Source organism: Gadus chalcogrammus, chromosome 12, assembly GCF_026213295.1.
Source record: "Gadus chalcogrammus isolate NIFS_2021 chromosome 12, NIFS_Gcha_1.0, whole genome shotgun sequence".
Classification (NCBI taxonomy): domain Eukaryota; kingdom Metazoa; phylum Chordata; class Actinopteri; order Gadiformes; family Gadidae; genus Gadus; species Gadus chalcogrammus.
In genome coordinates this window covers 17,528,848-17,773,379 of record NC_079423.1, presented here as the reverse complement: position 1 = coordinate 17,773,379, position 244,532 = coordinate 17,528,848, and the positions used below count along the sequence as shown (strand labels likewise).

Sequence of the window (244,532 nt, the reverse complement as noted above, 5' to 3'; positions counted from 1 at the left end):
GGTGGTTCACGTTGTGCAAAAACAAACAAAGAATAAATGAATAAAATCAAAGTTGCACGGGAGACAGATGTGTGATCTGCAAGCGGGTCGGGTGGGGCGCCTGCAGTGACTCTTTAAGGAGCCAAACCGTGACCCTAAACCGTTGGCCCGGGTGATAGACATTTTAATTACACGGTTAATTTCTGATATTTTCCCTCAATGCTCAGCGCTCGACTCCTAAGCACTTTTGCTTGCCTAAGATTTGGCATCGAATTCCCCCGCGACTCCTGGGTCTAAACACAGAGTGACACGCCAGCGCAGGCGGAAGGGGTTGAGGAAGAACGTCCTCTTTGTCAGCTCCCATTCACAGCGATTTGTCCGCCTTTGTAGTCCTAATTATGTGCCAAAGTAGGATAACAGAAGTTCTCAACTCCGCCATTATGCCGGGACAAAAACACAAGCGCACACAAGAAGCTGATCACTTTGGAATTAGCAAACATGATACTATACGGAGAGAGAGGGAAAATCATTAATACCGCAAGGGATTAGGCGCCCTGATTAAAGGGTAGCTTTTACCGTATGCAAATTAGTGATAGGCATTTATCAGCGCCTGGGCAAGCTGTCTTAGCCTGCAAAGCCACATATGTTTTTTAGCTGATTAAAAAACTGCTTGAAGTTGCAGGCTTTTTAATGGTCGGGAGAGACAGGGAGAGAGAGAGCAGGGGAGAGAGAGAGAGAGAGAGAGAGAGAGGGAGGGAGGGAGGGAGGGAGGGAGGGAGGGAGGGAGGGAGAGAGCAGAGAGAGAGAGAGACAGAGACAGAGAGAGAAAGAGAGAGGGAGGGAGGGAGAGAGCAGACAGACAGAGACAGAGACAGAGACAGAGAGAGAGAGAGAGAGAGAGAGAGAGAGAGAGAGAGAGGGGGGGGAGAGAGAGAGAGAGAGGGAGAGAGAGGGGAAGGAGGGCGGGAGAGAGAGAGAGGAAGAAAGCAAGAGAGGAGGGAGAGCGACAGGGAGAGGGAGAGCTAGAGAGAGGAATGGAGAGGGGGTGGAGGAGAGAGGCAGCTGGGGAGAGAGGAAGGGAGAGAGACATACAGAGAGAGCGGTGGGGAGAGGGAGGGGGAGAAAGGGAAGGAGAGCACTACAGAGGGAGAGGAGCTGGAGAGTTCTTGGCCAGCATCCTGCCGTAGCTCAGAGAGCGATTTGCCTTAATTCCCACTTTTATTAGCCAAGTTATTTGTACATAATTAAAACGTTTCTCAAGTGAGGCGCGTGTGTTCCCGTCCTATTGCTGCATGTTTCTCTGCTCTCTATATATTTTTAATCATTCATTACAAACCCTTTCCTCCTCCCCCCCGCCCCCTCCTCCACCCCCCCCCCCCAGCCCCCTGCCCCACTGTGCCCCCCCCCCCCCACGTGAGGAGCAGGCTGGAACCAGGGCTGGCTGTGGCAGCGTCTGTGTGAGCGGCTGTGTGTTTTTTCCTTTCATTGGGGCGGTGACCCCCTTTGTGTTAACAAAGACTAGGGGATGAGACAGAGCCCCCCCCCCCCCCGTCCTGGGGGAGCACTTTCATTTAGGCCTCCTCATCTCTCCCAAGGTGGGGTTAACCCATCGGCTCTGCAGCGCTAGGGGACCCCAGGGCTCCACACAAACACCACCCGAACACTGGCCCAGCACCGTCACTCCACTGGGCCAACACCATCTCTACTACCTCCAACACCACCCTCATCTCTACTACCTCCAACACCACCCTCACCTCCACTACCTCCAACACCACCCTCACCTCTACTACCTCCATCACCACCCTCATCTCCACTACCTCCAACACCACCCTCACCTCTACTACCTCCAACACCACCGCTACTACCTCCAACACCACCCTCACCTCTACTACCTCCAACACCACCCTCACCTCTACTACCTCCAACACCACCCTCATCTCCACTACCTCCAACACCACCCTCACCTCTACTACCTCCAACACCACCGCTACTACCTCCAACACCACCCTCACCTCTACTACCTCCAACACCACCCTCACCTCTACTACCTCCAACACCACCCTCACCTCTACTACCTCCAACACCACCGCTACTACCTCCAACACCACCCTCATCTCTACTACCTCCAACACCACCCTCACCTCTACTACCTCCAACACCACCTCTACTACCTCCAACACCACCCTCACCTCTACTACCTCCAACACCACCCTCACCTCCACTACCTCCAACACCACCCTCACCTCTACTACCTCCATCACCACCTTTACAACCTCCCTACACCACCTGCACCACCTCTACCAGCACCATGATAAACACATATCTTATCACTACCTACAACTGCACACCCACAACCGTCTTTACCAGAAACACCACCCCAACACCACCACTAGATACACCGCCTCTAGAACACCACCAACTCCACCACCACCAGAAACAACAACTCCACCTCCAACACCACATTTTACATTCATTGGGACCGAATTAAATGATTGGACGGGATTATTACAGACAGACAGACGAGGGACACCAGATTAATTCCCTTTTTTTTGTCTGAGCGTTTGATTAATAGGTTGCTTTTCTGGAAGAGAATATCAACAAATACGACCAGAAATAAATTGCCTTCACTCTTTCAAAAGAGACGGCTTGTTTTCCTTCTTCTTCTCCTGATAAATAGATAAACCCCTCACTAACAATAACCCACCCATCCGCAGACGGGTGTAAACCAACACGACTAACAACACTGACCCTCCTGGCTCTGGGCACACAGCGACCCTCACGGGGTTAAACGGCGACTCCTGCACGAGGCAGACTGCACGGAGCAGGCTGTGCGGAGAGAGGCTGGCGCTACCTTGAACAACCGTGGAGGTCCAACGAGAAGAGGCCGCAGATAGCGTAATGAAAAGGCCCATTGTGGCTTCTCAATAGCCACCCCTGCATCTCAAGGACATCTAATTAACAGACAACAGCTGGGCCCATTTGAAATGGTAATGCTTTTCTGTTCCCTGAATGCCGCATGTTCGATGCCTCGTACTTCAGCAGACAGTGCGATTGCTTGCCCAGAATACCTTCTTTATTTACTGCGTCCTATATAATATAATATTGGGCTATTCGTACCGGCATTTCTTTATTAGCCCCGGGAGCTCATCCTGCGCACAATAGTGAATGGGTAGTTAATGCCGATATGCTTTCCTCTTGGCTCAATACTTTAATTTTCTACTTTTACCTCCGAGCCACAGTCCAATTAAAACTGAGCATCCGAGCATGGCATGCTAGCCCTGTTAGCTCCCGTATTGCTGTGTTATTAGTTACGCTAGCGTTTGTTCAAGACGGTATTTCGATTTAATAATTTGTTAATAGAGAGATGAGGACACCTTTATCGTGGTTGCGATGCAAGGCCCATTACGAACATTAAAAAAACTGAGAATTACAACTTAAATATCAATTAATGAGTGAGTGATTATGTGTTCATTATCCCATTGTATAGTGAACATATAGAGTGTGTGTTTGTTTCAGCTGTGCTTTCGCAGTGCGGTATTTAGTACTATGGTATCAGCCTTTAAACAATGTCTTCTCTACATACTCAACCTACTCTACATCGATTGAATAAAAATGACTCAAAACAATCATTACAACGTATCAAAACAGCCATGGTTGTAAATGTTCTTAATCTCAGGCATGAATTATTTTTACGTTCTGTATGATATTTAATACTTTAGTTTTATTTCTTTACTGTTATTGCTGCATTGTTCTTTTCGATTCCATTCTTCTCTTCTCTTACCTTTGTGTGGTTGTATTTACCTGTGTGATTCAAGGACTCCTTAAAGCGCGTGTTGTTCCCTTTGTGAGTAAAAGAACACGGCACACGACAAAAACACTGATTTCCACAGAGAGGACGCACACACACACACACACACACAAATCACACACAAACCACACAATTGGTTTAGAGCTATCTGACACTTTGTGGTTCTCAGGGGAATAATTTAAAATCAATAACAGCTGGTTGAGGCTTTGGACCTGCTCTCTCTCTGGTCCTCACCCCTCAACACTTCCTCTTTACTCCCCCCCCCCACACACACACACACACACCCCTGCTTCCCCCTCTCCCCCCCTCCACCCTCATCGTCACGCTTTGTTCACCTCCCTCCCCAACAAAACGCCATTTTATTATTTTAAAGACGTCCTCCTGAGATGACCACTGGTTGACTGGGAGGGTGGTGGTGGGAGGCGGGGTCAAAGTTCAGAAAGAAAATAAAGATTTGACATGTCCTCTCATTCATTTCTCTAAGCGGGAGTGTGTCTACGTGTGTGTGCGTTCGTGCGTGCGGGTGTGTGTGTGTGCGGGGGTGGGGGGGGGGTGAGAGTGTCATGGGAGCACTTTGGCTCATGATTTGGGAATCAAGTAAGGGGTTGAGCAGGGAAGGTTGGCTGCAGCAGAAAATGGCATTAGAGTTAATGACCAGCGGGTCCCTTTGGGGCCTTCATCACGGCAGCGGGCGGCTGGGAGACAGCTCCCACTACATGACCTGACTGATTAATAACTAAACGCCACTAAAAGGGGAATAACAATCACTGTCAGTCACCATAAGGGGCGCGGACGGCGCCTCCCCAGGGCCCGCTGCGCTTCGCTTGTTTGCTCCCGTCGCTGGAATCACGTTAAGTTATGATTCCACTGTGAACGGAGGCGTTCAGGCCGCTGGCAGAGCGGTCAAGGTGTGTAACGAGCTCTTTATGTTAGAAACCAACCATGACTTTTACTAGCTGGTATGAATATTGTTATTAGTTAATGCTGGGATTATTCTAGCTTTGATGAGATGGTTCGGTTTATTTTTAAATTTACTTGAATTAAAACCAAACACTGAACGCACCCCGTTGAAAAGAGAACGCTTTAACAGTGCATAATAGTGCTAAAAGCAAAATGGACACGAGTAATATTTATGTTCCGGTAAATTACTCGTATGGAGGGTCATATCTACAATAATGACATAATTGTGATGATAGTTGTAAGGATGTTGTTTCCAGATCCATGTGCCCCCAATACCTTCCACCGTCCATCCTACACTAACGAAAACAACCTGTTTATGAATGAATGAACCGCATCCATCCAGCCACGACGGGCTGGGCCCTCAACGCCTTCCTTTACGGTGTGCTTGTGTTCCTGACCACTGAGGCTGTTTAACAGAGGGACACTGATATTAACCCCCCCGCCCCCCCCCCGATGGCACAGCTCGGGGGTCAGGGGGGGCCAAGGCCGGCCCCGACACCGCGGCCCCGGCCCTGGAGCAGATTAAAGTTCTGGGAGAAAAGGCGCCGTCGCGGCCGCTGAATTCAGAGGACAAGGCCTCTCCTTTATGGCCGAACAACACCGGCCACGGCCGCTTGATCAGCCGGACGGGGTGACAAACGACCCCCCCCCCCACCCCGTCGCACCACCACCACACCCACCGGGAGACAGGGCGGGGGCGGGGGAGTAGTTTATGGTGTCCAGAAGAGTCATGGTGACAAAGGCGGTCAAACAAACACATAATCACCCGGCCCACTTGACACCAGCAGCTTGGAGCCCCTCTGGAGGTTTACAACGAGAGCTGGAGAGACCAGCGAACTAATAACTACTGACAACTGCTGGTTAATTAACAACTACTTAGAACTAGATGCAAGTCATTATTGCAATGAATGCACTGCTGCCGAACTCAACACACATCTGACGAACGCACTGCTGAATTTTTTTTATTATACATTATAAATAAATGAAAATGATAATGTGCATGGAAACTGGTTATTTATTATTATCCAAAAAAAATAATGATTATTATTTTAAAGACCACGTCCATATACACATCAGACCCATGCGTCTCATTGCATGATTCCAAAATGTCTGGTTTTGGGAGACCGAGGAGAATTTAGCAATCACTATAAAAGCTTTCCCGACTACACGCTGTTTAATTATGTGTTTCTGTGCACGTCCCTCTTCCTGTAATATATGATCATAGTGTGTAATAATGTAGGGTTAAGAACTGACTGTAGGGTGATGTGTAGAACCCGATCCACTGTATATAGATCTGGTTTAATAACTACACTTAAGAAGTTTCCGACTGTATTACGCAACGCATGGCACTACTTTATGAGCTCCTCTCAATCAATTCTACACATAATATTAATAATAATATGCATACATCAATTCTATACATAATATTCAGTCAAGGTCTTGGAGTGAAAGCATTTTTTTGTATTTCCTTTGAAAGGTTAGAGGGCTGTCCATTCAGAGCACTCGGTATATGAAATATGAAAAATTAATATGAAATGATCAACAGAAAAGAGAAATTATGAAAGTATTATAGCTAACTAATCGTCTATAAATCATTCACTGATATTGTTCATTTTAACTACATTATGTTATAACCCTAACCCACTAATCCCTACATGCAAAACTATAAAATAATACCTTTCTCCGCATTGGTTTAAAGAGTTACAGAATAGTTTCAATATTTGTACGAATCATTCAATATCTAATAAAAATACATTAGTGTCATGTGGAAGCTCAAAAAGTGAAATGCTTTATGTGCTCTTCCTTTGAAAAGAGATCCTTTATCAGGCCTCCAACAGCACCATATCTGCTCAGAGCAAAGAACATACTGGATACTACTCCACTGTTACTTTACACTAACAATACAAATAAGAATGGACAGCAAATGGAGTGAAGATTAAAAGGAGAGAATGCAGACGAGGATCTAAACAGCGCCATCATTAGCCTCCCCTGGAGGTATCTCCACTAACTCCCCACTCCATTGTCCCCCACACGTCATTGTATTAAAGAAAGCCTGTCATTTATTTTAGCGACACAGACGTTTGTATGGACGGACGTGGCATTGTTGGCTGTATAGAAACGGTGGTGCTCTTCCTGTGATGTGTTCAACACAACTAAGCTTTTAAAAGACTCTTAACGTCTCGGCAAACAAACAAAACGCTCAAGTTCCCACAGAGGGATAGAGGAGACATCTCCAAGCCCAGCAGAATAGCCTTAAGCCCGGTTTTCATATCACAAAATGCCCCCGGGCTGAATGGAGGATGGCTGATGATAAAGGTGTATAAATAGAGTGTTCTTCTACCGCAGTAGACAACACTGTGTGACAAACAACACACCGCTTTGATGCCATCTTTTCTTCCTCTGTCTCTTTTTTATTTTCATTACAAAGACTCGTCGCTCCAAATCTGCAGAGGAAAACTCCACATTCTGCAGATTAATCCTTCCGCTGTAATCACACTACACATTTTTAATTGTAAGAGCGTTTTTTTTTCTCTCTTTTTTTTTTGGCAACGTGTTTTCTCTATGTGCTTCTTTTCTCTCTTCCCCGACAAAAATCTGACAGTGGCTTTGCATGGCAAACCAGTTTAATGAATGACTAATCCAAGAAGAGCGCATTATAGCAAACTGTCACACGCATTGTAGCAATATTAACTTGAATTTACATTATCATCCGCTGGTAATACCGCAATATTTTGGATTTCCCATTAATGCAGAGCCGGTCCTCTTGTGAAGAGCGGAGGGGAAAACAGCGTTGGACTAAATCTGTTCCGTCGGCCGTGATTGGCTGTCGGAGTGGAGGGCTGCGCAGACGATGACAGATCCAAGCCGCTCCTCTGCCGCTGCAATCAGGCTCACAAACAAAGGGCCCGCGGTGCATTAGTCAGCCGGCATTGAGCCGCACGCAGAGGCAGGCCTCACTACACCGGGGAACGCTCTGTAAATCACCCGGGGACAAAGGAGAGGGGAGACCGGGCCGGGCCGGCCCAGGGACGGATGAACACAGCAACAAAGATTCAGAGACTGGCTGGTGGGAGAGGGAGAGGGAGGGAGAGGGAGGGAGGGAAAGAGAGGGAGAGAGAGAGGGGAAGGGAGAGAGCGCTAGAGAGAGAGAGAGCGAGATCGAGAGCCAGAGAGAGAGAGAGAGAGAGAGAGAGAGAGAGCGAGATCGAGAGCCAGAGAGAGAGAGAGAGAGAGAGAGAGAGAGAGAGAGAGAGAGAGAGAGAGAGAGAGAGAGAGAGAGAGAGGGAGAGAGACCCATCTTCTCCTCCGTCTCTTGTTATTTATGAGCTTGCTAGTCACCGGTTCTGTTTTATCACGTTGTCTCTGTACCCAGCAGGCAGGGATGGGGTAAGGGGGTACAGACCCAGGACTGAGCCCGGGGCAGGGTGCCTTCAGGGGGGTACAGACCCAGCGAGGGGACGGGGGGTAACTAACACGGGGGGCTATGGGTACAGTAAGGGCAGATAAATGCTGGGAAGGCGGGATCGATTATCCATCAAAATAGATCTATACTAATATTAGACGGATGGGATTTACTTTGCTTTATTTTATTCATCCCACAGGAAATTTCAGTGCCATGCAGTCGCTCGACAATAAGGGAGCATAAAAAGAAGGACATTGAAGTAATAATAAATAACGATGAAAATGAAAATAACTTTAACATGACGCCTATAACATAACTACGCTTTTAACACCGAAATACTAGTATTGTATTCACAATGGTGTCGGAATAGGAATACATTTATACAGTTTAGATTATGAAAAAAGACTGGAAAAATATTGGTCTGGATGAAATATAAAAAAAAATATAAAAGGTGTGGGGGGATCGCGAGGGAAGAATCAAGTTAAGGCAATTTCCCGGTGACACTCGCGTTCGATCCTCAACACAGACAGCCTACCTATAAATGACCTTTGACCTGATCATCTGACCCCTGCGTCCCTCACCCAATCAGACGCTGGCGTGAACGGCCTCGCCCTAACCGCCTCCCAGTAAAACCAGAGCCCACCGCGGCCGGCGGCAGACACAGGGTGGGAGACGCAGGGTGGGAGAGTTTTAAATACCACTGACCTGACACTGAAAAGCACAAGGCTGCGGAGCAGGAGCCGTCCTTTCAGATTAAGAGCGCAGCTTTAACCAGATGTACAAACACACAGGAAGGGAGGAACTGGGAGTCATGGAGCCAAGGGTGGGAGGGGGGGGAGGGTGAGGTGGGGGGGGGAGAGAGGTGAGGTGGAGAGAGGGGTGAGGTGTAGAGAGGGATGAGGTGGAGAGAGGGTGAGGTGTAGAGAGGGATGAGGTGTAGAGAGGGTGAGGTGGAGAGAGGGTGAGGTGTAGAGAGGGATGAGGTGTAGCGAGGGTGAGGTGTAGAGAGGGTGAGGTGGAGAGAGGGTGAGGTGTAGAGAGGGATGAGGTGTAGCGAGGGTGAGGTGTAGAGAGGGTGAGGTGGAGAGAGGGTGAGGTGTAGAGAGGGTGAGGGGGAGAGAGGGTGAGGTGGAGAGAGGGTGAGGTGGAGAGAGGGTGAGGTGGAGAGAGGGTGAGGGGGAGAGAGGGTGAGGGGGAGAGAGGGTGAGGTGGAGAGAGGGTGAGGGGGAGAGAGGGTGAGGGGGAGAGAGGGTGAGGGGGAGTGGGTGGAGTGAGTGTGAGGCACTGAGGCAGGAAAAGGTGGTAGCAGAGAGTTGTAATTCACTGGCCCCGGGCAATTCATCAGGAAAATGGAGTTTCTAATGCAGCATCTTGAGAATCCCTTTCGCCCTGTCAACGTTTTAATGCATTACATTGAGAATGTAAATCATGGTCCAAATTTGGCACAAACTACAGAACCCCTGGCCCTCTCCCTCGCTCAGCCTCTCTCCACAGCCACCGCGACACACATTGTGCCCACACTCGACTCACACGCACACACCGTCATTGTCAGATACAGACAGACACACACATATACTGTAGACACGCCACACAAAATCACCAAATGCACCCTCACACACATATGATAGACACACAACTCAAACTCACACACACATTATATTCACATAACGACCACAGTCACATACACACACACACGTATATATATTTTAATATATTATCTACTTAACAAAGCTATACTATACCCGCATGACAAAGTTGCATATAGGCACACAACACAAACTCACACTGTATATATAAAATCATACTATACTCCTATGCAGTTTAATCAACCTAGTCTCACACTCTCTCACACACACACGTCTGCACGGAGGAGTGTTTTCATCCCTTCCTGTCCTGTGGGCTGTGTTGTGTAATAACCAGGGCGACCAGCGTGTAACGAGACCCTGATAGGCCGTCTGCTCAGGAGACCAAGGGGCCTCTGTCCCTCACTCTGGAACAGCCCCGGCCTTCCCGCAAACAGGTTTAAAACCACGCTGGATAAATGTAACGTTTGGAAGATTTCTTTTTAAATCCAAATGTAATCTGGATTTTTATTTACTGGTTTATGTGCCGTTTAAAAAAACTGTCGAATAGGATTGTTCAGATGTCGTCAGTCGCGTGTGTGTGTGTGTGTGTGTGTGTGTGTGTGTGTGTGTGTGTGTGTGTGTGTGTGTGTGTGTGTGTGTGTGTGTGTGTGTGTGTGCCATTTTACTGTCAGGAATACAGAACGCATACAAAATCAGTTACTTTCAGTTGCCTCACGCATTATCTGGGAGCAGCCAGGCTGTTGGTTTGTATTTTAAAAGCAAACTTGGAGTTCCTTTCTTTGTGTTCAACAATATCAACCTTGTCGTTTAAGGTCACTCCACAGAAACCGTGTGTGCCCATATTTTTTGGTCACTGCGTATCCACCACCTCATAACCCATATTTATAAAGTATTCTTATAAAAACCTGCTGAGGTATTTTATTTTTCTATCTATCTCTGCCTTAAGGCCCTTTAGCAAGCCGTTCCCCCCCGTCCCTCTGCTAGCATGAAATGCTAACATGAATGGAGCCGGGATTCAATTCAACATATGGACGGGTTTTTACATTAATGTCCGCCGCAGCTTCAGTAAGCGCGTTGTAAATTCACCGCTGGGAGATTGGTTAATGTGTCGGTGAGGTCGTGATAAACGTTGACAGAGTCAGCAGTGGCTTGGGTTGGGGGGGGGGGGGGGGGGGGGGTTGGGGCCCGGGAGGAGATAGAATAGAATCAAATAGAAAGTAGAACACACACACACACACACACACTGACGCTCTCAAACAGTGATCCATTGGGAGATAATGTTTGTCACTGTGGTTATTGTAGGTTACCTTATAGTTCATGATATTTGTTTGATACTATATTTTCATCTTTCTGTTGCAAGTGCATTTCTAAAGTATTAAGCGGTAGATGAAATAAACCTTTATAGGTCATTTATATTGTTAAAGGTTGTGTTGTGTTATTTATCAATAATTGTATTAATATTTATATTTTTTTTCCCAGCACAAAGTAGGTAGTCTCATTCAAGATGTTTTGTTTGTATTGCGATTGCTTTTCAGAGTTCCTCCGACAGGAAAGATCGCAGATCTACAAGATCACACACCAGTCAGCTGAGATCTACGCAGAACACAAACTACTACTACTACTACTACTAGTTTTACTACTGCTACTACTACTAACACTACTACTACTGTTACCCTTACTACTATGACAACAGTACTGAACCTTCAAAACAACCCCACTAAATACTCCTCATAGCCTCCCTCAGTGTACTTCCCCATCGACAAAGAAAACGGATTAACCTCAAAGACAACCAGCGCACAAAACAGACAGAATTCAGAGAATCCCATTTCCCCTGGATGGGACAACGCTGCTGCCAGGCGACCACCCTGATGCTGTTGTTCCTCTGATACAGCCACCGTGGCACCACAACAGATCCTGTCTGAACCAGATACGGGCGGAGGGCCGGGGGCGGCTCGGGGTGGACCGCAGTGTGGCCGGGGTCCTGGGTGGACCGCCGGCTGAAGCGACCGCACATCAACATCAACAAAAATGGCTTTTTTTGCGATCCTTGGCAACGGCGTATCTGGCCAGCTCTTGTTGTTCTTTCAGCTCCATTTAAGATATTGCCTGAGCTCTGACGTGATATTTGATTCACCGTGGGGGTGATTAAGCAGATCAAGGTGATTTGTCTAATGTCCAACACAAAGGGGCGCTGGGCTGGTAGAAAGCCGGGGAGATTAGCGGACCCTTTGTGGCCGATCCATCCGGGGCCTCCCTGTTGGGCTCTGTATCTCCACATCTAGAGCCAGGATCTGAAGCGCAGTGTTTAAAAGGTTACGGTTAAAAGGTGTCCGATAACCGGTGGTTAGGGCGCCGTGTCGTGTCCACCATCGGCCGTTTGAATCAGCAGAGTGACGGTGCAGCGCGCGGCCTGGCGGCCTCCACTGTCTGGGTGTGATTAATTGGAGGAGAGGGGGGAGATCGTTGTCTCCTGAGCGGAGCGGCGGGTGGGACAACGTGAGGCCTGTTGTCGGAGCGTGTAGGTGTACACGGGTTAAGGTACCCGGAGCTGTTACCAAAGTCCCTTTGGATAACAGCATCTGCTGTGGCTGCGTCTGAATACTGGACGTTTTGGTAGGATGTTAAGGATTAAGGATGAATCAATGTTACTTTCAGGATAATTTAGGCGTAGAACTACAATATGTTGATATGTCTGTAGTTTTATAAGTAGGGACAATAAAAACATGTATTATCCATGCACATATTGCAAATGAAAAGGCCATTGACTATTGAAAGTGTTTCTTGGCAGAGGAGATAGTGAGGAATCACACTACTTATAATCGACGAGGATTCTGTCAAATTTGAGTGTCTTCGGGGTGGATGATGAGTGAGGTTTCCCCCGGCAGATAGCATTGATGGCTTATTGGTTCAACGCCCACTGTGGCTGTACCTACAGATGCATTAGGATTAATCTGTTTAATGTTCTAGTCGACGTGTTTAGATGAGCTCTGTTCCATTTCACAGCTGAACTCATTTCTCCAGGAGAACACTAATTAACATCTGGTGTATTGGATATAAATACTTTCATTTCATAAAGACGACATTTCACACAGATAAGATGAGACTATATTGTCATTGCACAGTAGAAGTACAATACAACAGACCGTTTCTCTGCACCAGATCTGGTGTCGAGTAGCATAAAGTAGAGGGATATAGAGACTAGAGTATTAGTAGTAAGTGATATATGATATAATAGGACCACTCTGGTAGTGCAAATATGAACATAGGTAGGCTTAGATTTATTATGAGTATTATACACAAGGATATTATAAATGTGCACAAAAAAGGACAAATTCTAAATGACAGGCTTCAACCGTGACTGGAGGTTGAGTGCCTGTCTCAAGGGCACTGGCAGCTGTTAAAACACGTTTATTAAAGGGCCAGTGAACTCAAAACCGTTTGAGTTTATTCTAGACTTGGTAATCTGTTTTATATGATCGTCAACACAGCACTGCCATTTGTCTCTGTTCCTAAAATAAGAGCGTAATCTTGAGTGTAATCCTGTGTTTCTGCCCGTCCCTGCCAACCAGTGTGTCAACATTCGGCCCTGCTCCAGGCGCCGGCTATATGTTGGTGACATCGAGGTGCAGCAAGGTGTGTGTAGATGTGTGTTGGGCTCTGTCTGTGCAGCGGTTCATGTTGTGGTTGTTCTCAAACTCTTTCAGTATATTGCCACGCTGTGTAGATGTGTGGAGCTCCGTCTGGCCAGCGGTCGACGTCCGTGTCCAAGGGAGGGTTTAGCTTCTCTGGCACAGTGGCACTTATGGTATAACGCATTTATCTACAACACAATTGCTCTGCATAACCCTCATACACAAGGACGGTAATAGAAGAGCATCACAGAGTTGTAACCATGGCGAAAGACGTCCTCCCCCCCTCTTTCCTAGAACTCTTAGCACAAAACAAATTCTAAATATTGTAGTGTTTGAATTTGAGCTAAGATGGGGCGTTCACTTACACCTTACAGCCCTTGATGAGATAACGGATCATAATACTCCTGGGTCACTCCTCTCAACGAGACGTTTGTTTTCTGCGAAGCCAACAGGTTAGCAAAACAAGCTAACGCCCTGCCGCGCGCTATCAAGCTCAGTGTCATGGCGACAATAAGAACTTTCCCCTCGGTAATTCCGCCAGCCCGGGGAGTCGTTGGAAACAGCAGCGGCAGCAGGTCCTGTCCCCTCCTCGCGGTGACACAGAGCACGGCTCCTCGTCGAGAGGTAAAATGCACAATGAGCACATTCACTCAGAAAACGCCGCTATCGCTGTCAGGGCTGGGCGGGGAGAGGGATCATCGTATTCAAATCCGTATTTAACCTTTCCGGGCCGCGGGATTATGCAGCAAAGTCTCGGTTCCTCGCCGGTATTCCGCGCCCCCTTCTTCCCCCGTGCTATAATAACGATCATTATCGGCATTGTGCGAGAGAGAGGATTATATCGTCAGGTAACCCCCATTATGAAGTAATTCACTACCCTGGTCCCCACGCCTGGAGAGACCAGTGGGGTGATGTACCTGGTGACCAGGAGACACCAGCGCTTGTCTCTACTGGAAGTTCAGAGCCTGGACTTCCAGCTGATACTGAAATGCTCTCAGTATCTCTGCTTCAAACGATAATTGCGAGAACTGGTTTGTTTCCATGTCTTTTTAAACGGTTTTAAGTCTGTTCGCTCTTATTCTGTTGTTCAACTTTGGTCACTGTTGTTAACTTTTGTGTGGCAATTATGACCAAGTCCTTTTCTCAACGTTGAATGACCTTGTTAAATAAATGCATAAATGCATAATGCAGAAATTACACTGAGGATTGACCTAAACAATCTCTGATGCATCCCGGTACGCATTAGAAAGGGGGGGTCTTTATGGTTTGATCGACAGCTTCTCCTCCAGAGAACATGAAGTTGATTAGGCTGACTAATCTAGCTCCCTCTGCCAAACATGGCAAACATTCATCCACCTCCTATATCATTTACATTTCTATACTACGGGCTTATGGGTAGCAGAACAGACGGTGTCTCCACCTGAGACCGTCCCCCCAGTATCGGCCTGCCCAGCAGCAGCATGTTAACTGGGAGGCGTTGACAGCTCAGCCGTGAACCCTGGGGGTTAAGCGCTATATGCTACACTCGAGGGATAATGAAGTGCGTTTACATACACAAGCGGTGTAATGACAAGTCCACTAGCACCCTATGGTGGATAAGCACAGCACTACGTGGGCATGCTTACAGAAACGTCAACGCACGCACAAAGACAGCTCCTCTTTCCCCTCGCTCAACCGCCTAATTATTTACTCTCCGGCTCACGCCATTATTTTGAAATTCAATGGCAAGGTCAGGTGTGTCCGCCCTCGTGCGCCGCGGTCACAAGCAGCGAGTCCAGAACATACGGACTCTTAATTAAATCATACCTTGACTCAGTCTTAGCGACAGCAAGGTCGTTAGACTCTTACACGCCGGCGGAGCGGGCGGCGGAGTAGATTGAGGCAGCCGAGGTTAATTAAACGCTCCGCTCCTTTACGCCGCGCCAAGTCGCATTCCTCCCCGTCAGCCCCCCCCCCCCCCGGCAGGGAGGGAGCATGAGTCTTTCACGCCACGCCAAATGTGTAGGCACACGTGCTGAGTTTGTTTTTATGTTTTTCGAGACACTGTTTTATACCCCCTCTCTTACGGAATATGTTTTTCTCTTACAATCCGGCATGAAAGGGGGCGACCGGCCGCCTTGACCCTGCCATGCAGTAAAGCTAAGGACAAAGGCGGGGAATAGCAAGTTTTGTGCTAGCGCTAGCTGAGGACACTTCTTTTATGAGGCCGCGGAGATGAATTTATGTTCAAAGTCGCCCCCGAGAGACGTCGGCAAATGTTTTGCCTTCTATTCATCGGAACCAACATTAAAGGAGAAGTCACATCCAGTGGCCTTAGAAATACAAGCACAAGCGGTCATTAAGTAGGCGGTTTTCTCTTTTTATTATCCTTTACAAACGGCGGGCCACTATGCAGCGTTTGTCTAGTTGACCACATAATTAGTTTCTGAGTTAAACAGCGTTCGTTAATTTAGGGGAACCATTCACTTTGATGTGTCCTTGTGACATTCCGGTGACATTGTAACAAATATTTCTCAAAGTTTGTCGTCCACGCAGACGACCTTATCGCTGCGCTGTTAACGCTCGGAGGGCTCTGGTATCAAAGTGGACAAGTTTGGAAGAAAACTGTAACTTACTGCGTGATCTCGTAGTGGGTCATGTTTTTTGTTCAAATTAACACATTCAACCATTTATTTGGAATTGCCATCAGAGTTAAATTACAGCACAGTTTGCTTGATTGAACACAAGGAATGTCTCATTGAAAATATCATGTTATTATTAGTAAACAGAAAGCGATACCGTTATCTCCATCACAACATCATCTGCCTGTTGAATACAGTAACCACAGGTCAGTAGTAGGGGTGGGAATCTCTTGGCACCTCACGAATCGATGCAGATTATGAGGTTTTTTTATGTACATTTCCATGCGTGATTTTCAAAAAAATATCTATACATCTGGGTTTGCTACTCAGAGTTTGCTAATCACTTCCTACTTTTGTGATGATCATTAAAGACATCAACAGATTAATTAACTTATCTGATAGTTCATAAGAGAGAAAGCTTTGTCACAAATATGACTTTTTATGAACAATGCAATAATCAATGCAGCTTGCATTATAACACAATATGGAAGCTTGCAAAAAATAGGTTTCAGTTTTATTTTCTTTCTATTCTTTATTTTCTATGTCATTAAAGGAAGAGCTGCTCTTGAATCAGAAGGAGTTCTTGTGTTTGGCTGTGAGTTTGCACGCATGCTATGTGTAGGCTGAATCGCAATCGTGTCAAGACAAATCAGATTGGCCAATACACACTAAAGATAAATTCAATGATTTAAAAATTACAAAAATTGTCACTCTCTGGCGAACAGAATGTTGCAGCAGGCAAAAAAGAAAAAAAAATATTCTAATATATATATATTTTTAATTCCGATTATTAATTTATCTGCATCGAGACAGAATCGTTCGAGCGAGAATCGCGATGCATCGAAGAATCGATTATTATTCCCACCCCTAGTCAGTAGTGTGGCTATGCCTATGGAATAGTATTTCATATTTACTTTTCACTTTTTATTCCCACCTTCATCTCAAATAGTCGGCTCTGAATGTGGGGATTGAGTCTGGGGTGCAGAGTTGATGAGGCGCTCTACTGCAGACACCAACATGGAGACATGAATGAGAAGGGACCTCATAATGCTGCTGTTTATGTCAATGGTTCCTATTTACTATAATGGATTGTTTATATTTTGATAACAGTGTAAGTGCTAGAGTTCAACACAGCTGACAGTGTTCTGTATGTTGAGTAAACGTTTGTCCCAGATGATATCATCGAGGTGTGTTTCGCAACACGCCAGATGATTGCTACACAGAACCATCATGGAGGTCGTCCTCGGAAACTGTTTGGGAAAGGGCAGGCTGTTTCAATACTTGGCAGGTGATTGGATGCACCATCTGTCTGTCACCCTCCATCACGTAGATCGCCCCGTTCCTCAGAGCTGATTGGTGAACAACAACCCTAGCCATGGCCACAAGCGCGTTACTCGAAGCCTGGCAAGATGGATTCTAGTGTGATCCTGATCTGGACTGTACCAACACCAGTTGGTACAGCCCAATGGGGGGGTTCACCTACGCTTCAAACATCTGGGTGGACAATCCCACAAGTGATGTCACTACAGGGTATATTTTGAAATGGCTTGAAACAGGGAATCTGCCTCACACCTGGCAGTATAATGGGGACCATTTAACTACATATATATATATATAAATTTGCCAAACGATAAGGTCAATTTGTTTTCAGGTAACCCGTGATGTTAGATGGAGGTATCAGTGTGTGACATTAATCTGTGTGTAGAATTAACAGATCAAAGCTTGTACCTTTTGTAATTAAAAGGGGAGAGCTGATGGAGTCACATAACAAGATGCCACGCATTGTTCCCCACACAATGGAGAGCGCCTGGCAAAGCTTTTTATGCAGCAGATAAAGTTGGCCTTGCCTAATCCTCTGCGTTCTGTGTGCACGTGTGAGCCCTCGATGGCTTCATCTACTGGATGTGCCAGGTCTGCAGAAAACGGCACAACTCAAGAAAATAATCAGATATATCACACACACATATATAAATATATATATATATATATATACACATTCACTTCATCCTTTTATACCTCGTCGTGTAGTACATGGATTTTCTGTGCTGCTTCAGTTTGCCTTGTATTAATTATTTGTTCAGAGCTGCACTTGGTGAGAGTAAGCCTGCTAAAACAATCAAAGCCACTCTGGATAAAAGCCAGTAAATAAATAGGTATAAATGTCAATATAGTCAGAAAACACTCACTGTTCACACAGGGACTCAGACCAGAGTAGAGCAGTAGATTATATATTAAAATATAGCCAGCATTAAAAACGAAATCACAGAAAGATTGAGGTTTCATATTGAACACATTTGGATAAGGTGCATAAAGGTGTTTAGCGGGCTGAGCACTGAATGGTTTTGAACCGTGCGTTTCTCCCAGCTCTCCATTACCTCTTAAGCTTCCCCGCGACTGGCGTTCCACTCAACACCGTCGCCTCCTTTGGTGCTGCAGGACTCGCTCCGCAGTACGGCAAGGCTGAGCGGACAAAGGCCTCATTGTCCGCTCAATAATAAAAATGAGATAAAGCACGGCTGCATCTCGCTCTTGGTTATGGAGGCTAGCCGGCTCCTGGGCCAAGTACTATTACTTCCCCCGTTTTTAAAGGGTGAAATTGGACTCCTTTACATTAAAGGCCAAAGACAGTGCTGGGAACAGGGACTACCGGTCCTGTCAGAGTCTAAAGAGGATCGTCGGAAGAGGAGAGCGCTCTGAGGGTTCTCTGTAGACTAGTGAGAGAGCAGCTTCAAGGCAACGTTAGCGCTGATCGAATTAGCAAATAACTACACACCGTCTCTCTATACGGGCACCAAGGCCATAGGGCCTGGGGTCCCGGGGTCCTGCAGTGACCCACCTAGGTCTCCAGGGACCTTCCACAGCCGTCCCATTGTCCATCCAGTCTCTACCCTGAACCCTTAGTCATTTAGCAGACGCTTCTACCCTACCTGATTTACTGCGACTCCTGACACCTCATTGAGTAGCAGAGAGGGGCTAACGGATTCTGAGCTAAAGAATGCCTGCAGGTTAAGCTGTGTAGGTCGGGGATCGGACCCAGTACCTTTTGACCGGACGTGAAACACCTCAACCATCAGACTAGCGTGCTCCTCCCAACCTACAGTGGAGACGACGACCACGCGATAGATTATGGTATGAATGGATTATACATCACGTCTTGACCAGCGTTGACTGTGGATAAAGGGTATGAAGTAGATTAAGAGATTATGAGGTTAATATGACAGCTCAATAACAACTGCCCTGATAGCCTCAGATGACATCCATAGTTCAATGTATCGCAACATAGCTAAATATGTAGCTGAATGTTCCTGGGTGTAATATAGAGCATTACCAAGGCCACATTCTGAGAATAATAATGAAAATGAGTTAATCCCACAGTAAATCAGTGGATTAATACAATCATGCCTGTAATCAATATAATCATTACAGTTGCTCTTCAATTTGGAGATCCAAACGGTGGGAATCTCAACCAGCCTCAAGATAAGCTGTTCCCAGAAACTTGTCCATGCCATGCTAGGCATGAACAGCACTTTAGTGGTCGTTTTTCTTTGTTGTGGTCCAACAATGCTAGGGATGATACCGGACGTAAAGGGTCAAGTATAGAAGACATGAGCAGGGCTAACTACTAGCACGCATGTACTAAATAGCCTACCTTTAAGGGCCAGGTTTGATGGGCTACCCCTACTGGGGCATCACACAAGCATCCACCATTCTTCATAGTCAGTCCCTCCAGAAAAACGCGATTATGCGATCGCATAATTCAACGCATAATCAGCCAAAGTCTGCATATTCATGTTTGGGCCGCATTTTTTCAAATATGCCGCACTTTCACCGCATAAATTGCTGATTTCCGCTCAAAATATGCCAGGCTTGCATGATTTCATAATCCCCGCATTTTCGTTGCAAAAAAGTCACATATATCTTGTTATATATCTAGTTATATACCTAATATATATTTGAAAAATGTTGCGTTTACTTCACACAAGAGCAGCCATTTCCCCCGGTTGCCATGGGAACATATGAAGTGATGTAATTACGCGACGTGAACGTCATTGAAAAGCTGCATTTTTCGCAAGTTCCCGCAATTTTTGCAAGTCCACGCGATTTCATCCCATAAAATTGCATAAATATGCCGTGTATTTCATCGCATTTTTTAAGAAAACGTGCAGCATAATCAAGGATTTTTGGCCGCAACAATCACAAAAAAACGCTGGAGGGACTGCATAGTGGACTGTACCAGCTGGGAGGGCACTTCTACCCTTCCACCCTGATCATGCATCGGGAAGACGCTCCGCAGTTGTGATGTCACTACGAGGTCGATTCTTAAATGGCTTGTAACCTGGCTTATCAACATCACACCCGGTGGTGAAATAGGTACCCTTTGACCCTGCAGGACCAGGAATGGTTTTAAAGTAAATAAGACACAGGTTAGCCCCACATACAGTACGGTCTTCCCCCTAATCCTTCAGTTTGTTGACTGTGGTTTAATGTAAATACATGGCGGCTGCGGCAGCACAAAGCAGGAACAACAGAGGATCCTCCGGTTGTGTTCGGGGATAAAGGCCACAGAGTTAGGCCTCCATTCATGGAGAAAGTTAATCAACTCCCAGCATGCTCCTCCGTACCGCAATTACACACAACAAAACCTGTGATCCATCAGCCGCGAGGCCAAGGTAGCGCTGTTAAGATGCTCGCAGCAGCAAAAAGAATTGCCTTCAATGCTGCTCTGCCATTACCTATGCAGATCTTTATCGGCTGGACCGGTGACTCTATTGTGACCGTTTTGCTGCCCTACAATAGCTTTGTGTGCACCCATGCTCGCCAGGGATTGGCTGAAATTATATTCCTTCATGCTTGGCTAGGTTGCAGCTTAGAAACAAGCTGCTTAGCGGAGCCAGCGGAAGATGGCTGATAGGAGAGCTAGCTTCACATCCAGTTGACCTTTCTCCTCCTTTTTTCTCCTCCTCCTTCTCTTCCTCCACGACACAGCTCAGCGCTGGGAGCGGGGAGTGGTGTGTGGAGGAGGAGAAGATGCCTGGTCAGGTTAAACAAACGTCCTGATGGAGCAGATTGAGAGATCTTTGCTCCTACCACCACGGCCCGGTTTACATCTGGCCAGGCAGCATAGCCTGGATGGTTTAGTACTGCTGTTTACTCTTTGTACCTCTATCTCTCCCTCCGTTTCTCTTTATCTCTCTCTCTCTCTCTCTCTCGCTCTACCCTCCGCCACCTCTCTCTCTCCCCCTCTCCCCAACATACACCCTCTCAACCCAACTATATGAAAACAGCAAGAACAGGCTATTTGGCTCATTGGAAATAACCTGCCAAAAATAGACGCAAACTGGCTATGGTTTGCCTAAACAAAGTACACCTAAGGAATCTGTACGCATATCCTGGCTATACAGAAGGATAGGCTCATAGCCGGACTATAGAGGAGGTAAAGACGCATATCCTGGCTATAGAGAAAGATGGACGCATCGCCTGGCTATAGAGAAAGATACCCACTCATAGCCTTGCTTCAGAGAAAGGTACAGATTAATATCCTGTCTACAGAGAAAGGTACATTGCGTGCAGCTCGTTCTGAACCTGGTCAAGAACGACTTTGAAAACATCCAATATAAAGAAACTGCTGCGTTCTGGGAGATACAACAATACACTGCAGCACACTGATGGCCGGCCTGACGTCAGAAGAGGACCATAGACAGACACTGTAGAGTTACACTACTATGCATAGGATACGTGCACATTTCTGTACACATACAGAGATGACATTTCAAAGGTTGTTGATATACTACTGCAATTCTTTTTATTCCACGTGATTCAACATGACTTTATTTCTCGAATCATTTATCCAATTTTAATACATCGTACATTTATTTAAAAATAAAATTTCCTGCGTGCATTTGTGGGTCCACTCTGGGAATAAAGAAACTAATGTATTTACATTTTCCATTTCAAAACCGAGATTGAATTGACAATTTATCATCAAAGGTTTTGTGCTTTAGATAGTGCAGGTTGTTACTCCATTTGAAATGGAAACCACACACACACACACACACACACACACACACACACACACAAATGTGATTCTAATCCAAAACATAATGTCCGGTAGCAGATCATTGGTTAGATTCTAAACCCATTAAGCGTGCTGTGTCCGACCCGAAACACAGCCCGGTGTCTCTGATGGGAAGGCACGCGCCTCCCTGCCCTTTACAGCCGAAACACACAAACAAAAATGAAAAAGACAGCCGATTTAAAGTGATGTGGCAGATATCACGGGCCCCTTACGTGGGGGCCCCTTGCGGCAGGGGACATGTATATCTGCAGATACTGAAGCTGTTATTTAGCCTTTCAGATAGCCATCCTAGCAGGAGTTCACCCTTCATTATTCTGGGTGAATCTTCCCTCATTTAGCTAGCGTTTAGCCGGGAGATAGCATCTCTCTTCTCTTCCGCCTCCAAATACCCCTACCCTCCAGCTCCTCTGACTGCCCTGCCATAACAAGGCAGATCTCTGCATCGATGGTGGCAACATCTCCAGGAAACAAACGCCTTTGTTGGGCTTGTTACTAAGATCCCCCCCATCACCACCAACAGATGGGATTTTTCATTTTTTTTAAAAATACCCAAAAAGAGGCACGAATTCAAAGGTGCTCGAGAGGAGATAGCGATCAGCTGCAGGTCTGACATACGGTGTTGGAAAGATGACATTCTTCTGAAGACAAACCGCAGACACTAAACAAATGATCCAGATCGCAGCTCTGAAGAGAAGAATTCTTAAGACTTCAGAATAAAGGGACCGTCAGGGTTTCGGTCTGTTCCTTTTAACACGGAGAACCAAAAAGATGTTAATTGGCGTAGGCTATTTATTGTGTGGTTTTTTTTGTCTGTTTATTTGACTCTTTCACATTCTATCCCATTGGAAATCTGAATGAAGACTAAAAAAATAGACACAGGGATCAAGAATAACTAAATCAAAGAAAATTCAAAAATAGTATTTTCGCACTCAAAATCAATACAATTGAATTCAAGGCCATTGTTTATTTTATTACACCGTGAACTTGTGTCCGTTTCGCAGCACAAGAGCCACTGTCACCGACACATCGACGTCTGCTATACAGAAAACTCTATTGACATATTTCCCTTGAGAACGCGGGGGCCAAGGATTCAAAGACACAGGGGCCAAGGATTCATAAACACGGGGGCCCCGCAAAGCGTGCACGGGTGCTGATGTGGAGATGGGACCGCTGCTTATCAGATCCAACATCATCTTCCTTCGGCTGGCTAGACTAAGCAGCAGTCAGAGGAATGAGCCGATAAAGGGTGTCTTTCACACAGCGACAACACGTAGCGGTGTGCTTATCGCCACAATACCTCACATGCAATCACAGAGCAGGAGGACGGGAGCAAGATGGTTACATTTGGTGATTTGTTTTTTGCTTTTGGAGGAGCGATAAAGGATGAGGAATCTAGCGGGGGGAAAACAACCCGCGTCCCGGGCACGGCATGCTGCAGGCCCGGTCCGTCACACGACGTCTTCATGTCAATTAAAGGGCCGTGATTTGGATTTTTATTTTTTTTCGGTTGGGGGGGCGGATTCAAAATGACACATAAAAGATGTCGATAAAAGAAGAATAGATAAAGAGAAAAATAATGAAAGGAATACTGACGGAGGAAATGGACTAGGAAAAAATATAAAATAAAATAAGAATAATAGGCTACGCTTTTCATTTGACCATCCCTAAAAAAAAGAAAATACTAGACTTATATTATAAATGTTATATTAATAATTGATAGAGATTAAAAATAACAGTAAATGTATTTATTCAATATAGCATTTATTTCTATAATTTCTATTTCAGGAAACGTCAGGATTTTAAGTCTGTGAAATGTCTAAAATCCATTCTTTTATTTCCATGAGCTTTTATAGCAGCAATTAAAAAAATAAACCTTGGTGCACCTTTAAACAACCCCATTCTCTGAGCTGAATGGCGCAGTGTTGCAAAACGGTAATAATATATAATATATTCATCTCTAAGTAAACATCCTGCCATGTCCTTTCCAAATAACAACGGCGAACAAAAACGAGGTGATAATTTCTCTCCCTTTGAGAATTCTCTTCTTTAATTCCGACAGTAAACTCGTGGCTGTTACGGGGTGTTAAGTAGGATTTAAAACTTGTCAGACAAGACATGTTTGAAATTGCTTTAAATAAGTGCACTGTGTTGCTGTCAACCAGGGGCTTAGGGGGGAAATATCCCTACAATTGAGGCACTCATCTGGGCTCACAGAGCCGTGCCCGAGCAAGGGCGCCAGATCCTGCTCCTCCTCGGTCGACGGTGGGGTTCTACGGTGGCTCCTGAGCGCCGCAAGGCCGCTGTGGAGCGCTGCCGCTGCCGCTGTGAGGCAGCGACACCTGCTGGACACTCAGGGCACTGCGGTTGTAGAGTGCAGCGTGGTGCGTCCTCTTCAATGTATGGTCATACCGCGCTGGTGAAATATCAATGATGTGTATGGTCCATTTGAGTCCCAATTTTGTAGAATATGTAGTGAGCATTTATTTGTCTAGCTGAAGGAAAGTTAGCCGTTTGATATTGAGAGGAGTTATATCGTTTACATTATTTGACTGAGGAAAATCTATATTTTTACATTAGGAATAATGTATAATACTCAATATAATAAATTGTTTTGTATGCAACCAACAAATCTGAGTGCCTTTCATAGAAGCCTACCACTGCCAATATTCAAGAGACAGCAATTCAAATGACATTTAATTCATATTAATTGTATTTTTTTCCCTCCTAATTGGGTAGGCGGAAAATATAGAACTTCCTCTTAAAAAATGTACGCCTACTTTACTGCAGTATATAATTAAGATAGGCCTGCAATGTCTATAGATAATATGTATATCCTATCTATAAAAAATAGAACCCTAACCCTATAAAATATTAAAATATAAATGTATAATTATGAAATACCTCATCATGTGCCTAAAATGTCCAATATTATTAAATTCACTTTAGAATTTTGTCCATTTAAAGCGATTTGGAGTTGTATCTCATATTCTGATTTGCCTCTCCAAACATCATTGGCAACATTCTGATACTACAGCATATAAGCCATGTGTAAACCTCATATTCATAAATATTCATAACTGGAGTCTGACTTTGTAAAAACTGCATGTCTGAGTTTGAATAGCTGAATAAAAAATGCTACCCTCTACCCCCCAAAAAGTGTTCCCACTTCTAAACTGTAAAAATGGACACATCTGCAGAAAATCCCATTTAATGGTGTCTCTCAATGGCCGCTCTATCTGCCACGCTTTCAGGAGTGGTGGCAAGTGGAACAGGCCAAAAGTCTATGAGATTTTTCTACATAGAAGAAATCCCCACAACCAACAAGTGAAGCGCATTACAGGGGGAGATTTAAAACGCCGCCGTTGTCAGGTGTATCATGTGACGACTCTTTGTCCGAGCGAGCGCCAACTTTCGGTCGTGTCACGTGGTTGTAGCGGCGCCATAATGGAGTCCGCCCGGCCTGATAGGAAGGACTGAATCTGGTCCTGTGATCCCTGACGCTTTATCACACAAAGGGATTAGATGGGCCGGTGTGAGTGCCTTCTTCGAGTTATTACCTTCTTATGAGTAGAACAGCGAACCCAAAGACATTGATTGCAGGGAACAGTTGAAATATGATTTGGGGTTTTTTCTCCAGCTATTAATATGTACGCCTTAAATAGAGGCACACCGCTAAGCAGCTTATGATATTATAAAAAAGAATGTTCCCTCAGGGGCATAATATGGCAGCGGTGACAGTTGGGAGAGAGATTCGTATTTACCAGATTGGCTGTACTTACGTCAAGCATTCTCCCGGCTGGTGGGAGGGAAGACGGAGGTACAACCGGGCCTCGATAAGCACTTAGCATGAATAAAAGACAAGCATGAAAGTGAGGTTTAGCCTCTTTAAAAAAAAAAAATGGAAGAAAATAAGAGTCCCCCCCCCACCCACCGCCACCAAATGTAAAGGCAGATAGGGCAGGTGCGTTTGGTTACGGAGGTGATCAGCCGGCGGGGCCGCTGTGTTCGTACAGAGCGGGACACGACGGAGACATTGTCCACGCTTGTCCGGGTGGGGAACCCGTCAGTAAAACCTGAGCTTATAGCGCGCTGCCGCTCCCAGCTTGAGATTAGGACCCTGGAACTCAAAACCTTCCTCTTTCCTCTCTCTTCTTTCCCTCCCCCGACCCCCCCCCCCCCCCTCTCAATGAATGCTTGATTCAGAAACTGGGTAGTATTTTTCATTTTTTTCTCACAATCCTTTCCCCAAGACTCACTTCATCCTTTCAGTCTGGTTGTTACTAAGCCTCAACGTTAGTGTTAAACCAACAACGACTCCTTTCTGGGGAGAAGATTGGATGGATTCATCATCATATGTGACTGATGCAACCATTTATGGTACATCTTCATCTACTACTACTATTACTACTACTATTTCTACTACTAGTACTACTACCACCATCGGTAGGACTGAAATATGCTTATTCTGCAACATGTAGCCTAGCATATCATTAGCCTCTGCTACGGAGTAGCCTGATCCTAAAGACACAATGTGTAACAGTCCAACTAGCTCAAAGCTAAATCTGACCTTTACATATAGTCTATGCGGATAGTGATTGAAATCATGTAAAATCACATCTTACGACTGATATATTCCACAAATCAGAATACTGGCCACCCACGCCACCCGAGATATGCTAGTTGGCATCACACAGTTGCACAGGAAGTTATAGTGAACAGAACACTTGAGAGTTTATGAATTCTTAAAAATCTCCTGCCCGCCAACTGTGAGGGGCACAATCTTACAAATTGCGTTTTCAAGTGCAGAAGGAGAGGTATGAATATTTAGTCATTCAAAATTGAATCAACATTCAAAAGCAAGCATAACCAAAAAAAGAGTATCAAAGAAGACAACTTGACATTTTCAAATATAAAACGTAATACTAAACCTAACATTTTTGTAATTCCTACAGGTTTGCTTTCGACAACTGAATGGCCACACAAAAAATGTAGTTAATTCAACAGTAATGTAGAATAAATAAAAACAGCCATCCTTGTTAAGCAGGTGCATAATATGATGAAGGATGACACGAGCTAACAGGCTTTGAAAGAAAGGGCTATTTTTATTTCATGTCGCCTGTATTTTAATTTCTAAAGGTTCCAACAGAATGTGTTCAGAGGGGAGGGGGATTCAGTCTGAGTATTGATGTACGAATGTCTGTTTCTTTGATAGAAGGTTCCAGATAGAGCAGCACTGGAACCATAGAGGGGAACAGCAAAACAAAGGAGTTCTACATTAGTGAAACCCTACAGCAGACCCCAAAGAACCGCAGTACTCTCCGGGCTATTTCCTATGCTGTGCCTATACTTTGACATGAAAATACTGAGTGTGACGTTATAACAGGGATTAACGGGTGACTCCAGGAGCTCCATTGAGCTGTTCAGGGTTGTCGTCGCCATGAATGTCAAGTAGCTTAATCTCTGACCTGATGGCCATCGTAAAGATACTTTATTACACATCAGACGCAGATGCCACCAGACGCAGCAACACATTCAGCAGCACAGCTCAACAACACAGCATTACCGGCGGCAGCCACGGTGACAATTTGTGCCTTGACCCAGAATATCCGTTAACCAACCGCACAATCCAATGTTGCCACAAAGACCTTGCCAGGGTCAATTTTACCGTCTTTTGCGGCAAATGTAAAAAAATATGATAATATTCCGTTGGTGCTAATAGAGCAAGTACCTGTCACCCCGCCGTTACAATGACCCCAGCCGACCCGAATGTTTATCAACTCAATTATCCTTCCATCTCGTCCCTGGCAGACTGCTCTGCCTCTCCGCCCGCAGATGAAAGCCGCAGGAGAGTAGCCGCCAAAATGAGGGGAGAAGAGGAGGGTAAGAGTTTTGGTTTAAAAGAGGAATGAGCCAAGATGAGCACATTTACCCAAAATGGAGGACTAATGATGAAAGATTAAAGCCCTCCCAGGCCTCTAAATGGCTGCAACCTGTCCTGAAGCAGACAATGGAGCCAGAGAGTTCCTAGACGGCCATTATGGCTCCACAAATGATCCCGGGAACAATGAGAGAGGCTCTTCGCAACACTGGAGGGAAAGTAGAAACCACCTCTCCCTGACACCTCTCCCTCTCTGCTTTACTTCCTTTGACAGGGTTTTGTGCTCCCGACGGTCAAACAAGAGAGAGTTAGCACACAGGAACACAATTGAACACAAAGTGTTGAGAGGATTAAATTGGACTATTTTTCATTCATTTCTGCTGTGAATATGTTCGTCTTTTTTGCAAGCTTCATGGCCACCGCAGTTTTATAGTCAAGCTATTGTGATTTCAAATATGAGAGAACATGTATGAAAAGATAGCCGAGGTATACAAAAGTGACTCGGATACATAGGTAGGCTGTGTTTATCCATGCGTTGTGTCCTTTCTCCAATTAGATCTAAATTAAATCGGTTAATTCCGATGGATTTTAATTTAATCATTCATTCTGACTCGATTTCTATCTCTTGGTCCTATTTCAACTTTTCCACCGACACGATGCGCTGGATCCAGAGATTGGGTTGAACCCGAGAGCGCAACGTGGGAGATAGAATGCTAGATGGGTTCCATAAAGCGAGCAGAACCTTTCCCGAGCATCCTGCCAGCACTCTGAGCCGGGTGACAGATGGCTGCCAATACGGTCACAAGTTATTGGGCACCTAAGCATGTGGGAAATCCTGCGGTAAAATATTATTCTCTGTAAACCTCAGCCAGTGAATAACACAAGCTGAGCAATTTAAGCAACAAGGTCATAGAAAAGTAAAGAAAAGAAGGAAGCTGCTGGCAAGCTGGAGAAATGGGCTTGTGAGTGAGTGAACGAAACGAGGAGATGAAGAAGAGATGAAAACGCAGCTCCACAGAAAGTCATGAATATCCCTCGCTGTCGAGCGATTTCCACCAACTGTCACTCTGAATGAAGTGAGATAAAAATTATATTTCACCCAGATAAAAAAAAAACAACCAATACAAAAGCGGGAAGGACATATGTCTGTCTGGAGCAGTCCCTAATCCAAGACAAGGTTTGACATCTCCTGCCATCAACTGTCAAACCCACCGAAAAACAGCATACTCACTGAGAACCAGGCAGAACAACAGAAATACGACCAAAGAAATTCATACATAGGGCATCGCCATTGAAGCCTGGATCAAGTTACAAGAGGGTATTTCTGAGGATTGAATGTGAAATCAATGCAAAATTTCCTTCATGCCTCAATAAAAAAACATTGCAATTGAGCCGCTTTAAGAGTGGACCATTCAAAGTGTTCTTCAAAGGACTCTGAACACTATGTTCCCTGCAGTCATTTTGCCTCTTCAAAACAAAAGCACTTATCTATAACGGTTGCCCATAACTTCTGATATTGCCTTTTGTCTCAGCCATGTATATTCTTGTGTGGGTTCTTGAAAGCGGAAAGCAATACGGTTATTGATCCGGCGTCAGCACTTCAATCACATCCCAGCGTTCAATGAGACTCCCCATCGGTTAATAATGAAACCCAGCTATTAAGACACACACACACACACACAGCTACATTTTGTTAATACAATTTATTTTTCAAAGTGCATTATGGCGTTTGTATTGTGAAACAGGAAATAGCTTGTCCTTCACGGATAATAGCGCCACGCTTGGCTTTCTACAGTCCTAAAGCTTCGCCTTGAATAAACCATCCACATCTATTGAATCCTTTTCAACACACAACACAAGTCGCCCATTCAGGGCCCGCAGAAAGGATCCTGAATAACTTGAAGCTGGAGTTACCTCACATGGACACGAATTAGGACCAGTTGCCAATATTTTGGATCAACTATGCCGAGAATAAAAGCAGCATTCTTGTGTTACCTGGCCGGGGAATGCAGCCACAAAGGACTTCAAACAAGGGCCGCCGCCCAATTCATGGATTGATTCTTACTTGATGGACCTTGGACTTTTACTAACAGACAATTTGAGGGAGGGAACGCGCACAAAGCAGTGAATGGCTGAATATTCATCGCGCTGGGCCTCGCATTGTCAGGGGAAGAATGGCGTAACTGTTGGCTGTACCTCAAAGGCTGACCTCAATCTCCTTCTTTATAACCATTATTTCCAAAAGATAATAGAAAATATGTATTGAAGCTTGCTTTGACCACTGTTGTCTTTCATGGTTTGTGAGGCGCAGAACTTAAGTTTTCCTATTTTTTGTATCCCTCTCCTTCCCTTCTCATATCCATAATGTCCTCAGGTTGGGTTGCTGCTAAACTGAGATTATTCCATTAGTCTATTCAGAACCCTCCTATTGAACAGGAAATACATACAACTGTTGAAAGAATCTAAAGTCTTTTCAACGGCATAAAGCGGCCGTACAAAAAAAAGGAAATGTTTGGCATGTTGAATGCACTCATTGATTGCAAATTGCACCATCAACTGAGTCATAGATATGAAGTATCGGGGAATGAATAGAGCGTATGGAGTATGGTGAGAGAATATTGCGGTGTCTCTTCTGTGTTGGTAACTGTACTGTACACACTGCCTGTCCTTGCTGTTGGAAAGTAACCATCACATCAATGTGCCTCTGGAACCCTTGCTCCCAACACAGTCCCCTTGAAGAAGAACCACACAGCCTTTAAAATGCTTTCAGGCGGCTTTCATTCGAGGGCATCAGGGCTGCCGGCTCGCCTGTAAAGGCTTCCATTCAGTTACAATAAGCGGAGGACCGATGTGTCTCATCCTCGCTTAATCAACAGATGACCTGGGAACACAATCAGCTAATTAGAGGTTATGCATGCAGTACGTGTTCCACCTAGGGAGGGAGGGAGTCAACTAATAATGCAATCCAATCTACAAGTTATGTTGTGCTTTAGTTATCCTTCAACAACATGGAGACATTGAAGAGAACATCCTCTCCAACCCTGCTCTGGGCGCAGGGACGGTCCGGGAAACAAATTCAGCCCGCAAGCCCACAAAATGGTGCCGGAACCGCCTTTGACTACAGATAACTTATTAACAATATCGGCTGCAATGTATGATGACATGTCGCAACCACCCAGCCGACATCGCAGACTGACAACCTCTCTGTACCTACACTGTCCTCCTAGGACCGCCCTCTTCACCCCAACTCGGGTCCCAACACCAACCCCGTTACCTGACTGACATCCTCTCCGGTTCCCAGCCCCTCAAACACAAGCAGATAAGACTCTTATCGGGCCCCAGAGAGGGGAAGGCTTGGCCCCAACCCAAGGAGAAGCAGTGGAGCAGCAAACCCACTGTCTAGACACTTAAAGGTGACCTGAAAGCGCCAGCGCTCTGTGTGACAGGAGGCACTAAAGGGCCGTCGTGGCAGAGAGGAGTCGTGTGGCTCCACAGCCACCAAGCTACCGTTCACACCACCATGTCATTGTGAGAGACCGCCACTCCAAATCCTTCCCATTACCACACAGTGGAGCGGGAACACCGCCGCTGGTAGAAAGAGGGGCAGGAGGACTGATATGGTATCCTGGTATCCTAGCTAAGAGCTGCTCCGGGGTCATGCGGGTTTCCATGCAGAGGGAAACCAGGTCTAGGCAGGGTAACCAGGTTGAGGCATTAGTACACACGCATTGATCACGTCCCCACAGGTGACCAGGTTTGCATTCATATTAAGCAATGTAGCAGCCACCTTTATCCAAAGCGAGACTTACAAGTACAACTGGGTTAGCCTCTTGGGGGGGGGGGGGGGGGGCGGGAGGCTGGGGGTTGGTGCTTATGTGCAAGGTAGGAAAGCGGGATATGCTGGTTGAAACCTGGGTAAATAGTGGATTTCCAATCTGTAAGCACTGGTGCTGTCAAGGTTTTATTTACCCTTTTAAGATCACAAGATGTATTGTGACGATGGCAGAAGGGACAAGGCCACAGCTCAACCTCAACAAAGCAAACACAGCTTGAAGTGTACTAAGCGTACAGAGGCCACGATGTTACAACAGACGCCCACTAGGTCCGTGAGGCTGCGTTCCGTGTTGTTTGAAAACCTTCATTTTGTTTTGACACGGAGACAAAACAAATGAACGAGAGGAGCGTTCTTGTCTGACAGTTTTGAGTGGTGAGATTTAAGCGTTAGAAAACAACAGTTGGAGATCAGATAAGAGCCGCAGACAGGTCGAAACGTGTTGGGAGGTTCTTCACCTCTTGTGTACGACAGATGCTTTGTAGTGCACTCTACACCTCAACTCTCTCTACACCTGAACATTTACACTTTTACCACTCTTTAATTTTAATACTGTACTTGAAAACAAATGTTTTTTATTAAGTATTGTATTAAATGGAGAATTTTGCAACACAATGTACGCTCCTGTTGATCTTTAGCCATAGTGCTCGCACACAGACACACACACACACACACACACACACACACACACACTGATATGGCAAATATATAAAGAAATAGTCCCATAGTTAAGGAATCATCCGTGCTGGGGTTAATGATTAAATTAACATTGCGTAGATATATATCAGGCCTATATCTTCACTTGTCTACAAAATGGTTTAGCTTCACTGTCAGCTAGATATAGTCTAGATAGTAAAAAACAACATTGTACAGCACATACTAGCGATTGGTTTACTATATAGCGTGTGACTTTTTTGCACTACATTTAGAAATACTATACTAAAGTATGTGTAAATGGTGCCATTTCATTTACGGGACCATGGTACTGGATTAAGCTAGATTTCACCAAGACAAACTCAACCAAGTCCACTAACGCCATCTAGTGGCAGAGAAATTGACTACGGCCTTACCAACGGACTGATTCTGGCCTTTATACAAGTCTATGTCGTGTGGAATTCGTCAAATGTTGGTGGTTAAATGTATTTTCTACCGCAAACTGATCAATCCATGAGGTAGGACAAGTCTGTTAAATCCCAAGGGCATAAAACTAGAAAGATTACTTTCTACCTCTAGCCCTACCAATTACACAAGATGCAGGGGCCTCATGGAATGTTATCCAACCAGAGGACTAGATTCATAATAATAGTATAGGACTACACGCCCTTGTATGGAAGCAGTCAAAAAGACAGCTGGGAAGATGTTTTCTTTGTTCTGATTAAAGTCATGATGTCAGTTCAATTCAATTTAGATGGCAAGCTGAACAGGACTTGATTAAACATTTATTTCACAAATAAGTTAAACCTTTTCCTTATTTATACAGACTTGAGAAGGGGAGGATAAGAAATAAAAAATAGAAGATACATAGTGGATGACAGAAAAAAAAACAGCCACTACGATTACAAGAGCCCAGAGACATGTCTACAAAAAAAATGTGCTTTTCAATTGAAGAAATAAAAAATAAAATAAAAATAAACGTTTTTCTCCCTCCGGGGCAGATAGTCTCATACCTGAGGCCACCTGGCGTCCTCACCAAGCACTTCCGTCAAGACAATTTCCCCCAAATCACCCCTCTATCTTAATCTGACAGCCAGCCACGATTAGAGGCTGGGGAAATTGCTTTTCTCCCCAACAGCAGTGGTTGGGAAATTATCTTAATTGTGTCATGATTATGCCTCAAAGCTCCCGCGAGGGGTCTACGTTACCTTGGTTTACAGCTCGACGCGAGTGCTTCAGAAACCTGGAGCACTTCAATGGGGTACTACAAAAAGGAAATGTACATACGGTTTAATCATGTCAAGTACATTTTGTCCTCAGAAGTGCTTTTCAATGGCACTGTTTAACCAAATATTTCAGGACATAGATATACACACATACACATATATACACACATATTTATACATTTATATGTACATAAATATTATATAGGCCTATATACACACACACACACACACACACACACACACACACACACACAGTAAATATTAGGCAATGCCAGTGTTTAGAATAAACCAGTTAATTCATGGACACTGAAAATATTCAATACAGGTTAAAGGTCAATAAAGGTTTGCCAATATATATCGTAAATATCAACAGTTTTGAGAATATACCACATATTGAGCAATTCATACTCCTGATTGGGTCATTGTGACCATGACATCACCTGGCTGGCACCAATTAGATGCGATTGCGTACCCTCACGTTCTATTTAGCCTATCTAAGAGCAAAGCGACAAATCCAGTGGCGTGAAAGAATCAGTCAAACTATGTAGTTTGATGTGAAGAAGAGGTTTATTTATTTATTAACGAAGAGCCAAATAACAAAACCAGGGAGCCATAAAATAATGAGTCAAACGATGTAGTAGTGGTTTATTTGGAAGCCAACACATTAAACATGAACTCAGCAGTACATTAGCCCTGAGAAGAGAATGAACATGTTAACGCATATTATACAGACACCTTTAAGTACAGCAGTGTGTTCGTCTTACTTCAGAGTTCCTTGGTTAGTCTACCAGTTGTAGGCCTTGCTTCCAAGAAGTGGAGTCATTTCCACATCACGTAATGATTATCCATCAATCTAATTACACCTGAAAGGAGGAAGAATGGAGGGTAGAATAAACTGATCTTGTTTGAAGTGGTATTACATATATGATTTTAGCAAGATGTGAGTGACCTTAGTCAAACAACCTAATTTAACAGGGATTTGTTGTAGGCCTACGACAGATTTTAACGTCACGTAAATGTGTTCACATGTTCATGCGTCACATTACACATGTAGGCCTATAGCGAATTCATGGACAGAACAGCCATACAACAGGGTTGGGACTTGGGGAAACGGCCTCCATTACTAAAACAACGCGTCGTCATACCGAAGATTCTAGAACGTTTTTCCCGCCCGACGATGGCCGCCTACGGCATTATGACTGATGTCTTTGACGGTTTCAAAGTCTGAACGCATACATCTTAAATTGACAAAATAGCAAACAATTAATTTACTCAAAATGCATTTGTAAAACACCTGCTGCATTTCTAATTAGGTTTTGGGGAATTGATCGAACAAACATTAGCTTAGTTAGCCTTCAGCAGGCTTACCGTTTAATTACTTGGATAGTGTAAACATGGTTGTATTTGGCGTAACCTCAAATCCTCACCAAGTAAAATCGTTCTTCTCGTAGAATGGAATGGATGGTTCCTCCAAAAAACTTTTATATATATATAATTGTATTTATGCCAATATACCAACTAGCTTCTGACTTTTCACTGCGCCCACCTGGCAGCTTCCCGCCGTTGTGTGCGTAAACGAACGCAGGTGAACGTGATTAGCAATGACGACATTAGAGGGGCGGGGATTAACGTTAGTCATTTGCTGATATGGCCAAACGAAACTAAACATTTATTTGATCAAATAATGGCTGAATCTTTACCACTCAGTGCCGTTCAGTTAAATAATCTTCCAGTATATATATAATCAGTCTACTAGTTGGTACGATCTACTGGAGGATAAAAGCATATTGAGAATTTATATTACCAAATATGTGATTTATTCTAAAAAAGAGGCATTGCAGAAAAAATACTGACTTCTGGCACATTATAATAATTCCCATGTACCAAATCCAATTGTTCTTAAATTATTCCAAGTCCTGTTCAGAGACCAAATTACAAACCACAAAAGTTCTGAGGGCACAAGAAGGATTTTCAATTTTTATTGTATTTTTTTGGACAATTTCATTTCCAGTGTCGTCCATAAATCGTTCACTTTTTATTTGCATAATCTTTCATTCAGGGCTAGAATGATAAAAGCCAAAATGGGGTGGCTGTTAATACTTGTAATAGCAGCTCACAGTCACATCTCATCCTCAGAACGACAGCGAAATCTGAACCAGGGGAGGCCCCGACGTTTCCAAAAGCTTGTACAAACGGGAACGTTTAGCGGACGTTTCAGGTGCGCCTTCAAAGTGAACCCCCCTCCCCCTGTCTAGTCCGCACTCACTCCGTCCTGCTCGGATCATTCTAGCGATAAGGCTAATAGAGAGAGGGCCATTGCTAGGTTCAAACAAAACTGCATAGCAGACGGAAGACAAACGGACTGGACACTGACCCAATACCAAGGATGTGGAAACACAGATCACACAGGAACATCACACGGGGACATCGTTGGCACAGGGGAAGGGGTACAGGGGGGGGAGGGGGGGGCTGGTGGAGGGAGGGGTCTACACTTAACTCGGACATGATCAGATTGTTTTTTTAAAAAGTAAACGGACACCATTTTGAATGTTTCAGCAAAATACAAAAACGCATGATAGTGCGTGGGGGGGGGGGGGGGGGGGGGGGGGGGAGATGGAGGGGAACGGGGGAGTTTGTTCTGTTGACGTACGGTCTCATTGCAGTCGAGGTTCCCATCGGAGCCTCCGATATCTGGCAGTATGAGGATGTGAGCCGTTCCGCCGCGGTCGCAACGAAACGAAAGCCCGTGCGTCGGAAAATAAAGTCAACGTTGAGTGTTTTGATAAGGCGGTACACACGATGTGCAACACTGCTCGACCACACTACCCAGAAGCAGACGGAGGGATCAACGAGACCGTAGGGAAGGAGCTGTGCTCGACGACAACGACACGATTCACTCGGCTACATCGGGATTGGCAGGAGGGGGCGGAGCCACAGACCGCACCGGGTCGGCCATGTTGAAATACTTTAAAACCGCCGCCGCCCCGCCCTGCAAAGGCAACTAAGAACGACAGCTCGGGATCCGTTAGGTTTTCTTTTGTTAGTCAATTCCCAAAGTTGTCCTCTCATCTTAAAATTTTGGTATATAACGACTTTTGAAACCACAATGAAATGCACGGTCTAGAGATAGATAAAAGGTAGTGATAGGCGGCTGATTGTTTACAGACTAAACCATGGCTTTCCTACGGACAGTTGACAGTATTAGACACAGAGCTTAGAGTCATTACAGCTTATGGAAAAGCACTTCGGACCAGGTGGGTTGGACTGAAGAGGGTCGTCAGGGGGTCAGCGGTCAGTCCAGGTCACCATGACGATAGAGAGAGGGGGGGGGGGCCGGAGGTCAGGGGACTGGACTTCTTTGCGGTTCCTTGGAGAGCGGGCGTTCCGGGCGTTAGAAGCGCTTGGGTCCCCAGGGGGACGCCTTGGCCGCCACCGGAGCGCCGAAGCTCGGGAAGTCCTCGGAGCTGCTCATGTCGGGAGCCTGGAGACAGGAAGTGGAGGAGGAAGTGGTCAGTCGGGTCCGCCGTTTTAACCCCAGTGCTGTGTTCCAATATCCATACTTCCATGAGTACACTTAAACGTAGTACACTATCCGCACTCACTAAGTGCGCTAATTTTCAGATGTCAGTGTTGTTCCAAATCGAATACTCCGTGGCGCACTAACTAACTACTCCGTGGTATCACGACTGCCGCCGCGGCTCCTCCCCCGCAATAAACATCCCGCTTTGAGCGGTGAACCCTTTACCCCTTGCAGCTCTAAAAACTATAAAATGACTATTTAAGCAGGCTATGTGGAAAATGCGCCAACTTTGGCTCAGCCTGGCTCCGCTACTTAGCTAAGATGGCTGCCGTTGAGTACGAAAAGTGTACATCGACCAACACTTCGCGATTTGACCGTTTTGAGTACCCCATCTGGGTCCTTTCAGTGCACTTATTTTCGCCCGATCTGAATTGGAACGCCCTACGTACTCAAACTAAGGCTAGTAAGTACGGATAGTATGGATATTGGAACACAGCACAGGTGGAGAGTTCAAAGTTGACACAAGGAAAAAAATAAATGGCATCTAATAACTATAACTAGCTCATGCTAGTGCCACCATAATGTTAGCCCATGCTAGTTATGCATCATGATGGCGATATCTCATGCTAGTAAACCCTCATAACATTAGCTCATGCTAGTCACCCACCACACTGTGAGCTCGAGCTAGCTAGCTAGCCCCGTTGACTGACCTTCTCGGTGCCGGTGGTCCAGGGGGCCTCACGCACCACGAAGCCCTTGGAGGGGCCCCGGGGCTCATCCCCGGACGACGCACTGCCGCCGCCGGAGGACCGCATGTACGTCATGTTGTCCTCCTTCTCCGCCACGTCGCCCAGCTGGAAGAGAGGACAGCGGAGCGTTAGAAGCAGCCGCATGCGGCTGGATCACTGACCGAGGAGCTGGACTACATCACCCATTAAACATTATTACTTATGTCCTGATACTTGGTCATGGCTTAATGCAGAGGGTCACATCCCAGACCATGTTTAGTCACTCGTCGTTGATGCAACAATGATTAATTGAACAAACAGGAACCGTTCCTGCTGTCAGGTGAACAGATCGCCCAACACAAAGTGAGGCGCCCCAGAGCCGGGTGCTCTGAGGAGACGGGAGAGAGGCGGGACGTACGTATTCCTCCTCCAGGTTCAGCAGGTGGTCGATGGCCTCGTCCACCAGCTCCGGGCGCCCCGTCACCGTCACCAGGTTGGGGTCGGGGGACCCGCTCTGGGGGAACTTCAGGTCCACCTGGGGAACACAGCAGTTGGTAAACGGACTGCATTCATACCGCGCTTTCCTAACCAGTGGCCACTCAAAGCACTTCACAATATTGCCTAGCATTCACCCATTCCTGCACACATTCACACACCGACGGCGGAGTCAGCCACGCAGGCCGACAGCCGGCTCGTCAGGAGCAGTCAGGGTGAGGCGTCTTGTTCAGGGACGCCACGACACTCGGCTAGGAGGAGCCGGGGATCGAACTAGCAACCTTCCGGTTACCACTCCAGCTCCTTAGCCACATGCCGCCCAAATGATGCAAGTCGGAAGGCTCTAGAAAATGTCCCTCAGCCTCCCCCCCTTCACCCTCAGCTCTGCCCAGCCCTACTCTCCGTCCCGCCCCGCTCACCTTGAACTCTTCCATGATCTTGCGGATGCCCTTCCCGCGGCCCCCGATGATGCGTGCGTGGACGCGGCTGTCCAGCGTTATCTCCTCTGAGATCAACTCCTCCAGCTCGTCCACCAGGGCCTTGATCGCGTCACGCGCCGCAATGGCGTTGGGCTCATAGCCCATGATGCTGATCTGGTCCTGAACAGATAACACACACACACACACACACGGGTCACGACCTCTGCAGAAGACGTCAGGCGCACTCCAGAAACACAAGCATTGTAAATATGTGTATGCATAAACTTGATATGTTATGGGCCTTTGAATATGATCTACCTATCTATACACACATTTTATATCATATTGGAAACATTCATATCGAAAAGCTTGGGCTAAAAAAATGTAAATGATATTCTCTAGAAATAAAGCCACATCAATTTCCATTCTTTAGAAAGTAAGCCTAGTTATGCTCCATGCTATAGGAATAAAGTTAAATGACGCCCAATGCTTTACGTACTTTAAGCTACGCCCTGTTCAAATAATAAAATGCTCAACCCTAGCCTATACAGAGGGTATAGCAGTGCTTTACCAGGTTATTGTTCTACATTAAAGAAGCTAAGCCAAGTTAAGCCTATAGCAGGTTCTTGTTCTATATAAACCAAGCTATGCTAAGCTAAGGCTAAAGCAGGTTGCTGTACCAGGTAAAGTGTTCTACATAAACAAAGCTATGCTAAGCTAAGGCTAAAGCAGGTTGCTGTACCAGGTTCTCGTCGTTCTTCTCGGGGAACTGGATGTTGACGTCGTGCTCAGTTCGGATGGTGGTGATCACGGCTCCCTTGCGGCCGATGATCTTGGGGTGATACTTTGGATCCACAGTGATGGTCAGCTTGAAGCTCCTGAGAGCCTAAACACACAACACACACACAAATAATAAACTCAAGCTCAATATCAAAAGACCATAAGTCCTCAGGACTAAGCCAGGAAAACAATTAGACACTGGTCAAGTTGACTAGTCTTATCATGGAAACAAAAGCTCCATTTGATTGAATTTTAAGTTATTAGAGAGAGGCGAGGCAGACTACAAAGCTCACTGTCATTACCACTCCCCGCCAGCAGGGGGCGCCTGCACTCACCCTGTCCTCCTGCTCCAGCTGCAGCTCCTTGACACGCTCCAGCAGTCCCTCGCGGGCTCGGTCCAGGTGATTGGCCAGGCCCGTGATGGAGATTATGTCACACTGCAACTCCGGAGAAGGCACTTGAATGTTGACCTGGCGGGAGAAAGCAACGCAGACAACGTCATCACAGGGCTTCAGACGTGGGCGTGCTGCATGAGGACTCCAGATGGGTCTTCATTATGGGTGGCTTGTGGGGGTCTTGAGATAGAATGAGTACAAACCTCGAACTCGTCCATCATCTTGCGGATCCCGCTCCCCTTCTGCCCGATGATGTAGCGGTGGAGGTCGAAAGGCACTTCTACCTCGGTGGTGACCGGGACCAAGGCCTGCGACACACGAGATAGAGTTACACGTTATACCAGACGCACAAAACCTCCCACGCTATGAATCTCCATGGCAACCTGATAATGAGGGGTCCTACGGTACAAACCGCATTGTGTAAATTGAGGTGAAGGTGGGTAGGCAGTTTGATTTAGGACTGCAGATAAACGCGAATGAGTCACTTTTAAAAGCAGTGCCACGGTGATCACCAGAGGCACATTAAGAAAAGGTAGGATTTAAGGGACTATCGGGTTTACCTTGCAGCTAGATTTAAACATTCCTCTTCATTGTTATCTGGACACAACATTGCACACATGAAAGTTAAACTACTAGTAGACAATGACATCTTTTGTGTACTGGTTCTTCACAACGTCACAACAAACCGGGAATCCCTTCGACCTCCCAAACCCAACCCCTGGGGTTGGGTTTGGGAGGTTGTCCCTAGCCCCCCTTCCTCCCAACCAATCAGACGACAGCGGGTGACCTCTCACCTTCAGCGCCTCCACGGCGGCCTCGCAGCGCTCCTTGCGGCCGGAGATCACGATGACGTCACACTTCTTGGGCGCGGCCGGGTCCACGACGGGCGGCTCCACCTTCACCTCGCCGTCGGGCACCTCCCCGTTCTCCTGGATCACCGCCTCGGCAGGAGGAGCAGGAGCGGGAGGAGGAGGAGCTGGGGAGGAGGAGCCGAGGACCGCGGGGGAGTCACGACCACTTCATGTACGCACTCATCGTCCGTCACACGTACTGGCACTTAAAATAGTACTTAGCATTGTGTAGCGTCTTATCCTAGCTGTCTCTGTTGTGCACGGGGAATGGGTTAACCTAGAGATTGTTAGTGCTTGGCACTTGGTTCTATGAACATCCTTACTGTACCGACAGCGATATATTGTTGTTTCTCATTCTTCTGACAAATGTACTTATTGTAAATCGCTTCGGAGTGTGATAAATGCCCTCAATGTCAATGTAACACGACTAGAAGATCAACCTGAAAACCTAATATTACCATATTCTATTCTGAAGTACATTCTGCATCACCTATGCAAGAAGATCCGATGATTACTTACATTCATAAACAGCAGACACAACGGATAATGTCTATTTACACGTTTTAGAGTTCAGCTCAACATTAGGACCCTAACCCCTTCCGTGCTGGGATTCGTCTGGAACCCCTTTTTAGAGTCCAACAATGTTCATGGCATTTCCTCTATTCCCTAGAACCATCTCGCTCCACCTCGGAGAACTACTGAATGCTTAGCTCAATGCATTTCTATCTGTACCCATCCACATTATTGCTGCTCTGTGGTCTGCGTCCTCTTTAGTCCCTGCATCTGAAAGTCCTTCATCGTTGTAACAGTCCTTCCCGGCGGGGGGCTCACCGTTGGGGTCCTCGCGGTCGGGGAACTTGATCTGCACGTTGTGGTCTTTGGTGATCTGCTGGATGCGGGACCCCTTGGGGCCCATGATGGAGCGGTGGAACCGCTGCGTGATGACGCACTCGATGGTCACCTGGGCGTCCTGGGAGAGAGAGAGAGACGGGGCAGAGCGCGCTCAGAACCTCCTGGAGCGTCTCAACGCGTTCACGTCGCGTTTTAATTCCCACTACGGCGCTGTGCTTTATGCAGCGTCACCCTGGTGTTCTGTCTGGGCTGAGTAAAGCACAGCCCCTGTTGTATTTGCATCTCATCAGGGGAGACATAAACCTCGTCTCTATGGTCACCAGAGTAGAGATTATCCGATAGCATTTCTTCCTTCCCGATACCTGAACTAGAGTATCGGCCGATAGAGTGTCTACCGATACACTATCTAGCATTGTTACTACTAATTATACTTGGAAACTTAATTCTAATTGAAGGGTTCTCTTGCGATGACAACAATGTGCAGTCGGTTCACTTACCGTCGACAATTAATTTAGAACTGGATCATTTACAATAATACATTTGCATGAGCATCCATGTTTGTCCGACTTGGTGGCTCGAACACACGAAGGTCGGCGATAACGCAGGTCCCATTTCGACTGCACCTCCGACAATAAACGAATGCAGCATAACACCGCACTGTTTGTGATGCTCTAGGCATCGGTTGTAAATGAGCCATCGTGTCGTGACATGAGCCATGTGATGGTCTCAGCACATAGACTTGCGTACTCCCCGATACCCAATACAGCCTTTTAGGCAGCATCGGAGGAATTTCTGATACCGGTATGGGAACAACGCGACTGGAGAGCCTTGACCTGCACGCCCGTCGACGAGCGAGTCAGAAGCCTTGGGCAGAGCTACGGTAACAACCGGGCCGTGTTTGGACGGCGCCGCCACCGCCCACTCACCAGGTCCTCGATGATCTCCTGCATGCGCTTCTTGGCCGCCTCCACGCAGTCCTTGGCGCCCTTCAGCGTGACCTTCTCGCTCTGGGAGCCCGTGCGGGGGAAGCTGACCATCACACCGCCGTACTCGTCGGCGATGTCGCGCAGCACCTGGCCGCGGCGCGCCACGAAGTAGCGGTGGTGCTTGGGGTCCACGCTCATGGTGTCCTCCACCACGTTGTCCTGGGGGGCAGGGGGGGGGGGCAACCAGGTCACACTCTGCAGCACAGACTGCCTCACATAACTAGTTTAAACTAGTTGTGAGAGGAGTACAGACGAGGCCTTTACCTGGTCGCCTCAAGGTTATTCGAGTACAAAATACATTATTTTAATCCTTTGTTGCCTTTAGTTAAAGAGGCATCACCGATCCGTCCCCAACAACGCGTCACTCTTGTTCTGGTTTAGTCGTTATGTGCAGAATTTCCACATTAACACGTTTTATTAAGTTAAGGCATAGATCTAGCCAACAACAAAGAAACCGGACAAATCTGGGAGGAGAGATGCAGCGTTGTATATATACAAGGTTATGTCCGGCATGCGAGATAAATGTATTTACAGAAAGTAAACTAACGTATAAAAAAAAGATTAAACAGTACAGCCGGGAACACAAACCTCTAGAAAAGCGTATTGGATATGAGATAGTCACCATCTGTGGGACATCTGTTAAACACTACCAGTCCACACAGGACTTCTAAAAGGCGTGGTGCACTGACCAGACTCCTGATGAGCTCCTCCAGCTCCTTGGTGGCCTCCTTCACAGCCTCCTCCGTGCCCACCACCGTGATGAGCTCCTGCTCCTGGTCCTCCGCCGTGGGGAAGATGATCCGCGCCCCCGTGCTGTCGCGCACCTTGCGGATGTTCCCGCCGCCCTTCCCGATCAGGAACTTGTGGTACTCCGGCTTGGCGCGCAGCTCCGCCGTGTGGCTCTTGATTTGCTGGGAGGAGACAGGGTGGGTTCATCATCAACAGGGGACAGACGGGTCATCATCAACAGGGGACAGACGGGTCATCATCAACAGGGGACAGACGGGTCATCGTCAGGGGACAGACGGGTCATCATCAACAGGGGACAGACGGGTCATCGTCAACAGGGGACAGACGGGTCATCGTCAGGGGACAGACGGGTCATCGACAGGGGACAGACGGGTCATCAACAGGGGACAGACGGGTCATCGTCAGGGGACAGACGGGTCATCAACAGGGGACAGACGGGTCATCGACAGGGGACAGACGGGTCATCATCAACAGGGGACAGACGGGTCATCAACAGGGGACAGACGGGTCATCGTCTAGTGCCCCCTTATCCCAACAGTACGGAGCCAGGCCCGAGACACCAGCCCGCCCCCTCGGGTGCCCCACCCACCTTCTCCTCGGCCAGGGCCAGCAGCTGCTGCTTGGCCTTCTCCACCTCCTCGGCTGGTCCGCGGATGGTGACCTTGTCGACGCCCGAGCCCTCGGTGGGGAAGTGGATGTGCACGCCTCCGCACTCCTCCATGATGGAGCGCACGAAGCGCCCCTTGGAGCCGATCAGGGAGTTGTGGAGCTTGGAGGGGATGGACACCTCCAGCTCCGTGATGTTGGCCTGGAGGACGCCGAGGGAAGAGAGGGAGGTTAGAGAGAGAGAGAGACGGTCGTTGGGCCGGTCAGTCCACTCTCAGGTCTGAATTATTCAACACAGCATCACCGTTTACGTTAACATTCAGCAGCCGCTTTTACCCAAAGCAAGTTACAACAAGCACATTTGTCAGAAGAAAGAGAAACAACAATATATCTCTGTCGGTACAGTAAGAATGTTCATAGAAACAAGTTCCAAGCACTAACAATCACTAGGTTAACCCATTCCCCGTACACAACAAGGATAGCTAGGATAAGAGGATCACCACCACCACCACCCTCCTCCTCATCATCGTCCTCACTCACCAGCTCTTTCTGGATTGCCAGGATGCGGGTTCTTGCGGCTTCACAGGCGGGTCTCTTGCCGGTGATGACGATCATCTCAGAGTTGCTGTTCTCGGCAGGCAGGTCGATTTTGGTGTTAGTTTCCTCACGGATCTAAAGGAGATGAGACGAACAGCTCTAGTCAGCCTCAAAACATGTAAAATGCAGGAGGGGGAAGTTGAGCCCATCTTTGGTTCCCTCACCTTCTTGATGTTGGCTCCTCCCTTTCCAATGATGTTCTTGTGGAACTGCTTGAAGATGGGGACCAGGAGGGTGTAGCCGTTCTCCACCTGACAGAACCACAAGGGGGGAGGAGACATGAGTCACAGCTCTACGAAGCACCCCTTTAACAAAGCCCTGGCTAGCTCCGGTTGTTAGCATAGCCTTGGCTTGACTATGGCCTAACAGTATAGCATTGATTAGCATGTACTTGCATAGCATTTATTGGCCATGGCTTGCGTTGACATATCGTCTTTGATCTCGGCATAATTTTTTATAGAAATACAACGTTTTCCAAACGGAGCGTACCATTTCAGCCGCCATCTTCTGCATGAACTTGAAGCATTTCTCCACCTCCGTGTGCGGCCCGCGCAGCTGAACGATGTTGCTCTTCTGGGCAGGGTCGGGGAAGTTGATGATGACCTGAGGGGATGGACAGTTACAGCCAACGGGGATAGACAGTCACAAAATGGGACCAAGCAGATACAAATAAACGGTCAGTATTTATAAAACGTGTTCTTATCCAAAGAGGCAGTGAATTCACATACAGGTGAAGTAGGAGAACTCTGCAGGTAGATTGTGGACGCTGGGGACCGAGCCAAGTACCGGTCAGCTGAGAGTTGAGGGTCCCAACGACAACAACACTATCCTACACAAAGCTATCGGGACACTGTTTTCGGTTGATCTTACCTCTGGGAATTTGTCACGAACTTCTTTGATCTTCTCCCCCTTCTGGCCGATGATGGCTCTGTGGAACCGCTGCTCAATGATCAGGTCCTTGGTGCGCTCGTTCTCCTGCAAGAGACACAAGAACCGCTCAGTGAACCGCTCAGTGAACCGCTCAGTGAACCGCTCAGTGAACCGCTCAGGGCCCTCTGAACACAAGGGTTCTGATCCAAGATGGCCATGAGGTTTCCCCTAACACCGTTAACGTCAAGACTAGAGCTGGGTATCGTGGCTAATTTCCTAAATCAATTCGATTCATAAAGGTTCTGAATCGATTAATCACGATTCGATTCAATCTGCTCTTAAATAATGAAAATGGCTCAACTGTGACACAAAATACAAATGTACTTTATTTTTTCTCTTCATCTTAAACTACAGGTTTTAAGTGCAACCTTGTAAATTGGACAGTTTAAACTTGAGCTGTAAACAAAACTGTCTCAAGACTCAAAAGTGCAATTTTCAAATTAGAAAGGAATTGCAAGTGAAAGTGTACTTGAACTACAACATTCCGTCACTGCAAATTGCATCAAGGCATTGTTCATTAAAGTGCAAAAATAATGGTCACAAAACTAAAAAATATAAAATCGATATCATGCCATATGAATTCGATATTGCAAACTTTTAATGACATCGATCCAAAATCGATTAAATCTATTTTCTTACCCAGCCCTAGACACGGCTAAAGTAAACGCTAACATTACAGAGAGTTAAGGACCTTATGCCCTCCTTAGTGAACTAGATGGGCGTACTCAGACCAGGCCAGCGGGGGCTCGAGGGTCCGGCCGTACTGACCATGCGTGACGCCAGCTCCAGCAGCTCCTTCCGGGCGTCCTGAACCCCCTGGGGGTCCCCCTCGATGCGGATCAGGGTGCTCTTCTCGTTGTCGGGGGGGATGCGGACAGTCACCTTGTGCAGCTCCTTGATGCGGTTGACTGGACAACGACAAACGCAGCGATGAGGAGGGAGACCGGCCGTTTGGGCGCCGCCCGGCTACGAGTGGCGGATACATCCCGTCTGACTGAAACACTTTCCTTCTTTACATTATTATTTTTATTCTGATGTTGAAAAAATATAAATGAAAGGGTAAATATCGAAATGAAAGCCTTTGCTTCAGCTTTACGATGCAGGAATAGTTTTGAGCCAAGTAGTCGCAGTGGCGTTTCTCTTCAGGCATACTTGGTGCGGACATCATGGGGAGACGTATGCTCTACCAGTGAAGTCTATAAACCAATTCCTTGATTTCTGATGGAGGACTAGAGTGACTGAACTCAATGTCAAACACAAGCCTCCGGCAGCCCTGTGGGGTTCCAGAGCCCACCACGGTGTGTTTCGTTGCTTCCTCTCGGAGGTATAAACCAGTTATTACAGCGCGGCAACGAGCTGCGTAACCTCCTCAGTCCTCCTTCATATTATTCAGCAACGACGGCTACAACAGAGGAATGAAAAGCGACTGCATTGTCCCCTCCCAGCCCGGCCGTGCTCCAACACTACTCACTGTTGGCTCCTCCTTTGCCGATCAAGTGTCGGTGGAACTTGGGATCCACGCTAATCTCGGTGTAATCCATACGGTTCCCCTGGAGAAGAGGAGAGTGACGGGTCGTAAGTTCACTCGACGTTAAGAGCTGCTACTCAGTGGAATGAAAGTCCACAGCACGTCGGGATTCAGGTGCCTCTAATAATCCCCGGGGACAGGGTTTAGGCTAATTGCTCAAGAAACAGGAAATGGAAATGCATGAAAGTCCCTCAAAAAAAAAAAAAAAACATGAATGCAAGACAATATAAATAAATCTTATTCAATGATTTTTTTTTTGAGTACATAGAAAAGCGCTATATAAAACGAATGCATTATTTATTTTTTTTGGTTCACAGAACTCATGAAGGCCTTTGGGGACTTCTTGGCTTCAAGAGTGGCGCCTCTTACCAGATCAAGGACCATGGCTTCGATCTCCACCTGCACCATCTGCAGGTCTTTGGTGGGGCCTTCGAGAGTGATCCTGTCCTCTCCCTCCGTGAACTCGATGTGCACCTGGAGGAGGTGGAAGAAGAACCGCTCGTTAACACTCAGGTTCATCAATGAACCAGACTGCTCTTCTGTAGATCCGCTCCTCAGACCTTGGGCTAGCCGAGCAATGGAATTTTGATCGTGATTTCGATTTTAGTGTCAAACGATCACCAAACTAATGTAATCTAGTTGAATTTTTTTATATTTATTTTAATTTATTTATTTCATTCATTAAATGTTTTATAGAAATTATAGAACAGCTGGATACATACGTGTACATTTTCAACATTTTTGATATTCTTTTATAAAAAAATAAAAAAAAAGTTAAATTTCGAAAGTTCTCAGTGTTTTTTGGAGAGAAATGCTGAATATTGCTTCATGTTTTCACGCTCAAAAATAATAATTTGAAAACTCATGATTTCAATATTGCCTAAAACCCTGATTTCCTCCACAAGGGAGCAGCCCTACCTTGGGCATCTGCTGGGTGATCTTGGCCAGGTTCTGCCCCTTCTTGCCGATGATGAAGCGGTGGAGCCAGGAGGGAGCGGACACCGTGGACACGCTGTAGCTGTTGGCCTGAGGGGACAGGAGGGGGGCGGAGGGTGGGTTTACATAAACAAAGCGCGGCGCCCACCTCTGGGCGGGGCCGCCATGGAACACGGGGATGACTAGCCAAAGCAGACGGACCGCATCGATGTCACACGCCCAAATAAGGTAAATAATGAGGTCACCAGTGTGACCAAATAGAACAGAATCTGTTTGATTTTCTGTGTTTGGTTACTCGTTTTGGTAATTACCTAATTCAAATGTCCTAAGCAAGTATTTTCCACATATCTGGTCAAATGTAACTACTTTTTCCACTGAAAGAACCCAGAAGGTCGCAAGGTAGACAGTGCCCCTACATTCAGAACCCCACCCACCCCCCACCCACCTGGGCCCAGACCCACCAGCCCCCCTCCCCCTGGTCAGAGAGCCACCACCTCCCCCCAGTGCCCCCTCGGTCCCCTGGTCCTCTACCTTGGTCTAGACCGCCGTGAGGCCCCGACCCACCCCCCCCCCCCTCTCCCCCTGTACCCCCCTGGGCCCCTACCTTGGCGTAGACCTCCGTGAGGGCCTGTCCCAGGCGGTCGGGCTCCCCGCGCAGGATCACGGTCTCCAGGGCGCTGTCGGACGGAGGGATCTCCACCGACACGCCCGTCTTCTCCAGGATCTCCTGCAGGGTGTTTCCCTTGGGCCCGATCACGTACTTGTGCTGAGACTTCTTCACCTCCACGGCGATGGTGGTGGTGTTCTTCTTCTGCAAGGGACAGCGACGGCAAGAACTGCATTTGAACCTCGTCGCTTGAAAAAGGTACTTTCACAGACAAAACGTTTAAAAAAAAAAAAGAACGACCAGAGTCGGCCAACTCTACCGGAAATAGGTTTCACATACAGCGTGCACCACATTCGACGCCAGTGTTAAAACTACGCTACACCATAGCCTAGAATGGTTATGCTACACGCTAACCGAGCCGCGCCACGTACCTTCTCCTCGTGGACCTTCTTGATCATGGCCACGGCGAGGGCCACCTGCTCCTTCTCCCCGGTGATGACGATCTCCGTCTTGTTGACGCTGGGCGGCGGCACGTTGATGCGCGCGCCCGTCTCCGCCATCATCTCCAGGACCAGCTTGTTGGAGGCGCCGGTGATGAAGGGGTGGTACACCTTGTCGATGCTCACCCTCTCCACCGCACGCTTGTCCTGCAGGGGGGGGGGGGGGGAAGACACGCGTCGGTGAAGGGGTGAGGAGGTGGGGCAAGGGGATTGAACCCTGAACCTTTGGGTGGCCCTCAAGCACACGCCCTGACCGGGACACAAACGCCGTCGCACACAAGCAGGAAGGTCTGCAGCGGCCGGTTTTGATCTGAATTAGTATTCGCCATCTCACCGGGGGCGCAGGAGGTACAAAGTGTCTCCTTCCTTCGCCAGTCAGACAACTCTATAATGTATTGCAATCCTTTAGCACGGCATCACACACTGTGAGGGAGTTATCATTAAAAGGCAAGGACCAGTTACCACGTCACACTGCTTTAGTCAAGAGATATTATGAACTCCAATGGATTCAAAATGAAACTAAAAGTTTTGGTTTACTTTGAATCCATTGAACGCCCAGCCGCTGGACACAGCGCTGTCCAGCCGCCCTTCATAACAAACTCATCTAACTGAACACGGAGTCTGCAGGGGCGCGCTACCTGCTCAGCGGAGATCAGCAGGATCTCGTGCTTGGCCTTCTCCAAGCCCTCCTTGGTGCCAGAGATCTTGATCTGGTTGCTGAGGTCGTCGGGACGCGGGATCTGGATCTTGGTGGCGGTCCGGAGCTCGAGTTCCTGGAGCTTCTCCCCACTCTTCCCGATGACGTAGCGATGGTGTTCCTTGGGGATGGCCACGGTGGAGGACGCCTGCCGGGGAGAAGGGGACACAGGGCAACGCGTGAGACGGAGCCCGTGATGCAGAGCAACGCGTTAGACGGAGCCCGTGATGCAGGGCAACGCGTTAGACGGAGCCCATGATGCAGAGCAACGCGTTAGACGGAGCCCGTCTGAGATGGCAGTACACAGCCATGTGTTAGATGGAGCCACTTCCAGTTGGAAGGATATTCAGAATTAAAAATAAATGTAAGTGATCCGTCCACTCTAACTGGCGGTGTGACTGAAGCCAACTAGCGTACGGTCGGTGGGAGGGGTTCAGGGAGCGTCGACGGTAATATTGTGTCAACAAAGAAGGAGGTACCGGCTGGCCAGCACTCTTTATCTGTATGATACATCAGTTATAGGATAAGACTTTAATGGCATTATTAAAATCATTATCGTGTCCAATCTACGGGCTAGGCAAGCATACAACTGCATTAAAGACCGCATTATGGCCTCACCAGCCCCTCCGTTTGAGATGGACTCATAAACACGAGGACTTATAACCACGGATGTCTTCTACAAAGATCGTCTAATGGTTTTCCAGGAGTTCACACTCTTAGTGAGAGAGTATGGCAGCATGGAAAAAAGTAATGCCCCTGTAACTTCAAACAAACTACAGTACAATAAAGAGAAAATCAACTGACCTAAAGGGCCAATCAGGTGTAGGCCAATAGGAGTAGAATAACAGGCCAATCACCTCAATTACAGGGTCAATGAGAGATGGATGATGGGAGCCAATCAACTGACCCACGGGGACAACCAGAGCTCAGTAAGGAAGGGGCACTGACCTGAGTCTGCAGTCGGGACACGATCTCCTTGCGGGCCTTCATGACGGCGTCCAGCTTCCCGGACACCATGATGGACAGGCCCTGGTCCTTGGCCATGGACAGCTCCAGGTGGGCGCCAGTCTTGTGCATGATGTCCACGCACACCTTGGCCTGGTCCCCCTCCCCGAACTGGTTCATGTCCTTGTACTTACGCTCCTCAAGGGGCACGTGGAACACCTAGTGGGGAGCAGGAGACGACATCCGTAAGATACACGCACGTTCAGAGCTCACCTAGACATTTTTTTCCCCTCGATGCCTCGTTCACGCTACATGCGTCCGTCGACGGATGGGGGCTTTTTGACGTATCCATGCGTTTTCCCGGGTTGTATTACAAAGGAGATTTCATTGGAGAGCGCACTTGCGTATATTTGCGTGACGCGATCTGACTGAAGGCGGATCCGTTGCTTCCTGAGAAGTTGAACATTTCTCAACTTTTCGACGCAGGCCACGGATCAAAGGACGGACGGACCCACGATGCATTTCGCGAGCGCCCAATGCAAAGTCAATGAGATCCGTCGCCGGACGGAGGTAGTGTGAATGCGGGCTTAATGTATGTTGCACGTCCTTGCACTTAAAAAACAAAAATAGTACTTAGCATTGTGTAGCATCTTACCCTAGCTATCTTTGTTTTATACAGGGAATGGGTTAACCTAGTGATTGTTAGTACTTGGTTCTATGAACATCCTTACTGTACTGACAGCGATATAATGAATCTCTTTCTTCTGACAAATGTACTCATTGTAAGTCGCTTTAGATCTACTAGAAGCTGTTGATATGTAAAGATGATAGAGTAAAAACAGGCCAGTACACGGCAAAAAACAAGGCGTTCTGTTGTAGGCATACAAGTGCTTCAAAGTATTCCTCCAGGCCGGGTCCAGTACAACAAGACAGACAGGATTTCAGTCAGGTGTGATGGAACCGAAGACGATAATGAAAAATGTAGACGTGCTCAGTTCATGGGTTGAGCAAGAGCACTGTTGAGCACCAGGTCCCCGGGTACTAATGCTCTTGAGCACTCTAAACAGTTCTACACATTGGTTTCTGACGGCTTCCATGTTAACGGAGCGAATCTAGAGACTTGTACTAGCTTATCAAAGAGTTCCTTGTTGGATCTCAGAAAACATGTGGTTCATACTTCTACCGCCACGAATAGAAAAGGCCCGCCATTCATTTCTGATTGCGTGGCTACTCTGAGCTCCCTCTCTGACCCGAGGTCTGAGCGCACCACCACTTCTGCAACACTTACTGTAGCGTTCCGCTGTGCTCAGCCTCAGGTGCATCCCTTTGGTTAACTTAACAGCTACGACTTCATCAAAGTAATCCATCGCCTACCTGGGTGATGACGGACGACTTGAGGGGGCGGAGCTTGGAGGTCCAGGCGTTGGCGGTCTCCTGGGTGCCTTCGGGGGAGGCCGCCTTCTCGGGCAGCGGGGGGAAGGCATCCTTGTAGGTGGGGAGAGCCTCCTCCTCTCCGCTGGCTCCTCCTGCAGCTGGGCAAAAACAGGAGAGCTCAGTAAACAACGACGAGGATGGAGGTCCTGGCCCCGCTAAGGTAAACACAGGAGCAGAGCTAGCTCCAGCTGCTGCTAGGCGACCCAGGAGCAGAGCTCAGTGCACAACGAGGGAGATCAGGAGGCTCTAGCTCTTCCTGCTGCTAGGCAACCCAGGAAGTGATATAGCACCTCAGGCTGCTAGGCAACTCAGGCAGGAGAGCTCTGTGCACAACAAGGTGACGAGGCCGCGACACCAGTGCAACGGCAAGTTGTCTGGCAACAGTAGTGTTGCCAGACAACCCTCGCTCCCCCTCTCTCTCTCTCTCTCTCGTCCTCCCTCCCTCGCTCGCTCTCCGACTGGAGCGTCCTTGAGCGACAACCGTAGCCGCATCAGAGGTCGGGGTTCACCACATCATCGTGTGTGGGGAAGTGAGCGTGCGTGGGCGACTGAGGAGAGAGGCTGTAGGGTGCTCGGAGAGGGGGGGGGGGGGGGGGGGGGGGGAGTGCTGGATCTAAGTGCAGTCTGTCTGGAAGAGACCTGCAGTGTGTTTTGGATTTATATACGATTTTAAATCACAGCAGGATTAAGAGAGTATTCCAAATTCGAGTTCAGGTCAAAATGTAGGTTGTTCAAGGAACCCGGAAGGGAGCCACTGGAGATCACTCCCTGGACCGGGAGCCCCGCCCCCTGGACCGGGAGCCCCGCCCCCTGGACCGGGAGCCCCGCCCCCTTTGTGTTAGTTAAATAAAGTTCGGTGGAATGAGGTTTGGATGCGTTATTTAAATTAAGTTAGTTGGCCTTAGGAGGGATGTGTTATTTAAATAAATTGTGGTGGAATGAGGTTTGTATGCGTTATTTATATGAACACGGAGGGGCGGACGAGGGGGGTGTGGGAGCGGACACTGACCTCCGCCGCTCTGCTCCGTCAGCAGGCCGCTGCGGTGCTCGTTGAAGCGCTCCTGGGTGAGTACAGCGACTGAGCTCATGGTGAATATCGCGTCAACACAGAGTCCGAGGGTGCCCTGCAGAAACACAACAACAACAACATTAGACCAACGGGTACAGACGGGGGATTTTAAATCCGCCTCTAAAATGCATCAGTGATTCAGTAATGTCCTTCTGATAGCACATATTGTTCTTGTTGCTTGGTTAAGTGCATTGTATTGCCGTTATGCACATCAGCTCTACTTGGTATATAGTTTGAGTTCATCGAGTGGATGCTTCATCGTTACGCTACTCAATGTCACACCCTCTTTCCAAAGTCTATTGCCTTGATTTCAGATGCATCACGACGTTGGGAGCCAGAACCCTTGATCCAAGATGGCCACTGCTTAACTGCGGACATCAGAAATCTAACCCGGAACCTTTGGCCTGAGGGTCAAGCACACCAACCACTAGACGATCCGGCTCACATGTCGGCATTGTGGAGTCCATTACCACAGACATTAGCGTGCTGTAAGCCACGTTTTCATAGGAGTGCTGATACTTCTAGCATGGACCACTGCAAGACCTCATCAAATCCTTCTAAAATGGCGATACAAATGGGTGTGCCCACTGCTACTTCTACCCTTCCATTACCTGGCTTCTCCCCACAGGTCTTTGGTGGTTCTCTGTGGAAAGCCGCCCACCCCTACACAGGCTTATCAATACAGGTCAACCTGCAGCCTTGAGAGTTAGGCTGATTAGATAATCCCAAGGTCACTCTGACCCGTGGTTCAATAGTTCATGCGAGGCCTGAGTGAATCCATGTTCAGTCAATAGACCTCATTCATCCATGATGAATGAATGAATCCCCCCACCCAGAACGACTGTATAACTAGTAGGAGTAAAAGCTGCAATGTGTGAGATTGAACCCCTCGTAATGAGATTGCGGGAGACTTCTGAATTCCAAAAGGTTAATTACAGTGTTCTACCCCTTTAACTGGGCGCTGCTGTGGGGGGCGAGCCAGCGTGGCTCAGCTGGCTGGGGGCGGGAATGAGAGGGTTAGGGGAGTCTCCGTATTAAGATTCTTGTAAACAAAGAGGTTCGGACTCGCCTGCATCTAGTATCTGTAGGATATATCAGTTATAGGACCTGATTTTATTGAAATCTCTTATCATTCAGCATCAACTACAGAAATGGCAAGGTAATTTTAAGCTACGACCTACTTAAAAACTGTACACCCTGTGACTCTAAAGTCCTTAAGAATGCCTACCCCCCCACCCAGATGGATACAGCGGGTCGATTTCACACACCCTAGAACACGTATATTTATTTAGAATAGTCGGCCAATTCGGATCTCAAGGAGACGTAAAATAGTCTCAACTACCATCTCCTTCTACAACCTGGCTATAAGTCGCTTGGAATAGTAAGATTACCACAGGGTCCCTACTCTGTACTCTATTCACCAAGTGAATACAGAACAGAATACATTAGGCTGTGATGCAGATTCTACTGCAGACGTTTAGCTTCTGATTCAAATCGAGTGTGGCCCATGGAGAGGAGAGGAGAGGGTGTTCAATCGGCTTTTCGACTGCCGCTGCCTCTTGTTCCTTAGACCTGCTTTCTCAGGCTTTCAAACCATCAACCCCAGTAAGCTGAAAGACTGCTGACTTTGAAGCTGTGGCCACCTGGTTTCTAAAAGGTTTCAGTGATTGAATGAGTGAGTGAGCAAGCAAGCGAAAACATTGTAATAACTGTTGTCATGCTCTCCCTCACTTATATATCTGTATTGGCAATACCAATGTTATTACCATAGCAATACAAGCCATTTAATTTGAGGAGAGAGAGAAAGAGAGACATTGGAGTTGGGTGGAAGGCCTATAACTTACCAGCTAAATGGTCAGTTACCAGATTATCCGTCCTGTAAAGCTGTCCGCTTGTCAGCCTGCCAGCTTTTGCCTGAATAAATAAAAGCAAAGGAAGATAAGTCATCCACTTTAAATCATGGTTGGTGCCTTCAAACATGACCAAACACAAGAGTTGAAACACACGAGTAGTTTTCTCATGTGACATTGCCTCTGAGAAAATGTGTTTTTAGGATCCAGCATGTCAAGGGCTCTTCCCAGCTCAGCGATTCGGGGTATTCCCATCAAAGGCTGGGAATATGTTGATTATACCTAATTAATTGAATCATTTTGCATGAATCAAAAGTACATAATGTTTTCAATACGGTCTCGAAACTGGGATGAATGAAATTAGGTTAACTGGCATCACCAGGGTTGTGTTACAATCAACATGAAAGACCTAGGATATCTTGGGTTAGATACTGACTATTAATATCAAGTAATGACGAGAAGTACTATTAGATTTATGCCAAGTGTTCCAAACATTTGGGATCTCTACCTAACTAAATAGCGTCCTTATTTAGATATTGAAGCAGACGTTTTATCCAAAGCAAATTACATTTTCTTTGAGATGGGGCATTAAGGAGCAGGTACGATGTAGGGGTTAGACAGTACAGAGACAAGTCATTAAGGAGCAGGTATTGGTTAGACAGTAAAGAGACAGGTCATCAAGAAGCAGGTAGGGGTAAGACAGTACAGAGACCTGTCATTAAAGGAGCAGGTAGGGGAAGTAGTATAGAAACAGGTAATTTAGAGCACGGTATAGGTCAGTGAATTCAGACGAACTATTAGGAGATAGTAAGGGGATAGGCTTCTTGCTCTAGAATGCCTACAGGTTAGTGGCTGTGAACACTGTGGTATTCGAACCCAGTGCCTTTGGGGTGGGAGTCGAACCCTAACCATTACACTATCATGGCCCTAAACCTTTGTACAGGAGCTAAATCCTGGATTAGGGATTAGTGTACAGGGTGCAATAGACGGCCAACGTTAGCACATTATGCCCATAGTAACAAATATGTTAGCAGACGAAGCTATCAGAGACTAACCAGTGCAATTCAGCACATACACGACGTCTTTATTTGTACAAGACGTCATTTAATCGCACTACTAAAACGGGCTTTGAGGCGGATGTTTGTTTAAAACATGTTTTGCCAAGATGTACAGACGAAGAGGGCGTTCTGTTTCCAAGCCAATGCTAGTTAGCGAATTGGCTAAAAACTTTGACCACCGTGTCACGTAAGAGAGTGACACGTAGCCGGGTGGGTTAGCTAACAGGCTAGCTGTAGCTAACAGGCTAGCGGTGGCTAAAAGCCTAGCGGCAGCTAGCGGGCTAGTGAAGCTAACAGGCTGTAGCACCCCGATAACCAAACAGACACACACACACACACACACACACATAAAAAATACAGAATACGAGAATAATTCTGCTGACCTACACTAACTATCATTATGCACCAGGACGAAACCCTTTTTATTAAAACCTTGTCAAAACTGTTCTGTTCTAGACTACAGAAAGGACTGCACAGAATGGAAAATAAAATGCAAGCAAAATAAACAACTAACAACACTGTAAAGCAACACAAATGCGTCAATACACACATACAAATACACAAGTGAACAAACGACACGCATACACACACATACTCCATGGCCACAGCTAAAGTGTCTGGGACGCTGGGGAAACTTCAGGCTGCATAAACACCCCGGATCGGGCATTCCCTGGACTTCTAATCCCGCATGAGGAACCCGGGATTAACAGTATGTCCTCTTTTTATCAGCAGGGAGTGAATGGGAGAGCGAACCCGGAGCCCGTCAGGCGGCATCAAGTGAAGGGGAGCCCCGGTGGGCTGCAGTCGGTGCTCTCGCTAAGTCCACGTAGGCATAAGGCAGTACAGCTGAACGGGAGACATGACACCAGGCCTCAGCACACACACACACACTCAAAGACACACACACACACTGCTCCCTTCACATGCATCCTGCACCACAACCCTCCGCACCCCGTTACACACACGTTCACCCAAAGCCCCCCTGCCACACGCTTGCACGGGGCCGTGTTGCGTGATCCCCGCTGTACTTACTTATTTTGATTTCCTCGTCTGCCCTGAAGGTGCAGAAGCTCTGATGAAATTCCACTGGCGAGAAGGTGGAAGTGGAGGCTGGCGGATATATACCGCAGCCGTCCACCAATCATGTCCTCTAACGTCACACGGTGGAGAGTCCGGTTACAATTTCAGCACCCAAGGAAACTTCCAAATATCTTTCTCTGGACAATGATTATTGCACAATCTAACTACTGTGAGAATAAATCCTACCGTGAATGGACAATAATATCAATAATATCCGTAAGGGTACCAAAACAACAGGGTTGATTGATGTCCCCTTATACTGAGAGGGAACATTGAGTATTTATGTGTGTGTGTGTGTGTGTGTGTGTGTGTGTGTGTGTGTGTGTGTGTGTGTGTGTGTGTGTGTGTGTGTGTGTGTGTGTGTGTGTGTGTGTGTGTGTGTGTGTGTGTGTGTGTGTGTGTGTGTGTGATGTCTGCATATACATGTGTGTGTGTGTGTGTGTGTGTGTGTGTGTGTGTGTGTGTGTGTGTGTGTGTGTGTGTGTGTGTGTGTGTGTGTGTGTGTGTGTGTGTGTGTGTGTGCATGTGTGTGTCCTTATATTTAGTGTATATGTATATGTGTGTAAGTACCCCCCCACCACCACCTCCTGCCAGAGGCGAGGGGTGAAAGGTCAACTTCAACAGACAGCTACACTTATTGAATGCTAATGCCCTTCAATCAGGGCATGATTATATCGACACCTTTTATTAGCACTTGATTTAAGATAAAGACACTTTTAATCAGGACATGATTAAGGATACAGCCACCTTTAGATGAAGACACTCTGCACATAACTACCGTTCATTGCTTACGTGTGGTTATTTTTGTTGCACGTATTTCACTGTGTTTTTGTGTAGCTGTTTAAAATGGTAATGTAATCATCTTTCAAAAGCACGGATGGAAAAAGGGCTTTACATAAAGCTCATTATGTTGTGTAGTTACTACATAATAATATGATAATGACTTCATGATACAATTATATTGTGATATTACATTTTGTTGTTAAGTAACTTAGCTAGCTGTGATAGCTACATGGGTCAAATCCCAACTTATGCTTGTTGTTTTTAAACAGAAATGCATGGCCTATTCTCCAAATAATAGCCAAAAGATTTATTATAATTATATTTAAACTTAAAATGAAATAATAATTGATACTCCCCCCCCATCCCAGCCCTACACAAATGTTTGATACAGCAGAAATATATGTGTGTTATACACTTATATAACACTATATAATATAACACACAAAGTTATTACCATATATTAACGCTTTAATCCGAAGCGACTTGATGTTCAGCCTCGTGTCCTGAGGCCGAATGTTCAGCCTCAACGGGCAGGCTTAGGGCACCCCCACCTGTAACCCTCTCAGGGCTGATACAGGTAAGGCTGCACCCATTGAACCCAGTGTCGAATAACAACAACACCAAGCCATCCTCGCTCTCCTGTCCACTAGTCTATACGTCCCCTCTGCTCCTCCCAGTGCTGTATTTCTACGTACACGTTGATACATACTCTCTATTTTTAAATGTTGTTGTTGCGGTGCAGCCTGTCTGCTGTGCACCTAGAGGTCCCCTAAGGGAAGGATGTTATATTGTGTTATTCATAGTGGTCCTGTGGGGCCCCCTGTGTTGGGCCCTCCTCGAGGAACAAACACCAGGGACCGTCCTAGGGGGAGCCCCGGGGGCCAGCCCAGGTGTACCCCTCCCCCCCCCCCCCCCAGGGACCCCCACACTGGGACAATACCCTTCGTTATGCAGACATGTTGTTGTGGTTGTGGTTGTTGGATAGGAGCAGTCACATTCACTGGGATCTCTGTCATTGTTCTGTACTTGGTCTACATCAGGGTCTTGCACAATGTGTGTGGGGACGTTGAAGTTCCGAGGGACTACAGACCTGTTTATGGAGCCATTACTGTGTTGTTGATGAGCAACCATGTTTGTAGTTCTTGTAGTTTTTCTGTGTCAAGTCGATTTTGCTGTGAAGTGTTCATAGGGTGGAGGACTATGGAGGCAGGATAGTCTGACCCCCCAGGTCAAAGGTTGTTGGGTCAAAGGCTTCTTGGTTCAAAAGGTTCTAGGTAACCTGTAGTCATCGTTGAGCAAGACACCAATAACCCTGACCGGATCGTTAATGACATGTATCCTGTATGTAATCCTTAGTAAATTCGTTTTGGATTAAATGAGCTAAACTAATTAATAGTCCTAGTAAAAGGTTCAAAGGTAAATAATATCCTAAATAATGTAAAATGTCCAATCTTCCTTTTGTCCACTAGAGGGAGCTCCTTTACAAATGCTTCATTGTTTATCACAAAAGTAACTTTTTGCCCCGCTGTCAAAAAGTCCATTGATATTGACCCAACGTAATTATCAGTATCAATTGAATATATAAGTGAATGCTTTAACTTGATAATTAAAACATTTTATGTAATCGTCAGCATGTCCTATGACTGTATTTTCCTGCTAAACATTCAAGAGTTTGGCATCTTGTGTAGAATTGTGCTGATTGATTCTGCAGATCTCGGAAAGTTTAGTATAAAAAGCAGTTTTCCATAAATAGATGTCTCTGGTCCAATATTCACTCTATCCAGACCGGATACACTAAAGACAGATATAGTCTAATCGAACATAGCAATTGTGATATAGTGACATTTAGGTTGAATAATCAAGACTTTTAAAATAAATCAATGTATTCTAAATCCATGTAGTCCTGTAGGGCCGTGAGGAGGGGACTAGACCACCAGCAGGCCTCCTGTCCTGGGCCAGGACTAGTCCATAGGTCTCGCTGTGTGAGCCAATGGAAGGAGGACCCGGCTCAGCCAGTCGTCTCTACTCGTTTCCACTCGACAGCGATCATGGACTGCAATGGTGTCCTTCCCGAAGACACTAACTTGTGTTAGTGTAGCCATTCGACGTTGAACTGAAGGTAAAACTTGTTTTTTTTTTTATCGCGTTTGTTCCCGATACAGCAACTTTATTTATAGATCGGTGCGCAGGGATTGAGTTAGGTTTAACCCTTCTTAGGTAACGCGGTTCCTCGGTCGTCGACCGCGTCTCGCTGCGTTAAAGTCTGCACGCAATCTAATGCACATTGTACCGATTTACAGCGTTTTATTTCTTTATTCAATATTTTTCGTGTGTAATTTCTGTACGCCTGCTGTCACACAATGTTTTTTACTACTTTAGCGAATTGGCCCAGGTTACATGTTGCATGAAATCACAACTTCATGCACTTTTTTTCTATGTGAATATACATTAGTTAACTACTTGTGGCCAGTGCTGCAGACCTGTAGAGCTACATGGGAAGTGGCGACGTGAACAACGTGTTGCAGCGGGGTTGTTCCGTGAATGTGAAGTCGCTCCTTGAATAAATACTGCTGTACTCATGCATGAGTGATCCGGTGGGACGGACGCACATGCCAGACATACGGCGAGAAGAAGCCACGTTGTGAGGAGGCAACAAGGCGTTGGATCCTCTGCAGATCCCTGGTCGATCACCATATTCCCCCAGAAACGACCCTAATCACCTCAGACCGAGCTGTGAGGTAGCCCTGCCCCGTCCCGCATGCCTGGGGTTAATTGCTCGCTGTGATTGCAGGAGTGCCCGGAGCGGTCTGTCTGTCTGGAGCAGTCATGGGAGAACTGGAAGGTTCGTACCGGGTCATCCAGACGCCTGGCACCCGGCTAGGGGCACCGTTTAACGCGGGCATCAGCACCCTGGAGGCAGGGCAGGCTCTGTCGGCCAACATGTCCGCTGCGGGGAAGAACTACGGCAGAGGACTGCAAATGCGAGTGGTGGGCTTGGACGAATCCCAGGAGTTTTACGACATGGAGGTGAGTTACTTGTGACTAGTGCTGCTTTAGATGCGGGGAGTGTCGTCCCGGGGTTGGGGTTGCATGGGAAGATGCGGGCGACCCAGTTTGCGTGTGGCAGAGCCAGGTTTGGGACATCAGCCACGGATGGCTTTGGTCAGAAGCCGTCTTCCTTCTTACCGGGCGAATCAAATCCAACCCACCAGAGAGCAGCTTCCTGAGTGGCTGCCCAGAGCCAACTGGGTCTACTATACCATGAGTAAACCTGTTGGCTATATTGTCTTCTTCCTTTCGCCATACATTCTTAGCCTAGTTTTTACCATCCAGACAGATAGACAGATAATAGTTGGACATTTATGATCAAGTCCGACTCAATTGTTTAATTATAGCCAGGTTTGGCCTGCAGTGTTTTTTTCATAGAAGTGGCAGACAGAGTTTCACTAGCCAATAAAGTAGATCGGGCCAAGTTAATGAAGATCCCCGTTGCCAGGGCAACCGTGAATGAGGCCCCCCCACTGGGAGCCAACTTTAACCTAGCCCTCCAAGTGGAAATGTGTCGGACAGATGTGACAGGAACTCCTTTCCTGCAATAACGGGATTTATTATTTTCACACGGCACAACATTTTCCAGACTAAAGTGTGTGTGTGTGTGTGTGTGTGTGTGTGTGTGTGTGTGTGTGTGTGTGTGTGTGTGTGTGTGTGTGTGTGTGTGTGTGTGTGTGTGTGTGTGTGTGTGTGTGTGTGTGTGTGTGTGTGTGCAGATTTTCAATGCTGACCATTTGAATGCTTTCGGTGTGGTAGCTGGCGTGTGATTGGCTCCCGGGCTCATTCAGCGGCTATCTGTTCTAGCGGTTGTCCGTTTGTTTATTTGTGGCGTCGGCAATAGGAAGCAATGAGGAAGTCGGCGTTCCTGTTCGGGCTTCCTGATCTACTCCCGAGTTCTGCAGTCCTACGGCTCGCTAAGAAATCAAGGCGGTGATTGTGATTGGACAACAAATGTTTGCTTGTTTGTGCTGCCGCCGCCGCGATGTGTCCACTCAACACCTACGGAGGGGCGGAGTGTGGCTCAGGAGGTAGTGCGGGTTGGCTGGTCACCGGTAGGTTGCTAGTTCGATCCCCGGCTCACCCCGGAGTGTCGATTTGTCCCTGAGCAAGGCACCTCACCCTCTCTGCTCGACGAGCTGGCTGTCGCCATGTGTGCTTGACTCCGCCATCGGTGTGTGAATGTGTGCATGAACGGGTGAATGTGAGGCAATATTGTAAGGCGCTTTGAGAGGCCACTGGTTAGTTAAGCGCGGCATAAATACAGACCATTCACTGCCCTCCTCACTGTCCCTCTTCTGGGTTCCTCGTCAAGGCTTCCCCCTCTGGGTTTGTTAGTTTTTTTTCTCGCCGTCCTTTAGGGGGGTTTTTAGTGTTGGGGGTGTCATATAAAGTGGGCTGTGAAGCCCTTTGAGACTGGGACCGGGATTAATGGCGATACTGAAGAACACAATGTACTCTAATAGACGCAAACAAAGCAGAATTAGCGGCTGGGGGTTGGAGTCTCCCATGGTTTATCGTTATGACTCAAACGGCGCTGGATTAATTACCCGGGCAGCCACAACAAGTCAGGCCGTGGTGGGGGGGGGGTGCTGAGACATGATGTTTCATAATCTTCTGCACCATATGCCGTCTCTGGGACTGCTTGCCTAATAGAAGCTGACGCATGCACACTGTTTGCCCAAAGCCAAGATGGAGTCACAGTGGGTCATTGGTTTTGTCCACCTCTACCTCCGCCCCCCCTCCCCCCTCTCTCCCCTTCGCCCTCCTCCCCCCCTCTCCCGCGTTTGATCTCAGCCCTCTCTCATTTTACGACCGGTCGTATCTGCGGGTCTCAGAACCTTTACACCTGGTTTCACCACCAAGCCGAGACGAGTTGTTCACCAGGCAACACCACCGCCAGTCTTTGGTTTGAGCGGAGAAAGCATTGCCATTGCATTTCCGATTTATGTTTCAACTTGCAGGGATTAAGAGAGCGGTTTCTGGTGAATTAACCTGCAGACACTCTTTGTTAGGACATGAAGGCATGTATGGAAAAGGACCGGTCGGTCCTTTTCCATACATGCCTTCATGTCCTAACAAAGAGTGTAGCCGGCCCTGGCGTGTTATTTTATCCGTCCGCTCCGTATGCAGAAATAGCCCTTAATGACAGAGCTGGATGGTTTAAAGGGTTGTGGCTCCACCTGGCACAGCCCTCAGACGCTGCTGTCACCCATCCAGGCCTGGACTCGTACCGGGTCCCGGGGCTGTCTCCAAGGGGTCTCCCGCGGTTCTGGTCTAGGGGGAGGCAGGGGGGGGGAGGCAGGGAGGGGAGGAGGGGAGGGGGGGAGGGGGGGGTTCTGTTTTGTGTATCTGGGAAGCCCTCTGAGTGCGGTCAGCTGTGAACTGGTCCAACACAATGTTTGAGTGTAGGGCATGTGTGTTTGTCATCATAGAACTCGTGTGTGTGTGTGTGTGTGTGTGTGTGTGTGTGTGTGTGTGTGTGTGTGTGTGTGTGTGTGTGTGTGTGTGTGTGTGTGTGTGTGTGTGTGTGTGTGTGTGTGTGTGTGTGTGTGTGTGTGTGTTCAAGATGTCAAGCTTCCTTTTTAGACGTCCCCTTTCTAGCGTTTGTCTTGCGCTGATGTTTCTCTGCTGCACGGTTTTCTTACAGTGTGGTGAAACAGCTAAACCTGCAGTACCACTTATCCCTGGAGGAAATGGACCGTGTTTTGGTCACAATGGCCCCGCTAAAGATGAAAAAATGCAAATAAATAAAGCAAAAAGTACAGCGGGGCAACGCAAAAACAGAAAACCGGTCCTCATGTGTACAAAAGAAAGCTTGTTCCTCTGACTTTGAGTGGCGGCTGACGACGGCTCCGAGGCCAGGTGAGGCACGACCTCAGGCCCGCCCTCTGATGTCGCCCGACCAATCAGAGAGCAGGCCTGGCTGTGACGCTCTGGGGGCCGAGAGCAGCTCTCGGCCCCCCATCACAGCCAGGCCAGCCCCGTGCCCCAGTGGCTCTGCTCCACGGGCCCAGCCCACCCCGCCCACCCCCCCGCTGAAAGCCTGTCCTTGTGGTCTGGGGACGGGGGAACACAGGGCGCCTTCATCCAGGGCCCGGGGCCCCTCTGGGGGCCGGCTGGCCCCCACTGAGGCGGAGGAGGAGGAGGAGGGTAGCAGTCGGGCCCTTAGAGGAGGAGGAGGAGGAGGGGGGGGGAGGGACAGGGGGGGAGGGGGGAGGGGAGTAGAGGATGAGGGTGGGGGAGAGAGAGGGGGCGGTGGGGTAAGGGGGGAGAGGGAAGCAGAGGATGGGGGGGGGGAGAGAGAGAGGGGGGAGTTAAGGGTTGTAGGGAGGGGAGGGGAGGGGGAGCTTTGCTCAGTGTTGGCAAACAAGCCCATAAATAACCCCGGGGTGGCAGGCCGGAGGGGAGGGGCCGGCGTCCTGCTGGGACGACACTGGTTTGATTGGGGGGGAGGGGCCGGCATCCTACTGGGAGGGGGTGGTTTGAGGGAAGGGGTCAGTGTCCTGCTGGGAGGGTGTGGTTTGAGGGAGGGGGTCAGTGTCCTGCTGGGAGGACAGTGGTTTGATTGGGGGGGAGGGGGGGCAGCAAACCCTTAATTTGGACCCCAAGAGTTGGAAAGACTTTAAAATAGTTGTATTTAACATTGTGCTTTGTTGTTTTTTGTATCTTCACTACGACACACGACAGGTATTCCTTTGCTTGGTATGGTTTTGTTCTGGAACACTCCCTAGAGTGTTCATGAGTCACATGGCAGCCTCTAGAGACCATTCATAGAGATCAAATAATGCCTTGCCCTTTTTGCCACTCAAACGTCAAAGATAAGGAAACTCTCAACTCTCATGGCAGATAACTCACCTGGACCGCTCACACAGGTGTCACTGCGGGCAAACAAGTAACTCAAGTTCTGATCAATCAAAACAATCCGTGAAGTTGGAGGTGCTACAAACAAGTACTTAACAATCAAGTTGTTTTTTTCTAGATAGAAACAAGGTGCAGATGTACGACGTAAGTTGAAAGTGTGGTGTTGGATAATCATTACTTGGTAGAGTAGACACTCAAATAAAGCATTAAGCGCTTTTAATTCCTCTCAGAGAATACCAGTATAGACGGAGCCATCAGCTCCACATTGTGCACGTTGTAGCGGAGACATCCAACGTGTATTGCAATAGTCCTATTCACTTAGGATTAGATCTACAGAGGGAAGCCATGGGAATTCTACCCATCTTTCATCTCTCGATTCCTTCATGCCTGTAAACTGTCAAGCAGCTCTTCCTTCTAAGCCCGTCCTGGCAGACGCACGGCAGTGCTGCGGTAATTGTATTCCCATGTCGACCCAGGGCAGTTCCTAGCTCTCGGTGAGGGTAATGATGAAAGGCTGGGGGTTGCGTGGACCTGTAGCGAGTTGGCAGAGGGAACGGGTTCCGGAGGGCAGAGTGTTAGAGCGTAGTAATGATGGGATGTGTGAGAACATGTTCAGTAACAGCGGGGTTTGCGTGACCTTCGCTCCTCATTTCCTTTGTTAGTCTTCAGGCGAGGAGCCTCTCACCTTCTCCAGATTCCTGACATCATTATCACCCTTCTGAAAGAGATCTTGAACAAAGAGACGTTCAGGGAGAAAGCGTGGAAGAGTTATAACGGGGTTGAGGTTGAGGAGCTGGACGGTCGACCGCCGCTAGCGTCGACCGTTGGCTGCATATCACAGCTGGATGATGGACTCGGTGATCCGGATCCCGAACGGGAGCGAGAGGGGGTTCCAAACCAGCCTTCCCTAGAGCTCAAACTAGCTGGTTGGTTTGGACTCCTGGCCAAAACTAGTGTCGGTTCCCATGGAGTTTAAGCTAGCCTCTCCCTCAATAGCTAAAACTAGCATCCCTCCCCCAAGAGTTAAAACCATTCTCCGTCCCTAGGAGTTCAAACCAGCCGGTCCCAGCTGGTGCAACCCCTCCAGTAGTCGAACCACACTTGTTGACCACAGCAGGGGGCAGAACCAACAAACCAGGCAGGGACTAGAATACAGAGAACAACAAACTTTGAAGGCTGGTTACTGGCGTGCGTGTTTGGAGCAGTGATCTGGGCTACAGTAGCACGGCCTGAGTCAGCCACCGTAGCTCTGAGTCCATCTGTCTGCTCTCTAAAGCGCCGCCGGGTAAAACTGCTGGACGGCAAAGTCCTGACAAATGGAAATACTTGGACTGTTGTTCAGCAGCTGTGTGTGTGTGTGTGTGTGTGTGTGTGTGTGTGTGTGTGTGTGTGTGTGTGTGTGTGTGTGTGTGTGTGTGTGTGTGTGTGTGTGTGTGTGTGTGTGTGTGTGTGTGTGTGTGTGTGTGTGTGTGTGACTAGTGTCTAGGTGTGTTTTACTAGTGTCTAGGTGTGTTTTACTAGTGTCTAGGTGTGTTTTACTAGTGTCTAGGTGTGTTTTACTAGTGTCTGTCTGTGTTAATGTTTGTGTGTCACTAGTGTCTAGCTGTGTGTGTGTGACTAGTGTCTAGCTGTGTGTGTGTGTGACTAGTGTCTAGCTGTCTGTGTGTGACTAGTGTCTAGGTGTGGGATAACGCAGTGAAAGGGGGTAAACTCTGGCCTGATTAGTGTCTCTGTGTTCGGGTTGTCTTTTGCAAACAAACCCCCCACATCTGGTCCAGTGGTTCTGAGTACACACTCACCCAACGGTCCAGACACACAGAGTCTTGCTATATTATTTTTGGTTATCCGAATATAAAAACAGCGTATTGTAATGCTAGTCGTTTTCCACTGCCAGCTCTGAAGCGTAAACGTACGTCCCGGCAGTACCGGTCGCTACCGGTTGGTTCCGCCCGGCCGGTCGGTCGGTCTCGTATCGTAAAGCTCCTCTGGGGCGTGGCGTCACGCTCGAGTGTGTGAAAGGGAAACAGCCCCGACCCAACAAGCCCCAACGCGCCGCCGCCGCCCCTCCCCCCTGCGGGGCTACCTCCGCGGTGAACCGTCGACGCAGCGCTAACCTGTCCCGCGACGTGCTCCCCCGGGATCACAGCTCCCTGCTGGGGGGGGCGGTTCAACCTGTTGGGCCGCTTGAGTCGTTCAAACAAAGCGCTTTGTTGAACCTTTATTGACCCAGATGTTGATTCCAGTGGGGTTAAAACATCTCTGCTCCGAGACCAGCAAAGACCGGCCGATACGGGGGGTTCAAAGGCGTTCTCTGAGACCTTTATCCTAAGCACACTCCCGCCTCCCTCGACTCTCCCCAGCCTCCCTCATCCCTCCCCCGCCTCCCCCCCTGGATTATGGGAACCAGATGTTTCTGCAGGAGAGCCTGCTTGTTGGCTGGGTGTGATTCAGTGACCTGGTGACCCGTGTCTAAAGTAGAAGGGTTCTTCCACTGGGCTATTGTCATGCTGGTGTTGGCTGTGCACGAACGCACGAACGCACGCACGCACGCACAAACTAATCACTTTGATCTGAATTCACGGTACATCGCTTTGTATCAAAGTGATAAATAATTTGATAGTAAGGTGTCTGAGGACGTTCGGTTCCCCGGTATGTTATTATTTGAAGGCGCACAGGCTGGGTAGTGTGGGCGCCGGGGGGGTTCACCTCCCAGTCCAAGGTGCAGGGTTTGAGTCTCAGGCCTTGAGCACAGCACACATTTTGGGGAATCTGAATTCACTAGAAGTGGCTGTGAATGTGATGAATAATAAGTCAATTGAACACCACTTTGAAACAGAGTAAGGAGGAACAGAGATGTATTAACAACAAACACAATAATTCAGTTCTAACAACCTTAAAGCAGCCCGTCTAGTCTGTACTTGACGTGTATGCTAGCTTCCCCGGGTTAGCAGTGTGCTATCTGAAGGCTGTTCTCTCTGCGCAGGATGGGGTTAAAGTTCTGTTAATGTGTACACAAAGCCAGCCCTTATTCCGGCCCCGTCTTTGTCTACGTCGGCTGTTGGTAACCGGCGGCTCCTATTTTAGGATCCCAAATGTCACAGGCCTGGGTTGGGTTTGGTCGTGTATAAGTTTATAGGTTGTTGTTCTCTTGAACTCTCCTCCTGTGTCGCTGTTGTGAAGTCAGACGAGAAGCTCTGTCGCTCTGGGAGCGCTCTCTGTGTGACGTCTGTCTGAGCACATGATTCAGGCATGTGCTGCAGGCTGTTTTGACACGCCGGTCATGCCAGCCGAAGAACCAGTTAAAGTTGTGTGTTTTCTGTGGGGGGAATTCCACTCAGATCGGACCTGGTGGATAAAGGAGCGTATTATATTGTGCTGGTCAACCAGAACAGGGCTCACGCGCCATGAAGACGAATAACATGTCTGGGACCAGTTTTACTTAGTTTAGAATGAAACCATCGTTTCATTCTACACAAAGAGAAATGATAGCCCAAACCATCTCTACTTCTGGAGATCGATGTATAGAAAGACATAGTTATAAATAGAGATTAAGTTGGAGATATATACATTTAGAAAGATGTATACAGAGAGTAAAGTATTTGAATATTAGGTATAAAGATATAGGTGGTTAGATCGATAGATAATGCAGAATAAACCAACTTTCCTGGATAGATATTGATATAGATGTATAGATATATAGATATAAAGTAGACTAAACCTCTCTCCTGATGGAGGGGGGATGGCGGTGGTTTGTTTTGTTGTGACCATGCCCTGCACGGTTGACTGGCGGGCCTTGTTGGGGTAATGAGTCCTCGTTGGGTTAATGAGTAACGCCAGGCTGGACCTGTGGAGAACACTTCCCCTGTGACCGGGACACGAGTCACCGTGTCCCGCCGCTGCCCTCCGTCCCGGGGTTGGTCTGTTCAAACCTTCGGGGCGGGGGTTCTGGTACCGGGGGGGGGGGGGGGGGGCTACCGGGCCGTGCTCCACAGAACCGCTCGGTTGACCTAGCAACCGTTTGAACCCACGCTTCACGATGGTCGATAGTGACGAACACTTGGCAGCCCGTCGTCAGGCCACGGAACTCTCAGTCGACCAATCACCTTCCACACCTCTCTGAGAGCCGATGGCAACACTGAATGGAATCATGACTCCCCAGCGAGTGTGGACATCGATGTTCATTAGTTTAGAGTTCTGTAAGGGATTCCTCTTAGTGACGTTGTGTTTAGAGTAGGGATGCAAACAATTAATCGATTATCGATTAATTGTCGATAAGAGATTACTCGATTAAAATAAATTACTTGCAATTAATCGCATTTTAACCCGTAATTCCCCAACCGTCCACGTGAGGGCGCACTTGACGCCGGACGTACTTGACGCACACGCGGGAACACAAGCGGGAACACAAGCAAAGCAGTGCCGTGTTCCAATATCCGTACTTCCATGAGTATACTTAAAGGAAGTATACTATCCGCACTGGCTACTACGTTAATTTTTCAGATGCGAGTGCTGTTCCAAATCGAGTACTCCGTGGTGCACTAACCGGAAATTACGATCACGACTGCCGCCGTGGCTCCTCCCCCGCAATAAACATCCCGCTTTGAACGGTGAACTATTTACGCCTAGCAGCTATAAAAAGCTATAAAAACTATAAAAACTACAAAATGACTATTAATGCAGGCTATGTGGAAAATGCGCCGACTTTGGCTGAGCCTGGCTCCGCCTCTTCTGCTACGTAGCTAAGAAGGCTGCCGTTGAGTACGGGGAGTGTCCTTCGATCCACACTTCACGATTAGCCCGTTTTGAGTACGGCATCCGGGTCCTTGAAGTATACTTCTTTTCGCCGGATCTGAATTGGAGTACTGCGTACTCAAATTTTGGCTAGTAAGTACGGACAGTACGGGTATTGGAACACGGCAGGACAAGACAAACGAAAAGCGGGACACTGACACGATGAAGAGGGCAAAACGGAGTGCAGTATGGAGCCACTTTAAGTTGGTTAATGACGACAAAGACGCCAAATGCACAATATGTGGAAGTATTTTAAAGTACAACAACTAAACGACTTTGTTGAATTACCACCTAAATGTGTCACATTCAGAAGGAAATTCAGCTTCTCAGAAGAATTGCCGCTTATCAATTAATCGATCATCGATCGATAAGATGAAACAACTATCGATTAATGAATTACTCGATAATTTGCATCCCTAGTTTAGAGGCCACCGAGGTTGAGGGGACGGTTTTTCGGGGCTCTCGCTTAAAATGGTTTGAAAAACGAGTACCGGTATTCAAAGGGCTGTGAAAGTATACACAATTGAGTTTGAGTGAGTCTGAGTCAGTTTAATTATACTTAATGCCCCGATGGAAACAAACACCGTTCAATGGTGACGAGTGACAGCTACCTCTCTCTGATGCGACGTTATCGTATCTTTCCCCTTGTGGAACAGAGTGTCGTAGAGTATGAGAGTGGATCTCTGAATCCCGGCTGGATGACCAAACCCTTGACCTGTGAGAAGGCCAGAGACGGATTGATGCATCCGTCTGTGTTCCGAACCACCTTCTGAAGCGTGTTCTCCCACAGATCTCCACCACAGCTCCCACTGAGCGTCACTCCGTGGTTCAGTACCAGCGCTCTTCCCGTCCAGCCAGTGCGTGTACTGCTGCAGGCCCATGTTACTGCCCTTGGCTGCACTGGACTAATAATTAAACACAAAAAAACATGGCTATAGGGCAGTACATATCTTTCCTTTTGTGGCGCTGTAATACCGTACTTCACGCTCGCATAGGCAAAAGCACCGGTTTTTACAAGGCTTTTAAAATACAATTCAGCATTACAACCAGATGTGAAAGTCTATAATTTTCCCAAAATGTCGCAGGCTCCGGTTCCAGACCTCAAGAGCTACTTGTTCCTGGCACGTAGCAATTAGTCCGTATTTCAGGAAAAACAAACGGCACCCATCGCTACGGTGAACGCCAGACTGCTTCCGGCCCCCCCCCCCGCGCGCGCCCCACGGCGGTGTTCGGAGAGGAGGACCTACTCTTCCGGCTAGTGTTCTGACTCAGAGTAGACTGGGACCAGACGGGTAGCCGTAGCATTCGGAGCTACGCTAAACACGATCTGGTTCATACCAAGTTCAGGAATATCTTGCGTTATGTCATCACATGATGTAACGTTTTTAGGGGGTGCTTTGTGTAACTGGGGCTGCAGCCTGTCTGCTTTCTACCCATGCTATAACATGGAGCTATGATGCTAATGCAGTCATGACATGGAGCTATGATGCTAAAGCCGTCATACTATTGAAGTATGATGCTACATTGATCATAACACGGTGCTATGATGCTAATGCAGTCATAACATGGAGCCTTGATGCTAATGCAGTCATGACATCGAGCTATGATGCTAATGCAGTCATAACATGGGCCGTTGATGCTAATGCTATCATAACTTGAATGTATGGATGATGTGGTTATTAAGCTGTGATATATCAGGGAAGGTTTGATGTGCAGTGTGAGGATTTGAATCGTATGCTATAACGTGTTCATGTCCCCACTGATGGGTGAGGAAGGAATTGACTGGTGGAGACGGCCTGGTTCAGACGGCCTGGTTCAGACGGCCTGGTTCAGACGGCCTGGTTCAGACGGCCTGGTTCAGACGGCCTGGTTCAGACGGCCTGGTTCAGACGGCCTGGTTCAGACGGCCTGGTTCAGACCGCCTGGTTCAGACCGCCTGGTTCAGACCGCCTGGTTCAGACCGCCTGGTTCAGACCGCCTGCTGCTCTTGTGTTGGACGGGCGTGGCTCGGACGCCTAAATGAGTTAATCTTTCAAATAAACACAAAGTGTGTGGATTTTGGTTGCTAGGCAGTGCTCACTCTGATGTGTGTGTGTGTGTGTGTGTGTGTGTGTGTGTGTGTGTGTGTGTGTGTGTGTGTGTGTGTGTGTGTGTGTGTGTGTGTGTGTGTGTGTGTGTGTGTGTGTGTGTGTGTGTGTGTGTGTGTGTGTGTGTGTGGTTCTGTGTGTACATTAGTTTCTAAGTGTATTTGTCTGACATTGTTGTGTTGTGTGTTTCACCAGAATATAGAGAATATTTCCTATGCAGGTACGCATATTTGTTCTGTTATGTTTGGCCTTGTATTATACAACGTTCTACCGTTGTTATAAATCAATGTTTTAGTGCTCTCACCTTTACCTTGGTTAGATAGTCTTGAATTAAGATTCAGGTTATAAATCTGAATGGATGGACAGGAGTTTAACATTATTATTCATATTCTGTGTGCATTGCTTTTTTTTTTGGCAAGCAGGGAAGTGCCTAAGGTTATTTATCCTGATAATCCATCTCCCATAACTCTTTTGAACATGTCCAAACAGGAACCTTCATGATGCGTTTGTTTGTTCCTCAGACGAAGTCTCTCGGTCAGACTCTGCTGTCGGAGGTCTTCCAGAGGGGCAACCTCATCGAGAACGACTACTTTGGTCTGGAGTTCCAGAACACGCAGATGAACTGGGTATGTATAGGCGTGTGTGTCTGTGCGTGTGTGCGTGTGACTGTCTGCCACTCTGTTTGTTACACGATGGTCAGACTCTGCTCTGCTGTTGACCAGACTGACCTCAGACCAGGCAGGTAGCTGGAGTTATGTGGACCTGTTGAGGCGTCCCTCTGGCCTGGGGGGTCCATTCGTAAGAGATTAGGGCGACGCAGACTTCAGGACTGCTGTTTACATTTAGTTTTCTTACATTCTCTCAACAATGACCTCAGGCTCCACGTCGGGCGGTTTGTATCTGGATCGCGTGCTTCACAAAGCAGCGTTTACACAAAGCTAAGCACTTCACATATTTTCTGTCCAGAGGCTAACTTGGTCATGACGTAACGTGTGGCCTCATCCACCAGAACAGTGGTTCTAAAAGAATAAATAAAAATAAGCTTATTTCTCCCCACAAAAGACATTTTGGTGTTTCTTGATGCGCTTTCTTTGTCACAGATTCTCCTTTCTCCCCGTTTCAAATTTACGTTTCAACCCCTCGTCCATTAAAAAAATAAATAAATTGAGTACCCCCTGCAGTACTCCAAAGTATCCCTAGGCGTACGCGTCCCTAGAACCACTGCACTAGAACTATCTCAGGAATAGAGGCTGTTATCAGTGGAATGACAGAAGGGCTTGTTCCTGCGTGAGCCATGTTTACCTTGCAAAGCCTTAGTGGTCTGTAGCGACATATTTAAACGCATGTAAATCAGATCCGCATATGCGGCGGTATTCAAAATGAGCGGAAAGGTGTGTGTGTGTGTGTGTGTCTGATACCGGCTGCCTCGGTCTCTAGGGCAGCCCGTGTTATCAGGAGGTTGTTCTGAATGTTATTTCAGTGTTGTCGCTCACTCTTCGTCCTCCTCCTCCTCTTCTTCAGGTGTGGTTGGAGCCCATCAAGCCCATCGTGAGACAAGTCAGAAGTAAGTCTGCCCTGCCCCCCCCCCCCCCCCCCCCCCACCGCACTGCATTGTGGGTAGGGGGTTGGTTAACCCCTGTGTGTCGCTCTCCCCTCCAGGACCGGCCAACACGCTCTTCAGGCTGTCGGTCAAGTTCTTCCCCCCCGACCCCGGACAGATCCAGGAGGAGTACACCAGGTCAGACCCCCATCACCCCCGTCACCTCCGCCTCCATCACCTCCACCAGCTTCACCACCACCCCCACCATCATCCCAACCCCACCAACCCCATCACCTCCACCTCCCCCAGCACCCCGTCCCCATCCTCAACAACATCACCCCCACCACCACCCTAACATTTATTCAGGATAACTTATTCTCAATATCTTTATTTGTGTCATCCTACAACGGTGTTCTGTAACAGCTTATATAAGGTTATAGCATTCTAATGTTTTAACCGTGTGTGTGTGTGTGTGTGTGTGTGTGTGTGTGTGTGTGTGTGTGTGTGTGTGTGTGTGTGTGTGTGTGTGTGTGTGTGTGTGTGTGTGTGTGTGTGTGTGTGTGTGTGTGTGTGTGTGCAGGTACCTGTTCTCCCTGCAGATGAAGAGGGACCTCATGGAGGCCAGGCTGCTGTGCACGGAGAACACGGGCGCTCTGCTGGCCTCGCACCTCGTCCAGTGTACGTCCCGCGCCTATATACGGGCTGTATAGCATCTATAGACGGGCTGTATAGCATCTATATACGGGCTGTATAGCATCTATAGACGGGCTGTATAGCATCTATAGACGGGCTGTATAGCATCTATAGACGGGCTGTATAGCATCTATAGACGGGCTGTATAGCATCTATATACGGGCTGTATAGCATCTATATACAGGCTGTATAGCATCTATAGACGGGCTGTATAGCATCTATAGACGGGCTGTATAGCATCTATAGACGGGCTGTATAGCATCTATAGACGGGCTGTATAGCATCTATAGACGGGCTGTATAGCATCTATAGACGGGCTGTATAGCATCTATAGACGGGCTGTATAGCACCTATAGACGGGCTGTATAGCACCTATAGACGGGCTGTATAGCATCTATAGACGGGCTGTATAGCATCTATAGACGGGCTGTATAGCATCTATAGACGGGCTGTATAGCACCTATAGACGGGCTGTATAGCACCTATAGACGGGCTGTATAGCATCTATAGACGGGCTGTATAGCATCTATAGACGGGCTGTATAGCATCTATAGACGGGCTGTATAGCACCTATAGACGGGCTGTATAGCATCTATAGACGGGCTGTATAGCACCTATATATAGTCTGTTTACCAGCTAAAAAACGTAGATATATATTTCTACGTCTCTGTGATGAAGGCGGGTTTGATGATGAATGTGTTTCCGTCCCACAGCGGAGATCGGGGACTATGACGAGCTGGGGGATCGGGACTACCTGAGGCTGAACACCCTGCTGCCCTACCAGGACAAGGTCCAGGACCGCATCATGGACTTCCACCGGAGACACTTGTGAGTCCGCTGCCCCTCCTCTGGGTTCGGTTCTGCTCCACTGTCTGTCGCTCTCGTCTGTCTTCCTCTAGCTCTCGGCCTCTCCTTGTCCGTCAGTCCCTCCCTCCTGGGCTGTGAGTCTTTCTCTCTTGGTCGACTCTCTGTGGCTATATGATGGCCTCTCTCTCCCGGTCCTCTCTCTCCCGGTCCTCTCTCTCCCGGTCCTCTCTCTCCCGGTCCTCTCTCTCCCGGTCCTCTCTCTCCCGGTCCTCTCTCTCCTGGTCCTCTCTCTCCCGGTCCTCTCTCTCCCGGTCTTCTCTCTCCCGGTCCTCTCTCTCCCGGTCCTCTCTCTCCCGGTCCTCTCTCTCCCGGTCCTCTCTCTCCCGGTCCTCTCTCTCCTGGTCTTTGTCTCCGTCTCTTTCTCTCTAAAACAAGGCGCCATAGCTCGGTGGGGTTGTGTGAAGTGAACTCGGTAAAGATGCAGATAAATTAGCTAGCTAGTAGGTAGAGGTAGCATGTGGAGTTGGAGCTAGAGAGAGACGTAGAGCTAGAGAGAGAGATGTAGAGCTAGAGAGAGAGAGATGTAGAGCTAGAGAGATCTAGAGCTAGAGAGAGAGATGTAGAGCCAGAGAGAGATGTAGAGCTAGAGAGATGTAGAGCTGGAGTGAGATGTAGAGCTGGAGTGAGATGTAGAGCTGGAGAGAGATGTAGAGCTGGAGAGAGATGTAGAGCTGGAGAGAGACGTAGAGCTGGAGTGAGATGTAGAGCTGGAGTGAGATGTAGAGCTGGAGAGAGATGTAGAGCTGGAGAGAGATGTAGAGCTGGAGAGAGATGTAGAGCTGGAGAGAGATGTAGAGCTGGAGAGAGATGTAGAGCTGGAGAGAGATGTAGAGCTGGAGAGAGATGTAGAGCTGGAGAGAGATGTAGAGCTGGAGAGAGACGTAGAGCTGGAGTGAGATGTAGAGCTGGAGAGAGATGTAGAGCTGGAGAGAGATGTAGAGCTGGAGAGAGATGTAGAGCTGGAGAGAGATGTAGAGCTGGAGAGAGATGTAGAGCTGGAGAGAGATGTAGAGCTGGAGAGAGATGTAGAGCTGGAGAGAGATGTAGAGCTGGAGAGAGATGTAGAGCTGGAGAGAGATGTAGAGCTGGAGAGAGATGTAGAGCTGGAGGGGGTTTGGCAATGGTCGGCCGCCCAGGTGGCTCTCAAACTCCAGGATCCTAGCCCCAATACCTCTAAAGTCCCTGGACCCCGTTCCACACACACACACACACACACACACACACACACACACACACACACACACACACACACACACACACACACACACACACACACACACACACACACACACACACACACACACACACACACACACACACACACACACACACACACACACACACACACAGTATTTTCTATGTTGAGCAGCACAAACGCAACCATTTACAGCCGTGCGTCGCTGTACATGCAGATTTATGCGACCCCCTTCCGTTGTGGATTCTTAAAGAATGCAGAATTATTCTGACGGTGGCTCTCGTCTCCTCTATGACCTTCTTAGTAAAGAAACACAGCACTGCTATGCCGTCAGCGTTCCAGCCCTCTGTGGTCTGAATTCCTCTGAACGAGCGCTGTAGTTTATGATGTACTCTCTGAGAATGTTCCATCGACGGTTGAATGAGTCGTAGATTGGGTAATGTCACTTTGTGTGTGTGCTAAATTTAGCACAATTAGGTGATACACAATAGAACGTTTATTAGTTTTACTTCTTCATTCCCTATCAGGTATGTAGCTAAACTCCTTCATTCCTTGATCATTAAAACAAATATCTTAACTATTTTAAGGATGAACCCTTCTTTGTTGTTCAACCGCAAGCATCAGCCGAAAACAGTTAAACATACCATAGCCATGGTAAACAAGCCTTCCTTACAAGCGCTGCCACAATTATAGAGCCTTATATGCCAATTATCTAATACAGCATTTAATCAGCAACCCTTCCAGAACTTTCCCCTCAGCCTCTTTGTTTTGTAACCTGGCAGTTCCCCTCAGTGGCCAGTGGGGGAGCCCATCCTCATCCCGGCACTGTGCTACGCTAATCCGTTCCCCGGGAAGTCTTGCTGGACGCGCGGCTAGTAATCCTTTGTCTATTAGCCGTCAGGCTAGTAGGGCAGCCGTGGGGAGAAGTGGGGGGAGGGGTCGCTAAGAAGATTTTGACGCTGAACGGATGAACAGAATTAGAATGTGGTGGTGATTGGACAGATTGCTAGGCGCTGGCAGATTGTTCGGTTTGTAATCTCACACTTGAGATGTCCAGGAAGTTTACAGTTTGACGTCGGTTGTGCACTGATGAGGAGGCGGTTGGTGAATACGTTTTTGACCCAGGCTACGCTGGTTGGCTAGCTAGCGCTAGACGTGAATAGGCGGGAAAACGGTTGAGCAACTGAAATGTCTGTTATACCGAACTCTTCGTCCTGCTCTTCCTCAGCTGTAATTAAACACAGCCTGATTATCTGTCTGTGGACATGGGCAAATGGAAAGTGTCAATAAAATTCACGAAATAAATTTGAACCCTTTTTCTTATCCATTCCTTTCATATTAAGAATATAAGTAATTTAACTTGCTTTAAACCGACAACTATTGCACTTTATCACTGCTGCCATCACCCACTTTTACTTCCATCATTTCGATAAATAAAACTCAGCCCAGTGGTTTTCCTCTGAATCATTCCCGTCTGTGGAGATAATGCAGCCAGCAATCCGGTTTGAGATTACGAGGTGTTAAAGTGTGTGTTGGCTCTCTCTCTCTCTCTCCAGGGGACAGACTCCGGCGGAGTCCGACTTCCAGGTTTTGGAGATCGCCCGCAAGCTGGAGATGTACGGAGTCCGGTTCCACCCGGCGTCGGACCGCGAGGGCACCAAGATCAACCTGTCCGTGGCCCACATGGGGCTCCAGGTGTTCCAGGTGAGTCCTGATACACGCTGCCATGACAACCAGTCGTTGACCCACCCCAACGCCTTCCAGCCTGGAGACACAGCCTGTGAGGCGCATCACTATGAAAATACAGATACGCTTATAAACTATGATTATAAATTATGAAATTCTGTCTAACCATTCAAAACATCTATTATTTCAGTTTCATAAGGCCACTTGAACGTATTATTTTATAACCAAATCCTTTCTACAAATATTATGAATGCATTTATTTGTTTTGTAATACTTTTATGTTCTTTTCATAGTTTATGTTGGATAGTATTAAATGTGCCTCTTCAGGTAGTAGTACTGTGTAGTAACGATGGGTTCTCTGCAGGGAAACACGAGGATAAACACCTTCAACTGGTCCAAGATCCGCAAGCTGAGCTTCAAGAGGAAACGCTTCCTGATCAAACTTCACCCCGAGGTTCATGTACGTACTGACGGATAGCTGGATGTAGAGCTAGGAGTAGAGCTAGCTGGATGTAGAGCTAGGAGTAGAGCTAGCTGGATGTAGAGCTAGGTGTAGAGCTAGGTGTAGAGCTAGCTGGATGTAGAGCTAGGTGTAGAGCTAGCTGGATGTAGAGCTAGGTGTAGAGCTAGCTGGATGTAGAGCTAGGTGTAGAGCTAGCTGGATGTAGAGCTAGGTGTAGAGCTAGCTGGATGTAGAGCTAGCTGGATGTAGAGCTAGCTGGATGTAGCGCTAGGTGTAGAGCTAGGTGGAAGTAGAGCTAGGTAGATGGAAGCTCTAGATTATATTATTTTACCATCATCTTTTAAATTGGGTCTAGATTGATATACCTGACTATTGGCTCTATTACCATAGTTTAAACTCCATATTGTAACACTGTCCCCTCCTGTGACCCCAGGGGCCCCACCAGGACACCCTGGAGTTCCTGATGGGCTCCCGGGACCAGTGTAAGATCTTCTGGAAGAACTGCGTGGAGCACCACTCCTTCTTCCGCCTGCTGGACCAGCCGCTGCCCCCCACCAAGGCCATCCTGTTCAGCAGAGGCTCCTCCTTCAGATACAGGTAGCTCCTCCTCCTCAACTGGCTCCTCCTCCTTCAGATACAGGTAGCTCCTCCTCCTTCACTGGCTCCTCCCCCTTCAAATAAAGGTAGCTCCTCCCCCTCAGATGCAGGTAGCTCCTCCTCCTTCAGATACAGGTAGCTCCTTCTGGCTCTTAGAAAACTTAGATTTTTAAACAACACTCTAAGTGTGACTCTAGTACAGTCACACAGGTCTCAGTTGCTTTGAATAAAAGTATCAGCCAATAATACCCAAACCACAATAACATTAGGTATCCAAAGATACTCTGTGAACACCTGATGTAACTGTTGCATCCTGGGAGTTGTTGTTTTTCTGTTCAACTGAAGCTGTGGTCTGTTTGTAGTGGGCGGACTCAGAAGCAGCTGGTGGATTACGTGAGGGACAGCGGCACAAAGCGGACCCCCTACCAGAGGTGAGGATCTGGGGGGCCGGAGTGGTCCGGAACCATCTCTCAGTGTGTAGTTTGGAGCTAACCCGGACTTCCTTCTTGTCCCTTCAGGAGAAACAGCAAGATCCGGAGTTCGGCCCGGTCCCTGGCCTACGACATGCCCAAACTGGTGAGGAACGGGTCAGGGAATACCGTTGGGATCTTGTTTTAATTTGTTTTAAGGAAAACTTCACTAAAGTTGAGGTCCACTTAGGTAATACATCTTTAGCAAACCCGAGTCAAAGCCAAGGGCACGTGAAATGTATATATCAGAAAAACGTCATCCCATTGGTCGAAACATTCTACAATGGAGGAGCATCTGGAGCCAATCAGAGGCTCTGTTCTTAGAGCTGGGAGGAATCAGAAAATGATAATGAGGTCCCTTTTTTTTTAGATTTCTCCTTCCGTCTTAGGCCCCGTTTACACGAGGACGCTTGTGGGTAAAAACGACAAAATATTTTATCGGAAGTGCATTTCGTTTAGACGTTGACAGCGTTTTTGGGGCCTAAAAACGCAAATCACCCTGCAGAGTAGAAAACTTGAATATGCTCCGCTGTAGCGTTTCCGTCGACACTGCCAAGACTCGAAACTCTGCTCAGATCTGCTCACGTCGCGTACGCGTTTACGCCGCATTAAATGCGCCAGTACAGGGAAATAAACAAACATGTTGGATTATTTCCATGCGTCGGACCGTCAAGCTGCTCTGGCAGGATCTGTAATTATGTTTTGGTTTTCGCGGCGCATAAGAGAAGGAGGAAGATTCTATGCATGCGCTCAGACTTGGTGGTGTTGTGTGATAGTGTATCACAGCACCACCATGCATACCCAATCGAATTCCACACACTTTTGCGTCACCGTATGCACGCAGATTTCCTCGCGAAAACGCTTGTCTAAACGCCGAATAAAAAGTGAAGACGCGTCGCCACTTTTGCGTCTTCTGTTCAGACCGTCATCATGTAAACGTAGCCTGAATGTCACCCTCATATAATGATCTGTTCTCCTCCTCTCTCCTCCCCCTCTCTCCCTCCCTCCCCCCCCTCTCCCCCCCCTCCCCCTCCCTCCAGAACCTGTCCTTCAGCGACAGTCTGCGGGGCCCGGGGCCCAGGGCCTCGGCCTCGTCGCCTCTCTCCTACCAGCACTCCCTCCTCTCCAGCTCCTCCCTGCAGCGGTCGCCCCAGCCGCCCCTCCCCCTGCTGGGCCACCCCCCCGCGGCGCAGACCCCCCCGGCGCTGGAGCCCCGCCTCCGGCCCCCCCAGACCCACGGGCCGGCGCCCCCCAGCCCGCCGAGGGACGCCCCGGCCGCGGCCCCCGCCCCTTCGCCCCGCTGCGCTGTCCAAGGTGCCCCTAGCCTCCAGCTGAGTGTGGTAGAGAGTAGCACCCCCCCGTCGCAGACGCCCCACAACGGCGGCCAGCAGGGGGGCCGAAGGGGGGCGGGGCCGGGGGGGAGGGCGGGCGGGGGAGGGGGGGTGTCGGTGCGCAGCATGGGCGTCCTCACGCCCGCCGCCTTCCAGGCGGAGATGATGCGCTCGGCGCCTCCGGCGGCGGCGGCGTTCCCGCGGGCGCTCCCGCCGCTGCGCGTCAGCGAGGAGTTCATCGACGACGACCCCGCCGAGATCTCGTTCTACGGCGGCGCCGCGCTCCAGGCCTACGCCCTCGAGGGCCCCCTGGGGGCCCCCCGCGACCCCGACGACGACGACGACGGCGACAGCGTCGATCGCTACGGTTACGGCGAGGAGGCGGGCCCCCACGGGGACGACCCCGGCGCGGCGTACAGCCTGGACGACCTCAGCGTGGGGGGCGGGCGCTACGGCGACGGGGGGCTGGGGCGCTCGGAGACGAGCTCGCTGGTCAACAACCGCTCGGAGTGCAGCTCGCTGGACCACCTGGGGGGGCTGAGCTCGGCGGGGGAGGGGGGGTACGGCGGCGCGGGGGGCTACGGCGGGTACGGCGGCGGCGGGGGCGGGGGGGGGGGGACGCCGCCTCGCTGCGGCTGCCCGGCTCGGAGAACCCGTCGGGGGCCAGCTCGCTGGTCAACTTCCCGGCGTACTCGGAGCGCTCGGAGACGGGCTCGGCGGTCCAGTTCAGCGACCTGCTGGAGCAGCTGGAGCAGCTGAGCTACCCCCCCACCGCCACCGACGAGCCCCCCTCCTCCTCCTCCGACTCGGACGGCTCGGACTGGGGCTCGGACGGCGGGCTGCCCCCCGAGCAGAGCCTGTTCTACAGCAACCCGCTGACCGGCGCCGGCGGCATCGACAGCTTCCTGCTGCAGTGCCACAGCCTGCAGGCCCTCGCGCTCGCCGAGCCCCCGGGCCCCGCGCCCCTGAAGATGTAGCTCACAGGGGGCCCCTGGAGATGTAGCTCACAGGGGGCCCCTGGAGATGTAACTCACAGGGGGGGCCCCTGGAGATGTGACATCACACAGGGGGCCCCTGGAGATGTAGCTCACAGGGGGCCCCTGGAGATGTAGCTCACAGGGGGCCCCTGGAGATGTAACTCACAGGGGGCCCCTGGAGATGTAGCTCACAGGGGGCCCCTGGAGATGTAGCTCACAGGGGGCCCCTGGAGATGTACCTCACAGGGGGGGCCCCTGGAGATGTACCTCACAGGGGGGGCCCCTGGAGATGTACCTCACAGGGGGGGCCCCTGGAGATGTAGCTCACAGGGGGCCCCTGGAGATGTAACTCACAGGGGGGGCCCCTGGAGATGTGACATCACACAGGGGGCCCCTGGAGATGTACCTCACAGGGGGCCCCTGGAGATGTACCTCACAGGGGGCCCCTGGAGATGTAACTCACAGGGGGCCCCTGGAGATGTACCTCACAGAGGGCCCTCCAACCCCCCCCCCCCCCCCCTGTCAGCTGAAATGTAACTCAAGTCCAGCTGACTTAAAGGCCAAATCATACTCCTGCGTCGCGTCGCTACGGCCGCTCCGCCCTTAGCACACAGAGGCCGTTGCCGTGGGTTACCCGAGTTCCTCCGTCACCCCTTCATCTCGCCCGCTGCGTCGTCTGGTTCCTTTAGGGTCGGGTGGTATGGAGGTTCACGTATATGATGTTCATTGGTACACCACGTCACTTTCACAGTTAAATAATCACCTGATGTAGAACTTGGTGACTTACGTTTGGCAGACTGCACCAAAAGTATTGATGTTGTTGGTCAGCTGACCTCGGGGCCATCAGAAGCACGGTGGTGGTGGTGTTGGTGTTGGTGGTGGTGGTGGTAGTACTGGTGATGTTGAGTGTGGAACGGCACTTGAATCTTGATGGTTTGAGGGGTGTCCTAGATTGTCCGGTCGTCACCGTTACATAGTGTTGTGTTGGTCTGAGGTTTCCCTGGTGTGATGGGACTTCAGGAGCTGTTGAACTTTGGGCGCGTCTCTCGCTCTTCGTCGTACGTACTGTGACTGAGCTACAGACCTCAGGTGTCAGAAGCTCCAGCGGCCTTTAGGTTCAGATGATGAGGATTCATGGTGGCGGTGGAGGATGTTGTGATGTTCCACAACGTTTCAACATGCGGCATATCCATCTCAAACCTTTTTGAGTAAAATGTAGATGTTGGTCCTTATTCTTTTTATATCACGGTAAACCACTTAATCCCGACTCTAGGGACAGTTTTGTTTACGTCTCAGATGCCTCTCGCTCTCTGAATGCAGTACTTTGTTGAGTCTGGTACTGTATTTCTGAAGGATTTCATGTCCAGTGTTTCCCAGTATGGTCGGGAGAGGTTTGAGGAGGTGTTGGTGGGTCTGGTCGCCCTAGCGACCCAAACACATGCAAGATGATTGTGAGCTTTGTCTTGTGGAAGACACCCATGTCCCATATTTTAGAAAAACAATGCGTATATATTTTTTACGTAGCCATTTAAGTTTATTATCTGGTAAAGTGTGGCTGACGTCTTTAGTGCTTTTTACACTATAATAGAACGTCTACAAATATGATCTCTAATGCAAAGTATTTCTCATCTCCCCACTTGTGGTGTAGTATTTGATATATCTAGAAGTAGTAGTACTAGTGTCTATGATTATAACTGTTTCTGAAAGTATTGTGGCTCCTCTGGGCTCACGAAAGAAGAGTCGTTGTCGTTATGTGGTCTTCAGCTCGCCTCTAAATAAAGTTTGAACAGCACAGAATTTAGGTGGAAAACGGCCCACTTGTGTTTTAGCGACACCTGCTGGCCGATTCCATATTATCAGCTGTTCCGCCGTCATAAGCAGAATCACAAGCTGTAGTCTTATAAGGACGCAGGTTTTAACCACCTTGTGTGATGTGGATTAGCCACATTACAAGCTAGTTCACAACAACCCTGTAGTGACATCAGAAATTGGTGATTGACAGGTCAGATTGTAATAAACCCAGTGAATTGACAGGCTGATCTGTCCATCGTAAATCTGGGTGGACCTTCCCAGCTGTGAGGTCACTATATAAAGGTGCATTTTGAAAGGGCTTCTAGTGACTAATCAGCTTCCCTGCTGGTGTTTTAACGTTCTTTAATGACTGCCTCTGGACCTAAACAGAACCACTCGAAGCAGTCTGGAGCCGAATGTACCAAACAAGCCCATGAGTTCGCCCCTTATACACACAACCCTCTGAATGTATGGCCCTGGACGCCTGAAGTATTGCCTTCGGTCAGGACCGACTGTGTTTTAACCACAACTACCTACATGTTGACCTTTAGCGTAGGAGCTAGGATAACGTTTCAGCGGCCTAGTTTAGAAACGGACCAACCTGAAATTGGAGGCCTTTAACACGGACAGCCAGAGTGTTTCTTAATCCAAATGTATATCAAATATATAAATATACATATCCAAACTAATGCCGTAGTGCCTACCTGCGTGGATCCGCCTTCCCTAAATCCATTTCTAATAATTCAGAGCGACGTTTTCTGCCTGGTTCCTTCGCTCCGTAACCAATGGCGACCCTGGGCTCTTAACCCCGCGCTGTGTTCTCAGGCTCCTGATTGGCCGACGTGAGGTGACCGCCGTAGCACCCGGTCTCACAGCGTGTCTTTCCTGTCGCCACGAGCCGCCATCTTAAAACGCTCGCCCGCGTCCGTTTCTCTGAGCGTGGCATGCGGGCGATGATCAGCTTGTTGATCAGGGCTCGGTGGTCATTTGAAGGAGGGCACGGTACCGATACCCCTTATCAATCAACGTTTAGCATCTCCCGTCCCTGAAAACGATTCCTGTGTGTTTGCGTACAAACAGCACTTAGATTTACACGCGTCTTTAAACCACGAGATGGATCTAAAGAGGCCTAACCAGTGTGTATTATATGGCTTTTGTTTCTGGGTAGGCTTGTGTTTTTATTTTTGTTTTTTAAGTCCTCTTAATACTTAACACCGACTCAACACTTAACTCATGCTGGTGACCATACTTAACCCCAGTGGCACTCAGTCAGTCTGTGTTCCTACTAACCAACACATCTCTGTACTTACTGTTTGTATGTTTTACTATCAAGAATAAAGGAATCACTTTTTGGTACCTTTTGGGTCCGACTTAAAATTATTTTTTGGAAGAGACCATAAATCACAGCCAGGGAATCATGAGATAATCACTGCATATTTCAAGTAAATTCAATAAATCCAGAGAAGGTGTCGCTTAAAAACTTTCAGGGTGCATAAATAAAGTTATTCAAATTGACCATCTCTCCCTACTTGAACTCTTCTATTCTTCAGAACTCTTAAGTATTTGAACATATAACCACATAACACAACATAACTCGCTCATAACATGGTGCCAGTGTACCGCTAACCTCAACATTGTCTCATAACGTAACAGAAGTCAGGCTGAATATAAGTGGACCAATATTTCATACATAAGTAACGGAAACTATTCCTTCTTTTAAAGAACATCTGGTAAGCGTTAAGGTATTTCTACATCCAGTCCTAATTCCTTTCCTGGATGTTTGGACGGCCATTTTGATGTATTGAGCAGACTATGGCCTCCTCCTCCTCCTCCTCCTCCTCCTCTTCCTCCTCCTTCAGATGGTGAGGAAGAGCAGCTCCTCATGATCTCCTGAAGGAGAGGAGCTCCTCGTTCCAGAGGAGAGGGAGAGGGGGGGTCGGCCATCTTGTTATATCATTAGACATTTCCTCTTCTGTTCCAAACCGTAGACCTCAGTGTTGTGGGCTGAGGGGGATAGGGGGGGGGGGGGGGGGGGGGGGGGGGGGGGGGTGTGTGTGTGTGTCTCTGTGTGTGTGTGTGTGTGTGTGTGTGTCGCTGTGTGTGTGTGTGTGTGTGTGTGTGTGTGTGTGTGTGTGTGTGTGTGTGTGTGGTGTGTGTGTGTGTGTGTGTGTGTGTGTGTGTGTTGTGTGTGTGTGTGTGTGTGTGTGTGTGTGTGTGTGTGTGTGTGTGTGTGTTTTTAAAGCAGGCCCTGTGCCAAGTCTCCCCCCCTTCCCCATGTGTCATCCTCCTGGGCCACTTAGCAACGCAGAGTAAACAAACCCTCCATGCTAGCCGGCTGCATTCCTCGTCCTCTGAATTATTTCCGGGTCACCGCGTGACTCCATTCCTCTCCTCCTCCCCCCCTCCCCTCTCCTTTCCTTTCCTCTCTCCTCTCCCCTCTCCCTCTCCCTCTCTTCTCCTCTCCCCTCCCCTCCTCTCCTCCCCTCCTAACCCTCTCTCCCCTTCTCTCTCTCCCCTCTCCCTCTCTTCTCCTCTCCCCCCTCCTCTCTCTCCCCTCTCCCTCTCTTCTCCTCTCCTCTCTCCTCCTCCCCTCCTAACCCTCTCTCCCCTTCTCTCTCTCCCCTTCTCTCTCTCCCCTTCTCTCTCTCCCCTCTCCCTCTCTTCTCCTCTCCCCCCTCCTCTCCTCTCCCCTCCTCTCCTCTCCTCCCCTCCTAACCCCGTCTCTCCCCTTCTCCTCTCTGTCCTCTCCTGCTCTCCCCTCTCCCTCTCCTCTCTCCTCCCCTCCTAACCCTCTCTCTCCTCTCTCTCCTCTCCCCCTCTCCCCTCTCCCCTCTCCCCTCTCCCTCTCTTCTCCTCTCCCCTCTCCTCTCCCCTCCTCTCCTCCCCTCCTAACCCTCTCTCTCCCCTTCTCCTCTCTGTCCTCTCCTCCTCTCCCCTCTCCCTCTCTTCTCTCCCCTCCCCCCTCTCCCTCTCTCCTCCCCCCTCTCCTCTCCCATCAGAGTGGTCCACTCACTCCAGCTGTTGATCGCCTCTGGCGGTTGTCTCTCTGGTGTTCCGTCTCGTTTGTCTGGAGCGGAGAACTCGTAGATGTTTTGGAAGCAGGAGCTTCTTATCTGCTGGGAGTGTTGCTTCCTCCAGGGGCAGGCTCTCCTTCTGGGAGAGCGTTGACTGGAAACAACAGAGGAGGTCAATGTGGGACCCATTACCTGCGTTGGTCTGTGGCCACGTCTCTGCTTTCTTATCTGATCCATGTGTGGGAGGGAGGGAAAAAAAAGTGTGTCAAACAATGTAGGAGAAAGTTGAATGAAGAAGAGGAGCGTTGTATAAGAGGAGAATTCTAAAACAACTGCGGCGTCTTTTGAAGCTCTGTGCCGTGTTTTCGTGTGTGTTGTTGGTGTACTGGTTCATATCACCAGGGACTGTGGTTGACTGGGCTTGTTCCAGTGGTTTGGGGACACAATGTTGGTCGGTTCTACTCCCAAACTGGTCTACAGACAAAGTCTTTGATCCTCCAGTCGACGTGTTGACAAATGAAATAATCACCATAAATGGTCTCTAAATTATCTACTTCCTCCTCATGGTTAAATAATAGATCTAGTCTTCGGAACATTTATTATGTGTTAATTAATCGATGTAGTGTTTTGCTTGGGGGTGTTAATCCGTCTGCTCTGCGTTCTCCTCAGGCACGGCGGTGGACAGCCCCCAGCTGTCGCCCTTCAGCTCCAAGGACCCCCTATGCCCCGCCTCCCCGTCCTTCCAGATGTCCACGCTCAGCCTCCCGGGCCACGCCTCCCCGCCCCCCCACGGCCCCGCCTCCCAGGTGGGCCCACGGCTAGATGAGGATGAGGAGGGGAGGAGGAAGGTACTGCCCTGGAGCCTGCCCCCCCCCCCCCATCCGACCCCCCCCTGACCCCCTCGCCCCACCAACACCTCCCCACCCTGCCCCCCTCGCCCCACCAACACCTCCCCCCCCTGACCCCCTCGCCCCACCAACACCTCCCCACCCTGCCCTGTCCTCGCTGCCTCCTTGACCCCCCCATCAGGGCTGCACCAACCTCACCTCATCTCACCCCCTTGATCCCCCCCCCCACCCTGACCCTACATCATTCTGCCCCCCCCCCCCCCCCCTCACCCTGACCCTACATCATTCTGCCCCCCCCCCCCCCCCCCCCCCCCCCCTCACACTGAGTTCACCGGCTCTACTTTGTATTTATTTTATTTTACCCGCTTTATTTTCATTCTGGGTTCTGGTGGGAATGTGGTTAAACTCGAGAGGTTTGGACCTGGTGTTGTGACCCCCCTCCCTCCCCCTCCCTCCCCCCCTCCCTCCCCCCCTCCCTCCCCCCTCCCTCCCCCTGAGGCAGTGCTCTGGAGCCACAAGACGCCCGGTGGGAGACACACAGGAAATTAAAGTTCAGCTCTGGTGTTATCGTTCACGCAGCGTATCTCACATTCCCCCCGCCTTGGTTTACATTGGAGGGCTGCTTGAATACCAATCTTATTCTCTTCCTCTCTCTCCCTCCCCCTCTCCTCCTCCCTCCCTCTCCATCTCCCCCTCTCCTCCTCCCTCCCTCTCCATCTCCCTCTCCATATCCCCCTTTTCCCCTCCCCTTCCCCCTATCTCTCCTCCTCTCCTCTCTCCTCTCTCCCTCTCCCCCCCTCTTTATCCCTCTCCCTCCCCCTATCTCTCTCTCCTCTCCTCTCTCCCCCTCTCAGCGGTACCCAGCTGATAAAGCGTATTTCATCGCCAAGGAGATCCTGACGACGGAGCGGACGTACCTGAAGGACCTGGAGGTCATCACCGTGGTGAGGGGGGGCTTTTCCTTCTATTATGGGATGGCATTCTCCACCCTCCCTCACAGTTAATTTCAAAGAGCTTTATTGACATTGCCCGAAGCACGAACAGTCAGAAAACTTAACCCTCACCCTACTGAAACATTTCACTGTAGCGTGACTATTATTCTATATTAGTATATTATCCATTAGTATCAGCCTTTATAATCATCATAACGTTAAACTCCAAGTTTTGAGAGGTCTACTATAATCGTGTGTGTGTGTGTGTGTGTGTGTGTGTGTGTGTGTGTGTGTGTGTGTGTGTGTGTGTGTGTGTGTGTGTGTGTGTGTGTGTGTGTGTGTGTGTGTGTGTGTGTGTGTGTGTGTGTGTGTGTGTGTGTGTGGCCCCCCAGTGGTTCCGCAGCGCGGTCATCAAGGAGAACGCCATGCCGGAGGGCCTCATGACCCTGCTGTTCTCCAACATCGACCCCATCTACGAGTTCCACCGCGGCTTCCTGAAGGAGCTGGACCAGAGGCTGGCCCTATGGTGGGTACCACTGACCCCTCACTACCCCTCACTCTCCCTAGGTTCAGTACTGGACCAGAGCCTGGTTCTAGGGTGGGTCCAGACCACGTTCACTATGTTTGGTTTGCTGGTTGAGGTCAGCTGTCCTGGCCTCAGGCTGGCTCTATGATCGGTAACACATACCCAGCTCACCATGAAACCTGTTTATCCCTGGTTTTGGGTCAGCTGACCCCAGGGCCTGACCGTGCGTTGGTACGATGAGTCCTCCCGTTACATGAATCCTGTTCAGTGAACCCTAATGTTTATCAGCAGCGTTAACGTGTCACATGACCTTCCTCAGGGAGGGGCGCTCCAACGCCCACGTGAAGGGCGACTACCAGAGGATCGGGGACGTCATGCTGAAGAACATGACCGCGCTCAAGGTGAGACTCTGATTGGTCCCCACGGTGACCGCCCTCAAGGTGAGCCCTCTGATTGGTCCCCACGGTGACCGCCCTCAAGGTGAGCTCTCTGGTTGGTCCCCACGGTGACCGCCCTCAAGGTGAGCCCTCTGATTGGTCCCCACGGTGACCGCCCTCAAGGTGAGCTCTCTGATTGGTCCCCACGGTGACCGCCCTCAAGGTTTGCCCTCTGATTGGTCCACACGATGTGTGACGTCATTCTGAAGAGCATGACCTGATAAGGTCACATGCAAAGTGGGACGGCGACCAATGGCGTGAGTCTGTAGCTGACCATGTGACCTCCCGTGGTCCTGCTGCGGCTGACGTTAAACACACCGCTGCTCCACCTTTAGCGGGTCCTCCACCCGCTGGTCCACCTTTATCCAGTCCTCCACCAGCTGGTCCACCTTTAACCAGACCTCCTCCACCCGCTGGTCCACCTTTAACCAGACGTCCCCCAGCCGCTGGTCCACCTTTAACCAGTCCTCCACCCGCTGGTTCACCTTTAACCAGTCCTCCACCCGCTGGTCCACCTTTAACCAGACCTCCTCCACCCGCTGGTCCACCTTTAACCAGACCTCCTCCACCCGCTGGTCCACCTTTAACCAGACGTCCTCCAGCCGCTGGTCCACCTTTAACCAGACGTCCTCCAGCCGCTGGTCCACCTTTAACCAGACGTCCTCCACCCGCTGGTCCACCTTTAACCAGACCTCCTCCACCCGCTGGTCCACCTTTAACCAGACGTCCTCCACCCGCTGGTCCACCTTTAACCAGACGTCCTCCACCCGCTGGTCCACCTTTAACCAGTCCTCCACCCGCTGGTCCACCTTTAACCAGACGTCCTCCACCCGCTGGTCCACCTTTAACCAGACGTCCTCCACCCGCTGGTCCACCTTTAACCAGACCTCCTCCACCCGCTGGTCCACCTTTAACCAGACCTCCTCCACCCGCTGGTCCACCCTAACCCAGCGCCCTCTGACCCCTAGGAGTTCACGGGCTACCTGCAGAAGCACGACGAGGTGCTGACGGAGCTGGAGAAGGCGTCGAAGCGCGTGAAGAAGCTGGAGACGGTGTACAAGGAGTTCGAGCTGCAGAAGGTGTGCTACCTGCCCCTCAACACCTTCCTGCTGAAGCCCATTCAGAGGCTCATGCACTTCAAGCTCATCCTGGAGCGGCTGAGCAAACACTACCCCCAGGACCACCCGGACCACCACGACTGCAGCGGTGAGGACCCACACACACACAGAGATACACACACAGACACACACACAGACAGACACACACAGACATACACACAGACACACAGAGACAGACACTACCCCCAGGACCACCCGGACCACCACGACTGCAGCGGTGAGGACACACACACTCACACACACACAGAGATACACACACAGACACACACACAGACAGACACACACACAGACACACACAGACACACAGAGACAGACACTACCCCCAGGACCACCCGGACCACCACGACTGCAGCGGTGAGGACCCACACACACACACACACACACAGAGACACACACACAGACACACACACAGACAGACAGAGACAGACACTACCCCCAGGACCACCCGGACCACCACGGTGAGGAGAGAGACACACACAGACACACACACAGACACACACACAGACAGACACACACAGACACACACACAGACACACAGAGACAGACACTACCCCCAGGACCACCCGGACCACCACGGTGAGGAGAGAGACACACACAGACACACACAGACAGACACACACAGACACACAGACACACACACAGACACACACAGACACACACAGACACACACAGACAGACACACACACACACACAGAGACACACACAGAGACACACACAGAGACACACACAGAGACACACACAGAGACACACACAGAGACACACACAGAGACACACAGAGACACACACAGAGACACACACAGAGACACACACAGAGACAGCCACTGAAGCCCACAACACATTCCATTCCCATTGCCTCCTGATTGGTTCTCATCGACCAATCTGGGGCTCGGACTCACGGTTCTGTCACCCCATTGGCTGCAGAGGCGCTGAAGGAGGTGGCGCAGATCGCGGCGCAGCTCCAGAGCAGCCTGATCCGTCTGGAGAACTTCCAGAAGCTGACGGAGCTCCAGAGAGACCTGGTGGGGGTGGAGAACCTCACCTCCCCCGGCCGGGTGAGTGCCGTGACGCCCGCCCACCACTAGAGGACGCTGAGGAGCCGGAACGGAGACGTTCTTCTGTTTATTCACTGATTCATAACGAGATAATGCATCCATGTGAAGTCGTGTGTGTTTCCTTCACTGCCAACTCCATGTCTGCATCCAACTCAATGAGCATGAATTCCTTCATCGATTCATACTAATTACTATTTACTATTCTAGTACTTAGCATGGTGTAGCGTCTTATCCTAGCTATCTTGAGATACGGGGAATGGGTTAACCTAGCAATTGTTAGTGCTTGGTTCTTGTTTCTATGAACATTCTTACTGCACTGACAGCGATATATTGTTGGTCTCTTTCTTCAGACAAATATACTTACTGAAAGTCCCTTTGGCTAAAAGCGTCGGCTAAACGCCCTAAATGTAAATACACAATGCTAAGTACGATTTTTCACAACTAAGGCTGTGAGTTGAACTCCTTCATCCTGCCCTCTGTGTGATCATGCCGCTCTAACGGGTGATGTTTGTTCGTCTGCTCCTGCAGGAGTTCATCCGGGAGGGCTGTCTGTACAAGCTGACCAAGAAGGGTCTCCAGCAGCGCATGTTCTTCCTGGTGCGTGGAGAGCGCCTCCTCCGTCCGCACATCTGACTGATGAGAAGCTTCTCCCCGTGAGGTGACCCTGTTCCTCTCTCTCCTCAGTTCTCAGACATGCTCCTCTACAGCAGCAAGGGCGTCACCGCCACCAACCAGTTCAAAGTGCACGGACAGCTTCCTCTGCACGGCATGATCGTGAGTGAAGAACGTTCTTCTCTGACCCTCTCTGAAACAGGACCGCAAATATGTTTAATCAAACACACTTTACCATCTCTTCATTTAGGCCTCGAAGCCTGAACTTGATGTTCTCGAAACAATCTTGCACTACTTTACTGAGGGGTGGATGACTTCAATTATAGTTCAGTTGTTTTTGCCTGTTGTCTGAAAGCTAATAAGGTAAAAGATGTTACTATTGACTATTGACCCCGGTGTGGTATTGCTGCAAAATTGGCTAAATCCATTTGTGTGTTACCTTTCAGCGAAGTAGAATAGTGACATGGGGCGACAACCAATGATTAACTACAGGAAGAACATGTCAGTCCAACCTGTATTTGAACACATTGATGTGGGTTAATATAGGTAGCAGCTAGCGCAGTGAGCAGCCAGAACAGGTAGTGGCTAGCACAGCTAGTGGCTATCACAGGTAGAGGCATGCTAGGCTAGGCTATGCTAACATAGCATGTGTGTGTTTTACTCCCGGACGCAGATCATTGTGCTGGATGCACCGGTAAGACACACCCACACACGTCTATGCACACACCTTTACACACGCACACGCCTAACAGGTATCTCAAGAATGATTTTCATGGAGTCAACCCTGGGGTGTGCTTGAATTCATAATCAGATTGTAAACTCTTTAGAAGAGCTGTAGGCTCTGCGGGGGGGTGAGTTATAGTATTTTCCTAAGAAGAGGGCTCGGTTCCTGAGAAGAGCTGTAGGTTCTTCAGGGTGGTGAGTTATGGTATGTTCCTAAGAAGAGGGCTCGGTTCCTTAGAAGAGCTGTAGGTTCTTCAGGGTGGTGAGTTATGGTATGTTCCTAAGAAGAGGGCTCAGTTCCTAAGAAGAGCTGTAGGTTCGGCAGGGTGGTTGTAACCAATTCATGTTATGGGTTTGTTCACACTGCCAGAGCTGTACCTGAGCCAGCCAAGAGAAACACTTGGACAGAACACCGATAGACAGACCTTGAACCGGCTGGTCTGGTCAGTGTGTCCTGACATTTGAAACCAGTGCTGCTGCCACCTGCCTGATAGTTCCGCTTTGGTCCGACCAGAGACCTCTGCAGTAGCCCAGGTCTGACCGTAGAGGGCGCTGAACCACTGGTTGGATTTCTCGAGTCAAAGGGCTCTTTACACCTTGACCTGATTAGGAGGATAACCTGATTAGGAGCCACACCGCAGGCAGAGATCTCAGATCAGTGTCGCTCTGAGCTCTAGATCTCGTTATCGTGAAGGCCTGCCTCCTCGTTTAAAGGAAACGATTTGGCCCCCCTGAAAGCTGCTCCCCTCACGGCCCTCCCACCTGGGCCCCTTAAGGTTCCTTCCACCTGGGTTTGGCAAAGGTTTTTCTCCTGGTCCTTTTCGAGGGCTTGGGGTTAGGGGACATGAGTTGATCACATTGTTACATTTTACATTTAGGGCAATTAACAGACGCTTTTATCCTTACGTTAAGTACATGGTGGCCTCTGTCCTCCAGGTGGACGAGAGTGAGAGCGAGTGGTCCGTCCCCCACTGCTTCACCATCTACTCTGCCCAGCGCACCGTGGTGGTGGCGGCCAGGTCAGAACCGGATCGTCTCACTCACCAAGTCTCTTCAGAGGAAGACTGAGGAGCACCTGCTGAACGTTGTGTTGGGTGTCTCCCTTTAGTTCCAAGATGGAGATGTCCAAGTGGATCGAGGATCTGAACACGGCCATCAACATGTCCAAGTCGTCCAACGACAAGTCGGACATCTTCTTCGACGCGGGGATGAGGGATCGCTCCAACCGTAAGACCGTTGGTTGACCTCTGAACCCGGGAGGTTCCCTTTGATGGCTTTCACTGTGTTGTGTCACATGGACGCCTGTTGTATGACAAGACGGTGTGCTTCTGCATTCCTGGGGAACGACGCTTAAAGTGACCAAACACTAGAACCAACGTCAGCCAATCGACGTGATGGAATATCCCCATGTGCTAATTTGGGCCAATCGGAATCACGGCTGTGTGCCATCACATTTGAGCCGATAGAAACCCAAGAATTAAGGGAGTAGCTCTTTGTGATTGGTTGGTGATTTAAGTGTTTGGTTGCTCTTTGGCTCCGGATAGGCTGTCCAGATCCTCCTCCTTCAACCCTGCCCCCCTTCTCCATATATCCTGCTCCTCCTCCTCCTCCTCCTCCTCCTCCTCCTCCTCCTCCTCCTCCTCCTCCCCCTGCAGGGTCCTCTGACGAGGTGTCGGTGGAGCAGGAGTCGGAGGACGAGATGAGCTCCTCTCACGGCTCCCTGGACAAGCAGGCGCACCACCGCGCCAACACCACCCTGCACGTCTGCTGGCACCGCAACACCAGCGTGTCCATGTCCGATCACAGCCTGGCTGTGGAGGTACTCCTCCACCCCCGCCTCCTCCACCCAGGGGCAGCAGCCTCATACTAACGCACCCGCCTCCTCCACCTCCTCCTCCACCCAGGGCCAGCAGCCTTATAGCAATGCACCCACCTCCTCCACCCAGCAGTCACACCGAAACACGCCCATTCCTCCCCAACCTCCTTAAGATAAGATAGTCACCCTTAAAGATCTCCCCAACCCCACCAAGATAAGGGATCATGAGAACAAGATAAGGCTTCCCCCACCTCCACCCCCGTGGTTCCACCCGTCACGTGGGCTCCCTCTGCTCATGGACCCTCTGGGAGGGGTGGGGTCCGATCCGATCAGCCTCCACCCGTAGCAGCGGGGCGGTGTGTGCGTGTGGAATGCTGCTCCTCAATGTGGTTAAGCCGGTGGCGCTCGGAGCAGAGACACAGAACGACCTGCAGCCGCGGGGCGGGGGTAGGGGTTGAACAGATGACATCATCACCGTGAGACAAGAGACCACGTGACTCGAGGCCTCGAAACCTCTTGGAACATGTGGCCGCGTTCACACAGCTGAGGTGGATCCTTGTCCTCTGCATCGTCTGAGTCACCGCTGATCCGGGAACTAACCCCCGTTCTCCTCCACCACCTCCTCCCTCTCCTCCACCACCTCCTCCCTCTCCTCCACCACCTCCTCCCTCTCCTCCACCACCTCCTCCACCACCTCCTCCCTCTCCTCCACCACCTCCTCCCTCTCCTCCACCACCTCCTCCCTCTCCTCCACCACCTCCTCCCTCTCCTCCACCACCTCCTCCCTCTCCTCCACCACCTCCTCCCTCTCCTCCACCACCTCCTCCCTCTCCTCCACCACCTCCTCCCTCTCCTCCACCACCTCCTCCATCTCCTCTCTCCTCTCTCCTCTCTCCTCTCTCCTCTCTCCTCTCCCCTCTCTCCTCTCTCCTCTCTCGACGACTGATCGCGCCTGGTGTCTCCTCCTTCTGATTGGTCGACCTGACCGTGTCTTAACCAGTTCTAACCACTTCATCCTTCCCTCCTTCTAGTTTCCTCTGGATGTTTTAATCACTTCCTGCGGAACGTAAACAGAGCCGCTGCGGCCCGGCTGGGTTTCCTGACTCTAACCACCTCGCTTCACAGATGTGATGATGACCATCTCTGTGTTCTTCTTTTGCTCTTCCTCTTGTGTTCGCACCAGCCTGACACAGAGTACTAACACACTAACGTTGGCCTGTCTCCCCTCCCGTCTGCCTCTCGCTCTCCCTCTGCCTCTCGCTCTCCCTCTGCCTCTCGCTCTCCCTCTGCCTCTCGCTCTTCTTCTCTCGCTCTTTCTGACTGTCTCTGTCTCTCTGTCTCTCTCTCTCTCTCTCTCTCTCTCTCTCTCTGTCTCTCTGTCTCTCTGTCTCTCTGTCTCTGTCTCTGTCTCTGTCGCTCTCTCGCTCTCTCTCTGTCTCTCTCTCTCTCTCCGTCTCTCTCTCTCTCTCTCTCTCTCTCTCTCTCTGTGTCTGCCTCGCCCGCCCGCCCCCTCCTCAGTGTACGGCTCTCCGTCCGTCTCCCCCGAGCTGCCCCCCCGCTACCTACTGGGCCAGGGGCAGCGACCCAACACCATCACGCACGTGTGCTGGTACCGAAACCAGAACCTCTCGCTCACTGATTACCTGCGCATGACCCAGGTACCCACGCCAGGGGCAAGATCTCATTAGGGGCCAAAGCTCGTTAGGGGGCAGTGCTCGTTAGGGGCAAAAGCTCGTTAGGGGGCAGTGCTCGTTAGGGGCCAGAGTTCTTAGGGGCCAGAGCTCGTTAGGGCCCAGGGCTCGTTATTGAAACCTCCGCCTCACTCTCGACTCACTCACTTGCACTCTCACACCAACTCACCCACTCACTCACTCACACATACACAGCTACATGCTCTCTCACTCATTCTCACACGCACACACCTTTCACAATCTCAGTGATTACGCAGCTTAATGCCTCGTGCCCTTTCTCAGCCCTTCAGTGTTTTGTTTCTGACCCGTCTAGAACCAGCTGTCGGGGTACCTCTTGAGGAAGTTCAAGAACAGCAACGGCTGGCAGAAGCTGTGGGTGGTCTTCACCAACTTCTGCCTGTTCTTCTACAAGACCCACCAGGTCAGACCTCCGTGTTATGTTCTCATTGCTCTGTTATCAGCAGGCTGCACTCGATTAGAGAGCGACCTGTAGTAACCCTTACCCATGAGTGTTGGATCAGTGTTGAGCTCACTGTAGAGGCAGTGCTTGCATGCTATTATTTATTATTATCATTATTCAGTTATTTAGAACAGTTGTTCTCAAATGTGGGTACTCAAAACCCCTAGGGGCACTTTGGAGTACTGCAGGGGGTAACCAGAAATGTTCCCAAGAAAAAAAGTTGTAAATTTCTCTTTTTTTTCCCACAAATGTTTGTGCTGACGGGGGTACTCGGCTGAAAAAATATCTAAGAGGAGGTACACTAGTACAATATAATTGAGAAGCACTGATTTAGAAGACGCTTTGACCTGAATTCAGATTCTTTCAACGGTCATTCAGGAGCAGGTAGGTTAGATGGAACGTCGGGGATCGAAACCCGGACCTTTGGGCTGGGAGTCCCACCCCCTGCAATGTCCGCCCGTACAAAGTCCTCGGTCTGAAGTAGCCTGGGCCTTTGTTTGTGTGCAGGATGACTTCCCATTGGCCAGCCTCCCGTTGCTAGGCTACACGGTCAGCACCCCCGAGGAGGTCGACGGGATCCACAAGGAGTACGTCTTCAAGCTGCAGTTCAAGTCCCACGTGTACTTCTTCAGAGCGGAGAGCGAGTACACCTTCGAGAGGTACCCCCCCCCCCCCCTTTTACTGGTGTCACTGTGTTTCTTTGGACCAGTGTGTACTGGTGTCTCTCTGTTTGGAACAATGTGTACAATTTGGAACAGTGTCTGTCTGTTCGTCAGTCCGTCATGTCGGGTTCTGTTGAGGCCTGTGTGTCTGTCTGTGTTATGGATGGTGGCTCTCCGTCCTCCTGGGAGTTTATGTGATGACGTCTCCTATGAATCACGTTATGGAGCGTGAACTTCCTCTGACCCCCCCCGGGTACAGGGGTCTGGTCCCCAACGTGTAAACCTCTATCTATGTACTGACTAGAGTCCCTCTATGTACGTAGTTACTCTAATGTAACTCACTGCGTCCCTCTTATCTTCATCACTTGTGTTTGTTTAGAAACAGAGGCAGACATTCCTGAATGCCTGTCTGTTTCCCACGGTCTTATTGTCTGTCTGTCTGTCTGCCTGTCTTGCTCTCTATCTGTATCAGACTCATACTGTCTGTCTGACTACCTGTCTGTCTCTAACGCTCGGACTCCCTTTCTGCCTGCCTGTCTGACTACCTGTCTGTCTGACTACCTGTCTATCACCTGTCTGTCTGACTACCTGTCTGTCTGACTACCTGTCTATCACCTGTCTGTCTGACTACCTGTCTGTCTGACTACCTGTCTGTCTGACTGTCTGTCTGTCTCCAGGTGGATGGAGGTGATCAGGAGTGCAGCTGGGAGGATGACCCTCCTCGTTCCCAGAGTCCCCGCCGAGCTCAACAGGAAGTGACACGCCCAGCTCAACAGGAAGTGACACGCCCAGCTCAACAGGAAGGGAGCCGGACTGCTGGGGGTGATGAAGGGATCAGGGTGCAGGGGGGCCCCCCGGACGACCATAAAGACTTTGGAACCACTGGGCTCACCCACTGGGTGCCACCGCTGGCTGAAAGGACCCTGGGACGTTCTGAAGAATACATTCTACTCGCCTTGTGTAGAATAAATGAGTGTTTATTCAGCTGTGTCCTGAGTGAGGTTTATTCCCTCGTTATCGAGGGGTTAGGGCGAGGTGTGTATCGAGACGGTAAAAAGGCAAGTGTGATACTCAGGCTGGGAGAATATGGAGGCATATTGGCGTCACTAAGCTTCTTATTATATCGTGGGAGCAGCATGCTAACGGGAGGTGGGCATTTTGCATGCTAAGAGACGGTTGGCATATTAGCATGTTGCATGCTAAGGGACGGTTAGCATGCTAGCATGTTGCATGCTAAGTGGCGGTTAGCATGTTAGCACGTTGCATGCTAAGTGGCCGTTAGCATGTTAGCACGTTGCATGCTAAGTGGCGGTTAGCATGTTAGCACGTTGCATGCTAAGGGACGGTTAGCATGCTAGCACGTTGCATGCTAAGTGGCGGTTAGCATGTTTGCACGTTGCATGCTAAGTAGCATGTTAGCACGTTGCATGCTAAGTGGCGGTTGTCATGTAGAATGGCGGGAGAGTTGGGCGCAGTGAGGAAGAGGAACAGAAGGTTGAGAGGAAGGTGCGTGGAGCACACCAGTGTCCTCGTTTAAGGGCAGAAGTGAAAGTGTGTTTAGAAAGTTAAAGTATCGTCGACGGAAGAGGGATCAGCAGAGTTGAGGGAGGGTTTGAGGGAAGTATTCAGGCCTGCTTCAGTCTGAAGTGGTGGAAAATGTACTTGTTTTTCCTTACCGTTGGATTATTTTCCGACGGACAATGCATAGTTGGGTCGGTTTTGGAGAGCAAACTTGTATAGGCTAGAGTAGAGATGACATTACCACCGATAGTATATCTGTTTGATTTTTTCATTGCATTGTTTTTCAACCTTATTTAACTGTTAAGGCCAGTCTTTTGTGTGAAAGGGAGATGTATTTTTCTGCTTATGGAGCAACGGTACATTAATGAAGGGATTCTGCTGAAGATGCATCAATCGTCTGGGAGATGGATGGGGATCAATCAGCAGGGCTTTGCTGCCAGAGTAAATAATCAAGAGTTTACTTTATGGCTTAACTTGTAATCCAGTTCAATGTTCTGGTGCTCTTTACCTATAAAGTTGTTCATGTCTTTAACCTCTTTAATTTATTGTTTGTTGAGGGTCTGTGTGGAGATGATGTGATGACAAACTAAGCAGTTTTTCCTTCATGTTTCTTGTCGATTTCTGATGAAGTGAAACAGAGACGAGACATTTTACCCGCCATATAAAAGGCGGTTAAGATCTGAGGTCTTTGCTCACAGCTGGATGCCGAATGACGTGAACCACTGTATTATTAGGATGTTTCAATGAAAACTGGAATATTTCATTGTGTGTGTGTTATTTGCCTAGCTGGTGTATAATTAACACCCTAACCAAACCTTCATCTCACCTCGGCTGAAGTTCTCAAGCATCCAAACTTTTGTAAAATGTTTAATGATCTTGTGATCTGTTGTCATGCCTTGTGTTACTGCATTGTTCAGCAAATAAAATAACGTTTTTCTCGCAGCTCCTCAGTTTGATGTTATAATTAATAAGGATGATTCTGCAGGATGGCTTCACCTAGGGGTCAAACAATATTTGCGGGCAGGAGGTCTGTGAATTACATGTGAATACATTCTAAAAAGGTCGGTTTGCCATTTTTGCAAACGTCACTGTTAAACAACCGAAATATCCACAATGAAGTGACTAAACAGGACTGACACTTGGGGATAGATGGTGGTCTTTGTTCACTCTCTCTGATCCGGACACAAAGCCTGACTTGCCCAGACAACTCTAGCGGGGAGGGACCAGATTATCGGATTAATTTCCGAGGTAAAAGCCGGTTTGTTTTCGACCGAAAAAGGGTGTGGTGGAATCCAGTATTCTGGTCAATGTCCCTGGCTCCTGTCGATGACGACTGGTTTTTATTGTTGCTCGGCGAGGTTCAGTGCCTCAGCCGTTGGGAGAACCCGAGTCCTTCATCAGAAACAGCGCGCGTAACTTTACGCGTAGGCGTGGTCGACAAGCAAATCCGCGCTGAACTCCGAGCACCGAGTCCACGATGTAGTTAATGAGCCGAGGAGGGCGGGGACCGTGGGGGTATCCCCGCCTCTCAGGGCTCACAATGAGCTCCCTAGAAGGAAAGGCTGCAAGGCTAGACCAGACGGATCACACCTCCAGGACCAAAGTCCGCTCATAGCTTCTTAATGGACCAGCGGACGACACATTGATCATCCAGTTATAATATTGACCATCACGTTATATGTGGACTGCTAACCACGGTAAGGGGGCTTTATTGATGGAGTGGGCTTCTGCGTAATCTTGTGGTGAGTTCATAGCGCTTTGGATCAGCAGCTGTGGAATCCCGCAGGACTTTGCACATAACTTCAACCAATCCATCATAGCCTAGTTGGTAGACTGCTGTCGGCATATTGGACATGCTTATGGGTTGTTATGTTGTTAAACGGTTTGAATTCCTCTGTATCCCGCAGGGGATTCCTTGGAAATCTCTCCTTGTGTCGGACGCGGTGTCGGGGGGGTGGGGTTTGAGGCGGACCGACACCACCTTATCCGGATGAAAGTGGCATGGAGATGCTCCGTCGCTCCTCGGTGTTCGCGGCCGAAGTGATGGACGTGTTTGACCGCTCGCCCACCGATAAGGAGCTGGTGTCCCAGGCGAAGGCGCTGTGTAGGGACTACATCCACTCCAGACTCAACCGGGCCGGTATCGGCTGGACCAAGCCGGACCACGGGCTGTCTGCGTCGGGCGGCAGCGCGCTGGGGGACACCTCGTCGGTCATCCTGTGGCTAGGTGAGTCCACCCGGCGGGTGCTCACTTTGGGCGTCCAGGATCACTTAGGGGTCAATCAGAATGTGAAACGGTTGCATGTGCCACCCACTCACCCGCAGACTTACATTTAATGTATTTATTTACTCATCCAAAGCGACTTAAAATGGTTGAATGCACTTATTTTAACTTGCAACCCAGAATGTGCCAAGAGTCCGCTAAAGGAAGTATAATTTTTTTTTCATGGTCCAAGATGCAGACTTTGATATCCATAAACGATGGGCAATAGAACTAGATCTAACACGTTCAAAATATTACGTCGTTCATCGAGTTGAAGAAGTCATAACGCTGAAAGCTGGAGTAGGCATTAGAGAGAACCGGCCCGAGTGAGCTGGACTCTGACTAATCGCACCCCTCCAAAACCACTCGCCTCACCATTCCTGGATCTTTGGTGCAGCTTTAAAAATCCTGTTTACCGTCCAAAACACATTTCCTGCTCATCTTTCCAGTAACCGTTGAAGTAAACGATAACTTGTTGTTTCTGCTGTGATTCATTCCCCTCTAACCTACCTGACTCTGTCTTCGATTAGTATTGTACCTGTGTTGATTTAGCCTTCTTTCAACCGACAAATACCACATAGAGATTCAGCCCCTGATCTATCCGGATGGGAGAACAACAAAGGGGCCCATGTTGAAAACGTTGTTGTCGTTGTTGTTGCTAGGTGATGAGCTGGAATACCTTCGCCCGAACATCTACCGTAACGTGGCGAAGCAGCTGAACATCACCGTGGCGTCCGAGAGCATCGTGTCCGACGCCTTCCTAGCCGTCGCCGCCGAGATCTTCTCCACAGGTACGTCTGGAGGAAGACACCCCTTAACCCTTAACTAAACACACCTTTAGCTGTAAGGACCCTTTACTAAACACACCTTTACCTGAAAGGACCCTTAGCTAAACACACCATTACCTGTATGGATCCTTAACTCAGTAACACACCTTTAGCTGATGGACCCTTAACTAAAGACACCTTAACCTGTGTGGACCCTTAACTAAACACACCTTTACCTGTATGGATCCTTAACTCAGTAACACACCTTTAGCTGATGGACCATTAACTAAAGACACCTTTACCTGTGTGGACCGTTAACTAATTAAATACACCACCTCTCCCTTAATAGACCCCGTAAGGGAACCATTTCTCTCGGCTATTTTCTAACATAAGACATTAGGGGTAATGGTGTAACGACCCCTGACCCCTGTCTGCTCCGCGACTCCCTGTAGAGCCACTGCTGAACGAATAAACAGTACAGAGAAAGAAGAGAGCGACCCGTCTGGGCACGCACGCACGCACGCACGCACGCACGCACGCACGCACGCACGCACGCACACACGCACGCACACACGCACACCTGAGAACACTTCACTTTTATTGTGTAGGAGCGCACACTTCCCCTCCGGGGGTGAACGGAGGCTGCTTTTGTTTGGTTTCACTTTATCCGGCTTACGGGAATTAAAGTTAAGGGGGGTGGGGGGGGGAGGGGGGCTGGAGGGCCTCTCCTTATAAGGTAAACTGTTCCTCTATGTGGTTTGTCATGACAACAGCTGTGACCCCACCCTGGAGCCAGCACAGAGGAGATCACACACACACACACACACACACACACACACACACACACACACACACACACACACACACACACACACACACACACACACACACACACACACACACACACACACAGACAGACACAACACACAAACACAGACACACACATACACATGCACACACGCGCACACAGTCCCTGAGGAGAAAACAGAGAATTAGGACCCAGCATAACAAAGAGATAAACTAAATAAACACACTCACTCACAAACACTTTCACTCACTCAATCACTCACTCACACACACACACACACACACACACACACACACGCTTACTTACTCACTCACTCACTCACTCACTCACTCACTCACTCACTCACTCACTCACTCACTCACTCACTCACAGAGTGTTTTGATTGGCAAAATAAAAGCATGATAACTTTAAAGTTGCATTAGTTATTTTAGAGTAACTTTAATCACGATTAAATTAACTCAAGTTTCCTTGGCACAAAACTGGAAGCCAGCACAGTGTTGAATTTAAGTTGTCCTGGAGGTGAGATCCTCCTTGAGGAAGTTGTGGAGGAGAGCAGATTAGAGCTTCAGCCTTATCAAACCAAAAGCACGCTCTTATTTTGAAACAAAAGTATGCTAGTAAACAGCAAACCAACATTTCCTGAAACACAGAAAAACAAGTCAAATGAAATAATTGAACTGAAACCAAAACTATAATCATAACATTTTAACTATTTTGGTGGATGTTGTTGCATTGTTTATTACTTTGTGTGCTGTGTGTTGATGTGTGTGTGTGTGTGTGTGTGTGTGTGTGTGTGTGTGTGTGTGTGTGTGTGTGTGTGTGTGTGTGTGTGTGTGTGTGTGTGTGTGTGTGTGTGTGTGTGTGTGTGTGTGTGTGCCTGTCTTCATCCATGTGTGTGTGTGTGTGTGTGTGGGTGTGCATCCTCATCTATGTATGTGTGTGTGTGTGCTTGTTCATCTTTGTGTGTGTGTGTCTTCATCTATGTGTGTGTGTATTCATCTATGTGTGTGTGTTTGTGTGTGTGTGTGTGTGTGTGTGTTCATCTATACGTGTGTGTTCATCTATGTGTGTGTCTTCATCTATCTGTGTGTGTGTGCCCCCCCCAGGTGTGACGTGGGGGAAGGTGGTCTCCCTGTACGCGGTGGCGGGGGCTCTGGCGGTGGACTGCGTGCGTCATGGCCACCCCGCCATGGTCCACACCATCGTGGACTGCATGGGGGAGTTCGTCCGCAAGAGCCTGATCCCCTGGCTGAAGAGGCGCGGGGGATGGGTGAGGAGAACTTAATTACATCCTCAATTAGATTCAATTACATTCAATTGTATTAGTATAGCCCTTAATCACAGGGACAGTCTCACAAGCTGTATATCTATGACCCCCCCCCCTAACTCTAGACCCCCTGAGGGACAGAAAGAGCTCCCTTAATTCCATTACTGGATCATTTACATTCAGAATCTATAATTATTATGATATACATTTGTATTGTTGTAGTTAAGCGTCAATGCATCCATGTTTTCTCGATCTGGTAGCTTGAACACATGACGTAGGTCAGAGATGACATGTTTCCCGTTCTGACTTTCCTCCTCCGACGGTTAACGACCGCAGCGTAACACTGCAGTGTTTGAAGTTCTCTGCCTGTGTAGTAAATTAATGTCATGTGATGGTATCGGATCGGCACATAGACTTGCGTACTCGACGATAACCGATACAGCATTTAAGGCGTTATCGGAGGAATTTCCAATACTGGCATCGCTGTCGGACCAACTCTACAAAAAACAAAACCGCGTCTAAGACCCTCAACAGTGCAGGGTACAGCAGTCCGAGAGGAAACCAGGTTAGGGATGGAGCAGACGGGGCTGCTCAAAGTGCTTTCTCAATGCAATAACAAGACTACAGCTCAACAAAGTGCATTCCAGACTCCCAGAGAGCCTAGCACAAATCAGCCAGGGTTTACAGAGGAAGATGTTTATAGTTTATGGAATGGTTTGGGTCAGGAGGGAATCAAAGGGTTTACTGGATCTGTGCTGCCAGGACCCCGGACAATGGGGCGACTCTGTGAAAGATAGGGGGGAGTACTGATACACTAACGACTATAAAGAGCTCCCACAATATTAACAGATCCCTTTTTGCTCAAATAGTCCCCCATGTATAATTAATTTAATTTCCAAAGGCTCTTAAATCATAGCTGCTCCAAAGTATTTTTACTTTAGATTTGAATCCCACGAGTCCACAACAGTCTATAACAGACTTACAATAATAACCTCCTACAGACATTCCCCATAATTCTGCTCTTTGAAGTTGGAGTAATTGTTCAGACCGCAGTCACCTGACCTCCAGTAGGTTCATCATCTCATCTTCCCATTTAGGGTCCTAGGAACGCTGGGTCAGCTGTGAATCTCTTCCCCCCCTGATCTAGGTCGCTTTAGAACTCTGGCTGCCAAAATTAATTAATCCTTTACTGACTTAGCATGGACTCAAGCAGACCGCATAGCTTATCAATGCCGTGTTTGCATAGCTCTGGATCATTTCACGTCTATCGTGAACACCATATTAAGTCAGAGAGTCAGAGAGTCTCTGTTAGATGAGGAGAACAGATGAGTGGATCCACAGGCGGGCTGGGGTCCAGTGCTGTTGGTCCAGACCATCTGTTGCTGAGCAGCAGGGCAGAGAGGTCAGAGCGGCCGCAGTGAAACATGGAAACACGGGTCTGTCTGGGGAGTCATGATACGTCATCGCTCTCTCCCAAGACCCTCCCTGATTGATTCAATGCACCGGTTGCCCTGTGTCTCTCTGTGTAGACGTGTGTCAATTAGTGTCCCTGTGACTAACGAGGGCTAATGAGGGCAGGGAGTTGTGTAACCAGACGGAACACAGAAGGTCTGTCTGTCCGTCTGAGACTCTTCTGTCAGCACCAGTGAGGTCATTCGACTCACTAACCTGATTGGTTAGTTCTCGTCTTTCAAACGAACTGACACTTGATTGGTTCGTTTTTTCTAGCCTCATGAGATCTCTAAGAACATGATTGGTTGGTCAGTTCATGTCCTACACCGAACTCGATCCTGATTGGTCAGTTCTCCCGGACACAGGAGGCCAGGAGGGGAAGGGTGGGATCGGGGCTGTGTCAGCAGCCTCCTGCTGTCGGCTTTATTACCTGTGAGAAGGTCCCAGGTGTGGTGGAGGGCAGCGCACCTCACCTGGCCCGGTCACATGACCTCACATGACTCTCAGGTGTTCCAGAGCAGGAGGACATTTTAAAAGTACAGCTAATAAACATTAGGGAGCCTGCCTCGAATGGGAGCTACCAAATGGAGTTGGACAACATATAAGAATGTTTGGAGAACTGTTTTCAAATGTATGTAAAGTTAGATTTGTTGAAAGTAGCACGCTGACAAACAGTTTTTTGATCAACCCCAAACTGTTTTTCAGTGACGTATCTTCTAACATGCTTCTATCACAGCACGGTAGATCAGACAGCCTTTTGAGATGCTTTAGTATTTAGTATTTCATTTGAATGCACGTTGTCATTTCAAGATTCTAACAACAGACAGTTGGCACCATCCGGAGCGCCTCTCAGTGACTCTGATGCTCCAGGTATAGGGCTGAGGGGTGGGGTACACTGATCAGTACCTCCGTGTCCTGGGTCCTCTGCTTCTGACTGCTCCCCCTCCGTCCCCCTCCCCAGGTGGACGTCACCAAGTGTGTGATCAACACAGACCCCAGCTTCAGAGCCCATTGGCTGGTGTCGGCCGCCAGCACCTGTGGCCAGTACCTGAAGGCGGTGGTGTTCTACCTGCTGAGGGAGAAGTGAGCCCAGCTCCAGGGCACTGCGGCGCTGAGAGGACTGGGTTTGGTCGGTCGGCCAGCTGCCAGCCTCCTGGGAACGGGAGCATGTGTTTGGATACGTTTACACCAGAGAACCTGCTTGTTTACATGGACGCACCGCGACGTGTTCAAACGCTCACACTCCTGGATCTGCCTTCTCTCCACGACTCTTTTGGACAGCATTTGTGTTGACTAAGACGTTTGGGAACCGCATGAAATAATCGGTTTGTTCAGAAGATGTTTGTTTGTTGTTTTCGTTTTTTAATGGATCCCATAACCATCTCTAAGGTTGTTTTGATTTGTATTAATTTATACCATTAACGGATATAATGCATACATATTTCTACAATAAGATTCTGGCAATGCTGAAAAAACACAAAGCAAGTGTTGTTTTGTGCGATTCTAAAATTAGACGCCACACATGCTTTGCATAGCGACCGAGGCGCCCCCTGGCGGCAGAAATGTGCGGACAATGTTCCTGGAAATGTCGTCCAAACAGCGGCTCAATTCCCATGAAAGCACTCATGTCAAGTCAAGAGCATTTGATCAACGTATCTCTAATGAGTCTAATTTAGAAGTGAGCACACGAGCCACGTATAATGCCACTAGGCACACGTTTTTTTACACTCTTTAGTACAATTGTGTGTATTACATAGGCTACACATGTGTTTTCACATCTTCACGGAGTGAGAGAGAAGCCCGTTAGTTCAGTCTAATAAACGCTAGCCACAGAAATAAAGCACTTTAATATTTACGTTTGTATAACGAGTAGAATGTACCCTGTGAATAAAACCACGATGGTCTGGCATGAAGCACTCGATGTAATAGGAAATAAATAGTTTTTAATGCAATAAACTGCTGTGGACTGTGGTTGCATATCCTTGGGTCCCTCAACGGGATGCAAATTGGTTTCCTAGTTGGTTGACCGTGTGTACATGCAAAGGCCACATCCAAGGATATGTTCAGAAAGTTGGTCTCCATCAATAGATGCAATGCTTTTAACCGTTTTATATTCTGTTTTTTTGGTGCAGAAATAGGCCTATTGTAGCAGGCCTTCATATTCAAAATGTAGCGATTTTGTGAATGGCATTTTGTATTGTAAATCGTATGAGGAAAGACACCAGATTGATTATTCTGTATTAAAAAAATAAAAGCATGGGCAGAACTTTTAGATTTCAACAGACACAGTGTGACGCAATCGGTGAACCGAAGTCACGGGGCGGGAGGACGGATCCGTTTACCGTTTATCTTATTTACCGAGAGAAACTCATAGTCCATTACAAATCTAAAACCTTCAAGTAAGAGAAAATATGTATTTTTAAAATATAATTGTACGTATTTAATGTGTTTCTATTTTGCAAATTGGTAAAAAGAAATACGTATTTTTCTATTCATGTATTTGTATTATTATAATTACTATAGTTTTTTGAAGGGTTCTGTAAACGTAGCATTTTTAAGAAATCCCAAAGAACTAACCTCCGCCCAAAAAACAACCTCCTATTCGCTGAACAGCGCACGTCCCGCCTCCTTTTCTGAATTCCGCAGCAGAGCTCGCCCTCTGATTGGCCGAGAGGTTCAGAGTGCAAGGGCCATAACAAACAAGACCATCGGGATGGACGCAGGTAGGGCAGGATCTCCACGTCAATAACAATGGCTTTTAATCGGGTTTTTTTGTATTTAAACATACTAACAGCATCCGTACGTTACATATGCGAATAAACCTCAATCCCTGACACCAAACGTCGCAAAATCCCGACCATACACAGCACGTTATTGCTGTGTTTAGCGTCGTTAGCACGTTAGCATTGTAATAGCGTGAGGTGGCCTTAAACATCCCAGAGACTGAACAGCGCTTTAAATATCATCCCCCGAACATTGTATGTCTTCAGATCGGCAGCAGACAGACACAATCAGCCATGATTATCCCCTCGAAACGTGAGATTCAGGGTGTGAGACAGCTGTCCTTGGGAGGGATTGAGTAATACAAGACAATGTTGTCGCCATCAGAGTCAAAATAGTCGATATAACTTCCTCCGAGGGTCAGATTAAAGGTCCTGGCCTTGGCGAGAAGCTGGATATTACTGGTGGATGGAACAACTTTCTGATATGATCGCAATCAACTTATTTCTCTATGGTGCTCGTCGTGACGTCACGTTATGTTGGAGAACTTGACGTCACCGCCCGGCTCAGCAGCCAGCCGTCCATCAGTGACATCAGTCCAAACAATGACGCATTATTAGACGTCTCCTGATCCCGCAATTGTTTTGTGTTGTTAACCATTTTCTGCTGTTCACGTGCCAAATAAAGTGGTACGATGTGAATTGAGCGATTTGTGGGCTTTTCTTTGACAGCTACGTTGACGTACGACACACTTCGATTTGGAGAATTCGAAGACTTTCCAGAGACCTCAGATCCCGTGTGGATCTTAGGGAAGGAATTCGACGCACTCACAGGTGGGTCTGTTAAGATGCTCACTCCCTGCTCCTTAATGACCTGTCTATGTACTGTCTAACCCCTACCTGCTCCTTAAAGGTTGGGTATGGAATTCGCTTTTTTGGCCATTTTTGCAGAATTACTTGAAATCCTCATCATAACCCACTTACAGCCACTGAGTTAGAAGTACTGACATGAAAATTAAACAAGTCAATCATCTGTGGAACGGGCAGGGCTCGAAAAACTCCAGCCAATGATTTCCAGGGCCACCGAGTTGCATTGGACAGTAAGTACGTCAATCAAACGGTCGTACTGCACTCCCCCGCGCGACCCCTTTGTGCAGTACTCGTGACCCAGAGCAAGCTCCTGTTTGTTGTTATCCTGCGGTAGCTACTGGAACTAGTTAATCCACATTTGGACCTAGCAGTTGAAGACAATTTCCATGGCAGACAAGACGCCACCATCCCCATGTTGTTTTTTTTAATGTTGCCATGTTGTTTAACGAAAACCTACGCTAGCCTGGCTCGCTCTCGCGCATCTGTGTTCGCGCTCGTGCATGATTGCGCGTCCAGGTACTTGGAATGGGTGGAGTCAGAGTCAGCGTTGAAGGAGAGGGGGTAGGACCATTTGAGTTGTGTATTTTCAAAATCTGCTGGCATTTCGCAAATCCCATACCCAACCTTTAATGACCTGTCTCTGTACTGTCTACCCCCTACCTGCTCCTTAATGACCTGTCTCTGTACTGTCTAACCCTTACCTGCTCCTTAATGACCTGTCTCTGTACTGTCTAACCCCTACCTGCTCCTTAAGGATCGGTCTCTGCACCAAAAGGTTTAAATTGTGACCATGTCGTTGTGTTTTTGTTCCTGCTCCCGGTTCAGAGAGGGATGACATCCTCTCAGACGTTACGTCGCGACTGTGGTTCACGTACAGAAAAAACTTCCAACCAATCGGTGAGTTCAAAAAGAGGTTAATGATGATCAGTTAATTCATTTTTATTAGTTAAGTATCTATTCGATACGACGGACAATTATTAGTTAGGTCTCTAGTAGAGATGTTTCTCTTTCTTCTGACAAAAGGTAATTTTGCTTTGGATAAAAGCTTCTGCTAAATGCCCTGAATGTAAATGCGATATGTTTGTGTTCCCCGGTGGTCCAGGGGGGACGGGTCCGACGTCGGACACCGGCTGGGGATGCATGCTCCGGTGTGGGCAGATGATCCTGGGACAGGCCCTGGTCTGCAGACACCTTGGGAGAGGTGGGTCTGAATCCTGAAGGCGGAGCTCATTACACGTTCTGAATCAGAAAGGTGGAGGCTGTAACACATCCAGACTCTGAAAGGGGGGGATTGTAACTCTGAGAGGTGGAGGTTCTTACTGAGAGGTGGAGGTTCTTACTGAGAGGTGGAGGTTCTTACTGAGAGGTGGAGGTTCTTACTGAAAGGTGGAGGTTCTTACTGAGTGGTGGAGGTGCTGATTGTAACCCAGGGTTTTGTCACCAGACTGGCGGTGGGATAAAGGCCAGCGGCAGCGGGATGCCTACGTCAGCCTCCTCAACGCCTTCATCGACAAGAAGGACAGCTGCTACTCCATCCATCAGATCGGTGAGCACCACCTCCCCCGGCTCCTCATCAATGTTATGGATCAGGTCGATCGCTGCTGATCGGCCAGACTAAGCTCCCAGGAAGGTGTTATATCTCTGTTGTCTACGGGGAATGGGTTAACCTAGTGATTGTTAGTGCTTCGTTCTATGAACATCCTTACTGTACCGACAGAGATGTATTGTTGTTTCTCTTTCTTCTGACAAATGTACTTATTGTAAGTCGCTTTGGATAAAAGCGTCTGCTGAATGCCCTCAATGTAACTTCTAACTTTTAATGTCTCTTCTACCTCTCTGCTTTGTGAGTAACTCTTGTGCTTGTCCCCCCCAGCCCAGATGGGGGTCGGCGAGGGGAAGTCGATAGGACAGTGGTACGGACCAAACACAGTCGCCCAGGTGCTCAAGTGAGTACTCTCACCTCTCACCTCAAAGCAGAAGTACCCTCAGATTTGCATGTTTTCTCAATGCGATACTGCACCACATTACTGCACCACATTACTGCACCACGTTGCTGCACCACGTTGCTGCTCGGTATGGTTTTGAAATGTTTTTTTCTCCCGGCGTTTGGGGTTAACGTACTTCTGTTCATGTCTACACCAAGTGACAAAAAGTCAATTGGTGTAGACACCAAGTGACTGGGGAATTCCCCCCTGTGTGAATGGGGAAGTTGTAATGTAGAGCTCCGTGTACATACCGTCTCTCTATCGGGAAACCAAGTTGGACTGATCTCAATGTCGCTCCGCCAGGAAACTGATCTCGGTGTATCTCTGTCAGGAAACTGGCCATGTTGGACTGATCTAACTGTCTCTCTGATCCAACTGTCTCTCTGATCTAACTGTCTCTCTGATCCAACTGTCTCTCTGATCTAACTGTCTCCCTGATCTAACTGTCTCTCTGATCTAACTGTCTCTCTGATCTAACTGTCTCTCTGATCTAACTGTCTCTCTGATCTAACTGTCTCTCTGATCCAACTGTCTCTCTGATCTAACTGTCTCTCTGATCTAACTGTCTCCCTGATCTAACTGTCTCTCTGATCTAACTGTCTCTGATCTAACTGTCCCTCTGATCTAACTGTCTCTCTGATCTAACTGTCTCTGATCTAACTGTCTCCCTGATCTAACTGTCTCTCTGATCTAACTGTCTCTGATCTAACTGTCCCTCTGATCTAACTGTCTCTGATCTAACTGTCTCTGATCTAACTGTCCCTCTGATCTAACTGTCTCCCTGATCTAACTGTCTCTCTGATCTAACTGTCTCTGATCTAACTGTCCCTCTGATCTAACTGTCTCTCTGATCTAACTGTCTCTGATCTAACTGTCTCCCTGATCTAACTGTCTCTCTGATCTAACTGTCTCTGATCTAACTGTCCCTCTGATCTAACTGTCTCTGATCTAACTGTCTCTGATCTAACTGTCTCCCTGATCTAACTGTCTCTCTGATCTAACTGTCTCTGATCTAACTGTCCCTCTGATCTAACTGTCTCTGATCTAACTGTCTCTGATCTAACTGTCCCTCTGATCTAACTGTCTCTCTGATCCAACTGTCTCTGATCTAACTGTCCCTCTGATCTAACTGTCCCTCTGATCTAACTGTCTCTCTGATCTAACTGTCTCTCTGATCTAACTGTCTCTCTGGTCTAACTGTCTCTCTGGTCTAACTGTCTCTCTGGTCTAACTGTCTCTCTGGTCTAACTGTCCCTATGATCTCACTGTCTCTCTGATCCAACTGTCTCTCCCTCTCAGGAAACTGGCCATGTTCGACAGGTGGAGTCGGCAGGTGGTCCACGTTGCCATGGACAACACGGTGGTCATCGAAGACATTAGTGAGTCCCTCCTCTCTTCAACCTTTATTTACAGTCTTCTTTCACACACACACACACACACACACACACACACACACACACACACACACACACACACACACACACACACACACACACACACACACACACACACACACACACACACACACACACACACATAACCCTGTCCTCCGGGCTGCAGAGCGGCTGTGCATGCCCTGGCTGGACTACGGGGGCGCGTGTGCAGACCCAGGGGGCGCCAGCGCGCTGAACGGTTGCATGGAGGGCGCGGGGGCCATGGTGGAGGAAGAGGGCCCCCTGTGGCGGCCCCTGGTACTGCTCATCCCCCTCAGGCTGGGCCTGACGGACATCAACGAGGCCTACATCGAGACGCTGAAGGTGAGGCACCGCACTGTTCTGTGAGACACACAGTGTCTGTATAGCGCGGGTAGAGAGGCCTTAACTCAGTCTGGATTCAGCTCCGGCCGTGTCCCCCCCCCCCTGAGAGACGGGAGGGGAACTCTGGCTTAACAATGCAGATTTAATGCAGATTTTTTTGTTTACATCAAGAGAACCACACCAGTCTGTCTGTCGGTCTGTGTGTCAGTCTGTGTGTGTTCACATCATAGAACCACCCTAGTCTTTAGCTCCCCTCTCTCTCTCTCTGTGGTCACTCTGTGTCTCTCTCTCTCTTCTCCCCCTGCATCAAGAGAACCACGCTAGTCTTTAGTGTCTGTCTGTCTGTCTGTCTGTCCACATCAATAGAACCACACTAGTCTTCAGCTCCTCTCTCTCTCTGTGCTCACAGCAATGCTTCATGCTGCCTCAGTCTCTGGGTGTGATCGGAGGGAAACCAAACAGCGCCCACTACTTCATCGGTTACGTAGGTAAGTGGGTGAAAGGATCGATCATCTGAAGCTTAACGTTGCATCGGTCGAGTCATCTGGTTACCAGATCAGAGTAGTGTCATCTGAGACATCAGCCAATACTAAAGATAATCCCATTTCTACCCCTTACCCCTTCCCCCTCCCCCTTGTTTTGAAGGGGTAAGGGTAAGGGGTAAGGGGAAGGCCAAATCCCATTTCTACCCCTTACCCCTTCAAAACAAGGGGGAGGGGGGGAGGGGTAGAAAGGGGATTGGGCCTAAGTCTTGATGAAGCTATACATAATGGACCCCCTGTATGTTATACAAGTGTCTGAGTGGCCAAACATGACAAGCTGAACCGTATCTCCATGGTAACGGTGCCCCCCCCCCCCCCAGGCGAGGAGCTGATCTACCTGGACCCCCACACCACCCAGCCGTCCGTGGAGCCCAGCGACGACGGCCAGGTGCACGACGACACCTACCACTGCCAGCACCCGCCCTGCCGCATGCACATCTGTGAGCTGGACCCCTCCATCGCCGCGGTACGCTCCCGGGATGGGGGGGGGGGACAGGATGGGGAAGATGTGATTTGATTGATGTGTCCAATAGAAAACAAGGCCCTGGTAGTGTTCCCATTGGTTGATCATCATAACGTAAGATGGAGGTTTAGTTTGAACATCATGTGGAGCGGGCCCCTCCTCAGTGAAATGTGTTCTGAGCGCGTTGCGTCCGTCCCTCTCACCACGTCTGTCCCCGCCTCCTCCAGGGCTTCTTCTGCAAGACGGAGGACGAGTTTGACGACTGGTGCATGCGCATCCGACGGGTACGTAAGCGTCGGGTGGGCACTGCGTGGCGCCTTACCCCCGTGTCGTAGCGTGGACAGAGGGTCATGTTAACGCCGTGTTTCCCCTCTGCAGTTGTCGTGCAACCGGGGGAGTCTCCCCATGTTCGAGCTGGTGGAGTCCCAGCCCTCCCACATGGTCAGCGTGGACGTGCTGAACCTCACCCCTGGTAACTACCTCCCCCCCCGCCCCCCGTATCTCTACTGACCCCCCAGGTCTAGGGCTAATGTGGACCTGGGTCCGTTTCATTCAATGTCCACCGGCTGCATGCTTTAGAAATGGAGAGCAGAGACATTATCTATTCAGATGTAGTGCGTTACAGGACATAATGTTGATTTAGATATGAAATAACATCAGAACAAGATCGTTTTAGATGCACTCATCAGTTGTTGGACGGTATGTGGAAATGACCTTACAAGGTGACAAAGGCCAGATAGTGAGTGGTTACGAAGGTTTCTGGGTTTGAACCCCAAAGATCAGTCTACCTGTAGGCATTCATGAGCAAGATGAACCCAACCCCTACCTGCTCCTTAATGACCTGTCTCTGTACCTTCTTACCCAGTGTTTCCCGAACTTTTTTCTGGGGACCCATTTTTGTTAAATTGCAAACCATCGCGACCCAATATAAAAAAAATAGTACAGTACTATCAAAAACATGCTTCTTGTTAAAAGGTTTTTTTAAATGCTAATGCCCATCGGGTAGGCGTGTGTTTAAGGGCAGCTATTGTTATCAAACAGTCAATCAATCAATTCGTTAAGACAAAACTTTATCAATCCCCCGGGGGAGAAATTCGGGTGTTTCAGCAGCAAGAAGTAAGACAGTCAAGAAACTGTAGCGATAGATGCCAAAATAGTGCCAAAGTATTTCTGAAAAAATAAAATAATAATTTGAATCTACATTTATTTGGTGACCCAATTTAAAATCTCCCGAAACCCACATGTGGGTCGCAACCAAGTCTTTGGGGAAGATTGGTCTAACCCCTGTACTGTTGTGTTAGTCTCCTGTCAGGCCACCATTGTATGTTGTACGTCCTGGCACTTAATGTACGCACTTAATCTACATTGCACTTATTCATAGTACTTAATTGTGTAACATCTGCAGTAGCTGCTAGCATTGCTGTACACGGGGAATGGGTTAGCCTAGCGATTGTTAGTACTTGCACTTGGCTCTATGAACGTCTTTACTGTACTGACAGCGATATATTGTTTCACTTCTTATGACAAATGTACTTATTGTAAGTCGCTTTGGATAAAAGCGTCTGCTAAATGCCCTAATTCGCTGTAGCTGCTCCGCGCCTGTGGAACCAACTGCCACCCGACATACGTGATGCCCCCTCCATTTATGCCTTTAAATCAAGGCTCAAAACCCATCTGTACAACCTTGCCTTCCCTCCCCATTAACTGACCTCTGCACTACTGCCTTTGTTGTGTGTAGATGTCCGGTTTCATGTCTTTTATTTGTATTTTATTCTAATGTTATTTTGCCTTCATCTTTGCCTACTGTCTGCACTATGTACAGCACTTTGGTCAGTGCAAACTGTTATAAATGTGCTTTTATAAATACATGTTACTTACTAAATGTGAGTGTAAACGCTCCAGTCCACCAGCCCGCGGCTGTTGGACCCAGTGAGGGTGAACAGTGTAATCATACCTCCCCTTCCCTCCCGCTGATCCCCTCTACGCAGACTTCCCGGACTCGGACCGACTGGAGCGCTTCTTCGACTCGGAGGACGAGGAGTTTGAGATCCTGTCCCTGTGACCCCCCCCCCCCCCCCCGCGACCCCCAGAAACACTAAGAGACGCTTCCTTAACCCCGGACTCTCCATCCCTCCCCCGGAGCGAAGAGGCGCGTGGTGGAGGAGGAGGAGAGCACCAGCCACACCGCGGCGTTCCTTCTCCTCTCCCGCTCCGGGAGTCGTTGCCATGCGCCCCCCCCCCCAGCAGACAGGAGCCGGGGACCCCTCCTGTCTGCCCCCCCTCCCCCCCCGCGCGGTTCCATTCGAGTCTTAACACTTTGAAGGTTGATTTTCTAGAAGTGATATACGGTGCCTTCCCCCCCCCCCCCCCCCCAGCAGAAGAGCCGTGCGTACGGTTTATGTTGTCGTTCGGCCACGGTGGCTCGCACCTCGACCCACGGCTTGCAGTTTCTTTCTAACCACCCCCCTCCCTCCCCGTGTGTCTTCTAACAGCCTGTGAAGGACGCTGCCCCCCGCCTCCTCCTAACTTGTGTTTAATTGTTCCTGCAAAACTACTCTGATAGAAATCTACAAAGATCCATACACACCACCTCACTCGAAGGCTATTTATTTACGCAGAAACACCGACCGCATACACAGATGACAGAACAACTGACGTGTAACATCAAGGATTCAAAAAAAGGTAAAAAATAAAAAATGATCTGTTGAAATCAGACTGGCATCCAGCTGACCGTTCCTGGTGTTCTGTGGATTGGGTCGATTCGCGTCGCAGCACCAAGGCGTGACTGTGATGAGGTGTCCAAGTGTGTGTGGTCTCACTGGTCTGGAAGGAAGTCCCGGCTCCCAGGAGACCAGGTGAAGGGTCCGGTCAGCTGCTCTACCGCCACAGCTCTGCGATTGGCTGGTGCTCCGCGGCGCTCAGCGCGCTCAGGCTGAGTCGCTTGATGTTGTCGTGAACCTCGTCGATGCTCTGAGACGCGTCGACGACCTGAGAGAGGAACGGCAATCGGGACGGCGCCGTATCAACACAGGTGACAGCCACACGCTTACGGGGGGTAAATGATTTGATCCTTAAATGGGCGGCGTGTGGCTCAGGAGGTAGAGCGCGTTGGCTGGTAACCGGGAGGTTGCTGGTTCGATCCCCGGCTCCTCCTAGCTGAGCGGTGAGGTGTCTCTGAGCGAGACGCCTCACCCTGACTGCTCCTGACGAGCCGGCTGTCGCCGTGCAGGGCTAACATCGCCGTCGGTGTGTGAATGTGTGCATGAATGTTAGGCAACATTATAAAGCGCTTTGAGCGTCCACTGGTTAGAAAAGCGCTGTATAAATGCAGTCCATTTAGCATTTAAAGAAATCGATGCGATTTAGTGGTCCTACCTGCCAGTTGACGGAGTTTTCGTCCATGAGCTGCTCAAAGCGCCCCTCCACACGCAGCTGGAAGCTGCTGGTCTCGTAGCGCTCGGTCCCGAACTCGCCGCGTTGGGCGGCGGCGGCAGGGCTCAGCTGGAGGTACAGCACCAGATCCGGCTTGGGCAGGCCCACGTCGGGGGCCTTGCACCACTCGATGGAGAAGTCCTGGAGACGGAGCCGGAGGGGACAGGGTCACCCACCGCCCAGAGCAGACGCTTCTGACCGAGGCGTCTTACTGGCTGAACACCAGTAAGACGCTTCTAACTGAAGTGTCTTACTGTACGTCCACACCACTGTACGACTTGAGCGACCAAAGCGAACAGAAATATTCGCAGCGAATATTTCTGTTCGCTTTGGTCGCTCATGACGTACAATTCAAAAGTGCCTGCCGGTGTTCCCTGGGATCCACGCAAGCGAAGAGCGTCTGCATTCCGATTGGCTGTCAGTGTTTTGCCGCTGAAACGCGTCATAGTAATTTGCATAAAGTTCAACAGTTTTAAACTTTTTTTGGACGCTCTGGTCGCTCAACTTTGGCCGCTGGTAGCGTTGGTCGCTTTGGTCGCTCTTGCCCATAGAAAGTGAATGACTTCCGGCGATTTGGTAGCTCAATTCGCTTCCGGTGTGGACGTACAGTTACTGAGTTAACGCAGCGTCTTACTGGTGCACCAGTAAGACGCTTCTAACTGAGGCGCCTTACTGGCTGTACACGGTAGGAACCTATCGAGGGCTTTCTAAAACCCACGACAACGGTACCGCTCTGTGGAGCGTGTTGGAGGCTACTGGTGCTGGTGTGTGAACCCAGAGCTTAGGAGGTTGATCTTGACACTCACCGGCTTGGCGCTGGTGAACGCGACCCCGGAGAAGGCGTATCGGTCGATGATAAGCGTGGTGCCTTCCTCCAACTTCTTCTTCATCAGGGGCCTGGAATGAGTAGCTGGGTTTTAGTATTTTGCATAAATTAAAAAGGGGCGACATTATGCCACCAGGGTTGAGTGGGATTATCCACGACAAGCCGTTGAAATTATCTGCCTTATCCTGTGTTTTAGTGACGCCCACAAGTAGGCGTGTCTACCTAGATGAATGACGGACAGATGAGTAGGCTGGTCCACTGATCTACTAACAGCATACATCTAGGTGGACACGCCCACTTGTGATGTCACTAAAACACAGGAAAGGGCAGATTTTCGTAATGCTTATAATGGCTAATCACACCCAGCTGGTGGCGTAACGTCCTCGCCCCTCTAAGGTACCGAGGCAGACGTCGTGGAGGCGTTATTTCTCACACAAGCTCCCAGCGGTTGGCCGAGAACAGCAGGTGCACGGTGTGGTCCTCCAGGTCACTCTTATTCTCCAGGTAGGAGCTGATCAGCTTCCCGATGGTCGTGGTCCTGTCTGTCAAGACACATCGTAACGTTGGGATAGTCCCAGATATATATATAGATAAGTTGAACCCATGGATTTCATTATTAAATATGTGACTTTGAGAACAACAGATTTAAAATCATACAGGAGGTATAAAGCATGATATTTAATAATAATACGTTTTATTTGTAGAGCTCTTTACATTCGAAAATCTCAAAGTGCTACAGAGTTTAAAATAAAAAAAGGGTTGTTAAAACATAATACACATACAGTAAAAGAGAAATTAGCAAAAGTCTTAAGGTTTCGTGTAAAAACAGCTGTAGTACAGCTGTAGCTGTAGTCTGTTCATACATACTGCATATGTATGCAGTATGATGATGGGCAACTTTTGCTAACTTTTGCGTTTCATTCATTGTAGAAAATGTCTAGACTGGGTAGCCCCGCCCATACATTCTGCTTCCGATACGTTTTTGCGGCAGCCAATAACCAAGCTGGATCCCCCCCCCTGCGCGCTATTGGCTGGTGGGACACAATGACGACAGGGAAGCCGCGGCAAGCAGCCAATTGCGTACAGAGTCATTTGAACTAGGCCTATTGAGCTCGCCTCTTGAGCTAATGAAAAACAGCTGCTTCCTCAAACCAGCGTGCAATCTACGATGAGCTTGGTCTGCCAATAGCCAGAATTCCGCTAGGGGGATCTCAACAAACCATTAATTATTGTAGTTCAATCATGTGAGTTGTAGTATTAACACCACTGCTTGAGTCTATCTGACGGAGGCAGAAAGAGTTAATGTATTAAAGTTGAATTCCCGTTAAGGTTTAATCGGCGCACTTCTACACTGTATCGATGAGAACAAATAAAGTGTGCTCTAACCCTAACCCTTACTTGTGTTCATTGGCGGAAAGACACCAACTAGGGTCCTACCGACTTGTTAAGGACACACGTTTACCTGCAGTTAACCAACATAACGACGTTGTGGAAAGGGGCGAAGCGGTTGAATGGACTCAGCACGGATCCATCGCAACTCGTATGCAAAGCCACCGTCAGACCCGAAGGCACCGTAGGACTCACCGGGGAACCGCAACAAGTGTACCGCCCGCCCGACCTCCCGAAACGACTCCACCAGCTTGGTGCACTGGGTGGTCTTACCGGCCCGGTCCACCCCCTCCAGCACGATCAGTGCTCCCCTCTTACACGCCATGGCTCTTGATTTGATAAAGTTAATCAAATGGTACTAGCTATGTGATAAAATGGAGGAGACGCGGTCAATCCGCTCCCATTGTAAACACATTTAGGCGGGTTCAGTACGGTGGCCGGGAGGCTCTGTACGGAGAGCGAGAAATCATTTTCGGCTTCTCGTTGTTTCTAGTAAAAGCGTATCTAGGAAGGTAATTAACCGTTTAAACTTAACCGCAATTAAATGCTATAATACGTTTTCCTTTCCTTTACTAAATTGCGCCCCGGAAGGCTTGGCCAGTGTCATTATTGGATATTTGGTTAACTGTGATCGGTCAGTCAGTAAACACTGGCCCTTCTCTGACTTGTTATGACGCGCATCCAACAGTGACCCCTCCTCCCACCTTCAGTGCGCATGTACACCTGTATGAGCGTGGCTGGGGCAGAGCAAACATTTAAAGAAACGGGTGCAAAGTATATTTCTTTAATTGTTAATTTGCCACCTCTTGGCAGAACATCAGGACGAGCGCCCGGCGAATTTATTATTTTTCATTTTTTTATTTTCTTCCGTTTTACTTTGAAGGCGACCAGCGCTCACCAGAGAGGGCGACCGCCTCTTTGCCCACATTTATACCGCCCTGTTGCCTACCTAGTTTACATTATTCTATAATAGTGTAATAGGGCAATCATTTGTATGGCACCCAAGCAAACGTATAAAATTGATAGATATATTACTCAAAATCCAATAGGCCTACATTAAATGAGTGTGGATTCACACAGTCTGGATTCAGAGCTCCACAAACACACCCTGAAGCCTCACACTTTGCTTTATTACAGATTGTCTGGTACTTAAAACACAACATCTGGATTCAGAGCTCCACAGGAACAACCAGAGTGTCTCACACTTTGCTCTTATGACAGTGCTGGAGGGCGTCTCTGAAGGCGCTGAGCACCATGTCCACGCTGGCGCGGCTGCTGTTGCACCCCATGAGCCCCACGCGCAGCACCTGGGAACCGAGAGGAACGCTCAGTGGACTGCATCCATACGGCACTTTACTAACCAGGGGGCACGCAAAGCGCTTTACAATACGGCCTCCCAGTCGCCCATTCAAGCACACATTCACACCTCGATGGCGGTGACTCAAGACGGCTCGTCAGGAGCGGTCAGGGTGAGACGCCTCGCTCAGGGACACCTCCACACTCTAGCTAGGAGGGGACCGGGGATCGAACCGGCAACCTTCCGGTTACCAGCCAACCCGCTCGACCTCCTGAGCCACATGCAGTCAGAACAAACACGTCTCGCTAAGGCCCAATCCCATTTCTACCCCTCCCCCCTTCCCCTTCCCCTCCCCCCTTCCCCTTCCCCTTACCCCTTACCCCTTCCCCTTACCCCTTCAAAACAAGGGGGAGGGGGAAGGGGTAGAAATGGGACTGGGCCTTAGTCCTCAACAGATATATATATATATTTATATGTGTGGTAGTGACGGGTCCCCACCAGGCCGGCAGAGGGCCCCAGGCCCCCAGACACCTCCACGTTGTGGGTCTTCATGATGAAGGAGGTGATCTCCTTCCAGTCGTACCCGGGGGGAGCCAGGATGGTGGTCACCGTGGGCAGCCTGGAGCTCTGCGGCGGGAGGGAGTCACAGCAGGAGGGAGGGTCACGAGGAGGGGACAGACGGCTAGCTAGAGCACCTGGCCTCGAGTGCTGGAGCTCAGAGGGCTATACGGTCATCACATGAGAACCGCCTTCGTGACGAGAACGGCAGGATAACGACATGAGCTTAACTTCAGACCACGACGGGATGCTACAAAATAAAAACAGGTTCAAAGTGCTTTTTTATTTTTTTTAAATAAAACTAAATCATGCCTAAAATGAAAAGATACAGGAATAAAGTTAGTATAAAGTGTATAAAAAGTATAGTATCACTGTGATCTCTTTATTAATCGTAGTAGTAGAATGATTAGGATGATCTATGACTACACAGGGGGGGGGCTGACCTTGTCCTTGACAAACAGTTTGAGGCCCATGTCCTCCAGACCGCTGTGGAAGTACTCTGCCACGGTGCGATGTCGCTCCCAGGACTCCTCCAAGCCCTGAGGGGAACACAAGCGGTCACCCAGTGCTGCGCGCCCTGGTGCGGTCTAGCTCTGTTGGTGGAGCATGTTAGTGGCAGTCTCAGGGTTTCAGGTTTGATTCCCACGGGCGCCGCTCATGTATGCAGTAAGGGACAGCGCCGTTGATAACGTGTGTGTGTGGAATCTTTTCATTTGATAACAATTCCATTCTCAGTGCCTGGGTGTCACCAACTTCTTTGGTTTTACATTTTAGATCTTGGTCTAAAAACATGAATGTGACTGTTCATGTTATTTCTCACAACTCACACTTTCATTCATGTCTGAGTACCAGTTAACTCAAAACTGCAAACTAGGACACAAGCAGTCATAAATCAAACGCACCCCTAAAGAATTAATGTTAATGACACACACCTGTGTTCCTACTGTGGAAAGGGTTCACTCGCTAACCTTTGGGTGAGTTACTGAAGAAGTATTTAATTATTAACCAACGTATGGTTTGTTTAAAGCCGTAATCTGCTATTTTGTTGTTTAGAATCAGTTAAAAGTATGGTGATGCAAAGTCCGTTAGGCCGACCATGAGCTTTGTGGTTCAAAACAAACTGAAAAGTGAGCTGATCTGTAGCAGCAATGGCTGCTGACCAGATGACCTTTAGAGGGGCCTGACTTACCTGAGACAAATATTTACCTGATACAGCTTACATACAGATATAGTTACCTTCAGAAACATACTTTACGTACAACCTTACGTTATATGTTTTATTTATATGCATCGTTCATAATAGTACTTTATTTATTATTTCGTAACTAGTACTGCATACAGTTTAGGCCTGATTATGGATCAGCCAATACAAGCTCAGAATCCACCCAGCGCCCTCACGTGTGGGAGTGGCCACCCAGATGCATGATGGGTATAACCTACCGGCTTAACCAGTGGCCTGTTCCCACTGAGCTAACCATCAGACCCCCCCCACTGGACCCTCACAGAGCGACCCCTCACCTCCTCAGCCAGCATCCTGAGGGCCTCTCTGAGGGAGTAGAAGGCCGACACGGGGCCGGTGTGGTGGTACCTACGGGAGGGGACGGGGAGACACAGCGTCAGAGCCTCGTCCGGGGGTCCTAGCGACGCTGGAGGTCCTCTCTGTGGTACGGAGAGAGGCCGTTCTATGGTTCCCTGGCAACACGGCTAGATGGAGCGTTACGTAGCATTGCAGTTGAAGTGCTAAGCTAAGTGCTAGTCTCATCCTTGCATTGATTAATCAAACACTATTCCCTATCCATTACTAACCTAACTACAGCATTCTAAATGTTTGATTATTTGGAGATTAGCGTGGTGTGACAGGTGATTAGATTATATTTCACATGAGGAGCAGGAAAGACGTTTAGGAAGAACATGCGAGTCCTAGTATTGTGCTCAGACCACATCAGAGACTAGAACTTTGTGGATCCAGCCCCTGGTCTTTGCTAGTCCTGGCCCAGTCTAGTTCTGGTCAAGTCCTGGTCCAAGCTAGTCCTGGTCCAAGCTAGACCTGGTCTCGGATAGTCCTGGTATCGGCTAGTCCTTGTCTAGGCTAGTCCTGGTCAAGTCCTGGTCCAAGCTAGTCCTGGTCCAGGCTAGTCCTGGTCCAGGGTGGTCCAGAGGTCTTACATCCTCGCCGGCTTGTCGTCACAGCCCCAGTAGTTGGCGAGCCAGGCCAGGTCCAGGAAGAAAGACACGGGCTTGGTCCTCCTGTTGAAGGCCTTCTGGCTGCGGAAACCAGAGGAGGACGTGTTGTTAATGTTGAGGACGTGTTCTTAACGGTTAGAACACGTGCTGTTAATGTTGAGGACGTGTTCTTAACGGTTAGAACACACGCTGTTAATGTTGAGGACGTGTTCTTAACGGTTAGAACACACACTGTTAATATTAAAAAGATGTTCTTAACTTGTATGTTCATGTAAACAGACTAGTATTGAATACTAGTCTGTTTACATGAACATACAAGTTAATTGATCAAGTTAGACTAAAATAACTTTTTTGATGTTCTTAACAGTTAGAACACACGCTGTTAATGTTGAAGACGTGTTCTTATCGTTTATAACAGGCAAGCAGGGGCTAGGGTTATGTCCATCTCTCAACACAATGTGTCTTTCTGTATTGACTGTGATATGATAATATTGGTACTGCTGTTGTTGTATGTGATGCTGAATGAATACCCACCAGGCTCTGGGGCTGAAGGAGATGGGGGCGGAACCAGGAGGAGCGTTGAGAACCTTCTGGGAGCCCGTGTATAAAATATCAATTCCTGCAAATAGAAACGTTAGAAATTAGAGGAAAGGAGTATGAAATATAAATTCCTACAAAATTCAACCGTGATTACAGGGAAAGAGTATAAAAACAAATACCTACAAATAAAAACATAATAAATAATATGGAAAGAGTAAAAAAATATAAATGGTTACGACATTTTCAGACGCATTTCTAAAAATGTGGTTAATAATCTTGTCATTGCAAATGATATAAACCCAGATAAGATACTTGGGCCTTAATCCTTCATCTCTGATTAAAGCAGCTCAATGGTTCTAATGAAGCTCCACCTTGTTTGTCCATGTAGAGAGGAGCTCCTCCCATCGACGCCACACAGTCCACCAGGAGCAGGCAGCCGTACCTGTGGTCCAGGTGAGTCATTAAACAGTCTGTAGTTATACACCTGAAGACCAGGCGAGCAATATACAGGTACACTGCATCTTTATATACCTGTAGACCCGGAGAGCTATATACAGCCACACTTTATCTTTATATACCTGTAGACATGGGGTCCAATATACAGGTACTACACTGTATCTTTATATAACTGTAGACCAGGTGAGCAATTAAACAGTCTGTAATAAAATGTATTAATACATAATAGCTCATAAGTCTACCATCTCCCCTGATACCACATGCATTCAGGTTAGCCCTGAGCTACGACCATAGCCTGGAAAACACTGCTGTATGAATGATAGAGTGCAGCGTCGCTCCATACCGGTGGCAGAGGTCTCCGATGCCGTCCAGGGCGTGAAGGACCCCAGTCGAGGACTCTCCATGGGCCAGAAACATTAGGGCGGGCCGGTGCTTCGACAGGGCCTGCGTTGGATTAACAAAACGACTCAAACATATGAACATGCATGCATGTATGGTTCGCTTGATTTCTATACATGAGAAATAAAGGAATACTTGATAGAGATGATGATGAAATATGTTTAAATGAAAACTGACCTTTTTAATTTCGTCGTTCGTGAAGCAACCACCCGGGGGTGCTGAAATCGTGTTTACTTTCGCACCTGTAAAGCGGTCCAAAAATAAGCAGCCACAAATGGCATCCTAACAGCACTGTGACCGGGAGCAAACCACGAATCATCCGAACTAATTACAAAAAAATAAAATTAAAAAAAGTCACCGCACCTATCCTCTCCGCCATGTCCGCGGCCCGCTCTCCCCAAATCCCGTTGACCGCCACCAGGACGCCGTCTCCCGGCTCCAGGGCGTTGAAGAGGGCGCACTCCATGGCCGTGTGGCCTGTGCCGCTGACCGCGAACGTCAAGTTGTTTTGGGTTTGAAACGCGTACTGGATGCCGCTCTTGATGTCACTCATTATCTGGGACACACAAGAAGTCATCAAATCGGTGGACATTTAACATTTTTTAAATCACAAAAAAGTCGTCTGTAAAGATAAAATGTTAAAGACCATTCCCTATCGATAAAAGTCCCCCCACCAACCTCAAACATCTCTGGGTGCATGTGCCCGATGATGGGGTTGGCCCCGGCCTCCAGGATCCGCGGGGGGACATTGGAGGGCCCCGGACCGAACATGAACCGGTGCGGGGCCACGAATGGTTTGTTCAGACATGCGGGCTTCGGGACTGACAGAGACGACATGGTTCCTGAGCGGCGATGGACTAGACGAGACGAACACAAACTACTGAGAAGAGGTGGACGGATCCACCCCCCTGTCCGACCACTGAGCTCCTTATGTCAATAAAGGGACCTGAAGCTTCGTTGTGGGGACTGTCTTTTATTTTCATGCACCATTTACACATATTTCATACATTTGCTCTTCTTTCTTATCAGAACAGCTGATCTCTAGTCGTGTATTAAAGCTTACTAAGTTATGGATGAGTTAAATGCAAGACAAAGCTGATCGCATTATATCGACGATATGCGTGTTTTGCAGCCTGCAGTGGTCGTGGGGGAGCTGATTAAAAGCTGATGATACCCCGTCCTTTACAAACAGGGCCAGGGGGTGAAGGTACAGGTCACAGACCCGGGGGTTATGTCCCCTCTGTTTCCGACGATAGTTATTTGGTTTAGGATTGACAGAGACATAAAGGCTCATTTAATTAGTGGTTTGGTCAAAAAAGCTGGTTCAGAGATTTGTTTGGTCACCTTTTCAGATATTTTTTACTGCTATGAAAAATATGCTTGAATTATTTAAGCAGCGGATTTTGATCACGTGATTATTATAAAATTGTTGTCATGGCACCATCCAGATTTATTCATTTAATTTGAAAAATCTCATCCCTCAACATGATAATGAGACAACACGACAGCAGTCTGAGTTATAAAACGGTTTTATTAGGGTTAGAGTTTGGGGGTTTGAGGCTGTCGTGGAGAGACGAGCAGGTGCTTGCCCAAGGGTTTGGGGCAGAAGGAGCCCTCTCTGTAGACCAGCTGGCCGCGGACCAGGGTGGCGTGCACCAGTCCCCGCAGCGTGCCCCCCAGGTAGGGCGTCACCTGCAGGAAGACGCATCGCAAGGTCACACATTTGATCAAATAGACTGGGTGTAAGACTGGGTAGCTTTACATTTAAAGGGCCCCTATTTTCCCCCGGGTGTGATTGAGATTGGCCGTTACAAGCCTTTGAACCTCCCCGTTTGGTGTCCAAGATGTATAATGGTGGATCAGCCTAGTGGACTGTACCAAATGGTAGGCTGATCTGGGTGACGAAATAGGGGCCCTTTTCATTTATTAGCGTATCGTAGCCTCCTGGTGATGGTATCGAGGGCGGTGTTTGCATACCTTGTTTTTATGGTGGATGTTTCCTTCCTGGACCTGGACAGATGAGGAAAGAACCAGTCTTGGTCTTAGAAGTTGGCTTTTAGTCAAACACAGCCTTTTAGGGCATTTATGCTAACATGTGCAATAAGGACAATGATTGTGTTTCTAGAATGTAGACATGGTCATGCTGTAAGTCGGAGAGCTGCGCTTAATATTCATGCAGCGTTTGAAGTAGTTCCGGTGAATAACCGTAATTTTTTTAACACGCACCACAAACTCCCGCTCTGGGTCCCAGATGACGAGGTCGGCGTCGTAGCCCGGCGCCAGGCTCCCCTTCCGGTCGTCAAGGCAACACAGCTGGGCCGTGTTCCGGGAGAGGAGTCGCGTCGCGTCCGAAAGTTGGAAGCCCCGCCCACTCGCGGAGGTCCAGAAGAGTGACAGACCTGCCAACCACACAGAACACACAGGATGGTTCTAGAGGTGAGGGGGTTCTTCTAGTAGGGAGGGGGTTCTAGTGGAGAGGGGGTTCTAGCTGGGAGGGGGTTCTAGCGGTTTCCATCCCTGCTGTCCTCAGCCTGACCTGTAGGAGGCGACCTTGAGAAAGATGTCTTAACACCTTCCTACATTAACGACTAATTAGCCTCTTTGGATAAAAGGCTCTTCTTAATAACACGATTGTAAAATAGTAAGAAAGCTGTGTGTTTTCAGTGGTTAAAAGCAATGGGCCTTGTGCAAGTCAAGTGTTGGACTGGAATGGACGATCAGAAATCCATATTCCTACTACCAGCTGATGGGACAAGTTTCCTGATAGATCTTCATATCCAGACTAACTATTTGGATAAATGTTTATTCTCTTGGTACATTAAGCTGCCAGCTTTCGGGTTCGTAGCGGCGGTCTTTCGAAGAGACGGGAGACTTTGAACCTGTCAATTATTACTGTCAGACTGGGCTGTTTGTTTGTCTCTCGTGGACTTTACTCAAACACACACACCGTCTGAACTGTCACGTGGGAGAAGAGACCTAATGTTCTACTAGGTAAGTTCAGTTGCAAACATCTACCTAACTGTACTTGGAGTCAGACGATGACTATGATTCCGGTATTGTGCAGGTATGCAGGTATTCCCTGCCTTGCCAAGAGGAGTGACAGCCAGCGATAGAAGCGATAGGATAGAAAGCTTCTAAAAGGTTGGGCGTTCGATTCCCAATGTCCGCATTCTACCTGTAGGCATCACAGAGCAAGATAACCCCTAACCCTACCTGCTTCTTATGACATAAATACGTTTAATTAGTATATGACTATTAAATAGTGACGTTGTCGTGGTTACCAAACTGCAGGGAGGAGATCCCTCCCCAGGCCTGGCTGAAGTCTCCAGTGTCCAGGTTCTTGAGTTCGGGGGTGCAGGGGGAGTGGTCCGAGACCACCATGTCGATGTCTCCGGCCTTCAGCGCCGCCCACAGCTGCTCCTGAGGGACCAGAGAGCCCACCAACCACGGCGTTAGAGTACGGTGGCCCCGGGGGACCACTGGACCCTGGAGACCAACTCTGATGAAGGCTAGTGGAATAGTGAAGGATAGTCACGCTATGACGGGTCTTTAAGAGGCTGATACATGTTAGTCTGAACAAGGCTCGAGTCCTGACTCTGAGCTTCAGGTTCTAAATGACGTTGAACGTAACGCATGCAGACGACAACACAAAAGTACACAACAACAAGAACACACTCCGGTCTCTCGTCAGACACGCCGCGTTGTCAGCACTTCCCTGCCGGACCACCGGGGGCGCCCGCCCGACGCCGGGCCTAGCGGTGGGCCTACCTGGTTGGCCTGGCTCCGGATGGGGGGGCAGCACTTGAACTGCGTGGCCCTGGGGGGGATGTCCTCGGAGGAGAGGGTCAGGTAGTGGTGCGTGGTCTCCACGGTCAGCGGGGCCCCCGCCGCCCGGGCCCCCCGGATCAGAGCCAGCGGCTCGGCCGAGGACAGGTGGACGATGTGACACCGGACCCTGTGGGGGCAGAGGTCAGAGGTCGGAGACTTCAGAGGGACACTGGGATCCGAACCCAGAGCCTCAGGGCTGAGGGTGTGAAGAGCCTAACCCCCCCCTGATAATGGGACAATTATGTTGTTTTTACTGCTATACTATGACGCCATTAAGCAGACGTTGCTCTCCAAACGTCCTATCGCTGCGTATTGTCAAGTATGTTGTGGTGTCAGTATCGCTGCAGTACTGTAGTGGAGGTCACGATCCCTAGCGGTGTTGCTGGTGAGCGTCTTGTGGCTCTCACCGGTACTGCAGGCAGAGCTGGGTGACGGTGCGGATCGCCTCCACCTCCATCACGTCCTTCCGCGACCGCAGGAAGGTGGAGTACTCACACGGGTCTGAAGGCACACGAGAAACGCCAGGTTCATAAAGCTCCCGGAAGTCCACGACTGGATTTGGACATCCCGTCTGGATTTGGCTGATTGGGTGTTATGGTGCTGGCTGGACCAGTGCATGGCTGGAGGTCAATCCTGGCAGCATCGCATGTACTTTACGGGACTATTTTATTAGCTACTTACCACCGCTCTCCTCTATCGTCTCGGGAACCTCCTTCTCAGCGTGGAACTAGGGGAACACAAAACTCACATGACCACCATTCCTTCTTTAAGCAGACGCTGGTATAGAGGTCAAGGGCAGGAAGTGGGTAGTTTCACTTCCTGGGTGTGGACATCACACCCAGGAAGTGATGTCCGGGTCCTGAGGAGCGTGGCCTACCAGCAGGACGCTCCCGGTGCCCTGCAGCTGCTGCATGGCCGCGTGGAGGTCGGCGTCGACCACGTGGGGGAACTCGTCCACGCCGCTGTGGATCAGGAAGCACTTGAAGCCCGCCACGCCGGCCCAGATCATGGGCCGAAGCTCCAGCTGTAGAGAGGGGAACCAGCGGGGGGGACTTCAACAAGCTGGGGGACGGCAGGAACACACAGAGCTGATCCAGGACCAGGTCTACACCCCTGGCCGAAGGTCAAAACACCGCCCTGATATCAAAGCGTTACACTTTTGATCGACAGCAACTGGTTGGACGTCATGACATCACCGGTACCTCATCGTGACATCACCGATTCTTTGCAGAAACGCTACTGATATTCTACAGTGTCACTGGCTTCTGAATGAGTTGGCACTGCTGCATCAGTTCCTGCTAGGATGACCAACAGAAACCTGGTCCAACTGGCATCGGGTCAACTTCCACCCTGTCAGCTTCACAACGTTTTGCACTCAGTTGTTGGACCCTAGCTTGATCTGAACTCCTGTTGACACTATCTCTGTATTTCGACTTCGTTGTTTTGGTGTGTGTGTGTGTGTGTGTGTGTGTGTGTGTGTGTGTGTGTGTGTGTGTGTGTGTGTGTGTGTGTGTGTGTGTGTGTGTGTGTGTGTGTGTGTGTCCCATTTCCCTGTTCTGGGACATTAAAGCATTATTGAACTATTTCCTCTTGTTGCACCTGGTTCCCCGGGATGACCCCGCCCCAGAAGGCGGTGTCGACGAAGCACTGGCCCTCGGCCACACACATCTTCTCGTCCAGGTTCCCCAGCGTGGTGGTGGGGGGGATGCTGTTGCTATGGGAACAGGAGGTACACGACACATTTCAAAATAAGGGTCTCCGTATTTATTTCGGTACTTACAGAGACAGGGAGCTTAGCACAAGGACGCCAACTCGATCTCAGCTCGGCTCAAAGCCAGAACCCGCTGGTACTGGGAGTCGAACACACTGCTATACTCGGCCCCAAGCAAGAGAGGCACTCCCCCACAGCCCTCATACGCACTTATTGTATATTATATGTTGTCATCCTTACTGTACCGACAGTGATGTATTGTTGTTTATCTTTCTTCTGGCAAATGTACTTATTGTAAGTCGCTTTGGATAGAAGCACCTGATAAACAACCTCAATGTAAATGCACCCCCGATCATGGGGGGGGGGGGGGCAGGAAGTCACGTACAGCGGCATGTCCACGATGGTGGTGACCCCCCCGGCGGCGGCGGCTCTCGTGGCGGTCCAGAAGCCCTCCCAGGACGTGCGCCCGGGCTCGTTGACGTGCACGTGGCTGTCCACCAGGCCCGGCATCACCACCCGGTCGCCCACGTCCCACACCTGCCCGCACAAACACAAACACAGGGAGTGTGGCGTCACCACGGGGACGTCACCGGTGAGATGAACGAGGGAGGAGGTCGTGGCGATGACGAAATTGTGTAGCCTGTGTGATATCGCTAACGGGACAGCATTTTCAAAGGTATTGATTGACAACGTTGCTGATAATGGCTATAAACCGTGTCAATCGTGTTATTGTTCGTCTCGTAGCGCGTCTGTATCCTCGTAATTTTATTATTAACTCTTTAATAACTTTTTATGTAATGTATTTTAATTACATATCGAGTGATGATCACAAGCTACTGATACTGTACCTCTTAATTGTGTCCAACTTTGACATCTGCACATAAATGGATCTGCACATATTTGGATTTTGTTTATTTGCTAGCTATATAGCCTACCCTGTAATATACATTGCTTTCTAGTATATTTCTCTTTATCTATAGATATTTATAGTTTTTCAGTGTCTAGCATTCGTTTTCATCTATCTAGAATATGATGCCCCCGACAGGTAGGCTAGTTGACTGGGAAGTCAGTTCCCAGTCTGACTCGCCTTGAAAGACCAGATGAACGGGAATTTGAACACCGATGACTGATTGTTATTTGAACACGAGCCCACCTCACAAGACTCCTCGTCCGCGGAAAGCGCGCTGCCGGGCCGGACGCTCTGGATCTTCCCGTCTCTGACGTAGATGACTGCCGGCTGGATGACGTCACCAAGCAGCACACGGCGGCTCTTGACGGCCCGGACGGTCGCACCGAGCTCCATGTTCACGACTGACGTTGACAGCTGTCTATCAACGGGGGGTCTGAGATGCTGCAGACATGTGTGACAGCGTGTTGGAGGCCTGCAGCACAGGAGCGGTTAACTCCGCCTCCTGACCCGACGTCACCTCTATTGATTCGGGGGCAAACTGGACGTGTCGCCGCATGTGCGTTTTCTGGATAAATGTGTGCGTAATATTACGTGAGCATGCCGCCATGCTGATGACACCGAGGCTTATGAGCGAACACGGCGAGGTTCAAGTCCCTGGGCCGCTTTGAAGCCGACTGATTTACTGAACATTGGTTCTGGTCGCTTTTGATCGCGAGTTACGACTTATTGCATGGTTGAGATTGGTCTCCGCACCTCCACACTCATGATGGTCTCAATGTAACCTTGATTTTCCTGACGAGGGGACACCCTACCCAGTACCAATCTTATCAAAAAACAAATTGATTAAATCTTTTGATTTGATCTTTGATTGGTTGATTTTATTGGACAAATGTATCATGATAAATGTCCCCACAGCGACCCCCAGTGGCGGTGGAAGGTCTCACCACAGATGCTGCAGCCAGCGTCTGACTGTAGCCCTCGCTTCTACACCATCACATCGTGTATTGAATGTTCATCCATCACATTCACAACAAGACCATTCCCATGGGAAATACTACTAATACTGGACAGACCTGAAACACTTTTAATAAAAACATGAAACCTAAATGCACTCGTCGGTAGGTCTTTAAACGCACGTCCCAGTCAGAGACCGGGCCTAAACGGGCAGTGGCTCGTTCAGCACTATAAATTATTCAGGGCCCCGGGCCCCGGATTTAGATACTGCTGGCGGCTGAGTGTTGGTAGGCCAGTAGCATGCTCCCGTGCTAAAGCTAGCTGGCCTTCACCTGGGGTCGACTGGGTTCTGCTAACCAGCCAACCAGCAGACAAACAGGCCTTCTGCTAACCAGCCAACCAGCAGACAAACAGGCCTTCTGCTAACCAGCCAACCAGCAGACAAACAGGCCTTCTGCTAACCAGCCATCCAGCAGACAAACAGGCCTTCTGCTAACCAGCCAACCAGCAGACAAACAGGCCTTCTGCTAACCAGCCATCCAGCAGACAAACAGGCCTTACATTGCTGTTTAAACTTTCAATGCTGACTGAATGATTCAGCATTAACATTAATAGAACATTATGAGAGAGAGAGAGAGAGAGAGAGAGAGAGAGAGAGAGAGAGAGAGAGAGAGAGAGAGAGGAGAGAGAGAGAGAGAGAGAGAGAGAGAGAGAGAGAGAGAGAGAGAGAGAGAGAGGTGTCATTGAAAGCGTCTGCATTGTGTTCCAGGTAACCTGAGCTCACCTGTTCTCCAGGTTACCTGCAGCTCATAGGGCTGGTGGACCCTGGAGGTGTACATACCTGGCAACCCAGCCGCAGTACTCACCTGTACAGACCACTGTCACATACCTGCCCAACCTGGCAACCCAGCCGCAGTACTCACCTGTACATACCACTGTCACATACCTGCCCAACCTGGCAACCCAGCCGCAGTACTCACCTGTACAGACCACTGTCACAACACATAATATAGGGTATATAATATATAATACATTAAACAACATGTATTAAATAACACTGCAAGTCTAATGTAAATGCAAGCGGCCTAAATGTTTTCATTCTTTTCAAAAGCTGTCTTGTCATTATCTTGATTTGAAACAAGTGTATTAATACTGACTGAGCGTAATATAGTTTAACATGTGATAATATGCAGTTGAGTTCTTTGTCGGTTTGACGGACATAAGATCGTTTATTTATCTGCAGTTAAGACTCGTGTGAGTTTTCAACTTGATATCCTAATCCCCTTCTCTCTCTCTCTCTCTCTCTCTCTCTCTCTCTCTCTCTCTCTCTCTCTCTCTCTCTCTCTCTCTCTCTCTCTCCTCCGCATCGCCGCTGCCCTCTCCCTCGCTCTCTCCGTGCTGACGTCACCACAGAGCTCAGCATCCTCTCGGAGGCGCAGCAGGGAGGAGACAGCAGAGCCATTTTGCCCTTAGCCAGAGTGTAGCCTCACCGTTCTCTCCCTCTCTCTCTCCCTTTCTCTCTCTCCTAACACCGGGGGCTCCAGAACAGAGCTCTCCGGTATCCGTTCACCTTGGCTTCCCCGTGCTTGACGGAAGGGGGTCGGGGGGCAAAGACGGCGTCGTTTTGACAGGAGGATAGTGTCGTTATCGCGGGACAGCGGGACGAGACGAGGCGGTGGGTGGCGGCGGTGGAGGTGGGGGTGGATGGTGAACACGAACCAAGGACACACAGCAGCAGCCAACGAGCGGGCTCCAGGAGAGGAGCCAGCCCACGCAGAGACCAGGCCGAGAGGTGAGCCTCATCCCCCTTCATTGTTCCGGTGATGAGGCGCCGATGCATTTTTAACGAGGCGCGTCTGTGCGGCGGGCGGCGGATCCTCCCGGGATCCTGCGGGGTGTATGAGGGTGTAGCGGGGTGTAGGGTGCGGCCGTGCGGAGCTGTCACCAGACCCCTGGCTCTTCGAGCACACCGACGTGTTGTCATTCAATCTAACGGTTGTGATTCACTGTGGATATCGTGTTGTTTTTATATTTGATTCGTTGTGTACGCGGTATTTATTATGCGATGACCGGCGGAATCCATGTTGACGAACACCGTGTCGTATTCATGTGTCGTAGCCCGTGTCAGGTGGAAATCGTCTGGGGTGAGATACGAACGACGTATCTATGAATAAAAGCCCGTTAAATACCCATGTCCATTGTTATCAGCAGAGGCGTTGGGCTGGGTACTGTGCCCTGGACAGCCTCACCATGTCTGCTCCTAAACACAAGCTGGTGTTCATTATTTTGATGCCCAGATAACTCAAACAAACAGGCCTAGCCTCTCACTTCATTTTCCGCCCCTAATGTAGTCCTACCGGTCAGGGTGATGGTTGCATCGGATGAGATACTGTCCGGATGCCTCGGTTCACCGGAGGGTTACACTAGACTCCTTGTTTTAACGGCAGGACACCTTTCTACTAAACGCAGGCTTGGAGACATCAAAGTGTGACGCAGTTTGCATGTAAACCAATACGATTACACCCCCCAGCCTGTCAATACCCCGCCCCCCCCCCCAGCCAGGGTTGGGTAGAGGTAGTGCTATTTATTGGGTGGTGCCAGGTGGAGCAGTGTGGTTTCAGAACAACCCCGTCGTCGCTCTCCTTTACGACCCCAGACCAATATCATTTGATGAATCTGTTGACCAATATCCTGCTACAGCAGTTTAGCTTTACTAGCCTGGTCCTCCACACACACACACACACACACACACACACACACACACACACACACACACACACACACACACACACACACACACACACACACACACACACACTCGTATGTTTCCAACCCCTGGGGGGACGAGTGACCAACACGCACGCATTTACACGTACGCACGCAAACGCACGTCCGCTCACATGACCACACATACACACATAAACATGCACACACACTCTCTGAATGTGTGTGTGTGTGCTCCCACATGCACACGGACGCACACACATGTTTTGGGTGTAGGCGGGCGGCCTGTGAGTGTGTGTGTTTGGGTGGGGGGGGGGGGGGGGGGGGGGGATGGAGGAAGTGGTGGGGGTGACACAGCACTTTCACATCCAGAACCGCGGCCTGCGCCCCGACCGTCCGTCAGCCAGACCCCCCCCTGGGGCGGGGGCTTGACCCAGAGGGGACCATCGTGCCCCCCATGCCCCCCCCCCATGCCCCCTCCCCATGCCCCCCCCCTCCCGTGAGTCATGGACGCCCTCGGGCCGTCTGACTCATCGATCGATTTCACACGCGACTTCCATCCATTAGGCCTCGGAGAGAGAGAGCCCGGCCCGCTGATACCGGCGCTGTGGGCGGGGCCTACTGCCAGACGGGGGCGGGGCCAGACGGGGATAGTGGGGAGGGGTCCGGGAGAACCGGGGAGGGGGGGGGGGGGATTCAACAACACTACGTTTGATTTAGATATTTCGCTCTTTGTTGATCGGCCACTCCTAGGAATGGCTCTCGTGTCGGCCAATCAGAGCATAGTTTGTGCGGCCCCTCCCGTTTGTGTGTGTGTGTGTGTGTGTCTGTGTCTGAGTGTGTCTGTGTGTCTGAGTGTGGGTTTGTGTGTGTGTGTTACTATAGACCCCCCCTTCCATCCATTAGCGCGGTGATTTAATCACACATGCTTTAGGAGACCCAGAGCAGAGATGACCTTGGTGGGTTTGACCCCTGACCTCATCTCTGTGGCCCTAAAATGAATTCAGGGGTGTGCGTGTGTGTTTTCTTATGTATTTGTTTGTTAGTATTTGTGTGTGTGTGCATATGTACGTGCATGTGAGTTTTTTTTAATTAGCGTGTTTGGTCATTTTGTGTGTGTCTGCATGTGTGTGCATGTGTATGTGCGTGCATTTGTGTGTGTGTGTTTTTGTAATGGTTGTGTGTGTGTGTGTGTGTGTGTGTGTGTGTGTGTGTGTGTGTGTGTGTGTGTGTGTGTGTGTGTGTGTGTGTGTGTGTGTGCTGTAATGTGTGTGATTTGTAATGGGTGTGTGTGTGTTTGCATGTGTGTGTGCGTGTGTACGTATGTTCGTACGTGCGCGCATTTGTGTGTGTGATTTGTAACGTGTGTGTGTCCATACTGGGTCTATTGTTATGCTGGAGGCAGGCGGACATTTAGCTGTGGCTGCACTTCTGCTGCCCAGGCCCTCACTGACCATGCACGCTTTGTTCCCACATGTTACACACACACACACACACGCACACGCACATGCACACACGCACACACAACTACAAACACACTACACACATACACATGAAGCATGCAGACTAGACGCACAATACACACCCTGCACACATGTGACACACACTCATGCTAGACACACATTACTCACACACACACACACACACACACACGACACAAATGCAGGCAACCATATCAACATCTTTATATTTATAATGTATTCACATATTTGTTTTTATCAATTTAAGGGTTTTTAAGAAAAGGCACACCCGTATATTCCCACGGTGGCTGAAGATTCACAATCTGCTGATTGAAAATCTTCAGAATATGACCTATATAACACACATTAATTGAATGGCTCATGATGAATCAATCCATGATAGGTGATCATATAACAGTCGGTCAACATACGATGTAATAACATGACATAACCATAAGGACACCCATAGCCATAACACGTTGTTCACTAACATGACACAACATTATAAATGGATCTGACTAACACAACGCACTTAACAACACAACACACGTTACAACACAACCAAGGTTACAACACATCACACATTACAAGAGAACACACATTACGACACACATTACAACACACGTTACAACAACATTACAACACAACACACCTAACAACACAACACATGATACAACAAAACATATGATACAACATAAGACAAGTTACAACACAACTCCCGTTACAACACAACACACAGTACAACGAAACACACGTTACAACAAACATTCCAACACACCTTACAACACACCTTCCAACACAACACAACACAACACACATTCGTTTTCAGAATTTTTTCAAGGTGTTCCAAAGCTTCAAAGTACAGAATCTATCGGACCTTAAGGCAAAACTGTTAAGCATGATGTCAATGAAGGCCCGAATATTAGATAGTAGAAAGATGGCCACCAGAGTGGGAAGTGTGGTCATCAGGGTTTGACCATGAGCTACAGCGCCCCTTATGATGATATTAGCAATTTTTTTAATAATAATTTTACCATAATAACATGTAACATGTGCAATGACAATAAAGTTATTCTATTTATAATAATAATACTTTAAAAAATGGATTGGTGACGTGTTTTCCAACCACACTCATAAGTAGCACAATAAAAGATGTATCATCCTCTTCATGGCTCTCTTCCTCTAGATCTGCAGTGATCCGGACCCAGACCCTCTGAGCCGGTCCCAGCCCCCCTGAGCCGGACCCAGACCCCCTGAGCAGGACCACACCCCCCCCCCCCCTCCCCACCCCAGGGTGCCAGACAGGAGGAGGAGCCATGGCGGCCTCAGTCAAAGTGGCGGTGCGCGTCCGGCCGTTCAACTCCAGGGAGACGGGCAAGGACAGCAAGTGCATCATCCAGATGAACGGGAACACCACCAGTAAGTCTGTCTGTCTGCTGTCTGTCTGTCTGTCTGCCTGTCTGCCTGTCATCTTCACAGCCCCTGCAGGAATCGTAGATGTTAGTCTGGGGATGGATGATGTTCGACCGTCACTCCAGAAAAGCGGTCGTTGAGTTTTTGTTGTGTTTGGTGTTTGGGTTCGGGTAAGGGTTAATAGGGATGGTTGGTGTCAGGGTTAAGGATAGACAGTGGGGCGGTTGTTGATAGGAAGTCTTTACGGGGATTAGAAGTGTTAATCGTTTTAAGGGGTCTTTTGATGTTGGACAGTCTTTAAAGGCAGAGTACTGTTGATCTGAGTAATCTCTCTCTCTCCTGTTCCCTGGCCCTAAGGAGAGAGTTGATGCAGGGCAGTTTCTGCTGCGATTGATGTTCATTTTCCCACTGAGGAAAAAAGCAGACAGAAAAAGTAATAAACTAAGCCCTCTCTCTCCGCGCCGTCCGTTAAACCCACTGCCGCGATAACGGAGAGGTCTGTAATCCCTGGAGAAAGGGAACCAATATTTATTAAGGACCTTTATCTACTAATGGGACAGGGATCCAGGCTGGGAGACATAATGGTGGAACGCTTCTTCTAATCAGGACCCCGTCTCTTTGCTGATCATATCTGTGAGCTGAAACAAATGGCTGTTAGTCCAGTACCAGGACACTGGGCCAGGCTGATGGGTCTGGGACGTAGGAGAGGCCAGAGCAGGGTATACTGGTGGGTTTGGGGTATCTGGGATAAGTGTTGGGTATCTGGGTGGAATTGGGGTACCTGGGATAGGGTATCTAAGGTAGGGGTATGTGTAACCCTGGACCCAGCAGTCCTGCTGTGTTGTATCATTCTGGGGGAGACGGCACAGGGCCGGAACCCAGCAACAGGAAGGGGCGGAGCTCCATCATGTTTCCTTTTTCCTGTTCCTGTATTGAGACGGTCCACCGAAGAATTAACCAATCACAGGAGTGGACGAAGCTCTCAGAGGGGATTTGAGAAAGAGTGTTACTGCGGTCAGGCATCACCGTGTCGATTTGAAACATGTACGGAGACTTTATTGCAGTTCACTGCTGCTTTTGTTTTGTTTGCAAATTATGCTTTGCAGAACCCCTTTCCCCCTTCCTTGTCCCATCAGACTTCAGATACGTTCGTGTATGTGTGATAGAGTTAGGGTGTGGTGAAAGTATTATGGTATATATGATAGTATTAGGGTATATATGATAGTATTAGGGTATATATGGTAGTATTAGGGTATATATGATGTTATAAGGGTATATATATATGATGTTATAAGGGTATGCATGCTAGTATTAGGGTATGCATACTAGTATTAGGGTATGCATACTAGTATCAGTGTATGTGTGCTGATGTCAGGGTAAGTGTACTGATTTCAGGGTATACATGCTAGTAGTAGGGTATTTGTGCTGATGTCCAGGTATGCAGGAGATGTCCGGGTATGTTGGAGAAGTCTCTGAGGGATATTACGGCGCAGGTGGCTTCAGATACCTGATCTCTAATCTGTGAAGAAGTTAAAGCTGCTGCTTAATAATGGAGGAGCCGTCCTAAAATATTTACAGTTTGGCCTAATTTAGCCGCGTAGCCCCGCCCAGCCCAGGGAGACCGGAGACGCAGACGCCATGTTGCTCCTGTTGTTGTTGTTCTACTGCTCAGCTGTGAGGGAGATGGTTCACGTTTTAAACTCATGTAGTCCTTCCAATAGCAAGTGCCCTCAAAATATTACAGTGCAGTTTTTCTCACAGCTGAAGATATCGAATACGAAAGCTTAAATGTCTTGTTGTGTATCTTTGGACGGGCCGTGGCAAAAAACTGACCCGTCATGCTAGCTAGAATTAGCAAGCAAGCATGCTAGGCAGTGATACTCCTAATTCTGGAGCGTTCCTCGATGCAATGTCGAAACAATGTCCAGCCTGAGCTGTGGTACACACACACACACACACACACACGTGCACACACACGTGCACACACACGTGCACACACACGTGCACACGCATGCACGCACGCACATGCGCACGCACGCACGCACACATATGCACTAACTGCATTTTTCTGGATGTGTGCACACACAAATGCACAAACACAAAGACGCACACACACACAGATACCCACACAGACACACACAGACACAGATGCACACACCGCCGTTAAAGGGCCGGTCCCCTGGCTGTGGCCGTGGGGACCGGCAGGACGATGGACTCCAGAAGAATGAGGCCTTGTTCCTCCCAGACTGGAGCAGCAGAACGCAATCTGTCTCCTGTCCGTCTCCCTCCTCGCTCAGCCTTCCCTCTCTCTCTCTCTCGCTCTCTCTCTCTCTCTCTCTCTCTCTCTCTCTCTCTCTCTCTCTCTCTCTCCTCTCTCTCGCTCTCTCTCTCTCTCTCTCTCTCTCTCTCTCTCTCTCTCTCCTCTCTCTCTCTCTCTCCTCTCTCTCTCTCTCTCTCTCTCTCTCTCTCTCTCTCTCGCTCTCTCTCTCTCTCTCGCTCTCTCTCTCTCGCTCTCTCTCTCCTCTCTCTCTCTCTCTCTCTCTCTCCTCTCTCGCTCTCTCTCTCGCTCTCTCTCTCTCGCTCTCTCTCTCTCTCTCTCTCTCTCATTCCCTGCCCACCTCTACTCCCCTCTTCTTCTCTCTCTCCCCCCGCCCACACTCTCTCTCTCGTAACTCTCTTTATCCCCCCCTTCTCCCTCCCTCTCTCTCCCCCCTTTCTTCTCTCACTCCCCCCCCTCTCTCTTTCTCTCTCTCACTCTCTCTCCCCCCCCTCCCTCTCCCCCCCTCTCTCTTTCTCACTCTCTCTCCCCCCCCCCCCCTCTCTCTCCCACCTCTCCCTCTCCCACCTCTCCCCGCCTCTCTCTCTCTCTCCCTCTCTCTCTCCCATTCTCTCTATACTCCCTCTCCCCCTCCTCTCCCTCTGCCCCCCTCTCCCTCTCTCTCTGTCTTCCCCCTCTCTCTTTCACACCCTCTCTCTCTCCTCCCTCTCCCCCTCCTCTCCCTCTGCCCCCCTCTCCCTCTCTCTCTCTTCCCCCTCTCTCTTTCACACCCTCTCTCTCTCCCTCTCTCTCCCCCCCTCTCCCTCTCCTCGTTCCTAGGGGCGACCAGTGTGTCTCCCAGCGGGCCAGAGAATGGCAGCAGGCAGTGATTTGGGTCTTTTCAGTCTGACAGGCCCTTGGCAGACACATCCTTCCCTGCGCCCCCTCACCCCTCACCCCCCCTCCTCCTCCCCCCTCCTCCTCACCCCCCCCCCCCCCCCCCCTGTCTTCATTAAGATGCAGACTCCCGGCCTGAGCCCCTCCCCCTCCCCCTCTGTAAGGAAGAACTAATAATGAACCGCGGCCCAGGCCTCCAGCCCTCTATGCGGCTGCCCATCGTGTATGTACATACATCACTATTAGAGTCTCACTACTCATCATCGTGACATCATATCACATATTCATGATGTCAGAACATGAATGCTCCATTCGCAACGACGGCACTTTGCAGACGTGTCTCATGCTGTCCATCATGGTTGTGTCATGGATCACACATATCTGTACATGGCGCATGTCTAAACATAAATATTATATATGTTGCTATCGCTCATGATTATGTCATGTAGTCACCAATATATCATGATTATCTCATGGTTGCCTTCCCATATTATCTTATTTAATGCAGGACTATTCATCACATGTATCGTATTTATCCTCATCCTCATCATATATCAATATATCTATACAGCTATATCTTTATCTATAGATATAGATAACTATATCTATATCTTTATAGATATGCATATCACATATCTGTACATACATATCTCCTGTATGTATCCAGTGAGTGGCAGCTGTAACAGGCTCAAACACGTTGGTGTCTTTTCATTTGATCTCTGGTTCGCTGGGGGCGGTGACCCCTGACCCCTGACCTGTGACCTGTGACACTCCAGACCCGGTCACATGTTGCCCAGCAGCCAACCAGAGTCTCAGATCAGTTACTGTACGCAGACAGCAGGTCTGTGTCTCTCTGGTTTGTGCCGGTTAATACTGGTTAACACTGGTCAGCGCTGCATCGTCACTGTCTCTTCTCGAACCAGCTGCTTAAACCAACAGTTTGTATTCAATGTCTGCACTTACAGGCCGGCAGAGATTACACCGAGTACTGCTACAGTATGTACACAGTACTCATTCACGAGTACTGTCTGTGGACTGAGCAGAGATTAGAGCATTGAGCTGGTGTTTATCTGGACACAATGGTGGACTGAGCCCTTTCCCCTCCTTTAGAATCAGCAGCAGGTGGCCGCTTTCACACCGACCGCGTAGCCGGGCGGACGGGCAGCGAGGCAGGTTTGATTCCCACCTGCGGCTCAGTGCTGCACGTCATTCCCTCTCCCTGTCGACCCCCTGCCGCGTCCCTCTTCTCTCTGCGTCCGTGAAGCTCAAAGCCCCGCAGAGAATCAGCCTCACGCCAGGTCTATCGAATCAACGCTGGGAATCATAGTCACACAGACGTCACGTCCTCATTCTGTCATCTTCTCACCCACACATCCTCTCATCCTGTCATCCACTCATCCTCTCACCTGTTCGTCCTCTCATCCAATCATCCACTCACCAACACATCCTCTCATCCACTAATCCTGTCATCCTGTCAGTCAATCATCCACTCATCCCGTCAGCCAATCAGAGGCTCTGGATGATTCCCCTGGGGTGACTCAGACCCCAGTCCAGGATGATGTCAGCGATGATGCCGTTGCCAGAGGGGTGTTGGCTGTGTGGTGGAAGCGGTTTGGACCGGATATCGTTGGGGGAAGCTCTCTCTCTACCCCCCGATGATGAAGTGGTTTAATCTCCTTACTGCTGCCGGAGCAGTTGAGGTGCGGCGCTAATCTGATTGGGTTAAAACCACCAGGAAGGTGCCGGTAATTCCCCCCCCACACATAGACCCGGTCTTCACCGTGGTCTCCCTCCGCTCCGGCTCTAGGCCCGGTACACCCGGCGGCCATCTTGGTCATTTGGATGGGGGAACATTCTAGAATCTCAACGACAACTCGACGCATACATTCTCTTAGTCTGAGCCCTCTATTTCCCCACTCTGGAGCAGTTATAGAGGGCATTTCCCCTGAGATTACAGAAAGTTCTTCCAGCCAACTAACCAATATGGATTATGGACGCTAGGTGACTCAACAATCTGTCCTTGGTCTGAGCTTGATGCTAACTTCCTCCATTGAACCTGACTCTTTCCATGTTAGCATTAGCGTTCAAGCTCTGGCGAAGCTCATTCGGTGAGCTTCTGGTTAGGGTATGATTTCATCACTTCATCATCTCTTCTTGGTGTCCCGGCTCTGTGCTGACACTCAGTGTTTTAAATGATGAGGGCGAGGAAACAGGAGAACGTCGTCTCTGATCTCTGAGAGCTCATGTCCTGTTTTCATCTGATACCGCTGCGCTGCTTCTTAAAATGAGTGTGAACAACATAATGGGTGCGTGCGTGCGTGCGTGCGTGCGTCTGTGTGTGTGTGTGTGTGTGTGTGTGTGTGTGTGTGTGTGTGTGTGTGTGTGTGTGTGTGTGTGTGTGTGTGTGTGTGTGTGTGTGTGTGTGTGTGTGTGTTCATCACAGACAGAGCTGCACTATTACAAAGATTACATAATGAACAATAATAGGAAATGTTGGCATTATGTAACGCTGGTGACCACGACAGGTGCATTTGAGGACAATGAAAATCTAAACAATTAGTTGTTGCTTTCATACCTGGATGAGGTGATAGATTACGGTGATGGACAGACGGATATTTCTCGTGTACCAGCAGAATACTGGAACTCGTATGAGTCACCAGAGAGGATTCTGGGAAATGCAAATTTGAGACAAATCAATCACTGAAGGCAAACCAGATCTTTCTTGTCATCCTGCTGGACTGCAGAGCTCGTGGTGGTCTGAAACCAGTTCAACCAGTGCAGGAGGAAAAGACTTCCCAGTAATGAACGTCCTCTGGGAACCGTGACTCATCCCAGTTCATGTTTCACCGTTAAAACCCCCCGCACGCCCGTTGAAACGGCCCGTAGAATCTCAGGCAGTCGACAGTAAAGCGACCAGATTTGAATGTGAATTTGTCTCCAGACCTCGGGTCCAGTCCGAAACGTTTCAGGGTTCATTTGTGGCCGTTTTGATCCGTGGACAATCTCTGCTCCGGTCTGAACCGCTCTGTGATTCAGCGGTGTGACCGCGTTCCTCCGTGACTGTGCATTATTTAAATGCTGCCATTTTGTTTTGACCTTGTACTCTACCTGAGTGGACAGCCGGTCCTGTCTCCATGGGGAGGGGGGGGTGGGGGGGTGGGGGGGGGTGCTGGCGGCGCGGCTCGGAGGCCGGTCCGGACGTATTAATACTTGTGTTGTGGAGGAGGAGGACAGTGAGTCAGAAAGCGCCTCGGGTTCCAGGATATCACACCTATCAGGCTGTATCAGGGCTTTATTGGTCCATGAAACGGTTGTAAAAAAAGAATTGATTTAATGTCACTCCTCTAGAGCTATGAAGGCACAGTTTATCTACGTGATTTGTACTTTGATTATATTGTTGTACATTATCATCATTGTGAGTCCGATGATGATGGCTAGCTCGAAATACTTTGAAGGCATTGAGAAGATACAGCTGTAGTTCGACTCTAGTTGTGTGTTTGTGGTTAGTTTATTGCGATACATTAAGTCCAGCTATTAGCACCGATAGCAATGCAAGCACTTTCAGCTCTTATAGCACTATGTTAGCTCTGTTAGCACTGTTAGCACAATGCATCCGTTAGCCAGCCAGGATCCGGTTCCAGCCGCTCCCGCCTTGCTCTGACCGGGTTTTCTCTCCAACCTTCAGCCATCCTCAACCCCAAGCAGCCCAAGGAGAACAAGAGCTTCAACTTCGACTACTCCTACTGGTCCCACACCACTGTAAGTAACTAGTCCTACTGGTCCCACACCACTGTAAGTAACTAGTCCTACTGGTCCCACACCACTGTAAGTAACTAGTCCTACTGGTCCCACACCACTGTAAGTAACTAGTCCTACTGGTCCCACACCACTGTCGACTTTGAAAATAAGAAACCTCCGAATTGTTTTATCTGAAAAAAATAAATACAAATGGATAAAGGTTACACCTGTAAGTAACTACCTTTACTGGTCCCACTCTACTGTAAGATACTACTCCAACTACTACTCACATGTTAACATGAACACGTGTGCCCTGTGCGTGTGCAGCCGGAGGACTCCAACTTTGCGTCGCAGGTCCAGGTCTACAAAGACATCGGGGAGGAGATGTTGCTTCACGCCTTCGAGGGATACAACGTCTGCATCTTCGCCTACGGCCAGACGGGCGCCGGCAAGTCCTACACCATGATGGGCAAGCAGGACGTCAAGGACCAGCAAGGGATCATTCCCCTGGTGAGGAACCTCACCCTCTCATCACCTCACCGCCTCTCACCTCTGACCTCTCACCATCTCACCCTCTCACCCTCAGCATCTTACCCCGTCACTCCCTCTCACCCTCTCATCTCTCACCCCCTCACCCTCTCATCCTCTCACCCTCTCACCCTCTCACCGTCCCTCTGTGTGGTGGCTGTTGAGACCATGTAAAGCTTCCCACACCGTTAATAAAACCAACATCAATCTTAATGCTGTCTAAACTGCGGCTCCGTCCCCAGCTCTGTGAGGACCTGTTCACCAAGTTCAACGACACCAACATCGACAACAACATGGCCTACTCTGTGGAGGTGAGCCCCTCGGATCGGCTGACCGGCGCGTGACATCACAGAAACACTTCCTGCCGCCACAACGTCGGCTCGAGGAGCGCTCTCCCTGTGCTGACCCCCTCTCTCTGCGTTCAGGTGAGCTACATGGAGATCTACTGCGAGCGCGTGCGTGACCTGCTGAACCCCAAGAACAAGGGCCACCTGCGGGTCCGCGAGCACCCTCTGATGGGGCCCTACGTGGAGGACCTCTCCAAGCTGGCTGTCACCTCCTACAACGACATCCAGGACCTCATGGAATCTGGGAACAAGGCCAGGTGAGGGGCACAGCTTCACCGCTCTGACCACGCCCTGCACTCGCTGCTCCTGGCTGTAGAACATCTGGAGCTCCAGGGAGCCCTAGTGCACTCCCTCCTCCTGGCTGTAGAACATCTGGAGCTCCAGGGAGCCCTAGCACACTCACTCCTCCTGGCTGTAGAACATCTGGAGCTCCAGGGAGCCCTAGTACACTCGCTGCTCCTGGCTGTAGAACATCTGGAGCTGCAGGGAGTCCTAGTACACTCACTCCTCCTGGCTTTAGAACATCTGGAGTAGGCTCAGTAGCTGCAGGGAGTCCTAGTACACTCACTCCTCCTGGCTGTAGAACATCTGGAGTAGGCTCAGTAGCTGCAGGGAGTCCTAGTACACTCTCTCCACCCGGCTGTAGAACATCTGGAGTAGGCTCAGTAGCTGCAGGGAGTCCTGGTACACTCACTCCTCCTGGCTGTAGAACATCTAGAGCAGGCTCAGTAGCTGCAGGGAGTCCTCGTACACTTGCTGAAGCTGTCTGACTAGAAAGTCTTTGGGAACACCCGTGAGTACTGCTGAGGCTTGCATTTGGCGACCCAGTACTGTCCATGTTCCACGCTGGTGACCAGGACATCTAGAAGAGCATAGAAACATAATGTCTGCTGCTGTTTGAGCTCGTGAGCAGCTTGGTACCTCCATGACTGGAGCACACCGGAGAACCACATCGCAGTGCTGTGTAGTTCACTAGGGTACTGCAGTAACAGATCAAGGATGGGAGGGAGTGTGTAATTCTAGGTACAAACAGCATCCACCAGATTGTGTATCTGGTGGATGACACATCATTTTTAGGCTTCCTGGTGTAGATTTTCAAGGCATTGTGGGATGCAGAGTTCGACTCCGAATGACTCATCAGATTCAATGAATGAACTAGGATTTCTTCTTCTTCTTTACTGAAGTCATCTGTAGTACCACAGGACTCTACTACAGTACAGTAATAACCAGTGACCCATTTATGGGTTTTCTGTGCCTCCAACAGCAGGGTTATAAATAGATGAGTTAACACTGAGTTCAGAGGCATCAAAGACATTAGAAATGCTGTATGTTGTTAAGATTGCTGTTTCAGATCATTAAAACCAGCATAAAAGTGAAATTATAATAATCTGTAGGGATGCCATGGCCCCACAGATAAATGAGAAGTTTGAATCTCCAAACTGTGTGTTGAAAAGGGTTGTGAGATTGCGATGCTTAGAGAGAGGTTTTCCTGATTTAAAGAGGTGGGAGAGGTTGTATGATAGATGCAGTCATCCGTTAATCCGAAAAAAACCTTGAAGGCCTACTTCTAACTATTCTATAATTCGTAGCCCTTGCAATTCTACTACTGAACAAGATTTGTGACACTTGTCCCAGCCTAGGGAGCGAAGCTGTGGAAGAAAGGATTAATTATGGCTTAATCATTTTCTTAATGATATAAGTTACCTGAACATTAATCAAGTCTTATCCGATTTTAATAGCATGGTTATCCATTAATCTTTAATTATTAAATAGGCCATAAGCCATTTTTGTTTGACATAACCACTTTGTTATGATTCAATTGTGTTTTGATTGAGTCTGATGGTTCTCTTGTATTGAAGATGATTTGATTTAATCAAAACACAATTTAAATTTGTACGGAATAAAATGGCTGAAGGCAGCGTTTTAGTGTAATTGTATCAATTGTTAACATGATATCTGTTGGTTCAGTAGGATCTTAGTGTCAGTTCTCTACTGCTCCATCATTGTTCCATCCTAACTCCGGGGTTATTTTTTAGGTCCTTAACGACTCTGGTCTGTTGACTTTACTATGTTTATACGTTTTGCCGCAGTCCCACTTTACAACCCTCCACCCTGAACCGCCCGTGACTGCCTGGTTTACTGCTGGTTTACTGCCCTATACACTGTACACATCCAATCAGTGTTGACTTTGCCTGTTCTTTGGATTCTGTCAGAGACGTTACATTCTATATAGAAGGTACATCTTAACAGAGTGCGCCCCCTGCAGGACCGTGGCGGCGACCAACATGAACGAGAGCAGCAGTCGTTCCCACGCCGTCTTCAACATCATCTTCACCCAGAAGCGCCGCAACGCAGACACCGACAACACCTCAGAGAAGGTAGGTGTACCAGGTATAGACAGGTGTAGACAGGTGTGTGCCAGGTGTATACCAGGTATATACTAGGTGTGTACCAGGTGTAGACAGGTGTGTACCAGGTATAGCCTAGGTGTATACCAAGTGTCTACCAGACGGGTACCAGGTTTAGACAAGGTGTGTACCAGGTTTGTACCTGGTGTAGATAGATGTGAACCATGTATGTACCAGGTGTAGACAGGTGTTTACCATGTGTGTACAAGGTGTAGACAGGTATGCACCAATTGTACATGGGTGTTTACCAGATGTAGACAGGTGTGTACCAGGTGTGTACAAAGTATTAACTAGGTGTATACAAGGTATAGACTAGGTGTGTACAAGGTATAGACTAGGTGTGTACAAGGTATAGACTAGGTATGCACCAGGTGCAGACAGGTGTGTACCAGGTGTAGACAGGTATGTGCCAGACAGAGAAAGGTTTGTACCAGGTGCAGAAAGTTGCTCACCAGGTGTCTACCAGGTGCAGACAGGTGTGTACCAGGTGTCTACCAGGTGCAGACAGGTGCTCACCAGGTGTCTACCAGGTGCAGACAGGTGTGTACCAGGTGTGTACCAGGTGCAGACAGGTGTGTACCAGGTGTCTACCAGGTGCAGACAGGTGTGTACCAGGTGTGTACCAGGTGCAGACAGGTGTGTACCAGGTGTTCTGACCCCTGTTGTGTTGCAGGTGAGTAAGATCAGCCTGGTGGATCTGGCGGGCAGCGAGCGGGCCGACTCCACCGGCGCCAAGGGAACCAGACTCAAGGTGACTACCCACAATCCTTTGCTTCTCATTCAAATCCATCAAATCTAGTGAGCTGTTACAAAACATCTGTTAACATTAAAATAGGGCTTCATACTAATGCTTACACTAATGCATATAGAATACGCATTATAGATAGCTAATATACTAGCATTGTACTGTTCTCTGTGTTATCTTAACCTGAACCTTGTGTCTGGTTAAAGGAAGGAGCAAACATCAACAAGTCCCTCACCACCCTGGGAAAGGTGATCTCCGCCCTGGCAGAAGTGGTACGCAGTCAGACTTTACCTCATCATCTGTATTTGATACATTTATTTGCATCAGTGTAACATGCATGGCCAGACTCATGACCTCGTCATGAGTCTGGAGGGATTGGTCTTACTTTTGAACTAGATCATTTCATGCTGCCATGTGTAAACCTTTTCGCTCTGCTCTTTTCACCTCTCAGGACTCTGGACCCAACAAGGTAAGATGTTGTCGAGGTCGTACGCAACAATCTTTCCTTAACAAATATGATGCACTTCAGTGTGAAGTGAACTTCTTCATGTCCAAGTGAGGCTGGGCAGACTTCAGAGTCTGCCCAGCCTCACTTGGCCATGTCTAAGTTCAGGTTCGTTGAGGTCCACATTGTGAACCCCTCCAGCGGCTAGGGGCTCCACGTCAACGTGTGTCCTCTCTCTGTGTCCCCTCCTGACAGAACAAGAAGAAGAAGAAGGTGGAGAACCACATCCCCTACAGAGACTCTGTGTTGACCTGGCTCCTACGAGAGAACCTGGGTACGACCACGTTGTAGCCTTTACCATCCACACAACCATGTGACACGACCAAGTTAAACTTTGTTAACTATGCACTAAGTGTAAATCCCAAACCGCGTTGGAAACGGTGCTGCATCCACGGCTGCATCTCGTCGCCAGTTTAGTTGTGCGGGAGTCAGACTACACAATATAAGACACAATGTAGGTAGGAAATAACTTGTGTTCGGGGATTTTATCCTGCAGCTTACATCTCATGTATCAAGGTACTCTGACCTCTGACCTGTCCCACGCCGGTAATGTGAAGGCTCTAGCGCCCTCTAGAGGACAGGTAGAACACAATGACCTCCGGCGTGTCTCTGATTGACGCCCTCCTCCTCCTCCTCCTCCTCCTCCTCCTCCTCCTCCTCTTCTCAGGGGGTAACTCCCGGACGGCGATGGTGGCCGCGCTGAGTCCTGCGGACATCAACTACGATGAGACTCTGAGCACCCTCAGGTACCGCTTCACGTTCTCATGAGGAGATGATGATGATACGTTATCATGTGGTGCAGCTCAAGAGACTCGAGGACATCAGTCCTCAAACTGGTAACAGAGAAGGACAGAAAGACAGGCAGGCAAAGACAAACAAAAAAACAACACAGCAGGAACCAGGAGGGAGTTTTTAGGAGACCAGTGCACATCAAATGATACAATTCAAATTATTGGCCCATCATTTGAATCCATGGGAGAGGCTATTTGCATGGTTGGTGTTAGCTTCCCTCCGCCAACACCAAGCTACTGCTTAGCCAACAGCTAACATCTGACACAAGGCTAGATGTCCACCCACCTGAATGATTCCTCCACCACCAAGCTACCGCTAAGCTAACACCAAGCTACCGCTAAGCTAACCTCCAAGATACCGCTAAGCTAACACCAAGCTACCGCTAAGCTAACAGCTAACCCCAGCCTCGACGTCCACCCACCTGAATGACTCCTCTTCTGACACCAAGCTAACACCAAGCTAACATCAAGCTACCGCTAAGCTAACACCAAGCTACCGTTAAGCTAACAGCTAACCCCAACCTCGACGTCCACCCACCTGAATGACTCCTCTTCCAATACCAAGCTATTACCAAGCTAACACCAAGCTACCGCCAAGCTACCGCCAAGCTAACAGCTGACACCAGGCTAGACGCCCCCCCACCTGAACGCCTCCTCCTCCCCCAACAGGTACGCGGACCGGGCCAAGCAGATCCGCTGCAACGCTGTGATCAACGAGGACCCCAACAACCGGCTGGTGCGGGAGCTGAAGGACGAGGTGTCGCGGCTCCGAGACCTGCTGCTGGCCCAGGGCCTGGGGGACATCATTGAGAGTGAGGACCACGCCCTTTTTACTGGGGGCCCTCTGTTCTGGGGCCCTGTTCTGAATCATAATGAACTGTTATAATTCATAATGGTAATAGTAATGATTTATCGTAATTATTATTGGTAATTATTATTATAGGTAATAATTATGAGCAGAAATAATCAAACATTATCATATTTATTCATTTTGATTTGACCCAGACACCGACATGCTGATTTAGCTGTACGTTTAACAACCATCTGTTTATGACTGTGAGACTTCTCTCAAAGTGTCTTTAAGGGAGCGTTGAGTCTTTAACGTCATTAAGGAGGCCTGGAGGTAGTCTGCGGACGACAGGGTTAGAACCCAGAGCCTCTTTGCTTAGATTCAAACCCGTAGCCACCTGCTTGTCCTGCCCACCTAGCATAGACACAGACTATCTAAAGGTACAGTACACAAATACTGACTAATGATAGTGCTCAATATGTACAGTACATGTGTCCTTCACAAGGTTTGCACAACCACTCCCTTCTCCTCCCCTCCCACACTCAGTGTTGTCTCACCCTCCGTGTCCTCATAAACTACACCAGTGTTAAAGAGCAGCTAACAATCTAAATACAAATTGCAGGAACAGCTCCGCCTCTGGTAAAAAACTGCTACTGCGCTTAAGATATAAAAGTGACATAATAATTGACCTGAGGAGGATCCGTCTCTGCATTTTGAATTTAATGTTTAGCTATTCTTTCAATATTGTCACGAGAATGTCTGGCCTGTCTTGAACCTCTGGATGATGCGGTTGCGCCATGTGACCCAGAGTGATGGAGTTGTGTTCAAGACAACCTGGAATTCTGAACTGCCAAATCAAAACATTTGGGTCGGGTTTTGGCCTTTCTAACACATTGTTGTTTTTGGAGAGATCAGTGTGATCAGTTTGTTCAACACAGACTCTTTCCTAAAATGTCACCCTGTGTCTTTTGTGTTTCTCTCTGTTTTTCTCTTCCTCTCTTCTTCACTTCCTTCTCCCAGCATTTCGGAGTTCTGGAACCGAGATAGCTGGTTTGAAATGTGTGTTTCTGTGGCTTTCGCTTTTGCGCTCTTCTCATTTTAGCACGGCTAGCATCTTAGCATGGCTAGCATTTGAGCAACTGTTGCATATTAGCAGGGCTATCATTTTTAGCATGGGTAGCATCTGAGCACGGCTAGCATCTGAGCATGGCTAGCATTGTTAGCACGGTTTGTATAATTAGCAAAGCTAGCAAATCATTGCCATCGCTTATTGTTGTCTCTTGAGTAAGTCTTACGTACCCTTCTGTCTCTGCAGCACCATCTTAGGATGACCAGCTGATTGTCAGACGCTGATTTCAATCAATTTATATCAATACATTTAAAACCGTGGCAAATGCGCTTTTACAGGGCGCCACATTGATTGGTTGATTGATTGCTCTGTTGGAAGTATTTAAATCGTATTAACTATTGATTATGCAGTCAGGAAAAAAGCTATTAACCTTACGCCTCTGTAAATGATCAATCGCCCTGATTGATTCCTGATACATCCAGATATCGATAGTCTTGGTGATATTTCTACGCTCTTGTGACCGTGGTGCTATCGAGACGTTTGGAGAGGTGTTGATGGTGCGGTGGGCCAGGCTGGGACGTAGGTGGGGTGAGGGTGAAGGAAGAGGCATCTCAATACACTGAACCACAGATTCCTGCGTGGTGTCGAAAAAAAGGCAGGCAAACAAAACCCGACTCAGGATGAGGTGTTTAATAAAGCCAGCCCCCGACGGTCCATTACTCACAGTTTGATGGCTCTGGCGGCGGTTTGTGCGGCGAGTGTCTGGCGCTCCACCCAGGTGGGTGCTCAACGCTGGTATGAGTCGAGGTGTGACGGCCCCCACACACACACACCGTGTGACGGGCTCAGAGCGCCTGTTAAAGCGCTACATGAACGCCGGGAGTTATTACGGCCGTTAGCTGACACTCTGAGAGGGAGCTCTGGAGTGGGTCTGCTGCCGTCAGGTTTATTCCTCCATCCTGTTACCTAACGGGCGGTCCCAGCGTTCCGCAATATGCCAGGCCCCCCCCCCACACCCAAGACCTGGACAGGGCAACAACAGAGAGGAGGGTGTACTAGGAGTACCATCGAGGAGAGTGCTTCCTGTCTGGGAGGGAAGCAGCCATCGCTCACGGCAGCGCTTAAGGTATCCTAACGTCCATCTGAGGACCCGTTGGGAGACAGGCGGGATAATACGGGTATGTCTAGACGTGTCCGTCGCCCGGGGGTTTTATTGCTCTGCGTTGCCGTGGCAACAGCCGATGACTGATGGCGTTCATCCCGACAGGATGTAATTAGGTGAGGGCCGTTGCGTTCCCGGTAGACATCGTCACACAGCGTAGTGAGGAGGAGCGGAGTGGCTCTGAGGAGCGCTCAGAGGAGCGCTCAGAGGAACCGCCATTGGCAGGAGGTCTTACCACGCAAGGACGTGAACTTAGCTTCACATACAATGAAACTGCTGGGTGAAGGAATGCAAGATACAACCATAAAAACAAGATACCTTTACAGGACATAATGCTATGATTATAGGACACAGGACACAATGATTATAAAATATTCTATGATAAAACGTATAGAACAGAGTGCGGGTCGTTTCCAGCTCCCAGGACATGATTTCCGCGGCGGCCATTATGAAGCCTCAGTAATGTGTGTCCTCTCTGATCAGCCGCTGATATTAATGATACGACCCCTCCATGGTGTGGCTGGTCTGCCTCCCTGAGACAGGAAACAGAGGCGTGTCGTTCCGTGGTCCATGGCCAGAGCAGAGCTTAGTGAGCACTTCAGTGACATCCGAGATGCCGGTTCCCTGCTTCTCAACGTCCTCTTGAAACGTTAGATCTGATGTATTTGAGGTGTGGTGAATCAGCGTGCGGGGCTTCACGCTCCAGAGGTCCTTTAAGGCATCGCTGCGTGTTAATGTTGCGTCAGGCCCAATCGCAGGGAATTAACAACTAGAAGGCAGGCAGGTAGCCAATCACAAGTTGAGTAACATCCAAAGGACAAACAGGATTAACAAGGATGACGGAGATATTGAAAACGACCGATCAATAGGGTGAGACCCATTGGAAGATAAACACACAGAACACAGTACGAGTCTTCAACACAGGTGACATCCAGGTGACTACTGAGACTCAGGGACCGGCAGTGAACCAGGTAGGGGCCAGGGGGGGGACACCTGTTGGCTGAAGGGTTTCACCGACAGACACGTCAGTGGGGGGTCTGCGCTCCTGCCGTCTGCATCTGTTCAGCTGCTTCCCGTGCTTCGGCTTCTTAAACGTGCCGCTGCTCCGTCGACGCGCTTCGCTCCTCACGTTTCCTCTGAGTCCGTTGGTCCTTTCTAGCTCTCCAATGATTCCTTTCTCTCTTCCTCCCCCTCTACTCCCCCCCGTCTCTTCCTGCTTATCTCTCTGTCTGCTTCTCCCTGCGTTTTGTCCTCGCTCACCTCCCAAACTCTCCTCACCCCCCCCACTCCCACATCGACCTCACCCCCCCACACACCTGACTCCCTCACCCCTCACCCCCCTCACTCCCTCCCCCCTCTCTTCCCTGTCTCCCCCCTCGACCTCACTCCCTGTGTACACGGCCCCCCCCCTCCCCCCGCCTCCCCTCCCCGACAGACTCCACCGATTTGAAGAACAATAACAATAAAGGCCAGGCTGTCAATCAAAAGGGTGATCTCTCCACAGTGACCAGTAGCACGACGGGGATGAGCCCCTCGCCCTCCCTGTCGGTGCTGTCCAGCCGGGCCGGCTCCATCGCCAGCCTGCACGACCGCATCATGTTCACCCCCGGCAGCGAGGAGGCCATCGAACGCCTCAAGGTATCCATCACCTCTCGATCACCAATCGATCACCGATCGATCACGTATCGATCACCGATTGATCACGTATCGATCACGGATCGATCACGTATCGATCACGTATCGATCACCGATTGATCACGTATCGATCACGGATCGATCACGTATCGATCACGTATCGATCACCGATTGATCGCGCATTGATTCACTAGTGTGGAAAACAAACAATATTATATAGATAATGTGTTGACAAGAGTTGACATTAATGTATCGATAATGTATTGATGTATTGATAACATTGATAATGTATTGAAAAGGTATTGATCACCTATCGATCACGTATCAATCACCGATTGATCACCGATTGATCACGTATTGATCGCGCATTGATTCACTAGTGTTGAAAACATACAATATTATATAGATAATGTGTTGACAAGAGTTGACATTAATGTATCAATAATGTATTGATGTATTGATAACATTGATAATGTATTGAAAAGGTGTTGACGATGTATTGATAAAGTTGCGTGCCCGATTATTAACAGGAAACCGAAAAGATTATTGCTGAACTCAACGAGACCTGGGAGGAGAAGCTCCGTCGCACTGAGGCCATCCGGATGGAGAGGTGGGGTCTGGCTAGTGCCTGGATAGAACCAGGATATTACCTGGATAGAACCAGGATATTACCTGGATAGAACCAGGATATTACCTGGATAGAACCAGGATATTACCTGGATAGAACCAGGCTATTACCTTGATATTACCTGGCTAGTACCTGTATATAACCATATATTTTATTTTTTATTCTTACTAATAAATGACTATATTCTGGTATTTCCCTGGCTATAACCTGGCCATTTCATGGCTGTTATCTGGTTAACAAATGGGATAATAAAAGGACTGTATGTGAGTGATTGTCCGTAATCTGTCCATCGTCCTCTGAGCTGTGAGTGCTGGCTTCTGATTGGCTCTCTGCTGTCCTAAGAGAGGCTCTGCTGGCGGAGATGGGCGTGGCCATGAGGGAAGACGGAGGTACCCTGGGCGTGTTCTCACCCAAGAAGGTACGGACGGAGAACGCCAGCGCCGTCTGAACGGCAGTAGTACAATAGATTCACATGATATGTTCATATGATTCAAATGATTCATGTAAAGAGCAGCCAACTAAACAGGATGGGGGAAGAGGAGATCACGATTTGTTTGTCCCAGAAAGGGAATTAAGGTGCAGCAAAGAGAGAAGAGAAGAGAAAAATACACAAAAAAAAGCGAATAAAAACGGCACTTCCCATGTATAAACCCATTTATACAAAGACAAATACATCTAACAGAAGATATGCATCTATTAATCTCAGATGGGGAATCTGAGATTAGCAATAACCAATAACCAATGGATGACTAACCCACTATTCATCTAACCTGTAAAGCCTTCAGACAGCCACCGAAAGCCAGAGCCCGTCTTTATAGACACAGTGGGGCTGTTCTCTCCCAACGAGGTTTGTGATTCCTGAGGGACTCTGTAGAGTCACAGCTCCTGAGTGCTCTTCTACCTAAGAGCTCTTTTTCCAACGAGCCCCTCTACCTCAGTGCTCTTCTACCTGAGAGCCGTTCTATCTGAGAGCTCTTCTACCTCAGAGACTCTTCTACCTGAGAGCAGCTCTATCTGAGTGCTCTTCTACCTAAGAGCTGCTCTATCTGAGTGCTCTTCTACCTCAGAGCTGCTCTACCTCAGTGCTCTTCTACCTGAGAGCCGTTCTATCTGAGAGCTCTTCTACCTCAGAGACTCTTCTACCTGAGAGCAGCTCTATCTGAGTGCTCTTCTACCTCAGAGCTGCTCTACCTCAGTGCTCTTCTACCTGAGAGCTGCTCTACCTGAGAGACTCTTCTACCTGAGAGCTGCTCTACCTGACTGCCCGTCTATCTGCATGTTCATCTACCTGGCTGCTGCTCTATCTGAGAGCCGCTCTATCAATCTCTTCCAGTTTGACCTACCTGACGTTCCTCCTCTCTCTCTTACCTGTTTAACATCTATTGCTAACGCATTGATGACATCAATCTAAAGGCAAACTGTTTCCGTCCAGACCCCTCATCTGGTGAACCTGAACGAAGACCCCCTGATGTCAGAGTGTCTCCTGTACTACATCAAGGACGGCGTCACCAGGTAAGGAGCTCAATGAAGGTCCTGTCACCAGGTCAGATGTCTCTCCTTCTTCTGACGGATGTACTTTGCTTTGGATAGAAGCGCCTTTTAAATGCCCTAAATGTAAGCCCCAATGTTAGCACTAGCCTAGCGATGTGGTTTACGTCTCGAGACGGTTTCATGGTTGCTCTTGTGCAGGGTCGGCCGCGTGGACGCCAGCAGCCGCCAGGACATCGTGCTGAGCGGACACTTCATCATGGACGAACACTGCACCTTCACCAGCTCCACAGGCCCCACTGGAGAGGGTGAGCTACGTAGCCTCCCTGGCTAATGCACTAGCCTGGCTAATGTACTAGCCTCGCTAATGCACTAGCCTAACGAATGAACTAGCCTGGCTATAGCACCAGTCTAACTATACACCAGCCTGGCTAATGTACTAGCCTCGCTAATGCGCTAGCCCAACGAATTAACTAGCCTGGCTATAGCACCAGTCTAACTATACACTAGCCTGGCTAATGTACTAGCCTCGCTAATGCGCTAGCCTAACAAATGAACTAGCCTGGCTAATGCAGTAGCCTAGCTATTCCACTAGCCTCGCTAATGCGCTAGCCTAACAAATGAACTAGCCTGGCTATAGCACCAGTCTAACTATACACCAGCCTGGCTAATGTACTAGCCTCGCTAATGCGCTAGCCTAACGAATGAACTAGCCTGGCTAATGCAGTAGCCTAGCTATTCCACTAGCCTCGCTAATGCGCTAGCCCAACAAATGAACTAGCCTGGCTATAGCACCAGTCTAACTATACACCAGCCTGGCTAATGTACTAGCCTCGCTAATGCGCTAGCCTAACGAATGAACTAGCCTGGATAATGCAGTAGAGTAGCCCAACTATACACTAGCCTAGCTATTTCACTAGCCAAGCGAATGCAGAATCTGAAATACGGTGATTTCCTCCTATGCTTTGAGCATTTGTAGAAATAGTAGACTGTTAGATTTCCGTCCTAGGGACAAGGTATTTATATCTTCCTTTTAAATCGGTCGATAATTGCTATGGAGCACCGACTGGTGACTCAACAAACCACCGTCTCCAAATAGACATCCATCTGTTCCTGTTGATTGGTGGATGAGGTGCATGTTGAAGTAGGAGTGCCAACCACAACACAGCAGACGGTGGATACTCTCAGAGCTCTGCGACTGAGCCTTGGCATCCATCGACTGCTCTGTTTTGGATCTCAAAGCTCTGTTGGCTGGAGCGGCTGGAGAGGATGTTCTCCTGACGTTCCTGCTTGTTCCCTCTGAGCAGCCGTGGTGTTGGAGCCCTGCGAGGATGCGGAGACGTACGTCAACGGGAAGAGGGTGACCGAGGCCACCGTCCTGAAGTCAGGTGAGCCGTCGGGACTTCACTCGGTGTTGAGAAGGTACAAAAGGTTCAACAAAGTCAGTGGAGGGATGAACCGACAATCAAATCTCGTCTCAAACTTCAGGGTTTGCTACACATCCGTTCGGTCAACTGAATGGAAGCATGTGTAGCAACCAATATTTAGAATATGCATATTGATGCATCAATATGTACACTACACTGTTCTGCACTATTACTAAATGAGTCTTTGGACTCCCTATTGGTAGGTCTTCTGCAGTGATGCCAGTAACGCGTTAATTAGTAACGCGTTACTGGCCTCGGACCACTTTTTTCAGTAACGAGTAATCTAACGCGTTACTATATCCAAACCAGTAATCTGATTAAAGTTACTCATCAAAGACATTGTGCGTTACAATTCTTTTACTGGAAAAAGTTAGTTTTGGCAAAACCGGTTGTCATTTTTTATTTTTAGGCGGCAGGGGGTGTTTTCGCCGCTAAATGTAACTGATAAAGTAACTTGTAATCTAACTTAGTTGCTTTTAAAATCAAGTAATCAGTAAAGTAACTAAGTTACTATTTTAAGGAGTAACTAGTAATCAGTAATCGGATTACTTTTTGAAGGTAACTGTGGCAACACTGGTCTTCTGTTTAACTCTGAGGAACCGTTTTTCTATATGGCCTTTAAATATAATAAATATAAAATCGTAGCCTGGCGATGAACCGTTATCTAATACCAGGGTGGGTCTCAACACTGTATCGGAGACGGCGCTGGGTCTTGATGCGTGGGACTCTGCCCCCCCCCCCCCCCCCCCCCCGTGCAGGGAACCGCATCATCCTGGGGAAGAGCCACGTCTTCCGCTTCAACCACCCAGAGCAGGCCCGCGCCGAGAGGGAGCGGACGCCCTGCGCCGAGACCCCCGTGGAGCCCGTGGACTGGGCCTTCGCCCAGAGGGAGCTGCTGGACAAGCAGGGCATCGACATGAAGCACGAGATGGACCAGAGGTACGGGGACCGGGCGCGGGGGGGGGGGCGGAGGGTCTGGTGGTCCAGGACTCGAGGCTCTAGGTAGAGAACTCTGAAACGCAATCTGCGTTTGAGACAACCCCATTCAGATAGACAATCAAAACCAGTCAAAACCAGGTTCACTAAATAAAAGTCCTCTTTGCTGTAATGCAAATGATCAAAATTAGACGATAGACTTCCTGGCTCCAGTAAAAGCCCTCCCCAAGAACCCTCTTGTTTCATCGCATGTTGCACAGACACACAGAAGGCTGATTCTAAAATGGCTTCTCGTGCTTCTCTCAAACCCGCTAATGTTGGTGAAGGTGTTGTAACGTATCCATGGTGATGTGTCCCCAGGCTGCAGGAGCTGGAGGAACTCTACCGTAAAGAACGGGAGGAGGCCAACCACCTTCTGGAGCAGCAGCGGCTGGTGGGTAGATCAGCCAATCAGAGGCCTAGACACGTGAACGTGGGCCCGCCTTGCTCTGAGGGTAACTGTGTGCTCGGTGCAGGAGTACGAGAGCAAGCTGGAGGCGCTTCAGAAGCAGGTGGACCGCTGCCTCCCCGACGCCACAGAGGAAGAGGAGGAGCCAGAGGAAGAAGGTAGCGCTGCACTCAAACTAGTCGTTTCAGTTGAGTTTAGTCGTCTTTGAGGGAACACCTTGAGCCGGATGTGGCTACCTGTATGGTGGAGCCAAGGCTCCGTTCGAGCCGAGGTAGCGCTTTGAGGTCAATATAGTGATACATGTTATACTGGTTTGTTTGTGCGTTGTATATTGTTAATAAATAAGCTATAGCTCTTTAAGTTAGGGTTAAGGTCACTCAGAAGCTCTTGTTGGCCTGGTCCGGTCGACCTTCTGTCATTTTGGAACATTTCTTGAGCCAACACCTACCAAGCTCTCGGTCATTCAGGTAGCACTTTGAGTCAGACGACTCAAATACATGTTAGTACGGATGCTTTTATCCAAATCCCCTCACTTGGAACAATCAGGATCGGAGTGGCCTTAAAACATTAGTAAGTGCTGCATGACGATATAGAAATCAGGATGCAATGTCTAGCACATAAAATGTACATCTCAGGATTCCAAAGTGCGCTCCGATTCCAAAGTGACGGCGAGATGTTTCCGAACGCCCGTCGTTCGCTTTGACGATCACGTTGTGTTTCCACGGTAACCCCCAGTCCAGTGGACGGCGAAGGAGACGGAGCTGGCCGTGTGGGGCTTCCGCAAGTGGCGGTCGTACCAGTTCACCTCCCTGAGGGACCTGCTGTGGGGAAACGCCATCTTCCTGAAGGAGGCCAACGCCATCAGCGTGGAGCTCAAGAAGAAGGTCAGGAAACATCCGCCCCTCGTCTTCGATCACCGGGGCCTTGGTGCTGCCGCTCCGTATTGACCTCTTCTTCTTTCAATGCTTCTAACGATGTTAGATATCTGATTTGACCTCGTGCTGTGCTATTCTACTAGCCTAGCTATTCATCTAGCCTAGGTAATGCACTGCCCTCTGAACCGTTTCCGTCCCCCCCCAGGTCCAGTTCCAGTTTGTCCTGCTGACGGACACGCTGTACTCCCCGCTGCCCCAAGACCTGCTGCCCCCCGAGACCGAGAAGGACCGCGAGGCGAGGCACTTCCCCCGCACCATCGTGGCCGTCGAGGTGCAGGACCAGAAGAACGGGGCGACCCACTACTGGACCCTGGAGAAGCTCAGGTACCACAGCAGGGGACGAGTCTGAGTGTGGAGAGGGTAGGATGGGTCTCTCGGTGGAGTCTGCGTGTTGCGGTGACTGGACTGGATGCCTGGACTGTCCTCATGGTTAACCGGCCAGCACCACATCACCAATTGAATATGATGTGCATGTATTTACCTGTACGTCAATTATGGCCCCCACTGCACTCCTGACCATCCCCGGAAGAAGGGATCCCCTACTATGCGTTTCTTCTCAAGGTTTCTTCCTTGCTAATTTCATGGGAGTTTTTTCTTGCCCTTGTGGGGGCTTGGGTAAAGGGCGATGTCATATATATTTGGCCTGTTAAGCCCTTGGAGACTGTAACCGTGATTAAGGGCTATACAAATACAATTGAATTGAATTGAGTTTGGAAGGGGTTTGGCTGGAGGTTTGGGATTGCCAAATTGGGTTTTTGTTTGGTCTTTGAAAACCCAATCGATTGTCATCGGAAGTGTTCTACTTGTCGGAAGTGTTCTCTACCAAACCATCCTAAGTGATAATTCTTAATGACAAGATCCTAACATTAGCTGAAACCGAGACTGACATGTATATCACCAGAGGTGTTCTTCATGCCCTCCCGACAGACAGAGGCTGGACCTGATGAGGGAGATGTACGACCGCGCCGCCGAGGTGCCCAGCAGCAACGCGGTCGAGGACAGTGAGAGCGTGATGACCGGAGGAGACCCGTTCTACGACCGCTTCCCCTGGTTCCGTCTGGTCGGCAGGTAACGGGCCAACCACTAACCCCACAACCACTAACCCCTAGGATGAACAACCATTAACCCCTAGGATGGACCACTTTAATGACCAACCACTAACCCCACAACCACTAACCCCTAGGATGAACAACCACTAACCCCTAGGATGAACAACCACTAACCCCTACCATGGACCACTTTAATGACCAACCACTAACCCCACAACCACTAACCCCTAGGATGAACAACCACTAACCCCTAGGATGGACCACTTTAATGACCAACCACTAACCCCACAACCACTAACCCCTAGGATGAACAACCACTAACCCCTAGGATGGACCACTTTAATGACTAACCACTAACCCCTAGGATGAACAACCACTAACCCCTAGGATGAACAACCACTAACCCCTAGGATGGACCACTTTAATGACCAACCACTAACCCCACAACCACTAACCCCTAGGATGAACAACCACTAACCCCTACCATGGACCACTTTAATGACCAACCACTAACCCCACAACCACTAACCCCTAGGATGACCAACCACTAACCCCTACCATGGACCACTTTAATGACTAACCACTAACCCCTAGGATGAACAACCACTAACCCCTACCATGGACCACTTTAATGACCAACCACTAACCCCTAGGATGAACAACCACTAACCCCTACCATGGACCACTTTAATGACCAACCACTAACCCCTACCATGGACTACTTTAATGACCAATCACTAACCCCTACCATGGACCACTTTAATGACCAACCACTAACCCCTACCATGGACTACTTTAATGACCAAACACTAACCCCCATGATGGACCACTTTAATGACCAACTACTAACCCCCATGATGGACCACTTTAATGACCAACCACTAACCCCCATGATGGACCACTTTAATGACCAACCACTAACCCCCATGATGGACCACTTTAATGACCAACCACTAACCCCCATGATGGACCACTTTAATGACCGACCACTAACCCCCATGATGGACCACTTTAATGACCGACCACTAACCCCCATGATGGACCACTTTAATGACCAACCACTAACCCCCATGATGGACCACTTTAATGACCAACCACTAACCCCTACCATGGACCACTTTAATAAACAAACCAATAACCCCCATGATGAACCACTTTAATGACCAACCACTAACCCCCATGATGGACCACTTTAATGACCGACTACTAACCCCCATGATGGACCACTTTAATCACCAACCACTAACCCCCATGATGGACCACTTTAATGACCAACCACTAACCCCTACCATGGACCACTTTAATGAACAACCACTAACCCCCATGATGGACCACTTTAATGACCAACCACTAACCCCCACGACAGATAACTTTAATGACCAACCACTGGCCGACATTAACCAACTCAGACCAGCACTGAGTAAAGGATCCTCACAAAGCAAGTTACCAACATGTTGGTGAGGTTTAACCGTTGGAATCCCTTCACTGTTACTGTTAATAGTGAATAACCACAATGGTGATGAGTGATATTGATATGGAGGGCTTCCTGTACTCAGCTTGTCTCTTCCAACTGTCTTCCTCTACTGTTGATCACCATGTCCACGTCTAAGATCCTGAAACAGATCTGAGATCTGGAAGGTGAGGTTTCTCTGGGGGGGCCTTGATCAGGCCCGGTCCTGGTCTGGTTGGATCCGGTCTGATCCGGTCTGATCCGGTCTCGGAGTGTGTGTGTGTGTGTGTGTGTGTGTGTGTGTGTGTGTGTGTGTGTGTGTGTGTGTGTGTGTGTGTGTGTGTGTGTGTGTGTGTGTGTGTGTGTGTGTGTGTGTGTGTGTGTGTGTGTGTGTGTGCTTCTACTCTGACCAACGTACTAACCTAGATCCCGCCCCGCCCTGTCTCCGGTTGCCCCAGCAACCTCATTTTCAACGCGTGTATGAGTGAGCGCATGAGCGACCCCACCCCCTCCCCCACCCCGTCGGTGTCGGAGGTGACGGAGGTGACGGAGCCGGCCGACGGCCGTGGGGGGGAGGACCTCGAGGACTTAGAGGACCTGGAGGATGATGAGATCTTCCTGGACCACCCGTGCTTGGAGCTCGGGGGACAGGATGATGATGAGGAGGAGGAGGTGGAGAAGGAGGATGAGGAGGATGAGGAGGAGGAGGAGGAGGAGGAGGAGGAGGAGGGGGCGTTCTGCGGAGGCTCCAGCGAAGGCCAGGACCCCTTTTACGACCGCTCTCCGATATTCAGTGTAGTGGGAAGGTTGGTGAGGTTCCAGAGGCCTGCTGGGAAGGAAACTAGCTCTTTCACGCTGAGGCACTCAGGGTCTGCTCCCATGCTGAGAGGGAGGAGCCAATCCTAGCCCCGCCCCCCCACCCCCACCCCCTTCTATCATTATGAACATGACCCTTCCATGGATGGACCGCTCCGGGTCCAGAATGTAAAAGTCCGGTTCCATGTTTTCGCTCTGTCCCTGCACTGAGCCAGCAAGCGCCAGCAACCATGCAATCAGATCTAGCCAATCGGATGGGTTGGAGTCAACCCGCCAATCCGGTTGGCTCAAACCGCCGTGGAGGACTTTTACCTTCTAAACCAGGAAGTTTCACCACTTCCATTTTGCCAAAATGGCAAACATGTTTTGTTTACGTGTTGTCGACAATCCATTGAAAAGCGTCGCTAGGTGATAACGTTTTTTTGTCTCAGCACCGACTAAAGTTAACCACAGCTAACTTTAGAGCCGCTCACGTTGCTTCCTGCCTCCCCCCCCCCCCCTCGACATCATCACCATACCTCCACCCAGCGGGCATCATCGCTCCACCAGTTTGAACTTTACATGGAGACGGGTGGAGGTTGCCTCTCACAGAACACAGACACCAACATGTAACCCGCAAGCACAACATTACAGTCTCAGTTTGACCCCACTCCACTGCCTCAGGGTGTAACACATCCATGGTGGGCAGGAAACACCCGGGAGGATTCCTACTTTCTGAACCCGAAGGAGCCTTCTCTGCCCAGGGTTAGACTGTAGGTCATGAGTACCATTCAGTCTTAGGCATGACTTGAGAAAACCTGGTCAAATTTAGAGATGTTTAGTCCAAAATACGAAGTCTGAACAACCTTGTTCGAACCCAAAACGGATATCCATTTAGTTGGATTGTGCAATGTCCCCATGTTACTACTTGAACTAGTACATTAAACAGTTCTTTAACTAGTTCTTAAACAAGTTCTTGCCCTTTAAATCTGGGTGCTTCAGCAGCATTCTCCCTCTCTGTTTTGGCCCTCCAAGTGACCTGAACGCTGCCTCAAAACCTTCCTGCTTACTCATCCATCCCTTTAATCTCCTTCAGTGCATCACTGCTTATGCCGCTCGTGAGACACATTCTGATAATACTCATATCGATCCCTGAGCGGGAACCTGGAGCGGACACTGGTAGACATTTCTGGGCTTTTAGGCTTGCCATAGTCTGTTCTGCACCTTTGACCCCTTAACCCCTAACCCCCGCTGATCAGAGCGTTAGCTGGCACTTAAAGCTTCCCTGCTGCTGAGAACTGTCCCGCAGAGATCCAAGCAACGTTGGCTCCCCACCGCTGCTTGTGCTGCCGTAGCTCCCCGTTGCGTGTGAACGTCTCGAAGGCAGCAAACCTCTGGCCCACAACGGCCCTGACATGTCTGTGAGGGACTCATCTTCCTACCAACCCACCACAGCGGTAACCATCCTGTCGGGCTGTGGGGGGGCAGAGTAGACGGTGGGTAGGAGATGCAGAGACAATCAAACCTGGAGGATCTCAAGATGAAAGAGCTGGTTTCTACTGCAGCAGTCTCTTTTAGGCATGCCAGAGCACCTTTTTGTTGCGGGGTCAGTTTTCACTCGAACTTTACGTCGATGCCATTTTCTTTCTTTTTTTCCGTTGCACCAGTGAGCTCCATCCCGTCCTGACCTCATCCTCCCTGTTACTTTGCCGTAGCGCGCCGTGTGTCAGCCGTTGCCAGTGTTGTTGCAGCTGAGTCGTGGTTCGTCTCATGGTTTCTGTTTGGTATTCTTTGAGTTCCTTTGAGTCTGGAAGCTGAGAAACGTTTCTTACGTTTTTTTTACTAATTATTTTTAGTAATCACCCTTTTTGTCCTGAGCATGCCTTCTGTACGCCTCACCAATCTTGTCATCTACCCCCTTCTTTAACTCTCCCGCACCCTTAAATGTCTACCCGCTTCCCTCGATCCTATTGGCTCTCGGTAAACGAGGTACCCTAGCACTCTGCAGGTTCGTCCAATCGAGAATTGAGGCACATTCCAAAAAAGACCAATTTAAATCTAGAGAATAAGAATGAGTAGTATGCTCCCTTATTATGAAGTATAAGTCGAGTTACACTCCTGTTGTAAAGGGTTAATCCAAACATAAGCAGTACAACAGGAAAAAGAATGTTCCATATCTTCGTTTTGAGCCAGGTACACCCGTCAGATAAACAGATTCATCTGCCACTATATCTTCTCAATCGTACCGAGAACCGCGACCGCGCATTCGGCTTATCGGAAACACAAATAGCTCCTCCTGCACCCAGTCCGATGTACCTGTCCGGGCCGGTCAGAGTACAGATCCAGATGCTAGTCTCAAAGGGCTTCCCAGGCCTCCACCCCTAAAGGAATTACGCTTCCCTAGCCCTCCACAGGAAAACACAGACCCCTAGATCTGCATGTCAGCCAGCGAGGGCCCCAGGAAGCCGGCCTCGGGCCCTGGGGACACGCCGGGACAGGGCGGGCGTGGCAGTAGCGAGAGCCGTCCAGCTTCTATTTGGTTGCTTTGCGGCTGTTTATGTTTGTCCTGTTTGGTGGTGTTTTATTTTCGACCGTGTACCGCAACCCAGACTAATCCGTGAGCTTACCCTTGATTCGTTTTCTCATTTTTATGTCTCTTGTCTCTCCGTCTCTCTCTCTCTCTCTCTCTCTCTCTGTCTCTCTCTCTCTCTCTCTCTCTCTCTCTCTCTCTCTCCCTTTCCCTCTCCCTCTCCCTCTCTCTCTCTCTCTCTCTCTCTCTCTCTCTCCCCCTCCCTCCCTCCCTCCCTCCCTCTTCTCCCCCATCCCTCCCCTGGTCTCCCCCGGGCCCCCCAGGTCCTTCGTCTACCTGAGTAACCTTCTGTACCCAGTGCCTCTGGTGCATCGCGTTGCCGTGGTGAATGAGAAGGGCGAGGTGAAGGGTTTCCTGCGCGTGGCGGTGCAGGCCATATCAGGTGAGCTCTCTACAAATTTTTTAGGCACCTCCAAGATTTCGCTTTTTTCTGATGGAATTTCGGCAGATGATCTGAACAATGAATGAATTATATTTATTCATTTCTCCACCCTATTGGTCTTAACACATGAAGGGTTCATTCACCAAACCGCATTGAACATAATTGTACAAAGAACTTCTTTGTGCCCACTTATTTTGAAGCAAGCTAACCGCTTTAGACGACACTGTCGAGTCTGTCGCCCCCTAGAGGGGAACGAGCGTAATGCACTCACCAAAAGCAGGGGATACCTTTGGTTTAGTCCTTCATGGGCTGTCTTTGGTTCACTCCTTCTCCCTCAAACCATCTGTGGGTGTTAAGTTTAGTGTTGTGGTTCTTCAGGCGACGAGGAGGCTCCAGACTACGGCTCAGGAGTACGCCAGTCAGGGACCGCCAAGATCACCTTCGATGACCACCAGTTTGAGAAGGTACCGGAAAACACATCATTAATCATCACAGAAGACTTCATGGGCTTCACGTGGATGGGGGGGATGGATAGTACTACCCCTATCCATCCATCAGGCCCAAACCCTAACCCTGGTGCTGTAGGAGGTGGTCTGTAGTGAGTGTACAGGGTTCTAACCGACTGTGAACTCTGTGCCGCTCCAGTTCCAGTCTGAATCCGGTCCGGGTGTTCCGCTGGTTCCGCTGGGGGGCGTGTCCCGGGCAGGGGGCGTGTCCCAAGAGGAGCTGCGCTTCGTGGAGGGGGAGGGGCAGAGTGCAGAGACAGCGCCCTCTGCTGACGAGGTCAACAACAACACAGGTAAGACTCTTCGCTCTCTCCACCTGCTCCTTCATGACCTGGATCTCAGTCCCTTCCGATAACAGCTAGACCTGCATAACGCGTAATGCTATACAGCATATTGACAGTTTTACCTTAATTTCTTTAATATCTATCTGTGAAGTTGTTTATAAGTGCAACTAGCACAGCTTTTAGCATGATTATGAGCTAGTATTGACTGAATAATTATACTAATACTATTTGACTACATTCATTTCTTTACATAATATGTAATGTCTCCACCCGCCCCCCCCCCCCCCCCCCCCCCCCCCCCAGCTGGGTCTGATGAGGCGGACGCTCCGGCCAAGCCCCCCCTGGACGCCCCTCTGGGGGGCGCTCTAGAGCACCTGAAGATCGGCAGCCTGTTCACCTTCAGGGTCACCGTGCTGCAGGCCTACAGCATCTCGGCCGAGTACGCAGACATCTTCTGCCAGTTCAAGTGAGTCCCCCCCCCGCTGTGGCCACGCCCACTTGTGATGTCACAGATGACGTGTCATAGTGACTAAGTGGATAATTATAATCACCCAAATTAATTTATTTCTTAATTCATCTGATTAAATCCGTCATATATTTTAAATGAATTAATGAGTTGATTCTTATTTTGAGACAGACTTAGGATAGTCCTCTAGATGATCCGATTCCAGATGTGAGCTCACGAGTCTCTCTGGCTGAGTAATCTGAGTAATCCGTCCGCTAATCTGAACCGTACCGCTCTGCTCCACCAGCTTCATCCACCGCCATGACGAGGCGTTCTCCACGGAGCCCCTGAAGAACACCGGGCGTGGTCCCCCGCTCGGGTTCTACCACGTACAGAACGTAAGGACCGGAGAACCGCTTCATGAATCGTCCTCAGTGTCGGCGGTGATACAGGGAAGGAAAGGGCTTCAGACATCTTTATACTCAAATGTATTAGCAAGAGGAGTCACATGTTACACGTGCACTGGACTAAAACATTAAATCATCAGAGATTTAGGAAACATGCTGAGTCGATATGACTCGACTTCTCTGACAACAAAGCTTCAGCCAGTATGATAAACTCAGATACTGAACGTTTGTTACCGATTCATCGTACGCATGTTGTCCGTCCCGTCGCCTGGCGGAGCCCCCTCTGGTCGCTGTGTGTCAGCGTAACGCAGCTAACCCCACCTTGTGCCCCGTCAGATCGCGGTGGAGGTGACCAAGTCGTTCGTGGAGTACATCCGGACGCAGCCCATCGTGTTCGAGGTGTTCGGTCACTACCAGAAGCAGCCCTTCCCCCCGCTCTGCAAGGACGTCATCAGGTAGAGCGCCCCCCCCCGGCCCCCCGGCCCCCCGGCCCCCCGGCCCTACACCCCCCCGGCCCTGCTCTCATGTATATGAGTGTATAAAAGTGTAGTTCTGTGTGTAACCCTGGTCCTTTTTCTCTCTCCCTCTCTCTCTCTCTCTCTCTCCCTCTCTCCATCTCTCTCTCTCTCTCTCTCTCTCTCTCTCTCTCTCTCCCTCTCTCTCTCTCTCTCCCTCTCCCTCTCCCTCTCCCCCTCCCTCTCCCTCTCTCTCTCTCTCTCTCTCTCAGCCCGCTGCGTCCGTGCAGGAGACACTTCCCCAGAGTCATGCCCCTCTCCAAACCTGGTAGATACTGCACCTACTTTGTGTGTGTGTGTGTAGTTGTGTTGGTAGGTGTGTGTGTATGTTTGAATGATATAGCATTCGCATTGGTACTGCATTCTGCTTGTGTATGCGCTGTGTGTATTACATGTGTATTTGTACTACGTTCCGCGTGTGAGTGTATGTATTGTATGTACTGTGTGTGTGTGTGTGTGTGTGTGTGTGTGTACTACGTGTGAGTGTATTCACTACGTCCTGCTTGTGTATGTCTGCATTTCATGTGTTTGTACTGCAGTGTGAGTGGTTGTATTATGTGTACTGTTCTGCGTACATATATGTGCTGGGTGTGTGCGTCTGTGTTGTGCGCTGTACGTATCACGTGTGTGTACTGCATGTGCCTGTCCTGCGCCCTTGAGTCACCCTGTGGTCTGGCGCAGCGGACTCGGAGTCGTCCCCGGAGCGGGAGAAAGCTCTGGAGCTGATCCGCTACCTGGTGCCCGACGTCCTCAACGGGCTGCTGGTCGACTCGCTGTCAGGCCACGCCCTCTCCGCCGCAGGCATGGCCGCCTCCTTCCTATTGGAGGCCGAGGAGCAGGCCCAGCTGGAGGCCACGCCCACCTCCATCTGCTCAGTGATCCGGGCTCAGACGCCTGGTTGGTGGACGACCGCGGGCCAGAACCACTGGAACCCACCCCTTCTATATCAGCGCTCTGTTAAAGACCCCCCAAACCTCTTTATACCAGCCACCTGGCCTCATATCTCCTTCATCTATCTTTAGAATATCTTTGATATTTGCATTTGCAGGCACTTTTATCCAAAGCGATTTACAATAAGTAATAAGTAAGCAATTTTTTGGAAGAAAGAGAAACAAAATATTACATATAGATAGCTATATATATTTATTTATTTTTCTTATGGTCTATGACCAGCTGTATTAAGGTCATCACAGTGTAACTGTGTGTATACTTTTTAATTGTATCTATTATTATTTCATCAACAATATTTACCATCCTTATATTTTTATATGACCTCTATTATTTGCATACATTTATGCATATTTTTATACATTTTATATTTACATTTTTTCATTTCAATTTTATATCAGGGATATATTTTTATATCCTCTATAAAGATATTTGATATAAGAAGGGTCTGGGTTCTGGTGATTCTGAACCTGACGTCGTGTGTGTCTGGTGTCGGTGCCTTCTGCGTGGTGGACTTTCCCTGCTCCTCCTTCATCTCCATCTGGATCACATGCTCTCCTCTGCGTTCATGGGGACGGTTCTCCAGGGACGTTCTGTGAAAGTGCTCCCCCTACAGGACAGAGTTCTCCCTCTCTCTGTCCCTGCCTCCCTCTCACTTCAACTCTTCGTCTTCTTGTAGGGTTAGCGCTGTCCGCGGCGCTGCCATGCTAGCCCCGTGCTAGTGTTGCTGTCCTCGCTAGCACCGCTGGCCCCCGTTCTCTGGTGGTTGACCTTTCCTTCCTCAAGAGGCTCCTTGATGCATTGGGACAGTTTGGATCCAGGCTGTGTGAAGGGCAGATTAATTTAGACATAGGACAACCATACAAAACCATAGCGCTAATGACTAACTGTGCCCCCCTGTGGTGAAACACGGGTCATTACAACTGCTGTCGCTGATTGGCTGAAATTGTAGTGTTCCCTAAAACACAGCCTTATCCAAACGTCCAGCCTGCATCTAGAGGTTCACAATGTCTCACTATGCTCTAATGCCCATTCTCTCTCTCTCTCTCTCTCTCTCTCTCTCTCTCTCTCTCTCTCTCTCTCTCTCTCTCTCTCTCTCTCTCTCTCTCTCTCTCTCTCTCTCTCTCTCTCTCTCTCTCTCTCTCTCTCTCTCTCTCTCTCCAGTCCCTGCCACCAAGCTGACAGCCATGACGCGTCCCAGTGCCGGAGCCTGCCACTGTAAATACGACCTGATGGTTCTGTTTGAGATCTGTGAGCTGGAGGCTAACGGAGAGTGAGTATCCACTGCCAGGGGTTAGCTTAGCCCTCAGCAAGAGACCGGATAACATCGCTTAGCTTAGCAATGTCATTCTTTAAAATCATCCATTGTGTGTGTGTGTGTGTGTGTGTGTGTGTGTGTGTGTGTGTGTGTGTGTGTGTGTGTGTGTGTGTGTGTGTGTGTGTGTGTGTGCTCAGCTACATCCCAGCGGCGGTGGACCACAGGGGGGGCATGCCATGTCACGGCACCTACCTGCTGCACCAGGTAAGACCTCGACCTCTGACCTCCGACTGTCTTTCTGTCTCTATCTCCCTATCTCTATCTCCCTCTCTCTGTCTCTCTCTCTCTCTCTCTCTCTCTCTCTCTCTCTCTCTCTCTCTCTCTCTCTCTCTCTCTCTCTCTCTCTCTCTCTCTCCCACAATTCAATGCACTTAAAATGGCTTCATTGGCAGGAGAAACATTTACATTACAAGTTAAATAAGATCTCTCTCCCCCCCCTCCCTCTCCCTCCCTCCCCCCCTCCCCCCCAGGGCCTCCAGAGGAGGGTCACAGTCACCATCGTCCACGAGTCCGGGGGCGACATCGAGTGGAAGGACGTCCGGGAGCTGGTCGTGGGTGCGTTGGGTCGGGTGGTGCTGAACACTGGGAGGGGTGGGGTTCTGGTCGTGGGTGCGTTGGGTCGGGTGGTGCTGAACACTGGGAGGGGTGGGGTTCTGGTCGTGGGTGCGTTGGGTCGGGTGGGTTCTGAACACTGGGAGGGGTGGGGTTCTGGTCGTGGGTGCGTTGGGTCGGGTGGTGCTGAACACTTGGAGGGGTGGGGTTCTGGTCGTGGGTGCGTTGGGTTGGTACTGATGGAGTCCTGACCCTGGGGACTGGGTCCTCCACCCCTCTTCCTGACGGAGGTTTGTGTGTTCCAGGTCGCCTGCGTAACACCCCCGAGGCGGACGAGACCATCATCGACCCCAACATCCTGTCGCTCAACATCCTGTCGGCCGGCTACGTCAGGCCCACGCAGGACGACAGGTGGGTGCTGCCGCTAGCCGCTAGCGCACTGCTAACTAGCTCTGGTTAGCTGGGACTAATTAAATCCTCACCCGTGTCTTTACTCGTCACTTGTAACCACACGCGCGCAACCCACTCTGTGTGTTCGTGGCTAGCTAGGGTTAGCTAGCTAGTCAGAGGTTCAGAACAACTTAATGTCGAGAAACTATTCATCTTTTTAGTGTACTGCCATGTCTGACCTGTAGGCGGCAGCAAACTCACACATTCTGGTCGGGTCTGGAAATACTCCCTTTAAATCGCATTCGGCTTGCCTTTGAATTCCGGTGGTATACTGGAATTCCACAAGAATTAAAAATAGATCAATAAAGAGAGCGATACGAAAACGGTTCAGTTTCAGCACTCTGGTTTTATATCAATGCGCTGAACTCCGAGGCTGATATCACCAGGACAGATGTGTGTTCGAGCTACCCAGCATGTGGACCTCCTCTGGGGCACAACAAGGGACGCAACAGGCGGACTATACCGGCTTTTTCTGTTTGAGTTTATTTACCCACAATGCACTACAAGCACCCAACAAGCGAAATGTTGCATGGCTTGGATCTCACACATGTTTTTATACCAGCGTCATCTGCGTCATCTGTCACTGGGCCAATAGAAGTAGCTTCTGGTGTGTGGATGTGTGGGTGAGTGGATGTGTGTGTGTGTAGCTGTAAAGGTGTGTAGTTGTGTGTGTGTGTGTGTGGGTGAACGCATGTGTGGGTGTGTTATTGTGTAGGTGTGTAGGGCATATTATTCTTTGCTGTCTGCACCACCCTCCCCATGTTATGCTGTCATGCCTCCATCATTGCACCGTCACCTTGCATCGTGGCACCTGAGACCCCACCACTACCTCCACCCTTCAGACAGAGTGCAGCCGTAGCGACAGCAGCGCACGCTAGACGCCTGCATGCCCTTAACGATGCCCTTAACGATGCCCTTAACGATGCCCTTAACAATGCCCGGCCCTTAACGAGCACTCTGATTATCGTGATTATAATTGTCAGGGTTTGGTTAAAGTCAAGCACATCAAAAAGTAGCAACCTGTCTAGTTTTGAACTAACCCTTCTAACCATTTCTGGTTTAACTCACTTAAATAACTAACCATAGAAGACGAGTCAGAGTTAACACTTGTATCTAGAGACATAGTTTTATTTGGTAAACGCAATAAATGTATTGATTGATATATTAATGAATGCATAATCTAACCCCATTAGATCACAGTAACATAGTCTAATCCCACTAAGCACCATGGACCATAACATAATCCCACTAGAACCATAGCATAATCCCACACCTAACCTAGCCTGGTCCCCATCATGCAGTACTGCACATTGAACATCCATTTCAATGCTTCTATATTATAAACTGAATATTGTATATATAGGTGACATATATAGAGAAGTCTGTGTAAGGCTGGCACGATATCACACACACACGCGAGCGCACACACACACACGCGCGCGCGCACACACACACACACACACACACACACACACACACACACACACACACACACACACACACACACACACACACACACACACACACACACACACACACACACACACACACACACCACAACTGACCAGAAGGGGGGAGGCGGGGACAAGATGGCGGCCTCCTTGGTGGCTCCGTTGCCTGGCGACAGCAGGACCTGCCGCTGCTCTCCACTAACTCGATGTTGTTTTATGTTTTACAGACAGTTTCTTGATTCGGACATGCCTAGGTATTTGATACGCCGTCTTCTTCAATATAGAACATATTTCATCATCATCATCATCATCCTCATTATCTCTGTTTTCTTTTGAGATATTTTTCTTGTCATACCAAGTTCTCCTGTTCCTTCCTCCTCCTCCTCCTCCTCCTCCTCCTCCTCCTCCTCCTCCTCCTCCTCCTCCTCCGCTGACTGATTATTATATTGATAATCTTTCCGCCATTTGTCCCTTGCTTGCCTGACCCTCCCTCTCTCCCTCCTCCCTCTCTCCCTCCCTTCCTCCCTCCCTCTCCCCCAGTGCATTGTGGGAAATGCAGTCCCAAGCTGTGCATGTGCCTCCCTCTCTCTAGTGTTGTGTTGATGGTGGGTGTTTGAGCTGAGCTGGCGCTGAGCAGGATGGTTCGACAGGAAGTGCTGATGATCCACAGGAAGTGCATGGCTGGCTTGGATTCCCTCTCTGGCTCCTTTGCTCGAGCAAGGCATTAGCCTTGCCAGGGTCAGGGGGTTCGATTTCCTGTCTGGCTCAACTGGTACAACAAAGCATTAACACAGAGTGAACCTTTTGATTCCCAAAGATAGGTCTGTACTTAAATGTATAAAAACCCACTTTTTGAGATTTGAAACAGCCTTTCCGTTTAGAGGCCACTAGAGGGCAGTATCGATTCAGACCAAACTTGATTGATCGGAGCCATTTCACAGAAATGTCTTTCCCGAAAAGGAAAAACACAGCAATGTGTTCGTATTTTAATGTTTGCAATATTCTGAAAAATACAGTCTGTTTTGCTTTTATTTTTGGCAAGATTGATTGGTCCAAATCTGCACATCGGTGTTCTTCACACAATTGACTATTGATGATATCTGAAGCTGGAAAACATTATTTCGTACACATTTTGACGCAGAGCTGATCATTATTAATGAGCCTTCTGGAGGTGGGTAACACAGCCCAGCATGCACTCCCTGTGTGTCAGTGGATCCTGTTGTCTCTCAGTGTTTACGAGAAAGAAGTCTACGACTTATTCTGCGTTTTTAAGACCTCTCGTGGATCCCGGAGGATCTTGACCCTGCAGAACACTCAGACCTGCTCCAGGTGGTCCCGGCCTGAAGCCAACACGGCAGGTGGACTAAACATGACCTCATTGGTCGCCCGCGGCCTGACTCCGCCCCCATGCGGCGAAGCGTTCCTCAGAGCGGAGCCAAGCGACCCGGGCTCTGTGAAGTCGGCAGCGCGAGTGAAGGCGAGGTTGACACAAGTGGCGCCAGCACAATGACTTAAACCTGGCCTTGGCGCTTTTTAAAAGCCGTGTAAAAAGACCTTTCAAGTGCTTCAAGACATCTCCAGCGGCGGCCGTCATGCGCTGCACTCACACATGTGCCTCCATGACTCGCTGCGTGTGATCATCTCCTTCTGGGACGCACACGCGCGTGTTCCTCTCCCTTAATAATTAGGTTATTGACATAATTTCTGCCTGTCACTGGCCCTCTCGCAGTAAAGTGGGGGCGTTTGACTCCCAGGTGAAAGGTTCCGGGTTCAAACCCCATTGTCCCCCCGGTCTACCCGTTAGGAACCTTAGAGCTGAACCCCTAGAGAAGAGTGTGTGCCCCCTTTCGGAGGTCAGGGGTCTCCTCTCTGTCCCGCTGTAGGGCTTCGGATCAGAGCAGATGCGTCTCTAGGGAGGGGTTCTCTGGTCAGCCGAGGCCGCGGCCAGAAGAACTCTCTCTACACGAGAAGCTGCAACCAACGTGAGGTTCCTTAATGGCTCACAGAAACGTTGGCCCCGGTCTGAATCCACCGGTTCATATTCAGAGTGTTGCCTGCTGGGCGTCACGCCAGGAACAGAGCTGGTCTCAGCTCTCGCTGTGGGAAACACTGGAAGCGGTGTGCAAGGAGAAGGTATGGATTCAATCATGGAGCAAAACAGAAATAAAATTGTGTTTCGGGTGGTGGTCATGTGTTTCCAATGGACCTCGTCAGGGGAGGGTGTGGAGGTCCTTGGATCTGAGCTGGTCCCGGCCCTACCTGTGAACACCCCTGAGCTGGATCAGCCTCTCCTCGACCAGAAGGACCCGGCGCTGGGTTAGCTGTAGCTTTGGATCGAAGTGGGCCCTCAATGATTCAATGGAACAACTAGGAGCATACCTAGAACCAGATGGATGAGTATGTTACACAGGGCTGCAGGATCAGTCTCTCAGTGCAACTGTTCTGTAGTACTCACAACCTGGGAGTAGATGAGTGGACCAAGAAACATCAATATGCTAAGACCTAGATGGTGTGTACTGTGCATGGGTGTTTTTTAAAAGGTTGAATAAATGAAAGTGTACCTGCCGCACCGCACAAACCAAAACATCAACAACACAACTTCAACACTCCTGTATCTCTCGCCTCAACTCACTTCCTGTTTCTTCCCTCGACATACTTCCTGTATCTCACCGTTACCTTGGTGATTTCTCTCCTCAGCACCTCCCTTGGAGTTGACCATAGGTATTCCATCACAACCCTGCCATCACTTTGCCTGTCTATCCCGTCTGTCCGTCTCACCCGTCAGTCCGTCCGTCCGTCCGTCCGTCCATCTGTATCTGTCTCCTCCTCCACCGTCCGACTCTCCTCTGATGACATCATCACTACGTGCCCTGGAGTCCTGGTGGCACGGGCGTCATCCCCCCCCCCCCCCCCCCCCTCCCCGCCCTGTTCTCTCTCCAACGACCTCGCGGTCTGACGGTGTCCCCTCAGGTCCTCACCGCGCCGGGTGACCACAGGTGTAGCTCGTAACCTCGGTGACGTCAACCTCGTCCACGGGTGCGTTTGATTCACGGGGTCCCAGCGTGGCAGTGAAACCCAGCACCAGCGCGGGCGCCACACGCTGTGTGGGACCTCTGGAATCAAACGCAGCCCGGCGAGACGAGCTACAGCTGTGGTGCCCCCCCCGGGGCCTTCCTCATACTCATACTGTCCTGAAGGGAGTGACTGGGACGACGGGGTCTCGATGTTCATCTGTCTTCATGTCAAATACGTGTTGTTGATGTTGATGTTGTTGTTGTTGTTTACCGTAAGAGAACGTCATGTTGGAAGGACTCACCGGTGCAGGCGATAACCTATTGTCTTCTGTCCATCCCTCCCACTAATACCACTACCACCATCACTACTACTACTATACCACCACTACCTCTATCACTATCACTACTACTCCTACTTCTATTACTACTACTACTTACACTACTACTACCTCTACTTCTTCCCCTACTACGACTATTATGACTACTATTCTACTACTACTACTACCTCTACTACTTCTATCCCATCACCCCCCCCCCCCCCCCCTCCACCATGCCTCCACCCCCCTCCTGCTCCGTCAGGACCTTCTACCGGTTCGAGGCGGCCTGGGACAGCTCCATGCACAACTCCCTGCTGCTGAACCGCGTCACGCCCTACGGGGAGAAGATCTACATGACCCTCTCAGCCTACCTGGAGGTAGGCCGAGTACTGTACTGTACTGGTACTGTAGTGTACTGGTACTGTACTGTACTGGTACTGAAGTGTACTGGTACCGTACTGTACTGTACTGAAGTGTACTGGTACTGTAGTGTACTGTACTGTACTGAAGTGTACTGGTACCGTACTGTACTGTACTGAAGTGTACTGGTACTGACGTGTACAGGTACTTTATTACCCTCTCAGCCTGACATTCCCAGAGGTAACCCGTCTCCCTGTGTGTGTCTATGTGTGTGTGTGTGTGTGTGTGTGTGTCTATGTGTGTGTGTGTGTGTGTGTGTGTATGTCAGATGGAGAACTGTACCCTGCCCACGGCCATCACCAAGGACGTGTGCATGGTGTTCTACTCCCGGGACACCAAGGTGCCGGCCGCCCACACCATCCGCACGCTGTTCGGCACGGGCAGCCTGCGGGCCACCGAGGGGTAAACACATGACTGACCTCACTGCTGAACCGCTGCGCTGGGGGGCTCTGGGTCTGGTGGGAGGGGGCTGCTACCACTGTGTGTGTGTGTGTGTGTGTGTGTGTGTGTGTGTGTGTGTGTGTGCAGGTCTGTTGTGATGAATCTGCTTCCACTGTGTGTCTGTGTGTGTGTGTACGGTGTGTCCAGTCTTTTATAGTCCTTGATTTTTTACTTTTTTTGTTTCCCTGGGTGATCATGATGTCATCTCTGTGTCTCCTAGCAACCGTGTTACGGGCGTGTACGAGGTCAGCCTGTGTCACCTGGCGGACGCCGGCAGCCCAGGTAGGAGTGGACCAAGCCCTGCACAGCTCGGCAGAGAGGCCGTACCATGGGGGTCATACCCCCATGGTACGGTCTCTCTGACCCCGCCCCCCTGTCAGTCAGGGACTCTTGGGGTTCTCCGTCTCTCTGACCCCGCCCCCCTGTCAGTCAGGGACTCTTGGGGTTCTCTGTCTCTCTGACTCCGCCCCCCTGTCCTCACCTGTCCCCAGGTATGCAGCGGCGGCGGCGGCGTGTTCTGGACACGTCGGTGGCGTACGTCCGCGGCGAGGAGAACCTGGCGGGCTGGCGGCCGCGCAGCGACAGCCTCATCCTGGAGCACCAATGGGAGCTGGAGAAACTCAGCCTGCTGCAGGAGGTACGCACCAATCAGGGGCCGCCCTTAAAGGGCCGGCGACACTCAACCAGCGAGGGGGACTCACTCACACTTGGGGTTGGGCAACACTTTGGATGACCTAAGGCCTACACCTTGTTCATCTGGGTGAATGACAATATGTCAGAAAAGAATATATAAATATGTTTTTATTTTACTCCTTTCAGTGTTTGAACTAAATTAACTAAATGTTGTTGGCGTTGACTAGCTGTTGTCGGCGTTGACTAGCTGTTCTAGATTTTTGACGAGCAGTTCTAGCTGTTTGACTAGCTGTTTGACTAGCTGTTGAACATGTTGACTAGCTCTGGTAGATGTTGAACTAGCAGTTCTAGATGTTTGACTAGCTGTTTGACTAGCTGTTGGACTAGCTGTTTGCCTAGCTGTTGGACTAGCTGTTGGACTAGCAGTTGGACTAGCTGTTTGACTAGCTGTTTGACTAGCAGTTGGACTAGCTGTTGGACTAGCTGTTGGACTAGCTGTTTGACCCTCAGTTGGACTAGCTGTTGGACTAGCAGTTGGACTAGCTGTTGGACTAGCTGTTGGACTAGCTGTTGGACTAGCTGTTTGACCCTCAGTTGGACTAGCTGTTGGACTAGCTGTTTGACTAGCTGTTTGACCCTCAGTTGGACTAGCTGTTGTTCATGTTGGACCACCAGCTCTCGACGTTGGCCTAGCGGTTGTGTTGCTCCTCCCCTCAGGTGGAGAAGACCCGCCACTTCCTTCTCCTCAGGGCCAAGCTGGAGTCCACCCTCCTGCTGGGCCTGGAGCCGCTGGCCAGCGTCACCGAGGAGGAGGAGGAGGAGGTGGAGGTGGCTCCTCCCAAGCCCCCTCAGGCCGACCGCGACCTGGACCCCCCCGACGCAGACTTCCACAGCGAGAGGCAGAGGGAGCTAGCCGCTAAGGTGAGCCGCACCTGCTCCTGCTGTTGTGTTAAGGTGTTGTGTTAAGGTGTTGTCGTTGTGTTGCTCTGTGTTAACGCGTTGTGTGTCTCCGTGTGCTAGTGTCTGCGGCTGATGACCCACTCCTTCAACAGAGAGTACAGCCATGTGTGCGTCAGCGCGAGCGAGAGCAAGGTGAGACACGTACTGTATGAAGTATACTATATTATATATAGATATAGATACACACACCCTGCTTATCCAGCCTCTATCGTTATAAGCCAACCTATGAACCAAGCTTTGTGTTTTGCTTCAGGGAGCAGGATAGTCTAGTGGCTGGGGTGTTCCCCTCCCAGCCGAAAGGCACCGGGTTCGATCCCCAACGTCCACAGTCTACTAGTAACACGATGCCCCCCCCCCCCCCACCCCCACCTGCTCCTTTATGACCTCTGACCTCACTAATGGTGTCTGCTACGTGCTCTCTCTTCTATTCCGTTCTACTGGGTTCTAGTCCACCTCATCCTCTCGTGTTCTCCTCCAGCTCTCCGAGATGTCCGTCACCATGCTGAGAGACTCCGCCTCCAGCTCCGCCCTCAACACCATCACCCCGTCCACCACCTGCCCCTCCCTGGTCGAGGGCTCCTACACAGACCTCAGGTCAGTCCCCGGTCGGCCGCCCCTCCGTCCACCGGAGGACCGGCTGGTGTGGGGCCGTGTTCTACGTCCTGCTCCCTGTGTGACCCCTGTGTGACCCCTGTGTGACCCCTATGTGACCCCTGTGTGACCCCTTCGTGACCCCTGTGTGACCCCTTCGTGACCCGTGTGTGAACCCTTCGTGACCCCTGTGTGACCCCTTCGTGACCCCTGTGTTACCCCTGTGTGACCCCTTCGTGACCCCTGTGTTACCCCTGTGTGACCCCTTCGTGACCCCTGTTAAACCCATGTGTGACCCGTGCGTGACCCGTGCGTGACCCCTGTGTGACCCCTTCGTGACCCCTTCGTGACCCCTGTGTGACCCCTGTGTGACCCCTTCGTGACCCCCCTGTGTGCCCCCCGCCCCAGGCCCCCCTCGGCGCGCTCCCGGGCCCCCAGCCCGAGCCGCGAGGCCCAGCAGAACGGCGGAGAGAAGAAGACCGCGCCCCCCCGCATCCGGAGGTTCGTCCCGGACATCCAGGAGATACGAGTCAGGTGAGACGCCCCGTACCCCTCCCACGCTGCCGGGACCCCCAGGAGGAGATGGGAGGAGACAGGAGGTAGAGGAGGAGGAGGGGGGGGGGAGAGGAAGAGGAAGAGAGGGGGACATCAGGAGGAAGAGAAATAAGGAGCAGAGCAGCACAGACTAATTGTAGTTCCAATATTTAGGCCCAATCCCATTTCTACCCCTTACCCCTTCGCCTTACCCCTCCCCCTTGTTTTGAAGGGGTAAGGGGTAGAAATGGGATTAGGCCGCATTGTCCACTTCCAAAGTAATAGTAGTAATAGTTAACATAAAATTGCAGTGCATTAAAGTAAGGTTAAAATGTGTGTGGGGCCACCCTAGTAGCCTGGGAGACGGCTTCCTAGTCGCCATGCCAACAGCCTCTGGTCCTCTCCCCGGCCCCCTGCAGCCCCATTGTGTCTAAGAAGGGCTACCTCCACTTCCTGGAGCCCAACACCAGCGGCTGGGTGAAGCGCTACGTGGTGGTGCGCCGGCCCTACGTCTACATCTACAACACGGAGCGGGACTCGGTGGAGCGTGCCATCCTCAACCTGTCCTCCGCCCAGGTGGAGTACAGCGAGGACCAGCAGGCCATGCTCAAGGTGAGGACGGGGGCCCTCGCTCGCGCTGCTCTCTCGCTCTCCCTCTCCGTTTCTCTCTCTCTCTCTCTCTCTCTCTCTCTCTCTCTCTCTCTCTCTCTCGCTCTCCCTCTCCGTTTCTCTCTCTCTCTCTCTCTCTCTCTCTCTCTCTCTCTCTCTCTCTCTCTCCCCTCACTCCCTCTCTCTCCATGTCGTGTGTTCTCCGGCAGACCCCCAACACGTTCGCAGTGTGCACGGAGCACCGGGGGATTCTCCTCCAGGCCAACAGCGACAAGGAGATGCACGACTGGCTGTATGCCTTCAACCCCCTGCTGGCCGGGACCATCAGGTACGCCCGCACGCACCTGCAGGGGGGGTCACCAGGGGGGGCTCCCCTAGAGGAGAGATGGGGAGGGGCTTTTGAGGGGCTATCGGTCATTTGGTTCAAACACTCTTCTCTTCATTCCAACACAGTTCTCCACTCCTCACTCGTTAGTTGTTGTAAATGTAATATAGAATAAATACAATAGAATATGGTAGAATATGGAATTATCATTACAAAGACAACACCCCCATCGAAGATTTGATGGTCCAGCCCTCATATTATTTGACATTAGTATGAGATTTGTGTCTGCTTATGTGGTTCTCTGTTGTAGTTAACATCTGATCTCACAGAGCATTCCCCCTGTGTGTGTGTGTGTGTGTGTGTGTGTGTGTGTGTGTGTGTGTGTGTGTGTGCGTGTGCGTGCGCGTGTGTGCGTCAGGTCGAAGCTGTCCCGGAGAAGAGCAGGACCACTGAGGATGTGAGGAGACTCAGGTCCCCACGGAACACAAAGACTGACCCTGTAGAAAGATCTCACCCCACCTCCTCCTCCTCCTCACCTCCTCCTACACCACCACCACCGTCACCAACAACACCCGCACATGCTCAGTTCCTTACCTGCCTTCTCAAGACCCTGAACCCCCGACCCCATGACCCCTTGACCCCGTGTTTGTCAAGCCTTTTGCTGCTGCTGTTGTGTCGTTCTCTGGGTTGAGCTGACCTCCGTTCAAGGACCAAGGTACCATTTCGCGGTTCGATGTACGCTACGATGTATGCTACAGCATCGCGGTACGGTGTACGCTACGATGTACGCTACGATGTACGCTGCAATATCGAGGTACAATCTACGGTACAATCTACGCTATGATCTATGCTACGATGTACGCAACAATATCACAGTACGATGTAAGCTACGATATCGCGGTGCGATGTACGCTACGATTTCGCTGTACGATGTACCCTACGATATCGCGGTACGATGTAAGCTATGATATGGCCGTAAGATGTTAGCTACGATATCGCAGTACGACGCCGCGGTAGCGTGTGGTAGCGTGCGTCAGCGTGCCTTAGCGTGCGGTATGGTATGGCATGTGCGGTGCCGCGAGGCAGCAGTTTGTCGTGTAAGGTTCCTTGCGTGTGGTGATTGTAGTTGTTGTCCGCGACACTCTGAGCTTAACTTGTTCCTTCCTCTGAAAACAAAACAAAACAAAAAAAAAGCAGCAGCGATTGTATCCATTACTTACGGCTGCCATGGCGATAAGAATCACTTCATTTGCATATCAACCGACGATAAAAGTACGAAATACTAAAAAAGTTCGGATTCTTCTCCATTATGCTAGAACTACGGTATATACAGTGTTCAAACTGGTTTGCATTAAAACAAAATACTACATTATAGGGTTACTGATAGAAAAAAAAATACATATATACAACACAGCTGAATTTATGACTTTAAAACTTTGTGTTTGACTTCGGGTTCAAATGTGGGATTGGATAATGTCCTAGTGTCAGAAGCCCTCCGTAAACTTGACCTCTGACCTCAGATGTTGAGTGAGTTACAGGAGGTTACAGAATGTTTTTGGTGAAACTGGAAGAAGCTTCTTCTCCGCTGTTCATCCCTCAGTGGAAAATCATCAGATTAATCTCAATACCTACCCCCCCCCCCTCTTTATTCATCAATCTTAAAATGTGATATATTTAGGTATCTTAACAGGTCTTATTATTTATTTCTGCATGTATTTATTTATAAAAGGCATTTATATTTCTAAAGTTGTAGTAACGTGCAATTTCTGCACCCCGCACTTTTTAACATGAGTTTATTAATCATTAACACCCTCACCTCATCCCCGACGCATTTTAACCTCTTGATCCACGCCATGAGGAACACAGAATTATGCCCTCTGTCTTTGTGCTGAGAATAACTTGAATATCAGACGCTCGCTGAAGACCCAGTCGAAGACGTGTTGCGACTAACGAGAGGACGTGTTCGTAGGTCAACTCCAGCGTAGAGAAACGTACCAAGCCTGTTCTGTGCGCTCTTAGGTGGTAGCCTACAGCCGGGGCTGCTGGGTAATTTGAATAGACGATCAACGTAGTGCCTCTCTCTCTCTCTCCAACGTTGAATCTCTTTCTACTCCATCCTGCTCCTTAATGTGGATCAAACAGCTGTAGTCAGACTTGTGTTGAATGGTTTCATGAGTATGTTTATCATGTGAGAGATATAGACACACTACTACTATTTATCGATATATCAATTCATATCGACATGCAAAGAAAACACCAACTGAATAGACCCCACAATTTGGCCGAAGGGGAATCTGTCCTCTAAAAGTGGAAGTTAAAAAGACAAATTTAATTAATCTGTTAAAAAAATGTGCGACGTTTTCAATTTCTAATTCCATTGACGTTCATCGCATCACCACTCAGCCACCAGCCTGTCTCCTATGCACTTTAGCAACGTCTCCGCAGTAGAAATGTCAACTCAAGGCCTTTAAATCACAACCTCCACCCGTGACTTCACCATCCACCCTCGTACGTCCGGACGCGGAGCTGGAAGTATCACAGTGGTCCTAGCGGCGATTACTACGTCAAAAAAAACATCCAAACCGTTGTGACGCTGTACCTCTCTGTGTAGAACACATTTGGAAATAGGACTACCGTATGTTAGGTTTGAGGCGTTTCCAGACGGAGAGTTCTGGGTTTGATCCCCAATGTCCTCACTCGACCTGTAGGCATCCCTGTGCACGATGACCCCTGACCCCTACCTGCTCCCTAATGACATGTATCTGGATTCACTGTCAGCCATTCTGGATGAGAACGTCTCGTAGGCGACTAGTGAGCTAGGCGTTGATACTTTCCATGTCTTAAGAAGAAGTGAATCAAAAGGCCCACCTGTGATCTTGATTCTCCTGTGTGAGGCACACCTTAAATATAGTCTGCTTACTGCCGCACACATCTCTAGACCAGAGAGTACTTTAGTTCTCCTGCCACTCAACCTTCTGTTATGATTACTGCTGCTCAGTGCTACCTCCTCTGACGAGGAAAACGTGTGTTTATGCTTCTTTGATATCTGATACAGCGATCGGGACGTCTAAATGATATCCAAATGACATTCCATTCTGTTCATATCACGGTCAGAGTCCTACCAGTTGAAATGAAAAGCAAGATCAAAAACGGGCATTCATTTTGTTTTTGTTTTAAAAATATCCAACACTTGACAGTTTTGAAATACACTGAATTCATTGTTAAACATTTGGTTTATTATTTGAACCACGGGAATAAATCCACTAGATAGACCCAGTGTGTGGATGCCACATGGCTAAGTGCCGATCGGTTGTCCTTTAGTGTCTTGTGCTTTTGTGTTTTTACTTTATCCCCAAAGATCCCCCCCCATTGTGTCAGCCATCTTGTTCTAGGTACATCACTGAATTTTCACACTGAATGTAAATCACTATTTAACAAGGAACTCACTGCGTCCGTATCGCAGTGTTTTCCTCCTGGTTTCCTGACGATTGTAGGAGTGTGTGTGTGTGTGTGTGTGTGTGTGTGTGTGTGTGTGTGTGTGTGTGTGTGTGTGTGTGTGTGTGTGTGTGTGTGTGTGTGTGTGTGTGTGTGTGTGTGAGAGAGAGAGCATGTGTGCATGCGTGTGTGTGTGTGTGTGTTCGGTGTGCTTGTCTGTGTGTGTGTGACGGATCGCTGTTGATTCATCCACAACAAGGGGACGTTAATCTTTATAATTTATTTTTGTGCTTCCATATCTAACCACGCTTTAATTTTGAAAGCCCCTTGCGTTTGACCCACAGGGCACTTCCTTTGCATTGTACATAAACCCGATTGCTGTGAAACTGTATTATAAAGCTGTCACCATTTGTACAACCTGAAATGGCCAGCGCTTCCATTGTCGTGTCGAGTGTTAGAGTTAAGTGTCAGATATTTGTGTACACTAAACACATGGTCATATAATAAATAAAAAGGAAAATTATGCAACACACTTTTGCCTTTTTGTGTCATGCTTTGGTCATACTTTGGCCAATTTATTGTGTGGAAAAGTACCTTAATGTTGAGTACAACCGTTTGATTTTGACATAGGTGCCATTACAAAGTTAAACTAATATAAAACTAATTAACTAATAAAAAAATTAATGCAGATAAAACACCATAAAAAATGGATTGCTTTCTTTTGCACAGAATAACCTTAAGTTATTGTCTGTCCTACTGTTCTGTACTTGCTACTGTGGCAACCCAGTTTCCTCGTCTAGATCAATAAAGTAGCCTACTATCTTATCTTATCTATCTTATCTTATCTCTATGTAAAGAATAATATCACTAACGATGGCAGGCTCTGCAATAAAACATCAATTACTGTAATCTCTATTCTCCGGACCTCTGGAGACACGCTTAACATTTGACAGCTCTGGTCTCAGAGTTGCCAGGTCCGCGGAATAAGGAGTAATTTCAGCAAGCACTAATTAACCTAAATAATTGAAAATAAGAAAGATACTTTCAAAATCTTGTTATTTGGGATTTATAATCGTTCAGAAAAGATTAATACATTCGCTGAAATAATAAAACGTGTTATGTTTTTGCTGATGTAGCTTGTTTACATTGGGATATCTGGCAACCCAGGGTAGGCGTGGAATTAGCTGGCTAGTGGCTGGTGTTAAGACTCGTTAAGCTATGGTTTAGTTACTTGTTAACTGGTTATTCATCGTTACAATTATTGTTTTCTCAGCAACTTCACGGCAGTTTACAAGGTCAGCTCACTTAAGCATCAATGCAAACTAGAATCCGCGGTTCCGACTGTGAAACGCAGTGTAGGATGATTAAGCCCATGTGTTAGCCTCACCGGCTACATGAACGCAGGTCATCATGAACCTGTCTGTTCCTCTTCTGCTTTAACTGCAGGGAAGTGAACCTGAACCTGGTTTATAATCCACATTAAAGACTCTTTTCCTCCTCTGCTTTAACTCTGGGCAGTTAACCTGAACCTGGTTTAATCCCCATTAAAGATTCTGTTCCTCTTCTGCTTTAACGGCAGGGAATTGAACCTGCATTATCAATCATTCAGACAGCCTACTGTTCTGTCTTTAGGTTATAATGTATATATATATACTTTATTATACTAAAATGGACTTTAGGATGTAATATACTTTATTATACTAACGGTGTCTTTAGGATGTATTCTAACTACACTTTATTACACTTGCATAGTGTATGACTTAATATAACTACTTTATTATACTAATAGTGTCTTTATGATTTATTATTTCCCTTACTACATTACACGAACATTTTGTCTTAATGATTTATTGTATTTACTTTTTTACACTAGTGTCTTCATTATTTAATATATTATCTATACTTTATTACACTAATATAGTTTCTTTATAATTTTATAACTAATCGTTTATATTATTAACGTCTATGTTGAGTAGGGTTAGGACAGTTCTAGGACAGCACAGTTACTGCAGACTGTAGAGACTTACTAAGACCATCTTATCAATATCAGATAATCAGTTATGGCCAATTGGACGAATGATGGCAGTCCTACCGTGTACACGCTCAATAGGTCTGTGGTCCTGTGTAGGCTATGGCGGAACACGCCTCAGAACCCACACACCCTCTGTCACAAGGGACGGCTGACAGGTAGGTCATCGACATATGAGATAGAAACCATTCATAAAATCTGAATCAGAAATCTATTTTTTATCTGTACTTTTTATGTGATATATTAATTGACTACTGTTGTGGTCTTCATTTTGAAAAGGATTTTGTGTTGTAAAATAAATATTATAAACTATATATATACTATTATGGGCAATATTATCTAGAGGCGAGCCGATGAAAAATTCATTATGACCGTCCTCATGATGATCTCATCCATTGGTGTTGTTTTGTATGGAGGATCTACCTGGACTACAACGCGACCACGCCCCTGGAGCCGGCTGTGATCCGGGCCGTGTCAGAGGCCCTGCGGGAGGCCTGGGGGAACCCCAGCAGTTCCTACATCGCAGGTGACCCCACTACACTAGAATGCTCCCGGATTCTTAAATATGCATTCTGAAACACGCAGCTGTAAGACGTTTTCACAGAGAACACAATAAAGTCTGCTAACGTGATCATCAAACTATTTAGATAATGTTTTCTACTTTTTTATTTGTATCTTTCTGTATCTTTGTCCAAGGACTCATCAAATCAAAGTGTCTAAATGTGAATGTTACCAGCATGTCTCCACCATGTGTGTGCTACAGGAGCTAAAGCCAAGGCCCTGATCAGTAAGGCCAGAGAAGACGTGGCCACAATGGTGGGAGGGAGGGCCGAAGACATCATCTTCACCTCTGGAGGAACCGAGGTCAGGCTGAATCCTAGGAGTTTAGTTTATCTATAGTTCTTAGTCCATGGATCATATCTGAGAAGTTAAGGGAGTAGTTTAAAATTGTATTCTATATATTTGTGTGATTCAAAGTAATTTCATGCCTAAATCATCACGTTCAAAGTCATCATCTTGTTTCATCTACAACTTTTCCAGACTTTAAGATAATATAAGGCAATACTTAATTGATCCCAGACTGGGTAATCAGGTGCCACAGAAACAGGAACAGTAGTACAATAAAAAGAGAAGTAATATGTAACATGTAATAAAACTACAAAAGAAGATGGAGAAATATGCCTGTACACTTTCCTTCCAGGCCAATAACCTGGTGTTCCACAGCGTCTTGGAGGAGTTCAAGAGAAGCTCCACGGCAGAGAAGCTCCTGAACGGAGGGCCTGGCCTGCCCCACATCGTCATCTCCAACGTGGAGCACGACTCTGTCCAGCTGGTGGCGGAGAACCTGCAGAAGACCGGACAAGCTGGTGAGAACCACAATGTTCTGGAGCTTCTGAAGGCTGGGCTTGTCATGGTCTGTCGGTTTCCTTGTCTTGTTTTGGTGTGTTTCCTGTTTTATTTTGGTATCTCTGTCTTGTTTCTCCCCATGTCCGGTCAAGTTTCCCTCCGGTGTGATAACTGCTCCCTCCCCTAATGTGTTTCAGCTGTGACTCGTTGCGTGCCCTGTGTGTGTTTGGTATTTAAGCCCTTGTCTTTCCTTTGTTCCTTGTAGGATCATTTTAGTTCGTGGTGAGTTGTGTCCTGTGTGTTACCTGTGTTCCCGGTGTTCCCTGGGTTACCCGCGTCACCCGTGTTCCTTGCCTTATGCGTTAATAAATTATCCTTTTATTGAACTGTCTGCTATTGGGTCCTGCCTGCCTGCCACCCGCTCACCGTGACAGGGCTAGATGTAAAGGGTTTATTTAGCCTCTTGTGTCAAACGTTCACCATGGCATGTAGGACAAATAGTAAGTCAAAATATAAACACTTTTCATCATAGCTTATCGAGTTACCTTTTACCTGGGACCTCAATGTGTCTGCTGCTTCTTGGTGACAGAGGTGACGTGCGTGGCGGTCTCCACGGTTACGGGGCGGGTGGAGGCGGAGGACCTCCTGGCCGTCGTGAGGCCCAACACCTGCCTGGTCTCCGTCATGCTGGCCAACAATGAGACCGGAGTCGTCATGGTAGGACTTCAGGGGCTTCCACAGTTAATGCTGGGGTAGGCATTGGGAGTATTTTGAAAGCACTTTCTCTCTTTGCAGCCAATCAGGGAGCTCTGCCAGAGGGTGAAAGCTATCAACAAGCAGGGGCGACATCCCAGAATACTCTTACACACCGATGCCGCCCAAGCTTTGGGGAAGATCCAGGTGGATGTGGCTGACCTGGGGGTGGATTACCTCACCATAGTGGGGCACAAGGTGAGGATTAAGTGATTACAAAAAAAACATTACAATCTTCCATGATGATCAAAAAACTACAATCAAACCTCCATGATTACCGAAAAACAACAAAGTCCTCCATAAGAACCAAAAAACTACAAAGAAGTTTACAAAGAAGAATACAACATGAGGACATGATTACTGATAGAACGTTGCTGCTATCCGAAAGTTAACCATTAAAAGGGTGAATTCATCGTAGGAAGCACTGAGTATTAATAAAGGACTATCTATTAGTCCTATGTCTTCACTGAGGACCACTGAGGAGGGGCCTTTATCTTCCAGCTGGCAGGAAGCTCTCAGCTGTGTTCTGGTGTGTCTATAAAGGACTCTGAGGCCCAATCCCATTTCTACCCCTTACCCTTTCAAAACAAGGGGAAGGGGTAAGGGGTAGAAATGGGATTGGGCCTAAATCCTTCCTCCCTCTCGTAGTTCTACGCTCCGCGTATCGGAGCGCTGTACGTCCTCGGCCCGGGAGGCAGGACCCCTCTGTACCCCATGTTCTACGGCGGCGGGCAGGAGAGGAACTTCAGACCGGGGTGAGGTTCTAGTCCGTCTCAGGGGTCCTCCACAGCGGACCCCCGAGGGCCGATACTCACCGGTCCTTCTGCTCCACAGGACAGAGAACACGCCCATGATCGCAGGTCTGGGGAAGGTGAGAGCAGTCGTGTGTTTCATTGTGTGAAGAGGGATCCCTTGTCCCTATCATGGACCTCGCAGCCATAATCAAACCTGAAATGCTATGTCGGTTGCTAGGCTGCAGAGTTGGTGACAGCCAATCTCCATGACTACGAGAACCACATGAGGACGACCAGGCTCTACCTGGAACAACGACTCAAAGTAAGCTCACTAGGTGACTAACTAACTAACTCACCGCTCTCCATTCCTCTCCCTTGGTATCCCCCTGTATCCATCCTCTCTCAGCGGGGTGGTTGTGATGTTGCGTGCGTGTCTTCTGCAGGAGGTCTTCGGAGAGGACAAGGTCCGCCTCAACAGCCACTTCCCTGGCTCTGACAGCCTCCCCAACACCTGTAACGTCTCCCTCCTGGGCCCCCATCTACGAGGTGAAGGACCCCTACCTCCTCCCAACAGACCCTAACCCTGACCCACTATGTTTGTACTGCACCATGTGGTACACAGGTGAAAGGTTCTCTGAGCTGATAGCGAGCCTCAGGTCCTGACAGGTGAAAGGTTCTCTGAGCTGGTAGTGAGCCTCAGGTCCTGACAGGTGAAAGGTTCTCTGAGCTGATAGTGAGCCTCAGGTCCTGACGGGTGAAAGGTTCTCTGAGCTGATAGTGAGCCTCAGGTCCTGACAGGTGAAAGGTTCTCTGAGCTGATAGTGAGCCTCAGGTCCTGACGGGTGAAAGGTTCTCTGAGCTGATAGTGAGCCTCAGGTCCTGACCGGTGAAAGGTTCTCTGAGCTGATAGTGAGCCTCAGGTCCTGACAGGTGAAAGGTTCTCTGAGCTGGTAGTGAGCCTCAGGTCCTGACAGGTGAAAGGTTCTCTGAGCTGATAGTGAGCCTCAGGTCCTGACAGCTGAAAGGTTCTCTGAGCTGATAGTGAGCCTCAGGTCCTGACAGATGGATGTTCTCCTGGTGTGTGTGTGTGTGTGTGTGTGTGTGTGTGTGTGTGTGTGTGTGTGTGTGTGTGTGTGTGTGTGTGTGTGTGTGTGTGTGTGTGTGTGTGTGTGTGTGTGTGTGTGTGTGTGTGTGTGTGTGTGTGTGTGTGTGTGCAGGTCGTAAGGTGCTGTCCTGCTGTAAGACGCTGCTGGCCAGCGTAGGAGCGGCCTGCCACTCAGACCTCGGGGACAGGTGAGAACACTACGCAGTGCACAGGACACTGCACTATCAAACTGGTATCAAAATCATCAAACATTACAGAAATCTGATTATATTAAATTGTTTGTAACTATATTTATGAGATAGTCTAGTGGCCATGTTGTTCAACTCCCAGCTGAAAGGTCCTGCGTTCGATCCCCACTGTCCACAGCCTAGAGGAAGTGGATCCCCACCCCTACCTACCCCTTAATGACCTGTCTAACCCCTACCTACCCCTTAATGACCTGTCTAACCCCTACCTACCCCTTAATCACCTGTCTAACCCCTACCTGTCCCTTAATCACCTGTCTAACCCCTACCTGCCCCTTAATGACCTGTCTAACCCCTACCTACCCCTTAATGACCTGTCTAACCCCTACCTACCCCTTAATCACCTGTCTAACCCCTACCTACCCCTTAATGACCTGTCTAACCCCTACCTGTCCCTTAATCACCTGTCTAACCCCTACCTGCCCCTTAATCACCTGTCTAACCCCTACCTACCCCTTAATCACCTGTCTAACCCCTACCTGTCCCTTAATCACCTGTCTAACCCCTACCTGCCCCTTAATCACCTGTCTAACCCCTACCTGTCCCTTAATGACCTGTCTAACCCCTACCTACCCCTTAATGACCTGTCTAACCCCTACCTGCCCCTTAATCACCTGTCTAACCCCTACCTGTCCCTTAATGACCTGTCTAACCCCTACCTACCCCTTAATGACCTGTCTAACCCCTACCTACCCCTTAATGACCTGTCTAACCCCTACCTACCCCTTAATGACCTGTCTAACCCCTACCTACCCCTTAATGACCTGTCTAAGCCCTACCTAACCCTAAATGACCTGTCTAACCCCTACCTAACCCTAAATGACCTGTCTAACCCCTACCTACCCCTTAATGACCTGTCTAACCCCTACCTACCCCTTAATGACCTGTCTAACCCCTACCTACCCCTTAATGACCTGTAGTGACCTGTGACCTGTAGACAGTGACCTGAAGTCACTGTCAGCCACTTTGGACAAAAAAAACTATGCTTTAATAATTCTTTAGTACCGCTGGACCTCTGACTTGTGGCGTCATGTCGTCCCCCAGGCCCTCCCACATCCTGCTGAGCTGCGGCGTTAGCCCGGAGGTCGCGGCTAACGCGCTACGGCTGAGCGTGGGGCGCTCCACCTCCAGAGCGGACGTAGACGCGGTGGTGGAGGACCTCAGGAACACCGTCCGACTGCTGGAGGGTTAGGACGGGCCGGAGGGGGGGGTTCAGCTCTGACAGTTAGGATGGACCCTTCCATTACCCTTCACTGAGGGGGGGTTCAGCTCTGACAGCTAGGACGGACCATTACCCTTCACTGAGGGGGGGGTTCACCTCTGACAGTTAGGACGGACCCTTCCATTACCAATTTACTGAGGGGGGGTTAAACTCTGACAGGTAGGACGGACCCTTCCATCACAGATTAGGGGGGGATTCAACTCTTGACAGTTGAGATGGACCGTTACATTCCAGATTACTGGGGGGTTTTAACTCGCATTAGGGATGGACTGTTCCGTTTGAGATTATGGGTTTTAATGTTGAGTTTGTCGTGGGTCTATTTAATTGTTTTATGCTTCATGCTTTTGTATATATTTTTTAAATGATCTATATGAAGTTTCCTAAATCGTCCCCAAACTAAGGCTGAAGTTAGGTCTTCACTTAAAGTCTTACTGTACGTTTACACCAAAAGCTGTAAAAGATGCAAACTCGCCGATTAGCTCAAAACGCAACGCTGTCCAAAATATCTACATTTAAAGGAGCCGCGCTTAGTACTCATAAGTTTGGTCAATAGAAAAAGAATAATAAGCATAAATACACAAAACACTGAATAACTAATTAATTCTCTCATTTACAGCTTTACAGCTTTAAAGCTATCGCTCAAGCGTTTTATCGCTCCTATCGCTTTATCGTTCATGTCTAATAGAAAGTGAATGGGCGTTTATAGCTCAAAACGCTCTACAGCTTTTGATGTGAACGCACAGTAAGAGCCAGTGAACACAAAACCGCCTCTGTTTTGTCTTGGTCATTTGCCTTCTATGATCGTCAACATATTAATCTATGCCATTGTATCACTGTCACTGAAATAAGTCCCCAATTTTGAGAAATAAGGGAAAAATACAATGTGTTTACCATTCTCCGCAAACCCAATGAGAACGTTCCACTCTGCTCAACGCAGGTGGCGTTCTTTTCGTTACATCAGAATACCTTCTCCGAGCTGGTCTGACATCGCAACTAAGCTTCACCGGCGGCGTTGTTTTTGTTGCAGGTTTTATTATTTATTATTGGATGAACTTTGTGCTGGTAACTGTTCAAGAGATCTTAAAGCCAGCATTAAAAATTCTGAATCTTATCATTGTTATCAATCTTCCTGCTGCAATAAACTATTTATCTGAGTTGACCTCGTGAACTGTCTGCTACCTGAGCGTTACCCAGCTGCTGCTCGTATCCCCGGCTCCCGCTATCGCTACAAGGGCCCCACCACAGGGGCCCACCACAGGGGCCCCATCACAGGGGCCCACCACAGGGGCCCCGTCACAACCCACCACCTATCCCCACTGCACCCCTACAGCCCCACCACTCCCCCCTACAGCCCCACCCCATCCGCCGGCCCCCCGTCTCTCGTTACGCTGAAGTTTCCGCCGCCCGCCGTGGTCCCCGTCTCCAGCGGAGCGTCCATGTGTCCAGCGCCACACAAAGCTCCGCGGGGGGCCGGCGGAGAGCCGCCTCGCCGCCCGTCTTTCGTTACCTCTCTGTTCCCCTCCGCCACCCCCTCGTCCACCACCTGCCCGTCCCACGTCCCGCCCCCCCGCCCCCGTCCCACGGCGGCCGCTCGGCAGCTGCTCCCTGCTCGGGTGTCTCTTTCCTGGCTCGGGCGGCGGCGCTGACTCCTGGTGGCCTGGCGCTGCCTCCAGGTGATCACAGAGCAGGGGGACAGGAGGGGAGAGGGAGAGGAGGGCGCTGGAGGGGTGTCAGAGACTGGAGGGAGAGGAGAGCCAGCCAGTCTGTGGTCCCTAACCTGAGAGCCGGACGGATGCAGAGAGCCTGGGACTGACTCGGTCAGCTGGGCACTAAGAGGGACACACCTCACCTACCTTCTGGGCCAGAGGCACCTCGCCTGCGTGCTAAGTCAGTGACAGCTAGCCTAGGAGCTGATCCAAAGGGTGCTAGCCTAGGAGCTGATCCAAAGGGTGCTAGTCTAGGAGCTAATCCAGAGGGCACTAGCCTAGGAGCTAATCCAGAGGGCGCTAGCATAGGAGCTAATCCAAAAGGCGCTAGCCTAGGAGCTAATCCAGAGGGCGCTATCCTAGGAGCTAATCCAGAGGCAGCTAGCCTACCTGCTAAACCAGAGGCAGGGAGCCTGCATGCTGGTGTTGCGCGGCCCGTCCCGCGATGGTGCTGCACCGGGCCATCCACGCGGCGCGCGTCGGTGACCTGGCGGCGCTCAGGGAGCTGGCCGCCGCGGACCATCTGACCCCCGCCATCAGCGACGCCCAGGGGGCGGGGCTGGCGCACCACGCCGCGCGCTGCGGCCGCCTGGACTGCCTGCGCTTCCTGGTGACGGAGATGGGGCTGGCGGCGGACGAGCGGGCGCTGAACCGCGCCACGCCCGCCCACGACGCCGCTGCCACCGGGCACGTCAGGGAGCTGCAGTGGCTGGTGGAGCAGGGGGGCTGCGATCTGGAGGTGAGGAGTACTGTCTAACCCCGAGCTGCTGCTTAACGACTCTCTACTGTCTAACCCCTACCTGCTCCTGAATGACCTGTCTCTGTACTGTCTAACCCCGAGCTGCTGCTTAACGACCTGTCTCTTTACTGTCTAACCCCGAGCTGCTGCTTAACGACTCTACTGTCTAACCCCTACCTGTCTCTGTACTGTCTAACCCCTACCTGCTCCTTAACGACCTGTCTCTGTACTGTCTAACCCCTACCTGCTCCTTAATGACCTGTCTCTGTACTGTCTAACCCCTACACCCTCCTTAATGACCTGTCTCTGTACTGTCTAACCCCTACCTGCTCCTTAACGACCTGTCTCTGTACTGTCTAACCCCTACCTGCTCCTTAACGACCTGTCTCTGTACTGTCTAACCCCTACCTGTCTCTGTACTGTCTAACCCCTACCTGCTCCTTAATGACCTGTCTCTGTACTGTCTAACCCCTACCTGCTCCTTAATGACCTGTCTCTGTACTGTCTAACCCCTACCTGCTCCTTAATGACCTGTCTCTGTACTGTCTAACCCCTACCTGCTCCTTAATGACCTGTCTATGTACTGTCTAACCCCTACCTGCTCCTTAATGACCTGTCTCTGTACTGTCTAACCCCTACCATGTGGCCTTGTCCCCCCCAGGCCCAGGACGCGTCGGGGGCCACGGCGCTGCACCTGGCCGTGCGGTTCGGCTGCCTGGCGGTGGTGGAGTGGCTGCTGGCGGCGGGGGGGCGTCTCAGCGTCCTGGAGACCAACTGCGGGGCGGTGGCCGCCCACTACGCCGCCGCCAAGGGGGACCTGGCCTGCCTGGAGCTGCTGCTGCGCCACTCCCCGGGGTGAGGCCCCGGCTCCAGGGCGGGGCGGGGGGGCCCGGAGGCTCACAGCGGGGGGCGGGGGGGTCTGGAGGCTCACGGGACGAGGCAGGGAACACTATGTTAGAGCGGCAGGTAGGCAGGCTCCAGAGGGGTGAAGAGAGAGGGAGAAAACTGACGAAGCCACGATCCTTCTCTGCTCCCTCCCTCCCTCCCTCCCTCCATAACTCCCTCCCTCACTTACTCACTCACTCACTCTCTCCCCCCCTCCTCTCTCTCTCCCTCCCTTACTCACTCTCTCACTCATTCCCTCCCTCCCTCTCCCCTTCCCCCTCCCTCTCTCCCTCCCTCCCTCTCTCCTCTTTACTCCCTCCCTCCCTCCCTCTCCACTTCCCTCTCCCCCTCCCTCCCTCCCTCCCCCCCTCCCTCCCCCCCCCTCCCTCCTCTTTCCTCCCTCCCTCCCTCCCCCTCCCCCTCCCTCCCTCCCTCCCTCCCTCCCTCTCTCCTCTCTATTCTCTCTCTCCCTCCCTCCTTCCCTCCCTACGCCAAATCTCTGATGTGTTTTGACTCTAGGGTGCAGAAACAGTTTTAATGAATTCCACCCAACGTGAGCTTGGTGAATTCTTGAGGGGGATTAAGACCAAACGTTAGGTGGTAGGCGGTGAGTCTGCAGCCTCGGGTGCGTTTGGTGAGTTATCAACTTGATCCTTGTGTAAACACGACAGGTACAGCCTCGTAAACCCCTCGGATCACTGAGACGCCCCGCGTCCACAGTGACATGGAACAAGACAGACACGCCGCCTACATACACCCCTCGTTAACTCAGATACCGCTCGTTAACTGATATACTGCTCGTTAACCGACATACCGCTCCTTAGCTGACACATAGCTCGTTAACAATGTTATTCAGACATTGTCTGATCCTCTCTTATTTATTGGATTTGATGCTACCACCTTAACCAGTAGCAGAAAGACATTTCTGAAAATGTTAATTTGGTTTGCTTTTTGCTATATATTCATTTAGCAAACAGCTTTTAACTACAGAGACGTACAGTAAGTTCAGAATGATACATATCATTAAGGAGCAGGTGGGGGTTAGACAGTACAGAGAGGTCAAGAAGGAGCAGGTAGGGGGTAGACAGTACAGAGACAGGTCATTGAGGAGCAGGTAGGGGTTAGACTGTACAGAGACGGGTCATTAAGGAGCAGGCAGGGGTTAGACAGTACAGAGACAGGTCATTAAGGAGCAGGTAGGGGTTAGACAGTACAGAGACAGGTCATTAAGGAGCAGGTAGGGGTTAGACAGTACAGAGGTTAAGGAGCAGGTAGGGGTTAGACAGTACAGAGACAGGTCATTAAGGAGCAGGTAGGGGTTAGACAGTACAGAGACAGGTCATTAAGGAGCAGGTAGGGGTTAGACAGTACAGAGACAGGTCATTAAGGAGCAGGTAAGGGTTAGACAGTACAGAGACAGGTCATTAAGGAGCAGGTAGGGGTTAGACAGTACAGAGACGGGTCATTAAGGAGCAGGTAGGGGTTAGACAGTACAGAGACAGGTCGTTAAGGACTACAGGTTAGACTGCTGACATTGGGCATCAAACCCAGGACCTTTTGGCTGGGAGCCAACCACACTAGCCATAGACTCTCCGGCTGGTAACTGGTACATCGTGTGGTGAGGCAGGGGTCCATGTATGTGTAAGGGTACGTTGTTCACGCTGGGAGAACACTGAAACCGCCATGCCGATCCTCCTATAGCGCGATGCTCTCCAAATTGGCTTCAGCGGGACGGGCACTCAGAGATGATTGAGCTCCATTGTTGGCTCAGGAAGTCTGTGTATTGTGTGAAACGCAACCCTCCCTATGGGACGATCTCCTCTCCCCTCTCCAACCTCCCCCCTCCCCTCCCCTCCCCCCTCTACCCTCTCCCTCTCCCCCTCCCCCATCTCCTCTCCCCTCTCCAACCTCCCCCTTCTCCTCCCCTCTCCAACCTCCCCCCTCTCCCCCTTCTCCTCCCCCCTCTCCCCCCTCTCCCCCTCTCCTCCCTCCCTCTCCCCCTCTCCCCCTCTCCCCCTCTCCTCCATCCCTCTCCCCTCTCTCCCCTCTCCCCCTCTCCTCCCTCCCTCTCCCCTCTCCCCCTCTCCCCCCTCCCCCCCTCTCCCTCTCCCCTCTCCCCCCTCCCCCCCTCCCCCTCTCCCCTCTCCCCCTCTCCTCCATCCCTCTCCCCTCTCTCCCCTCTCCCCCTCTCCTCCCTCCCTCTCCCCTCTCCCCCTCTCCCCCCCTCCCCCCCTCTCCCTCTCCCCTCTCCCCCCTCCCCCCCTCTCCCTCTCCCCTCTCCCCCTCTCCTCCATCCCTCTCCCCTCTCTCCCCTCTCCCCCTCTCCTCCCTCCCTCTCCCCTCTCCCCCTCTCTCCCCTCTCCCCCCTCCCCCCTCTCCCCCCTCCCCCCTCCCCCCTCCCCCCCCCCCTCTCCCCTCCCTCTCCCCCTCCCCCCTGAGCCTCCCTGGTGATTAGCCGTGTCCCAGCGCTGCGTCCCGCCCTCCCGGGTCGGTCCCGGCGCACCGTACCCGGGCTCCGGGGCGCTGGGGTCACCACATCACAGATGGCATCATGCCTGGCTGAATAATGCATGGCCGGGCGCCGCCGGGATCCCTGACATGCGGGCCCGAGCGTACGTAAAGGAATACCGGGCCCCTCGCCGCCCGGGGCCGGGGTCAGCTGCTCTGCCACACATCCATTATTCACCGCCGCTAAACGCCAGAGTCATATCCAGTGTGGTCGGCTGCGTTTCCACTCGGCCGTCAAAGGCCGGTCTCAGAGGGACCTTATGGGATGAACGGAAAATATAAAACTGTAGACTTTGATGCAGACATCAATGAAGACAGACAAATGAGAAGTAGAAAGGGAATGAACACGTGGTCTGGATTTATCTATCCGTCTGTGTGTCTGTTGCACATCTATTATGCTCTCTCTCTCACTGCATCTCTTTCTCAGACTTTCTCCATCTATCTTATCTATATGTATCGTTTTAAGTGATGCCTCTGATTTCCCTCTCTCCTTTTTCCTCTTTCCATTTCCTCTCTCTCTCTCTCTCTCTCTCTCTCTCTCTCTCTCTCTCTCTCTCTCTCTCTCTCTCTCTCTCTTTCTCTCTTTCTCTCTTTCTCTCTTTCTCTCTTTCTCTCTTTCTCTCTTTCTCTCTTTCTCTCTCTCTCTCTCTCTCTCTCTCTCTCTTCCCCCCCCCCCCCCCCCCTCCAGGTGTGTGAACCTCCAGACCCGGCTGGGGGCCACGCCCCTCTACCTGGCGTGCCAGGAGGGTCACCTGCCCGTGGTGGAGTACCTGGTGCGGGTGGGCGGGGCCAGCACTCACCTGAGGGCCCACGACGGCATGAGTGTCCTGCACGCCGCCACGCACACGGGGCACCACGCGCTGGTGGTCTGGCTGGTCCGTCCCTTCAAACACACACAGCTTTATTTACAACGCACAACACGGCAACGACCACTACACAAAGCAGATCATACACACAACATATTGAGGGAGGACATCGGTGGATGCATCCAAAGTGTCATGAGTGACCCCTGGCAGAGTTAAGGCCTTGCTCTACCAGTTAAGCCAGACCGGGAATCAAACCCCTTAGCCTAGCATTGTGAGTGCCTTGCATAGCAAGGCACTCACAATGCTAGGCTTAGGGGGTTGATTCCCGGTCTGGCTTAACTGGTAGAGCAAGGCATTGGTCCTCCAGTTAAGCCCCACAGGACCTCAATGTTTCAAATGTTCCTTTTCTGAAGCATATCGAATTGCGTTTCCACACATAACGAATAAATACATAAGACATTAAATAACAATCAATAGATGAATAAAGTCTTCATCTGAGATTAACCTGAGTGAAGACCCCAGCGTGTGCGTCCCCTAACCCCCCCCCCCAGGCCACCTTCACCGACCTCAGCCTGTGCTGCCAGGACCGGGAGGGGGCGACCGCGCTGCACTTCGCCGCCAGCAGGGGGCACCGTCGCCTGCTGGAGACGCTGCTCCACCTGGGGTCAAAGGTCACCCGGGACTATTGGGGAGGCACGCCGCTCCACGACGCCGCGGAGAACGGAGAGCTGGAGGTCGGGGCACACGCACGAAGAATGAGGATGAGGATGATGTTGATGGTGAAGATGATTAATGGATGGTGAAGATGATAATGAATGAATGAGGATGATGATAGCACATGGATGGTGCTGATGATGATGATGATCTTGACTATGATGAGGATGATGATGATAACACATGGATGGTGGTGAAGATGATGATGATGATGATGATGATAATATCCACTATGATGAGGATGATGAAGATGAAAAAAAATGGATGATGGCGATGATAATTTGGACTATGATGCTGACGTTATGTACGAAGATGAGGGTGATGAAGGTGTCTCTCCCCCAGTCCTGTAAGGTGCTCCTGGCCGGCCTGGCCGACAGCTCTGAGCAGGACATCGATGGCTTCACCGCAGCGGACCTGGCCGAGTACAACGGGCATTATGACTGCGCCCGCTACCTCCGCAACGTCCAGGCCAACGTAAGACCGCCCCACGGCCAGAGTAGTGTTCTCTGTCTGACCTGTCATCCTTCATCCAGAAGGCCTCTCATCTACCCTTCATCCAGAGTAGTGTTCTCTGTCTGATCTGTCATCCTTCATCCAGAAGGCCTCTCATCTACCCTTCATCTAGAGTAGTGTTCTCTGTCTGACCTGTCATCCTTCATCCAGAAGGCCTCTCATCTACCCTTCATCTAGAGTAGTGTTCTCTGTCTGACCTGTCATCCTTCATCCAGAAGGCCTCTCATCTACCCTTCATCTAGAGTAGTGTTCTCTGTCTGATCTGTCATCCTTCATCTAGAAGGCCTCTCATCTACCCTTCATCTAGAGTAGTGTTCTCTGTCTGACCTGTCATCCTTCATCCAGAAGGCCTCTCATCTACCCTTCATCTAGAGTAGTGTTCTCTGTCTGATCTGTCATCCTTCATCTAGAAGGCCTCTCATCTACCCTTCATCTAGAGTAGTGTTCTCTGTCTGACCTGTCATCCTTCATCCAGAAGGCCTCTCATCTACCCTTCATCTAGAGTAGTGTTTGATCACTCATCTAAAGCAACATGGTGCGTTTGAGAGCTATGTCGGTAAAGGGCAGGTTGGGGCTCGGGGACATTTGCTCCAGGATGCGTACAGGTAGAGTTACTCTCTCAGCTGTTTCTCATAGAGGACAAGACATCCAAAGTGGATTATTTCCATGTCGGCCCGTTGACTATTAAAACAGCTAGTTTGTTGGGATTACGATGGAAATGTGTAAATTCTGCTTTCTCTTAATGACCTGTGTCTGTACTGTCTAACCCCTAGCTGCTCCTTAATGACCTGTCTCTGTACTGTCCAACCCCTACCTGCTCCGTAGGGACCTGTCTCTGTACTGTCTAACCCCTACCTGCTCCTTAATGACCTGTCTCTGTACTGTCTAACCCCTACCTGCTCCTTAATGACCTGTCTCTGTACTGTCTAACCCCTAGCTGCTCCTTAATGACCTGTCTCTGTACTGTCCAACCCCTACCTGCTCCGTAGGGACCTGTCTCTGTACTGTCTAACCCCTACCTGCTCCTTAATGACCTGTCTCTGTACTGTCTAACCCCTACCTGCTCCTTAATGACCTGTCTCTGTACTGTCTAACCCCTACCTGCTCCTTAATGACCTGTCTCTGTACTGTCTAACCCCTACCTGCTCCTTAATGACCTGTCTCTGTACTGTCTAACCCCTACCTGCTCCTTAATGACCTGTCTCTGTACTGTCTAACCCCTGCCTGCTCCTTAATGACCTGTCTCTGTACTGTCTAACCCCTACCTGCTCCTTAATGACCCGTCTCTGTACTATAACCCCTACCTGCTCCTTAATGACCTGTCTCTGTACTGTCTAACCCCTACCTGCTCCTTAATGACCTGTCTCTGTACGGTCTAACCCCTACCTGCTCCTTAATGACCTGTCTCTGTACTGTCTAACCCCTACCTGCTCCTTAATGACCTGTCTCTGTACTGTCTAACCCCTACCTGCTCCTTAATGACCTGTCTCTGTACTGTCTAACCCCTGCCTGCTCATTAATGACCTGTCTCTGTACTGTCTAACCCCTACCTGCTCCTTAATGACCTGTCTCTGTCCTGTCTAACCCCTGCCTGCTCCTTAATGACCTGTCTCTGTACTGTCTAACCCCTACCTGCTCCTTAATGACCTGTCTCTGTACTGTCTAACCCCTGCCTGCTCCTTAATGACCTGTCTCTGTACTGTCTAACCCCTACCTGCTCCTTAATGACCTGTCTCTGTACTGTCTAACCCTTACCCCCTCCTTAATGACCTGTCTCTGTACTGTTTAACCCCCACCTGCTCCTTAATGACCTGTCTCTGTACTGTCTAACCCCTACCTGCTCCTTAATGACCTGTCTCTGTACTGTCTAACCCCTACCTGCTCCTTAATGACCTGTCTCTGTACTGTCTAACCCCTACCTGCTCCTTAATGACCTGTCTCTGTACTGTCTAACCCCTACCTGCTCCTTAATGACCTGTCTCTGTACTGTCTAACCCCTACCTGCTCCTTAATGACCTGTCTCTGTACTGTCTAACCACTGCCTGCTCCTTAGTGACCTGTCTCTGTGGTCACTGTCGGCCACTTCACAATAAGAGCGTCTCTAAGGGGCTGAATAGCGTCTCCCTGAGTGGCTCTCGTGTGTGAGAGGCTGCTGAAGTGGCTGGCGGTGGTTAATAGGGCGTTACGGGCTGTAGTTAGCGTCTCTGGCGTGTCTCCTCGCTCCTTTGTCCCGCGCCGCACGCCTCCACTCGCTGCCCCGGTTAGTGTTTCCGTGTCGTCAGAGCGTCTGCTGCGGGCGCGCCACGCTGGACAGGGAGCCCGCCAGGAGGTAAATACGGGACGTATGTGAATGTAGACCTGCTGAATGTATACGCGTGGTGTCTGTTATAGCCTGTCGCCTGTGTTTATGTGTAGGTTTGGCAGAAGCGCCCTCAGCCAGAAGGACTCACAGGTGAGGCGGTATGATTAATTCAGACAGGTGTTTCCGACTCTCTCTTTGATGCGTTTAAAGTTCTGTATAAATCCCCCTCCTCTTAGACACAGGAAGGAGTTTAATCTGGGGCTGTGTTGGGCAACTTTTGAGTTTTGAAAGCGCGAAAGAAGGATGGTGGTGTGGTCCAATCATCCACGCTGTGGTGAGATAACATCAGCCCAGCGAGGTGGGGGAGTCGGAGGGGAGATAACGCTCTGTCCCCTCACTGGAAAACACCGGGCCCCTCACACTCAGTTAGCATGCAGCGCCATGCCGCCAAGCTAGCCAATAGGAACCATGAATAAGAGACTAGAGAGGAGGAGGAGGAGGAGGAAGAGGACTAGGAGTTGCAGAGGGAGGAGGAGGAGGAAGAGCAGGAGGAGGTGGAGGAGAAGGAGCAGGAGGAAGAGCAGGAGGAGGAGGAGGAGGTGGAAGAGGAGGAGGAGGAGGAGGAAGAGTAGGAGTTGCAGAGGGAAGAGGAGGTGGAGTAGGATGAGTTGGAGTAGTTGGAAATGGAGGAGGAGGAGGAGGAGGAGGAGGAGGGGGAGTAAGGCGAGGAGCATTCGTCCTGTCCCCTCATAACACCTGTCCTCAGCCACTAGAAGGCGAGGAGACGAGGAGCTAGTGACGGTGTCTCTTCTGAATTACCCCGCGACAACAATGGGAGGCTAATTAGCACGGGGCTGTAGCGGCCGCGCCAGGCCCGCCGCCGCCGCGCTGCGCTGCCAGGCCGCAACAGGCCTATCGGTTACCCTCTCCACCGGGCTCGGGTGCGCAGGCCTGGGGCTACAAGGCCTGTTATGAGATCCAGCAGCTTCTGTTACACCGTTTTCACCGTTCTGGTGCCTGGAACCGGCAACCCTATCCCTCCCTCCCCCTCCTCCCCTCTCCTCCCCCCTCCCTCCTCTCTCGCTCCCCCCGCCCGGGAGCAGGATGTCATCAGGCATCACACACTTTATTGTGTGTGCGTGTTGGCAGTTGAGGTTGGTGTGTGTGTGTGTGTGTGTGTGTGTGTGTGTGTGGTTATTCCGCCAGCACTTGGACGGCCTCCTGCTTGTCACTTGTCGTTGCTCAGCGTCATGTTGTCCAGAGTACCAACAGGATACTCTTTCTTGGCAAAGTGTGTTTAGAATCGCTCCTCAAAATAGGCTCAGGATCCGTGCTCTTTAAAACAAGAGAGGGCTCATAATGCGCACACAGATACGGTTTCAAGATTTATTTCATTATAAGATTAAAACTAAATATAATTCGGCCACGCTGCAGTACTTTCTGCTCGTGCACCCACCTTTCCTGTGTGGGAATATTAAATTCCAATCTTTTATGATTTCCTGAAATAATAATTAAGGTTACATTTTCCTTGGAGCCCATGAAAAGGGCGTTTGTCACCTCCCGAGTCTGACGTAGAGCCGGTACTGAACCCAGGGGGGCCGGGATGTGACCCAGAGGGACTCGACGCACCGTGATCCACCCCTGTCAGCAGCTGGGTCGCTCCGGGGGGGGGGGCGTTACACGAGGGCAGCGGAAACCCACGAGTCGGGATGTTTTGATTGGTCGACTGCACGCATTAGCCTTCCGGCGCGACCGGGCTCGCGGACGTCAGCCCGGTGGTTTATGATCGGCAGAGGAAGTCACGCTGATTACGTTTGGATGAGGAGGCGCGTGAACTTAATGCTTTCTAAATGATTCTTGGCGCAGCGCTGTGGCTACGTGCGGACGCTCCTAGGAGGTGGAAATGACCTCAGAGCAAACAAAACACAAAGCTGTGAACAAGCAGAATGTGTTTTATGTTCTTGGCACGCCGGGCTGAGTAGGTGTACACGATGTTACGACCGTGAACGTGTTGTAAGGTCCTCTCAGGGAGCCGTTGTGTTCCTCAGGTTTTTAGGCCTCAGGTCCAACACTGTCCTGACCAGAAACGACACGCATCCATTTAGAGTTACAGGGCTTGAGTACGTAAGATATCACACACATTATTACATTATTCATTAGGTTATTAGCGATTTTAAAAATATTTAACACACTGCAGACTTTTAAATCATCACAAATTATCTCATTATTTAATCAACACATGTATACAGCCTCATAGAAATCCGGCAGACGATTGCATTATTTGGTAAATACGTATTGAAACAGAGGAAGGGCGCCAAATAATCATCTATAACGAATTATCAATAGCGCCAATTATGTTGGTAACCAATCTCAGGAATATGTTTGAAACCCCAGGCCGTGTTCCGGGCACACCTAGTCCTGGCCTGCCTACGAGTCGGGAACCAAGAGGTAAAATCAGAATGTATATTTCTGTACATCTAAATTCTTTACCCACATCGCTGAATAGATTATTATAATATGGTGTAGTTCTGTGGAAACGCTCTCATTGAGTGATTTTTATTATTTCGTGCTCCAACGTTAACGGCGTGTTCCTTGCGTCTCGGGCTCTGAGAATCAGCGTGGTTTGTTCAACCAACACCGCTGGTCATGTTAATTACATTGTGCCCGTGTTTTGCAGCGGTTGTACACCGCTCTGTCACTCAACAGGTCACTTCTTAAGTGTCCGTCTGACCGTGTCGTTTCCCGGCAGCGGCGGAGGGGGTGTGTCTCCCTGTTGGGTTTACTTATTACAAGGTCGCCATCCCCCCCCCCCCCCCCCCCACACTCCACTCCTCCAAACAGCTGCAACCAGATCAACAAAATGCTTGCTCCTCGTTTTTTATGTTTTTGTTGCTGTTGGCTTCTTAAGAGCCCTTCCAGGGAAGTGTTGGACGCACTTTTCCAGGAGTTTTCCGGTTTATGCAGAGTACGCTCGATATTTGTGTTTGTTTTTTTTAGTTTGCCTGTGAGTGCAGGGAGTCTGGAAGAGAAAAGAGGACTATTACTTTTGTAAAAATACAAGGTACTTGTAGATAGCAAGGTACCTGTAGTGATCCACAAGGTACCTGTAGGTACTTGGAGATAACAAGGTACATGAAGTTATCCACACGGTTCTTGTAGGTACTTGTAGTAATGCTACAAGGTCTCGGCTTGTCCCTGTACTTCCCACCACCAGTAAAAGCCACACATTGACACTTAGACATTTCGTCATTTTACTTATCTTTTGTAGATATATTCTTATGGGCTTTGTTGTGCCCTTAAGGACAGGACAGGTAAGACGGGCAGGAGGGAGGCTGAGAGGGGAGGGAAGGACATGATCCATAGGACCACAGGTCGGAGTGGAACCTGTGTCGCTGCAGGGATACTGCTGACATGAAGCCGCCCTATCAGGTTCTTTCGTCTGAAGCCACTTCTAAGAAAAGGCTGAGAACAAGCCTAGTTAAAACACAACTGGAGAGAGTGCAGAGTAGCCATAGGAATCGTAGAAACAGACTGTTATAGTAGGTTAGGAATACAAAGTAGGATTTTATTAATTGATTGTATCTTTGTTGATTAACTATAACGACCATTCCTTCATGTGTCTCAATAAAGATTGTGGAGAGGCAAGGAGATAACAAAGACACTTTGTAGAGACGTATCTAGAAGTATCTAGAATTTACAGGAAGCTCGATTTTTTTTAAGCATCCAACTGAAAGATCTGCCCCCTCCCCCTAGATCTCCCACAAAAGCCACGCCCCCAAAACACCGGACTAGCTAGCCTATCAGCGGCCTTCAGCAGCCAAAGATAACGGACTTGATATATTTTTTGTTTCAGCATTCGATTTATTAATTGAAGTCCGGATGAAAAGAGAATTCGAACAAATATGACCAAAAAGGCTTCTTAAATAAATATATGTATTGTATGTTGTACGTCTTTGACTTAAATATAGTACATAGCATCGTGTAGCATCTTATCCTAGTTAACTTTGTTGCATAGGAGGAATAGGTTAACCTAGCGATTGTTAGTGCTTGGCACTGGATTCTATCAACATCCTTAGGCCTACTGTACCGACAGCGATATATTGTTGTTTCTCTTTTCTTCTGACAAATAATTAATCAATTAGATACTTTCTCTGTATGCTAAATGTACTGATTGTAAGTCGCGTTGGATATAAGCGTTGCTAAAAGCCCTCAATCTAAATGCAAGTGTAAATAGCCTACCCTCGCCCTAATGACACTTAGCGGTCCTTTACGTTGGAGCTGACAGGACCGAACGGGACGGTTCAAGCTGGGGTTGAGGGATTGAGTAAGCGATAGTGTCATCAGCCTAGAAACCACATAACACTCAGGGCCAGGAAACTTCTTTAGAATTTCGGTTCATCTCAGGTGACTTCGGGCTGGGGCGATGGAAGGAAAGGGCTGATTGCTCTCGGAAACTTTAAATAAGGTTTGTTGTTGTTTGGGATGAGGCGCTGGCCGGGGTCATCTGACACTGTGGTCACGCTTTATTACAACGCCCAAACACCCGCTGCCAAACACACGGCTGCTAATGAGACCGCCATACCAGAGGCCTGCACGACAACACACCTCTGTGATTAATACACACTTCACCACACAACACTTCCTCTGTGATTAATACACACTTCACCACACAACACTTCCTCTGTGATTAATACACACTTCACCACACAACACTTCCTCTGTGATTAATACACACTTCACCACACAACACTTCCTCTGTGATTAATACACACTTCACCACACAACACTTCCTCTGTGATTAATACACACTTCACCACACAACACATCCTCTGTGATTAATACACACTTCACAACACAGACTCTGTGATTAATACACACTTCACCACACAACACAGACTCTGTGATTAATACACACTTCACAACACAGACTCTGTGATTAATACACACTTCACAACACATCCTCTGTGATTAATACACACTTCAACACACACTGTGATTAATACACACTTCAACACACAACACTTCCTCTGTGATTAATACACACTTCACCACACAACACATCGTCTGTGATTAATACACACTTCAACAGAACACATCCTCTGAGATGAATACACACAATCGATTCTCTGTTGTTTAATACCAACTTCACCTGACAGTAGATGCTCTGTCTCATTAAACCTTGGCTGTGTCTACAGTTGATCCAGGCGGTAACTTATACTCGTCTGATAAATAGAGGAAGATGATGAGTTGATATATGTGCACACTCCTTTATCACAATACCAAGTCTGTGCCTTTAATCTGACATCGGAGGAGATGTTGAACGATGCAAAGTTTGAATCTCAGAATCACGAATCACTGATCTAATTGGTTATGACCTGAAGCGGATCAATCCCCGATCAATACTTTCCTGCATACTAAGTCGTATCCACGACACTAACTGTTATGTCCCCAGGGCACTGCACGGACATCCGATCAATACCCCACCGTGCTCCGTCCCTAATCCGTGCGGAGGGGCTCTGGTCCCCACACCATTGTGCTGATGATGGACGGTGCCAGCGCGCGCTCCTCTTACAGCCCATCTCCGGTGCTCCTGGGTTCAGTGGGAACAGTGGAAACAGCGGGGGAGGGCTGGATAAAGTGTCGTCCAGCTGCCCTGACGTCCGGCGATCCCGCTGCCACATGGCGCTCCACTGAGTCCGTGCATTAGGGACATTACGCCACCCTATCCCCGCCCGTTAATTATTGACACCCACTCCCGGCGCCCGGTTATTGGTTATTGCCCGCTAGCCCTTGGCGGCGACACAGAGACCGTGTCGTAGGGCGAGGCGAGGGTGTCTCTGATCTGCAGGTGCTCTCTCTCGACCGGGTGGCGGAGCGAGCGAGGTACGGGGCGAGAGGAGGGGGGAGTGTTTGGGGGTCGGTTTGGTCGCGGCGCGACGGAGAGATTCTACCGGCGAGGTCGAAGGGCGAGCGAACGTTTGAGGGTGAGTTTTATTGTCTTTGTTGTTTACTTTGTTAAAAAAAGTTAACTGGTTGTTAGAAAGATAAAATAATCAGTCTGCATTTGTAGGCAGATAAGATAAAGATAGATGCTATCGTTATCTTATCTTATCTTATCTTAGATAGATGGACTTCAGGTTAATTCCTCGTCTTGAGTTATAAGGTCAGTATTCTCCATTCCCTGAGGTCCATTTCTCCCATTAGGGAATTGAAAGTGGTTTTTGCTCTGTCTATGTGTATCAGGGTCAGGAAAAGGAGATTGATATACAGTATGGATTTAATATAGAACATGTAGTGAGTACATGATGGTAAATGTACCTTAACTAGAAAAAGGAAAAAATATTATTCAATTACTTTTTATGCCGTTCCTTGTACAATATTGATGTTTAACATTAGGTTTGGCTTGGTTGTGAGTTGGCTTAGTCTGTATTTGTGTATGTGTGTGTGTCTATCTGTCTGTGTGAGAGTGTGCGTGTGTGTGCATTTGTATATGTGAGTGTGTGCTTGTGTGTGTATATGTATGTTTGTGTGTGTGTGTGTGTGTGTGTGTGTGTGTGTGTGTGTGTGTGTGTGTGTGTGAGTGTGTGAGTGTGTGTGTGTGTGTGTGTGTGTGTGTTGGTACTCAGCCTAAAACCATTCGTCTCCAGCCGGACGTGGTGAACGGACCCAGAGACACTGAGGTGTGAGAGGACGTGTATTTACAGTGAGGCGTTGCTGTGTATATACGTGTGTAATGTACCCTCACTACGGGTGCATTCCTGCATGCAATTCATCATCAGAAATAGACGTTATTATTCATACAGAGGAGGGGTTCGAACACTTCACATCTCTGGGCCCTGCAGCAAAAGACTCAAGGTTCACTTGTTCAGAGTTCATCTAGAATCTGCTTAGCCCCCCCCTTTCACCCCCTCTTACTTACTGATTGTATGTTGTACGTCCTGGCACTTAAAAATAGTACTTGGCATTGTATAGCATCTTATCCTAGCGGCCTGTGTCGTATACGGGGAATGGGTTAACCTAGTGATAGTTAGTGCTTGGCACTTGGTTCTATGAACATCCTTACTGTACCGACAGAGACAAATGTGCTTATTTTAAGTGCTCTTCGATAAAAGCGATTCAGTGGATTTCTGACCGTTCTGATGTACGCGCACACCAGTCTTTATGTGTTCTGAAAGGTGTCCATAAAGGATTGTCGACGTCTGTTGACGTCATACGACGGAGCTGGGGTGTTGGGCGGGGTCTCTATCACCGTAGCAACAGAGATGGTGGTGCTGATGAAAACCAAATGTGGTGGCTGGCTCCTGGGTGTGATGTAGCAGGGTGGAGGAGTGAACAGGGTGGAGGAGTGAGAGCAGGCTGGAGGAGTGAACAGGGTGGAGGAGTGAACAGGGTGGAGGAGTGAGAGCAGGCTGGAGGAGTGAACAGGGTGGAGGAGGGAACAGGGTGGAGGAGCGATAGCAGGGTGGAGGAGCGATAGCAGGGTGGAGGAGCGATAGCAGGGTGGAGGAGTGAACAGGGTGGAGGAGCGATAACAGGGTGGAGGAGCGATAACAGGGTGGAGGAGTGAACAGGGTGGAGGAGTGAACAGGGTGGAGGAGCGATAACAGGGTGGAGGAGCGATAACAGGGTGGAGGAGTGAACAGGGTGGAGGAGTGAACAGGGTGGAGGAGTGAACAGGGTGGAGGAGTGAACAGGGTGGAGGAGCGATAACAGGGTGGAGGAGTGAACAGGGTGGAGGAGTGAGAGCAGGGTGGAGGAGTGAACAGGGTGGAGGAGTGAACAGGGTGGAGGAGTGAGAGCAGGGTGGAGGAGTGAACAGGGTGGAGGAGTGAACAGGGTGGAGGAGCGATAGCAGGGTGGAGGAGTGAACAGGGTGGAGGAGTGAACAGGGTGGAGGAGCTGCTTCCGAGAAGGGTCCCCTTGAGGGGCAGAAGGACTCCGCCCTTTCCCAGTCGAACACTCATCTGCTGCAGGAAGGGTTGTTGCTGCTGGGAAGCCTGCTCCACCCTCCCCAGCTCCTCCACCCTGCTCCACCCTCCCCAGCTCCTCCACCCTGCTCCTCCCTCCCCAGCTCCTCCACCCTGCTCCTCCCTCCCCAGCTCCTCCACCCTGCTCCTCCCTCCCCAGCTCCTCCACCCTGCTCCTCCCTCACCAGCTCCTCCACCCTGCTCCTCCCTCACCAGCTCCTCCACCACCTCTCCTTCTCTTCCTCCTCCGGCACCTCCTCCTTCCCCTCCACCACTCATCATGCTCAACTACCTACTCCACCATCTCAACCTCCTCCTCCACCACCACCACCTACTTCTCCCCCTCGTCCACCTCCTTCTCAACTCCTACTCCTTCTCGACCTCCTCCTGAACTCCTCCTCCTGCTCCTCCTTCTTCTCCTCCTCCGTGCGCTCGTGCACGATCAAAGTTCTGCATGACAGGAAGTGCAGAGGCCCGCACCACTGATGTGTGAGTGTTGTTAGATCTGGATTTGATCTTCCCAGTCAGGACACCGTCTCAGTAGAGAGGAGGAGGAGGGGGGAACGAGTTGGATGGGGAGGAGGAGGAGGAATTGTGTTGAATGAGAAGGAGGGGTTGGAGGAATAGCAGGAGATGAAGAAGGAAGAGGAGGAGGAGATGGAGGAAGAGAAGGAGGAGATGGTGGTGGATGAGGAGAAGGGGTGGAGGAGTAGGAGGAGACGAAGTAGGAAGAGGAGGAGGTGGAGGAGGTGATAATGATGATGATGAGCGTGTGTTATGCTCCAAGCCCCACATCCTCGACCTGGAGATAATGACGGTGAAGTGAGATGCAGCACAACATGTCCTTTTTTATCACCTATCATCGCCGTTTTAATGACGTGTAAACGTTCGATGTTGGCGAACTCTTTTCTTTGCATCCCATCGGTCCTTTGATCATGTTGCATCGTCCTCAGAAAGAATTGTGCCGGGCAGCTTTATTAGGTGTAGCCACATGTTTGTGTCTAGTGTGAGTGTGGAGCATTATGAACTGTACATACCGTACCCTTAAACACCTCTCCTATCTACCCCGGATGACTTGTCTATGAGCGTCTTATATATATATATGCGACCATGCAAGGCGACAGCCAGCTGGTCTGGAGCAGTGAGGGTGAGGCGTCTCGCTCAGGGACACCTCGATACTCTGGGCCAAGTTTTTCAAAAGTAATCCAGTGGGATTTCGGATCACGGATCGGATCAAATCTTGGAAATGTTTTTTTTAAAGCAAAAGAGGGATTCCGAACTAAGATCAGATCATGTAATCCGATCTTACATTTGATCTGGATCAAACCTGCCTGCCCTTTGGGTTTTTCAAAATTTAGGTTTGGGATCTATTTGATCCAAAATAACAGGATTACCCTGATCCCATTGGAAGGGTGGATTCAGTTGGTTATCCTGAAGTGGGGTATTTGGATCACAGTGAAAAACATATCATAAAAGTGTCATAAAAGTAAGATGGATCAGGTGATCCTGGATAGCAAAACATTGGATTTCCAAATCCGGGTCAATTTGATCCAGATGAGATTTTTTTAAAAACTGGGCCCTGGGATCAAACCAGCGACCTTCCAGTTACCAGCCAACCCGCCCTACGTCCTGAGCCACATGGCGCCCCTGTACACCGCTCACAGACAGAGGGTGTGACGGTGCTCACGTCTGTGCCTCCAGCTAGTGTACGTCAACAAACCCATCCAGGACATCACTTCAGACCAAGAGGAAGAGGAGGAGGAGGAGGAGGGGACGGACACGCCCACAGCGTCCAGGCAGCCAATCAGAGGAGACTACTACCGCGGCCTGAGCGACCCATGCATTGAGATCCACAGCACTGACACACAGATGGAGAGGTTAAAGGTCAGTATGTCTTGAAACTAAATCTTAAAGCTTATCCTTTGACTCCCTATTTTACCATGTGGGATTACTAAACAACAGATCCATCTTGTGTTTAAATCCACCCCACATATGTATCTTTGGGATTCAGAACTGTTTTATTTCAATTTAATTCTTTGATTTATTGTGCTTTTGACTGTTTGTCCACACCAGGAACCAGAGAACCTTGAGCCCCCCCAGGCTAAGTACCCGGGCCCCCCTCCTGCCCCGCCCCTCCCCCTGGCCCCGCCCCCACCCTGTGGCCCCGCCCACCCGGAGAAGACCACCGCCTCCAGGATGGAGAAGGTCCACATCGCCACGTCTGGTGAGAATGTGACCTTTCTCTGTACTGTCTAACCCCTACCTGCTCCTTAATGTCTGTACTGTCTAACCCCTACCTGCTCCTTAATGACCTGTCTCTGTACTGTCTAACCCCTACCTGCTCCTTAATGACCTGTCTCTGTACTTCTAACCCCTACCTGCTCCTTAATGACCTGTCTCTGTACTGTCTAACCCCTACCTGCTCCTTAATGACCTGTCTCTGTACTGTCCAACCCCTACCTGCTCCTTAATGACCTGTCTCTGTACTGTCTAACCCCTACCTGCTCCTTAATGACCTGTCTCTGTACTGTCTAACCCCTACCTGCTCCTTAATGACCTGTCTCTGTACAGTCTAACCCCTACCTGCTCCTTAATGACCTGTCTCTGTACTGTCTAACCCCTAGCTGCTCCTTAATGACCTGTCTCTGTACTGTCTAACCCCTACCTGCTCCTTCATGACCTGTCTCTGTACTGTCTAACCCCTACCTGCTCCTTCATGACCTGTCTCTGTACTGTCTAACCCCTACCTGCTCCTTAATGACCTGTCTCTGTACTGTCTAACCCCTACCTGCTCCTTAATGACCTGTCTCTGTACTGTCTAACCCCTACCTGCTCCTTAATGACCTGTCTCTGTACTGTCTAACCCCTACCTGCTCCTTAATGACCTGTCTCTGTACTGTCTAACCCCTACCTGCTCCTTAATGACCTGTCTCTGTACTGTCTAACCCCAACCTGCTCCTTAATGACCTGTCTCTGTACTGTCTAACCCCCTACCTGCTCCTTAATGACCTGTCTCTGTACTGTCTAACCCCTACCTGCTCCTTAACCTCTGTACTGTCTAACCCGTAGTCCTGAAGGGGTTCACGCGGGGCCGGCTCTCCGCCCCGGCGGCCCCAGACCAGGACCAGAGTGAGTCTGCGGCCCCCCGTCTGGGGGCCAACCTAGGCAACATGAAGTCCATCACGGCTGTGAAGCAGTCCGGCCTGCAGTCTGGGGTCTTCACCGGACAGGGGGTGAGCTGACAGTGGGGGCAGGGGGGGGGGTGATCCGATCTAGCATCTCCCAATCTAAGTAACCTTAGCAACCCCAACTTTGTGCACATACACCCCACAATAAGTGTGTAAGCTGGGTGAGGGGAGAGGCTACGCAGAGTCTAGGTGAGCTCTGAACAAGTGAGCCTTTAGCCGTTCGCAGAGCTGGTGAGCGTCTCTGCGGTCCCGTACATAAGCGTCCCGGGGAGGCAGTCGGTAAACAAGGGGTGTTTAGCCTCCAGCGTTTCTAAATAATAAATGTCCACAGATGTCCTATCTATAGCTTATGAGTCCGAAACATTCTGAGTGAGGTCACGACCCCAGAGTGTACAATTAGTACACCCTGGGGTCGGGTCTGGTTGATAGACATGTCTGGTACTGTTGCCGTACACCCAGTACTTCCAGTGCACCCAGTACACTCAGTACTCCCAGTGCACCCAGTACTTCCAGTACTTTCAGTACACCCAATGCTTCCAGTACTTCCAGTACACCCAGTACACTCAGTACTCCCAGTACTTCCAGTACACCAAGTACTCCCAGTACACCTAGTCACCATGACTCCCCCCTTCCAGAGCAAGATGGTGGTGCTCCCGACGGAGGAGGCCAACCTGTCGGACATCGACTACCTGGTGCCCACCCACGACGAGAGGGGGCGGCCCATCGCGGAGTGGAAGCGACAGGTGATGGTGAGACAGCTGCAGGCCCGGCTGCTGGACGAGGAGGACCAGAGGAGGAGGGTGAGCGGGGGGACACACCTGTCTGACACACACCTGTCTACACACCTGTCTGACACACCCCTGTCTGACACATACCGGTCTACACACACCTGTCTGTCACACACCTGTCTGACACACACCTGTCTGACACATACCGGTCTACACACCTGTCTGTCTGACACACCTGTCTACACACTTCTCTGACACACACCTGTCTACACACCAGTCTGACACACACCTGTCTGACACACAGCTGTCTATACACCTGTCTGACACACACCTGTCTACACACCTGTCTGACACATACCGGTCTACACACACCTGTCTGTCTGACACACCTGTTTGACACACCTGCCTACATACCTGTCTGCACACCTGTCTGACACACCCACCCGTCTACACACACACACAAACCTGTAAACTCACCTGTAGACACAACTCTCTACACACGCACCCATCTACACACCTGTATATATACCTGTCTACACACACCTGGCTACACACACCCGCCATCATACATGTACATATACCTGTCTAAACACACCTGGCTACACACACCCGTCTTCATACCTGTCTACACACCTGTCTACATTCTTGTCTACATACACCTGTCTCCACCCACCTTTTGTAGCAAGGGAACATGTGTACTAATCCAACCAGTGGTTGGCCACTGTTTAACCTACTTTGATAGCACCCTAGCGGGTGGAGCCGCCGAACAGAGCGGGCTCTGAAGACACACCACCTCTCCACATGCGAACGTCAGCCCCTGTGGCGCCTCAGACTCCCTGACCCCCGTCGTCATCCCCCCCCCTGCAGGAGAACGGCAGCAGCCGCTACGCCAAGGTGAGCTGGCGCTACTCCCCGGCCCACAACGCCATCCTGGGCCCGTTCGGCGAGCTGCTGACGGAGGCCGACCTGGTGTACCTGGAGCGGCAGATCGCCAACGTGGCGCTGCAGAAGAACTGCGAGGGCTACGAGCTGGAGCTGGCGCGGCTGGCCGAGGAGCTGCGCCACATCCTGCCGGCGCCCATCGTCAACATCACCGTCAACACACAGTTCCGCCACTTCCACAGCAAGGTGCCGCTGCCGCTGTGGTGCGGCCGCATCTCAGGCATCGTGCAGAGCATGTCGCTGCTGCTCAGCAACCTGACGGACCAGCCCTACTGCAAGATGCCCAACACGGCGCTGGTGTCGGTGTTCTCCGAGGCGCCCGAGCGGGCCACCGGTGCCCGCGGCCGGCGGGAGATGATCGAGGATGAGATCCACGAGTTCGGCGTCTCAGTCGGGAGGCTCAAGTCGAACTTCGAGAGCCAGAGCGCGGCGCCGGGCGACGAGAACGACGTCGTCGTTGATGACGACGAGGAGGCCGTCACGACGACCAAGTCGGTCACGTTCAGCATCCCCGCCACCGACCCCGCCGCCGCGGAGCCGCTGCTGGCTCCGCCCCCGCCGCTCAAGGTGCGGGACGGCGCGGTCACTGCGGAGACGGACCACAACAGCGACTCGGGCATCGACTACGACGAGGCGACGCCGGACGTGATGGAGACCACCAGCCTGAGGAAGGAGCGCATCGTGGTCCTCTTCCTCGGCCACTGGAAGAAGTCGGCGTACTCCGTCACGCTGAAGAGCCGCGACGCCGCCGAGAGGAAGCTGAACGGCGGGGCGGGGGGCGAGGTCGCGGAGGGGTCGGCCGAAGGTCACGGGGTCACGGCGGAGTTCACCCAGAAGACGATGATGGACAGCTCGCTGGGACACTTCTTCAAGCAGCGCGGCGCCGTCAACAAGATGCTGGGCAACTGGAGGAGCATGATCTCCAGTGTGCCGTCCAGGCAGATACGCAGGTGGGCGGGGCACCGGGGGACGGTGTGAGCCGATTGGTCGGTCGTATGAATGGACCTTCGTTCATAGAAGCGGTTGGTCAATCAATATCCAAATTAGACGCTTTAATATGTTTTTTATGAATCTCAGACAGGAAAGTGAGCAGAAATACACAGCCATAAATTAAAAAAATATACTGCTGTCATTTTGACAGCAACTTTTGCAGAAATAACTGAGGAGTGACTTTGTGCTTTAGTTCTGATACCAAGGATCCTCTTTAGAAAGCTGTATTGTATTCTGACCTGTGAATCTCTGTAACACTGCTCTCTCCTCTGGTACTGTGGAGAAGCCCGACTTCACTGTAGTTAATGTAACACTGCATCCTACAGTGTTACTACTGTACTCTAGGACACAGTTTTACTACTACCACTAACACCGCTCGGTGCGTCCCGAGAACCGGCTCTAACTGGTCCCCCCCCCCCCCCCCCAGGCTGCACCGGCAGCAGGTGCTGTACTCCCCGGAGCAGTTCCTGCCGCGCATGGAGGGCGTGGCGGTGGACTACGACAGCCTCACCCTGGACCTCTTCATGCTGGGCTACTTCCACATCCTGGAGCAGGAGCTGCCCGCCGACGAGCGGAAGATGCGCCACCTGCTGTGCTTCGAGGTGTTCGACCACCTGGGCTCCTTCACCTGGGAGACGGTGCGGGACTTCCACAAGGCCGTCATCACCGACATCCAGGGGGGCGGCCGCGAGTGGAAGGACGGCTTCGACGACGTCAAGACCCGCTTCTTCGGGAGCGCGGCGGTGCCCGTGGAGACGGTGTCGGCGGCGCCGGCGGAGGCGGCGGTGGAGAAGCGGGTCCTCCCCGAGGTGCGGCAGGTGCCTCGGGTCATCGTGCAGACCCCCACGCCCGACGAGGGGGTGCTGAACGGGGGCACGGACATCTCGTCCTTCTCCAACGAGGAGATCTGTAAATACATCGACCGCAGCTTCGCCTTCTGGAAGGAGAAGGAGGCGGAGATCTTTTACTTTGAGTAGGGAAACTTTTGTGGTTTGGTGGTGGCGACTTTTTTTGTATATTTTTTGTATTTATTTATTTACAGAAAACTACGACGCTCTTTACAAGAACTTCCCAACAAAAAAAAAAGACGATACTGTGCTTTTGTCCTGAGTGAGATTTTTTGAGATTGTCTTTTTTTTGTCATTGCGGAGCAACTCCATGTTTACAAAAATAAACGCTCACAAAACACGTTCGACGTCCATAACTGCTTATCCCCGTACCCCTCGTTCCCGCCGTTGAACCCCTCCCCTCGCGCCCAGAGCCGTCAACACCCCCGACATGTAGCGGTGACTTCACGCCGGCGGACGGGGTGCAATGAGCTGCAGAACACGCCAGACCACCCCCCCCCCCAGTGCGGCCCTGCGTCTGTCCCTTTAACAGCAGGTGTGGATGGGGGGGTCTGGAATGCCCCCGGCCTCACGCGGCGGCCCTGGGCCCCTAAATATAGCAGAGCGACAGGCCGTCCCCGGCTTGGCCGCGGCACCTCCTCCACTCTGCCAGCAGCTTGTTGTTGTAACCGGCCGGCTCCCGCTCCACACACACCGGCTCCCGGGAACATGAGCGATCACCGCGCTGCTTCTCTGCCTCTCTGGTGAGTCTCCGTCTCTGTGTTCTCGCCGTGGTTCAAAGTGTGCCCCGGACAGGAAATGTACTTTATCACGGGCTTCAGCGTGGATCAGGGGGCACCTCGGTGTGACATCACGCCCCGGGCCCGTCCAGCAGCGAGGGGAACACTGATCTCTGTCTCCAAGTCAACAGCGCGCGGGGTTCCTGGGGGTAACACGGCCGCGCACAGAACACTGTGTTTGCTCAGATAACAAACGAGAGGGTGTTAACCCGATATGCTACGGTGAATTTATAATAATAAATGTTTAAAATGTGTTATGCTCTGCTCTTGGAAGGGTGTGTGTTTTTCGCTTAGTCCTATAAGCTGTGTTTTCACTGTGTTTAAGAGTTGAGTGAGTGTTGTTCTTTAACATCGAGCCCCGCATCTATTGTCCGGTTGTAAACCGATTCCAGAGGTCACATAACATGTCGCTCACATCGGTTCTAATTTGAACAGCCTAAATCCCCTCTGATCCCGCGCTGAACGCGCCGCGAGCCGATCATATCTCCCGCTGAACCCCCTCGGCTCAGTTCCTCATCCCACAGAGCCGCTCATATCTCCCGCTGAACCCCCTCGGCTCAGTTCCTCATCCCACAGAGCCGCTCATATCTCCCGCTGTACCCCCTCGGCTCAGTTCCTCATCCCCAGAGCCGCTCATCCGGTGGTAGGTAGTAGTGAATGGACGCTCTTCTAACCAGTGGCCACTCAAAGCTCTTTGCAATATTACCCATCATTCACCCATTCACACACGCATTCACACACCGACGGCGGCGTCGACCAGGCAGGGCGACAACCAGCTCGTCGGGAGCAGTCAGGGTGAGGTGCCTCGCTCAGGGACACCTCGACCCTCAAGGGGATCGAACTAGCGTCCTCCCGGTGACCCGGCAACCGCCTCTACCTCCCGAGCCGCCTGCCGCCCCTCTGATCTGCTCTCGACCCCCCCCCCCCGCAGGTGAACCCGCCCCCCCTCTCTCTCTCGCCATGGTCCGCAACGTGGACGACCTGGACTTCAGCCTGGCGTCGCACGCCCAGAGCATCCTGGAGGGGCTGCGCTCCCTGCGCTCGCAGCCCCGGCTGGTGGACGTGACGCTGGGCGCCGGCGGCCGGGACTTCCCCTGCCACCGCGCCGTGCTCGCCCTCTGCAGCCCCTACTTCCGCTCCATGTTCTCGGGGGACTTTGTGGAGAACATCGCGGCGCGCGTGGAGCTGTGCGACGTGGAGCCCGACGTGCTGGCCTCGCTGCTGGACTTTGCGTACACGGGCCGGCTGACCATCAACCAGGGCAACGTGGAGGGGCTGGTGCGCACCTCGGACCGCCTGCAGTTCCAGACGGTGCGCGGCGTGTGCGGCCGCTACCTGCAGCACCAGATCGACGCCACCAACTGCCTGGGCATCCTGGAGTTCGGCGAGACGCACGGCTGCCCCGAGGTGGTGGCCAAGGCCTGGGGCTTCCTGCTGGAGAACTTTGAGGCGGTGCAGCGGGGCGAGGAGTTCCCCCTGCTGGGGAAGGAGCGGCTGGCCGCCTGCCTGGCCCACGAGGGCCTGCAGGTGCGCTCGGAGCACGCCCGCGTGGAGGCCGCCCTGGCCTGGGCGCGGCACCAGGAGGCCCCCCGGCGGGACCACCTCACGGAGCTGCTGGGCCTGTCCCGCCTGGCCCTGCTCAGCCCGGAGTACCTCAGGGACCGCCTGCTGACGGACGGCCTGGTCCAGGGGGCCCCCGGGGCCCGCCAGGCCGTGGAGCACGTCCTGCAGGAGGTGAGGGCAGGGGGCGCTAGGCCGGGTCAGACCGGGTCAGACCGGGTCAGGACCGGGTCAGGACCATAATGATGATCATGCCACAATAGGGTTGGTGGTATGGGTATAGAACCGCAGGGTTAGGGTTGGGGTTGGGGGTTGTGAACCCCAAGGATGAGGTCACACACACACCATGGTGAGTGACGTCACCAGCCAGGCTCCTGGGCCAATCCGGAGAGGCGGGGGCGGGGACCGGGGTTAGACCCAAGGAGGGGCCGTCCCCTCCGCTGGGGTTCAGTGTTTGGTTCCGTTACATGGAGGGGGGGGGGTGAAGCACTAGGAGGACCTACCTGAGGTAAAGGGCATCTTAGTGGAAAGAGACTCATGAAAATTAAAGTCATCTGTGAGAAAATCACTTGATTAAAAGTCATAAAATGGCTCAAATTAAAATGGCTCAACTTATGTATCAGAAGTTATCTGGGTTAAACTGTTCTGATGATGATGATGGTGGTGATGGTGATGATGATTGTGTTATCGATGTGATATCCGTCTCTAGATGTCCGTGGAGCCCGGGCTGGAGCAGAGGACCAGCCCCTGCAGTCCCCAGCCCAACCTGCAGGAGGTGCTGTTTGTGATGGGCGGCCGCTCGCTGGACGACGAGGACGAGGACGAGGAGGAGGATGAAGAGAGTGACCCCAGAGTACAGCCGCGGAACTGTGCGTTCTACAACATAAAGACCAGTACGTACCCCCTCCCCCAGGGTAGGGTCAAAGTAAGGCTGTTGGCCTCTCAGCTAGAAGGGTCTGGGTTCAAACCCCAAAGTCCCAGCCTATAGCTGTGGGGAGAGGTACCTCCTCACTGCCCCTTAACGTCTGTAACCTCACGTCGCGTTGGATGAAGGCTTCTGCCAAATGACCCAATAGTAATGGGTACTTTATAGTGATATATAATGTGGTCCTTGTAGAGTGGAATTAAATGGAGATGGAGCTTTGTTTGTAGAATCTACTGGCCAAACAGAGTCCGGGCGGGGTCGACTGCTGGAGGAGGTGAATGGGGAGGCCGGGCCAAGAACAGCAGTGCTTAATAAACCCTGAAACATTACCCAGAGGAGACCGGCCGGGGACGAAAACATTTACCGACCGCTGTTTGTGCTCGGATCAAACTGTGGCCATGTTCGGTTTCAGAACAAATTCGCCTCAAATTGTATCAAACCAAACTTTATTTATAGAGCCGTTTCCGTGCAAAGTAGCAACAAGCTCAACAAGGTGGAATGCAAGAAGAACAAGAAATGAGTTTCGGAAGAAGAAATGAAGCAGAAAGGAGTTGAACCAAGGTTCAACCAAATGTAGACACAGTGCCTTTATGGTTCTGATGCTGTCTGTTCTGTATTCTCTCTCCGGTGTTCCACGTTGTAGAACCTCCCCAACCCAATACCTTTATGGTTCTGATGCTGTCTGTTCTATTTTCTTTCCCTCTGTGTTCCACTGTGCAGAAACTCCCAAACCGAATACCTTTATAGTTCTGATGCTCTATGTTCTCTGTTCTGAAGCTGTCTGTTCTATGTTCTGAAGCTGTCTGTTCTATGTTCTGATGCTGTCTTTTCTATGTTCCCTCTCTCTGTTCCACATTGCAGAGCAGTGGCACCAGCTCCCCAACTTCCCCAACCCCAACAAGTGGGGCTACTCTTTGGTCTCCCTCAGCAATGACGTCTATGTCACAGGTCAGCCGGGTTTGTTTTAGCCCTGTCAAAACACTGGCGCTATTATTTTGAAATATTGGAACCCGAGTGGTAAAGTAATGGGGGAAACTATTTTAAACAAGCAGAGTTCACCCGGTGCGGAATGAAGTATGCTTTACACAGATTGCTTGAAACGGCATTCGTAGCATATCTTGCTTTCTTAATGGGACTTTTATCCAAGTCAAACAGTCCTAAGTAAATAGGATCCCTTCAGGATCTGATTGGCCGTCGTGGGAGACACACACAGTGATTGCTCGGAATATTAAGCCCCGCCCACTTGGACTCGGTGACACAATCTCAAGGAAGTGGAAGTTACTATTTGAGACAGGATATTTATGAGATGAAATTTCCAATAATAATGATAAGGTACAAGATTAATTTAAAAGTCATAAATGCTTGCGCAAAATAAATGGCCTATTTTGTCACCTCGTCTCAGTAGAAGTGGTGACCATAAACAATAAGACATATGGTGGGTCAGAGAGAGGTGTTGAGGTGCTACTGTGTGATTGACAGGCGGGTCACGGGGGTCCAACACCAACACCTGGTCCACCACGGAGACCTGGAAGTACATGACGCGCCAGGGCCGCTGGGTTACCGTGGCGCCCATGCTCTGCCCGCGGACCAATCACATGTCGGCGACCCTCAACGGGGAGGTCTACGTCATCGGAGGTAAGGGAAGGAGAGGAGATGAGGAGGAGAAAAGGACGATGATGGTGACCTGGAGGTGACTAGACCTTTGCAGCGAACATTTAGCCTTTCTAAAGCCACTCATAAGTGAGGCTGAGAACTGTCAAACATGCAGTCAAACCTGGGGGAACTAGAGTTTTAAAAAAAAAAACGACACATTGCAGAGAAGCAATCCAAGTTCCATTAGTCCTGGCCAAATCTTGAGAAGGAATACAGAAGAGGGATCCCTCCTCCCTGTGATGCTTAAGAGGGCAGTAGCTTACATTTTCATTGAGGGCATTTGGCCGACCCTTTTATCCAAAGCGACTTACAATAAGTACATTTGTCAGAAGAGATCAACAATCGATCGCTGTCAGTACAGCAAGGATGTTCAAAGAACCAAGTGCCAAGCGCCAACTATTGTTAGGTTAACTCATCCTCCGCACAGAGCAAAGATAACTAGGATAAGATGCTACACAATGCTAAGTAGTTTTAAAGTGCAATGTAACATACAACATATAATAAGTGCTAAGGACAGTAGCTGCCTAGTGGGGAGAATTATGACAGTAGCACAAAGCAAAGCACAACACCCTTCCATGTGGCGCTGCCATGGACTGACGGTGCTGCTCCACCCACTGCTCTAACACGGAGGTGTTGTCTCTAGGTACGACCCTGAACTACGTGGAGGTGGAGCACTACGACCCCTACAGCGACACCTGGGCGCTCACCTGCCCCGCCCTGCGCTACGTCACCAACTTCACCGCCACCGCTTGCCACGGGAAGCTCTACCTGATCGGCTCGTGTGCCGTCAAGTACAACGTCCTGACCATGCAGTGCTACAACCCCGTGATCGGTGAGCGTTGCCACACGTTACACTGTAGTACAAAACGATGCGGGGCGAAACACCACGGTACAACCCCACGTTATGTAAGGCGCAAAGTGAAATACAGATTGTGAGGACGTTAACGTTCGGCATTATGTCCTGGCGTGTTGTTGGATGTTGATGTGTTGTTTGTCGTGTCAATGTTTTATGAGGTTGTTATTTTGGGATCTTTGTCATGCATGATTTGTGAGGTTGACGTTAACATTGTGTGTTTGTGAGGATCTTAACATTGTGTTTGTCATACACATGGTTTCTTAGGACATTAACATTGTGTGTTTGTCATGCACACGGTTTGTGAGGACATTAACATAGTTTTTGTCAGACGGTTTGTGAGGACGTTAACATAGTGTTTATCACCCACGGTTTGTGAGGACATTAGGATCAGTGTGTGTTTGTGAGGACGTTAAGTTGATGTTTGGTCCCACAGACAGCTGGAGTGTGGTGTGCTCCCCGTTCATCCCTAAGTACCTGTCGTCTCCCCGCTCCATCACGGCGGACGGCGTCATCTATCTGATCGCTGACAACACCAAGAAGGTTTACACCTACGACCCCGACGCCAACATGTGGCAGAAGGTGGGATTGCCGTTACACACACAGCTAAAATCAACACAATATAGAACTTGATTCAAATTAGTGACGATTAACTTTAAACTTTAAATTGCAGTAAAAAAGTTATTGTGATATTTTTGTTTTTATAAAGAAAACTATTTTATATATTTTTAGATCAGATCAAACTATGATTTGTCTGAAAAGCTCTTTATCTTTATCTCAGATTCTTTAGCAAGCCTGAACTGCACAGATGTTAACATAATATTATTTCTAATATATTAAGTAAAATTAAAAATAAGTAATATAATCAAATTATTAAACATAATTTCACGATTAGAAAACGTCTCCTCCCCCCCCTCCTCCTCCTCCTCCCCCTGCTCCTCCTCCTCCCCCCCCTCCCCCCCCTCCTCCTCCTCCTCCTCCCCCCTTCCTCCTCCCTCCTCCACCTCCTCCTCCTCCTCCTCCTCCTCCTCCTCCTCCTCCTCCTCCTCCTCCTCCTCCTCCTCCCTCCCTCCTCCCCCTCCTCTCTCCCCTGTGTCTCCTCCTCCTCCTCCCTCCCTCCTCCCCCTCCTCTCTCCCCTGTGTCTCCTCCCCCTCCTCTCTCCCCTGTGTCTCCTCCTCCTCCTCCACATCCTCCTCCTCCCTCTCCCTCCTCCCCCTCCCCTCCTCCCCCTCCCAGGTGCAGTACCTCAACATGCTCCATGAGAACGGGGGCCTGGTGGTGCTGGACGGGGGGCTGGCGGTGACGGGGGGGCACTGGAAGGGCATGGAGGGGGACTACGGGGTGGAGATGGAGGTGTACGACAGGGCAGCCGACTGCTGGCGGGTGGAGGGGGCGCTGCCCCGCCTCTGGTTCTACAGCGGCGCCGCCTCCGTCTTCCTGGACCCCGCCCAGTGGCCCGAGGCCTTCCCCATCGACCCCCTCTGAGACCCCATACCCCCCCACACACCCGTCCCAGCACCTGGGGGTCAAGGCCCCTCGGGTTGCAGGAGTTCGCTGCTTGTGTTTAAGCTAGGATTGTTTTAGGATGGGTTTTAAAGGTTTCACAAAGGACCTGTTAATCAGACCTGCCTGGTGACTGGCTAGTGAGTAAACCATGTTACTCAATATGTGAACAACTAGTTATCACTTAGTGAACTACTGCTAAACACTTAATGACTACTGCTAATCACTTGGTGAACTACTTGTTATCACTTAATGAACTACCATTTATCACTTGGTGAACTATTGCTAATCACTTAATGACTACTGCTAATCACTTGGTGAACTACTTGTTATCACTTAGTGAACTACCATTTATCACTTAGTGAACTATTGCTAATCACTTAATGACTACTGCTAATCACTTGGTGAACTACTTGTTATCACTTAGTGAACTACTGCTAATCACTTGGTGAACCACTAGTGCTCAGTGCGGTGCGATGAGCACTCGTTCACCAGGACATGCTGTAAGGGGCAGATGAAGGGTCAAAGGATGTGTTTGAAGCAGATGTGTGAAGAGGGAAGAGGATGTGAGTAGTTTGGGTCGCAATGTTCAGACTAAAAGACTTCCATGCCCAACGGCTGGACACTACTGATCTGGGGTCAGTCTAGGCTAGATCTTCACAAATACAACACAAACACAAATAGAATCACAAACGGTTAACTCCGTACAGAACTATTTTAATGAAATCAAGTGATTTATTGAGGATAACAAGGGGCCTGTTTTTAGTTTTTTTGTGCTCAAGGCTCAAGTCTCGGCTCAAAATTCTGTTTTTAAAGGTACATTCTCTTGAGCCAATTAGATTGTTTTTTAACTTTAGCCAATGTTGTTTTTTGTGTGCGTTTATAATCAGTAAATCTAACCAGAATCTATCGGGTTAAACTCTGGGTGAGCATTTACACCAGATGGGTCAGTTGGTACCAGCCAGCTGAAATGTGTATCACAGGATTATCAACCTTGAATTTTAAACAGTTAAACTTTAACCAAGAGAATGATGGACGCCTAATAATAACATTCACCCTGTTGACTTTTTTTGTAAAACCTTTGTAGAGAATTAAATGTATTCAAGGCTTTTTTTTACATTGATTATGTGAAGTGTGTGCGTGTGCGTTGTTTCCTAGATGTTTGTAGACTCTAAATGTGTTGCCACTTTGATGCCAGGGCTTTGGTTTTAAAGTTTGTTTATACGTTGTAGGACTGTATTTAATATAAAACAAATTGTACAATATGCCATGTTAATATTAAAAAAGATTCAGAGTTCTCTTGTTACATCTGTTTGTGGTGTTTAGCGTTTGACAGTGTTTTTGTTTAATGATTAAACTTTGAGCCTAGAGCTAAGCGTCAGTCCGCCTCCCTCTGTGTGTTTCTCCATCGCCACGGCGACCGGACAAGCCCAGCATTCCGTTTCCATGGCGACGGCCCGGGAAGCGTCTAGTTTCCATGGTAACCTTGATTGGCGGTTGACCGGAATTGAAGTCTAGACCGGTCTCTGAAGTTACGTTTTTTAAATCAGTGCATCGGGTTAGTTTAGTTACCATCACAAAACAAGTTAATACTACATGTCATACTAAAGCAGCCGGTCGTTAATCACCGCAGCGATGAGCTTTCCTCACAACTCTTCTCACCATTCGCCCAGACTGGATTCTGTGATTCAGGTAAGGTTGTTTTCCCTCGGTCCAGTGGATGATACGATTGATTAAAAAGTTTAATGTGAAATGCAATTCACGCAAATTAAACTGATAATAATAATCCAATAGGAATGCTCAATGCACATTCATGCTGTTTGAATGCGGATAAATTCACCTAATGTCACTCTTAATTCGTTCATTAGTAATCCGCTGTACAAATGGAAACTAATTTACATTCACATCATGGCAATAGTAGACCGATTCAATAACTTTGAGGTATTCACTTTGAAAGTTTGGAACAGTTTCGGGAACAACTGGATACTAATAATCCAATAAAAACATCATGACTTGATGCAGTAGGATAAACTGGCGCCACAGCGCTCAGACGAGCTGGGATGAGTGGGGGGTTAATGGTTTGGGATGAATGGTTTGGTTTGGTTTGGGACTGAACTGGTGTGTGCTGCAGAAGTTGGAGTTTTCTATGCTCAACGCGGACGGCTGCCCTGAAGAGGTGAACTATGGACGTGTACTCACTGGGGACAGTGTGGACACGCCCACGCCCACCGCCGTGTGTTCGCGCATGCGCCAGATCGTCACCCGCAGCCTGGCGGAGCCGCCACGTGGTAGGCTACATCATGCTAGCGAGCTATAACAAAATACTTTGTTCTGACGATTAAGATAGAAACTATTCTGTACAATGTAGTCTAACCTGTCCAGTTTGAACAGTATTCATTGTAGGTTGTAGGCCTACAGTTATTCACGACGTAATAGGTGTATACTATATGATCAAATGTATAGATAGGCTACATTTAAAATATTCCTCATTACTTTTGATTCATCGGTCGACAAAAATCAGTCTTTTTTTGGTCTAGGTTTGTAAAATGTACTACTATTATTATTATTATTATTATTATTTTGTCTAGATTTTCACCCCACTTACATTGACCTCTGACCCTGAGAGCTATATCTGTCTGTTCCTCCTGGTTCCAGGGGAGCCCTCTGAAGGGGGTCTGACACGGAGGGACCCCCGGTCCCAGCTGAAGGACCGGACCCCTAGCCCCACCTACCGGGACCCCCTCCAGGTAGACCCCAACGCTCTCCTCGTTAGGGAAACACTGCTACAGGGCGTTAGTGCTGGTAGTGGATAATGGTTCAGTTCGGGTCTTTTCTTGGAAAAATATCTAGAAAGGTTGCTAGTTTGAGCAACCTCGTAGCTGAGTCTGGAGGTGTCCCTGTACACTCCCTGAGAGTAAATGTAAATCTTCGACAAAAATATCTAAAGTTGTTTGGGGGCATATTCTCCATAAAATACAAGAAGTTAGCTTCTTCTTGCTAGTTTTCTGTTGGCTGCGCCCCCTGGCTATAGTGAGTGTGACGTGGGTCTCCATAACGTCTGACAACGCCCCAACGAGTGAAATTATTGGACGGGCTCATTACATTACAGGCCTGTTAGCGCCACAGATACCGGATTTAAATCTTTATTTTGTCAGAGTCAGAGTGAACATTTGATTTACAAAAAGTGACGAAAGTGCTTTCAAACCAAATGTCCCACCCCAGGCCCAAGGCTCAGGTAGAGCTCAGAGCCTTCTCGCTCCGCGGCCGTTGGAGATGGAGCCAAGAACCTTTGGTCTGAGGCCAGGTCACGACCCTTTAGGACCGGTTGTTAGTAGCAGGAGGAGGAAGGAGGAGGGTGAACCCTCAAACACAAGTGAATCACTTCTATGTTGAGTTCAGACCAGGCCTGTCTCTGTGTGTGTTCCTCCGTGCAGGGCTGGGGGGGGGGGGGGCAGGAGGTCCAGTGTTCTGGTTGTGATAAATAGTCAATGGCATGCACTCGCTCTATCAATCCAGCTTCAGGGATTTAGTGCTGCTCGTGCAGAAAAGCAATAGAAAAGTCCTTAACAGGGATATAACTCAACAGGAGCATGAAGTAAGTTTAGAATCATGACATAACACATATCACAGTCACACTCATTCATCAGGAAGACTTAGAGAAATAATGTGTGTGTGTGTTTGTGCAAATGCTTATATGTGTTTGTGTGTGTTTGCGAATATTTCTGTGTGTGAGTGCATACGTGTGTGTGTGCGTACATATTTGTGTGTTTGTGGGTGTGCATGCATGCATAAGTTTAAGTGTGTATGAGAGAATTTTTTAAGGCACGTGTGTGCGCGCATACATGCATGCATGTATGTGTGTGTGTGTGTGTGTGTGTCTGTGCGTGCCTACAGGCATGTGTGTGTGTGTGTGTGTGTGCGTGCATACGTTTGTGTGTGTGTATGAGAGATTTTGAATGTGTGTGTGTGTGTGTTTTTGTGCGTGCATACTGGTGTGTCTTTATGAGAGTGAGTGAATGCATGTGTGTGTGTGTGTGTGTGTGTGTGTGTGTGTGTGTGTGTGTGTGTGTGTGTGTGTGTGTGTGTGTGTGTGTGTGTGTGTGTGTGTGTGTGTGTGTGTGTGTGTGTGTGTGTTAGCAATAGTAAAGCCCATGAAGGGGTTCCTTGTGGTCTGGCCCGGACCCCCTGTGCGGCCGTCTCCCCTGACCCCCTTTCCTCCATGGGTGCCCCCCCCCCTGGTGGAGGGAGCCAGGCCTGGGGACGGGGGACGGGGGACGGGGGGAGAGGCTCCCGTGTCCCCAGGGGCCCGGTGTTTCTGCTGGAGCACAAAGCGGCCGTCTGTGATCCCCAATAAACTCCCGCCTTCTGATTCGCCGCCGCCGCTCGCCCCCACCCCCGCTCTATAAATGTGACTTCATTAGACCTCTCGGGGTATAAATAGCGTGTTTATGTTGTTGATGTTTTGGGAGGTGTGAAAACATACTAAAGCCCCCCCCCCCCTCCCCCTCCTCGCCCAAAACTTAAGTAAGTGTTGGTAAAAGTGTTGCTAGCGTCTGAATCCCCTAGCGCCTCGCGGCCACTATTAGCAATAGCTAGCACATAAAGTATAAATAGTTAGCACATTCTGACACTTTATTTGAGTTATTTGTCCTTTTTCCACAGAGAACAATGTTGGCTTATAGCTGGCTACTGCAGATAGCATCTCAAATGTATCAAAAGTTGACCAGTAAAGAATAGAAGAGTGGCAGCAGGGCACGTTGTATGAATCACACTCAGGAAACCAAGCCGTGCATGTTGAAATGCTGAGGCATTGCTTAGCTGCTTACGGTGTCGGAAGCGTACAAGTATCATACTGCTCATGCGTGGCAGGGGAACAATGCTGGCAGACCTACTCCCACAACAAGCTGATAGAGTTCAGAATTAGCCTGGGAAGCCTCTAACGCGTTGGCGATGATACGCTGCCTCTGCAGTAATCCATGCCCAGCCTGTCTTCCCCACACCGTCTGCCCCGGTGCGTACGCTAGTGTGTACGCGCCCGCGGTACACCGCCGCGTCCTGTCACGGGACGGGCGGGGCTGAGGGCAGCTGCCCGGGTCCTGACAGGTCCTGGTGTGCGTGCTGTCAGGACGGAGCTCCGGCAGCTCCCTGATGACTCGGGCGCTGGCGTGCGATGCTAATAGCCCCCACGCACCAGCGGCCCGGGGCGGGAAACCCGACCGCGCCGCGGTACGCGCCGCCGAGCTGACGTCGACACGCTCGTTTTGTTTTGTTTCCGGGGGGAGGGGGGGAGGGGGGGGTGTGTGAGCCTTTCGCTGCACGCCTGCTAGTACCCCCGGGGAATCAACCAACACGGGCACTCTCCTAGAACTGTTGTTTCCAGAGCTGGGGGTCGCATCTCACCTAGGGGCGTAGGATACACACACTGGGTCGCGGGAGACCCCCGACGAGTACGCTGTATAGATGGGAGTGTTTCTGTGAAAACAAATGGAAGGGTTAAGGGGTTCACTGCTCGCACGGTGAGATGCTCTTTGCTCCACGGGGACGTCCATCCCGATCACTGACAGATGTTACCGGGGTGAAGCGATGTGGGGAAGCCGAATTTTCCGACCTGATAATGAGGTCACTGGCCGAACGTCATGGGGGAACCGGTGTGGAAGACAGTGAAAGGGGATATCTTGTGTGAAAACTAGGGGTTGAAACGAACAGCACCGGTTCTTTCGAAAGGTCACTGGGAATCTCAGCAAGAATGTTCCAAGCCAGTGGCAGTAAAAGTTGTTTCTTTTGGCGTTAGTGTTTGGAGGCGGACACCAGATATGGTTCTGAACTCTCCCTGTTTTGTTCTCTGAAGTCCGTGCCTGATGCAAGCAGCGTCGGCACGCCGACGTTCAGAGAAGGTCCATCTTGAATGGATTACACGCCGCGGTGGGCAACTCCGGCTCCGGAAAGCAGAAACTCCCCCGCCGTGTTTTCCTCCCAGCCGTGCGCTGAGCTCATCTGATTCCACTCAGGCCTACCTCTGGGTGGACGGTGATTAGTGAACCCAGGCCGGTGACTCATAAATACTGGCACAGACTTTTATTCTCTGAACCGGAGGCTGCCAAGCCTGGCGACACCGTGGCGATCGGCCATTCCTCCCCGTCCCTCACCTGGAACCCACCGCTAGGCCGGGGGCCCCGGGCCCCGGGGGTTAGGGCCAGCGAGGTCCCCCCTGAAAGCCTCTCCGGGGTCCTGCTCCATCACTCAGCACACTCTCCGGTGACCTGGGGTGACCTCGACCCAGCGTGGTGACGGATGGCCCCTGGGGGCCCGAGCGCAGAGCCCCTCTGTGTTTGGTCTGGGGCACACCGACGCGCACCTGATCGGAGGGTCGTCACGGCGACACGGTCCTGGCACCGGACAGAGATAGGATCACAGTGAGGGGGGTCCTGGTGATGGATGGGGCGTAGTGGGGACCCCCCAGGGGCCCGGCACGCAGCACTCTGAGCCCCCGCTCCTACCTGGCTGCTGGGCCGGTGCTGCTCCGTGTTCACCTCCTCGTGGAACCTCCTGTTCACACTGCAGAGGAGCTGGAATGACACGCAGCCTCTCTCTCTCTCTCTCTCTCTTTCTCTCTCTCTCTCTCTCTCTCTTTCTCTCTCTCTCTCTCTCTCCCTCCCTCTCCCTCTCCCTCTCCCGCTCTCGCTCTCGCTCTCGCTCTCGCACTCTCTCTTGCTCTCTATTGCCAAAGTAGTTTAAAATGAAGTAAAGGAAAAATATGAATTATCAGTACAGTGCAAAACACTTATGTAAGGGTGAGTTAACCAAACTATTTCCTGGCCCTAGGCCACGGAGTCTTTCCCCATCGCCGCAGAAATGATGGACAGTACAATAGATGCAAAGTCGAACACTGAGAGGAATACAACACCATGAAAAATAATAGTGTTCCTCTCGGTGGTCCCAGGGTGAAGGCTCCGGCCCCCCCCGCCCCAGAGAGACACACAGGGGCACGACGTCTCTGTGTATACATCCCTGTGTTACCTGCTGCTCAGCGTAAACACTCAACCCCCCGCCCAACACACCGCTCCAGAGGGGGGTTCTGCACAGCGACTTCCAGCCCTGACACGTGCATCTCTCGTAGGTCAGGCAGTGCACGGCTGCTGCTGCTGCCAAGCGCCTGTGTTTACTGTCCCAGGGCCTTCTGTGTGTGTGTGTGTGTGTGTGTAGTACCCCCTGTGTATCACTTACCTCATTAACACATGCTGTGCAGTGTAAATATCAGCCAGCACGGAAATCCACATATCTGAAAAGAGAGCACCGTGAAAAGATGGTAATATGAAGTAACGCGCACGCACACGCCTGTGCACGCGCACATGTGAACAAACACAGCCACATGAGCACATACACAAACATGCCTGTGCACAAACATATGCACACACACACACTGACACCGACACACACAGTCCCACGTATACACACACACACACACACACACACACAGTCATACACACACACACACACACACACACACAGTCTCACGTATACACACAGACATAGTCATACACACACACAGGCACACACGTGCACGCTGCTGTGTGTTTGTTATCCCACGTTGTGTAATCACCCTCAGTGACAATACATAAACAGCTTTCACAATCAGCTGGGCCTCTTTCACATATGCAGCACCCAGGGGGGTGAGGGGGGGGCGGTGCTCTGGGCAGCTCGCAGGGGACGGAGGGCGGGGGGCTGGGGGGCTGGGGGGGGATGGACATCCGCTCCAGCTGTGTTTAGGAATCTGACAGATAGTGCACTCCATTAATTCCCTGTATTAACCCTCTGGGCCCGGCCTAGCAAACGATCCCAGCTGTAACCCTTCACATGCTGCCTGGGCCCACTACCTCCGCAACCCCAACGCCAGATGGGGGGCGGAGCCTGGTGGGGGGGGGGGGGGGGGCGGAGCCTGGACACACTGGGGGGTGGAGTCAGGACCCGGTGGGGGGTGGAGTATGGACATAGGGGGTGGGGTCAGGACACGTTGGGGGTGGAGCCTGGACACACTGGTGGGTGGAGTCTGGCCCTGGTGGGGGCGGAGTCAGGACCCGGTTGGGGGCGGAGTCAGGACCCAGTGGGGGGTGTAGGGGGGTGGAGTCAGAACCTGGTGGGGGATGGACTCTGGCCCCGTTGGGGGGTGGAGTCAGGGCCCGGTGGGGGGTGGAGTCTGGCCCCGGTGGGAGGTGTAGGGGGGTGGAGTCAGAACCTGGTGGATGGTGTAGGGGGTGCATAGGCTTATCCCTGGTGTGGTGGCGGGTTGGGGGGTTAAATACACATCACGTGTGTTTTTAAACTAAACACCAGCATTGCACCACAGACAAGGTCACTATTAGAACACATTAGTCCTGATGCTGATTGGTCGAAATTAGTGGCAGATGACATCAACTGGCACCAATTTGGGCTAATCAGCAGATATCTGCCGGCCAGCCAAGGAGGCTGTGGTGGGGTTCGTGTTTGTTGCTCTTCGACGGACAAGGCCGTCTTTTTGTGTTATTGCCTACAACAATACCAGCGAAACGATGCACTGTGTTTTCCCTATTTCCTCCAATCACAAGGAGGGTCCATCTAGCAATAAGCAGATGGATGCTTACTTATCTGATCCTGACGTTAAGCAGCGTTGTCCAGAAGTAGTTGGACGCCAGCCACGGAGAGTTGTGGCTCGTTTCAACACAGCGGAGAATGCTGAACATCGCTGCGGTCAGCAGAATGGACCGGGACTCTGGTGAACCCTGTGCAGATGTGCGCTCACTTCTTCCGTGCGAGTCCGCCTTGTTGTCGACTTGTTCCCGGACGTGTGAGCACCCTGTCAGAGGTCGATGACCCCGAGGAGGTCTCTGAGGAGGTGCCCCGGTCCTCTAGGCGGGGCGCGGCGGCCCGACCGCTGGTTCCTGTCGTCGTCGTCGTCGTCGTCGGGGTGTGGCTTCCAGTAAAACATTAAAGCGCAAACACGTCACAGATCAAAGAGGCACATCGTCCACTCCCGCTGCCCGAGCGGCGTCGCTCTGTCACGAGGCGTGAGCGAGGACGTGATAATCAGCGGCGGCTAATTGAGACGGATCGCTGCGTCGGCAACGCCTCGTCAACGCAGAGGCCTCGAGGAGCTCCTGGAAAAACAAGAGGGTTGTTGCTCCGCTGGCGCGGGAATCAAAGCCCTTCCACTCCCCTTTGATGTCCTTTGAAATATTTATCTGAAGAGACAATACAAGGAGGGAAACAAATCATAAATACCAGGCAATATAAAAGGCTAATTTGAACCACATTGGTGAGGAGCGCCCAACAGAACGGTGGAGCCGGGCGGAGGCCTCGACACGCAGGGCTGTGCGGGGTGGAGGCCCGGCACCAGAACGGCCGCTCCGCCCGGGGACGGCGGCAGTGGCAGGGAATGACCTCAAAGCAGGGCCCGCTCCCCCCCCCCCCCCCCCCGCGCGCTTTAGGGCACCGGGGGGGATTCTGCAGAGTGACTTTTTACTGTAAAGCACGTCGTAAAAACAGAGGGCGTGCAGCACGCACACTCCTGGCTCTGTAAGCCCCCTGAGTTAGGGGCCGATGGACAGGCGGGGGGGGGGGGGGGAAGGGCTGGGGGAGGGGGGTAGGGGGTTGCTCTGGTCACTGTTCCCTCCCTCCCAGTGAACACACGATGGGTGTGCTCACACTCAGCACCGCGTCAACCGCCCAGCGCTGGAGTTGACGGGGTTCAGTGATGTGAGAAGGGGGGTGGGGGGGTGGGGGTGAGGGTGGAGACGGAGGTGGGGGCGGGGCGGGCGGGGGGGGGCTGTAATGGCGGTCTCCTGGGTGTTTCCTCTGCGGAGCATGGCTAATCCATGGCAGCCCTGGGCTTTACAGCTGACAGGGGAGAGAAACCTTTCTCCTTTCAAAGGCTCTTCCCGCTGGTATGCAGAGCAACGTTAGGGCTTTGGCTCTGCTCCACCGGGCCCCCGAGGACCCGGGTTAGCCACCAGGGCCCGGCCCCTTATGAGCTCCACCCCACACACCTGGTGGAGCTGGGGCAGCAGATAGGGCATCGGGTGCAGCCCTGGCTCTCCTCCTCCTCCTCCTCCTCCTGCGCTGGAATGCTTGGCGCTGGAGGTTTGTCTCCTTGGCGTGACATTCGCCCCGCGGGGGCAGGCGTGTGTGTTCCCCCGCTCGCTGCCTCGTTATCTGATCGTGTTCATCTCGTGGAGGAGAAGCCACACACGCCGCCGCGCCCGGGCGGCTCACGCTCTCCAGATGAGACGCCGCGGCCACGGCCCAGAGGACCGGGAACCCGAGAGGGGACGGCGCTCCCGCCGGAGGTGCGCCTGGTTCGCACGCTCTCCCCCTCCAGGGCCACGACGTCATCAGAGTCACTTATTGTCTGTCGTACGTCCTGGCACTTACAAATAGTACTGAGCATTGTGTAGCGTCTTATCCTAGCTATCTTTGTTGTTTACGGGGAATGGGTTAACCTAGTGATTGTTAGTGTTTGGTACTTGTTCGATGAACATCCTTACTGTACCGACGGTGATATATCGTTTCTCTTTCTGCTGACAACCACACTTATTGTAAATCGCTTTGGATGAAAGCTAAATGTAAATCTAAATCAAGAGAAGGCGCCCGGGGACTCTGTCCTTAACTCACGCCGGTGGAGCAACGTTCTGCCTGATGTTCCACGTCTATCCATCTTGTCTCCGGCTTACCTTCAAGCTGTGTTGTTGTACGTTATTAATCCGCTTCCTGGAGCTCTGCTCAAGCGTTGACTGTTTTCCTCCCGGAGCTTCCAGAGTGTGTTGTAGGCTCCAGTGGACGCGTGTGTTTTGGCGCCGTCTGTAAAGCGTGTTAAGAAGTGCTTTGGTTGGTAACATGTTTTATGCGCAGTAATACATGAAATATACATAAACACACACACACACACACACACACACACACACACACACACACACACACACACACACACACACACACACACACACACACACACACACACACCCTCGTGTGTGCAGAACACAAACACAGCTGTTTCCAGGAGTCCTTTTAAACGCAGCTGCTGTTTGATGTGATTCCACGTCCGTCATCCCCCCCGGTCCCCGCGTCCCCCCCACCCCACGCCGGGGAGCGGCCCTCTGGCTGCCCGCAGCCCGGCTCGCACGCCGCGGCTCGGAGGGGCTCGTGGGGCGCTCTGAGAGGGCCCTGCTCGGGAAGTGGGGTATTAATGGAGGACACGAGGGCTGTTTGGGAGAGGTTGGCCGAGAGCTCTCAGGGTCGCCAAGTAGTGGGAGTGAGATGGAGGTTGTTCAGGGGGAGGGGGCGACGGGTGGGGGTAGGAGTGAGATGGAGGTTGTTCAGGGGAGGGGGCGACGGGTGGGGGTGGTGGGAGTGGGATGGAGGTTGTTCAGGGAGAGGGGGCGACGGGTGGGGGTGGGAGTGGGATGGAGGTTGTTCAGGGGGAGGGGGCGACGGGTGGGGGTGGTGGGAGTGAGATGGAGGTTGTTCAGGGGGAGGGGGCGACGGGTGGGGGTGGTGGGAGTGAGATGGAGGTTGTTCAGGGGGAGGGGGCGACGGGTGGGGGTGGGAGTGAGATGGAGGTTGTTCAGGGAGAGGGGGCGACAGGTGGAGGTTTGTTGGTGGTGTATAGTGGGTTACACGGGTGGTGTTGGGCTTCTGCTCCTGGGTGGAGCTTCCTGGGTGGAGGATGGGTGGGTGGTGGGGTTCCTCGGGGTTCGGGGGTGGTTCGAGGCTTGTGGGCTGTGTTTGTTGTGTAGGGTGGGGATGGTGGATGCTGGGGGGTGGTGTTTAAAGGGTGGTGGTTGGTTGGATTTGGGTGGTGTATTTGGGTGTTAATTGAGGAAGGGTTGATATTGGTTGGAGGGATTTGGGTGGTGGATGGGTGATGGTGTTTGGCTTTTGATGGTGGCCGGTAAATGGGTGGAGGTAGTGGGTGTTGTTGAGCTGTGTTTTTGTGGGACTTGGGTGGTGGTTCTTTGTGGGTGGTGTTGGAGTGTTCTCCCACAGCCTGCTGGAGATACACATACATGTGGTTTACATTAGAGAGAGAGAGAGAGAGAGAGAGAGAGAGAGGGGGGGGGGAGAGAGGGGGGGGGAGAGAGAGGGAGAAGGAGAGAGAGAGAGGGAGAAGGAGAGAGAGAGAGAGAGAGAGAGAGAGAGAGAGAGAGAGAGAGAGAGAGAGAGAGAGAGAGAGAGAGAGAGTTTCAGATATAGGAGAAGATGCCGTGTTGCTCAATGATCAGACTCCTTGTTCATCCTCATGTTTACGTTCATTTATTTCATGTTCTACAGAGACACGCAACACACACACACACACACACACACACACACACACACACACACACACACACACACACACACACACACACACACACACACACACACACACACAGTAATCTCTGCATGGGAACAAACACACACACGTAAACATCCTGATTCAAGTATTTCTGTCACTTTGGATAAGCACTCTGCAAACGTCTTCTTGCCTATGATTTGAATTGACATTGAAAGTGGTCATAACTGGGCATAATGGGACATCCCATAATATGAAATAGCTGTAGCCTCTCATCTGATACACAAACATGAAAGGCATGAGATTTGTATGTAATGTATGTATAAGTACATTTGGTATACCAAGTTGTATTTGATAAAGGATGTAGAAATGTTGGTACAGAGTTTGAAATTCTTGTGTTGAGGCTAGTTTAGGAAGTTTAGCTTTAGTCCAAACGGTTTTTCTGAAGCGCTGTGCTAACGGTTCTGCTGGATCTAATGCTACTGAAAACACTGATAGTTTTGCTTACGCTATCACTAGCGATAAAGCTGATGCTACTGAAAACACTGATAGTTCTGCTAACGCTATCACTACCTATAAAGCTAATGCTACTGAAAACACTGATAGTTCTGCTTACGCTATCACTAGCGATAAAGCTGATGCTACTGAAAACACTGATAGTTCTGCTAACGCTATCACTACCGATAAAGCTGATGCTACTGAAAACACTGATAGTTCTGCTAACGCTATCGCTACCGATAAAGCTAATGCTACTGAAAACACTGATTGTTCTGCTAACGCTATCGCTAGCGATAAAGCTAATGCTACTGAAAACATTGATAGTTCTGCTAACGCTATCGCTAGCGATAAAGCTAATGCTACAGCGATAAAGCTAATGCTAATGCTACTCCCGACCCTGAAGCCAATGCTCTCGGTGTGTCCTTGGTGTCTGTAGCTGGAGCAGATGCTTACCTCGCAGAGCGCTGCGGACTCGGACCAGGAGAGTTGTGCCGGGGAGCGGCAGCAGGCGAGGGCCGTGGAGCGGGCCTACCAGCTCAAGCTGCAGGCCTGCCAGGAGGGCCAGCAGAGGCAGGCCCAGCTGGTCCACAGGCTGCAGAACAAGGTACCCGGAACACACCGTGTGTTGGTCCACGGGTCTCTGTGTGTGAGTGGCAAGATGAGTGAGTGGGTGAGTGGGTGAATGAGTGAGTGGGTGGGTGAGTGAGTGGGTGAGTGGGTGGGTGAATGTGTGTGAGTGGCCTGTGAGTGTGGCTGGACATGATTACAACACACTTGTTGGCTGGGTGTTGTGGTGTTATCGTTGTGCTGCCTCACGCGATGCCGTGTCCCCTGCCAGGTGCTTCAGTACAAGAGGCGATGTGGAGATCTGGAGGAACAAGTTCTGGAGAAAACATCAGAGTCTGAGAAGCTCAGGCTGTCTGTAAGACACACACACACACACACGCACACGCACACGCACAAACCTATTCTTCTTAGTGTTTCAAACTTGTTGTTGTGAAACGCGTTGCGAGATGCGACCTATCCGTTGTGTGTCCGACAGTGTTGAACCTCGTTAAGCCCTTGGTAGCAGAGGCTCTTGAAAGGTGCTCCGTACTCACTAACCCGGGGCGGCGCGTGGCTCAGGAGGTAGAGCGGGTTGGGTGGTAATAGTCCCCGGCTCCTGGGGAGTGTTGAGGTATCCCTGAGCAAGGCACCTCACCCTTACTGCCCCTAAAGAGAGGGCTGTCTCCCTGAGGGGTTGACACCGCCGTCGGTGTGTGGATGTGTGCATGAATGGGTGAATGTGAGGTCGTACTGTTAACTACTGTGAGTGGCCAGCGGTGAGGAAGGTGCGGTATGAAAGCAGTCCCTTTAACCCCGTGTGGTGTGCCCAGCTCCAGACCCACCTGGACTCCACCCAGCGTCTGCAGCGGGCGGAGCAGGACCTCCACGCCGCCGTGCAGTCCAAAGACCAGCAGCTGGGGGAGGAGCACAAGAGGTAACCGTGGTGACCAGACGAGAGGCTCCGCCTGGCGGATCAGCGGTGTCTGACACCGATCGGCCGCAGACGTTCCGGGTTCGATCCCTGACGTCCGCCTCCTAACCTGTAGGCCTCCTATGGCGCACGGCGCCCCCTGACCCCCTGACCCCCTGACCCCCTGACCCCGCTCCTTAATGACCTCACTGTACTGCGCTGCGGGGCAAAGCTTCTGCTGCTTGAGGCAACAGTCCTGAGGCTGAGAGGTTCCCATCAGGTCCCGGGCCCTCCAGGATGCCTGCAGGACGGAGATCTCCCCGAGGAGCCCTCGCTGTGAGCAGGGCCAGGCCGTGGGCTCGCACCGGGACCCCCTGTCACCTTCCATTCAGCCACGAGCGCTGGAGAAGAACCGCTGGCCAGGGTGGTAGTGCTGGGGAGTGTCAACACATCACAGACACACTGACGCTGAGAGGGCAGACAGACAGCCCACAGACAGACAGAGACACTGAGAGGGCAGACAGACAGCCCACAGACAGACAGAGACGCTGAGAGGGCAGACAGACAGCCCACAGACACACAGAGACGCTGAGAGGGCAGACAGACAGCCCACAGACACACAGAGACGCTGAGAGGGCAGACAGACAGCCCACAGACAGACAGAGACACTGAGAGGGCAGACAGACAGCCCACAGACAGACAGAGACGCTGAGAGGGCAGACAGACAGCCCACAGACACACAGAGACGCTGAGAGGGCAGACAGACAGCCCACAGACAGACAGAGACGCTGAGAGGGCAGACAGACAGCCCACAGACAGACAGCCCACAGACAGACAGCGACGCTGAGAGCAGACAGACAGCCCATTGACAGATAGCCCACAGACAGACAGCCCACAGACAGACAGCCCACAGACAGACAGCTCCCAGTAACACAGTGAGCTGCTAGTGGCCTGGTGGAGCTAGCGATGGAGCTGTAACCAAGGTACTTAAGGCCTCACTGTTTCAGCCACCGGTTCGTCCTACGCCTCTGATGTTCCCAGCTCCGTCGTCGCGTACCGCTCGCCGCGATGTGCTCCTCCCAGCGCTCCGGATCCCCGAACCGCGGGTCCCAGGGGAGCTGAGATAAAGGGTCATACATGCCTCTGATCCGCCTCCAACACTGGGTGTCGTGCACGCTAACATGAGCTTGGCTCCCTCGCCCGAGTCCGCACGCAAATCTGCAACCACTTACGGTGAAACATGTTTATTAAACCGCTCTATGGGCAAATCTGGGGAAAATTAGCCCAACTGCAAGTTTACACATAGCTTTATTATGAGTCGGTCACACTACGGCCTATCGGTGCTCTGATTGGCTGGTAGTGACCCGGCAGTGCTCTGATTGGCTGGTAGGGAGCTGGCAGTGCTCTGATTGGCTGGTAGGGAGCTGGCAGTGCTCTGGTTGGCTGGTAGGGGGCTGGCAGTGCTCTGATTGGCTAGTGGTCTATTGGCTGGCAGAGCTTCTCAGGGACCAGTGGTTGAGAGCCTCATGAACATGACCCTGATATACTGTAGTTTCCGCGGTAACGACAGTCCGGGGGGTGAGGTGGGGGTCCGGGGAGGTGGGGAGGGTTGGGCCGCCCCACACTCATAACCGGCTGTGATGTCTCCAGGTGTGCCAGCCTCAGCCAGGTGAACTCCCTGCTCAGGGAACAGCTGGAGCGGGCCACCGCGGCCAACCAGGACCTGAGCTCCACCAACCAGGACCTGGCCTCCGCCAACCAGGAGCTGGCCCAGAGCCTGGAGAGGGCCCGCCACGACGCAGAGCTCAGCGGCTCCCGGCTCCGCCTGGACCAGGAGGTGAGAGAGAGAGAGAGAGAGAGAGAGAGAGAGAGAGAGAGAGAGAGAGAGAGAGAGAGAGAGAGAGAGAGAGAGAGAGAGAGAGAGAGAGAGAGAGAGAGAGAGAGAGAGAGAGAGAGAGAGAGAGAGAGAGAGAGAGAGAGAGAGAGAGAGAAGAGGGGGAGAGAGAGAGAGAGAGAGCGCGCCAGCCTGGGTTAGAGAGAGAGAGAGAGAGAGAGAGAGAGAGAGAGAGAGAGAGAGAGAGAGAGAGAGAGAGAGAGAGAGAGAGAGACAGCCTGGGTTAGAGAGAGAGATGTAGCGAGAAAGACTGATGGAGAGAGAGAGTGATGGAGAGAGTGGAAGAGAGAGAGGCCTGGGATATAGAGATATATTTGGGGGAGAGGGATCATGATAGAGACAAAGAAAGAAAAACAACAGAAAGACAGAGTGCGATAAACAAAGGGACGGAGATGAAGAGAGATGAATAGAAACGCAGAGAGAGGACAGAGGAGAGGGAGAGGGAGGCTGTTCACATGAGGCGGCGGTTCCTTCTAGTAACTGCTGAGCGTGGTAAACAGAGCGGAGGTCAAGCCCCCCTCGGAGCGCCGGTTGTGCAACAACACCCCCCCCCCCCCCCCATTCATACGCCCGGCGCGCTGGAGCCGCTCTCTGCTCGCTCGCCCTCTCTCTCCGCTCGCTCTCTCTCCGTCCTCTCGCTCTGAGCTCCAGGTCCAGAGCCGGTTTCCTGTGCAAAACATTCCAGCTGTTGAGAGGAAGGAGGCTTCTCCCTCCCCTCCTCCCCCTCAACACAAACAAGCTGGTGTCCGCGGTAACAAGGCTCTCCGTGTGGTGACCCACTGGAGAGATGCCCCCCCCTGTGTGTGTGTGTCTGTTTGGGATCAGAGGTAAGTGAGCGGTACCTCCATCCCTACCCCCCCATGACTCCCTCTCCGCTCCCCAGACGTGTGTCTCCCAGCTGGGCCGCGAGCAGGCCCGCGTCAGGGCCCTGTGGCGCCAGTCGGCCTCCCTGAGGACCGCCTTCACCCAGCTCAGGGCCTTCACTGACAGGTGAGCCCGGAGCACCGCCAGGTCCACGCACACTCACACACACGCACACGCACACGCACACGCACACACAGCCAGGTCCACGCACGCACACGCACACGCACACACAGCCAGGTCCACGCACGCACACACATACACATATACATGTACACGCACGCAGGCATGCACACGCACGCCGGCTTCCACATGCACACACACACATACACTCTCATGCACATGCTCACATGCATGTCCTCACACGCGTACATATTCAAATATTCACATTCATACACAACACGCACTCACACACACAATCCCATATGCATGACCACGTACACACACTTGCACGCCCAAACACACACACATTTCCAAATGCACATACCGGTCATCACATGCATTGCACACACGCAAATACAGACACACACCCATACACAAAATGACTCACATGCACACACATGCACATATGCATGAACACAGTAACTCACCCTGCAGTCACACACTCCCCCCCCCTCCCAGTCGCGTGCGTCCCGACTGGGGAGATCAAAGTGGGCCGGGGTGGGCGGGGGGGGGGGGGGGGGGGGGGGGTCCCCTGGATCAGTGTGTCCCGGCCGCGGGGCGGCGGTGTCAGGTGACCCGGCGAGGCTTGGCTTGTGTCAGCCGGGCCGGGCGGCCTTCAGGGACGCTAGTCGGCCCCGGGACTCAAACGCGCGCTCACTTCAAAGGCGGCCGCTGCTCCCGGGGGCCGCACCGGAGACGGGGGCCGCTTGTCGCGTCGCTGCAAACGGCCCCCCGTCCCCCTGCGGGACGGGGGGCCTGCGGGCCCACTGGGGAACCAGCAGGCGTGGCGGCATGTGGCTCAGGGGGTAGACGGCTCGTCTGGTAACCGGAAGGTTGCTAGTTCAATGCCTGGCTCCTCAGGGCGTCAAGACGCCTCACCCCGACTGCTCCCGACGAGCTGGCTGTCGCCTTGCGTGGCTGACTCCGCCGTCGGGGAGGGAGTGTGTGATGTGAATGACTGGGTGATGAGAGGCTATATTGTAAAGAGCTTTGAGTGGCCACTGGTTCGAGAAGCGCTGTAGACATGCAGACCATTTTTACCTCGATGAGATCCCATAACTCCATCACTCGGTTACCAATGTTAGACGTCGAGTTTGGTCCAGCCGGTGTTCCATTTAGGATCTAAGGTCGAGCCCAAGTCCAGATGGCGATGTTAAGGTTACGTTGAGGCACTCTATACTTACTTTAAGTTTGGTTTTCTACGCCGAGAAATCGGTTAGAATCCGATCCCGCCCGTCATCCCCTCTGTCGCCCCATGCAGGGCGCTGGCGGACATGCGCGTGGACTGTGTGGCGACCGGCCGTCAGCTGAAGCAGTCCGTGGCCTCCCTGGGGGCCCGGGCCCTCCAGGACAGCGCCTTCAGTGGCGTGGAGCTGACGGCGCTGCAGGCGCAGCTCAGGGAGAAGCTGAGGGAAGCCATGCAGCTCCAGGGCCGCTGGGACGCCGAGAAAGTAGAGCTCAACTCCAGGTACGGTCAGGTCCAAGCAGTCATGATCCGCCCCCGTGCTGTCGACTCCACTCACCATCATCACTCAACCCCGGGTACTCACCCATCATTCAACCCCGGGTACTCACCCATCATTCAACCCCGGGTACTCACCCATCATTCAACCCCGGGTACTCACCCATCATTCAACCCCGGGTACTCACCCATCATTCAACCCCGGGTACTCACCCATTCATTGAACTCTCCGGGTACTCACCCATGCATTGAACTCCGGGTACTCACCCATTCATTGAACTCTCCGGGTACTCACCCATTCATTGAACTCTCCGGGTACTCACCCATTCATTGAACTCCTGGTACTCACCCATTCATTGAAGTCCGGGTACTCACCCATTCATTGAACTCTCCGGGTACTCACCCATCATTCAACCCCGGGTACTCACCCATGCACTGAACTCCGGGTAGGGTAGGGCAGTGACCTGGGTGTCTGACTCCGTGCTGAAAGCTACTGGGTTCAGTCAAAGTGATTGTAACTGGATTAGTTTTGTGTGAGTGTTCTGCAGCGTCTGGGTCAGGCCAGGTGCACCAGGTGCACTCAGAATTCCGTCTGCTCTCGTGATCAGACGTCAAGAAGAGCCTCTGAACCTGAAGTGGTGATGGAAGTGTCTGTTCAGTGCTCCTGAAGTGCGGTAGTAGTGTGACGAGGCCTTTTGTGTGGGCGTCCCTGCTGCTCCAGACAGCAGCGGGCCCCAGACTGACGCTCTTTATACGCCGCTCAGCGATGGGCTGCTCGCCGTATCTGATGGCACCGTGATGTCACTACAGTCTGATCCCCAGCTGCAGCGCAAAACATGATAGTGTTGAACGGCCTCGCACGAGGATGGGACTCCGTCACTCAGGAACACCAACAAGAAAACCCCTGTGTGTGTATGTGTGTGTTTTTGTGTGTGTGCGTGTGTTAACAGTTTCACCAGATCCTAAAACCTGTGTCTGGATGTCGCTGGTGATGCATATTTTTGTGTGTATGTTCAATGTGTGTAGGTGTATATGTCTAACGTGTGTGTGTCGGTGTGTTACTGTGTGTGTGTGCGTGTGTTCAACGTGTGTCGGTGTGTGTGTGTGTGTGTGTGGTGTGTGTGTGTGTGTGTGCGTGCGTGCGTGTGTGCGTGTGTGTGTGTATGTCTAACGTGTGTGTGTGTGTGTTGTGTGTGTGTTGTGTGTGTGTGTGTGTGTGTGTGCAGGATCGTGGAGCTGACGGACATGGTGCAGCAGCGGCGCAGTGAGAGCAGTGAGAAGGACCGCAGCCTGGCCGCCCTGCAGCTCAGCCTGGACCGCATGGTGGGCCCGCAAGGCTGGGGGCCAAATGGCTGGGGGC

The 244,532-nt window shown here is 50.1% G+C and overlaps 12 protein-coding genes and 1 long non-coding RNA gene across 19 annotated transcripts in view; 9 read left to right on the top strand and 4 right to left on the bottom strand.

Moving 5' to 3' along the window:
* Positions 1-36,255: 36,255 nt before the first annotated feature.
* hdlbpa (high density lipoprotein binding protein a) lies at positions 36,256-57,317 on the bottom strand. 2 transcript variants are annotated; one of them, XM_056603520.1, is made up of 28 exons: positions 57,221-57,317; positions 55,125-55,194; positions 53,221-53,335; positions 52,152-52,309; positions 50,781-50,996; positions 49,774-49,980; positions 49,067-49,282; positions 48,633-48,839; positions 48,011-48,118; positions 47,462-47,566; positions 47,036-47,114; positions 46,333-46,472; positions 45,505-45,609; positions 45,124-45,237; positions 44,799-44,885; positions 44,578-44,709; positions 44,021-44,239; positions 43,371-43,592; positions 42,622-42,840; positions 41,675-41,813; positions 40,787-40,968; positions 40,196-40,300; positions 39,933-40,067; positions 39,560-39,703; positions 38,818-38,997; positions 38,322-38,438; positions 37,886-38,029; positions 36,256-37,136 (listed from the first exon to the last, which is right to left on the bottom strand). In XM_056603520.1, exons 3-28 carry the CDS (start codon positions 53,297-53,299, stop codon positions 37,047-37,049), a joined length of 3,849 nt encoding a protein of 1,282 aa, XP_056459495.1. In that variant the 5' UTR covers positions 53,300-53,335; positions 55,125-55,194; positions 57,221-57,317; the 3' UTR covers positions 36,256-37,046. The 2 variants fall into 2 exon arrangements, with proteins under 2 accessions (XP_056459495.1, XP_056459496.1); XM_056603521.1 differs by having other exon boundaries at positions 52,152-52,303.
* A 2,656-nt stretch (positions 57,318-59,973) lies between these two features.
* Positions 59,974-99,827, top strand: farp2 (FERM, RhoGEF and pleckstrin domain protein 2). Of its 4 annotated transcripts, none has more exons than XM_056603226.1 (27): positions 59,974-60,170; positions 60,843-61,078; positions 72,363-72,467; positions 73,363-73,405; positions 73,501-73,579; positions 73,962-74,059; positions 74,788-74,902; positions 77,693-77,840; positions 78,187-78,282; positions 78,719-78,882; positions 79,245-79,313; positions 79,401-79,458; positions 80,393-80,666; positions 87,135-87,313; positions 88,168-88,257; positions 88,638-88,771; positions 89,091-89,172; positions 90,177-90,414; positions 91,248-91,378; positions 91,907-91,975; positions 92,063-92,152; positions 93,650-93,732; positions 93,822-93,940; positions 96,048-96,187; positions 96,534-96,641; positions 97,188-97,339; positions 98,020-99,827. In XM_056603226.1, exons 2-27 carry the CDS (start codon positions 60,878-60,880, stop codon positions 98,099-98,101), a joined length of 3,147 nt encoding a protein of 1,048 aa, XP_056459201.1. In that variant the 5' UTR covers positions 59,974-60,170; positions 60,843-60,877; the 3' UTR covers positions 98,102-99,827. The 4 variants fall into 4 exon arrangements, with proteins under 4 accessions (XP_056459201.1, XP_056459203.1, XP_056459200.1 ...); XM_056603225.1 differs by lacking the exon at positions 96,048-96,187 and adding an exon at positions 94,369-94,532 and having other exon boundaries at positions 59,978-60,170; XM_056603227.1 differs by lacking the exon at positions 96,048-96,187 and adding an exon at positions 94,369-94,532 and having other exon boundaries at positions 59,979-60,170; positions 87,135-87,271.
* Positions 99,828-100,235: 408 nt separating this feature from the next.
* Positions 100,236-106,514, top strand: boka (BCL2 family apoptosis regulator BOK a). The gene is made up of 5 exons (XM_056603231.1): positions 100,236-100,560; positions 100,771-101,090; positions 101,789-101,917; positions 103,808-103,971; positions 106,382-106,514. Exons 2-5 carry the CDS (start codon positions 100,865-100,867, stop codon positions 106,505-106,507), a joined length of 645 nt encoding a protein of 214 aa, XP_056459206.1. The 5' UTR covers positions 100,236-100,560; positions 100,771-100,864; the 3' UTR covers positions 106,508-106,514.
* A 1,162-nt stretch (positions 106,515-107,676) lies between these two features.
* On the top strand, positions 107,677-116,015 carry atg4b (autophagy related 4B, cysteine peptidase). Of its 2 annotated transcripts, none has more exons than XM_056603229.1 (14): positions 107,677-107,819; positions 108,034-108,143; positions 108,873-108,974; positions 109,836-109,907; positions 110,113-110,211; positions 110,455-110,556; positions 110,884-110,956; positions 112,295-112,374; positions 112,556-112,752; positions 113,162-113,240; positions 113,615-113,760; positions 113,985-114,041; positions 114,136-114,229; positions 115,731-116,015. In XM_056603229.1, the coding sequence occupies exons 1-14, from the start codon at positions 107,677-107,679 to the stop codon at positions 115,817-115,819; spliced, it is 1,443 nt and encodes a 480-aa protein (XP_056459204.1). In that variant the 3' UTR covers positions 115,820-116,015. The 2 variants fall into 2 exon arrangements, with proteins under 2 accessions (XP_056459204.1, XP_056459205.1); XM_056603230.1 differs by having other exon boundaries at positions 115,746-116,014.
* A 300-nt stretch (positions 116,016-116,315) lies between these two features.
* dtymk (deoxythymidylate kinase (thymidylate kinase)) lies at positions 116,316-120,088 on the bottom strand. Its single transcript, XM_056603983.1, has 5 exons — positions 119,600-120,088; positions 118,449-118,557; positions 117,996-118,086; positions 117,133-117,330; positions 116,316-116,745 (listed from the first exon to the last, which is right to left on the bottom strand). Exons 1-5 carry the CDS (start codon positions 119,727-119,729, stop codon positions 116,635-116,637), a joined length of 639 nt encoding a protein of 212 aa, XP_056459958.1. The 5' UTR covers positions 119,730-120,088; the 3' UTR covers positions 116,316-116,634.
* A 112-nt stretch (positions 120,089-120,200) lies between these two features.
* On the bottom strand, positions 120,201-125,790 carry agxta (alanine--glyoxylate and serine--pyruvate aminotransferase a). Its single transcript, XM_056603982.1, has 11 exons — positions 125,517-125,790; positions 125,202-125,394; positions 125,016-125,080; positions 124,783-124,883; positions 124,355-124,425; positions 123,978-124,062; positions 123,426-123,524; positions 122,778-122,847; positions 121,703-121,798; positions 121,200-121,328; positions 120,201-120,711 (listed from the first exon to the last, which is right to left on the bottom strand). Exons 1-11 carry the CDS (start codon positions 125,673-125,675, stop codon positions 120,604-120,606), a joined length of 1,176 nt encoding a protein of 391 aa, XP_056459957.1. The 5' UTR covers positions 125,676-125,790; the 3' UTR covers positions 120,201-120,603.
* LOC130393322 (uncharacterized) lies at positions 122,147-125,825 on the top strand. The gene is made up of 3 exons (XR_008897097.1): positions 122,147-122,233; positions 124,372-124,436; positions 124,710-125,825. It is a non-coding gene; the product is annotated as an uncharacterized LOC130393322 (long non-coding RNA).
* Positions 125,826-126,333: 508 nt separating this feature from the next.
* On the bottom strand, positions 126,334-131,795 carry zgc:103559 (Allantoinase, mitochondrial). Its single transcript, XM_056604613.1, has 11 exons — positions 131,531-131,795; positions 130,763-130,914; positions 130,266-130,380; positions 129,544-129,690; positions 129,348-129,393; positions 129,074-129,167; positions 128,607-128,793; positions 128,120-128,258; positions 127,065-127,237; positions 126,816-126,848; positions 126,334-126,530 (listed from the first exon to the last, which is right to left on the bottom strand). The coding sequence occupies exons 1-11, from the start codon at positions 131,678-131,680 to the stop codon at positions 126,378-126,380; spliced, it is 1,389 nt and encodes a 462-aa protein (XP_056460588.1). The 5' UTR covers positions 131,681-131,795; the 3' UTR covers positions 126,334-126,377.
* A 5,946-nt stretch (positions 131,796-137,741) lies between these two features.
* Positions 137,742-185,157, top strand: kif1aa (kinesin family member 1Aa). The gene is made up of 47 exons (XM_056603990.1): positions 137,742-137,844; positions 144,678-144,751; positions 145,058-145,240; positions 145,501-145,569; positions 145,684-145,862; positions 147,872-147,983; positions 148,687-148,764; positions 148,965-149,030; positions 149,210-149,227; positions 149,459-149,537; positions 149,931-150,009; positions 150,724-150,866; positions 154,580-154,713; positions 155,241-155,320; positions 155,681-155,756; positions 156,771-156,850; positions 157,028-157,134; positions 158,134-158,214; positions 159,012-159,192; positions 159,550-159,622; positions 159,705-159,795; positions 160,373-160,521; positions 160,718-160,896; positions 161,500-161,640; positions 166,720-166,838; positions 167,217-167,302; positions 167,484-167,637; positions 167,932-168,094; positions 168,381-168,471; positions 168,817-168,935; positions 169,208-169,263; positions 171,108-171,216; positions 171,399-171,465; positions 171,732-171,816; positions 172,119-172,224; positions 173,942-173,968; positions 177,308-177,422; positions 177,734-177,867; positions 178,127-178,188; positions 178,398-178,543; positions 179,257-179,460; positions 179,560-179,631; positions 179,978-180,093; positions 180,499-180,624; positions 181,044-181,236; positions 181,443-181,561; positions 181,977-185,157. The coding sequence occupies exons 1-47, from the start codon at positions 137,742-137,744 to the stop codon at positions 182,017-182,019; spliced, it is 5,067 nt and encodes a 1,688-aa protein (XP_056459965.1). The 3' UTR covers positions 182,020-185,157.
* Positions 185,158-186,154: 997 nt separating this feature from the next.
* scly (selenocysteine lyase) lies at positions 186,155-193,609 on the top strand. 2 transcript variants are annotated; one of them, XM_056604434.1, is made up of 13 exons: positions 186,155-186,288; positions 187,122-187,180; positions 187,439-187,548; positions 187,786-187,886; positions 188,224-188,389; positions 188,959-189,086; positions 189,165-189,320; positions 189,771-189,877; positions 189,957-189,993; positions 190,095-190,178; positions 190,300-190,402; positions 191,074-191,149; positions 192,251-193,609. In XM_056604434.1, the coding sequence occupies exons 2-13, from the start codon at positions 187,125-187,127 to the stop codon at positions 192,396-192,398; spliced, it is 1,272 nt and encodes a 423-aa protein (XP_056460409.1). In that variant the 5' UTR covers positions 186,155-186,288; positions 187,122-187,124; the 3' UTR covers positions 192,399-193,609. The 2 variants fall into 2 exon arrangements, with proteins under 2 accessions (XP_056460409.1, XP_056460408.1); XM_056604433.1 differs by having other exon boundaries at positions 187,104-187,180.
* Positions 193,610-194,579: 970 nt separating this feature from the next.
* On the top strand, positions 194,580-217,586 carry espnla (espin like a). Its single transcript, XM_056604204.1, has 13 exons — positions 194,580-194,873; positions 195,535-195,728; positions 198,955-199,141; positions 199,624-199,806; positions 200,129-200,260; positions 202,582-202,628; positions 202,715-202,751; positions 212,270-212,452; positions 212,750-212,792; positions 213,638-213,801; positions 214,392-214,556; positions 215,352-216,376; positions 216,844-217,586. The coding sequence occupies exons 1-13, from the start codon at positions 194,580-194,582 to the stop codon at positions 217,391-217,393; spliced, it is 3,204 nt and encodes a 1,067-aa protein (XP_056460179.1). The 3' UTR covers positions 217,394-217,586.
* Positions 217,587-217,896: 310 nt separating this feature from the next.
* Positions 217,897-225,938, top strand: klhl30 (kelch-like family member 30). Its single transcript, XM_056604287.1, has 8 exons — positions 217,897-218,007; positions 218,975-219,777; positions 220,313-220,496; positions 221,390-221,476; positions 222,008-222,163; positions 222,825-223,013; positions 223,471-223,616; positions 224,272-225,938. Exons 2-8 carry the CDS (start codon positions 219,004-219,006, stop codon positions 224,518-224,520), a joined length of 1,785 nt encoding a protein of 594 aa, XP_056460262.1. The 5' UTR covers positions 217,897-218,007; positions 218,975-219,003; the 3' UTR covers positions 224,521-225,938.
* A 90-nt stretch (positions 225,939-226,028) lies between these two features.
* crocc2 (ciliary rootlet coiled-coil, rootletin family member 2) overlaps positions 226,029-244,532 on the top strand; it is a 41,954-nt gene continuing 23,450 nt past the window's right edge. Inside the window, exons 1-10 of the mRNA XM_056604203.1 lie at positions 226,029-226,230; positions 226,670-226,826; positions 227,194-227,285; positions 237,774-237,941; positions 238,176-238,259; positions 238,714-238,817; positions 240,444-240,630; positions 241,571-241,677; positions 242,972-243,178; positions 244,399-244,508. Coding sequence (XP_056460178.1) covers positions 226,174-226,230; positions 226,670-226,826; positions 227,194-227,285; positions 237,774-237,941; positions 238,176-238,259; positions 238,714-238,817; positions 240,444-240,630; positions 241,571-241,677; positions 242,972-243,178; positions 244,399-244,508 — 1,273 coding nt within the window. The 5' untranslated portion in view covers positions 226,029-226,173. The remainder of the gene's footprint in view (positions 226,231-226,669; positions 226,827-227,193; positions 227,286-237,773; positions 237,942-238,175; positions 238,260-238,713; positions 238,818-240,443; positions 240,631-241,570; positions 241,678-242,971; positions 243,179-244,398; positions 244,509-244,532) is intronic.

Bases quoted from the DNA above. Each gene is read 5' to 3' on its own strand.
- hdlbpa (XM_056603520.1), bottom strand. From the start codon at position 53,299: ATGAGCTCAGTCGCTGTACTCACCCAGGAGCGCTTCAACGAGCACCGC. The intron at 49,981-50,780 runs GTCAGTGCCCCT...TCTCCCCGGCAG, and splicing joins TGTCCCGACTGCAGACTCAG to GCGTCCTCCACCGTGGCCAT. The intron at 40,068-40,195 runs GTTTGTACTCAT...TTCTCCCGCCAG, and splicing joins AGATGATGGACGAGTTCGAG to GTCAACATTCAAGTGCCTTC.
- farp2 (XM_056603225.1), top strand. From the start codon at position 60,878: ATGGGAGAACTGGAAGGTTCGTACCGGGTCATCCAGACGCCTGGCACC. The intron at 91,976-92,062 runs GTGCGTGGAGAG...CTCTCTCCTCAG, and splicing joins AGCAGCGCATGTTCTTCCTG to TTCTCAGACATGCTCCTCTA. The intron at 93,733-93,821 runs GTCAGAACCGGA...GTCTCCCTTTAG, and splicing joins ACCGTGGTGGTGGCGGCCAG to TTCCAAGATGGAGATGTCCA.
- boka (XM_056603231.1), top strand. From the start codon at position 100,865: ATGGAGATGCTCCGTCGCTCCTCGGTGTTCGCGGCCGAAGTGATGGAC. The intron at 101,918-103,807 runs GTACGTCTGGAG...TGCCCCCCCCAG, and splicing joins CGCCGAGATCTTCTCCACAG to GTGTGACGTGGGGGAAGGTG. The intron at 103,972-106,381 runs GTGAGGAGAACT...CCCCCTCCCCAG, and splicing joins TGAAGAGGCGCGGGGGATGG to GTGGACGTCACCAAGTGTGT.
- atg4b (XM_056603229.1), top strand. From the start codon at position 107,677: ATGGGCAGAACTTTTAGATTTCAACAGACACAGTGTGACGCAATCGGT. The intron at 109,908-110,112 runs GTGAGTTCAAAA...CCGGTGGTCCAG, and splicing joins AAAAAACTTCCAACCAATCG to GGGGGACGGGTCCGACGTCG. The intron at 114,230-115,730 runs GTAACTACCTCC...TCCCTCCCGCTG, and splicing joins CGTGCTGAACCTCACCCCTG to ATCCCCTCTACGCAGACTTC.
- dtymk (XM_056603983.1), bottom strand. From the start codon at position 119,729: ATGGCGTGTAAGAGGGGAGCACTGATCGTGCTGGAGGGGGTGGACCGG. The intron at 118,087-118,448 runs GTGAGAAATAAC...TACTCATTCCAG, and splicing joins GCCAACCGCTGGGAGCTTGT to GCCCCTGATGAAGAAGAAGT. The intron at 116,746-117,132 runs GTAGGACCACTA...TTCCTCTCTCAG, and splicing joins AAAACTCCGTCAACTGGCAG to GTCGTCGACGCGTCTCAGAG.
- agxta (XM_056603982.1), bottom strand. From the start codon at position 125,675: ATGTCGTCTCTGTCAGTCCCGAAGCCCGCATGTCTGAACAAACCATTC. The intron at 124,063-124,354 runs GTGGAGCTTCAT...TTCTATTTGCAG, and splicing joins TCTCTACATGGACAAACAAG to GAATTGATATTTTATACACG. The intron at 121,329-121,702 runs GTCAGCCCCCCC...CTCCCGCCGCAG, and splicing joins AACTGTTTGTCAAGGACAAG to AGCTCCAGGCTGCCCACGGT.
- zgc:103559 (XM_056604613.1), bottom strand. From the start codon at position 131,680: ATGGAGCTCGGTGCGACCGTCCGGGCCGTCAAGAGCCGCCGTGTGCTG. The intron at 127,238-128,119 runs GTAACCACGACA...TGTGGTTGGCAG, and splicing joins GATCTCCTCCCTGCAGTTTG to GTCTGTCACTCTTCTGGACC. The intron at 126,531-126,815 runs GTATGCAAACAC...GTCTTCCTGCAG, and splicing joins ACATCCACCATAAAAACAAG to GTGACGCCCTACCTGGGGGG.
- kif1aa (XM_056603990.1), top strand. From the start codon at position 137,742: ATGGCGGCCTCAGTCAAAGTGGCGGTGCGCGTCCGGCCGTTCAACTCC. The intron at 167,303-167,483 runs GTACCGGAAAAC...GTGCCGCTCCAG, and splicing joins ATGACCACCAGTTTGAGAAG to TTCCAGTCTGAATCCGGTCC. The intron at 168,472-168,816 runs GTAAGGACCGGA...GTGCCCCGTCAG, and splicing joins GGTTCTACCACGTACAGAAC to ATCGCGGTGGAGGTGACCAA.
- scly (XM_056604434.1), top strand. From the start codon at position 187,125: ATGGCGGAACACGCCTCAGAACCCACACACCCTCTGTCACAAGGGACG. The intron at 187,887-188,223 runs GTCAGGCTGAAT...CTTTCCTTCCAG, and splicing joins TCACCTCTGGAGGAACCGAG to GCCAATAACCTGGTGTTCCA. The intron at 189,994-190,094 runs GTGAGAGCAGTC...GTCGGTTGCTAG, and splicing joins TGATCGCAGGTCTGGGGAAG to GCTGCAGAGTTGGTGACAGC.
- espnla (XM_056604204.1), top strand. From the start codon at position 194,580: ATGGTGCTGCACCGGGCCATCCACGCGGCGCGCGTCGGTGACCTGGCG. The intron at 199,142-199,623 runs GTCCGTCCCTTC...CCCCCCCCCCAG, and splicing joins ACGCGCTGGTGGTCTGGCTG to GCCACCTTCACCGACCTCAG. The intron at 200,261-202,581 runs GTAAGACCGCCC...CCGTGTCGTCAG, and splicing joins TCCGCAACGTCCAGGCCAAC to AGCGTCTGCTGCGGGCGCGC.
- klhl30 (XM_056604287.1), top strand. From the start codon at position 219,004: ATGGTCCGCAACGTGGACGACCTGGACTTCAGCCTGGCGTCGCACGCC. The intron at 221,477-222,007 runs GTCAGCCGGGTT...TGTGATTGACAG, and splicing joins CAATGACGTCTATGTCACAG to GCGGGTCACGGGGGTCCAAC. The intron at 222,164-222,824 runs GTAAGGGAAGGA...TGTTGTCTCTAG, and splicing joins GGAGGTCTACGTCATCGGAG to GTACGACCCTGAACTACGTG.